The sequence below is a fragment of the Hippichthys cyanospilos genome, chromosome 8 (assembly GCF_059441005.1).
Source record: "Hippichthys cyanospilos isolate Australia breed blue-spotted pipefish chromosome 8, RoL_Hcya_1.0, whole genome shotgun sequence".
NCBI lineage: Eukaryota > Metazoa > Chordata > Actinopteri > Syngnathiformes > Syngnathidae > Hippichthys > Hippichthys cyanospilos.
In genome coordinates, this window is record NC_142376.1 from 6,808,240 (window position 1) to 7,052,032 (window position 243,793).

Here is a 243,793-nt window from a genome sequence, read left to right on the forward strand (position 1 = left end):
TTAAAAAACGTTTTAAATAATACAAATGTGTATGTGCCCTCCCACCTACTTTTTTAAGTGGTACATCCATGAAAAGATCTTGGCTATCAGGAAATGCAGTTATCTTTTCATTTCTTTTTATTTCTTCAGTGCAAGCACGGAAACTTGAAACTACATTCTAAAAAAATAAAACAATTCAACAATATATACATTTAAAATAAGTTAAGGCAAATAAATGGTGTCTCTGGGCCATTTGCTGGTTATTATTCTCAAAATACACTCCTCAAAATATCGTCTCATCTCAGTGAGTTTTGTTAGATAATTAGAAACTGTATGAAATAACATCCTGGTCATAGTTAGAAAATATCACTGTATAATTCAAAAATAGATATGTTAACTTACTGTAAATTTAGCCATACCTCATGGTATGGAGAAACTCGATATCACTTCCTGTGGACTCCATGTGACTCTAGGAATATTCCAATTAATAGTGACATGGCTAGAATTTTTTAATATTTTCTAAAGAAAGTCAAATATGTTAGGGATGAGGACTAAATCAAATATGAAAAATAATTATACGTTAAATATACGTTACAATATTTCATGCTGAAGCCTAATTTTAGGAACTCAACAAATGGTAATATCTACCGATAAAAGTACTATAGTCAAATTAACCAATATTATCAACAATATATTTACAGAATTTTTTGGGCTGCACCAGACTATATGCCGCATTAAAAAAAAATTAACAGGAAATTATTTTAGCATATTAATTAATTTAACATAACACTGACATGCTCGGATTGTCAGAATACTGCACCAATTCAACAGTAACACGCCTGATTATGTTTCAAATTAGACAGTGCCCCCGGTTGGCGCGTAAAATTGCAGTTCAAACTCAAAATCAATACTTTGATAGTGTTTTCCGCTGCCTTTTTTTGTTTATTTGTAGATTGCCTCCTGTAAACCACACCGGATTATAAACCACATGGTTCAAAACGTAAGAATAAAATGTGCGTCTTACAGTCTGAGATTAACTGTAAATTATTCAATCAGATCAATGCGAAGGAATTTTGGTAAAGAAAAGACGGTCTCGCAGTTAACTCATACGTTTGAAATCATATATTGGAATATCACTCAATAAACTTCGCATGTACGAGGAAAAGAACAATGGATCGGTTGGTACGCGATAGCAGCAGCTTGCGCCCCCCTGCCGAGCGCCTTGACAGACTTATGAGCGATGGCGTCGGGTAAGGCGATGCCTGGGAACAGTAAGAACACATTTGCGGTGTTGTGTACACGCCGCGTCACGGCTCTCAAGTGGGCGCTAACCGCCGCAGCGGGCGGCCTGTGGGAACCATGTGTTTTCTTTCCGAGAGGAAGAAGAGAGCGCAACGAGAAGGAGATGGACACGCAGATGAGCGATATGGAAGGCGGCCATCGTTCCAGCTGTCAGGCCCACCCAGCTCCCGAGAACTTTCGGATATTGGCCTTTGAAATGGAATATTTCGGGATGACCCCGAATGCTCTGTAACCTTCACAGGTGAAATCAAAGGAAGAAATTGTTGGCAATGATTGATTGTCCCGTTCAATTACTGCGCGCAGAGACGCCCCACACTTCGTTTTTTAAGGACAAATTGACACCTGTCGGGTAGGAAATACATTTGTCCATTTGATTTATGTTACTGTAATGAATTATTAACCAATTTCAAAATTTGTAAACACCATGATAAGTGTTAGAGAAGTGTCGTAAGACTCCTATGTTTTTGGAGTGTGGGAGGAAGCCGGAGAGAGAGCCTTCGTAGGCTTGGGGAGAACACGCAAACTCCACACAGGAAGGCCGTAGCGAGATGGATTTGAACTCGGGTCCCCGAACTGTGAGGCGGATTTTCTAACCGCTCACCCCACTGATCTGCATCCAATGAAACATTTCCCGTAAAATCACACAAAATTAATGGCAATTTTTTACCACTTTCACTAATCTAGTTCTACTGCTTTTCACGTTTTGTGATCGTAAAAGCGCTCCAACAAAGCAGCCAACATTGGTATTGGCGGCCATCGCAAGCACCTGTTCCTTGAAATAAAACCAAGTATTGATACTGATACCAGGTACCGATACTACTCATACTTTTTCCACAAAATTTCCTCAAAAACAAGACATAACTGTAAAGCAAAACTTATATATATATATATATGGATATAGCGTTTTCCCTTAAAATTACACAAAATTAATGGCTTTTTTTTTTTTTTACTACTTTGAAAATTCAATATAGCAAAAGTGCTCCAAGATAGCAGCCAAAATTAGTAACGGCTGCCTTTGCAAGTACCTGTCCCTTACCGATACCAGGTACCGATACCACTAATACTTTGGCCACAAAATTTCCCAAAAAACAAGACGTAATTGTAAAGCAAAGCTTATACATTCCAATAAAACATTTTCCCTTAAAATTACACAAAATGAATGGCAATTTTTTTTGACTAATTTGTAAATTCAACCTGGTGATTGTACAAGTGCTCCAAGAGAGCAGCCAACATTAGTATCGGCTGCTAATGCGATTACGGTCCCTTGAAACAAAGCCAAATACTGATAGCAGGTACTGATACCACTAATACTTTTGACACAAAATTTCTGAAAAGAGAAGAACAGCAATTGTTTTGCAAAGTTGTAAATAAAACTCGGTGATCGTAAAAGCGTTCCAAGACAGCAACCAATATTAGTATCGGCTGCTATAGCGATACCGGTGCCTTGAAATAAAGCCATTTACTGATACTGATACCAGGTACCGATACCACTAATACTTTTGACACAAAATCTCCGAAAAGAGAAGAACAGCAATTGTTTTAAAAATTTGTAAATAAAACTTGGTGATCGTAAAAGCGTTACGTATAAGCATTAGTATCGGCTGTCAATGAAGTACCGATACAAAGTATCGACCCCATCCCAAATCATCTCATTGTTTATTGCGTCATTCGTGGTCGTAAGACGTTGGAAAAATAGTTTTTGAACGTAACGTAACCACGGTCCTTTTACATTTGCTAACATTTACCAAAAACGTTCGCCGATTTCACGCGAACGCCAATTTAGCGGCTATCTCAGAGGGAAATCGGGATCTGACTTTTTCTGGCACGTGAGTGACATATGCTCCTTCTTCACTCGGTCTGAGAGGGTCGTTAACTCATCCGCAGCGGAAATATCTGCTCCGACGTCTTCTTCACCGCTTTGGAATGTTCTCCTCGCCCGCAGACGCTCCATTTCCTCCTCCTCCTCCTCTTCATCCTCTACTCGGCTCTCACGCTGTGAAAAGTAAGTGAGAGAAATGATGAAGTCCAATCTGCCGGGGGAGGACAACACTGTAGGTAGCAATAAGAAGCCATGTTGGAGAAACGCCGACGGGCCGTTACGCGGCGGCCCGCCGAGCGGGCCCGCTGCTTTAAATATGAGCGTGTCTCCTTATAGTGATTGAGGAGAACCCCTGCCGGAAGCTCTCGCTCCTATGTGGCCCGTCAATATATCGCACTGCTCCACCGATTCGCTAAATACGTTTAGAGTGGTGGCTAAATTCTTTTTAGCTTTGCTTTTCATGCTATGCTGAGACTTACTTTTTTTATTTGAACGTTTTTGTTTTTGTTTTAGTGAGACAATCGGTACATCGCCAGCGCATGTTCAGTATTTCATCGCAGGCGGTTGCGTTCCCCAAAACTAACTAAAATCCGCAAAGTAGAGATTGAACTTTTTTTTTTTTGCATTCTTTCACCTTTCTTTTGTTAAAAATAAACACACAAAAATCTATTGTTTTGTCATGTATAATTATATTATGCTTTGAAAGCTCTAATATACGTATACATATTTTTTTTTTGTTTGTTTTGTTTTTCAGAATTGTATTTGTTTTTTATTTTAGTTTTGTATATAAACATTTAATATAAAAATCTTTTTTTACTCCAGCCATTTTATTTGTTAGTGTCCTAAGTATTTTTTTATACATTTAATTCTCTTTTGCTGATATTTCCATTCAGTTTTTATTGTATTTTGTTTTCATTCAAGTAAATTAGTGTTTACATTTTATAAGAAATTTACTGAAATAGTTTGTTGACTTTTATATTTTTAGAGCTTTTTTTATTCTATTGTGGCATTTTATTTTGATATTTCTTACGTATAGACATGGCTCGTTTATACAAATTTTATTTACGTTTGTTTTATTTCAATTTTATATACTGACATTTCTACAATTTAATTTTAATATTTTATTTTTTGATATTTTTTTTTCATTTTTGCAAACTATATTTAGGTTTGTTTTATTAAGGATTTGTATGGAAACATTTTTACAATTTTATTTTAATGTTTAAGTTTTTACTCCACACTTTTCATTTTTTTTTATTTAGTGATTTTATTTTGAATTTTAATACTTAATTAATTTGTTGTCTTCTATTTCATGTCTTTACTTTTTTTTTTTTGGTGGCATTTTATTTTGACATTTCTTATATTTTATTCATTCATCCATTTAAAATTCCCGCATGGTCATTTGTTTTATTGCTGCTGTTCAATAAAAATCAGTTGCTGTTGTTTTGGGATGAAAGCAAATATAAATGGCACTATAATAACATTTCCCTGTATTTTTATCATGTCCTTTTTCTTGCTTTGGTTTATGGAGGTGGCATGAATATGGATGTGACCTCTTTTTTCATGATGCTCCAAAACACACACAATAGCACATACACACAGTTCATGCACACACGATATGTTCTACATACCCCCCCCCCCCCCCCCCCACTGGCATTTCCCATTGTATTTGACATATTAAAATTGTCCATATTATTCAAAAGTTCACATGAGTAACCAGCAGGCCCTTATTTGGTCACTTTAATTGCCATCGAAACATCTTGATGCAATAATTGGAGAACAGTGAGGTTATGCTAATTTTCCGTGGCTCCTTTGCGACACGGAAGAGACGTTTGCTTTTATGAGCAAAACTATGATTGCGCTCTGGCTCGGGCCCACAATCAATTAGGAGGATTAGTGCGGATAATACGGGATGAGAAGAACTTGCCGGCGAGCTTGATATGATTGTTATTTTCAGGGGAAATAATCATACGAGGCAAAGTAACCAAGAGGAGCGTACGCTGTAGATGGACGTTAGAGGGGCGACAAAGAAAGCGGGAAATTGTGATGCGATGCCACATTTAATGAAAATACAATGATTTGACTTTTCCGTGTTCGTACTTTTTTTTTTATTCGGTGTCTGTTTTGTTTGGGCAGAAGCAGCTTCCTACCGAGTTGACTTCAATCCCTAACTGGTGTTAAGGGTAATAAAAGCGGTACAAATTATTGTTATCATCTCATAAATGTTGCATTCTTAATTGCGCAATACCATTGTGGGCGTAATAAGATTTGGGGTTACTTTTGCTTTTCTCTGTTTGCTGCATGCGCCGCATGTCTAGATTTGTTACATATACACCTAACTGATTTGAGTTGTCATCAAAAAATGCAGCTTCAAATGTTTTATATAAAACGATAGTTATACTCCTAGTTGATATTTCCTGGAAAATTCAACATAACACACAGAGAATAGCCTGTTGTGTATTTAAACAAAAAATTGCCAACGCATAATGCAAAACACCTTAGATGGGCTAACAAATGTATCATGGTGGTTGATATCTTATAATACACGCCAGCGGCGCTCAAAACAGTAATCATACTCAACTAGCCAGTCGCAAAGATAGATTGCATGACATGCAAAGAAAAAAAAGAAGAAGAAACAATGGTGCTAAAAACTAACTGCAGATTAGCAGTTTTGCTACTATTAGGATAAGGAATATTTCTAAACAAGGCTTCGAAGTAACACATTACGTCGTCCAGATGACAGCTAAAACTGACTTCTCAGTCACATCTTTGTCAGTGGTACTTTCCCAGCTGGAAGATTCCCCCCACCCAATAAAAAAAAAAAAAAAAAAAAAAAAAACAGCAGAATGTGTGTTATGTGGAGGAGGGCTGCAGCATGAGAACGGGAGGGAGTGTAATTACACATTGTTGCTATCGCTGCCCTTGAACTGTGCTGTTTGTCAAGTGGGTCCAACAATGTAGCCTCTGTGTGATAACGGCCGGCGAGCTTTGGGCCAGGACGACGGAGGCCGTACCGGGGGAACGAAATGGCGAAAACAGTGGCTTGAAGTCATGAGACTGGCATGTCGAGCTATGAATGTTGTTTGTACACACGTGTGAGAGGATGAGTGTGTGACGTGGTCCAAACAAGGCTTTGGAGACACGAATATTATACTAAAAGAACCCCTAGCAAATTTGAAGCCCTAATCAAGGCTTAAAATCATTATTCAAAATCTTAATCAAGGCATGAAACCCTCATGGTGAAATCTTGGCTTCACACCCTAATTTGAAAACCTTAAGCCAAGCTTGATACACTTCTGGGCAACATGAACCAAGATCTAATTTGAAACGCTATCCATGACTCTAAACCCCATTTTGAAACCATAAATAAGCCTTAAAACAAAAATTTAAAACCCAAGCAAAAGCTTAAAACCCTATTTTGAAACCTTAACCACAGCTCAAAACTTTAATTGAAACCCCATATAAGACTAAAACCCTAATTTAAAAGCACGACTTTGCATCCTAATTTGAAACATCAACTATTATGTTGCAAATTTCACACTAACAGTTCAGAAAGTTGATTAAAAACATTATGTAAATAATACACCATATATATGTTTTGGGATGTCCGATACTATGGTTTTTCAGACTGATACCAGTACAAGAACTCTTAATTTGTCACCAATACTGATACATATGAGCAACACTAATATATATATATATATATATATATATATATATATATATATATATATATATATATATATATATATATATATTGTATGTACCTTTATAACCTCTTCCAATAACCCCATATTTATGGAATGTTTCTATGATATTATGATGTATTTCTATTTCTATACATATACTTACCTTGGCGGTAAGGAGTTAAAAAAAATAAAATAAAAATGGCGCTCACTCGGCTTTCCACGGCTGGCATCATCTTCTGACTGCAGTCGGGGAAAGTTCAAAACCCAAATTCCTCTGGCCGCCATTTGTTTTCTTTTCCATTGATCACCGAGCAGCTGCTGACGGATTTTCTCTTTCTCTCTGTCTCACACACAACACACACACACACACACACACACACACACACGCACACACACACACACACACACACACACACACACACACACACACACACACACACGTCTTCCTGGTTCGTCGTGGTCCCCATCGCGATGAGCCTTCATCTTTCTTTGTCTGGGCCAGTAATAAACGAGGCCCGCTGGTAATTGGCCGGCCAGAGACAACATCATCACTCATTCAGGTGTCCGATAATGACACGCACACGCGCGCACACACATGCGCAAGCCCAGATCCATATCATTGATCTGCGCTCCCCCACCCGTCCTGTCTTTCATAAGCAATGAGAGGCTAGAGGACATTTGTCAAGACATGTCATGCATGTCTCAATTAGGAGACATCTGAGATCCCGACCCTGATTAGAAACCCTAATCTTGATAGCCTTTAAACCAGCTATAAACCCTAAACTCGTGTTGAAACTCATTTCCAAACCCTACTGTAGGTAGTTTGAAAGCCTAATTTGAAACGAAGGAAAACCCTAACCTTGGTAGTCTGCTTCCCACATTTGACTTCAAACCCAACCTTTGGCTCGGAATCATAACTTGTAAACTTACATCGAATGAGGAAGTCCACCGTTAAACCTTACTTCCAAACCCTTACGTATGTTTAGCTTGAACCCCAAATTTGAAACTCAAACTCTGTCTGGGAATGATATTCACAAACCCAATCCCAGGCTTGACACCCTACCTTGAAACCTTATGTGGAAAGTGGAAGTCTAACTTCAAACCTTACATCCAAAGCCTCAAGTATGTCAGGATTGAACCCCAAATTTAAAACCCTAACCTGATTAGAAATTCTACTCTCAAATTCTAACCTGGGCTTGTACACCCACTTGAAGCCCTACCAATGGCAAAAACCCAACTTTGAGAATGTTAACTCTTTAAACTCAAGCCTTAACATATGCTTGAAAAAGCTACGGTGAACCCCAAATTTAAAACCCTAACCCCGACTAGAAATTTTACTCTCAAACTCCATCCCTGGCTTGAAAGTAGAAGTTTACCTTCAAACCTTACTTCCGAACCCTAACCCTGGCTTGTACATCCACTTTAAACCCTGCCCATGGGGAGAAACCCAACTTTAAGTATGTTTACACTAAAATTGATGCCTGATCACTTGAAACTCTCCTTTGAAAAACTACAATGAAACCAACACCCTCATTTGACACCTTATTTCAAACCCTAACCTTTGTTTTGAGCCCTCATTTGAAACCTTAACCCTTGTTAAAGCCTAACAGCTATTTTGAACAAAAGGCATATCAAAGTTTATATATGTACTGTATATTGTTCACACAGTAAATAGTCTCAGTACTCGCGCCGTATGTAGCACAGATACGTCTGTTGGTGTAGTATATTTGCGCTGTCCGTTTGCGTCCCCCGCCTTGAGGCGGGCTCATCCCAGTGGCCAAGTAAAGATTGATGTTGCTCATCTTCGGGAATGGCCTCGTAAAAAGGAAAGCGCCGCACTGGACGGGGCGGGCTGGCGCTAGCCTCCCCGCGTCATCTTTTCTCACTGTTCATTCATGCCTCCTCTTTGCCGCCGTGGTATACGCCACGCCGTCGCTATAAGCCAAGTTGACGCTACGCTATGCTGTCTCCAGACGCCATGTTGTCGCTATAAGCCACGTTCTTGCAATGTACATCATCGCTATACACCACGCCATCCCTATTAGCAAAATCGTCACTATACGTCACAATCGTTACTATATGCCACATCGTCACTATGTGGGAATGCAGTTTTCCCTCCGTATAACATTGTATTTGTTTGTTTACTGAAGCGGCTTGGACTGGCTGTCGGGGCTGTAGATCATTCTCGAAGAGAATGACGGAAAATTTACTGTACATCTGATTTCCTTGGACTAATAAACTGGGTAACAAATAAACCATAACTGACGGACTTTTCAAGGACGCAGGCTTGAATAACTCAACATCGCTGCGTGCACACGGATTGTGCGCTTAATGTGGGAGCGACACTGAGAATGACATTAAGGAAGGCTTTTTCATGAAAGATAGGGTGTGCATCAAATAATGTACATCCTAGTAGTTTTGTGAGGAACCTGCAAAAAAAAAAAAAAAAAATATATATATATATATATATATATATATATATATATATATATGCTTTTATTTTGAAATTCCTCCTTTTTTTGTTTTTGTTTTTTTTAAATGCAATGTCATGCGGGCATTGGGCACCCTATAACTGCCCCGTCCTAACATTTGAGTACGACTACAAACACAAATGCTCACATTCAATTATCCTATTAGTGGTGTGCAGTTCTTAAAAGACTCCACAGTCTCCGCTTTGCTGCAGTGGCCCTTGATCTCCATTCGGGTAAAAAAATTGCATCAGCATTTGAGGATAAGCGGCTTGAAATGACAACAGTGAAATACATATGCTATATAGCTAGCTTGGCCATTAGCTACGCCTCGGTTGCTGCAACAGCCCTCAGTCTCCATGTGGATATAATATCCAGAGTGCCAGGAGAGCTTGTTTTTTTCATCGTTGTTGTTTGTTTCTGTTTGTCAAACTGACTGATGCTTTCAATATGATTTTTTTTTCTTCAAAATTCGCCATCAGAAACACAACGCATTCCAAGCAGGAATTATTTCATTTTTCATGCCAGGACGTTTTCCTCCGCAGCACTTTGATGTAGACTATAAATGGTCACCATGACGATATGTTCAATATGTCCAATGTGGCCCCTCCGGATGGCCCACAAGAATTACCATGTTGGAGAGCGAAGACGGATCGAGCGAGGGATCATAATAATATCCAGCGGTCTGCTTTTGCGCAAACGGGACGCCCGGACCGCTTATTTCCCATGGTGCCCTTGGCGGGGCGGTCACACCGCTTGCGCTCCCAGCACATCCTCACTTAATTTCGCATTCTTTAATATTGCATGGAGCTCATTTAGAGGCAGCGGGACACGCACGCACGCACACATACACCACAACACAATGGTTCCAGCGTAATTCCCCCACCGGCAAGCGCTCTCAAGAGTGTCTTTTAGGATGGAGCGGCGGGTTGTGGATTGATGTGGTTACAATTGGTGTCTGAGCATGCGTGCGGATACGAGTTCATACATCGGTGTGTGTAGAGGTGTTAGCGCATGCAGGCATGTAGTTCCACAAAAAGCTATGGGCGAGTGTATCGCTTCCGTTTTCTGAAGTCGTCAATCACTGCGAATTCACTTCTGGTTCTATTGTCTTGAATTCTACGGAAAGGAAAGCAGGGTTTCAAATTAGGGTTTCAAGTCAAGGTTATGCTTTAGAGTTAAGATTTCAAGCTAGCGATAGGGTTTCAAACTAGGGTTGGGGGTTGAATTCAAGGGTTCAAAGGCAGTCTTTGGGTTTCAATCTAAAAGTTTTGAATGCACATAAGTGGGATACGGTTTTAAAGTATGTTTGGATTTCAAATCAGGATTAAGTTCAAAATAAACATTGCCTTCCCGAACAAGATATGGGCATCAATGCCTTGGTTCACTTTTCTTTTGAAGTAGATCTTAGCATCGTGTTGGCTTGACCATCACTGATGTGAACAACACTATGTTATCTGCTAATTATGCTATTTAAGAATGCTACAAAAAGAAATAATTAAGCAGACACAGTTTTATTGCACCTATTTCCAGCAATGTTAGCTATGAGCTGCACTAGATGCTAACAGCTTTAGCGGCTAGCAGCACTCAACTACTCCACATAAGCTAGCTAAAGGCATATATTACTTTTCAAAGATAATTTAATGGACATAAATGACCTATGGGTCCCACTGATAACTTTAATAAATCGGGCTCAAGCAAATGCTAACAAGAGAATGTGCTAATCTTCACAGGGATTCCGTCCCTTCGTGTGAAAGATCGAACTCAAGAAGTGTGAAGAAGATAAGCTAACCGCTAGCTCAGTAAGCTGTGCTCAAACACTGGGGCCTAGCTTAACGCTAACTCCGCAACGTAGGTTGCAATAAAAGCCTCCGAAAGTCAAAATCAAAGAACCAAACATTTTTTTTTCCCTCCGTCATTTTCACAAGTAAAGCAGATCATGTGCAGCCGTATTGATTTTATTTTCTTGCCACATTTGGGCCATGGCGCCAAGAAAATGAGGTCTGGCCCGGAGGTTTATGTCCCGCCGCCGTTAGACGGAAACGTGAGCCGAGGCTTCAGCTGGCCTTTTATTGTAAACGCGCTCCCTGTAGATGGTCCGAAAGTGTCTGTTTTCCTGCCGATAGGAGGGGAATTAAATATGAAGGCTATCAGTGGATGGGCAGGAAGACTCCAAACGAGTGCTCAGGGACAGTTTCCCATTATTGTCATCTATTATGGCCGACAGATAGTCATTCCGGACGTCCATTACGGCGTTGGTGGCAGGCGGAAGGCCTGTTTTTTTTTGTTTTTTCAAAAATAGCTAAGTGCGAGAAAAAGCAGCGTTGGGGCCATGTTGGCTGAAACGATTGATAAACATTCATAATTTATGCAGAGAATGAGACAATATGGTAGAACGGCACAACGCTGCCACTGCCAGCAAATAAACAGCTGCTTTCCACGACATTAACCCGCACTCAAGTGCACGCGTGTTGCTAAAATGTTCGACTTTTATCACTGGAAGGCAGGGATTCAAATTCGGGTTTCAAGCAAAGTCTCAGTTATAAATCAATGGAGGGGTTTTTATTTAGGGTTTGAAATGTGAGTAATGTTTTAAATCAGGCTCAAAAGTCATTGGTCAAATCAAGGATCAGGTTATGAACTGGGAATTAAGGTTTCAAATTATGCCTTTAAATACAAGTTGGGGGTTGTGTTCAAGTCAAAGATTCAAATTAGAGTTTAGAGCCACTGTTGCAGTTTCAAATTAAGGTGTCAATTCAAGGTTAAACCTTCAAATCAGGGTTAAGGTTTATAATGGGGTGAGTTAGTGCTTTAAATTAGGTTAAGTATGAGTTAAGGCTTTTACTCTTTCACTTTCAATTTTTTTTTCAGAAAAAAAATTATAGCATACAGCATATTACTTGTTTATAAGTCTCGGATATTTTGAAAACTAATGAAAAGCATTAACCGCTGGGATGCCATTTTGCATTTTTTTGGAAAAGCTATCGAACGCATTGTCCCAACAGGAGTGAAAGGGTTAAATTGGGGCTTCAAGTCAGGATGAGGGTTTCAAAACAGGGTTAAGACTTCATTTTAGGGGTTTATGACAGAATTAATGATTAAAATTAGGGCTTTAAGGCAGTTATGGCTTCAATTTATGGTTTGAAAACAGTTTTAGGGTCTCCAAATAGTTTCATGTCAGGATTAAGGTTGGGAGTTACGGTTTCATGATGGAAATGGGTCTTCAAATGAGAGTTAGTGTTTTGAATTAGCTTCGGTCTGAGTTAAGGCCTCATATTGGGGTTTCAAGTCAAAGTCTGAAGTTAAAATAAAGTCGGGGTTAGGGTTAGGTATGCTTGTTAGGGTTTCATATTTGGATTTCGGTGGCTTGGGTTTAAATTCGGTGTTGGGTTTACTCAGAGCTACTTACTGTTTGAAATTAGGGTTTCAAGTTGAGTTACAGTATCAACTATGGTGTCAAGTCAGAGGTAAGGTTTCGAATTAGTGTCAGGGATTTAAACTGGAGTTCCAAGAAAGCGTTAGAACTTCAACCCAGGGATTGAAACCAAGATAAGGCTTAAAAATATGGTTTTAAGAAAGGGTTAGGTTTTTTAAGGCTTTAAATTGGGGTTTCAAGTCAGGTTTTGGAGTTAGGCTTTCATATTTGGATTTCGGTGGCTTTGGGTTTAAATTCGGTGTTCGGGTTTACTCAGAGCTACTTACTGTTTGACATTAGGGTTTCAAGTTGAGTTACAGTATCAACGATGGTGTCAAGTCAGAGGTAAGGTTTCAAATTAGTGTCAGAGTTTTAAACTGGAGTTCCAAGAAAGCGTTAGAACTTCAACTCAGAGATTGAAACCAAGGTAATGCTTAAAAATATGGTTTTAAGAAAGGGTTCGGTTTTTTAAGGCTTTAAATTGGGGTTTCAAGTCAAGTTTTGGAGTTAGGCTTTCAAAAAATGCTTTGGAGCTTTATATTGGGGTTTGAAGATAGAGTTAAACGTTGAAATTCGGGTTTCAAGTCAGTAACAGGATTTAAAATTAGGGTGTCGAATCAGGGTTTGGTTTTGGAGTTAGCATTTCTAAATAGCGATGGGGCTTCAAATTAGGGTTCAACGCAGAATTGCGCCCTTAAAACTTAGCGAATGAAGTCAGTGTTATGGTTTCAAAGTTGAAGTTTTAAGTCTGGGTATAAATACAATGTTACGGCTTCGAGTGTTAAGATTTAAAATTAGGGTGTCAAGCCAGGAGGATTTGAAGTTAATTTTTCCAGGCTGTAAAACAGCCCGCCGTAACCTCTGAGTATTGCCAAACGATGACTAAACAAACAGCTGCTTTCCTCTGTTTTCAAGTTCGCTCTCTTGTGTAGTTACAAGAGTTGGACGTGACTTTTTGTAAACAATGGCAATCCACACCTCGCGCCGGGAGAGCCGGCAACTTCCGCAAAACAAAATCCGCCAAGCTGCCTCCTGGCCTGTTGACTTCCTCTGCATGCTAGGCTAGCTTCGCTACCTGCCTAGCGTATCTCCGCCGCCGAGCGCGCGTGTAAATAATGGAGCCGCTCGCCGTAAATGTCAGGCCTTTAAATCAACACGGCGCAACCGGCAGAAGACGACAAGTTTTCATCACGGCATCAAATACGGGTGACGTTATTTACTTGCTGTGTGTCTTTATAAATCACCAAGCCAAACGCAAATTCCTCAGACGTGTACGCAAGCAAGGCAAGTCGGCGTAGAGAGGCTTCCAAAGAACGCTTGGAAATTAGACTTTACACGGCTATGATCGAGATAGAGTTTTTATTCAAATTGTATACAAATATTTTACATTTATTAATTTTTTTAAAGAGTGAAGGGTTTAGCCCCTCGCCCATTATGTACGTATGTATTGAATGCTTATTTTGTTTTGCTTTTTGTTTTTTTTATTATTATTGATTCATCTAATGATTGGATCGGGATCAATTATCGTTTTTTGGATATTGGCATTCTTGGGAGAGTTTTTTGATTTTATTATTATTGTTGTTATTATGATTATAATGGTATTATTATTATTATTACTACCATTATTTTAGAATATTTAATCAAATGATCGCATTAGGAATTGTTGTCTTCTCTTTGTTTATCTGCTTTTTTTGGTTTTATTGCTATTGTTGTCATTGTTATAATGATGATGATGATGATGATTATTAATATTATTATATTAATAGTATTTTAGATATTGCATCATCAGATACTTCCATGCACATGCAAAATTTTTAACAGGGTTTCTGCAGGTATTAGCAAATTAAATGTGATGATTTTTAATGCTGTAATGAAAAAATGTCATCGTTCTTTTCAAATTAAGAGCCAATTGATTTGAACATTAAGTAATTTATTGCTGAATTGCGCTATAGTGACCTCTTGGCAAAACGTTGCATGTTGTAATTTTTCTACAGGACTGGATGCGTATTGTAATTAGGGATGCAATTTTCTAGCAGATGTGCCAGGAATAAAATCGATGATTTTATATGATGTTTCATTTGGAGCTGCAGAAAAAAATGCTCCTAGAGAGATTAAAAATGTAGTTCAAAAGTTTAATCACTCAGACATGGATGAAATAGCCCTTTTTTTTTCTCTTTAACAAAAATTGCTTTGCGGTTGGGGTTATTAGGCTGAAAAAAAAAACCTCACGGGCAAAAGATACATCATAGAAAAAAAGTTAAGAACCACTGCCCGAACACCTGCAAGAGAAACACATTTGAAACCCAAATCCAGACTTGAAACCCTTCTTTAAAACTCAGTGACAAAAAATATTCCAAAATTATCATTTTGCGTCAAAATGATATTTTCAAATCATAATTCATCAACTGAACCACATTACATTCCCACCACTGCATGGGAGTCATTCGGCGTAAGTTGCAGGTCTGTTTGGTTGTGGGGGGGGGGGCCACAAAATGGCGAATGTTTTGAATTATACATTCCTGCCATGAGTGACAAATGGAGAGAAGGATTCGTCATAAATCACAAGCGGCCCAACACAAAGTGCTTGCTCGGCAGCAGCAGTCTGAAATTTAGTGTTTGCTTCGTCTGCAAACGCCACTATTCTAGTCCGTGTGAGTGTGAGTGTGAGTGTGCGAGGGTGTATGTGAGATGAGACGTAGTGATGCTCGGCAAAGTTAGCCAATTAGCTGTCTAGTGAAGATTACCATCCAATAAAGGGTTCATTTGTGCTGCATTGAATGTCATTTTTAACACGTACATGTTTAGTATTCTTATTCATTTAATCCTTCTCCATTCCATTCACTCCATTCATCAATGATCATCATCTGCCCAAAAATCTTCTCAACATCTGTACCATCTGTCATTCACCAACGATTTAATTGATCATCCATCAATTTATCTGTCGTTGGCCATTTCTCCAACCAAACATGCACGTAAGACTATCACTGATTGATGGATAGGTTTTCTGCTATAAATCGGCCAACTAGATGTCAGTCAGTTGATGAAACTATTCTTACATCCATGTGTTCTATTAAGGGAGCCATCCATCCATCCATCCATCTGTTTTTCATTCATCCATCATTCATTTTGTAACCATCCATCCAGCCATCCATCCATCCATTTTTCATTCATACACTTCTATCCATGCATCCATATTGTATCCATCCATCCATCCATCCATCCATCCTTCAACTCATCCATCCATCCATCCATCCTTCATCCTTCTACTCATCCATCCATCCATCCATCCATCCATCCACCCACCCTTCTACTCATTCATCCACCCATCCATTTTTCATTCATACACATCTATCCATGCATCCATTTTGTATCCATTAATCCATCCATCCTTCTAATCATCCATCCATCCATCCATCCATTTTTCATTCATATACATCTATCCATGCATCCATTTTGTATCCACCCATCCTTCTACTCATCCATCCATCCACCCACCCTTCTACTCATCCATCCATTTATCCATCCATCCACCCATTTATTATCCCTTCCTTCATCCATCCATCCTTCCATCCATCCATCCATCCATCCATCCATCCATCCATCCATCCATCCATCCATCATCCATCTTTCATTCATATACATTTATCCATGCATCCATTTTGTATCCATCCATCTATCCATCCATCCATCCATCCATCCTTCTACTCATCCATCCATCCATCCATCCATCATCCACCCATTTATTATCCCTTCCTCCATCCATCCATCCATCATTCTACTCATCCATCCATCCATCCATCATCCATCTTTCATTCATATACATTTATCCATGCATTAATTTTGTATCCATCCATCTATCCATCCATCCATCCATCCATCCATCCATCCATCATCCACCCATTTATTATCCCTTCCTCCATCCATCCATCCATCATTCTACTCATCCGTCCATCCATCCATCCTCATATGGTACCATACTAGTCAAAAGTTTGGAAACACCTTCAAACACAGTAAGAAGCCAAGAACCTGTGTTCATATCACAGCATCCGCATCATAAAACTGACTTTATGATACTAACATGTTTAATGCTGGTTTCAGGGCAAAAGCTGCCTTACTTTTGTAGAGTACAAATGATCAAATACATTTTGTTTTGATTAACATGTTTGTTTACTAAATAAACATCAACATTGCTTTACAATGTCCAAATATTTTATGTTATTTTGTTTTTAAAAAATGAAAAAAGACCGAATAAGAGGATATATCCCAACTTTTGACTGGCATTGTAGGAAATAAAAGCCGAAAGGAGAGCCTTGTAAATTCAGGACGTGGACCTCCTTCTGAAGAATCTGATGAGACAGACATACGTGGGATCTACGGGAGTGTCGACTAAGCATCTGGGGGTAAATAAATAAACTCAATCGACATGAAGACTTCGAAACCGCATCAATGGATCTTCCCGACTTCAACTAGAAGGCTGCTCACTATCAAATATTTTGTTTGGTGCCATGCTAATATCAGCGTTTTTTGCTTCCTCTTTTACGTTACCTGTAATGGCATTCTTATTGATTGGCTGCTTAATGGTGGGCCCCATATTCTGGATGGTGTTCATTTAAAATAGAAATGAATAATGGCCGTCTGAAGCAAAGCCATAAAACCTCGCGTGTGAGCGTGCACGTGTGTGTGTTTCATCGTCATTGCGATGCAGTAGCAGAAAGAAGGGAAAAAGGGATGGCTTTTTTAATTTGCAGAGTATAGTGAGGCTGGGAGGGATTTGGGGGGGGGGGGGGGGGTAAGACTTAGGAACGTGAGCAATAAAAACTAATTTACCCTTGCAAACAGAATTTGTACTAAAGTATTTCTGCAAACGCAAAGCATTTCGCCTCCGAACGCTCGTTCATCACTTCTATGCGTTGGCAAACAACCCCCCCCCCCCCCTCCCCCCACCGCCGACCACCTCTCCTCCTTCGTCCCTCTCCCTTCCATCCCTCTTAGGTCATCAGCCGGAGAAACCACAACAAAGGGGGATCGGGTGGGTAGGATTGTGGGGGGGGTGTTGGCGCGGTGACCTTGGCTGTGACATCATGTGGCGGCAGAAAGAAATGAAGCCATTAGGCCGAGGCAGCGCTTGGCCATAAATCAGACTGTTTCCAATAAGCTGCCTTAATGGTCATCCATCACCCCCGCCAGCATGCGCCCTCCGCGCCCAACCGCCTGGGGAATGGCCGCCGGGACGCTGGGAATGGGGTGGGGTAATAACGGTGGGGAGGTGAGCGGGGACGGGTTCTGTCCAGGTAGACTCTGTGGGACTTGCTCGGGGAGGGAAAAGAGCAGCGGTTAGACGGGAGGATGAGGGATGAGGTAGAAAATGGGAGGAAAAGGGGGTAGAGGGGTGAGGTAAAATGGAGGGGTGGGGGTGCTTAGGTAGTGGAAGAAGCGATAATGCAAAGACTAGGATTAAAAGGGTACGTAATGACTGAGAAAAATATAAAATGCAACTTTATAAACTTCCTAAAATCCAACTGCAGTATTTATGAGCTCATTCATCTGTATATGATGCACCGCAACACTCCCACGCTCAGTCCTTTCATGGGGTCTGGAATCTAATACCGCTAATATACAATCTCGTTCACATGAATGCGCTTTGGCTTAAAAGTAAACCGCTGCTCTTCTGCATCTGGCACTGTATAAAGGCGTTTTGGCAAGAACTACACGACTTCAGGCCCTGTGCGTTTGAGCTGTGCGGAGAATTACATGTGGGGGAGGGGATAGAGTGTGGGCAGATAGAACAGAGTGACAGCACAGACTGAGGCTGGCCCTTTAATATCAGTTGAAATGCAATGTGCAGGTGGAGGTGGAAGGGGAAGGGGGAGTGGTAGCGCTCCGTGCTGCGACGAGAGCTTAGTTAAGAGGGCATGGGGAAAAAAATTAGAAAGAGTTTTACAAAATACATTTCATGCACTTTATTTATGGGTGGACAATGTACATGGGGGGGGGGGGGGGGGGCCCTACTTCGTGGATTTCACTTTTTGTGTTTTCCCCCAAAAATGAGGGAACTATTACCATCTGTCTAGCTGTGAAATGGTGGGACAACACAAAAGGTGGCGGATGGATGGATGGATGGATGGGTGGATGGATGATAGATGGACATAGATGGACAGGAGGGATGTAAATGGATGGATGGATGGATGGATGGATGGATGGATGATTATGGAGAGGTGGATGATGGATGGATGGATGGATGGATGGATGATAGATGGACATAGATGGACAGGAGGGATGTAAATGGATGGATGGATGGATGGATGATTATGGCGAGGTAGATAATGGATGGATGAACAGATCATGGACACGTGGATGGATGGATAGATTGGTGGATGATCAGGGATGGATGGATGGATGGATGGATGGATGGATGGATGATAGATGGACATAGATGGACAGGAGGGATGTAAATGGATGGATGGATGGATGGATGATTATGGCGAGGTAGATAATGGATGGATGAACAGATCATGGACACGTGGATGGATGGATAGATTGGTGGATGATCAGGGATGGATGGATGGATGGATGGATGGATGGATGGACATAGATGGACAGGAGGGATGTAAATGGATGGATGGATGGATAGATGATTATGGCGAGGTAGATAATGGATGGATGAACAGATCATGGACACGTGGATGGATGGATGGATTGGTGGATGATCAGGGATGGATGGATGAATGAATGGATGATAGATGGACAGGAGGGTTGTAAATGGATGGATGGATGGATGGATGGATGGATGGATGGATGGATGGATTATGGAGAGGTGAATGATGGATGGATGAACAGATCATGGACAGGTGGATGGATGATGGATGGATGGATGGATTGATGGATGGATGGATACAAAATAAATAGATGTATGAATGGATGGATGGATGCATGAGTGATGATAGATGACAGTGATAGACAAACCACTTGGGAAACAAATCTTAATTCAAGAAAACATCAACTTTAGACAATCCATTTTGAAGTGAATGTATTCAAGCTACTCTGTAGTCCATTGCATCTTTGACATTATTAATAAAATGTACAGTAAAAAAAACTAAAAGAAACAGTCATTAAACAACAACAAACTCATTTATATGACTTTTCCCTTAAGTTTTCCACTCGTTAACATTTCGTTTCCTTCCAACCCCAATGACAGCATTTTATAAATTGCGGCCTTTAACGACATGAGCTAACACTCGTTCCGACAATTAAAGGGAAATTGCCGCAGTTAGTCAAAGTGCATCGGAGGAGGAGGAGAAGAAGATCACACGGAAACACCGCGGATGGAGCCAAACCAGAGCGTCGCGGTCGCCAAGCGGGACCGCGGGAATGACTTCACACGCTGTGTTTCTGCAACGTTAGCCGCCGCATTAGCCTCGCGTCGAAAGTTTTTTAGGCTAGGTAAGCCGCATCCGCATCCTCCGCAGCAGGCCTCGGAAAAAGTTGACGCTAAAGGGCCAAGCTTGAGCTCTTGACCAAACCTATGCCATCAATCATTTTTTTGTGTTATGAATGTATTATATAGAAACAATGTCATTAGCATTAAACGAATTACAGCGTTCCCTCACTACATTGCTGTTCGGTTATTGCTGTTTCACGCTTATCGCAGATTTTCATTTAAGACCATAACTTTTTCTTTTGCATTTTAGTTTTTATTGTTCTCGCAATTTTTCTCCCTTTCAAGTAAAAAAACAGCAATTTTATTTCTCAAAAAAAAAAAAAAAACAACCTACCAACATGGATTTTCATTCATGAACTATTTCCATTCATGATCTATTGCAGGTTTATCTCGCTATATTCTACGATATTTTTCCTCCATCTAAGTCAGACCAGACCAAAAACAAAAGTTAGATTTCTATTTTTTTTTCTTTAAAAAGAAAGAAACTTTAAAAAAAAAAAAAAAGTCCATTCTGGCCTTTTCAGTTACTGCAGGTATTTACGAAACATCCAACGATAAATAAGGGTGATTCTTAAAAATAATTAGCAATTTAAATTTTTCTATTACACAATGATGAAGCGTTTAGCAGTAATTTTAATCAAACATTTATTAAAAAGATGTGAAAACTGATTTCTAGTAACTATAATAGCAATTCAATGAAATAAGTAGATACAAATATACAACCTGTATTCATTTTTTTGTTTTTCATATTTAAATATTTACAATAAATAACCAGTAAATTGCATAGCCATTCCAATGCATATGCATGTAATGTTTATTATTTTTTAATTTTAATTTTAACAATAAATGGTAGTATTCTTTATCAAGAGAATAGTTTTAGTGTTTTTTTTTAACATATCACTTTTTATTTACTATATTTGTTGTTATGAATGCAATAAATAATTTGACCAATTATTTAATAGCTTCTACCACTAGAATTGAGGGAACAGGTGTTAATAATGTGAAAATGCGGCCCCATACTTTTTAAAGTTTTACTTTCTTTTTGTATCCTCCACATCTGAAAAGTCGCCTCGTACAGCACACTGGCCAAATTGTTTTCCATGGGCCTTAGCGTGAGCATTATCCATCATGCGGAATGAGCCGTCTAATTGGGATTATGAGTGAGAAAAAAAAAAAAAAAAGTGGATCTGGAGAGCGATAGTGTTACAAGTGGGCCACTCGCTTCCAGTGCGCCGCGTTACACACAGTGTGACGCACACAAGTGTAAATGTGTGAGGATTACACCATGTGGGAAAAGTGCATGCGTTGGCCTCTCACGCATGCAGTATTCTTGTCTTGCCAAGTCCTGTTGGTATTATATATTATATTATATTATATTATATTATATTATATTATATTATATTATATTATATTATATTATATTATATTATATTATATTATATTATATTATATTATATTATATATAACGTATTGTATTGTCTTCTATCGTATCGTATCATTGAATCGTTAGATTATGTTGTATTATAATATACAATGTATTATATTATGTATATTATTATATATTATGCACGAATAGATCCTTGTCTTTGTAATATTGTAGTGTAATATATTATTTTGTATTGTATATTCTCTTACATCACGTGAAGTATCATATATCAATCTTAGTGATGATTATGCGCACATCTATCCTTGTCTTTGTGATATTGCATTATAATGTATTACATTGTATCATATGGTTATATTATATTATGGTGAAATTATACTGTACTGTATTGTATTGTAATAAATTTGTATGTATTGTATCATATCATATTGTATTGTTATGTTACATTATGAAGTATTATATTATATATCATATTACGTTACATTAAGCATCATATATCATCAGTCTTAGTGAATACTTAATGAAGTATTATATATTATATTACGTTACATTAAGTATCATACATCATCAGTCTTAATGATATTATGCACGCATAGATCCTTGTCTTTGTAATATTGTATTGTAGTGTAATATATTATTTTGTATTGTATATTCTCTTACATCACATGAAGTATCATATATCAATCTCAGTGATGATTATGCGCACATCTATCCTTGTCTTTGTGATATTACAGTGTAATGTATTATATTGGATCATATATTATGGTAACTTATACTGCACTGTATTGTATTGCAATATTATGTATTGTACCGCACCATATGGTATTGTTATGTTATATTATATAGTATTATATAATTTTCATTAAGTATCATTCATCATCAGTTTTAGTGATATTATGCACACATATATCGTTGTCTTAGTGATATTTTATTGGAATGTATTATATTATATTATATTATATTATATTATATTATATTATATTATATTATATTTATATTGATATATTACATGATATGGAATTATATTATATATTATATTACATTACATTAAGTATCTTTGTGAAATTGTATTGTATTGTATTCGAGAGGTTGGTTACCTGTGTGATGAAAGGGTAGTTTCTTCCCTTTCTGAAGGACACACACGCACACACACCCACACACACGCATACAGGGGCCCAAAGTGGCTCCTCAGCTAGTACAAAGCCCCATATGCTTCACAGACTCCTGTTGTTATTGTTGTTGTTTGGTTCATTTGACATGTGGACCCATGACAGTTTCCAGCACCCCTTCTGAGCTGCGTGTGTGTGTGTCTGCACTCGCATTGTTCCGCCAAGATGTCGCACCGACGAAAACGACGTTGCCTTGGGCATCATTCACGACAAATGTTTTTGATTAGTGCAACATTCAGCTTTAATAACCTGATCGCCTATAATGAGACTGTTAGTCCAAAATCACAAATTGCGAATTAAAGTCACTCGAAAATATAGCGGCGCAGCGAGAGTTTCTCTCCAATTTCAACCTCTAGTTTTGTAGAAATGCATTGTGGGAGACATCATCAGGCAGCCACATGAGAAGAGGCTGGCAGACATTGTGCAGGCGTGGTGCGGAAAAACAGGAAAAGGGGAAGGCCTGCCTGTTAAAAACCCAGAATGACATTTACATGAATATTTACATTTATTCGCAGCTGTTCCTCGCGGAATGGTAGCAGTCCCCAGCGAGTAGAAAGGTCACAGCGCAATTTTTACTAGGTTAGCATCCTTATAAAAATCTTTGCTGGACGAATTGCTGCTGCTTTTTTTGTGTAGCGTAATCCCACGCAAACAAACGACAGTTTGAATGCAGTTTATATGAGAAGAGGAATGACTGAGTGATTGCTTAATATGAGTGCAAGTTCTTCTACAGCTACATAAGGGGAATGCTAACACGCTAACAATTGGTATGCTAATACCCGCACACTCGACAGAGTTTTATGTATATTAGTGTTCCCCTGTAGTCAGGTGCTCGTTTCAATGGGAATTGATAAATATGTTAATGCTAGCTGTTGGTGCACTAACTTTTAGCCTAATATGCTAGCTGTTGGTGCACTAACTTTTAGCCTAATAGCAAAATTGGTAGCGAAAGTGGTGAGGCCGGTTGATAAATTTGACAATTTGTCCTGTACCCTGACATTATTTTAGATAGGATTTTATCATTTTATCACTTTCTAACAGTTAGTGTGCAAGAATGTAGCATGTAAGCAACCCGATAGAGTGCTGGCAAGATATCGCTGTAGATTTTATACATTGCTCTTAAGTCGGCTACTACAAATGAAAACGTATGAAATGCTAACGTGCTAGTGTTTGGTATGAATACGAGAAGGCACTTGTGTAGCTTAATAATGAATTTCTGAATATCGTGCCATAAGCAGTAATTGTCCACAATTGTGTGTATTGGTATGCTAACATAACAAGATAGCAACCTAGATCAAGAAACCTCTAAGGCACTTAAACTTTGATGATGTCGTAGCTTGCTAAAAAAAATGCTAACACACTAGCAGTTGGTATAGAAAAAGTTGAGAAAGCTCAATAGCAAATTGATAATGATTTTCTGTACATGCCATGTAGTCATCAATGCAAAGTGTTGGTATGCTAGCAAATAGCAAAATAGCAACCTAGATAGAGCAAAGCAAATCTTATCAATAAACTATAAGCATGCTAATAGTTGGTATTAGAAATAGCAAACGAGGTAGGGAAAGCACAAAGGTAAATTAATGATTCATGTGAAACAGGTTGACCGCTAATAATGAAAATCCACAAATAAATGCCAAATCCACATGGGGGAAAATGCTAACATGCTAGCAGTCTATATCCTAACATATCATATTTACCAACCTAAGTAGTTTTAATTGCTACTGGTATACACAACAACAAAAAAATATAAAGACCATACTACATTAATGTAAAAAATATAGACTATAGTTTTAAAAAACTGGCTTGACACAAACTATGCTTGAATTTAAAAAAAGTTTACAATATTTGGCAACAGACAGGTCATTGTCGATTAATAATATTTTTGAGGAATCCAGTCATTCTTGCAGGCAGATATTAATCTGGAAGAGAATGAACAAAATGCTAAAATCGTCCCAGTAGGAACTAAATGCTAACATGCTAATTGACTAAGGCGTAGCTATATTAATGTCCCCAAGCCCACCTGAGGCCTCTGACTATCTCTGAAACGGCAGCAGCCGTACGGCCTTGGAAAGCACACCACCCCCTCCAAATTCCTCCCTCTTTTTCCCTTTCTCAAAATGGCTCCATAAATCACCGGGCTAGATGTAATCTGCAGTGTCCAGAATGCGAAGGGCGAGGCCGAGCGGCATAATGCGAGCGGTCCTCCATTGTCATTCAGCCGCATGCGGCAGCAGCCTGAGCCTGATAAGAGTGCGCTGAGAGAGGGCCATAAATCAAGCGCTGTGCCAACGCTTACGCCACTCATCTCGACGCGGGATGGGGGGGTGTACATACAGGCGACGTCTATGCTCCCGTAGAAGCGCACAGAATCGAAAACGGGAGCAAAAGGCAACACTTGACTGGTTTTCAAGTTGCTTTTGACCTTCACCAAATCAACGCGGCACCGTGTCCACTTACAATAATGACTGGATCGGAGAGAGCGTTAGAAACACTATGTGAAAACGAAAACGTTGACAAAAGCGTTGATTACTGACCCTAAGATATTTGTATATCATAAAAACTGTTTATTAATTTGCAAAAGTATAAATACTATGGTTTTTGTGTGCATATTATTATTACTGGCGTGAGGGTGGGGGTGTACTAGTACTAGAGGTATCGATACTTGGTATCGGTGATTGCTCAAGAGTAATCATATTGATATTAAAAAAAAGTGGTTTTGAACATACCTAATTATTATTAAAAATATTGTTATTGAAGTTTGAAGTCAGGATGATACCTGGCCAATTTTCAATGTATCAGTATCAGTATAAACCAGGGGGGGGATCAAACACATTTTAATCGTGGGTCAAATTGTACTTCTAGTTTCTGTCGGAGGGCCGTTATGAAGACAACTTGCAAATTTCGTATTTTACTCAGAATCTTTAAGTCATAATTAGCATTTTGTGGGCCACATACAATAATGTGTGTATTTGGCCCCCTGGCCTAGAGTTTGACACCCGTGGTATAAACTGACAGTACCCATCACCCTATTGGAGCAATTTTATGATCACGGACTAGAAATTACAAGAATAAAAAAAAATCCTTTAGTTTGGTGAAATGTTAAGGAAAATGCTGAGTAGATTGGTTTTACTTCAAAACTCCAAAAGTACTACAGGTATTGATAATTGGTATCGGTGCTTACTCAAGAGCACTCAAATTGGTACCCATCTAAGAAAAGTGTTATTGAACATCCATTATTATTATTATTATTATTATTATTATTATTATTATTATTATTATTATTATTATTATTATTATTATTGATATTGTTGTTGTTGTTGTTGTTGTTATGCTAGTAATTAGCATATACATAAAAGTTTTTGTTGGATTATTATTATAAATATCTTGAAAAACTAAGGTAAGATTTTTTTCAAACAAAATGTATTGATGTAATTTTACACAGCTCTATGTGTATGTATCCATATGTATATATATTGTTATTCCAACATCGGAAGTGTGTATCAACTGATAATTTTTTCACTTTAAATTGATTAGATGGATGTAAATATTTTTCAAAACAAAAAACAAAAAAACAAAACAATGCAAATAATAAATTGCTGAGGTCAAGATTTTGAGTCTACCTTTGCCTTTCAATGCAAGTAAAATCCAACAGAATTGAGGTGAATTGAGGAACATCTTGAGGTGATCTTCAGCGAAATGATGTTGATAATTTGTTTTTTTTTGTGCGCTTAATTGTTTTGTGACCAGTGGAGTGTCAGCTCTCACTCTCAAGCGTCCATTGAGTCAGGCAGGAGGGCCTTATTCATATGCTAAAGGCCTTAGCGCACCAGCGCAGCCCCTTTGGCCGGGCCCACTGTGAGCTCCGTGTTAACACATGTAATCCCCCATTAACGCCCGGATGAGACAACGTAGCCCTCATCCACGCCCACTCGCACCCCCCCTCCCCATGGGATTAGCCCGGGGGGCCTGCTGGGTAGCGATGATCAGAGGATCCCTCGCCCTCCTCCACATCTCTGGAGTTTGACTTTGGGATCAGGGAGGCTGAGTGTGTTTACCTGGAGGATTTCACCGATTATGTGCTCAGGGGCTCTTAACCGGATTTGCATTCGGTGCGAGCCGAGAGGGCTTGTTGTTAAAACAACACACAAAGTCCCGTCCGAGTTATTTTTACCGACAGACTCGTTTTCTTCCCGAATTCTGACAACAATGAGACAATTGTACTGTAAATAATGTGGCATCACCAATCCTGGATTCAGATTAGAGAACTCCCTGGGCTTAAAACCCAGGTCAAATTCTTGGCTCACTTGGTGTCAGAAGTGGGACTTTTCAAGAGAGGCTATCTGACTGTTTGGCGTGGTTGTCACTGATACTGGTTTTTCAACCCTGATAATCTGGCACAAAATATAATTGAATAACTACTTGGTTTGTGGTCACTGTTGAGGTGTTGGTGTCAGAAGTAGGACAATTACAATGTGAGGCCATGTGTGGATCTTTTTTGTCATGGTATAGGTACAGGAGCAGTTTGTTAAACTCGGTACACCGGGTTCAAGTCGTGATTAAAAAAAAAAAACTAGTCCTAAGAGTTCTGTGAAGAAAATGGTATCAGAAGTGGGATTGCCAATTGGGGAGTGGCCAAGATGCAAGGAGGATGACAAAAACGATGAAAAATGGTCTCAGAAGTGGCACATCATTGGTCAGAGAATCTCAATCTCTTTGGTGCTCTGGTTATTATACTGGTTTGGTGTCAGAAGTGGGACTGTTTGAAAGTGAAAGCTATTTGTAACTCTTTGGTGTCATTGTACTGGTATAGTTTGTTTAACGTGTTAAGAGTACTCAGTCAAGTCCGTGCTCAAGAGTACTAGTCGTAGAAGGCATGGGAAGAAAATGGTGTCAGAAGTAGGATTGTCATTTAGGGAGCAACCGAGATCCAGGGAGGGTGAGTGACCATGATGGAAATGGTGTCAGAAGTGGGAAGTTAATGGTCAAAAATCTTCCCTCTGGTGCTTTGGTGTGAGAAGTGGGACTGTTAGAAAGTGGGGCTATATGTGTGTGGTGTGGTGGTCATTGTCTTTTGTCTCATGGTCTTTGTTTAGGAATTAGAGTCAGAAGTGGGACGCTTAAAAAGTGAGGCCATCTGTTCCTCTTTGGTGTCATAGTACAGTTCCTGGTATAGTTCGTTCAACCTGATGGACCAAGAATATTATTCATAGAAGGTATGGGAAGAAAATGGTGTCAGAAGTGGGGTCGTCATTGTGGCTGAGATGCTGGGAGGGTGGGTGACCAAGAAAATAGACATAAATTCCAGAGTTGTGAAGAAAACGGTGTCAGAAGTGGAATAACCAATTGTGGAAATGGAAGAAGTTGATGAAACTGGCTAGTTCAAGAGCCTTACTCTGGTTCCATGGAACTCTTTCCCGTTGTTCTCTCAAAAACAACAAAGGTGTCAGAAGTGGGATACCACTTGGCTCTTTAGTCTATTACGTATTTTTTCCCAGCAACAGACTAATGTTAAAAATCAGACTTGAGAGTACTAGTCAGGAGAATTCTTTGACAATGGTGTTAGAAGTGGGATTCTTCCCATGGGCACACTCATCTGCAACATACGTTATGATCCAAAAAAAGCCTAAAAATGTCAACGTTTTGCTGGTTGTTTTGCTTGGATGTGGAAGAACTTAAAATATGTTTTACATTTCCTCAAGCCTCTAAGAGTTTCCTCTCCGGCGAAAATGCTGTTGGCCGCATCGGAGCAACATGCCGGGACATCATGACATCAGCGAATCCCTCGCGTGTTGCCGTGGTTCCGTCACGTCTCTCTCTCTCTCTCTCTCTCTTTTTTTTTTTTTTTTTACCTCCCAGTCTGAGGCCACGCTGGCTCGCACATTTTGTACTCGGGAGGATTTTCAAAGGAAACGCGAGCCCGAAAAAAAGTTTGGCGACATTGTGGCGAGCTGCTTTTTTAGACGCGTTCCAAAAAAATATAAGTCTTCTTTTCAAATCAGCAAATTCCATCGCCTCCCTTTCGCTCTCTGGGAACGTGAATTAGCAGAAACTTGAGGACAATTACAACAAGGCATAAAAAGGAAACGGGGTGTGTGCCACTCAAATAACAAATATCTTCCCTATCAGAAAAAAAAAAAAAAAATCTCCTGTGAAGTCCAGCCAGCATCCCGCCCTCCCTCGCATAATTCATGTCTGACCAATTTTGGTGTTTACACCTTGAACACGGCAGCAAAGACTCCGACGCATTCCTGTCCTTTGTTCCCCGCCAGCCTCCAAGTAACTTTAGAATGATTTAATTGCAAAGAACTATGTGAGAAGTCCTTTGAAGGCACTTTTTTTTTGCCATTTACAATAATAGAATGAAGGGGGGGGGGGGGGGGGGGGTGTTGTACAGTAGATTGGGTTTCTCGGTTAAGGGGTCCTGTTAGGGCAGTGGGGGTACTTGAGGTGGTACTCGAGATTTTAAATAACACGAACAAATAAACAAACATGCAAAAATTCTTTAAAAATAATTATTGAATTAATTGTATTATTTGTTCAGGAAAATAACATTCAGTAGGTTACTCAATTTCATTATTGTAAAAAAATATATATTCTCCCCCATACTAAAATGGTTGGACCCAACGTGTCATATGCCACCTCTCGTTACCTGTCAAGTTAATGATTTATTTTTATTCTCTACTATGACCCCAAAAGAGGCCACTTTAAGTTGAATATTTTTCTGTGGACAAATATTTATTCATAATTATTTCTTTTTGAGAACAGGTCTGACACTTTATGGTGATTATTTTGGGGGGGACAAAAATTTATTAATACTTGAGTTAATGATTTATTTTGTGAACACATCTCTACTGTAACAACAAAAAAAGGATGCTTTTAAATATTTTTATGAACATAAATATCTCTCTCTCTCTCTCTCTCTCTCATGTATACATGTATACATATATACAGGTTATACATATATATATATATATATATATATATATATATATATATATATATATATATATATATATATATATATATATATATATATATATATATATAGAGAGAGAGAGAGAGAGAGAGAGAGAGAGAGAGAGAGAGAGAGAGAGAGGGAGAGAGATATTTATGTTCATAAAAATATTTAAAAACATCCTTTTTTTTGTTGTTACAGTAATGTAATTGAATGTAATTGAACTATAGATGCAAGCATGTGAGGGATTCTGACCAATGGGAGAGCAGGATACTGGATACTTTTGCTATCACTCGTATATTGATTTTTTTTTTTTCTTTAGTATTACGAGGCAAAACTTTGGCTGAAGTTTCACTGGTAAAGTGAATATTTCGTGTACAGAAGCGTTCGTATCTAGGGGTTCTACCGTAAAAGACCACAATTAATTAACGAGTTAAACGTAATACCTTTCCGTGTTCTCTAACCGGTGCACTTTTAATTGAATCTCCATAACTTTTACATGATCCTTTCCGTTTTAATAATATTCCTGTGTGTACGTGAGCCGTCTTTGACTTGTCATTTCCTCTACTCCCCCTCGCGCTTTTCATTTTGATGCTTAGCATGTGGCGCTCATATCCAATAACAAAATCTGGCGAGGGGCAGGGCGGCACCCCGTCACTATTAATACCCCACCGTGCGTCTGTTTTTTCGGGGGCCTCCCTCCTCTCACCTTTTGGCTCAGGTGGACACACGCGGCTCTTTGGCGGAGGTCACTTGGGCCCATGCCAGGGGATATACGGTGTGAACACAAAAATATCCACATGCTCATTATAATGAGGGCAGCTGGGTGCCCGAAAATGAACAAGGAAGTGTACTTGGTCACCTGGAGAACAAACTCACACTCACGCTTCGCTAGAATGCCAGAGAAGCAATCCCATCATAGCCCATACTGGAAGCCAAGAAAAATGAAATTTCTTAAAAAACAAACAAAAAAAAAAACCGGGAGGAAATCAAAATGGAGGTAAACAGCTAAGTGAACGAATGACAAATAATAAAACAATAAAGAAACACTAACCCAAGAATCAATTAATGGTATGTTATTTGTGTGTAAGATAAAATAATACGTGTAAAAATAATAAAAATAATCATTTGAAAGTAACAATGAATGGCTGGTTATTTAATACATGCAGTTATTTAATAATATAATTCATTGAATTAATTATTACTCATTGATAAATCTTAATATATGTATTTTACATTTATAGATCATATATATTATATTTTATTTGTGTTTGAATATAATTTAATTCATGTATTCCCTTATAACTAATTAATATTTTTTACATAATGAGAAACAAAAAATATTTTTAAACATATATATTTTTCAAGTGATTAAATTACTCATTTAATTAATTTAACCAATTATTACTATTTGACAAACCTTGATACATGTAATATATATATAATTAAATACATATGAGTATATGAAAAAAAAGTAAAAATAAAACTGGGAACTCAAAATTGGAAAAAATGGAAAAAATGAATCTGAAATAATAAAATCTGCAATTGAAAAGATAGGACCTCATACGTCAAGCAAAATATGTAAGAGTGAAAATGTATCTAAAAGGTTTCCAGGTACCCAAAATCAATATTAAATCCGCAAAATAATACGAATGTCAGAACTGTGTTTAAAAAAAAATATTGAATTAATATCTAGAAACAAATCTTATCATGTTTTAGTTCGTTTCCAATGTTGTTGCATTAACCTGCCTTCCTTCAACTAATCAGAATCATTGTCGTATATAACTAACCACAACAGACTTTCAACTGACCTAATTTTAACAAGAATGTGCAAAAATAAATAAATAAATACAATTACAAACATTTGCCATTTATGACGCTAAACATTTCGGACAACTGTCCGCTTCATTAGCATGAGTCTGCCTTTTAATTGATCTTCGTTCCCCTCCATTACGATGGTAATTAAACACCAGAAAGCCGCGGGAGCGAGCGGCCATCTGTCGGCGTGGATAACGGGCGAGCGGGCACGGCGTGTGCCCACACGCCGCGGCGCTTCGCTGCCAACGAGGCCAAGGCCCCTCCAAATGGCCCATATGGGAATGTGTTTGTTATGAATTCCTCACTGTTTGGTGTCAACCGTACAATGTTTCAACACTGCTACATTCCGCATATGTGCGGCCTCATGTATTTTTATCCCTTTAAATGCCCAAAATATTTTTGTCACTCCATAAACTGCGAATGAGACATCAAGCAGATGTTCTCTGGACATTTCATTAGGCACACCTTTGTAAAGCTGAATCAGATGCAAAATAAAAGCTAAACTGGAAATAAAATCTGTGAATTAACAGCATTAGATAGGCCTTTCAAAATAAAAGTGAGATACAGTAGAATATATTCCTCAAAAAAGAGTACATGAAGGCACTTTAGCAGATAAGTGAGATCATAGGATTGCGGCACAGGCAGTTTGAGGTGACCAGAAAATAAGAGCGCTAAAATCACCTGAAGAGGGAGGCAAAACAACACAAACACAGCCAACCCCACAGGTCATGACAGTTATTGATGCCTTAAAGCGGGGAAAATGCTGTAGAGAGGGGGCAAAAAAACTTAGTATTCCTCTTCGTAACATAACAAAAATGTAAGCCAGGGATTGAACCAAAAAATGTCCACATAAATCCTTGACTTGGTTTCAATGTATGTAAAATAAAAGATTTTTTGACAGTCACTGCTTGTTACAGGCAGCTCGTGCGACTAGAATTGTTTTTTTGCAAACATTGTAGCTAATGCAAATAGAGATAACTAAACATCACCAAATATGGTCATGTTTCCTTTCCCCAAAAAAAGTGCAAGCAACTGAAAAAGTTGGTGGCAACACTTTATCAAGTGCAAAAGTTAGTGAGATGCACTTTGGCATGCGCAGCATAGCACAATGGTTGGATAGCTAAAGTCATTGTCGGTTTGATAACCCAAACATGATTTCTAAAATATGAGTCACAAAATTTTTGTGAAAAATTTTGAACATTTTTCAAAAAATTTTTCACAAAAATTTTGAACCGTTCAACAAAATATTCCAAGAATCGTCAATCGATCACAAGAGAATTCCTGCATTGGTTCATATTAGACATATTAGATCTCATTAAGCAGCACAACTCCGAACTGAAAACGGTTGTCTTGCACATCCGACACGTCAATAGTCATCCGGAAGGAAGCCCATAAAATTTCGTACTTTACCATGTTGATTTTCTCCCGATTATGTCGCCGTGTTAGATTTATGCTTATTGCTTTTTCTTTTTTCTTTATCGTGTCAGCTCAAACCGAGTTATGAACTTAATCAATGGGCTCCTGCTCACTCTCGCATCGAGCCTTTTATGTCCGAGGTCGCCGGGTTTTATTGACCCGATCACCCGGCGTGGGAACGGCGGCGTGTATTTGACTAGTATAGTCGGAAAATATGAAGGTACTCGATAACCCCGCGTTGCTTAAACGCGTCGTAAACAGGAGGCGGCGCGAAATTAATCACATCCGGAAGAATCGGTCGGCGGAGGCGAGATGGGCCCGAGCGTGATGGATGAGGTGTGAATCTCAATCTCCGGCAGACGCACGCGTGCGTTCCGGACCTCCGCCAGGGAAAGCGGGCCGTGTTGTTTCACCTGCGGATCCGTGGCGGCCATCAGCGAGCACCTACTTCATCTGCCGGCCTTTTGCGTACGACAAATGAGTTGACGAGTTAAAGAGACTTTTCCACGATGAAGTGAGAAAACCCGACAAGACAATTCTATCGCAGTGCGAGCCAAAAAATGTCAACTCGGTCTTCTTTTTGAAGCGTTAACCAACCGCAACATCCATCAAATTTACGTCGTAAGTATTCCCGTCGAATTTGATCTTTTTGCATCACATAAACATGTGTCGAGTGAGCTTCAGAGAAGAAGTGGGAGGAACAAAACAGCCTTTAGGTTGGTGGTGTCAAACTGATAAACAGTGGTACCACTAGGTACGAAATTAATTCGTTCCAGAAGTCATTTCGAACTGTGAATTTTTTGTCAGTAGAGGCGCTTTTTACATATAAATAGCCTAATCCGTTCCAAGCCCCAAAAAATGCTTCTACATCTTTTAAATTCATAATATTAATTGTAGCAGTTGATCATATCAATGCATTTCATTTGTTTGTTTGTTTTGGTTGTGGGTGTGTGTGTGGTTTTTTTTTTAAACTGATCTAGGCATTATTTACTAATCCACAGGAGGAATGATATTTATTTTGTGATACGTTTGAGCATGTAAGTTTACCTAAGTTTAGTTTAAGGTCATGGAAAGTACTTCTTGAGTGTTATGCTAGCGTGCTAACGATGTGCTAACGACGTGCTAACAATGCAGACGCTACAACATGCTACTTATCTCAAAATGGCTGGCATTTGAGATGGTTTAAAAAAAGGTGGATTTTGCTGCTTAATTTATATTCTACTAATGCCATATTAACCTAAGGACTTCGTTTGGATGAGCGAGTCTGCATAGCACATCGTTTTTGCGCTGACTTCCCTTTTAAATTATGGAGAAAATTGATAGTCACTTTTAACAAAGGTAGGTGTGGGCGTGGCTGTACGGTTGGAGCAAATCCAGCCCGGTAACTCGGCACATATGGCTTTACCTTACATCATGACTTCCATTAAGTCATTAAGGGCCTGGCCCGACCCCAGCAAGGGCCCGTTAGTTAGTCACATTAAAGAGTTAATACTTTCTGTCTCCCCGAGCCCACGGACTGACAAGACGCTCCGTGCCGCATAATTAGGAAAATTGCTCTTGTAGTAATGGTCTCATTTCTTCCATCTCGCCGTGACCAGAGCAAACTGCAAGAAGATGTCCCCCATTAACACCCACTGCCAAGGCCGGATCGGGCAAATTTTTGCGCTTGGATCACATTTGATTTATAAAACGAAACGAGTGGCCAGATTTGTCATAGGTGCGCAAAGAAAATTAAAACAAAAAGTTTTAAATTACAAAATTACAAACATGGCTGAAATTTGTTTTGAACACATTCAATTCTAAAGCCATATTTTTTACGCTTCTTTTTTTTAAGAGTCTAAAAATGAAAGGTACTAAAGGAATCAAGTAGGAAAGTAAATGATTACTTCTGTATTTTAGTACTGAAATTAATTGAAAACTAGATAACTACTTCAGAACCAAAAGTACTAAACTTTAGTATGAAAAGTGAAGCCTGTTTATAACCAAGCACATTATTTACTTACATTATTATTACATTATTTACTTTTAATTTTAATCAATTCGTCAAAATGTCATTTTCGGTCATTTCAAACCAAAGTAATTACAATTTTTTTTCAAAATGGGTCTCAATTGACAGATAGCACTGTAAATATTTGGAATCAGGTGAGAAACTCAATGCCATTTCACACTGGTAAATAATATATTAGTGTGAGAAAATAAGAAGCTTTTACCATGCAAACATGTGGAAAACATTTTCCCCTGGTGGTGGCCCTTTATTTGACTTGTAATAAAAAAAAGTGCTTGACTTTTTAAATGTTAATATCTTCATCTTAATGAATCGTGGCAGCCAATATCGCGATCGCGATCAAAACTCGATTAATTAGGCAGTCCTAATAAGTACCTATAATTGAATGTCTGTAATGAATTACTTTGGTTCTTTAGTACCTAAAGAAAGTGATCACTTCACTGTCTGGACTTGTAAAAATGTAAAAACATGTCTTTAGGAGTTAGGAGTTAATACGGAAAATATCACTTATAATATTTTAGTTGTCAAAATCTGCAGTAATGGCACAGAAAAAAAAGTCAATAATGGAAAATGTTATAAAATCAAACCAATCAACGGATTAATGAACAATAGTGCGCCCCATGTGACCCTCAGGCCACACTTTGCTCACCCCTGCACTGGAGCCTTCTAATGGGCCTAATGAGTGACACCCTGGCCCGTTCTCCTTTCAGATCTTTACCATATTTGAGGAGCCCTTTGATGGAGCAGCTATCATTTGAAACTTTTCAGTGGGGGTTGTTAATGCTATGTGTTGTGTGGGGGTGCAATTTGGGAAGAATGAAGGATGGTTAGACCATCGGGGCGCTGAGCTTTCATCTTGTCCCAGTCCGCCATCCCTTCATCTACAACGCTGGCCCCCCACTTCTCTCGCCAAATTCAATTGAAAGCAGATGGAGCCGGGGCCTGGACTGTGTGTTATGTCAGGTTGTCACGGCACATTAGCCATCAGTGGGCATCCGAACGGCATGAAAGAAAAAGCGGGGGGCACCGAGAGACAAAGTTAGGGAGCTTTTGGATGGCGCAGCTGGCACGGGCGAGTGACATGAACACCAAGCGACACCCAGACAGCCTGGCATCAGGGGGACTCGGGATGGTGCTGAGGCTTCATAACGGAAAACGCAGCTCCCACCCCAGTGAATCTGAATACAAACCCAATAATCACTTAATTAACATCTGCATGCGGTAGGGTAAGAAAATAACACACAGGGCCTCCCCTGTTCTTTGTCACCTTGCTCAACCCACTACCATTACGTACAAAAGAAAGGAAATTGGCTTGACTTAATCCCAAATTGTCCTTAAAACCAAAATCTTAAGTAGTTTTAGATTACATACCAACAAAATTTGCCTACGCTAGCCGGTTAGCAATCGTGATTAGCATTAGCGCACTAGTAATTACATTTAGGGTCAACATTCACTAGCTACCATATAGTTTACACATGCATAATATTACATGTGTGTTACAGATGTATTTATGTCCTTTAAGTCACTTAAGATAGTGATTGCACGAAATGAGCCTCGCTCATTTGACGTAATGGGAGGTGCGTGTCCAGAAAGTGTGTATCGAGGTGCACTTCATATGGCAAAGACACGGAAATAATGTGAAGCCTCACTTGGCTGGCTGGACAACGTGCCTGCTTTGAGAAGTTGTAAAACAAAAGTTTACTTGACCATGACTGCGCATTTCATGCTTGACTGACCCTATTGGTTAAAATTTGAAAACCTAAACCCCACTCGTAATAGATTTTTTTGTTGTTGACAGGTTATATTCTCAAAAAAACACAGTCCTAGTACTCATATTGCCTTTAAGGAAAACCTACTAACTACTGAATTAGTAAATGTTTTAAGCACACGAATAACGTCAGCCATTTGGCCACAAAAAGACAAGCAATGGAACCGTACATCAAGATGGTCTTTGCATCTTTTGTTTTGTTTATGTCCAGTACTTTTGTGGTATTAATTTCCCATCTTAATTTAACATTACTTAATTTTGTGGCTTATTTTGATTGGAAATGATCCCAAACTCATAAATTATTTTAGAGGGAGTCTTTCAACCTAGCCGCCATTGCAACAGTATTTACTGTATGTCTGTAAGAAACGTCAGAGTAGAAAACAGTGCCGCAAACAGATGTACTGACAGAGCTTTGAGGTAGATATTTTTTGTCCGTCTATTTTTAAAATCCACTTACCTAACTTGGTCCACTTTTTTTTCCTACCCAAGAGGGGACCTAAGGTTGAGCCAAGAGGTATGCCGAGAAGTATTCACATTCAAGTTCAACTGAAATAAGAAAACAAAAGCATAGATAGCATGGATCAATAATAATAAAAAACTAGTAAAATATACTAATTTCATCACATTCTTTGTCACTAACGTAAACTCAAATTGCATCATATTACTTTATCCTTAAACATTAATACCCTCCACCAAATCCAAGCACTTGTCTTCTCGACCATCAACGCCCCACTTAACCTATCGTAAGGGCGGGGGGGATCCAGGTTTGACTGGTAGGAGCGATACGGTCTCATTGCAGGTGTCATTAGCCTGGCTCGTAATTGACAGAAGCATTAACATGTCATTAACACATAAGCTTAGACTTATATTTGAACCTTTTAATGAGGCAATCAGTCAGCATTAATAGATTAGTTATCATGCGTAATGTGCCAGGTGTCTTTGCCTGTCCCCGCAGGTCATCGTAAGGAAAATCGCGGCATTGCTTTTGCTCGGGGGCGTTGCACAAATAACCAGGTCGATGAGGGCGAATGGAAGGAGAAAGAGTGCATGCTAGCGTCCATTCGCGTGTCCTTAGTTTAGCATGAATACAAATGGAAAGTTTTGTCCTTGTCATAATGTGAGAGCTGGTTTCGGACAAGTTCAAGAAGCCAGGATTTGATTCAATTTGCATTTCGATTTGGACATCTTTTGAACCATTAACAGAAGTGGTACAGGGAAAAGAGACCGTTAATAATTTGGGTTTGATTATCTGGATTTGGAGTATATCAGTCCATATCCAAAATCTCAAATTTAAACGTCGTAATTCTTTTTTGTTTGTTTGTTTTGGTTTTATTGCCAACCTTATTATTTGCTCGATTATGGAACGTAGTCCACTCGGGGAAGTGAACAGAATAAGGATTTCGTTCTGTGGCATTACTATACATATGACAATAAAACTCTTGAATTGTTTTTTCCTGGCTGACAGTGAATGAGTTAAATACTGTACTTGTCACTATACGTCACAGGCATGTATTATAGAATAAAAATGCATTACTTGCGGTAAATATCCGCCGTTTCGCGGAAGAAAATTTACCTCAATTACTGCCAGTGAAAGCTATAGACGTTAAAGATACATTTTTACTGGGGTGATAGTGAAGGAGTTAATTATAATGAAATATTATCTTTTTTTCTGATGAAAATGGCAAAGTCGCCTCAATATCCTTTTTAGTAATGAGTAATTTTCATAAACAGGGCTTGCCAAGCACCCATCCCTTCTTCCACTGAAAATAGGTGAGCCGTGATTGGTCGTTACCTGAGCCAGTTGACGGCAAAGTGGCAAAATGTCTTTTTAAAAGTGTTAATTGCGCATGAAAAATAATGTTAGGAAATGAACTCATTCGCTTCCATTGACAGCTATAGGCGTGAATACAAGTAAGTAATTTTTACAGGGCTGGCAGGGAATGAGTTAAATATACTCCGTCGCTTGCATCTATTAAGGAATAAAAATGCATTTGTTGTGATAAATAACTGACTTAACTCATTCAGTGCCATGGGCGAGAATTCTCGTCATTTAAAATATAATAACAATAAAAAATAATCAAATTACGGTAAAATACGTTTTTTTTGTGGAGAGGAGCTGTCATACTTGACTAATGCTTACCTAATACAGTATAAGCCACTTGAGTACTGTAGTAATAACTGTGACCATTGAATGGCAGTGTTTTCACACTTACAACACAGCTGTTACCTATATGCAAGTGTAACTGAAGAATGGAAGTCAATCTTTCGTATGATACCACTCATATTTACATAGCACGCAATATTCTATTGGTCTTGAATTGAGAGTGAAAATGCTAAATATACTAGAGGTTTCCTTTTCCTATAACGCTTGGCACTGAAAGAGTTAATCCGTGATTTTGCAGAACAACATTTATTTTGTTTGTTGCCAGACATCAGAAAACTATTTTTGTTGATTATAAACGCAAATCTGAACTTTTTCAGCCGAAAATAGCTAAATTGTTTTAGTATCCTTTTTAGTAGTTTTTGAGAGCACCCATCTAGCCTTTTGCCACTTGTACAAAATGTCTATTGAACAATTTAGCTCAATTTCAAATCATTTTTTTTAAATGACAATCTAATCAATAGAATTTGATCTATTGAACAACCCAACTACAAAGCTGGTAAATTTGGTTTTGGGTACCAATGCAGCTTGTAGACAAATATCAGTGAAAGCAATCGTAAAAGGGGTTCGCAGTACCCCAGAAGTTATAAAAGTTGCAATACTATTTTGACCATTCCAACTCCAACAGACAGAACAACGAAACAAGGGGGAAAAACTTGTCTTTTCGCAGGCATGTGAAAGGGGCAAATATCTTTTATGTAAACAACAATATTTTCCACCCATCCGCTCATTTAGCGTTCAAACTTTTAGCTATTTAAAACTCCACAAGCAACCCCCCCCCAGCGCCGGAGCCTTTCCTTGTTTACATCAGGCCCCCGAACGAAGGACCGCAATCAATCTCCCGGAATGCCTCCCCGCCTCGGCCGCGACGTCTGATTGATGGCCGCAGGCCCGGGCCCGTTCGAGTCGCTCGGAAACCCCGGTATCGGGATACACGGGCTGCTCGGATCTTTCGGAGGTGACCGATTGCGGCCGTCGAGTGCGCCGAGGCGTCTCTGATGTGAAAAGCAGGTATCCCTCCAAGCCGCATGACCCCCCCATCCCCCAAATTCGCGAACGTTTCCACCCGAGTTCTGCAGCCTGCCTGCCCGTCGGCTTGATGGATGATATTTTGCAGCTCAGAAGCACATTGTTTTCTTTAGCACAGCAGGCTATTCTGTTTGCGGAGGCCTGGCCCGTGAAATATGGAGAAGATCCATCAGTGGGTTCCGTTAAAGCCTCCCAGATTGATAGCTGCAACCGTCTGATCCCATAAGCCCGACGCACTGAGAGAGAACCGGGCGACATAAATCTGCTTCAACGCTAATAGATGATGAAATTCAGCATGTCATCCAAAATTCCAAGGTGGATTTGTGAGCGTTAGCGTTAGCGTAGCAAGGAGGAGACCTGCAGCAAAGTGGACGTTGTGGATGTCGAAACGGCATCGTGTCAGCATGTGGGTTTCTCATTTTTCCTTTCGCCGCCAGCCCAGTGACAAATGACGTCTTTTTCCGTCAATGGTAGTGAATGAGTTAAATATCCGCAAATGTTACTGTGACGCTTGAAATGGAGATTTTTAATTCGAATTTGCGAGAAGGAACGTTGCGTCAATGTGTTGCCGCACAAAAGGCAGCTGAACTTTTGACCCTTCCTGGGGTGTGAGTCCCAGCAGGAGGGGATCCTGAGGGGTTCCGCTATCACTGAGCTGATGCCCCCCCCCCCCCCATTCGAACTCCCACTCCCACAGCTCAGATGTAGCCGCACACGGTGTAACTACCACACAAGTTGATATTGGTGTGTCTTTCATCTTTCATATGACTTTCAGCGTGCCAATTTTGGGGGAAAGAATCCGCAACAAATTGATAATATCATGACGGTATCACGATACAGCAAATAGAGTGACAGAATGAAATACTTATATTTTGGAAAAGGCCTCACGATATGATACAGTCAAGAAATCAGAAGCATCGCGGTGCAGGATTGGTGTGATATTTAAAACATTTAAAAAACAGATGAAGACAGTCACTCACGATACTTTGCAGTATCAATTTTTCGGGGCGTAAAACACAACAGTGCAATAAATTCCAAAAAAAAAGTGAAAAAAAGAGCAACTGACAAATGGCTCAAGATCATGTTTTTGCGTGGAAATCTTAACAGTATGATAAGATCCTGACAGTATCATGATACAGCTATAGCACAATATGCCAATACAAACTGGATTTAAGACCCTGACAAGCTATGGTGTATGTTGACAAGATTGCTCCATATATATTCTATATTATTCTGTACATATTATATAACATTATAATATTAGCAGTATCACAATACAGTGATAACATAAAGCAAAAAATGTGTTCAGGATCTTTCCAAGAGATAATGATAATTACTGTAATCAGGAGTCTGAATTTACAACGATATCACAATAGTATGATAACATTTAACATTTCATATCACAATATACAGTAATATCGTTATGACAACACTATCATGATACAACAAGTGTGTAAGAATTGAAAGAAAAACACTAACTGATACTGATAATTTCACAATTTTGACAGCATGTAAAAGAACGGCATGATCATGAATGTTCGATACCACTTTTTCAGACAAATATCAGTAAAAATACTCCATTTAAGTCACTGATACCAACACCAAGGACGATACCATTGGTACTTTTGATAAATAAAATATCTATTTTATTATTATTTTTTTAAAAAGAGATCATTTCAAAATGAGAGCTTTATATTCCATTGTATCATCTCCTCTTAGTTTTCACAATATTAATGTCAGGTTTCTTTCACAGTTCATTTCTATTATTTGTTTTTTATTATTTTTATTTCTATAAATATCCTTACGCACATTGCATCTTAGTGAGCATCAGTCACACATGTTTGGTTAAGGATAGTAAAACGTCCAAAAGTGGGCCTACAGATACCCTCAAATAAGTTTGGGTATCAGCCTGATACTAATACCCGGTATTAGTCCTTGCCTATTGCTGAACTTTGATAGTGAACTAAAATTGATTTAAGACCTTAATAAGAAGATATTTTTTGAGGATGTTGAGGAGGATATTTGGATATGTTTGCATGGTGAATTCGAAGAAGATGACAATATTGCAATATGAACAGTATCACGATACCAGCAACACATGACCGTGTTGTCAAAAACCAACATGGCCATTGTATAGCTTTTTTTGTTTTTCTTAGCAACATATTTTACAATTCTGGAAGTTTAAAAGTCAATTCAATACAAAGGAAAGGCAGCAGTATCACCGCAGAAACGGCATCATTTTTGATACCGCTCAGGTCGTGGATCTTCATAACGTGACTGAAAATGTGAGTTTAGCAAATGTACGCCCCCCCCCCCCCCCCCCCCCCCCCTCCATTAAAGGCGCGTCATCGATCATGTGGCGCAGGGGTGTACATTTGCTGTAAATGAGGCCAAATGAAGTCATAAAGGTAATATTGTCATCAAACATCAATTAATAGAAGAGGATGGAGCTGGCACAGTGGAAATAACTCACGTGAGGGACGCTTATGGACGTTCATACGTAAGGATGAGAGCTACGACGTGAGTGTATGAAGACGTTCAGGAATTATTGTCGTGCGTGTTTAAATGGGAGCTACATTTGTCAAATGCGGCCCACGTAAAAGAATTCAATAAAGCCTGTATTAATCTGCCTTAAAATGTAAATAAAAACGGTTTTGGGGGGTATTTTTATTTATTGTGTTAGGAAGTCAAAATTGCTTTTAAAGTAAATTTGATGGAATGGAAATTGTTGCTTGGGTGTTGAACGTGTAATACAAAATTCAAATGATAGTTAAAAAATAGTATTACACGTGCAGTACTTACAGAAAAGAAAATTCAATTTTAGTTATTTTTTTGTGTTTATTATTTTTGTTATTGCATTTTATTGTAGTCATCCATTAATTATTACAGATGATATGCACGTTTGTATTACAATAACTTTTGTGTGTTAACTGTTGAAAAAATTTGCTATTTGATTCATAAACCTTTCAGTTATAGTTATTAATTATAGTTATTCAGTTATAGTTATAGTTATTAGTTATTAATTCATCATTTTAATTCTAAAAGTCGCAAACATGATCTGTCACATTAACCATGTCTTATATAGACATATATGTGAGCAATATTAATACAACTAAAATGATAAAATAGCAGTTATATGACATGTATTAATATACAATAATAGTATGTATCATCAGTATTGCTATTATAATAATGTACATCATAGCATGTTAGCTTAGTTTAATTTGAGGAATCGATTTTTATAATTAAATGTAAGTGATCCTTAAACAAATACATTAAGTGCAAATAATTCTTGTAGTCATTAGTACTTGAACATCTTTAAATATGTTTTTTTATACGTTTGTGTTAAAACAGTAAGTCATTTTCATTTCGCGTTGTTTATTTTCATTTTGTAATGTTTATTGTGTGAAAAACTTAAGTGACAGGAATTGCCCCTCATCAGTGTAATTTTATTTATGAGAAAATGATTTTATTATTATTATTAAATATGAATTAATCCTTGCATAAATACATTAAGTGCTACTACTAGTCTGGTTATTATTTAAGTTAATCAAACCAGTCTTATTAAAACGTAATATTTATTAGAAATGTAGATTTACTATTCAATATTAACTTATCCTTAAACAAATACATTCGGTGTTACTATTAGTCTAAATATTAGTATGTGAATGTCTTTTAATTATTTTTTACTTGTTTAAAAACGTATATTTACGTTTTTTCATTTTTTTAAAAAGTTAAGTAATGTGAAGTCATCCTTACCTTTTTTTTTTTTTTTTAACCAATCTTATTAAATAAACAATATCACAAATCATCATTACAATGTCACTCAGCAGTTACGTTTGAGTGTCTACTGCGGGGAGAAAAATAATTAAAACGCGAATTAATTACCAGCACACACAATGGTACAAGTTGAATAATTGGAGCATGATTGAAAGTTATAATAATTAGGATTGTGTAATTAATGGGACATTTCATGTGACCCTAATAGTTCAACGTGGTGAATAAGAAGCACTTTTTAATCATTAGAAGAGGAACGATGTGACATTTGACAAATTACGCACATCAACATGCACTCACGTCATCTTTTCTCCCTTCGGTTTATTGCTACTATATTTTTATAAACTGACAACTATTTGCCTACTTGTGGTTGCGGTTTGTTTGAGAAATGATCTCAAAGATGCATAAGATAAAATGTTGATGCTTGTTTTTTTTTTTGCATCCTGCTGCAAAATTGTTTGCGAGTGTCAACAGCAGCGATAACATTTAAAAAATAGCAGGGGAAAAAGAGGGAGCTGGAAAAAGACGAGAAATGAAGAAAATGGGACGCTCGCGAGGAGAAATGCTTGTCAGGGTGTCAGCACCCCCTGCTGGCTTTAGCTGCTGGACTGTGTGGGACCCTCTTGTGGACCCCTCCCACCTCGGTCCAAAATGAATACCATAATTACATTATTATGTAAAGTGCTTTCATTATTTTTATTTATTTATTTTTTGCTAACTATTATTTTATTATATAATCCAATATTGAAAGAAATATCTTCATTAATATTCCATACAACCGATATTTATCTTACACTATATATTATTAGTTATATAGGGTACAGTAAAAACACTATTATTGCCGCCATTTCTATTACAACTAAAATTATGTTAAATTAAATAAATATTTTATTGTTTGTAGTGATGGTTAAGATTTTTTAAATATTTTTGATCAATTAAATTTTTAAATTATTTGTCAGTTCATGCAAGTATTATTTATTCTGTACAATTCTAATTTAGACTAAAAAATGAATTAGTATGAATATTATTTTATTATTGAGGTATACTGTTTGCAACATCAATAAATATTATTATTATTAAGAATAATTCTAAATGTAATGTCCTAGTGATAGAATTATAACTTATGTAGAAAAAAATCTTAACAAAATACTTAATAACTATTTAGCATTTTAACTATGTAAAAATATAGTTATTCTAATCATTAAAATAAATGTATTTGAAGTAATATTTCTTATTTAATTTTTTAAGCTCGAATTTGAAATATATCAAGATAAATAGCTTAGATAACACATATTTTCACTTTTTTTTTTTTAAAACCATGCAAACTACTTGTAAAATGTTCCAATGACTGGCCTTATTTTTGTAAACTATACTGTACTTAGAATTATTTGTATACAGAATATATTGGTGTGCAGATAGATAGATAGATAGATAGATAGATAGATAGATAGATAGATAGATAGATAGATAGATAGATATTGCTAGCTTGCTTGCGTCTGCAAGCTAGCATGCTAGCCAGACAGACAAATAGATAGGATAGGAAGACAGACAGGTAGCTAGAAAGGCAGACAGACAAACCGACAGACAATAAAAACCAAATCGCCGCATTTGTGTGAAAAATAGTCTTTTTATAGCCGCTGGAAGCTAATTAGCATACAAAAGCTCAGCGCGCCCCTTCGTTAGCCTTAATGGCAACAGCCTCCAATTTAGCAACACGAAGGTGTCCAATCAAAAGCGAGATGTCAGCGACATGACTGACACACGGCCCTGACCCGAGCCCATGTGCGGAAGAAGGCTGACACCGACGGCGGAGGGGGGTGTGGCGCAGAGTGTGGCGTCGTTATCCCAGAAAGGGCCACTCTCTCTGGGTTATCAGGCGTCTGTCACGACCCCCCCTCCGCCACCTCCAGCAAGCCTCCAGCATGAAGGCTGTTGTGTTGTTTCATTATCGCAGTGCTTCACGTAGCAGCGCCATCATTATCCATCAGGCTTAATGAGACTATCCCGCCTGCCGTAAAGGTCAGGCAATTACTGCTGCAGCAGTTTTTCCGCCTCTGACATACGCACGCACGCGCACGCACACGTATTGACGTTGTTTGTTGACTCCGTTACACATACAGTGAAGTTAGTCGCCGAGCCCCGACGCAAGTAACAAAAAAAAATAATAATAATGAGTAATTAGCGCTAATAATAGTTTAAGGTGTCATTATTTTACAAGCCGATGTTGTTTTTATGTTCGGGCACTTTTTGTGCCTTACCCTGAAAATTTAGCACCTTGATTTATTCCGCGACAACTTCTCAAGATCCTTGGCCAACATTCGCTTCTTAAGTTCGCTTCGTAATTATAGCACCAGCATTACTTTCTCAAATTAGCTCGAACATTAGCTTCTAAATTTGCCCACAATATTAGCTTCAAAATGCTTCTAAATTTGCCTACAATATTAGCTTTCAATCTTAACTTAAACATGACCTCTAATACGATGTTAACGTCAATGCTAGCATCCGGTGTTGGGGCTAACATTAGCTTTCGCAGCTGGGTTTGCATTCTAGCATTAGCCTGTAATGTTAGCTTTCATATTACAAATAAGGACGTTTAACGTTACTTTCCAGAATTGCTGGTATCCAATGTTACCTATAACGTTAGCTTCCAACATTAGCTACAACCTCTACTGTAATTATGGCTTTCAATGTTCGCTTCATTGTTTATGATGACATGAATTTCCAATGCTAAGTTTAATGCAGGGGTGTCTAAACTATAGCCCGAGGGCCATTTGTAGTCCTACATCCATTTTTAAGTGGCCCACGGTATAACCTAAAGATAAAATTTCCTACTAATAAGTTGTTTTACATGCTATAGAACTTTTGTATATATAGATATACATCATCATTTTCCAACATAACTGATTAAAAATTACAACAATTTTTAAATAAATTGGGAAGAAATTGGAGAGAAAAAATGGCCTTAAATCTTCCCGCCTTGACATTATTTCATCATTCAAAAACTTGACTTCAAGTAGAAGCGTTTAAATAAGAAAAAGAAAAGAAAAAGTGAGGCAGCCTCAGGCGATGGCGGGACAGCTTTTTATGTGCTGGAGCCCAGCACAGTTACCCTGTTTTAACAGCGGGATTAATGGGGTGGCAAAAGTGGCCATAAATTGATAATATAACCATTGAACATACTTGGCGGGACAATTAAGGTAACACAGCGGGAAATGGCGGCGCGCACCGCCATGCATGGCCTCGTCATTGGTCACAATCAGAGGAGGGACGCGATGGAGGGTTTGTAAAAAATAAAAATGAAAGTTTAGGGGTTCGCCGCCCTTCATTAGCATGTAACATTAGCACCATCGGTGAGTGGTCAGGGACAGCAAGGCCTTTTTAAAAAAAATTTTGTTTTTCACTGAAACCAACAAGACGTACAATAAATTATGACACCGTGAAGAATTTCATTTGCAGAAATTTCATTTTTATGCAAACTGGTGACATTTTGACGCCAAGGAACTATGTAGAGGTGAACTGAGGAGTTTCTTTTCGGCCTAAGTATTGCTTCGTCACAATCAGAGAAGAAGGGACGCAACGGAGGGTGTGTAAAAATAAAAATTTGCAAGGTTAAAGTTTAGGGGTTCGCCGCCCTCCATTAGCATGTAGCATTAGCACCATTGGTAAGTGGTCAGGGCCAGCAAGGCCTTCATAATTTTTTTTTTTTAAATGTTTTTTACTCAAACTAACCAAATAGACAAAAAATTACAACAACATTTGGTGAAATGATAGTGCCACGGAACTATGTTGAAATTAAATGAAAGATATTTTTTTTATGCCAACTGGTGGCATTATGATGCCAAGGAACTATGTAGAGGTAAACTGAGGTGTTCCTTTTCGACCTAAGTATTGCTTTGCCACATTCATTCGGCTTTGTGGTGCAAAAGAACTGGAGTGAGAATAGGAATTTCATTTTGACAAAAAAATAAATAAATAAAATAAATTAGGAAATCATATAGCTAAGGAACAATTTTGAAGTGAATTGAGAAATTAAAAAAAAAAAACTTATTTCCTGCGAGCTTGCTGACAAGGAGCTATGTTCGATGGAAGTATTTTACAAAATTACAAAATTGACAAAATTAGTGTTCTACCGCGATCTACAAAAACCTGAGTTCTTTTCAGTCCTCTGGTCAGAACAAAACTAGTAAAAATTTTACAGCTACATATAAACAGATTTCATAACAATAACTACCAAGTATGATATATTTGATTGATTTATTGATTTATTTTTTTATTTATTTTTGTCATGTCCTTAGTTAAATACTGATATGGAAGAGCTCCAGCGAATGTAAATTACATTCAATTTCTTTTTTGCGTATTATTGATGGCTTTATATGATTGTGAGATGATAGTGGAGGCAAAATGGATTAACTTGAGTAAATCTCAAGTAAAGGCACATATACTGAATGCATAGCACGCCACTGATTCGTGACGGCCTGGAGGAAAGACATCAAAATGTTAATTTGAGCGCCAATTTGCACGTTTTAATGGGTGAATCTGCCTTTAAAGCACTGCTTAGTCCAGTGTGGCATATGGAGGTCAACAATCATTGATTATGTGGACCAAGCGTTGCTCCTGAATGCTTATCTTCACTTTAACGGACTCTCACACATCAATGGATTCAATAAAGAGAATTTTAAATATTTTTCTCATTGGCCTTTTTATAGAGGACGCGCGAAAGCCCCAATTACAGTTAATCGGGAAAACATACAATAAATCAAATGACAATATATAAATTTTTTAATGTATTATTTTTATTTTGTATGTTTGATTATTTATTATTTCATGTAATGTAAAAAATGGTTTACTACAGTACTAAGGGTTTTGAAGTGGAAACTTATTTATTGAGTATTAAATAATTAATTGTGTTGGGGAAAAAAAATACTTAAAAGAGTTCTGTCAGCCATGCCTGAATTTATAAACTTTGGATCTACATTTGTAGTAGTATCTCTTGGTGTATTATATTCAGCAACTTTTGGAGCTAAGTTGTGCAAAATCATCTGTTTTATTAAACTATGCCACTAATGATAATGTGCATCCATGAGAAAGTTAAAATAAAGGCATTTATTTTGCATATTAGAAATTCATACCTTCATTTTCTCATAAATTTGCTCTCAATTTGAAAAGAAAATGTACATTTCCTGCCACGAAATTAAAACGTAACAAGTTCGATTCACTGCTACCCACAGAAATCTTATTACAATTTCGCATCCCCCCTGATGTGCCATGACGCACCCCCAAGGGTACTCAGACCCCCATTTGAGAACTACGGGGCTAATACATTTGTTAAACCTGGTATAAATATATAAATATTTTTAGGAATATGCTAGAGGCCAATAAAGGGAGCATCGCCCCGCCTCTTAACGAGCACACACGCGGCAGGGGTGCACGCGTGGAAATAAAACAAAAGGCCTAATGAGAGTGTGAAGAACGGCGTCGGGTGTTTCTGTAATGAAGATAAAAAATGTTCCTCCGACGTCTAACGATGATGCATGACACCGTGCTAATTAGCAGCCTGCCCCGCAATTAATAGCTTATAAAATATCAACTTTATGTGCACTTTCCATACATGCGTATGCTGCTCATTGCCTGAGCTTGTTTCAATGTACTGTATATTAATTAATATTTTTACTCTGCTACAATTCACTATTTTGGTTATACTGTAAAAAAAAAAAAAGTTAAAAAAGCTGTTTTTACGGTCAATTAAAGGCAACTTTGTTGCCAGGAAAGTACTGTTAGATTACGGTAACACACTTTCTACATTTACAGTAAAAATAATAATTGTATTGATACTGGTGGTTTTACAATTACAAAATATTGTACAGTTACAAAATGTACTGTGTAAAATCAACAGTATCAATACAATTTTTTTTTCCCTAAATGTAGAACACAAGTGTCAAACTCCGGTCCTTGAGGGCAGGTATCCTGTAGTTTTTTTAATCTTCTCTTTCGAACACACCGATTCAAATGATTAGCAAGTATTGGGGAGATAAAAATTAAAAATAATGCAAGATATCAGCCCTCAAAGACTGGAATCTGACACCTATGTTGTAGAAAATGCGTTACCGGAATTTAGCAGTATTTTTTGGCAACAAAGTTGCTGGTATTTTACCATAAAAAAAACGTTTTTTTCTTTTTTTTTTACAGTGTATCTTTCATTAAAAAATGTACTGTACTTTGGACAGCTTCTTGGGGAACGCCACTAAAAATTGTATTGGTTACGTTCTGTTACACTGATGTTGATGTGATATAATGCATAAGTATTGGGACACATTGCACTTAGACAAAAGGGAATCTGCTGTGTGCATGGGTGTTTTTTGCAATTATCTAAAAACACAAAACAATTACTGAGCTGAAATGGTCCATTTGGTGAAAAAGCAGCTTTAAATTACAAAGCAAAATGCCGTATGTGTGTCGGCTGGACTCTGAATGGCACCTGTCAGCCTGTTGATTAACGAGGCCCGATGCCCTTCAAAAAACCCCCACCGCCGCACCTGTCACTCACAGAAGACACATTCATCTTGGTCGGCCTCTCGTAGGGTCAGGGCCGCTTCCAGTGCGTGTGTGTGTGTGTGTGTGTGGGGGGGGGGGGGGGGGTGTAGATTAAAGGCATGTGTGTAATGTGATGGTGTTAAAAACACCACCAGACGTGACAACAAGAGCAAGACAAAAATACTCCCAAAGAATTAAAAAATATCATTTTTTTTGCCCATCCACTGCCCTAATTTGTTGGGAGGTGTGAAGAAAGGTGGCAGCAACGATGTGTGTGTCTGTGTGCGCGTTGTGTGAGAACAGATGGAGACGGTGTTGCGAGCTACCAGCTTGCAACAAGGCCATTGTCCCGTGGCCAATCAGGAGCTGTGCATCGGTGAGAGCCAATCAGAAAAGCCACTAAGCTCAATTAGAGGATAATAACACAAAGGGACATTCATCATTCAATTATGTTGCTGTCAACACCAGCTACATTCACACAAATGCGCACACACACAAACGGCAGAATATGCAAAAGTAATGCTATAGCAACAAGGAAGTACACTTTTTAAAAAAGCAATGAAAGAAAGACGAATAAAAATAAAACTAGGCTAGCTTTGGAACAAGAAATCCTCCTAAGAGCAGGAATGGCTTTGATGATAGTTGAGAGCTCCCCCAAGGCTCGGCAATCATCTCACTTTCTCCAAAAGTCAGTGACCAAGCCCAAATTGTAAAATGTGTCAATAATGTTCCACCCCAGTCCTGCAGGGGGCGGTAATGGTTGTCAACTGCCCACCGAATCAATGAAAAGAAGATCATTCACTCCAGTCTGAATCCAGCATATGCGTAACAGACTGATATATACCAAATGTATTGGTACAATTGTTTGCAATATTCTGTGCAGTACAAAGGAGAAAAAAAAAAGTGAAAAAAAGAAATTGACGCATTCAAGGTAGACTTATTGAGTGGCGATGTAAGAGGGCTGCAGGTAGCTTCCCTTCTCCAACCATTTCACAATAAAATCTGAGGTAGGGATACAACAAATGAGTATTTTTGGTATTCCAACATATCCCAAAGAAAATTCTAATCAAATATTGATAAATATTTACTAAATATTACTGGCAAAAGGTATCGTATGTCAATGCTAGCGCCTTTAATTTGTAATTGAATGTGATTATGGAACAACATTTGTATGTGGAAGTTTTTTTTGTGCACTAAAACGCAACTATGCTGGACAGGATTATTCGAATTAAAAGACAGATTAGCGGACTTCCTGTTTAGCTGTGGTAACTAGCATAAACAACAATTTGATGACAGAACCGTTTGAACTAGCTTAAATGTTTTGTCCATACAAATATAGCTGGACAAAAAAGATAGATGCAGAACTTCTAAAAAACCAATATTATGGATGTATTGAAGTCTGAAAATCTGATATTGTAATCTTTAAATACTTTGTGTAAAACAAAACAAAATTAGAGACATATGAAGTTCTTACATGTTAGCGCTGCTTCGTCTTGTGGAAGCCCGGCGGTCCCGCCTCCGCCTCCCTCCGCCCACCGTGGCGCTACCTGCTCCCCGACCAGGCAGGAAAATGATCCCTGCTAAATAATTTATCAAGATAAATGATAATTGCTGCCATTTTTAATGTGGTGCGCACCCCTTAATGAGCGCCATCAATTAGCCACCAACGCAGCTGCCAGAAGACGGAGGAGAACCAGAATCAAGAAAACCGCCCATTAATGGATGAAGGTGCATTATCATAACAAGAATTATTATATTATACCACATTTTGAAGTCCACCCACAATAAATTGAGTGAATAATTTGAAGTAGGGAGAAGGTTAGCTCTCATCTTCTTATTAGATCAACAATGTTGCTTTGTTCTTTTAAAGTTTAACTTCTTCGGTTTTATAATCCATGTAGACTATTCTTCACCTTTCCATACAAGAGACGGAGCATCGTGATTTTTGGATCTACAGCTGGACTGACACACCACCTGCATTTTCTATATAATGGTCTTTCTGTAGTGAGGGCCTTCACTGTACTGTGATATTATCGTTGCCACACGGCCTTGAATTTGTTTCCCCGTTATGAGTAACATATGCAGACGCGCATGAGAGTACAGTAATTGTGGATGGCTCACACTTCATCCAATTGTCCCTCCGATGCTGTCATACATCAAAGATGGGGGGTGGGGGGATGGGGGGGGGGGCTCCTCTGAGGCCGCCCGATTGAAACCTGGCAATGGCAACAAACATCTGCTTCAAACAAAAGACATCTGCATATTTCACATTTGTTTTTCATAAATTAACTGCCGCAACCTGCCAAAAAATCCGGCCCGGGGAGCCTCGCTTCAGTCGAGAGCCGTCGCGAAAAGTTTATATGCTGGGAGAGTTGAAAATGAGAAGATGAGGAGGAATCGGGGGTGCTCTTGCTGTGTGATACTGTAAGGACTAACAAATGGAACGGGAAAATAACTCCACCTGCTGTACAGTAGTTAGTTGGACTAGCATGGGAAAAATTTTAAATAGTTCGTCAGTACAGCCTCACTTATTAGCTAGCTAGCTAGCGAACTGATGAGTAACAGCCCCACTTGGCCTTAATGCAAGCAGTAAAATAGGTGAGTGTATCGGCTAAAGGCAAAAATGAAGAAAAAACAGTCTACTACAACAAAAGCTAGCATCTAAATATTGCTTTACCACTACAGCGCCCTCTGCTGAATCTGGTGCTCAACTTCATCCCAATGGAGTAAGTCCTTGCTGCAGCGTTCAGATCAAGGCATGGTTCAACTATGGGTGGGGCTAACAATGTGACTCCGCCCACACAGAAAGACAACCCTGTCGCGCTAATTTTTTTTTTTTAATCTTTCGATGCCAAGCGTTATCAGAAAAGGAAACTTCTCGAGGGCCAGCATTTTCACTCATCTTTCAAAGCCAACAGAATATTGTTTGCTATGTCTACGTAAATATGGGCGGTATCATAGAAAAGATTGACTTCCATTCCTTACTTTGAATTGCATGTAGGGAATAGTTATGTTGTATGTGTGGAAACACTGCCATCCAATGGTCACAGTTATCACTACAGTGCTGATTGTCTGCTATTAGGTAAGCATTAATCAAGGGTGTCAGCCACCCCCAGAAAAATATATGTATATATTTGACGAGAATTGTATTATTTATTATTGTGGTTCATGATGTCAAGTTTATTTTTTACCCTTTATTGAATATACAAATTGAGAAATTATGGACTTCCCCCAACCCAAATACTAACCACCATCATCTGAGGAGCACACTCTCTGCTGGGGGCATATGGTACTGCACCCAGTCATTTCTATGTGGAGAACATTTTTGGACCGCAACTTTTGAACCCTATGGTCTACACACTCAGAACCAGCATGGACTTCAATTTCTCAAGGCCCCTGAATACTCATGTGCTTTTGTTGGTTCTATGACCCCCAGTTTCCCCAGAATATACATCAAAATTGCCATTTCAGCCTCTTCTGTCAAACAGTATAATTAGCTCCTGACTGAAGGTTTGTAAGTGTTCAAATAATAGGGATGGCATCATCATCCGGTGCATTAACATAATCACAGAGAAATAGTTTAAAAGAAAAAGAACTACAAGGTGCAGAGACTCTGTGTGGACGGAGTCAAACACCTCAACCCCACATTGAGTCACGCCTCCATCTGCTTTCTGCAGCAGGGGCTACTCACCCCAGTGCAAATGGATTTGATTAAAAATGTAATAATATTGTGCAGTAAAATGTACAACCCAAACTTATTTACTAATTTAGCACCACAAATCGGTTCAAATGCTATCAGGCTATAAAAGGTGAAGATATGAAAATAAATTCTTCATTCTCCACTGAGATTTGACAAATACATATTCCTAATGTAATTTTTTTGTGCTTTGGAGAGCCACATTTGCAAGAAAGAAAATCTTGAAGAATATTATAATCATGCTACCGGGGCAACAGCACAAAATGTGATTTAGCTTTAACAATTATGCTAAATGTGTTTTTTTAATTTCTTTTTACACAGTAGCCTTACACTCAGAAGAAAAATCAAATAAAAGTTAACATTTTAAAAAATGCATGGCATGAGGTTCCAAGGCTTCCTTTGTGACGCGAATGTGGCGACGACAGGGGAGCGATGTAATTACATCAAACATGGTAACCGGCGCAGGTGCTAATATATGCTAATGAGTCATTTCCCGGGCTCCGCAATCTGGACATGAATGTATTTAAAGAGGAAAGCAGCAAAACAAGCCCAGCAGCACTTTGATTTCTTTTTTCTTTCTTTTTTTTTTTTTTGTTTTAAACACACACATGTGCCTGTGGTGATCGGCTGTACACGTTTTGCAAACGCTAATCAGGTAAGAAACAGAGGCCCTCGGGCGTATACTTGTTTACAATGTTTAGACATTTAAATTGTAATCTTTCTCTCACCAGATTGAACGGGGACATTTTCTTGACGAATTACAATAACTTGCTTGATATGTCTAATTTAACCCTTTGATGCACAACATGGGTCAAAAGTGACCCGACCAAGTTTTTATGAGCTGTATCTTTGTAATAACTTAATGTTATCTTTCAGCATTCCAGGTATTCCTCAATTAACTTGTTTTTGGTTAATAAATAATCTTACTCAATTATTTATCTTCATACTTTTGGAATAAAAACACTTTTTTTACTGCTACCCTTCCAATGCACAACATGGGTCAAAAATGACCCACATCTATTTTCTATGCTATCTCATGTAAGCCCGACTGTTGCTTAGCTATACTTTTGAAATAAATTTATTTTATCGTTTACTATCACATATATTCCGTAAATATCATGTTTTTGTTCAGCACTAATCATCATTTTTATGTTTCCTTTCTTACTCTATGAACAAACACAACTTTTGTATTCGCTCATCAACTTCATTCGCATGGGTCAGAAATGACCCACCTGCCTTCACTGTGGTTTTTGGTATGAACCTTTTGAAATTTGGCATGTTTGTAATTAGGGATGTATTTGGTGCGAACACCTGGTCATCTAACACTTGCAAATCTCGTCAATGTGCATCTCTACTCAACACATCTGTTTAGTAAAGCAACTCAGCAATTTACAGCTGAGATTGCTCTAAAGATGCTGTTTGAAGAAAAAGATGAGGAGGCGATTGGGAATGATTCAGAGTCTGAAGTATCTGAGGATGATGACCCGGACTATGTGCCACTGGCCCAAGTTGAAGATGTGAGTGTGTCTTCAAGTCCAGCTCTCCAAGACGAAGAAGACATAGACATAGGTGACTCATCCGATGATGAGTCCTCAGAAGAGGAAACGCAGACCAAGTCCAATAGACCCAGTCAAAAGGGGTCTTACTGAAATGAGAATCCCCCCACTTCCAGCAGAATAAAAAGCTATAGCGTTCTCAGAAGTTACCCAGGACAAACCTACACCTGGATCCAGAGCTGTTTCACCAAAAGATCAATGAAACATCATATGGACCTCTGACACTTAGGAAAGTGTGGAGGAATATAAAGAAAGAGAAATTCATGGCCTTTTTTGGTTTGACCCTGCTTTCAGGGGGGAAGAAGAACTGGGATGTGGCCTTGCAAGAGCTATTCTATTTCACCAGTGTCACTCTGGCTGAGAAGCTCCATGAGAAGAACCTGACTATTGTAGGGACTCTTCGCCAGAACAAGCCAGACATACCACCAATCATGAAACCATCCAAATCACGGCTGATTCATAGCTCAGAATTCGGGTTCAATGGTAACATGACCATGGTGAGCTATGTGCAGAAGAAAGAAAAGGCTGTTGTACAATGCACAATGACGAAGCAGTGGATGACACTCCAAAGAAGAAACCCGAGAGTGATTCACTACTACAATAGAACGAAAGGGGGAGAAGAACTGGCATGTGGCCTTGGGAGAGCTGTTCGCATGGAGAGATGGTTGACACCTACAAATGCAAGCGGAGAACATGAAGATGGCCTATGGTTCTGTGGTACAATATATTGCCACTCTCAATGCTTACACATGCTACACCACAGAACACCCTGGTTACATGGCTGGTGTCACTAATGCACGCCGACTGTTCATCAAGTTTTGCTGGGCAAAAAGCTGGTCATGCCACATATGAAGAGCCGCTTGGAGTGCACACCCACACCCCAAAAGCATATGATAGAAGCAATGGGAAGATGCCGAATAGAAAAACAAAGCAGCACTGGACAAAAAGAGGACAAGGGCACAGCAAAGAGGAAGAGGTGTGCGATCTGCCCATCTGCCAAAGACCGAAAAGCCAACAGCTGCTGTTCCCGGTGCAAGAAGCCCGTGTGCAAGGAGCACAAACGTACAGTGGTCATTTGTGATACTTGTGAGGAATTGTAAGAACTGAATTTACAGTTTGTGCTCTTATGATGTAATCAGTGCTGTTTTATTTTCCTCTGATCAAATTCATGTTCATTGTTGGTTATCTGTCAGATGTTTGGCAAAATTACACGTTTCTTATAACAAAGGTATGGATTGTTTGCCCTGGATAGCATCTAAAATAACTATTTGAACTATTTCGTTTGTTTTTAAATTGCACTTGGATAAATGGGTCATTTTTGACCCATGATGGTAAACTTGATGTAGTGTCACAAAAATAACTTTTGTTCATAAGATATGGCAGAAAAAATATAAATAATGATTTGTGGCAATGAAAAACAAGATTTTTAAAGAATACTTGGATTAATAAATCATGAAATACATCAATTTCAAAAGATGCAGCAAAGAAAAACTCCGGCGGCAGGAAATAACATGAGAACTAGATGGGGGTCATTTTTGACCCATGTTGTGCATTAACAGGGGTGTGAATATGTTGTGCATCAGAGGGTTAATTTGAGAGAGTAAAAGGGGGATTTGAAGAAAATTCTTCTTCTATTGAAAATAAATCACATTCATCTAGATTTAAGAATGTATTCTATCATTCTCCTAAACAAACAACGATTGAATAAAAGTCATTGTGTGTTCATTAACACTGCAATAATTTAAATTAAAGAGAAAAGTACAGTTCTCAGGGAAGAATGACAATGACTAATAATAATAATATAATAATATAATAATATAATATATAATATATAATAATAATAATATATAAAATATGATACTGGTATCAGGATGTAGTATTGATATCATTGACAACTGAAGTTGACTACTTGCACTAGTATACGTCTCAATAAAAGTGTTATTGAATATCCCTAATAAATAGCGTCTAATTTAAAAGTGTGTTTGGAGATGTGTAGTAAATGCAAAAAGAAAAAAAATAGAAAAGCATGTTTTTCATGATCTTCGAGAAAAAAAATCTAAGAATTATATATTATTGAATATTATTTTATATATGTATATATTATATATTTTCTGATTTAAATTAGAAAAGCAAGTACAAACATTAAAAAAACTGCAAATTTGCTCTAGGCATGAAATGAGTATAATAAATAAATAAATACATTTATTGTGAAGTAGTTTCCCTCTCAGGGATTAGCAATGGTTTAAAAAAAACCAACAACTTTTTTTTAAATTAAATTTTCCCATTGGATATTAATATTAAAACAAATATAGACAAATAAATATAATGTACAGAATAAAAAAGCATTACATTTTATTTTTTCCTTCAAGATTAGGTTATTAGATAATAATGCGCAGGAAGTGACATTTCATTTGAGAATCAAACTAACAACAAATTCAAAAAGCTATTTGCAAGTGTTTTTTTAATGTTTTTCTTGACTGCCATTGACGACTATAGCCGTCAGTTAGACAGCAATACAAGGCAAAAAAATCATTATAACTGGTGTGGCAGTTTAATTTATGACCATTTTGCAAAGCAAAAACCTACTTTTAAATCCTGTAATTTGCTGAAAATGGTTTTAGTTTTCAGCTGCTTCACAGAGACACATTACGCTTCATAATGAGAAGTACAAGGTCCACTTAAGTCAACTAAATGACACTCCAGTTTTCCCCGTAAAGGGAGCGAGGGACGGCTGTCGTCGCCATCGCCATGGATACAACGAGAATTCCAGCATCACTTGGGCACCACATGCTAAAAGTGGGACTCTCCTAGCGCGGAGAGTGTGCCATATGCTCGGCGGGATGATAAAAGCCAGCGGAGGGCCCTCCATCAAAGGCGACGTATGAAAATATCAACATCACGCCGAGTACAAGACTTCTGCTACTGGAGCCAAATTTAGATCAAACGCAGCCTGGGCAGGAGGGTTGCGGACTGGATGAATGGAAGGGGGGGGCGGGGGGGGGGGGTATACATTTGTACATGGAAATGTGTTCATGTTCATAATCACCAGTCGCAATTTATTTTCCCCCCAACCACTTTGGAAAGTCATCGCCGCCGTGTCCTTTCCAGGTCACACGTACTGTAAATAAATCGACGGGTAGTGTACTGTACCAGTGTGAATTTGGTCGAATGTGGATGCAAATTAGCGTTTTTGATGTTTCCCTCATTTGCGCGTGGGCGTCAGCTCGAGCGGTGTGAAGGAGTGTAAAATTGCAATATGGAGCTGGTGGACTGACGCAAGGAATCAGAATGCACAGAAATGATTTGGAAGTTATCATGAAAAATAACTCAGTGGTGACTTGAGATACGAGTGACCCAACATCACTTTTTCATTTGCTGTCAAACTAAACATATCACAAATATACACACGCATCGTGCTTAATAATAGCCGGCCCCGCAGTAAATACCTTATAAAAAAATCAACTTCATGTACACTTTGCATACATTTACAGAGCCTCAAAAGAACCTTGTATTGTTATTTTTCTTAATGCTAGCATTAGCAATAAATTAGCTAACACATATTGTCACACTTTTATATACTTAGAATTATTTATGTGCACAAGATAGATAGATAGATAGATAGATAGATAGATAGATAGATAGATAGATAGATAGATAGATAGATAGATAGATAGATAGATAGATAGATAGATAGATAGATAGATAGATAGATAGAAAGATAGATAGATAGATAGATAGATAGATAGATAGATAGATAGATAGATAGATAGATAGATAGATAGATAGATAGATAGATAGATAGATAGATAGATAGATAGATAGATAGATAGATAGATAGATAGATAGATAGATAGATAGATAGATAGATATTGCTAGCTTGCTTGCTTCTGCAAGCTAGCATGCTAGCCAGACAGACAAATAGATATGATAGGAAGACAGACAGGTAACTAGAAAGGCAGACAGACAAACCGACAGACAATAAAAACCAAATCGCCGCATTTGTGTGAAAAATAGTCTTTTTATAGCCGCTGGAAGCTAATTAGCATACAAAAGATAGATACTTGAACACAACAAGTGGTGCAACACATGTAAACAGACAATATAATGAAACTCAGGAGCATATGATTAAAGGTGTATACAGGAATAGAAACGTTTGTCAATATTTTGTTGTTTATTCTGTCGTAATATTGTTAATGTTTTGATTGTTGTTGTTCCGTAAAGTGTGCAAAAACGTCATCAATTTAAAGATGTATTTTACTGCATTGTTAATGTTGTTAAAATACTGACTTCAACAATCAGATTTATGTGATGTTAAAATTAAGCAATGAATTGCTGAGTTAATTTGATATTACCACAACAGTTCATGACTCAACTCTTAACTAGTCACCGATACCAAGTGCCAATACCACGAGTACTTTTGATGCACATAATTTGCCCCAAAACAATAACGTCATTTTAAAACAATAACTACCTATTCGGATATTGCATTTTGCAAAGGATTTCATTAAATTAATAGCATCTATTAAATACATATTTTATAGTGTTTTAATTTGTAGTTTCAACTTCATGAACTGCTCCAAGACAGCGGCCGATACTAGTATCGAAATAAGGGCGGATATCGGCCCAAAATTGCCATCCCTAATACTGCCCTCCACTTTTTGAACTGGTTTAAGTTAATATCGCTGACGACGAATGAATGAAACCAGCAAGGGGGGGGTGGTGGTAAAAAACAAAGACAGGTGACCATAAATCACAGTTCCTGATGTCATGTATCACTGTTAGCACTCACCTGGCTTCTTTCATCATCCTCAGCTGCCGGCTCTCCCGGGAGGAGGTCGCGCGCCGCTGCCATCTGGCCTGCTTCCTGTCATCATTAACCCAGGAGGGGGTTGACTCTGCAGGGGGGCCGTACATCACTACAGGAATACACTCGTGCAAACACACAGCACCCATCTGAGGAAAAAGAAAGAGAAACAAAAAAAAAGATAAATAGTGTGAATTTTTAATGGAAAATGAAAGACTGTGCATTTGCTTAACTTATTTTTACACTTGCATGCCTGTCGAGAAAAGTTAAAATGCTGATTTCTTCGATTTATTTCATCAGTGGATTCACTCATTATATTATTTTACTCATTCGTTCCCCTCCATCATGCCCAAAATTCGGTGAATTAATCAATTTGTAAATACAATTTTTTTTTTAATTATATTAAAATATATATTTAAAATAGTAACATTATGACAGTTTTTTTTTTATTCATTTTGACATCAAAGTATTGAACTGGGGAGCTGAAATTTGGTGTTGGTTTTGAACTGCTACTACCAATGTGGAAGAAATTGTCCCAAAAATGGACATAATTCTGCACAATAGTTAAATGCCTGGTTAATACATCCAAATTAAATTAATCATAATTTGACTATCAATATTTCTTATTGGACAATTGCGGTGATTTCTCGAAACTTGTGATTATCATTGTGATTATCATTTCAATCGAATATGCTCAGCGTCTGTGTGCGTACCTAATGACATGACCAGTCACATGACCGAGCCGCCTTTTCACACGGCCAAACACGAGCGCGTCCAAAGTGCTTAAAAGCGCATATGTGCCAAATTCATCTTAATGTGCCAGCCATGCTCTTGCATATTCATATAAATATGACATGACTGCCGCCACACATGGGAATTTATTGCTTTTCCTCGCCGAGCAAATGAAGGAAGTGTGGATGTGATGGGGGGGTGGGGGGGTGCTCTGAATATTTGATCACATGAGCACTCTGCGGGACATTTATCATCAGCTGTGCTATTATAAACACAATAAAGCAGCAGTGGGACAAAAATGGCGCCCTCTCGTCCTTCACATGAGTCTTGATGTGTTTTTCTTCCAGCTTCCAAGCTTCACATGAAGACTAGAACTTGTTCCTAGATTTGAATGGGTGCGTATATAGTATATTTGTTCTGTAAATGGCTGACAGCAAGTTTAAGATGTAACCTTATTGTCCTGGGTGTAGATCCTCTCGCAGGCATATGAAATTCATCTTTAAATTCCGACAATTTCAACTCGTGAGAATCCAAGTCCTAAGTGCATACAAATGGAAGATTAAAAAAAGAAAAAAGTACTGGGATATTCTGTAACACTATAAAGTTACAAGAAGAATTTACTTTAAAATGTAATGATGCATTGAAATAAAAAAGGAACTTAGGCATAGGCTACATCAGTGCTTCGCAATTATATTTTGCCAAGCAAAATAAGCAAGTGCATCAAAGTGCCTGAGACAAAAAAAGAGGGTGAAAATTCTTACTTTATTACCTTAATGGGGAAAACGGCTTAAGAAACCAAACAACTTTACATATTTTTACGTGTTAAAAATAATTTAAAAAGCAAAATGTGACACAATTTAAGCTTTTTTTTTTTAAATGTGTAAAATTATTCATCATTTCGACTTTTTCTAATAACAATGTAGTTTGACAGTTTAATAGTGTGGCAACTTTATTATTATTTTTAAATAATATACATGCAAAATGTGTTAAAGTATAAATTTAGATGCTTTTCTGACATTTAAAAAAAAAATTGTGAAATTTTTCAACAAGTTGACTTTTGCCGGAGCCTATCCCAGCTGTCGTCGGGCAGTAGGCAGGGTACACCCTGAGCTGGTTGCCAGCCAATCACAGGGCACACAAAAAAGAACAACCATTAACGTACAAACACCCCTGAGGGGAATTTGGAGGATCCAATACACCTACAATGCATGTTTTTGGGAACATAGGAGGAAGTCGGAGTACCGAACAAAACCCACGCAGGCACGGGGAGAACACGCAAACTATACACAGAAAGACGGGAGATGGAATCGAACCCGCGAGCTCTTCTCTGTGAGAGCCGAAAGTAAGAGGATGACGCTAGACATTCTATGTTTGTCCTCCTTGACTTTGTTGAGATGTTCCTCACACTTCTGCTTTGATATTCCCACATCCCCGATCCTTCCCGACTGCCAGCTGCCCGAGCCTTCAGCTATTCCTTTCCACGCGAGGCGAAACGACCGGCGGGATTCCGTCTGATAGGCGTCCATCCGTGCCGCCCGACGGGGAGTCTGGGGAAGAAGCGGCCGCTCGCTTCCGACGCTTTTTCCTTGGCAGCTTCGTCGCGAGACAGCTCAAATCCCAGCTCAGAGAGTGAGCTGGCACGCGCCGGTCCTTTGGAAGCTCTCCACTTCAGAAGAGCCGCGCCACATGCTAGCTGTCACCCGAGAGCCCGAGGCCATTTTGGCACACTTTGAGATGGAGCTCACGCGGGGTGGGACAGAGGAACCCCGTTTATCGCGGGAAATATCTTTCCGATACAACCGCAACAAAAGAAAATCCACAACATTCAGAGTAGGGCTCAACATTTAATTAAAGATTACAAATGTTTAGTAAGCTTCTTTCATTTAAAATCATGGTTCATTCGTTTATTTTGGTATAGGCATAACCTTCACCACTATATAACCAGTAAGTAAGCCGCACAAGAAAAAATTTTGCAAAAAACATTTTTAGCCAGATATAAGCCACATTGGACGATAAATCGCGTGTCGTAACACACAATTTTCACGCGGAATGATGGTATATGGAGATTTGATACATTTTCAAATGTGATGATTCAAATGTGATCGGTATGAACGGCAACTGTCAAGCTTTCAGCATCAAACAGTACAAAGTCATTTTCATCTCCTAAAATGCCTTTGAAAGGTAATCCGACCGTTCTCCCCAGCCAATATAGAGCATTTGAGCCCTGCTGACTAGTGGCTAATATATTCTAGAGGCTGCATAAATGGTGGCAACAAGCACCTTAGAATAAAATGCTAGCATAATTTCATAGATTTTCGCCCTGAATTGGCAAATGAATGCGATTTCAGGGCAAGGTTGTGTTTTTTGGATCAAGTCGCCAATCGTATCCTTCCGGAGCAACAGATTGTGTGGAAAAAAAGTCAGCCGTTGTCGTGACATGCTTTCTAGGAACAATTTCAAAATAAAAGCCTTTATGTCAAAATACAGGCGCTGGTATCCCGACATTATTCGGTATGAACACATTTATTTTGAAGTCTCGACCACTATTTTTTTACTCTCAAAGCAGAAGTAAGCAGTACATTCCCTTTTCTAAGCCATATAAACATCCAAACGAAAACGGTTCTCGTACTGTGCTGTGTGTGTGTAAAAAAAAATCTGGTATGGTTATACCAGTACAGATTAGTATATAATTTGTGTTTGTTATAAAAATGCATGGAAAGAGGATCTTGAAATCGCAATAAATTGCGATTCCTCGGAGATGCATTGCCACGAGGTTATTATTTGTTAGCATCTTATCTCAATGAACTGGCGTCCACCCAAGCACCTTCCTCTTCCTCTTTGCAGCGTACACCTGCCTCGATCCCTCGACGACGTGGTCCCCGCTTTTTCCTGCCATAAACGCCAGCAGCTGTTTGGGCAACCAGCCACACGTTCTTGCCTATTTTGCGCCGCAAAGCCTGCCCGCCCGCCGTAAAGAATTTTTGCACAATTAGCTCCCTAATTGCCTCTAAACAAGCCAGGCGTCACCGATAAAGAGAAGGTGTGTGGCATAGGTAGAGAGAATCTCCTGGAAAAGTACCAAAAGCAGCCGAAGCCACAAAGTAAATCACAGAGAAGCCGTACAGTGGCTAATGTATGCGAAAAACAAGTGGGAGAAGGCGCCCCCTATAGGCCTGAATCGTGCATGAAATGCACAAGCTAACAATGCACAATAAAATGTCCAAATGTATTTTTTTTTAATGAAAAGGTATGTACAGTATTTTAAAATATGTCTATTATGTATTTTTTGCATTTGAAATGTTTTTAAATCTGTCATGCATTTCTAAATTATCATATATTACTACTTTAAAATCAAGTCATGAAAACCAGCATATTGAGTCAAACATTTTTAGTTTAACTTCATCAGATTTCGTATTTTTAGATTTCATTTGACAAACTGTTTCTATCCGTATCTCAATGCCTGATCATCTTTTCAGAAATAATATATTTATATTTTAAAGGCTTATAAAAAACTGTAATGTACTTATATTTTTATTCAATTGTATATTAAAGTTTTTTTTTTTTTACAAATATCTCATTATTTATTTAAAAAAAAAACTATCAAGGGTTATAATTCACCTAATTAAAAGTTTGTTTAAAAAAGACATTCAAATATCCATACATATTTTGTATATAAAATACATTTGTTTCCGATGAGTTTGAATTTAATATACTGACAGTCGCATTTTTTACATAATAAATGTTATTATTTCAAGTAATCATACTGCTCCTCGTCAGAAATTATCCTGTTTTCTTTATTATTATAGAAAATATTCAACTTTTTTGTTGCTTTGTTGAACAATGTAAGCCTGTGAGTCAGTGCTTGGTTGACAGTCACAATAAATATTATTAACAACTAAAATTCAAATTTTTGCTTTCTCTTTCAAAACGAATACTCTCACTTTCCTTTGCAATAGTTGACAGTGTTTTACTCCATCATTCAACCAGTATGTACGCTAAAAAATGAAACGGAGCTACATATACAAGCACTAACTATATCGTGCTTTAGTTGGGAAATAGCTGTGCAGAAAACCCGTAATTTTTATCGCATATCTGTTCAAACCCCTAATTGCGTTTTGCTAACCTAAAATCCAACCAGGCTTCCGTATGACATCATAAACAAACATGGCGGCGCGCATAGAGCCACTCGACTGAATGCGAAAACGCAACATAAAAACTCTCGTCGCCAGTTGGAATTGCTTCAAACGGATCAATAAAATAATGTTGAGGAGAAACGACATCGCTCCTACCGGTTTAGCTCACTATGTCCAGGCTGAGGACGCCCTCCACGATTACAGCTTCGTCGTCATCTTCGTGTGCCTCCTCCGCTGATTCGTCTCGGTGTGTGTCCAAAGTTTGTAACGGAACAAGTCAAGAGAAGAAGAACGCACAAGTGACCTTAGCGAACGTCTCTAAAGGTGATCATTGAAACTGCCTTGATCGACATGTTTGCATCTTTACAAACTTTTGTGAAGTGGTGCATGCGCACCTGGAACTGTGCAGAAATTGTGGGGGAGGGGTCCAAAACAATAATACTGTGTTCCCTCGCTACCTCCTGGTTCGGTTTTTGCGGTTCACTCTCTCGCGGAGTTTCTTTCATGTTCACGACTTTCCAGTGCAGGTTTACGATGCAAGTTTTCTTGAAATTTGCACAAATTCAAGCCAGAACAGTAAAAAAATAAATCAATTTTTAATTAAAACTCTACCTCTACTACATGGAATTTCATCTATGACCATATCCAGCACAGGTTGACTTCTCTATTTTACTTGATATTTTTCCGCCTTCTAAGTCGTAAGAGGAAAAAGAACATTGATTTTATGTATTTTTTTTTTTAACAATAGAAACAAAAAAATCCGTTTAATATTCACGCTGCGGATTTCTTTTACTGCAGGGTTTTTGGGGAATTTAAACGTGGGAACGCTGGAAGACTCTTGAGGAATTTGGTGACATTTATTCTTAAATGGATTATTTGTGGTTTTCCCAATAGAACAAGCAAATATCATTCCTCAAAACATCTTTTTCTCTTCTCAGGTTTCTCCAATTTTTCTCCAAGTTTTCTTCCCTGTATTGCCTTCAACTTGCACAGAAAAAAAAATGTAAAGAAGAAATAAATTCCCACCGACTGTGATTATCTTCCACTTATTCGCTCTTGTCACACAATCAAGTAAATAGCAAATAAATCCACTTAATATTTTGACAAACATCCTGATTGATTCTGCTCTCGGGTTGGAAATGATGATGAGTATTTACTGATTCTTTAGAGTACAATTTTGAACTAGGAAAGTTGCTAAGAAAGGTAAAACAGAAAAATACTTTAAATTAACCAATAACATGTATTAATTGCACAATCCTATTAGTGACTGACGATACTTTGTAACGTACATACTTTGTAATGTATGTAGTATACATACATATTAACTTCTTTTTCATGTTGTACATACTGCAAAGAGTTTCACAGTCCTCAGCGCCAAGGCTACAGCACATCTTCTGGATGTAACCATGGCGACTCCCCGAGTGACCTGGAGCCATCACAAGACATTGTGTGGGGTGCCATGTCACCTCCCAACGCTGGTAAATGGCATGACACACAAACACACACACACACACGCACACACACATATGCTGTGTGTGTGTGTGTGTGTGTATATATATATATATATATATGTATATGTGTGTGTGTGTGTGTGTTTTATTTCAAAGATTTTTCAATACTGATTTGGCCTATATCAATATAAATATATAAATCTAATAATATCATGCATTTCAAGCGAACTTTCAACGGTTCTTGTGAGGTCAAAACAAAATTGCTGTTGTGTCCCTTTTGAAATCGTGGCAGTTGTCCATATGATGTCTCTTAAACCGCCTCTTGTTTTCAGGACACAAGAATGTCAGAACTTTGGAAATATGTGACATTGCCAATCTGATTGCACCAAAGGTCAGTTGCTCGTCTGGTGAAAAAAAAAAGAGTGTTGGTAAAATCGCTATGCAATGTCAACATCGTATTGTGCGTCTCGCAGGACATGAAACCGCGAGGGCCGAAGTCGCCTCTGTGGCAATGGATCAGCAGCCCGCCAGCTTTGACGCCCGAGGCGCCCAAAGCCAGAATGAGGAGGAAGTCCCTTCGGTAAGTCGTCAATTTACAAACAAATTTTACTCATCGATTGCTGTCTTATGAATCTAGAATTAACTATGAAGATTGATTTTCATTCCTTACTTTGAATTGATGTAGGTAATAGCTGTGTTGTAAGTCTGGAAACACTGCCATCCAGTGGTCATATTTAGCACTACAGTGCTCAATTGGCTTACATTAAGTAAACATTAATCAAGGGTGTCAGATCTTCTCCATAAAAACGTATTTGACCAGAATTTTTTTATTTATTATTGTTATTACTATTTTAAATGACAAGAATTCTCCTCCATGCCACTGAATGAGTTAAACAAAATCTAAAAATAATGCAAACTATAACAAAGCATCTTAGACAATATAAAAACTACGAAAGCCACTTCAAAACAAATTGAAACAGTTTTTTTTAATCAGGCCAATTTAGTGTGTAAAAAGACAAAAATGACGGTTCCCTTCTCCAGGCAGGACAACTTGAACGAGCTGATCAAATTGGCCCGGCAGTTTGATGAGAACATGCAGCAGGACAAGGGGGCGTCGGCCCAGCTAAACAACAACAAGGAACTCAACAAAGCACCAACGCAAACCCCGTCCCCTCTGAACCAAACGGAGGCGGAGCTCCGAGCCCTTTTCGACTCGTCCACTCAGAAGGTCAGCGGCGACTTCAGCCCGGCCTCCTCTAAATCCTCCCAGGACAAAATCCAGCACAACAAGCCCAGTCCTGGTTCTGGCAAGAACAAAGCGTCAAGCAGCAAGTGCGCCGACTTTGACGACGACTGGGAGAACGACGACATGCTCAACGATCCTTCTTTGCTGGCGCTTATGCAAAATCCCGAACGCCCCCGGCAGAATTCCGACCCGGTCCGGCATTCCGCCTTCACCAATGTGCGGGACTTGTGTCCCAAAGTCAAACCCGCCACAAGAAGCACTTTTAAATCGGAACCCATCCCGCACTACCAAGCCTCGGTTCAACCCCACCCAGAAACGTCGGCGAACAAGATTTTCGACTGTAAATGGGACGACGTGGACGACGACGCGCTCTTATACCAGGTGTGCGACAACGTGGAGAGGCTCTCGCAACCCGCCGCCACCACGCCTCTCCCCATCCACCAAACGGTAGCGGCTAACAGGAAGTCTCCTCGCACTATCATGCGATCCAATTCGTTACCGGACAAATCTTTGAGGGCCGGCCAAGGATATAACGCTCCAGTGTCCAAGAGTCTCCCGGTAGGAGGCCACATGGCAGCCGGACGGGAACCCCCGAAAGTGGCCTTCAAGAGAAACGTGTGCAATGCGACAGTGAACAGCAACAAAGGTAACAAGGAAACTATTCTTACCTCCGGGCTGACTAGCTTAAACAATTACAATTTTTGTATTTTTTACCGCACACTATAAAACACTCCGAATTATAAGGCGCACATTTAATGAGCGGCATATTTTAAAATGCTTTCCTTATATAAGGTCCACCGTACTATAAGGCGCATAGAATAGAAGCTACAGTTGTGGCTGGGGTTGCGTTAAGCATCCACAAAATGGAGCTATGGTAACGGGAATGACATCAAAACAATCAGATAAGTCAGTCAAACTTTAGACAATCAGAAAGGAAGAATAAAGATGATTTGTGGAAAGTACGATCTGAAGAATGTGGAGGAAAAAATACCTCTTGATTATGTTAAGACTGTTTAAATCAATGCCAAGACAAATCAATAGTTTTAAAGAATATAATTATGACTATTATATAGTAAAAAAAAAAACACCCATGGGTTCAGAGAATTATTATTAGATCCTCAAGCTAATTTCAACGCTATAACATGGTTATTAATGCATACAAATAAGAGATAATATGGGGACAAACTCAGCGCATCAATGTGTAAAATTACTTGAAATTCATCTTATTTGGGCATAAACTATTAGGGTTCCCTCTGAGGGCAAGACATGAAAGGTTGGGAAATATATTTTGAACAAGGAACTGAACTTTACAAGAGCTGCTGTCAACCACAGCTCACACCCACACACACACACACTCGGATGCTGCAATCCATACGGAGTTTTCTATGTATTTTATGTTTTTTTTGTGTGTGCGTTGACATACAAATACAAATACTTGTACAGGCTCTTTTTAATTTTTTTCACTGCTCCCCTCCGCAGTGTTCGTCACCAGCCAGATGACGGGCAAGTGCTCGGCGGCTGAAATCGAACGCAAGAAGCAGGAAGCTTTGGCCAGGAGGCGGCAGAGGATGCAGAATGTGCAGAAACCATAAAGCAAAAATCCAAATCGTGCTGCTATTGAAAACTGAGTCACAGGGGTGACAATGAGACATTTTTGTTGCCTTATCCGTCCTTGCAGATTTGGTGGAAGTATGTGACAACTACTTTAAATATTTCAACACTTTCATACGTCTTCAGTTTTATGTGACAGTATTGGACAATGTGATACACTTGAGAGAGAGCAAACTGAGCAAGTTTTTTTTTTTTTTCCACGCAATTTGTAGCCCGTTAGCACACCGTTTTTCAAGTTTTCTGTGCACATTTTGAAGGCGTGTTCAAACTGTCTGGAAGTGATTGAGGAATAAATATTTTTGTTTTGCTTTTTTTTTATTTATTTCAAACATAAGCCTTAGAAAATGATTTTTTTCGAATATATTTTGTTTTCCTTAAGAATTCAGCTTTTTGTAGAAAAGCAGTGTTCTCTTCTTTCAATTCACTTTTGGTTTAGATTTTTTCTCTTTCTTAAAAAAAATCTTATATGATGTGAAAAGTCCACATTTTTTTCAATTTTTTAAAATATATGTAACCTTTGGAAATCATCAGTTTTAAATTCGTAGGACCTTTAGTTTAACAATAAAGACTTCAACTTTTTAGAATCAATCCTCATTCAACAACTTTTTTACAAAATAAGTTCATATTTAAGCTTCAATAAAAAATACAATTTAAACTAATAAAATAACAATAACAAATATAATTGTTTAGTAGTGAATATACAACTTAAACATTTTAGAAATATTACTATGATTTCAAAAACATAAAAGCTTTCTTAGTAAAAATATAACTTATTCTGCAATGTTTTATCATTATAAAATTCATATTTCTGAATACAGTGGACACCCGCCATATGAAATTAATCCGTTCCGGAATTGCGATCGTTAGGCGAAATTGTCATAAGGCTTTCAAACCTATGCTAATTAGCTAATGCTTATAAAACCCCAGGTAAAAACAGCAAGATTTTATATACTGTACTTTATTTTACTATTTTCAATTTGAAAGCACAATAATCATTTCTGCATTACAAGACCTTTGCTTCTTTATGGAATTAGCATGATTTCCTTGTCATTGATGAAGCATCAAAGGGATCCTGCGGCTGTTTTATTCTGTACAGCTGTCTGTGTCTCCTCACTGGCTCTAGTTTTTCTTTTTTTTTTACTTGTTGAGAAAGTGGAATTATTTTTAATATATCCTATAATTTGTGGTTCGCTGCTGAGCCGAGCGCACAATGTTGGTCTTAGTCTACTTCCCAGGTGTGTTTGGAGTATTAAATTTTTGGCTTTTTGGTTTACGAAAGTCATTAGGCTTTTTTTTTCTTTCCGACGATAATGACTCGGATTTATTTCGGCTATCTGATGAAGCTAACAGGTGTGCGGGGAAGGTGCGCGATGTCATTCATCAGAAGGTCATTGGTGACATTATCTACTGAGTAGTAACTAGAACTAGGAGAAGAGATTGTACTGTGTGTGCATATGAAAGAAGGATCCATACAAGCATGCCTAGGTTCCCATTGCAGGACTAAGTGCTTATTTCTGAAGTTTTTGTAAAAGTTTTCACAAGGTTGTTTACATTTCCCTTTGAATGTTTTCAAACTTTCTGCTTGGTCCTCTATTTTTCTTTTGTTGTTTTTCTTATAGACTGTATTCTGCTCAGGAAAGTGAACAAAATAAGCATTTCATTATGCAGTACAGTGGACCCCCGGGTTACAGCGTCCCTGGCTTACGTTTTTTTCCATGATGCAATATGGAATACTGAGTTTTTTCAACCCCTCTTTAGGTTATTTCCCCTGCTTTGTGACAAAAACAACTGTCATGACCCTAGGAGGTTGGCTGTGTTTGTGTTGTCTCCATCTGCAGGTGTTTTAGGTAATTGCACTATTTCCTGTTGGCATCACATGACGGAGATGCTGGCCTGCTATTGGTCGGCCTCACTCGTTTCAAAATGGCGGAATGGTAAAGCTTTGTTCTATCGCAAGTGGTTCAAAACCATATTTATAGTGCATTTTAAAGCTTAATTCAAACTCGAAAGAGTTAGCCATAGGTCCCAAGATTGCTACAGATGTTAAAGAGAGAAGTAAGAAGATGATTTATATGGAATAGAAGCTGGAGATAATCAAGAAATACGAAGCTAGCCTAGCCTAAGCTACCCTTACTCGGGAATATGGGCATAACAAGCAGCACTCAAAGGTAAATAAATCCTTTCTCTATTTTTTATTTACGATGTTTTCTGATTGTATACATGTATATTATATATACGTAGCACTTACTATACTATTTATGTATCGATTTTTAATATGTATGTACAATTTTGATGTTTTTACCTGGGGTTCAAAACGCATTAGCTATTTAACACCGCCCGCCATACGGTGAATTCGTCTTATCAGCCCAACCGCGGAACGGATTCATCTCGTAACACGGGGGCCCACTGTATTACTATGCATATGACAGTAAGAATCTTGAATCTCGGACAGGGACGAAAAAAAATCGTAATTGTGTCACTCCAGGCTGCAGTGTGAACCTAACCAAAGTTGAATAAAATCAGTTCACCAGTTCTAGTTCTTCACTAATCAGTACTTGACTTTCCGGTTAGCTTGCTTTCTCCAAAACTGCGTATACATCCTTCAACGCCATGCACACACTCTATGATCCCTTCTCCTAGTCGACATTTAAGGACATAACTTCACGAGCGGAAAGCATGTGGCAGGACAGCTCACTAATGAGCTTCTGCTGAATGCCTTGAGCTTCCTTATCCTCAAACTTGTTTGTATGCATTCTGCTGGCGCTTCGTGATGTCTTCTCGTTCCAGTCAGTGCATTCTTCTTATGTTTAGCACACACGCGACACACGTTTGCACAGGCGAACGGCAGCAAGCTGTCAGCGCCGTTAAATGACCTGTGACCATTTTCACGGCGCGTGTCAGTAGGCAGCTTTAGATTTGTTTCAACAACGCTTCACCTGTGGGCTCCATTCACGGGCCCCCAGGTATGACGAGCCCGCCGCCCACCCCCGCCCCCTCCGTGCCACAATCCTCTCGCAAAATTCCCCAGCAAGACCCACCGCCAGCCCTCGCTCCCTCCCTGTGGAAAGTAGTAAAAACAGGTTTTGTTTTTACAATGCGCCAACATCTATCTTCATGGCGCGACGTCAGATTTGTTTTGTTTGCCGTAGCACAAAGCTAGCATGTGGCTAACACAAACAAAGAAATTGTTGCATGAGTACTGAAGTCATTCCTTTAACACTGACTGAACATGTTTAGAAATAAGATCAACACCAACATACTTTCAAAATAACACAGAGATACACTCCGATTGTTAAAACACTGCACCAAGACAACAGTAACATCCCTGTTTGCGTTTAATAGTGGAAAGTGCCCCTTAAAATAGCAGTTCAAACTCAAAATCCAAACTGAGTGTGACTTCTTTTGCCTCCTTTTTGTATGAGAGATTGCCCTCTGGTGGTTAGAAAAAAAAATCTCAAACGAGCCACACTGGACTATAAACCGCAGGGTTCAAAGAGTGAGAAAAAAATAGTGGTTTATAGTAGGTAATGGCAGGTACTAAATGAATTTCATAATCAATTACTTTAGGTAAATACTAACATTTGTACCTGAAGTAATTTTAGTAACTAATTACCTAAAATAATAGATTACTTCAGTAATTCATTACCTAAAGTGATCAATTACTTAATTCATTGAGTACCAGTCATATTTTGGACTCTTGGAAAAAAAAAAAAACGTAAAAATCCGTCTTTGGGATTGAATGAGTTGAAATTCAACAACATTTCAGTTCCGCCTCAGCTTTTCATCCTTTAGATCGCTTCCATTCATGACTTGAGCAGCAGCTGCAGATTGTTTATGGACTTTGTGGAGCAGCCTGATACAACAAAGGTTATTCGCGAGGAGGAGGCAGAAAAACATGATATTTATGTTGCTGATGCAACCTTGTAATTTACCAGTCGTTAATGATGCGAATGTCTGGCGAGCGAGTCATGTGAAGGTCAACGTCACCCAGACGAAAGCGATAAGACAGACGTGTCAGAAAAAAAAAAAAAAAAGAATGTTTTTCCAAAGTAAATCACGACTTTGGAATGGGAGGGGAGTAGCGGCAAAACATTTCTTCGGAAAGGATTTACGATCCCGAGTGAACCCGCGCAACAATTTCACGTCGCCTTGGACGGCGGGGATTTTTCGAGAGCGATCCCGTATTGATGCGCAGGCGCGGCCATGCTTTATTAAGCGTGCTGATAAGGCGGCGTCAACGGCCGAGCGGCATTCCAGCAGCTTATATCTGCCAACACCTTTGCGCTACAATGGCTTTGGCCTTAAAGCCGCCCCTGCGTTCCCTGAACAAAAAAAACACACGGCACCCCTCGGCCTTTAATAGTCAACGTGGTTGTAATGGTGTGTTGACAGCTTTAGGCTGAGGTCATTTGCTTGCTCCACACAGTGACATGTCCAAGCTTCCCCAGAAGAACAAATGAGCAGCAGATGCCGTCGAGCTGGCTCTGAATCACGCCTGGGAGATATGCTCTTCAAATCAAATCTCAGAATTGCCCGAATTACCCAAATATAAGATGCGCTTTTTTTCCCCCAAAAAAATGAAGGCCAAAAGTAGTTACGGCATCGTTTTCAATATAAGAAGCGAGCAGACTGAACCAAAGTCCGAGTCTATCCTTGTTCACGCACAGGAATATAACTAAAACCGAGTGTAAAAGTTGTGATGTCGCCATCTGATTCCATTAAGAATGCACCGGTTAAAGATATTCCATTTAGCTCGTTTATTAATTGTGTCATTTGGTATATGCTCAAAATCACAAACGTTGTGGAACACGGATGGTGCTCAAATTATGGCAAAATATATTCGAGCCGTGTCGCGAGACAAAGGAAGAACTGCTTTTAAGCACATTCCATGTAACACTGGTGAGCGTTCACTGACAGCTAACAATGTGGGAAATCTGAAACACTTAACCCGCAAAAAACATATAACTTACAGATATAAAAGAAAATATGAATTATTTACAAAGATGAGATTTATTCTGTTTTGATACAGTTTTCACACCAAACTGTAGTTTTTTTTAAATAGTATTTTGTATAGTAATATGTCTAGTAATATAGTAACTTTTGTCACCAAACTATCTGTGTATCCAATCCACAGTAACAAAAAAAATACCAGAATTTGACCCTAAAAATAAGGGTGTATCCCATACACAAATGCGTCCTATATTTGGGGACTTACATTTTTTTCTTAAAAATCCGAATTCCTATTTTGATACGAAACAACTAACTTTAACTTTTTTTGGCTGTGTGAAGCAAGAGATAAGAGTGACCTGATATAAATGTTTTTCAATATGGAGTCATACAGGTAGACAGGCAACCGCAAAATTCACAGTCATATATTCTTTATCCCCTGCAAAGAACGACTCACAATATCATATATGACCGGAATGACTGTGTCATACTGCCCCCGGTGGCAAAGGCATAAACACCACAAGGAGTAGCACATTAGAAACAGAATTGAAAATTTCTAAAAAAAACCCCAAAAAAACACATTCCTATCTAAAATAAATATAAGACCATAATGGGTGCTTGAAATAAAATATGCCAATCTTCATTTGATCTAGATTTTGTTTTTTGTTTTACCAACTGAACTGTTTTATGCTGAAAATAATAATAAATGTAAATTGATGTGAAACAGTAACACAGAGAACTAATATTTTAAACATTTTGACCAGAGGAAAAAGCAATGAAACATTGTGCAGATTTTGTTTAGTAAATCACAGTGATCATTAACGTGAGTTAGAAAAAAATGGTCAACACTAAAAACTTGAATTGAGAGTGCTACTGCACCATCTTGTGGCGTGGATGTGCAATTACACTTCACATTACAAATTCAAAGCCTGTTGCCGCACTATTTGAGAACTGCCTTATACAAAAAAGAAATTCAGCAAAAAATATCTGTTATCGGCCTTACCATGTCTTGCTTTTGTCGATTTTGTGGAATTTTGCACGCACCGACTTGATCTCCAGGGGCCCCCACAGAAGTTAGGGACCCTTGGAGTAAAGGGTCCCAGTCACCTGAGCAGCAATTTCATTGAAACACAAGAAAGACAACAAGCGCCAATGAATAAATAAGCAATGTTTGCAAACACAATTTCTCTCCGAGGCAAATGTGTGTGTGTGTGTGTGTGTGTGTGTGTGTGTGTGTGTGTGGGGGGGGGGGGGGGGGGGGGGGGGCTCCCGCTCCCCAGTCAAATAAGACGAGCCGAGGCAAACGGATCGAGACTCCACGCGAAGCCGCTGCTTCGGGAGCAAAAGAAATTAAACGTTTCAATCAAAGATTTTGCTCCGGGGACTTCGGAGTTAAACTTTGTGAAGGCGGCTTCAAAAGTAAGCAAGTTGTTGTGGGAACATTTGTTCACACTCAGATTTTCACTCGAAAAGGCTCAGTGCTACACAATTGTTGGGATATCTGTTGTTTTGTGGATTTTTTTTTTTTGAATTTCTCACCTTTTGTTATTTTTACCGCACTTGTGTACAAGATGCATCCGTAGTTTTGGGGTTAAATTCTGGTGTTTTCTATGTAAAAACTATATAGAATTGTAATAAATCTCATTTTTGTAAATTCTTCATATTTTCTTGTGTTCATAAACGCAAGTTACAAATTTGTTGCGTATTAAGTTAAGTGTGATTCAGATTTCCCACATTGTGAGCGGTCATTGAACGCCGCGTGCTGTGTATTGTGTGATTGTGTGTCTTGCCTTTGGATTTTTTTTTTTTTTTAGTATAAAGACTTTTGACTTTTCCATTTCTGTGTCCTAATTTATTCTGGGTTCAAATTCCACTTTTTGCAAGATGATAATAGAAGCAACATTTTTTTTTAATAGAACACTTCATGTTACTTTTTTTTTAATCTGAAAAATGTTTCTAAATTTTGAAATTTGGACAAAATTATTCTGACCATATTTTTTTCATTCTATTTTTTTTCGTTTTTTTTTTTTTCCAATTTCATTCTCAGTGACATATTGTCAGAACGTCAATTCAAGCACTTACAATGTCATGTCCAGTTATCTTCCTTATTTCTTCAAAGACTTCAAAGTCTAGTTTCCGAGTCTAGTTTCTACATATGAACGACATTCTACTTTTGCAATTCCACAAATTGTGCTCTTAGAAGCAGCATTTTTTTTTATTGAACACTTGTCATGTTAAATCTTATTCCTTGAAATCTGAAAAAAAATTATGTTCATACAATTTGAAATTTACACAAGTTTATACCGACTGTATATACTTTAAAAAAAATGTTTCTTTATTTTTTTCATATTTGCAAAATGTTCTAGAAGGTTTTTTTTTCATTCTAAGTGTCGTGTTGTCAGAAAGTCAAGTCAAGTCGCTGTTGTCTTCATTGTTTCCTCTCAAGTCTAGTTTCCGAGTTTAGGTTCTAGATCTAGTTTCTGAGTCTAGTTGTATTTTTGCGTAGCAAGACTTTTCCCCTTCCACGTTCTGTCTTTTTCTGCTCCTTGTGTGACAACAATAGAAGCAGCATTTTTTCTTTAATTGAACACTTATCATATTACATCTTTTTCCTTGAGATCTGAAAAAAATGTTCATAAATTAAATTACATTTTGACAAGCTTTTTTTCATTGTATCGTCATTTTTTTCATGAAAATTCCACCTCAATTTATCGTTTTACATAAATGACCCTTTACACGCATGACTTGTGTGTGTGTTTTCCGTATCCTAAATTTTCTCCAATGAATTCTTCTTTTCTCTTTTCAAGGAAAAAAAAAACACTTCCCAATGTTCTGTCGCCCTTCAACAAGTCACTCCTGATTGCGGTGTTGTCTATCAATATCGCAGTAGCATGTCTAACAGTGTGTCACGCAAGCCCCTTCGACATACAAGCCCTTCTATACACTCACACACACACACACACACACACACACACACACACACGCTAAAGGTTATCATGGCAGGATTTTAATCTGCATGTGAAATGCGCTTCCTCCCCGGCGCTCACAATTCTTGTGTCTCGTCAGCAATCTGGATGTTGGGCCGCCATGCTGAGGGCCTCAGCTTGTATTGATTGAATGAGGCTGGAACACACACGCGCGTTTACACACACATATGACTTTGTTGCAGATGGAGGGATGGTGTGGGGGTGGGGAAGGGTGTCAGGCGTCGCGTGATGGGCGAACATCAATCATTGCCTGTCAGCCTCGCCCACTGACACCTCCTCCTCTCACTTTTCTTCTGCTTTACTGCTCGCCCTTTGTTTTCAATGACCGTGTGTGTGTGTGTGTGTGTGTGTGTGTAAGACGTGGGATGTTTGCAGGTGTTAACGTTCTGAGCCGCCAATTAGCTCTCATGTCTTCTTTTCGCCATCGCAGTTCATGACAAACTTGATGCGAGTAGTACGTGATGAACGCGTGTTGGATTCTATTTGTGCACCTGCGTGAGTTTGCTTGGTACCAATTAATGCAGAGCTGCTTGTGAAATGTCACAATAAAGACACAGGTACTGTACATGTACACACACACACACACACACACGTTTGTAAGGCTATAGTTGTGAGGACATGCATTGACGTAACGCATTTCCTAGCCACTAACCCTAAAATTTCCCATCACAAATGATTGGCTAAGCCTGACCCATATCTCAACCCTAACCCAATTCAAATGTATACTCTAAAAGCAAGTTTTGACCGTCAAAAAGAGAAACAAGTGAGGACTGTCCTCACATCTCCAAAATGTCTTCACTATGCTGGTAGAAAACTCAAAGCGGTTCTTACGGGACTGTTGTCAAATCCAAGGCCCGGGGGTCAGATCTGGCCCTCCAATTCATTTAATGTGGTCCAAAAAATGCTAATCATGACTTCAAGCTTGAAGATAAAATGCCGACGTTTCACAGATGATTTTGTGCAAGCTTTGTTGCTCAATTCTTTTTGCTTTGCATTTATTTTCAATGCAAATCTATTATGGACCACAAGATGGTGGTATTATGTTTTAATTTGTGTATACAGAAGAGCGAAAACAGGAAATATTTCAAGATAACTTATTTTTTGCAAACAAATATTGAATCCTTTTCCACCCTGCTTTTTACATCAACAAAAAGAAACGACTCTAGATTACCGTATTTTCCGCACTATAAGGCGCACCAGATTATAAGGCACACCCTCAATTAATGACATTTTAAAACCTTTTCCATATATAAGGCGCACCGGCTTATAAGACGCGCCCTCGATTAATGACGTATTTTAAAACATTTTCAATCACAAAATAGTAATACTCAAAGTAATAACAATAATAACTCAAATAATACCTCTAAACTCTCAATAGCATCATAACTCAATGTCAATATGAGCACCCTTGTTCAAATGTAAACACACAAAAGAAACAGCTAAAGTTTACTTTATCATTTCATTCCCCATCTACAAATCCCAATCTCAATATTGATCCATATATAAGGCGCACCTGATTATAAGGCGCACCATTAGCTTTTTAAAAAAATTAAGGCTTTTGGGTGCGCCTTATAGTGCAGAAAATATGGTAATTTAATAATAATTATTGATGTATCATGTGAAATTATACGTGTTTGGGAAAAACCCCCAAAACAAAACATGATTCGTCGACTGTAAAAACAGAGGAATCGTTACAGTGTTCGTACAATATTTATGATTTCCGAAAGGTAACACAGAGAAATCAGATGATTTATGAATGCAAATTTCAACCTACAGCAGACGTTTCGGCATGTGAACACATTCTCTTCATGTGTTGCCAAAATCCTCAACAGCTCATCTGTTTGTTAGCGAGAAGCCCGAGTGAGCGTTATTTGTAGCGGGTGCCGCCGGTGGTTTCAATTAACGCTAGCTAGGATGACGGATGGCGGTAAGGCAACGCGGCGCAGACCTGCAGCTCGTCGTCCAAATGCGTCCGAGCTTGTGTTACTTTTGTGCGTGTGCATTCGTGCCTTTGTTTTGACGCCATTGCTCCGCCGCTCAGGATCATATTTCATCTTCATTAAGCCACGCCGGGCCGCCGAGAACATTGCAGAGACAACGGCGAACAAAAACAAATACGTTTTTTTACAGTCCATTTAAGGGTCCTCCAAGATCCACTTGGATTTGGAGGCAATGTGTCAACTAGAAGATACCTGCCACAAAACACTTTCAGCAGCCCGTCAGGCAAAAATAAATAAATAAATAAATAAATAAATAAATAAATAAATAAATAAATAAATAAATACATAAATAAATAAAATCGCAAGAAAGTACCAAAATATATTAAAAGAACATTTTTCTGGTTAATTAAAGTATTAAAGGTGTCCTTTTTATTTAGTTAGTTAGTTAGTTAGTTAGTTAGTTAGTTAGTGAGTTACAATGCCAATGAACTGGTATTCAGAAAGTCAATTCATTAGCTTGTCCGTCATTCAGTCAGTTTGCTCATTAATTATGTTATAGTCAGTTGGATAGAGAGATAATGAGCTTATCTGTTAAACAGTAAGTTTCTTCATTAGTTATGAGCTCATTTGATAGTTTGAAGGTTCCTAACAGTTTGGTTATTCGGTCAGTTAATTGTCTTCAATCGGTTGTCTTATTAGCAAGGTCATCAGGCACTTGGTCAGTTACTTGTTCAGCTCATTAGTAGTTTAATCAACGATTCATTTGCTTTAATAACTAGTCAGTTATTTCAAATGTTTCTCGGTCAGTCCTTTACTTTATTTGTTAGGCCGCCAAATACTAAATTGGTTAGTCACTTAATCCATTTGTGTTTAGTCGGTGGATACGATTATGGAGTAGTGAGTCACTGTTAATTTTTTACTTAATCCCTCATTTAGCTACTTTGTTAGTCACAGTTAGTTAGTTAGTTAGTTAGTTAGTTAGTTAGTTAGTTAGTTAGTGATCATCCATTATGTTAGAAAGTTCATTTAATCCGACACTCTGCCATTTAACTTTTAGTTAGTTAGTTAGTTAGTTAGTTAGTTAGTTAGTTACTTAGTTAGTGATCATCCATTATGTTAGAAAGTTCATTTAATCTGACACTCTGCCATTTACTTTTAGTTAGTTAGTTAGTTAGTTAGTTAGTTAGTTACTTAGTTAGTGATCATCCATTATGTTAGAAAGTTCATTTAATCTGACACTCTGCCATTTACTTTTAGCTAGTTAGTTAGTTAGTTAGTTAGTTAGTTAGTTATTTAGTTAGTTAGTGATCATCCATTATGTTTGAAAGTTCTATTAATCCAACACTCTGCCATTTACTTTTAGTTAGTTAGTTAGTTGTTTAAGAGTCGATTTAGTGAGTGAGTGAGTGAGTGAGTGAGTGAGTGAGTGAGTGAGTGAGTGAGTGAGTGAATGAGTGAGTGGGCCAGTAAGTCAGTTCATTAGTTAGTCATTCTGCCACTTACTTTTAGTTACTCAGCTGGATCAGTTGTTCCATGGTCAGTTAATCAGTCAGTCAACAGGTCATCGTTAGTTAGTTAGTTAGTTAGTTAGTTAGTTAGTTAGTTAGTTAGTTAGTTAGTTAAAGTCTATTAGTGAGTGAGTGAGTGAGTGAGTGAGTGAGTGAGTGAGTGAGTGAGTGAGTGAGTGAGTGAGTGAGTGAGTGAGCGAGCGAGCGAGCGAGTTTGTTCGTTTGTGGGAAGACATCTTTTCATGTAAGAACTCAAACAGGCTAAATAAGAGTCAGACTTGACAAAGAGATTCTAAAAGACAATCATAGTGACTTTGCTGTCCACAGTGGAGTGTAAAGAAAAGACTGCTTCTTCTTCCAAGAGTGAATGACTCGTGTGTATTATGGAGTTGGCGATGCACAGATGGAGCCCATGAATGATTAATAGCAGGTGATGTATTTCACAGCCAAGAAGCCACATGTCCAAGGTAATGTCTGAATAATGAATTACCTTCATGTCGCCACAATTTTCAAACAGGCTGAAATAAAATAATAATTTAATTTGATTTTAAAAAATAGTGCTTAAAATGGGTGATTATTGTTTGCTTACAATGCCTGACAGTAGCTAACTGTGCACACATATAATGCTGGACATACATTCGATATTTATGAGCCCCATGTATTGCATCACATTTTCTCCATTACTATTTAAAACATTTAAGACACTGCTCTAAGCTGAACACCTGAAAACAGCGTGGCGTTACTTCAAAGAAAAATTAATTTATTACATCGAGAAAATAAAATACAACGAATGTTATTTGCACTTGTGAGTGAATGTTTAGCAACAAAATCGGATGTTTATACCAAAGTTTTATATGTTTTGTGCAAATGAATGCATGGTACTTGTGGTTTTTTGTCGTTGTTGTACTAATTTAACGTATGAATGGCCAGCAGGGAAATGTAACATAGTCATAAATTATGGGAAGTTCATTTAGGATTCAAGTCCCTATTGAAGACAGGCTGTTGTTTAAAGTTACAACAGTGACCTCTAGTGTTGCTCCCATGCTACAAGGCAAAGTTTTTAATGTCTTAAAGGAATAAAAAAAAAATCACATTTCCATCTAAAATATGTTAATTTAAAATAAAAACTTTCATTAATATATTCATTTAAATGAAAAGTAATATCTTAAAACTTAAATAGAATACATCTAATATGTATATATCCTGTATTAGAAAAAAAAAACAGTGCTAAATTATTGAAATGTGTTGAAAATCATGTCCAGAAAGCGTACGTATTTTTAAACTCATTCAGAACAGTCTCAGAATACTCCCACAAGCACACGCTTGCGGTGCACCAGTGAGCCCTTTAGCCTGGAGCGCCGAACTATAAAAACTTGATGCGGCCATATGGACTAGTATTGGCCGAGGAGATTTACGGCAAGGCCTCTCAGCACACTGCTGGACAAAACAAGGGTGTCTGAACGCAGCTCCTCTAAATCAAGAGCACGGATGCCAACGCTGCCCAAGTAGTCTCAGGCCATGCAGATAAAGAAGATTCACCACCTAACTTTTGGCCCAGGGAAACTATTGCCGATACACACACACACACACTATCAGTCATTTAGGTCCATGGTTCTCAAATGAGGGGTACATGGGATTTTATGAGGGTCTCTGCATATTCACAAATCTAATTTAATGCTTCTTTAATGGCATGAAGGAAACTCATATTTTTTTCTTTTTCAATCAAGAGCAAATAAACTGGAATATGAGTCATTATTGCGAAATTGGGTTATAGTGACTCCTATGCAAAATGTAAATATTTAATGCCAAGGTTGAAAGAGTACATTTTCCCTTTCAAATTTAGAGCAAATTAATTGGAACATGAAGCAGCTTATTGCTAAATTGCGGCAAAGTGACTCATTTGCAAAATAGCTTTTACGGATACGTATTGCTGTTAGCGACACAACCTTCCAGCAAATTATCCAGAAATAAAACATTATATGACATTATTTATCTTCTGGGGTTGCTGAATGAAATACACCCGGTGACACCACCACAAATGTACTTACAAAATGTAATAAATCAAACACAGGTGGCACACCACTCCTTTATGTCTTTTTTTTTTTCATCCAAAAATGTTTTGCACTGGTAAGAGGGTACTGAAAAATTTTATAGGGGGTACTACAGGGTTTAGAGTCACTGATTTAGGTCAATGTTGGACAATTCAGAAATCATAATTAAAATTTGGGAGTCCTTAGGTCAATGTTGGATAATTCAGAAATTCATAATTGAACCTTATGAGTCCCTAAGCTCACTGAGACAAACGAGGGTGAACAATTTTACTTTTTAGTTGAACACATCTTAAATTTTGCTTCACGACTGGAGTTGATTCTTCACTTAAAAAAAAAAAAAATGAAGATCCGTACATTTGAAATCTCCAAATAACAAACATGATTGCGGGGTGCCCCAAGGGTCAGTTTTAGGTCCACTCCTTTTATACATGCTCAGTGAATATCACATGACTGTCATATAGAGTGTTTATGCGCACATTCCTCGACATGCTGCTGAACTTCGGCCAGTTCGGCCCTAGTGTCGGAGCGCCGTGTAAACATGGAGGGCGTCGGCCTCCCGCCGGCCCTGAATGCATGGGGGCCTTCAGCTTCAGCTGGCACCCCCCCACCCCCCACCCCCCTTAATCTCCATAACAGTTGGCGCTTTGTTGGCAGGTGATTGATGACACGCAGGAATTTCATTCACGGCCGCCCCCGTGTTGTGGGGTTACCGTGACGACCAGGTGAAAACAGAGTAAGGGAGTCGGGGGTATCTGGTTTCACGGCCATGATGGCGGGGAGGGAGGGGGAGGGGGGGGGGGGGGGTTTAAACAAACAGCCACAGTCGTTATCTGCAAAAAGAAAGATAAACGCTGGGAATCACCTGGTTGCTTTTTCACAGTCCGTGTTGTCGTTCCACACGCGTGACGAAACGGACACGGGAAACTTTAACGCTGTAAATCTTTGTTTAATGTTCAATATTTGCAACCACGCCCCGAATGGCACACATGACATGTTACAGTCTCGCCTTTATCTGTCTATGTTTGTTTTGGACAGAAAATATGATGTAGCGCCCGCTGCCTGAATGAGGCTAAACCTTTCTTTTGAAATCCTAATCTTTACGCAAAATCAAGTTTTATAAACTTGAGTTGAAAGCCCAATCTTTGTGTGAAAAATGATCTCAGTTCAAAACCCTAAATCGAAGCCTTAAACTTGAACGCTCAGCCCTGACTTGAAAATCTAATGTGAAACCCTAACTCATGCTTAAAATTGTTACTTGGAAACCTTGGCTTGCAAAATCTCAATTTGAAACCCTAACCGGATATTTAAGAAATGACCTTGAATCCCTAACCCTGGCTTAAAGCCCTAAACTTTATATTTTGACCTTTTCTTTGAAACCTTAACCTTTGGTAGAAGCCCTGATCTTAAAATACTGACTTTGACACACTAACCCTGGCTTGAAACCCTAATGAGACCCTGACCTTGGTCTTTACCTTAAAACACCAACCTTGGCTTGAAACCCTAACTTTTAAACCAAAATTCATGTTTTTAAACCCAAATTTGGAGCTGAAACATTTTTTGAAACCTTAATCCAGGCATTAAATCCTGACCTTTGAATCCCTATAAAGCTAAACAATGCTTTGGAGTTTTTCAAAACAAAAACTTTGTGTTTTTTTTTTTTAAACCGTTACATAGGCTTGAAACCCTAATTTGGAATTTTTAAGCATATAGGGACAATATGGAGTCTTTTGAGGCACAAACTCCAGACAGGATTCAAACACCGAACTTCCAATTGTTCAGTTATGAGGCGGACATGTCAACCACTTCACCACCGTGCTGCCCCTGAGGCAACATGTTTCTTTTAATTGGTTTCATTTGAGTCCTGTACATTTTTGGGTCGGAATTCCTGAGTGGGAATCGAATGTCGTTGGGTCTTGATTGTGTGTGATGTTATCAGGGGGGAAAGAAGTGGAGAACATGCATGCAATCAGCAGGGTCAAAGCTCCAGCCAAAGCCATCCATCACGGTAGGAGGGGGGGGTTCTTTCCCTCTTTTTACTCCTTTTATGCATCACTTGCTGTCACATTGACATGTATCGTAAACGTCAGCGTAGGAAAAGCCACAACCCGCCCTGGTTCCGATATACGGAAAGAGGATTGGGGATGGTTACTGTAACGGCAAGAGGCTTTTTTTTTTTTTTTTTTTGCAGCTATGGTTAACCCTTGGGGTGTCTGGAGATTTTTCACCAGCCTGGCCTTATTATCACCCAACTTGAAAGGGTCATAAGATCGTCAAATATAAATATATATTTAGTTTCAACCCCTCAAAATATTCAGTGGCATCAGCCCTATCCATACATGTATTATATATTTATTTATCTATTGGGGGGGGCTATGCCCCTTTTATATACAAAAACATAATTACAGTATTGTGTCATTATGTTAGTATGGCATAATTAGAGTTTTATGACTTTTGAAGACGTTTGCATTATGGGAGTCCAGGCTAAGCCAATCATCGGTCATTGAAAGGCTTGCAAATGTCATAAATTGGCCACTAGCACCACCTGGTGGTTTTGGGATAAAAATTTCCATTGCACCCCGTTGCTAGTTGAAAGGATTAATGCAAAAATCAGGGGAAATGCATGATAAAACTGGGTTTTCAATTTGTCCAAAATTGACAATGTTTCCGATTTTGAATGGCAGTAAAGGAGCCTGACATGGGCTAAATTTGACACCTGTCGGCCTCCTGTTTGCAAGCATTTAGAAGGGACAGCAGTGTGGCATATTGAAAGTTGTCGTGGTTGGAAGCAATTATAGTATCTTACTTTACCACTGGATACAATTAAAAAGGCTGGGGTCTCCAGAGTTTATATGATTCTTATTTGAAACCCTGATCTTCAGATCTTCAAAACAAGATTATAAATGTCATCATGGAGTAAGTTTAACCCTTTTGCTGTATTTTTTCCAAACTTTTGATCCATACATCAATGGCATTTTACACCAATGTAAAGCATTAAGAGAAGGCACCAGGTAGCTGAAATTTCACCCAGATGATTGCAACATGTCATAATACAACATGGCATAACCACATCCAGATGTTTGCCATCCCTTGGCTAAAATACAAGAAGAAAGAAAACGACCCAAAAATGGTCAAAATACTGCACAAGGGGAGTGATTTTGTCCAAGCGTATCATCGACCACCGCGGCAACAGGAAGTAGCGTAGCCGGGCGTGCGCGCGGCGACCCCGGCCGACCCTCCTCAAATAGGATGTCCGGATGTGTTATGGGGGCTATTGTTTCCTCTAAACATCTAGCACCAGGGCAATAACAATCACATCAGGCCAAATCGGGTTAGCCCGGAATGGAATTAAACTCGCAGCGACCCCGCTGTCTGCTCGCCTTGCAGGCCCTCCATTAATAACGTCTAATCTAATCAAAGGCGCTCGGATGGATGAGCGGCAGGCCTGCGTGCATACCGTACGCGTTTGCATTGAGCTAACTTTGGGTTTCTTGCATCCGAATGTGCTGGCGTGCCCGTCACATGCTTTGTAAGTTTTTCAATGAGCGTGCGTGTTTTCGTCTTTGCTCCACGGTTGGGATCATATTCCAGGTTTCTACTGTCTATGTAGGGACCTATTGTCCTTGTGGGGCCATTTTGGCGGGACCAACTACTCTCTTTTTTTGAGAGTCAAGACTTGGTTTTAAAGTTTTGGTTTGAGTTGGATTTTGGTTGAGGTTAGGGTAAGGGTTGGTGTTAGGGAATCAGCTGTGATGCGTAACGTTAGGGTTATGGGATGGAAAATGCATTATGTCAATGGGATGGCCCCACTGAGATGGCAAAACAAACCTTTGTGTATGTGAATTTGTGTGTTTGTGCTTGTATTTGTGTAAAACAAGAGTCTTTTTTTATTTTAAATCAGACAAAATGGCCAGTTCATTTTTAAATTAGACAAAAAAAAAAGTTAACATGTATGCAAACTGGTTCATTTTAATAATTTGACTTATTCTATACTTTGAGTCAGTTAAAATTTTGATTGAATTATTAGAGTAAAAAAATGTTCAAATGTTTAATTTAAAATAAATCAATGTGATATCTGAGAAAAATAACCATAATGAATACTTTTATTACATTAAATTAGTCTGTTATAGTTATTTAAAAAATTACACAATTATTTATCTTATTAATAATAAGTTTATTTTTTCAATTTTTTTTATTAAAAATTCTGACATTTAATAGCGTAACTAATATTTTAAAACTTTACACTTAAATTACATTAAATTAGTCTGTTATAGTTATTAAAAAGTTTACACAATTATTTATCAATGTGATACCCGAGAAAAATAACCATAATGAATACTTTTATTACATTAAATTAGTCTGTTATAGTTATTAAAAAAATACACAATCATTTATCTTATTAATAATAAGGTTATTTTTTCAATCTTTTAATTAAAAATTATGACATTTAATAGCGTAACTAATATTTTAAAACTTTACACTTAAATTACATTAAATTAGTCTGTTATAGTTATTAAAAAGTTTACACAATTATTTATCAATGTGATACCCGAGAAAAATAACCATAATGAATACTTTTATTACATTAAATTAGTCTGTTATAGTTATTAAAAAAATACACAATCATTTATCTTATTAATAATAAGGTTATTTTTTCAATCTTTTAATTAAAAATTATGACATTTAATAGCGTAACTAATATTTTAAAACTTTACACTTAAATTACATTAAATTAGTCTGTTATAGTTATTAAAAAGTTTACACAATTATTTATCAATGTGATACCCGAGAAAAATAACCATAATGAATACTTTTATTACATTAAATTAGTCTGTTATAGTTATTAAAAAAATACACAATCATTTATCTTATTAATAATAAGGTTATTTTTTCAATCTTTTAATTAAAAATTATGACATTTAATAGCGTAACTAATATTTTAAAACTTTACACTTAAATTACATTAAATTAGTCTGTTATAGTTATTAAAAAGTTTACACAATTATTTATCAATGTGATACCCGAGAAAAATAACCATAATGAATACTTTTATTACATTAAATTAGTCTGTTATAGTTATTAAAAAAATACACAATCATTTATCTTATTAATAATAAGGTTATTTTTTCAATCTTTTAATTAAAAATTATGACATTTAATAGCGTAACTAATATTTTAAAACTTTACACTTAATTATTACTTTATAATCTAGTTTATTATCATTCAAACTAATCAATTTGGTGCGCTACATGCCTAAGAAATAGTACAAAATTACATTTTTTTTAATTGACCTGAATTAATTATTATCCCTTTATTATTTAATTAAATAAATAAATATTAAATAAACAAAACCTTTTTAAACAACCACGAAAACAGCTAAACGAATGCAACAATTATTACAAGAAAAAAAGGAAGTACGTAAAACTACAATAAAGTCAACTTGGGAAAGTTCACAGTTTTTCTTCTTTGTGAGGACATGTTTAAAACTCACTCACACACACGCACGCACACAAACGATCAAAAACAAGACCGAGTTGAGGACATGAGGACTATTTCAACATCAAGTTTTCAAATTCCTAAGCTCCGTTTGCGCGTGTGTCAAAACGAAATGAAAGACAGGCGACAGATGAGAAGGTTTCATCCCCTGGTCCTATCTGTCCCTCCCTTGTAACTGATAGACAAATAACTCCCCTGTGACTGATAAAGAGGCCTTGTTCCAGAAGGGACGGGAAGGATGGAGGAATGGAGGGAGCCTGGCGAAAGCTGAGATGAAATGCGAGAAGGATGGGTGAAGATTATTGGCCGGACAGACCGCAGACAGGAAATAAATGCAACGTTGTAAGTTAAAATCGTAGAAATGTACGTGAGCAACCACGCTGTCAAAAGCACGGAGACACACTCTGCTTTGCAATGAGCAAGTGTCCTTTAAACTTTGACACACAGTATCAAGAACAAATAAAATCTCAAATATAACAATAATTTTACAAATACACTAAGTTAGGGGTGCCCAACCGCTGGTGCGCGGCCCGGAACCGGTCCGCGGATCAACTGGTACTGTTTCGAAACTGATTTAGTTGATCTCTTTAAAGGTTATAGATCTGTGCTTTCTTTGATTTCTTTTGATTGTTAGGCTTGACCTTTGTTTTTGGCGCCGCCTCTGGCCACTGTTGGCATTGCATTTTGTAGTGAGGAAGTGTGGCTTCAGTTGAGAGCTGTCCCTGTCTTTCCGATCATAAAGTTATAATCATTTCAACTCACGTTGTTTCTGTGAAATCAGGCCCAGGATTGTCTGAAGTTGTATTTTTTTTGTAAAAATGTCATTAAGGATCCGAAATTTGTTTGTTTTTTTGATCCAACAACTTGTGGATAACATGCTAGCTAATGTTAGTTTTTATCTTCAGCATATTATATAGTGCTGCCTTGTTTACGTTTAGCTTGTTAGCATTTTGGTTTGTGCCAGGTATTTCCCTTCGGTATGTTAGCATATGAGTAGTTTTTGCATTGGTAAGTAAGGTCACACACTTCCCTAAAAAAAACAAACAAAAAAAAACGCTTAAAAAAACAAAACAAAAAAAACCGCTTCGTATATGCCAAAGAATGGCCTCCACTTATTATTATGTTATTTGTCTCTCACCTTTGTGACCCACGATGGTCGTTTTCATGCGACTTGAAAGACAGCTCCCCTTGCGGTGTTTGAAAAGGCGAGCTCAAGCGAACTTGGTTCTCATTGGATCTTGCGGACGCCGGTAAACATTATTCTCTCTGTCATTAAAACAGGAAACAGATTATTATTATTAGCTCCGAATCAACTTTCCAAAAACTCTTGGATGCTTTTCCGCCGTCTTCTTTTCTCTCCCGCCGCATGTCTGTCTTTGCTCTAATTCCCTGTCTTTCCAATCATAAGTCTTTTTTATTGCTCGGCTATTTTTTTTCTTACGCTTTGTTGAGCCGTGGTTCTTTACCAAAAGTTGACATCGCAACCTCAGATTTTGTTTGGCTTGTACATTAGCCATTTCGGTGAAGTCAAAAATGAGCAAAATATTGTTGTCCATTGCTTGGTGATGTCCAATTTGATTCAGGGGTGGACGGTGCCATTCACAATATGGGTTTGGATTGCTGAGAAGCGCTTGGGTTTCTAGAAGCCAGGGTTAGGGGTTCAAACAAGGGTCATGGTTTCAAATGAAGGTTTTTTTGAGACAGTTTTTAAGAGAGGCTTTCCTACAAGTGGTAGGCTGTCAATTAAGTGTATAAATTCAGGGTTAGGGCTTCAAGAAAGTTGGGTTTACCTGCTTTAGGGTTATACACAATGGCTAGGTTTCCAAATAAAAGATTCAAGTAGGGGTTAGGGTTGTAAAGTAGGGCTTTAAAACCAGGCTTTGAGTTTTTCAGTACGATAAATGTTTAAATTGGGGTTTCCAGCCAGGGTAAACATTTTAAATTAGAATTTATAAATTAGTGGTTTAAATTTATGCTCGAGAGAGCTTCATTCAGGGTTAGGGTTTCAAGTAATGGTTAGGTCTTCAAAGAGAACAGTTTCAAGATAGGGTTAGGGTTTTTAATTACGGGTTAGTTCAGATTATGGTTTCATGACAGGGGGTTTGTTTCAAATTACAATGATGACACAAATTAGGGTTTCAGAACTGCGTTCAAAGGGTGTTCAAGGTGTAGTTTCGAGCCTTGGGTAGGGCGCCAAAAATAGAAACGAAGTTGCAATTCAAATTATAGTGATGGCACAAATGGGTTAGGGATTCATACAAGGGTTAAGGTTAAGAGTAATACTGAAATCAAAAAGGTTTCAAAGTAGCGTTTGAAGCCTGGGGTAGGGTTTCAATTTAAGAGTTTGATTTTTTTGGTTGCAAACAAGGATTAGGGTGCCACATTTCAAGACAGAAGTTTCATTTCAAATTACAGTAATGGCCCATATTAGGGTTTTAAGCTTGGACTGGGGCTTTTTATAGTGCAAGGGTTGGAATTTCAAGTAACGGTTTTAGTGGTTCAAAATGCAGTTTCAAGCCTGGGTAACGGTTTTCAATCAGGAGTTCAAATTATGGTTGCAAACCAGCCAAATTAGCATTAAATTCCAGACGGTGTGTTTCAAATTACAGTATTGGCACAAATTAGGGTTTTAAGACTGAGTTGGCGTTTCAAGTAAATCTTGAGGGTTCAGAGTACAGTTTTGACCCAGAGTTAGGGTTTTTATGAAAGAGTTCAAATTATGATTGCAAAGCAGAGTTAGAGTACCAAATTAGCATTTCATACCAGAGGGTTTGTTTCAAATTACGGTATTAGTACAAATTAGGGTTTCAAGCCTGGGTTAAGGATTCATATCAGGGTTAGGGTTTCAAGTAAAACTTCAAAGTACAGTTTGAGCCTTGGTTAAGGTTTCCAATGAGAAATTCAAACAAGCGGTTTCCAAATGACCATTTTAAGGCAGATGTTACATTCCAAATTACAGTAATGGCATAAATTAGGGATTCAAGCCTAGGTTAGAGTTTCTAACAAGGGTTAGGTGTTGAGTTATGGCTTTAAGACATGATTGAAGGATTAAATTAGGGTTTGGAGCAATTCTTAAGGGTTGGAAGTACAAATTAAAGGCAGAATTACAGTTTCAAGTTCAATTTGGTGTTTCCAAAGTATTTTTAGCATTATGTTTATTACATCCATTTTCTTCAGGGAGCACTTTAGACATAATAGACATTCCATATTTTGTGAGCACACACACACACACACACACACACACACACACACACACACACGCACACACGCAGACACAGAATACAAGTCTTATGTCCCTTCCGGTGTGTAAATCAGCGCCACTCTCCGTCGTATCTATTTTTACAAGCTCTTATCTTTATATTGCCGCTCTTCTTTTTTTATCACGATGTGTAGCCAGGGAGTCGCTTTTCCATAAGAACTGATGACACGCTACAACTAAGAACTCACATTGATATTATGGCTATACAAGGACATTAGAAGCACAATTTTTGTGTGCCTCATTTTTGATATGAGTTTGGGTGATTTTTTTTGTTTTTACAGGGGGGGAAAATTTTATATCTAACAACAATCTGTATGGAGTTGTGTTTTATATGACTCATTTTATTTGTACTTTTTTAAATGCTTTTCCATCTTGGTTTTAGTTATTTCTTCTGTTTTCATGAACTATGACGGCTTGGCTTGCCTGTGATAACGTGAATTTTGAGAGGTTGAAAACAATTGCTGCCATTTGAGGCATGTTGAGACACCAAACGCAGTGATTAGTTTGTGGGAAGAATATTGATATTCCAAGAGATGACCCGAGGAAGACATTCCACTCAATCTTAAGGACAAGAGGCATGGATTGGTCATGATGACATCAACAATCAGATAAGCTGCACAAGAAGCTTACCTTGCTCTTCCTTGTTTTGCACTTAGCCAGCAACACACACACACACACATTGCCCCCTGTCTGACATAAACAAGTCCCTAATTTACGACCAATAATATCCTGATTCAATCACCTGATTGATTTTGGACTTGTGTCCACTAATAAATCTCAGATCTTCTTCCTCTCTTATTGAGTCCTCCATCGGATCTTCACTCGGCCTCTGACACACACACAAGCTTCTAATGGTATTAGAAAATCAAAGTCTTGAATTTTGTCCGCTTATATCCGCAGGGTGGCACGTAATAGTACCATATATATATATATATATATATATATATATATATATATATATATATATATATATATATATATATATATATATATATATATATATATATATATATATATATATATTCTGGAGTTGCTGAAAAAAATGCTTGACATATGTCATAATTAGAATATTTTGTCACTATGTTTGTATGTCATAATTAGAGTATTATTGACATTTAACTTGCATTATGAGAGTCCAGGCAAAGCCAATCATCGAAGTATTGAAAGGATTGCAAATGTCGTAAATTGGTCGCTAGCATTAATCCATCAATTGTGGGAAATGCATGATAAAACATCAGGTTTTTAATATGTTCAAAATTAACAACACAACAATGGCAGTAAATGAGCCTGACATGGGCTAAATTTGACACATAGGGTATACCTCTCAACCTCCAGTTTGCACGCATTTAGAAAGGATGACAGCGTGGCATGTATGCTTTTCGTTTGACATCACACATCAAAAACATCAAAAAGCCCAGGATTCGGTTTTCAAATAAAGTGTCAGATCTGAATTAGGATTTCTAAGTTAGATTTGGAGAGTGGGATGAGGTTTTAAATGAGGGTGAGTTTGAAGGCTGGATAAGGCCTTTAAAAGAGCACTATGGTTTGAAATGACTGTCAGTTCCAGTTTAGGATTTTAAAACAGGGTTAGGGATTGAAAATAGGGTTTCAAGGGTTTTTGTGTGCATGCAAGTGTGTGCCATCCATCAGAGGCTCAAGGAGGAACAGAAGGACAGCAGCGCTGCTCCACAATCAGCGTGCGTCCATCTGAAGCTAATGACACGTGTCCTTATGCTTGCTTTAATAGCAAATGGACCCGTTAGAAAATGGCCGCCGTTGTTTATTTCTTTGGATCCGCTCGTTTTCTGCAGCGCGTGTTTCATTTTTGTTCATAGTCGATTAACTTTGACGACTTTCCGGAAAAAGAAAAAAAAATGGCAAAGTCCGTCGGGCCTCAGGAGATTCATCACCATGCGACTGTCGCGGGTTTTTTTGGGTTCTAATAAAAAATATACAGTAAATATAAAAAGTCTACACACCCCTGCTTGAGCGTCTTGAATTTGTGATGTAATAAAATGATAGGAAAAATAATTCACAAGCTGCTTTTTTTTCCTGTGGCCCATACAACTCAACTGAAAAAGAATGTAAAACAAAACAAGTGGTTACACTCCAAATTGCAGCTGTAACCAAAATATACACATCAAAATGAATTATTTGACAATTAATAGATCGAACTTGACAACTATTTTGACAACAAATTACTCATTAATTGTTTAATTAGAACTTACCCACATTTTCTTTCAAAGAAGTGTTTTAAGCAAGGGTGCTAATGATTTCAAGCTAGGGAATCGAAATGTCTCGATTTTGAAGTCCCTGTGATGTAAATTTCACCCTGCAGATTTGAACATATTCATATTTTTATTATGAGGGGAAAAAAATGCAAGATGGCCGGACAGTCCGCTGTTCATGACAAAAAAAAAAGCATTTTGACCTTTTCTCTGCTTTCCACCTGTTTAAGTAGAGCAGCCTATAACATCACTATTAATGAAAGAATGGCTCCTAAAAAGGTCAGTCTGGCCCATTGAAGCATCAAATTTTAAAACAAACGACCATTGTGATAGGCCGGATGAAAAGGTCTTCTATGGAAGTGGGAAATTACTTTCATTATGTTTGGTTAAGATTTCTGAATTAGTGAGGTTGGCTAAGATATCATATGATGTCATGTACAATCACACAGTATCTTTTAAGTTCTCTCCAACAGTAATATTTTTACTATTACTGACATAAGTAATTCTATTATCATCATTACAGGTATAATAGTGCCAACAAAACTACTACTTTTAATGAACTCTTTCAGTGGCATGGATGAGAATTCTCATCTTTTGAAACAATAATAAATAATAAAATCTTAATCAACTATGTTTTTTTTATGGAGGGTAGCTGACACCATTGAGTAATGCTTACCTAATATAAGCCAATTGAGTACTGTAGTGATAACTGTGACCATTGGATGGCAGTGTTTCCACACTTACAACATAGCTATTACCTACATCAATTCAAAGTAAGGAATGGAAATCAATATTTTATATGATACTACCCATATGTACATAAATATACAGTACTGCTTTGTTTAAAAAAGCCCAATAAATAGACATTTTTGATCAAACATGGTGAATAATCGTGATTAATAGTATGATTTCAATATTGACCAAAAAATAATTTTTATTTTGGCCATAATTAATCAGCTCTAGTGAACATTAAAACACTTGTGAGCGCAAATGATGCTGGAGTCTCTCCTGGCTTTCATGTCAAGAGGCAGGTTTACGAACATTTTTTTTTCCCTCCATATCAGTGCATTTCTGTAATTTATGCTCCTTTCGCCCATGACGCTTATTACGCTCGAAGGTACATTAAGCGGTGAGGCATTTAGTGTCTTTGCCCTCATTCATCAACGTCTCGCCAAGTGCCGCTGTCACGCTCTTAGCAACACAATTTAGCACTTTTGCCACTTTGCGCACACGCGCACAATTTGACACACAAATCTCAGCGCAGTTCATCTTGTGCATCCGCTCATGTTAAACACGGCCGCGGCGGTTTGTCAAGCTCGCAGTTGCATTAAAAGCTTTAATGACACATTGCAGGTGCATTTGTCAATAGGATGCATAAGTGCGCAGATCCATGTATATATATATATATATATATATATATATATATATATATATATATATATATATATATATATATATATATATATATATATATATATATATATATATATATAACCTATATATATATATATATATATATATATATATATATATATATATATATATATATATATATATATATATATATATGTATATATATATATATATAAATATGTTAAACATAAAAATTTCTTAATCAATATGTTGGCTTTTATTTTTTAAAGCAAAAATTGAGAATTCTAAATATATGACACATTTTTATAACGTTGCAAATGCAAAAAATATTTTTGAATTGTTTAAGGAGACAACTTGCCACACTCATGAAGTAAAATATTATATTTAAATAAAAACCTTAAATATACAGTGTATGTATATACGTATATACATATATATACATACATGTACAGTATATGTGTATATGCATATACATATGTACATGTGTATATGTATATATGAATATTTACAATATTATGTATTTTATATATATATATATATATATATATATATATATAAATTTTAAAAATATTCGGTGTTGACAAGTGAAGTAAAATTTGAGCGTGCAGATTTTACCATAGCAAATTGAGAAGATAAAACATCTCTTTTTTGGTAAAAATTAAAGATCACTCAATACTCTAATCACGTTTTCCAATAACGCATTTTTTTTTTTTTTTTGGTGATTTGTGGTGAACAAACTTAACGGATGACAGGTCCTTCAAAAATGTTGGAAATATGTAAGTGCAAATGCGGGCATGGACGATTGATTTATTTATTTATTTTACCATTCCCATACTCGCACCATGACTTGCACTACTATATTTGCTGAATACAAGTACTGTATAACAGTAATGTGACTCGAGAGTATGTTTCAAATGTAAATCTTTCAGTTTGTAGCTGCCATTCCCCAGATGGCTCAGAGCACCGGGATCCAGGTCAGGATGCTCTCTTGGAGTACTTCCTGTCCGGGAAGAGGATCGAAAGAGGAATAAATCTCGCCATGGCGCCATAAGTGTGTTGGGAGTATGATCAACATTTAAAATTATGGAAAGCTTTTTGGAAGAGTTGCTGCCACATAGCCTTGACTTGGGGGGGGGGTTTGGAGCAGGTGCAGCAGCTGGCGCGGGATCGAGGGAGACGGCACTCGGCAATGGAGCAGGGACGAGTAAAATGGCTTCGCCTGATTGGCTGCCGTGTCACGCAAAACCTTCATAAATCCCTTGATTTACTACAGTTAATAATACTGCGACTACCACCACCTCTAATTGTACTTTAAGATTCCAAAAACATTAACATTTATCTCTACTACTATACACTACTGCAAAACAACTATTGCTCTCATTACCAGCACGTCTACCAAAAATTTAAATTCCTACCACTAGTAACGTAAAACCGGCATCAAAGTAAAATTCAAAAATCCAGGTGATGATTTAATGTGAAGACGATTTCGCAACTGTCACGCAAGTGTAAAAATAAGCGACCCACTGTTGTGTTGATATTAAAATGAAGTAAATAGACCAGAGTACACTAACAAGCCCCCTTCAGAGGTTGTGCTCATAAACAGACTCCCGTTGAGAAGGTCTAAATAGAAGGGGAAAAAGCTAATAAACATTTATGGAGCGCTCGTAAATCGCCCGCAGTGACAATCAAGTTTTGTTATTCCCGCAATGTCATTTCAATGCCCTCTGCCGGAGACGCCATTATTCAACAGACACCCTCCCACCCCGTATTGACATCATCACCGTTGGCCATTAATAACATGCGGCCAAGTTTACACGGGAGTGACGACGTTCCTCGCAATTTTTTCGGACCGCTGGTGTGTTGCGATGTGGAGCAAAGCATGCTGGGATGCTCGTGTGATCTCAGGGGCAGTGATGGAGTGTGTTGTTTTTGAGAAGCTAATCAGCGTCACGGGCGATAGACGCGGCCATCCGTCTCACGTCGGCTAAATAACCAAAATGGAGAAAATAACCAAGTTTGGCCACGTAGCCTTTTGTGGCTAATGCCTATCATTAACCCAGATGTGGCTAAAAAGGAGAAAACACATTCATTTGCCTTTTCCTTGGATTAATGGCGCCAGGCCGTAATTGCTTACTAAATATACAAGCATGACTAGAATTGCTACCAACACTGCCACTGCTACTACTTTTCCTCACATTACTTTCACCGTAACGACAGTTAGCTACTAGCTTTCAGCGAACTTGCAGTTTACCAGGTTTTAGGTTTGAAAACCTGATCACCCCAAGATTACCGATCTCCAGAATAATCACTTTTCGGGAAACCTCAAAATTGCAAACGCAAGTTTGTTCAACCATTGGCTTTGATTTGTGACGATCGAACCATTTTCAACAATTAAAAAAAAAAAAAAACACGCATGTGAGCTGACATGTCTCTAAACCAGCGAATTTAAATTTAGATTTCCCATAATGCAATGCATGTTTTCTTAAAGGGCCAGGCTCACCCTGAGCAGCCTCAGTCATGCATCCGCTGACACCCCAGATATGTCTCCGCACAGCTCTGTCACTCGCAGCCACAAGTGCACTGCTTGAAAAGAGTTCAGAAAAGTTGTTAGCAAAATGCCCTTATGCGGTGGTTTTGGTTTTAAGCAAAACTTTATTCATTTGCCGCTGAACAAAAGACGATGAATCTGTATTGGAGTGTGTGGCTAGTTTTTTTTCTTTGCTGAAATACGTTATTTTATTAAACTTTAGCTTCTTTAGCCTTTTTGATTGGCAAAAGCAAAAATATATTTATTGTATATATATATATATATATATATATATATATATATATATATATATATATATATATATATATATATATATATATATATATATATATATATATATATACATACAACAATGAGTAATTTTTTCACTTCCGAACAAAATAACTTTGATGTTTTAAAACATGCCAGTGCCTGTGGTGAGACCCTTTTTTTTCATATTGCTATGTGTTGATGCCTCCATCCGCGCAGCCTCCGTGATCCTTCAAAAAGTCCTGCAGAATGTCCCCTCAGGTGAGCCCCTGTCATGCTGGAGACAGATAAAGCTCTGTGAGGGAAAACAAAGCGGAAGAGGAGCCTCAAGAGAACCTCCCTGAGGCCATGGGTTGGTTTGTTTTTCCTCCAGACCTGTCACATTGTGACTGAAGAAAGCCTAATGACGGGAATGACCCCCAAAGATGAGGAACCCAGGTTATGTCCTTTCATAAGTGAATATATGTAGTCTGAGTTCTCTGGGTTATGGGAATGCTAATATACATATATATATATATATATATATATATATATATATATATATATATATATATATATATATATATATATATATATATATATATATATATATATATATATATATGAGAAATACTTCTGTTTGAATAATCAGGGGACGATGTTAGCGACATTGGAGGGGACAGACAGCAGAGTGACCATCAGGAGCGGGCGAGCTGTCAGGCTGCCCCCGGGGCCCTCGGAGGTGGGGGCCATCTGTTAGGGCTGCTATTTAGCTGGCGAGAACGTGTGGCCGTTTTCTACTTAATTAGGTCCAGTAAACAGGCGGCCATCAGAAAGCAGCTGCTAACATCGCCATTAAAAGGAATATACGCACACGCACAAAACACACACGCACACACACAACGGGTCATGAAAACGGAACATAAAAAAATAACGGCGCGGGGGTCGCAGCTAAGGTTACGAGCAAGGTTAGGTTGGGGGAAACCCTTTTGACGAGATTAGAAGATGGCACAGTTCCATGTAAAAAAAAAAAAATTGTGAGTCCTATGGCACGAAAATAAAATTCTGTGACCTCAAGGACTGTTTGGAAATCTAATTACCAAGTACAAAAATAGATGGACAGCGGGCTTAGCTTTTGTAAATAAACAATATTCACCTAAATTAACCATTTGGCTAAACTTACATGTGGTAAAAAGACAACCTACTTAACTCTTTTAGTGCCGAGCAAAGTAGGAAAAGGACAGCTCTAGAGGGCTGCTTTATTTTGCATTTTCAGTCACCTTTCAAGGCCAACAGAATATTGTGTGCTATGTCTATGTAAATATGGGTTCTGCCCTATGAAACATTGACTTCCATTCTTCAGTTAGAATTGATGTCGGTAATAAGCTATGTTGGAAGTGGAACCACTGCCATCCAATGGTCACAGTTAGCATTACAGTGCTCAATCGGCTAACATTAGGTAAGCATTAGTCAAGGGTGTCAGCTCTTCTCCATAAAAAACATATTTGACCAGAATTTTCTCATTTATTATTGCTATTTTAAAAGATGAGAATTCTCATCCATGGCACTGTATGAGTTAACATAAATGTAAAAAAAAAAGGTAGTAGACCCACAAACAAACAAACAAAACAAATCTAATTTCACAAAAGATAACCATGGTCTTTTTTCTGATTATTTTTCGAACTTCACATTTAGGCTGGCATAAGACGCAACACTTACTACAAATTATTCTTGCAACCACAACAATAAAAAATGTTTCTCAGAACAGTAACAAATATTTATACTTGGTTACTTGCCACCACTGCCTTTCTGTAGAGAAAAGTTGTAAACTTGGGAGGGGAAGTAAAGTGGATCGTACTGGACCTTTGCCAAATTTCCACCGGGCATTAGCGAGCAGCCAACTGGCGCAGGCCTCATTAAAGAGCACAGAAACCTATAACCATTAAAAGCCCATTAGGCAGCATGTAATTTTGTGGAACTAAATGGCGGAGAGTAATCAAAAGCACATGAAGCCCAGCTGGGCGACTGGGCAAACTGTTTGGATTAGCGAGGAATCCATCATTGGCAATGGCAGATATTCGGGGGGTCAATTTTCCCCAGCGCGCTTGCTACATTTTTTTTTCTCATCTCTTGTTTTTCTGAACTGTGTCAACAGGAATGCTGGAAGTCTCGATTAGAAATCGTAAGGACATGGGCGGAAAAACAAAAATCACCCGACGCGTCGTCAGAATTGTCAACGTGGCAATAGCCCGATCACGGATGGGATTTGAGGTAGATGATAGGCTACGAAGAGTGAATTGAATCGTATTGCTGCATAATTGGAGTCAATAGAATCGTATCACGTTGTGTCATAATCAGAATGAATCCTATCATAAAGGATCGTAATTGGAGAAAATCGTATCATCGTAATTTGAATGCATCCAAGCGCATCGTGATTTGAGTGAGTCAAGTGGCATCGTAATTGGAGTGAATAATGTCATACCGTATTATATCATAACTGGAATGAATCGTATGGCATCGTTTTGGAATTAGGGAGAATTGTGTGTAAGCACATTGTAGAAAAAGGGAATTATATTGTTTCATATTTCGGAATTAGTCAATCGTATTGCAATGGATTGCATTGTATTACTTCATATCGAATTGGACCATTTCTGATCGTATCTTATTGAATCGCATTGTTATTAGAGTGAATCCTTATCAGGTCATAAGTGGGTCATATATTGTATCATATCAGAACTGGAGTGAAATTGGAAAAGAAGAGAGTAAACGCTATATACTATTGTCATTAGAGGGATTATTTTCAAATTTAAACATAAAAAGGGGTCGGTTGTTTTCTATTGTATCGCAATTAAACTAAAAATATCTCATTGCATTCGATTTATAGTGAATGATGTTGTTTTGCGTCGTACAGCAAATCATCTTGCTTTGCATCATCTTTTACGGAGTAATTTGTATTGATCCTATTCCATTGCATCGTTATTGAACTGCAATATATCAAATTTCATCAGTTTAATTGGAATGATTATGTTGTATTTCATCGTAACTAATCGGAATTGTATTGTATAAGTATCGTATCATAATCTATGTAAATTATACCACATCATAGCGGGACTGGAGTGAATCGCATCATATTCTCAACTCCACGGAACTTTATATATCGTATATAGAACTTGATTTGTGTAGCATCTCATGATAATCATAGCGAATCATATTCCGATAATAAGGATACATCGGTATTGATTGAACCGATTGCATTACCTCATAATTGAATCAAATGAATCATGCCAGTGTCATATCATTTCTGGAGTGTGTTGTATTGCAAAGTAATTAGAGTGAATCATCATCATCATGACACTGTATAATTGGAGTGAATCATATTTTTTGCAGCTTCATTAAATGGAGTTATTGGTATATGGGTACGGACCAATAAAATGACACCACTTGGTGAAATTTTCGATTTTTGTGTTGGTTTTTTTTGTTTGTCGTACTCTTGTTGGGTTTTTTTTTCATCAATGAATTTTGAACACTGGGAATCCTCATTTTGGAAAAAAAAAAAACAAGACAAAACAAAATGCAATAAAAAAACTTGCACTTTCGTATTTGATGCTTCAAAATGGTAAATCGTGTAGAAAAAGCGTGGAAAAATAAACAAACCGCTTCGTCGTCTTCAACATCGCGTAATGTTTTTTCATCTTTTTCTTGTTTCCCTGTAAATATTGCATTTTTACCAAACGATCACCTCCTACTGGCCCGTACCCAAATGGTAACGTAGTTCGTTGAATCGGAATTGAAGTGAATCATATCATATTGTAACTGGAGTGAATCATAAAATATGAATTTGCATTGGCGCTTAGAAGAATCTTTTGCAACGCACTGTAATGTAAAATTGTAATTTATCACAGTTGATAGGACTTTGAGCGAATTGTTATTTTGTCGTATGATGTCACGTCACATTTCCTCCTTCACACAATAGTATAACAACACAAAAGGTAAAATAAGACGTTCAACTCATAATATCGAAATCATGCGAAGTGAGAGTGAGAAAAAACGGGGGATGTGGAAAGCAGATGACCTCATCCGTTTGGGATGGAGCGGGAGTGGGAGCGAGGGGAAATGGAGGGTTTCTTCTTTCAGCACCTCATTTTGCTGGCGCTCCACATGTGTCTATTTAGGCAGCAGCAGCACGTTAAGAAAACCTCAGGGCGTCACACTCAGGCCATTCCTCAAAATCCAGGCCGGATCGACACAAGTGGGGGCAGGGGATCCCGGATCCCGACAGGAAACGAGCTGTGTTCCATTCCCTGCGCTCTGGACGCCTTTGAATACCAATCTGCGCTCTGAACAATTTGTCCAAACGCTAATTTATCCGCAACGCATTTTCACTGACGACAGATCTCGCAAATCCAGACTCAATCTGGTCGATTTCGCTTATTTCACGCTGACGTTTGACACGCAGCCAAGACTTTAATGCGCTGTTAACGCCAGCCGTGATGGCCTAGAAGAGCGCAGTCAGCCCATTAAAAAAAAAGTGCTGTATTTCTCTATTTCCACAATTTAGTAACCCGGCGTCGGACTCTGATGGAAGTTACCCTACTGTTTCTTAGCGTCAAGCTAGCTACTACTTCGCTAACATGTGGGCATCTCTGAATGTCATAGATAGCAAAAATGGGGATTTTTTTTCTCTTTCGGAAAGTAGTAGTTTTCCAGGACCCACAGAAAAATTCGCTAATGGTAATTTGTGACTGGTTCTAGGTTCACCGAAATGAAAGGCATAATGTTGATTAGCGTACCAGTAGATTGTGATTGGATTGCTATGCAACATTGTGCAAAGAATTGATAATAGAAGTGAAAAGAGTTCTCTGGAAATGTGATGAAAAAATACCCACTGCATTTTTTTTTCTCCCCTCATAACCTTTTATTTTAGGGTACACAGTCAGAAGAAAGTCAGGCTAATCGCCGCATCATACTAGGCATAACAATAACAGGCAAATATCGTCAAAATAAACCTCACCCAATTATAACATATGGGCATTAACACGTTGGAACACTTTATTTGGTTGTGATGTAATGGCTAACTTGTCTCATTACTAAAGTCAACAACATGACATTAGCCTGAGGTCAATTGCTAATTATGCTAACTATGCTAAAAAGACTTAATTACCCTGACATTGTATTATATGGCCCCTGTTGACAGCAATTAGCAGCTACTTCAAAGTAAGTTGGTAAATGGGCTAGTAGCACTAGATGCTAGCACCACGAGTGGCTAGCAGCACTCAACTGCTCCATATAGGCTGGCAAGAGGTGGTGAATTACTTTTCAGAAGTTTAATAGACGCAAGTAACTCAATGGACACAGCTTCTGGTCCTACTGATCACTTTTTAACAAACCAGGGTTATTCAACATGACGTTTTATTCAAGAAAAATTGCTACTGCCGTTTTGACACCACTTATTTTCATAAGTAATGCTTCGAGCGAGTTAAATAGTCTGCTGCTGTCCATCGTTTAAATTTAGTTTCAAGAAAATGCAAATGCAAAATTTTAAATACCAATAATTAATTCAGTGGAAATGTGTTTGACAGGAATAATTGTTCTTTAACCAAGGAGAAAAAAATGTTTATTACGATCAGAAAAATGGATTATTCAATAGAATTTTCAGTGGGATATCCGTATACGAAAATACTTAATGGTTGCAGCCCTACTTGGCAGCAATCTTATGTGATGGCCTCATTTATTTTGACTCAAACTGAGGCTGAACACCAAATGGAGTCTTGTTTCCTAGCATTAACATTTGGTTTCATGAAACTGATCTTGTTTTTCCTTTTGGAATGCGGCCAGTTGTTCTTTCAATTAGGGCCTGAGTTAATTGACTTAACTGGAAAAATGACATTCCCGCGCAGGACTTGACCAATGTGGCAGTGCTAAACTTCCACATTACGGTATTTATTTTTTAAATTCTGTAAAATTACCCCTCCCTCTGCAATCCCTTTCGGTCCATTTTTTTTTAACTGATTTTAAAGCCAAAAATAAAACAATGAACAAGCTATTGAGCTCAAAGTTCCACAAGATGTGGCTTGAGGTGATTACGTGCCGTCAAAAAGCATTTTTGTTGCTGTCCGCCTTATAAATCTGTGCCTTGTTCAAATAAACACGTAAAACGAGCTGAGGTCTTGAGAAATTACACGCAGATGATGTGGGCAGACACACACACACATGAACTTGTGTGTGAGAATTGGGAGAGCTATACTGAGGGAAGAAAACATACAACATATAACAAACCGTGGATGGCTCAGATTTGCCTGATTAATTGTTGCTAGGCAGATTTCATAACGCTCATTACCATATATATATATATATATATATATATATATATATATATATATATATATATATATATATATATATATATATATATATATATACTTTTTTTTCTAAGCATATGCCTTCTGATTTGCAGTTACTACTTTCCTATTAGCCTGGGCTGTGGCACTATCTTGTGGCAGCTTAGGTTCCTAAAGATATTAAATTAGCTTAGGTTGCTAAAAATATTTAAAAAAAAAAAAAAAAAAACTGCAAATAGCCAAGGATCAAATCCACAACAAAAGACCTAAGCTTTCACAGCCTGCTTTTGAATTGATTATATTATATTGCTGCTTTTCACTTCCTGTTTAATTGCAACAAACTTTATTTACACCTCGCATGTTTACGATTCAGGCTTATTATAAATAATGAGCTCCCAGGTGGCTTTTAGCGGACCGCCAAGCCACTCGGTTCCCTCCTTGAAGATGTCCCTATGAGCATGTCGTGTACTTCGTGTGTAAGCGTGTGTGTGTGTGTGTGTGTGTGTGCGTGTGTGTGCAAGTGTTCACGCCTAAGGGTCGGAGCCAGCATGCATGTGTAAGCAATGCACATATTTACATGTGTGTGGAAGGTGGCCAACTGTGTGTGTGTGTGTGTGTGTGTGCCTATGGCCAATTTTTGTGTGTTTACATTTGTTAGTGCACCGCAAAAGAGTCTTCAATTCCTGCATCAACATACATACAATCACAGCACTGTGTATGTATATGAGTATTTTTTTCATACGTATACTGTATATGCTAACTATATACAGTATGTAAATACAGATATTTGCACAGTGTACATATGGTAGTGTAATTTGGGGAATGTTAAGTCTGTTATGCTGAGCTAAACAGAAATGTGTATTCACAATGTAAGACACTCATGCCTTTTATTGACGTCTCATGAGGTATAGTACTTGAAACCCTAACACCGGCTTAAAATCGTAGCTATATTTTGAAAACTTAAGATGTGTATAAAACACTCATTTGAAATGTTTACCTTGGCTTCAAATCTAAATTATAAATTATAAATTTAAAACCCTAACCTTCACTTTAGACCCTAACTTCATCTTGAAACCTTAATTTGAAGCCAGGTTTTGAAACCATAACGCAGGACTGAAATTCTAATTTGAAATCCTAACCTTCACTTTAACTTTCAATTTAAATTTCTGGCAATAATTTGCTGCCTTAACACATGTTTTTAAATTCCCATATCCGCTTAAACATGAGACATCATTAGAAAGGCCGGGATGTCCTCTACCGAGCACACTAGGACTTAGTCAGGAAAGACAAAAGAGTCAAAAGATAAAGACCAAAACAAATGTCCACTACATTGGACACAAATGAATAGACTCTGTCTCGGAAGGTTTGTTGAAAATCCTTTGACTGAAACACAAATTGTAACCATTTTAAAACTCACTCTCAGTTGAAACCCTAAATCAGGCTTGAATTTATAATCCAAAACCTTGATTTTGTCCTAAAACCCTAATTTGAAAGCCTTACTCTAACTCGAACTCCTAACCAAGGATGGAATCCATAATTTCAAACGCTAACTTTCACTTTAAATTAGACTTGAAACCCAAGCCCCAAACCCAAGTTTTATTTCCAAATGTCACAGTAATTTTGTCTTGAATCCCTACTTTAAATCCTAAACCTAGTGTAAAACCATAAACCTAGTTTGAAGCCCTAATATAGGTTTAAACCCCTAAAAAGATAGTCTTGAAAACCTCATTTAAAAGCTTAACCCTGTCCTAACCAGGTTAGATCCAACTAAGCCTGTTTTGTTCCTTTTTCCTTGACTGAAGTTATTTTCCCGTAATTTTTTTTTTCGTAATATTCTAAATGAACGACCTTTCTCTCCTTCACACACACAAACATACACAAGCAAATTCACAGCAGTATGACAGCATATTAGCTGGCTCTCCAGGGGGTCGGTTTAGATGGTTACGACATTCTCTTTTTATCATGAGGGCATCGCCAGTCTGTTATATATTTAGAATGACGCACACACACACACATACACACACACCAAACTTGGCTGTTTCACATTACCGCCACACACACACGTCATTGTGTGCCGTCAAACAACTCGTACATTCACTGCCACTGACTGATAAAGTTGCAGAAAGACACACGCGCACACACACACTGTGTGTCTGTTAGACATTAGCGGCACCAGAAGGCCGTCGTTTATGTCGGAATAAACAACTGCTGTAATTAGCCCATATGCAACCCTCCAAAAAACCAATGACACTCAATGGTGACCATTTAATGGCTTTGGGCTCACACACGTAATATAAAATGACTTTCTCCGCTAGTAATGACACATATTTCACTCTGATATGCACAATATGCAAACCTTCAAAACTGTTTGCCATTGTTTTATGGCCAATCATTAATAAGGGGGGAAATATCTAATATCATCCTCCTTTGTGTCTTATCAGGCTTTTATTTTGAAGTTCTTCTTTGAAACGTTGGTTTTGATTAGCTTGACACGTCCTTGAGACTCCTTTATCCCAATTATTGCCATCAAACTATTTAGCTATCAACATCAACACATCGCCATTTAAGAATCATATTTAATCGCTAAGTAAGGACATTTAAAAAAAAAAAAGTACTAAATATACAATAAAGCACAGTTGCTTAAGGGAAGATGAGACGTATGGTGCATTCAAATGCCATTGGACGTTTCGAGCACATCCAGAAAAAAGGCAATTACTTCATTAATAACTGTAATATTAATAATGATTTTTATTATTATCATTATTATTATTATTATTATTATTATTATTATTATTATTATTATAACAATAATAATGTTTAATAAAAATAGGTACTTAAGATCCATGGGATTAACCTGCAAAAAAATGCTCCTCAAGTTTGAAAATTGCTCTTCAAGTTCAGTAAATGATTCACAAAGGTTTGTAGGTTTAATTACAGGTTTGTAAACAATTGAAATGATAAATAGATCCCTTTAGATGGCAGTACTACTGCTGCCCAAAAAAAAAAAAAAAATGACACCTTGGAAGTCGGGCCATTTTGGGCTACTTGATTTGTAAACAGAGTATGGACGTGTATGTTACAATAGTGTGTCGCAGAAGCTGTAAAATACAAAAAAAAAAAAGAAAAAGAAACAAAGAGACAAAAATACATCCAAAATATCAGTATTGTGGTGAAAGAAAATCCAACTAATTATGGAAAATCATTTTATTTTCTTAAATGTTGTATTTTTTGCTTTATTATTTTAATTTTACGGTAAATTCCCCCCCCAAAATCGTGAAACAAAGATTTGTTGGTGGACTCGTGTTTCTCAGGGAGCTGTAATGGTTAAATGGCTTTTCTATTCATTTCAATGGGATAATTACTCTGAAACTCGCATGTCAAGGTAGCACTCTTCACTTTTTTTTTTTTTTTTTATCTTGTTCTGATAATTTCCTGAGACGCTAGTTAGTTAGTATCCCCGCAGGTGTGCACTCCTGTCGGGCAGCTGTCAGCATTTGGGTGGTCTAGCGCTCTGCTCCCTTAAATCTTTACTATTGCTGCTGTCTCTAAATACAAACTTAAATACATTCAAAATAAACAGAGCATAAATGTTCAATTATCTTGGGGATTGTGAGTCAAAAGAAGCTCTGTGAAAATACACAGAGCCAACATGTGCTGTTTTTGCATATTTCTTCGCTCTTCCCGTAAATATGAAAATGTCTGTTATTATATCATTATCAGCAATGGTTGCCATATTAGCGCACAGACCCAAATGTGTTTAAACGTCACCATGGAATTTGCGTTGCTTGTGTGTGGAGACTACTCATGTGAATGACATTTTACGTGTAGGATGAGAGACCTTAACCATATAATTTTAACTCGTACCCCTGATTTGGATCTCTAACTGCAGCTTGTGCAAGTTCTGATGCGTAAAGTGTCGGTATTGGGACGATACATATTTCAAAGTTTCGTTGCTCATGATGAAAGTTGATACTATAATTAGTCTCTTTAATTACAAACAGGAAAATAAAAGTTAGTGGAAAAGGATTTTACCATTTTACGTGTTTTTTTTTTTTAAGGAAAATGCTGTATTGGAAGAGATAGGTCTTTCTTTAAAAATATAATTGTATTGTGGGAAATTATATGTATCGAAAGTACTACTGGTTTCTACAACTTGGTGTAGATATTGGTGAACACAAGAAATGGGTACTTTGACCCCCAAATTATTGTACACTGTCTTGAAATTCTAGGTTGAAACTAGTTTAGGCTTAAATCCAAAATTGAATCCCAATTAAAAAGTACATTTAAATCTTAACCTATACTTAAAATTGTGACTGTAATTTGAATCCCAATTCTGCCTTGAAACTCTAATTTAATAAATGTAACCAATGCTTAAATTTTAATTTGAAACCCAAAATGTGGTGTGAAGCCCTAACCGCTTTGAAATTGGAATCTGAATGCTTGTTTTTCCCAGTTTTTTTTCCGAATTACAACATGGATTTTCCTTCGTGTCTTGACTGAGTCTTGAGTCATGTCTGAGTGTTGAATCTTATGCTTGACTCTTGAGTCTTAGTCTTGAGTTTTGAATGTATGTTTTGAGTCTTAGTCTGAGTGTTGAGTCTGATGCTTGAATCTTGAGTCTTAGTCTTGAGTTTTGAGTGTGGGTCTTGAGTCTTAGTCTGAGTGCTGACTCTGATGCTTGACTCTTGAGTCTTAGTCTTGAGTTTTCAGTGTGAGTTTTGAGTCTTTGAGTGTTGAATCTGATGCTTGGGTCTTAGTCTTGAGTTTTGAGAGTGGGTCTTGAGTCTTAGTCTGAGTGCTGACTCTGATGCTTGACTCTTGAGTCTTAGTCGTGAGTTTTGAGTGTGAGTTTTGACTCTTTGAGTGTTGAATCTGATGCTTGGGTCTTAGTCTTGAGTTTTGAGTGAGTTTTGAGTCTTAGTCTGAGTGCTGACTCTGATGCTTGAATCTTGAGTCTTAGTCTTGAGTTTTGAGTGTGAGTTTTGAGTCTTTGAGTGTTGAATCTGATGCTTGAGTCTTAGTCTTGAGTTTTGAGTGTGGGTCTTGAGTCTTAGTCTGAGTGTTGACTTTGATGCTTGAATCTTGAGTCTTAGTCTTGAGGCTTTGTCTTAGGTCTTAGTCTTGGATCTATATCAGTTGAGTTCAAATAGGTTATTGGGCTATAGAGTTTTTTTTTTTTTTTTTTTTTTTTGTAGACCCCGTCATAATTCCAGAGGCTCATAACATTAGAATGAGTCAATTCGATCATGGATATGTGGAGAATAAGGTTGATAGGGCAGTGGCCCCGGGCAACCTTCAAGGGGAACCCAAATTTATTTTTAATCGGGAAAACACCCGACACATTTACTAGCTCAGCAAATCTGAATCTTCTGTTCATGAAAACCAGATACACAATATAAACAACGAGAATTTCTACCATTACGGCGAAGGTAATTTTCGACATTATCACTCAGCCTTGACTCACATTCACAGAGCTACTCCGTTAAGAAACAGCTTGAGAACACGGCTCTCCACCAAAGCGAGCGGCGTGTTGCTGGGGATTATCCAATTTCCAGCAGCATTTCCTTCCTGCTTGGCGAGATTGTTAAGTATAATACGCTCAGCGGCGTATCTCTCAGTAGGGCACCGATCGCTTTGATAGCCGGAGCTGCAGAAGCACTCGAGGAACATGCAAAATGCAACAAAAAACGCCTGCGAGAGCCCACAAGTTAATCTTGCATGAAAGTGAGCAATTCAGAAAACAGTCGGTGGCTCTTCAAACACACCGAGGGGGCCGTTTTGCGGCTTTCCTGCGCCGGGCCTCACAGGAAGATGACTTACTTTTGCGCACTTTACATTATTCGCCGTCCGTATTTGAAAAAAAAAAAAAAGGGGGAAGGATAAACTCCTGGATCAGACGGTGTCCCTAACGAGGCATTCCCGGCAGCAGATGTTGGTTCTGCGCAAAGGAATAACAGCCAGTGTTTTCATCTCAAACATCTCACACGCAATTACACAGCCGACGGCACATCACTTGCGGTTCTCTGGCTTTGTTTTCTCAACAATTAGCTTTGTGTTTTCACAGTGGGCTACTTGGTCTTGTGTCCAGATCTCACGCTTTGCGCTGCCACTTTGAAGACCCTTCACTACTAGTTTACGTCCGATCCCCGCGCAATAAATTCATTTGGATTTTCCTATTGTTTCTTGATTTAATATCATGTTATTATTCATTAATTTTTTTCATTATTTATCTGTTATATTGTTTACTGGTATTAAGGGTATTCATTTGATAGCATTTTTTTTGCGGTTTATCTCATGTGCTGTTCATTATTGTTCATAGGGGATGTTCGAGCTTATTTCCAAGTATGGGCACTCGCGATTGCAGCCGATACCTGGAGAAGTTTATCACAAAGTAGTTTACGACTAAACTAATTTACATATTTGAATTAACAGAAAATTGCCGTTAATTTAATGAAATTTTAAGGAAAACACTATATTGGAAGTGATAGTTCTTTTTTTTTAAAAAGTACTTAGAGTATCGGTACATTTTATTAGTATCAGGGGATCGTTCGGGTTCAACTCGTGCTGGTTTCGGTCTGAAAAAAATGGTCTCAAACATCCTTCTTATTTCTTTATATAAGCTAGAATATGAATTACAGTATTTTTGTTGTGTTATATTTTGTTACTTGTGTTATATTTTATGGATTTCATTTTTTCTTTGAATGGTTTGTTTAAAGTCATATTAAAGTTACTGTTTATCTTATTCATTCCTTTTTTGGCAGTTATATATTTATGTGCTGTGTTATTTTTGCTTCAATATTTTTTGTTTACGATCATCTGTTAATCATTTTGGATGTCACTTATTTGTGATTTATTTTCGGTTATTTAACTTCTTTTATCTTTTAATCTTTTTTTTTCCATTCTTTATTGGGGTTGGTATGACCTAGTTACAGTATTAACTCTTGCATCATTATTTTACAATTAAGTATACAATATTCTTTTATTTAATCTGTACTTTTTGGTGGATACTACTATTTATTTAAGTTTGTATTTTTTCATTTATTATTTATTTCAATTCTTGACATTCAGCTTATTTGATTAAATGTTATTTATCAATCATTTATTTAGATGTAACATTTTTTTCCTTAATTCATTATAGAGAGAGAAGAAATGCGATGATGTATTGTAATTTGTAATTGTTTTTCTTTTACTATTACTTAGAATTTTCTTGCTTGAAAATAAATGTGTTCATTAATTCAGAACCAAAGCAACCTTCACAATTTACTGTCTATTAAAGTACTGTTTTGGATCTGAATTTGACCACTCGCATATAAGGAAACATACCACAACTCTCTTGGTGGAGCCAATTCCCATTCAAACACAGGAAGTAAAAGCGGATCTTGGTTTTCTCATATTCGTCCTCCATGATGGCGATTTTGGCACTGTGTCAGTTTTTGAACACATTGACTAAATAAACAATTTAGTCAATGATGTTTGAGCGCCAGTTCGATGGGCAGCCCTGGGAGCCCAACGCATCGATTTGTCACCTGCGCCTCGTTCACCTTGACCCAAAGAGGCTCCGAGCCAAGGTGGATGTTAATTAAACCAAACATAAGATAACGGGCCCATTGGTAGGGAAAGACATAATACTTACACGCGTTTTAGTTGAAAAAAGCATAGACAGTGAAGTTCTAGTTTATTAGTCATTCGTTTATCATTAACCACCGTTGACAAAGTGTCCTTGACTAAAACATACATTTCATCAAATGTTCCCATAAGAAATTACAGAACTAGAAAGAATTAAAAAATGATTCTTAATTGAGCTCCCATGATGGAAGTTGTGGTTTTAGAAACTAAAAACAGTGACAAAAAGTGGAACACTACACTTCAGGTTAGCATTAGCATCTAGTTTTGTCTTGCTACTGCTCATTGCAGGTCAAATTCTGAGATCCATAATGGGAGGCGTCGCCAGATTTTAAGCTTTGCTCCGTGTTGTGTTGTAAATAATCACTCTTGATTTCTTTTTGAATGGACTTTACGAAAGCTCAGCAGTTAGCGCGCGGTGTTTCCGTATTTGATGCCACAACATCATGACTTCAGTATTTTTTGCACTTCACTGCACTCCTTGAAGAGACGTACGTATGTATCTCTATCTCTCTCTCTAAAATATATATATATATATATATATATATATATATATATATATATATATATATATATATATATATATATATATATATATATATATATATATATATATATATATATATATATATATATATATATATATATATATATATATATATATATATATATATATATATATATATATAAATATATACACACACACACACATATAGATAGACTATATATAGACACATAGACTTATATATTATTTATATAGACTAAATTTATTTACGGTATTTGTTTTCAATAAATTAGATCTTATTTTTAGTTTAATTCTTATTAGTTCGATACAAAAGAGATATTTTATGGCAAGCATTAATTTCATGCTACTTAAGGGAAAATCATATTTTGAGATATATGTTGTGGATCCAAAAAAAAAAGTGTTTTCTAATTTTATTTATCTTTATTTCTTTATATATATTTTACAACAAGGTATTTACAGTTGAGCAACACCATTTGCTGGGAAATGGGACCAGGCCGTCGCACATAGCAAAATTCTACTTAGAAGAGACACTAACTTTTTCTTAAGCTAAATAGCGTGATTTTACCAGTCCGACCCACTTGAGAATAGATTTTCCTCCATATGTCTCGTGAGCTAAAATAAGTTTGATATAAACTCCAGTACTTTTTTTCATTTTCAGCTATTGATCCCAGCTCAAGAACAAAGTGCCAAAGCCCATTTGGATTTTTGCTCACTGAGGAGTCGCCTTGAGTCTGACTTTCATGACCCACACGACACTAAGTCCAGACCTGCTTAGATTGTGTCCACAGAACAGAGGCAAATACTGACCTCTGCCCTTCCATACTCTGTAGTTGTTTTTTTTAAAATTTCCATTAAGATGCAGTAGTCTGTTTTTTTTTTCAGTTCTTTTTTTGGGGGGAGTGCTCAAGAGCAGGGTGCACAGGCCATCTTGGACATTTGCCCGCCTGAGAGTGTCCTCAGATTGTATACTTATGCTGACCTAGGGCCTTCCAAAGTGTGGTTAGATGGACCAGTCAGTGAGAACTGGGTCACACCTGCAGTGGCTGGCAGATTGATGAATGATGTTTCTTTAAACTCTGGAGGCCATCGTCTTTTTGCGGTAGCCGCCGTCGAAGTCCATAATGGCCGCCTTTGAAGTGCGGCCTTTTTGCTACATTGTGACCTCATAGGACAGAGCAGTCCTCTCACATAAAAGTCATAAAAAGTGCTTTTGCTTCTTCTCCGTAACTCCATACTGGAGGGGAAAAAAAGTGGACATCCATCATCCGTCAGGCCTCCGCAATGCGACAGGAAGCGTCCGCAAACATGACACAACGCGCACGTCGTGGAAAGTGTTGTTCTTCCCCGCTGTCAGGAAAGGGAATGCAGTCCAACTCCCAACTGCAGACCTCAAGTGTGTCAATCAAAACTCAGCAGTAAGTGGTCAGCTGTGTTGGACTGCCCTCTAAAGGCTGTTTGGGTCAACTGCAGGACTACAAGTCAAGATGAACGCTGATGTTATTATCAGTTTTTAACGATAGTATTTACAGTAAAACAGTACACCCATCTTCGCAAGACAGTGCATAAAATGCAATTATACATGACAAATAACAAATGTATACAGAAATGAATTTCTAAATGAACAGTAGAGTGAATTGAATTGAATTGCGTTGAATTGAATTGAATTGAATTGAAATGAATTGAATTGCACAGCAGGTATACAATAAAATTGGGACCACTGCTCAGATTTGTGCATTTTAAATAAATATTACCAATAAATAGAATAGTACAGAATATAAATTGTATGTTTCTATTTTTGCCCAATTATTTGTTATCAATCAATACAAAGAACTAACCAAAACCAATAATTCCCTTAATTTTAAGTTTGACGTTTTTCTTCATTTGTTTTCATTTTTAATGTGTATTAATAATAATAATAATAATAATAATAATAATAATAATAATAATAATAATAATAATAATAATAATAATTATTATTATTATTATTATTATTATTATTATCATTATTATTATTATTATTATTATTATATTTTCTTTTTTTCTTTTCAAAAACCTAGAATTAAGGAATGTTGCCTTTTTAAGTTAAATAGTGGTGGGGGGCTGAAAAATAAGAATTTCCTTAGTACAAATTTGATGTTTGTTCTTCATTTTATTCAATATTAATTTGTGTTATTATTATGATGTATATTTTACTTTTTTTTTTTTTACATAAAAACACTACAATTAGGGGTTTTTCCTTATAAATTGGAAAGTGGTGAGAGAAAAAAGCTAAACTAAGAATTTTCTTAATTTCGAATTAAATGTTCTTTTCTTAATTTTGTTTGTCGTTTAATTTGTATTAAGTTATATTATATTTGTATTTTTTTATGTACATAAAACACTACAATTAGGGGGTTTTGCCTTATAGATTGAAAAGTGGTGAGAGAAAAAAGCTAAACTAAAAATTTTATTAATTTTGAATTAAATGTTCTTTTCTTAATTTTGTTTGTCGTTTAATTTGTATTATATTATATTATATTATATTATATTATATTATATTATATTATATTATATTATATTATATTATATTATATTATATTATATTATATCATATCATATCATATCATATCATATCATATTATATTATATATGTAGTTTTTTTATGTACATAAAATCACTAGAATTAGGGTATTTTGCCTTTTTAAGTTGGACAATGGTGGAGGGGGAAAAGCTGAATTTAACATCAGGTTCTTATCCGCTGAACTGATGTGCTTTCCTGGCAGATATCTTCCAACGTTGCTTAGAAAGCCTTGCCAAATTCCTGCACGTTTCTTCCCTTGGACTGCCAGATCCTGATTATTTTTGAAGCAAAGCGAGTGCATTTTCTTAGAAAGAAGCACCAACAGACAGACTGGAAATGTGGCTTGTATACCACTGAAATGTGTTGTCAATACGCCGCTAATGTAAAAACCACTGCGCAGACAGTAAATCATAAATAATACGAGGATGTTCCACCATATTGTATATTGTGGAGGATAAGAATGGTCTTTTTACTCTCTCGGGCGCCATCATTCACAGCATGCTCGTAAAAGCCCAGGCCCACCGAGGCTTTACGGTACCCGGCACTGCCGTTAGCTACCTCCCGCATCATCTACGTCTGTGGGCTGCCTGGAAGGAGGACGGCGAAGCTGGGATGAGAGGGCTTAGTGATGCGCAATAAACCTCTTGTTTTCTTTTATTTTATTCGAGGAAACTTGTGTGTTTGCTAAAGGGACTTATAATGCAACCGGTAGCAGCACGGCAGCGTGTTTGAAAAATTCACAGTGGTAGTGAATCATGGAAAAATTGCACATTGCAAAAGCCAAGTCCAAATACCGTATTACCTGTGCTACATCTTTGGCTTACCATTTCAGAGCTAAACACCCTACTCAAGTGACCGCCGCGGTTGTGGTGCTGATGGGCCTATACTGAGTCTTTGAAACTACATTTATTTACAATTATTTTCTTCAGGCGCTTAAGTACTAAAGTAATAGCATTCTTTTGGTACTAAAGTATGAAACTACTAAAGCAATTGATTTCTTGAGTTAATTACCTAAAGTAATTAATTACTTCGGGACCAAATTTCTTAAGTAATTGATTACTTTGGCATTTAAATGCACATGTTCAAAAATCAATAAGTATTTTGTTACATTTTGTAAATAAGTCCTTGGGATTGAATGTCTGGACTGTTTGAAAATGCAAAAATATTAGCTAATGGCTACATTTACCATGCCCCTAAAGCTCCCATTGGCACATGCGAAAAATTTTATATATATATATATATATATATATATATATATATATATATATATATATATATATATATATATATATATACATTTTATATATACAGTGTATATATATATATATATATATATATATATATATATATATATATATATATATATATATATATATATATATATATACATATATATATATATATATATATATATATATATATATATATATATTCTCTCTGTTTGCATTCAGGGAGTCAATTTTTGTGAGTAAATGCTAATGTTAATCGCATGTAGCTGCATGTAAGTAGTTAGCATTTCTAGCCCACAGCTCTAAAGAACTGGGTCCGAATTTCGGCTATATAGAGATAGAGATAGAGATAGAGATAGAGATAGATATAGATATAGAGATAGATAGATAGATAGATAGATAGATAGATAGATAGATAGATAGATAGATAGATAGATAGATAGATAGATAGATAGATAGATAGATAGATAGATAGATAGATAGATAGATAGAGAATTATATAAAATTATATATATAAAACTTTTCGCATGTGCACTATACACTCCTCCTCCGGCTGTCCATAGCTAGAACAGACATTTAAAAGATACAGTTGGATGTTAAGAACACATTTATTAGCAAGATTTTACAATTTATAATTTATTCCTTTTTAATTTAAAAAACGGTCTAAATCTTACATATTGCCCCTTTAATTGTGGTTATGGAAAACCTTGCAATTAAGAAGTTTAAAAAAAATGTGTGACAAAACTAATTATATATATACTATATATTTCATTATAAAATTGTATTTATTAAAAGAAGGCTAAACCTCACCTACCAGAATTTTCATTCATGACTATTGCAGGTTTACCTCACTATTTTTCTTGACATTTTTCCTTCTTCTAAAACAAGTATGGCCAAGTCCGGTCCTTGAGAGCCACAATCCTGCCTTTTTTTTTTTTTTTTTGGTTTTCTTTCAACCAACACACCTAATTCAAATGATTTGCTCATAAACTTGCTTTGCAGAATCCTGGTAACATTTTTTTTTTATCTATGTTAGGCTTGAGGAGGGTCTAAAATAGCCTGGGACTGAACGGGTTAAATAAATAAACAGATAAATAAATAAATAAAGCACTTGGACCTAGTATGTTCATCTTTTCTCTTGGATATGTCTTTTCACACACACAAACAGCCCCCCCGGGGCGGCCATTTGTCATCTGCGGTCACGCTCATTTTCGCCTCCAACTTGAGGCATTCCTCTGCAAAATTTATGTCCAAACAGCTGCACCCTCATCCGCCCCGGTGCATGCGCAGACCTCGAAGACAACGCCGTCCCGAGGACGACCGCGGCAGATCAAATCCATTCCACACCTCCACTCGGCGTCTTCCGAGCATTCCGGGCAACAGCTGGGTTTGGACACATGCGCTTTCTGGTGTATGCTTTGACGCCTAGTCTGCTAGTTTCACGCCTGAGAAGTCCACAATTTCAAAAAAGGTGGAAGGCCCGGTTTTCCTCATCTTGCCTGCATGGACCGCCATTATACAATAAACCCAATTATTCATTCACAAACTCACCTACTCGCAAAATTCTTGCAGATAATGATAACTAAAACAAACTAAAAAGAATTTACCATGCTTATCCTTCAAATCACTTATTTTATTCTTGCACATGCAGAGATTCACACATACACACACACATTAATTTACACACTCACACCCAAATATATAAGTAGCTAGTGTTAGCCATTAGCTAATATTTTTGCAGTTTTAAAAAGTCCAGACATTCAATCCCAAGGATTTATTTACAAAATGTAATAAAATACTTATTGATTTTTGAACATATGCATTCAAATGCCAAAGTAATCAATTACCTAAGAAAATTGGCCCCAAAGTAATTAATGACTTAGGTAATTAACAACTAGAGAAATCAATTGCTTTAGTAGTTTCATACTTTAGTACCAAAAGAATGTGATTACTTTAGTACTTAAGCACCTGAAGAAAATAATTTCTTTGGTATTTGGTAATTAGTTAAAGTGAATGATTAATTTAGTTCCTAATTCATTTAGTACCAACCATTTTTTGACCCTCATTTAGCTAAAAACTTGAAAATTGCCGTTACGTTCCCAAAAATATCCGCAGTAAGTAAAATCCGTTCAGTAGTTTTACCTTTTTTTGCTTTTGATCCCTTTTGTTTTTAAGTATTTTTCTTTTTATAAAATTAATTAAAATACTTTTTTCATCTGGGTTAACTTAGTATGAGGGAAAAAAAAAAAATATATATATATATATATATATATATATATATATATATATATATATATATATATATATATATATATATATATATATTTTTTTTTTTTTTTTTTTTTAAATTCAAGACCAGTTCTTTAGAACCGTGGGGTAGACATGCTAACTCCTTACATGCAGCTCCATGCAATTAACATTAGCATTTACTCACTAAAACTGACTCCCTGAATGCTAACAGAGAACCATCATTCAAATAAAGAAAACAAACAGAATAGAATTTCCCACCAAGGCCACACACCAAAATTTGACATCTTTGAGCGGCATGGGGAACAACAAAAGCTTGGAAAAAAATATCACAAGGAATGAGGGCTACGCTGGCGTCATTTCTAGACAAAGTTGCCGTAGGGATGTTTAGGAAAGATGAAAAGAATGAAATACAAATTCCCTAGACTGAAAAGCCGCCACCGCCGCCGCGTTCTTTGCCGGCCTTGATTAGAAAGACCCACAAGAGTGGCAGGCGCATTAAGATAAAGATCTGGGCTCTGCAAAAGTGAATTACACCAAGGAAACAACATGCATGTGTCTTTATCAAAAGTGACAGAGGTTATTATAAAAGGAAGTCTCATTATGGCCAAACTGTATTGGGCTATTTTCTAATCACAAGTTTTTGACACCCCTCCAGGGCTCTTCTAATTGTTACCATAAAGGCAACTTTCAGGGAGCAATGTTCTGCTTGATTTACAAACAACACAAGAACCGCTCAAAAATACATCAAAATATATATATATATATATATATATATATATATATATATATATATATATATATATATATATATATATATATACTGTATTTATGGTAATTTGCTAATGCGTGCAAAACCCCAGGTAAAAATATCAAAATTTTATAAACCTATTAAAAATGAGTAACAAAATAGTATAGTAAGAGATAAATAATAAATGTATATAATTAAATGTCATGATAAAAATTATATAAAGGAAAAATGAAATATTTACCTTTGATACCGAAGTCCATGCCTTTGAACATGAGATAAGAGGAAATATTCTAGATGACTGAACTTTAATTAAAAAAAGGATCATTTGTAAAACAGAAAAATAAAAACACGCAAATGTTTATTTCAAGTGTCAGTCTTGAAGCAACACAGAATTCAAAAGCAAGAAAAAACAAAACATCAAATACTGAAATACTAAAAGGATTCACAGAATCTCTATCAGAACTTTTTGCATTTCAACATTCCAAAACGTCATCATCAGCTTTTCTTTGGTCGCTTGGCTGGCTTCACATCCGAGGTTTTGCTAGTCGCCGCCACTTTTTTCTTGGACGCTTTTTCCTGCGGGTCAAAGAGGGCTCCCCTCAAGAAACGCCGGGCGGCGCCTTTATCCAGACGAGCTGCCTTCTTCTTGTCCGTGATGTCTTTCACTCTACTCATGTATGTCCTTATTCGCTCCTGATGGGCACACAAAAAGACTAGGGTGGGCATTGTTCAAAATGTATCAAATGTATCAAATTAGGTGCTCCGATATTAATTTGGTAAAAAGCTAACAATTATAACTTATTTATGCATATGAAGTGCAAAAGCAAATTACATAATAAAACGTCCTTAATGGATAATGATTACTTACTCCCAGTGAAATGAAAAATGTTACAAAGGTTACAGCCATTCTGGAAGTCCAACAAGTCCAAATTCGCCGTCTTCAACTCCGCGTATATCTTCAGGACTTCCAGCATGCGTTTTCGTGTTGGTATTGAGTATCACAGGATGAGTCTCTGTAGCATCTTACGACACCGCTGGTTTCCCAGAGCTCGGCGGCAGTATGTAAGCAATTTTACTGGGTAACCCAAAATTACCTAAACGTCAAATGTGCTTTTGCCGTCCACTGGCCATGAGGTGAATCGATTGATAAGTTTTGCTGAATTGATATTGAATTGCAAACAGTAGCATTACAATGCAATGATGAATTAATATTTTGACCCACACATAAACAGACAGTCAATAAAGTAGCAAAATTGCAAAGAGACAAAAGGTGAACATACCAATTCTTGCTTGATGCCATGTTCTCTCGGATTGACGCCTTGCGTTACCAAATACACTGTAAAAGATGTTTACAACCATGTAAAAATAATGTGTTTAACGGGTCTTGTTGTGGAAATTTAAATTTGTGTTTCCTTCTTGTTTAAATACAAACAAACTTTTTATGATATTCACTTACTCCAGAATAAAGAATTGAGCGTGTAGGCAGACATCAGATCCAGTTTGGCCTGATCCAGAGGATCCAGCTGTAGAAAAAAAAAAAAAAAATTGTATTCCCACATCAGCAGGCATTACATGATAGAGTATAAAGAAAATGTGCGTACCTTTTGCTCCAGCTCATTTCTGGGCAACGACATGAGCGTGTCCAACATGTTCTTGACGGTTGACACCGATGATTCGAAACCTTTGAGTTGCTCGTCTATCTCGTAAGGATAATCGCCCGGTTCACCGTCCGCCGCCATGTTTCTGGGCAATAATTAATATATTTATTAATAGAATGTCAACAGCTAGTGTTTATTTAGCTGTATAAAATTACATGCTTTGTAGGGCGAGCAGCGTTTAGTCGCTTAGACAATGTATCGAGAAAAGCAAAGCAGTCACGTGTAATATAACGAAAAACTGCCACTTGTGCTACGAAGGTGAAAATATTAAATCAAATAGGTGTATCTAAAACCCACAACACATAAAACTGGTGGAGGTTTACCTTTTTTTTTCCAGATGCTAACGTTAGCTTTTAACCACGATGCGTAACCCGGATGTGACGCAAGGCGAACGGATGTAATTGCTTTCAATGTTTACACTGTTGATCGTTTTGCTTTGGTTTTTGTTTATTCGTTATTTAAAAAAAACATTACACATTTCATGACAAATCATGACAACTTTAATTCCAAAGCTGTCGAAAAAAATGTATTTGCCTGAATTTGTTTCAAAACGACCCCATGGTGGTGTCCTTATTATCTCCACAAGATGGCAGTACCTCACCGGTGGAGAATGAGAGCGCAGTAGTGTAGTTCACCGTGTGCCCAATTAAACTTTAAACGTTTCCACAGTCTTTGTGTTCATTTACGCTTCAAATTTAGCGTTTGCGTTTTATGACACCTTCAGCCTCACTTCATTTGTTCTGTATCGATATTGAGTGAGGGGTGTGACAGCATGAGCGCCTAACAGGGGGCACAAATGAAGCAAAGGGCATCAAGAAAAGATCAAAATGCCAGCATTGACCTTTCACCTCCTTCATTTCAAAGGAAACCTTTCCTTCAAAAGGAACAAAAGGGTTGGACTTTCAAGCTGTACTTTTGTTATTGTTCTAAGTGAATCACTTTGTGCTTCATTGTATAACCTTGTATGGAAATCGTCATGCATGTGTTATTTCTCATAAATAAAAAAGCATGCAAAATACACGACAGTGAGGAATAGATTGACAACGCATACATTTTTTTATTTTTGACAGGTTCATGCTGCAGTCCTTACCACATCTAGGTGTAAATGCGCATTTAGAGTATTTGCATTTATTTTTTTTCCAATTCCAAGTACTGTATAAAAAAAAAATGGAAATGCCATTAATCCATTCTTGGTCTCTACTGTATTGCAATTCCTCTGGCCAATAAGGAGCAAGTAATACAGACATACAGGCACAAAGAGCTTATTTACTCAGTTATATTCAGTATTGAATTTTTTTTTCCTCGCTGAGGATAAAGAATATGTGCCAATGAGACTTGCAAATTGTAATTTGTGTTGCTGCACCATTTGCGATCAAATATCTACTACTTAAATGTTACAGCCTGGTGACAGATGCTATTTGTTAGTATGCAAGGCGTTTCAAACTTTCCTAGGGTAAAGTTATTAGGTTGCTTAAATATCTGCCACCCATGTATAAGCAATCATAAAACTGATAGGGAGGGAGTGCCAATTACCTTGGAAGAAAACAGAGCCCCCTTTCAGGTTTATTTAATTGTAGAACACAAAATGTAATGGATTATATAAATATATAATCAAACACACCATGGTTTTTTTTTTTTTTTAACATTCTTATTAGAAAACCTTCCAGTATTAAAGGCATCGTTGTTGTTGATATTCTACATGTAAAAAGCCACTTCCCGCTCCAAAAAGGTCCAGTTTGGCCTACAATTTCCAAGTGAAACACGCCAGCTTTTGCTTCGTTTTCACACAGTGTTGAGTTTGGTGACGATGAGCACGCGCACCGTCTGGTCGAAGCCGGCGCACACGCACAGCCCCAACTTGTCGGGGCTCCAGTCCAGGCTGGCCACGGGCTGCGTGGAAAGCGTGACGTTCTGCAGCAGGCTGACCGAACCGGCCACGCCTACACTGGAGCCGTCCGAGTCCTTCTTGCTGCGCTGGGCGGGGTATTCGCTAGCGAAGAGGAAAAAAAAAAAAAAATCCCTATTAAAAAGCATAACTTGTGTAATGTGAAAGAACACGCTTGAGAGGAAAGTGCCTGAGATGAATACATTAGAAATTCTGACTCACTATTTCCACAGATGAAGGCTGCCTGAGCCACCAGCTGTCAGAAAGATTTCTCGGTTCTGAGGTAAATGTCTCACCTGCCAGATGGTGGATTTATGAGCCTATAAAAAATAATCATGATACTAAAATTAATTTTAAAAATACATTAAAAATACCTGCAAATTGCTTGGCAAGATCACTTTGAATGTAACAAGGCTATCAAAGGTAAATCTGCCTGACAAATGCTTTATAAAATTACATCATTTAAAAATAGTGAGAAACATGGTTCACAGCAAAACAGTTGAGCAAATTGTTTATAATGTTTTACCAAATGACAAACACGATCATCCCCAAAAACAGGGATAGAGATCTTTTCAATTATTAATTAAATAATCCAGAGCAAATGGATTAATGAATCAATTCAAAATGGGTATTAAATAAACAAAAATAAGCAATCCAACTGGTAAAAATGTGTCAACAAATCAATCAAAATTAAATTTAGAAAAAAAATCCCAAGCAAAAATATTTTTTAAAATCGAGAATAGACAAAGTAAAATTTGGAGGGGAATAAATAAGCCAATAATTAAAATAAATGTAAATAAATAACATTTAGGGACCAATGTTTATTTCTAACAATTTTTGAATAGACTTTTAGTGCTCTATAAATAGTTAAAGCATTTCCTGAATTGCAAATGTGGCAACTGTTTTTACATGTTAAATTGTCAGTGCTTGCATTTCGAACCGTCTGAAAGAAAATAAGTTTACCGCCAGCAGATGTCTACGGAGGTATTTCAAAGCCAACATTTAACACTCGCAGGAATCACCTACTGTCAATCACACTAGCACCAAACCGCAGAGCATGACAAACACAGCTGTGAAAACGCTCATCACACTACCACCTGAAAGCTTACAAAAGTAGCAAAAAAAACATTTTCCACACCGTGGAGCCAAAACCGCATCAGCTCGCACTACCTTTTCGGAAATGGAGGCGAAACCCTTGGTGGGGTGCTGAGTCCTCATATCGAACACGTGGAATTTTCCCTCCAGCGAGGTGGCCACCATCTTGTTCATGTTGATGTCCTTCCTATCGAATTCCACGCTGCACACCTGGTGGACAAAGGTGGAATGTAAGGAAAACTAACACCCAGTCGATTATCATATGCTTTACACGGTTGAATTTATGCATATAAATGATGAAATCTTACAATTGGAGATTTAAGGCCTTAAGTTTTTACTTGTTTTGATCCAGACTTTTCTAACCAGGAAGTGAAACGTCTCGTTGAATGGAGCTGCACCTATCGCGGTGTGGCTGCCGCACCCCCCTCATGACATCATTCTAAAGCCGGCAGTCACGACAAAACCACAACAAAGCTGACGTTGTAGCGATTAGTAATGAAAGTCAGTGGCGCAGTCAATGAATGAGTGCATTTTACTGACTTAGAAATGAACTGGAGCTGCCAACAAAGCAAAAGACGTGTCACACAACCGTTCCTCCTATCAAATCAGCCCCATCGGGAAAACACTACACATTAGTTGTCTGGCCATGGGCTTCCAAAGAGAAGTGAGAAACTCAACACCATCTCACACTGGTAAATAATATATTAGGGTGAGAAGAGCAGAAGCTTTTGTCATGCAAACATGCGGGAAACATTTCCCCCTGTTGGTTGGATGACAAAGTGCTTGATTTTACATGTTAGGTAGACGGCTTTTTAAATGTTAATATCGCCGAGCATCAGCTTCATTAATCGTGGCAGCCAATATCGTGTTCGCAATTAAAATTCGATTAATTGTGCAACCCTAATACGGACACTTTGAAATTTCCCACTCATAAGAAAAAGAAAAAAAAAACACCCATTCACTTAATGTTCATTTAATAGCATTAGCTAGATTTTAGCTGCTAGTCATCAGGTGAAGCTACAGCAATTTGCTGTCAAAAGTCAACAGTAAATATTTAGTAGCGGTTAACACTATTAATGTGACAGGATTATTAAAAAATGAAAAGTTGTCAAAACGCAAAGTGTTTTTGGATAGGCCTCTTTGAAATAAGTACAAAGCAGGAAGAATTCTGAAATCGGATGAAGTGTTCTGGAGGAACTGAGCCTTTAGTGGGGACAACTGACCCTTTTGAAGAATCTTTTTATGTGCAATCCCCTTTAGAAATCCTGATCCAAAAAACACATTCAAATAACATTCCCCTCTTCGACAAGTGGGTGACAATTTTCAATTAAAAAAATCCAGTAAAATTATGAGACGCCAATGGGTCAAAATTGAAGTTGTGTTACAAATGCCAACAATTGTCTCAAAAAAAAAAAATACTGATTTAACTCGTGATCAAAGGTTATTTGGCACTCATTTTACGTGTGGTCCTCACCCCGTTCTTAATGTTGGTCTCCCAGCGCAGCGACATGTTGCGTAGGTCAAACAGTTTGATGTCGCCGTTGTCGTAGCCGGCGCACACGCAACGGTCCTGATCGTTGAAGGCGTGGCCTAAAGTGACATATGATTTGTCAGGTATGAAATAAGTCAATCTTGATTTGGGGCGAATAATGACAGGTTCACTGCTAGAGTCAATTTTGCAATGGAAAGAAAAATATTTTAAAAATTCAACATAATATTACATAAATAATTATTATTTAAAATACTAAATTTTAAAGCAAAAAAACAAGTCTTGAAAGGCGATCTAGAGAAAGGTTAGTTGCTATTAGAGAGCTGTCAAAATTAAACGATTAATCAATTGACTTGATCATCGATTCTTTGCCGATTTTCATAATCGAGTAATCGTTTAGAGCAATTGGTTTACTTAAAATTGTCCAAATCTTCCAATTTCGGCCTCCTTACAAAATTAGGCTGATTATCCTTGGTCTTTATTCAAAATATGTTTGCAAAGATTTGCTTTTAATTTGGTAAAGCGATGACGTGAGCAGTAATTTGAGTTTTGAAAATGTTGGTAAGTACATAATCAATCCTTTAGAGTGATACTGCTTAACTGTTAAGTTTTTAATCACTAAATTATACCAGAAAAACAACAATAATTGGGCAAATAAAGCCTAATTGAGAGAAATGTTTTTTGTGATATTTGATTTTTTTATTTGATTAATGGCTAGAATATTATATCGAATAATAATTCAAAAAAAGAAAAAAAGAAAAGAATGCTAGTGCTTGTAACAATTTCTTCAGTTTAAAATACACAAAAATTGTGAGAGATTTTTATTTTACTTTATAATTATTAAAAAAGTTCTAAGGATAAACTTATTTTTTAATGTGCTTCTCCACATAGCAGTTCATTCTATTCTATAAGTTATTTTTTAATCACTAAGCAACAGTAAAAAACAAAACAAAACAATAATTGGTAAGTAAATTTATTGGGGGAAAATATTTTGTGATATACTTGAATGATTTTTTTTGATTAATGGATAGAATATTCAATAGAAAAATCATTTGTAAGAAATATTCAATTGATACAGCCCTAGTTGTACATTCAATTTTTATACTTTAAAATTTGCAAAAATTGTGACAGATTTTCATTTAACTTAACTTTGAAAAAAATAATCTGAGGTTCGAATTTTGTTACTTTTTTAATGTGCTGTCAACAATTTTGCATTTCATCCTAACCTAATAGTTGTATATTATTTTGTAATCACTAAACAATACTAAATAATCAACTATAATTCACGAGTAAACTTACTGGGAAAAATAGTCTTTTGTAATTGACTTGAATTCAAAATAAAATCTTATCAGTTAATTCGATAGAAAAAACGAACCAAAGGCGACTGTCCAGCAGTCCCGCTTGGCATCTCCTTCCACGGGCTGCATGTTGGCTACAGGTGAGTCCCGCTGTCGAGGGTCCCACACTTTCACTGTACCTGCAAAAGTAGAAGATATATTCATAATACATCATCATATTATCTCAGGATGTAATGCAGCAACACATACTCTGTTAATACCATTCATATCCTGGGACTGAATCAACCATATTGTCAAGAACATTTTTGATTCCGTTTAACAAAGAGGTACCGATAATTTGTCCATGTGTGAACATTAATTTAATAATAATATAATTGCAGTAAAACAAATGTTCTAGCACTACAAAAGTTGTGATGTAGTACCATCTCTGCTTCCGGTAACAATCTCAGGCGCGCCGTCACCGATACCGAGGCCGCCGACTGCGTCGATGCAGTTGACGATCTCCTTGTGAGCCTTCACGGAGTACACGGGTAAATTGGGCTCCTCCAGATTCCTGCACGATTGCTGAATTAATCACTGCAGGAAGCAAAATGAAATGCTGTCGTTTGCACAAAGTAAGGGTTTACCAAATGTGTAGATTTCCGTCAAAGTCCCCCGTCGCTAAGTGTCTTTGGCGGAGAGACGAGGCTCCGAATGTGCCGCACTTTATGGGCTTGGCTTTCTCCACCTGGGACATAGAGACACAATGTTGACGACTCATTTGTGGGTTATTAATCTATGTTGGGGGAAGAAAAAATGTCAAGAATGAACTTTTCGAATTACACATCATGTATTTATATGCATTTTTATTGTCCCTTTGGAAAACTCACTCCTTGGTACGTACAATGTGAGCTTTTATTTTAACCCTTCTCTGCCTGCCAATGGATTTGAACATGCCACTGAGAAACGTTTCCGGTTACTATGGAAACGAGGTACCAACAACAAAAATAATTCACATTGCCCCTATCCCCCCTCCCCTAATCGCCATATCTCAAGTATTTCACGAATGTTATAAAAACAGTTATCACGTTTACCTCTTTGATGATCTGAGCTTCTCCGTGCTGCATTTCGTAGATTTGAATGACTCCAGTTCCTCTTGGAAAGTTCCCAAGACACACAAACTTGGAACTGCACGGGATCCATTTGCAATCAAAAACCGTGTAGTTTAAACTCTTCTGGATGTGTGCGATGATTTGGGGCTTCGAAAGTGGCGTCGTCATCTTTGGCCCCCGAAAAACGCCAAATAATATTCAAATGTGCGTAAATGGAGCTAGTAAGTATGCAAACACATGACGCCAGGACCTTCTTCCTTACGGGAAAACTTGTTAACGAAGCCAGTGAAGCCCCAAATAGATGACGTCACGAGCACCGGTGTTTACGGATATGCCTGAAAAAAGTTAATATGCTGGTCAAGATTTACACAGTTTATGATGAATCAATACTTCTTTGTTTCTCTTTTGGTTTATTTATTTGCATCATACTATAAAGTTTTAATAAAAAATAACGTTGGTTTATATATTTCCTTTTATTCAGGCGACATCAATGATACCTTTTAGGTCTTTTCTTGTTGCACGAGGACGCCATCACCCTCCGAGTTAGTTATTTTGTCCACATTTTTCTTCCCTTTTGAACTTTTTAAACGCGGATTTCACCATGGATTCGGCGACAAGTGACGCAATAGAAACCGACACCGCGAAAAAGCAGGATGACAATGATAGTTTTATAAAAGTTAAGTCCAAAAAGAGCCAGAAGAGAAAACTGGAGTCAGCTGACATGGACACCGAGGGTCCTGTCGCAAGCAAGAGGCCACAGTTTCCGCCTATTTCCCTCGACAAATTAAGGGTATTAAGGGTCGCATTGTGTTTAAAACGCTTAGATATATAGTAGCATAATAACTATAAATGTTTGTGTTTTTAGGGGACAGATCAGATGCGAAAAGTGGCCGTTCCAGCTCATCGTTACACTCCTTTGAAGGAGAACTGGATGAAGATCTTCACCCCAATCGTGGAAAATCTTCAGCTTCAAGTCAGATTCAACCTCAAAACGCGAAATGTGGAGATTAAAGTGAGTTTCTAAATTCATTGTGCATAAAGTAAGTTTTGAGTGGCTAAAATCTGGAACTTGCACCAAAACCATCTGCTTCAATCCCAAATCGTTGTTGAGTTTTTCTCCAAAGATTAATCAACAGAAATCTTCCAAGTGAGGCTGGTCTGAGATATTTTGTGATTTATTTTGTCAATTTGTTTTTCCCACTGTCCAGACTTGCAAAGAGACACAAGACATCGCTGCACTCACCAAAGCAGCAGATTTTGTGAAAGCCTTCGTTCTGGGCTTCCAGGTTGAAGTAAGTTTGTTGTCGCGTGTGCATTTTTACACTCACAGCAAACAGTTATTTGAACAAACCTGGAAATGGTGCAACACATAATGATTTAATCTATATTCATGATTTCATCATCATTTGTGGACACTCCAGGATGCGTTGGCCTTGGTCAGACTGGATGAACTGTTTCTCGAATCCTTTGACATCACAGACGGTAAAAATAATCTTTTGCAATGCTCATTTGACTGAATAGACTCAGATGATCTGTGTAATTTTTTAATTCCTTTTGGTCTGTTTCTGCAGTGAAGCCACTGAAGGGGGACCACTTGTCCCGAGCCATCGGCAGGATAGCGGGCAAAGGAGGAAAAACCAAATTCACCATTGAAAATGTCTCAAAAACTCGCATCGTGCTGGCCGAAACGTTAGTTGCTGTTTAAAAAAGAAATCATACTATTTCTGGAGCATTTTTTTTTTTAAATGTTGAAATGATGCTAGATGTTGACTGGCATTTTGTGTCCACAGGAAAGTGCACATACTGGGCTCCTTTCAAAACATTAGGATGGCTCGCACAGCCATATGTAACCTCATTTTAGGTAAGTTAACATTGTTTTATATTTCACACTTAAAATTAGAGTAGGCTTGCAGTATTATCATTTTGTAGAAGTTATTTCCAATTAAATGGGGATTGTAGACAGCTAATTACTTATGTCTTTATCTTCAACAGGAAGTCCACCATCTAAGGTCTACGGGAACATTCGAGTGGTTGCGAGCAGATCTGCAGAAAGATTCTGAACCAATTTTTTGTGCTGGATTGCGAAGTGTATACGGACAAGGGAGTTAATTTGGACTTGACATCGGAGAGGAATCTCACATACGTGGGATGAATGTTCCTGATAATTGTTTACTGTATATATAAAAATATGCAAATCATCAACGGAGTCCATTTTGTGTTGACTTAACTGAAGTATTAAAACACTAGAAGATCAATACATTGGTTTAAAAAAGATCAACTTTTTTTTCCAGTCATTTATATTTTAAGAAATGCACAATGGACAATTCATTTGAACGGTTCAGTTTATTTAAATGGTATTTCATGTTCATATAGTATGAAGTTTGCAACAGTCCCATAGCATAAATTGCAGCATGCAGAAAAACGAAAGAACAAAAATCTTAAATACTGTATAACATAATATATATATCCGATATCCCCACACACACAAACTCAAAGCATTTCCCAACCAAAGCAAGGTGTCAAACTATACAGACAGAAGTGTGTTTAACAAATACGTATATACAAAACATTAAAAAAAAGCTTGTATGTGGCAGTTATTATGACATGTACTGTACTGCAGTTCAGTTCATGTGGCGTCCACATTTGGCAACATCCATTTTGTGTAGATCTATTAAATAGTTTGTATTCACATTCGCATTCATGTGTAAACAAGACAACTGGTTTCAAACGCGTTCATCCTCATGCACAAAAAGAAAAAAATCCATGTCAAGCAGGCTCCAATTTTCATATTAAACTCAAAGCAGCCTCCAAATTCCAGTTTATTTAATCTGACATATTTGCAGATAAAATTTTGGCTGTTCCAGGCCCATCTAACAAAACAACTTAAAAATAAGGATTACCTGATAGATGCTATTTTTTTTCATGATTTTAAAATCTGGGTCCAACCCCACCCCTCCCCCAAAAAAACCCTCAAATATTTTTCTAGTTTCATAGCTGTCAAACCTCCAAAAGATATCGAGTTTATTTTTGTAATGTAGACCTTTCCCGAAAACAAAAAGGGTCGTCCCAAATCGCTCTAGCAATTCAGAAATAAAATTGCAAAATGCATTTTATCCTTCCGAGACAATATATATATTTTTTTTAAATCCTAAAATGAAGATGATCTCACAGTTGCTCAACCTTATGGCTCATTGTCTTAAAAAACAAAACAAACAAAAAAAACAAAACAATACAGCACTCTTATTACCTAATATTTTGAAAATAAATTTTGAGTCATAACTTGTGTGCGTGAGTGTGTGGATATGTTTGCTTGGCACTTCGTACCCGACCTGCAAGTCACACAAGTCAAGTGTGGCTGAACGTACTTACTTTTCTCACATATAAAATACGAGAAGAAAACCAAAATAAATATAACTTTAAAAAGACGGAATTCCCTCCCTTCACCTTACAGTCACCTCCTCGTCCTTCAGTCTTCGTAGGCGGCCCCCGTCCTTCACATAACACTCGAACGAGGCTCTTCGCGGCGGAAAAGCGAGACGGAAACGTTCCGTTGATGGAACACTGAGGCGGTTTTTCTTGATTTTGCCAGACTAGGCAGAGGAAGCGAGCGTTGAGGAGAACTCGGGAGGGCGGGGAGACTTGAGCGAGCTGGAGGGAGGTGGGGTGTGCGCTCACACGTCCACCACCATCTTTTTATGGATGTCCAGACCGCCCACCACCTGCGAAGGAGACAGAGATTGAAATGAGGGTCAAACTCTGGGTTCTTGTCAGCGTTGTGCACCAACAGTCATTAAGGGGAAAAATTAATGTTAAGAAGTTCCTTAGAGGAATGGCTGGAGAACTGTAATTTCCTCTCAACAGACATCTAACAGGCTAAAAGATTAACGTCAAATAAGCTGAGTTTTGATGCGCATTTTTGCATCGGCCATACTTTTACCTACCATAACTAGCGTAACAGGACGAACTAGAGACCGGACATCAGTTGGCTGTTAGCTGCCAGTGGCCGTTGCGGCTAACAGCAGCTCGTGTTAGCTGAGGTTGTTAGGGTATTATTTTTTTAATAAAAAAAGAAGCGAGCAGACTGAACCAACAGCCGAGTCCCTCCTTGTTCACATGCAGGAATATTAAAACGGAGAGGATCATGTAAAGATCGCGATGTCTCCAGCAGATTCGATTGAGAGTGGAAAGGTATGGAGCTGCGTTCGCCAGTTACAGAACACTGCAACATATTCCATCTGACTCGTTTTTTAATTGTGGTCTTTTGGTACACAATCATAAACTTGGTAAAACACGAATGGGGCGCAACTTTGGGTAGCGCAAAATGAACTCGAGCTGTGTCGTGAGGAAAAGGAAAAACAACTGCTTCCAGCGCATTCAAAGTTAGTGGTGCAGCGTTCACTGACTGCTCATAATGTGGGAAATCTGAAACACACTTCACCAGAAACATACATGGTAACATTAAAAAAAAAAAAAAAAGAATTTGACCCTAAAATTAAAGACTGTGTCCTATACACAGTTGCGTCGTATACTTGGGGGATAACAAAAACTCTTCAATAGTAGTCACAAATTGAGTACCAAAAAAAGAAAATTTTTCAGAGCGTTACGACTCACCGCGCAGAACTCCTCAAAGGATATCCTGCCGTCACCGTCCTTGTCGGCATTGATGATGGTTTTGTCCACAATCTGCTGCAGCTGTGTGTCTTTCAGGTTGTTTCCCACCATCATCTTCAGCACCTGGAACAGTTCCCCGTTGGAGATATAGCCGTCCTTGTCCATGTCGTAGATCCGAAATGCGACTGCAAGTGGTGACGGAGTCAGTCAGGCAAAAGCATATTATAGAAATTTTACAACTTTGTGTTTATTATTTATTTGCCAAATAATTTTACTGATATACCTCAAGAAAAAAATCTACATTTCAAGAAATTATTTAATAACGAAAGAAAAATGAAAGGTCCTGTATTTTGGAACTGTCATAAACAAAGAACTAGGGCTGCAGGCAATTGACTATTTTATGTACATGGAGCATTTGGGTTGGATCAAAAAATATTTATAGTTGTTTGCTTGATTAAAAAACGCAAGCGCAAGAATATTTTCACTTTTTGAAGGACCAGCACACTACTTTCCTCTCTAGAAACATAAGACAGCACATTTGAATCTGCATGTTAATTAAAAAGTGATCAGTAGGAACTGCAACTGTGTCAGGGTGTCGGTATCAAAGTGTGCAGTCATTTACGTCTATCACACCAGCCTATAAGGAGCACTCAGTGGCTGCTAGCTGGCGGCTAATTTATGTAGCTATAACAAAGCCCGAGCCACTGGAAAATACTGGCAGCAGGTGCCGTATGTGAGTGTAATTAAGTTATTTGTTAGCGTTCTCATCTGACGGTTGGAACAATACTCTGTTGTTTATATTAGGAGGCGGGACCTAAAGTCAAGCTGTCACACAACTTCAAAATAAAGGCGAAAAGCAAAATGAAAAGCATTCATGTGCATTTCTGCCATGTTTTACAGTCATGAAAAGCTGCTGCAATTGGCTTGACATCTTTTTTCTCTCGCATAATAAGTGGATATCCGGGTCACGGAAAAAAATGCCTTAAGCATTTTAGCCCTATTAAGGACCCCCATATTGATTTTGTTATTTGTGAAACAATGAAAGCGGAGAACTTACAACGAAGCTTCTGCTCTTTGTCGCCTTTGACGCTGAACTGTGACACTCCCTCGATGAACTCTGTGACGACAAAGGGTCACTGTGAACAAATTCTGAACTGACTTATTATGGGATAGTGTCAGTTCGTGGCAACACTAGGTCAGTGGTTCCCAAAGCAAATTTCGTCAAGCAGTAGTACAATACACTTAAGTATTGCTGATGTGTAACTGCTCATCCCTCCTCTCTGTGCTCAGCCAAGAAGGATTAGGGGATAAAAGTCAGTTTTTTCTTCATTAACTTCAAAGAAGCAACTTGTTTAGTTTGTGAAGCCCAGCGTTATATAAAATGAACAACCACGTAATCACAGGAGTCCCCACCTTTAAAGTCCACTTCCCCATTGCCGTCTGTGTCGAATATGTCGATGACCCTCTGCACTAGTGGATTCTGCTGTAACTCTGGCAGCGACATGAACTCCTCCACGCTGAGTGAGCCCGAGTTGTCGAGGTCCAGTTTCTTGAAGCGCTTGCCAAGACGCTTGATCTCGTCCGGGTCGACTGAGGCGGAAAAGATAAGAGTTGAAACGCTTCGGTGCCAAATTTATGGGCTTTTGTTCGGATTTATCCTGGAACTTTTGAGTGTTCATTTGACATGAAGTTGACGACAAAGATCAAATGCTAGAAGTCCTTAATAGAAGCCGAGACGCTGCCGCTTCCAACTGGGTCAAGGATATGACTTGCGGCATGCAGATGGCACACTGTGTTCTGCTATAGTTTATTATTTATTAAGTGTGTAGTGGCACATGCATTCACATTTTTTTGGTAACATTCTTCTAGTCCAAGTCAGCACTAAAGCATTCCAGAAATCGGGGCAGCAAAATGGCTTACTAATGTAAAGAATAAAAATGTTGAAAGACTACAAGCTGATAACGAAAGGGTAGTGGGTGTTAGTTTACGAAACGGGTTTTAAAACCGAAAATCTGGTTTTAGTCAGCACCAAAGCATTCTGAAAATTGGTGCGGTCACTATCCTACAGGCCAGTGTTATTTATAGTGGCTGTGTCATCAAAAAAAAAAAAAAAACTGACCCAACACACTAACCCCCCGCTGCTGACAGTAGTGACTCAAGGAAACCCCCTCAGGGAAACTCTTTTGCGAAGACAACCCGCCCCGTGTGTGCGGTAAAAATTTTAAATGGGGCGGATGAAGAGCACCAGAAAAATACTGACATATTAAGAGGCGCACCAGAGGAGGAATGCCAGCAGCCACGCCCGAGGTGTGAAATTTAAGACCCGAGACTCACTGTTCAAGCTACTTTGTGTTGAAAGCTCACTCAATTGGAGGTCAGGTCACAAGTGAGCTGCTAAGGTAAAACCAAGAGGTGCCTTTAAATGTCCCCAACAGAGATCCTCCTTGAGTTCAATTCTATGCCATCTGTGATTGCTCATTACCTGAGAAACTATCATGTCATTTTCCGTCAACAGCAAGTGGCAAAATGGCCGCCCCGAGATTAGAATACTTGGAATTTAGAACTAATAAAAAACAAGAGCTTTCTCATTTGGGTTTACTTTTTTTCCCCCCCGCAGTCGTTAGTTTTTGCCGACCTCGCTATCCAGTGAAAAGCATCTCTCCGAATGAGGTGTCAGACTCCTTAATCATGTGTAATGTAGGTCATCCTTTCAGTCCTTGAGCATTGTCTTCGCTGCAGCGCGAGCCCGTGACGGCCTGAGCGCTAATTGAAACCACGCCTGTTTTAGCACTTCCCCATCACGTCTTCGAGATTAAATGTGCCAGTGACACCGAAGCAATCTAGCAACACTGACCTGTGATATCTTCTCTGTAATTGGATAACAGATGTGAACTAGACCATGCAAGTCCTCTATAAATAGCCAGTTGTACGCGCGTATTTGAATGGTGGCAATACTTACAATGCGTGCACATTTCCAGGGGGTAGCTGGCTTCATTTCCCTGTACAGAGAAAAAAAATGACAGCTTTTAGATATTCACATTACATCCTCAAAGAAGCCCATTTCAAACAATCTGTGAATGGAACATTTTTTTATCCAACAGGGCAAAATAGTACTTGTTACAAATTCAATAAGTCACCCTTTTGAATATTTTTTTCTTAAACTCGTCTTTACATATTGCCGATATACGAAAAATTCATATTATGTTTTGCATTTAATTCATCATATTTTTGCCACATAGTGAGAATAAATATAGAATAATACAGAATACAAGATTGAAAATGATCTGTCATTATTTTTTGGGAGAAATTATGTGCATCAAAAGTAATAGTGATATCAGTATTTGTTATCAGTATTGGTGACTACTAAAAAGTTTAAAAACTCCATTTTTTTTTCAAGTTTTATTTAAAGTTAGTAGATGAGTAAATACTGTAAGTCAAACAATGAATAACTATTTTTACTAACCACAATTTCAATATGAATCAAAAATAATCCTGATGTGTTTTTTTTATACCCTTCCAGCCCTAATTTACCATTAAATGTGATGTAAATGTGTTGCATATTGTCTAATAATGAAACATAAGAGGTGTATATTAAATGGGATATGGTTATTGAATGTGTTCAATGAATGCACACGGAATCACTTTGGACATGTACTATTAAAATGTCCCTCAAAATATTTAAATAAATTGAGTATACTAAATCGTAATTGACCTCTTGTCCCTGCAGTACAAATCCAGCCTAAGAGAGGTTGTGGTAATTCAAGCGCAACGAGACGAATTAGTAATGCGATTACTGCACTAAAAGACGGCCGACAACCTTATTGATCACTAAAGAGGACGTAGGTACAGAGATATCCTGAGGCTCAGGACTAATGTCTTCATTGCTAAGCGTAACAAATCAAAATCCAGTCTAGCGATTCAGTGAGCGACCCGGAATAGCCGCATGCTAACTTTAATAGTCTACAGAAACTCATTCCACTCCACTTTAGATGCAAAAATGATGATGAAGAAGGAGAGGCGGCATTATGCAGTCCTATCCATAATGGATGCTTCATTCACAATCAATAACACAACACTAGTTTTGCATATGTAAGAGTCTGGCTGGCAACCCAAATAAGCGTGGCTAATTATAGATCTGTTGAGGGGGGTGGGTCGCGCATGAGGCGGCATATTCTAGTCTAACAAGTAAACCCACACATATAATCACAGCTTAATGTGGTATTAAAAGATAAGTCCCTTGTACACTACCTGAAAAGCCACAAATGTACGCACCCGCCATTTACAGAATTGCTGTAACTTCTAAACCACACAGAATGAGGACATGAATTCCACCAGGTAATTTTCAGTTTTCAAAGGAAGAGCTCAAACAAGACTTGGGTGAGATTGTACTTTGAGAAGTAGAGCCACTGTCTGGTTAGTACAGTGGTACTTTTAGGTTTTGCAGGGCCTGTGCAGGGTCACAATATGCTTCATGGTGAGGACCACCAAGCAACAAGGCTGAATGTAGGAGGAAATGTTACGCATCACTGATTTCAGCATTAAAAGCAAAATGCAGTCAGATTGATTTGATGCTGCTGCCATTTTGGGGGATTTCTGTGTGAACAAGTGATCTATTAACCTCCTACATCCCAAAAACATGCATAGCTTCTTTGAAGGTCAGAGGTGTGAATATGAGTGTGAATGCTTGCATAAGTGCCACGTGTTTAGTTCGCAACTGGTACAGAGCGTATCCTACCTTTCGTGTATCCTACAGCGTTTTTAATTATGATCATAGTGTTCCATATTCGATTTATTCATTTGTAATTACAGTATTTATTGATATGAACACATTTTTGTGTAAGTGTGTTGCGTAATTGTTGGCAACCATTCCAGGGGTTCGCTGGAATGAAGACCAGCACTACAGAAAATGGACGGATATAAAAGAGATGTCCACTAGCCACCACCACTGCTGCCGCCAACACAACTGCAGAGATGCACTGAAGACTGAGTGGGCTGTGTGGATGTGCGAACGAAGCTCTTGGCTCTTGTTCCGTATCAGCTGCAGCAGTGCTTGACTGCTATGCAGCAGAATATGGACTCCATAATGTCATAGGAAAGGCTATGAGTTGGGCTATAATGTATTTTTAGTTGTCTAGAAAGAATGCCATGTTTAGAGAAGAAACACAACTGGAAATCATCCTAACCATACTTTGTTACACCATGAGGAATGTCCTTTAAGTGTGACTTGTCTGAATAGGAACAATAATGATTTAATACAATGCAAGGTGTGTGCCGATGCACGTTTTTTGATCTTACAGGTCACAACACTTAATGTAAAGTCATAGTGCAGTCACAAAATTGCACATTTTACTGAAAAAAAAATCAAACAGGATGCACTGCGTAATCCATTACAATGTGACCTCTCTCAGTGTTGTATTTAATATCATCTATAGGGACCCGCAGGGTTCAGTAACTCTAATTTTTAGTGTTTAGAGTACATGCGTACACATGGTGATATATGTAAATATAACATTAGCTTACACCAGTGCTTCTCAATTACATTTGAGAAGCACTGGAAACTCTAACCATAAATAAAATTATTATCTATAAAAATTGTACATCTATAAAAAGATACCCAAAACTGGACTTACGAATCACCTTCGTATACTTTCATTTTGAAGTTGTTCCCTGCAGCTTGTTGCAACAGAACAGCTGAAGTCACCTAGCACAAAGTGTTGGTCCTGACTCCCAATATAAACAACACTATGTTGTTCTCAAATCCCCATCGATTGCTAATTGGAGCTAAAATATGACTTAATTTCGTTGACGTAGACAAGAAGGCACCTGTTGCCAGTGTTAACTGGTGGCTCGGGCTCCATTACAGCTGCATCTAGCATACTTTGGGGAATAGCTATCAACGCTGGAGATGCTTACAGCTTGACACAGTTGCCATTCCTACTGATCACATTTTAAGAAATCATGCTGAGTCAAACTTGCTTTTGCAGATTTGCACAATTTAAATTTACGTAAACAGAAAAAAACTGATCGTCAACACAATCATAAAGGTTGGACATTCTTGAATAAGCTGAAATGTGTTATTTGGTCTTCTTCGAACCAAGATTCAAAAGTCATGAAGTGTGTGGCATACATGTTGACAACTAGGCCAATTGATTTTCCACTTATTTAGCAGTTAATGAAAATTATATTTATGATTCAATTGAAGACAACTGCATAATTTTTGCAGCACTGTAAAATGTCGTGTGGCTTTCTCTTACTTCTTTCTAATAACATTAAAATATTGCAAATATAAATACCGAGAGAATAAGAACATAAAAATGAGACATTGCCACTAAAAGACACGACGTTCTTGTCTCAGGGCGTGGATTTATGTCTCGAAAACTAATTGACACGAAAATGTGGCGAGGGGAAAAAAAACAGCAAGCCCAATGACAGGGGATCAAGAGACGTGAATGTGGGCCAAAGGCTTCAGGCGGCTAGCAAGCTGGCCCCCTCCAGCGCCCTCCCCCAAACAGGGAGCGGATTGAAAAGCCACACAAGTGGGCGACACGGGGAAAGTCCTCCGGGGTGGGTAGGGGGGCGTCATGACGTCGATTTTTAAAGCCAAATTAGCAACAAAATGGCGTATTTAATCGACATTTAATCGACAAGTAAAAGCGCGGGAGACAACCGCGGCCGCTTACCATTCTTGCTGCTCGGTTAAGAAACCCAGGCGAAGCGAGGTGAAAAGCGGAAGGAACGTTACAAACGCCGCCGCGGTGTATCCACTAAGCGGGGGGGGGGGGAGCCGGTCACTCTCGGTCGTTTTACACCCAGCTTCGTGGGCTCCACTTCCAGCCTCGCTCCCTCTTCCTCCGCCCGAGCGTAGAGCAGTGTTGACTGCGGTAGAGAACTCGAGAGAGTGAGTTGCTTGGACAAGGATGGGGGTGGTGGGAGGAGTCTACGTGTGACAGCTTGTACGTCATCAACGTAAGTGCGTGAAAGAGGCGGAGTAAAATGCTGCGTTCACTGAAATACGCAATTTGAACTGGCTTGTATGGATTCGATCGAAACAAAAAAAAAAAGCTGATGGCGATCATTTTTTTCTGTTCTTTTATAAAAGCATTTTGTTATTTAGATCTATATTAAAGATTATTTTTTATATCAATAAATTAATATATTTCATAACTCAGTACGTTTGCAAATGTGTAAAGAAGGGAATAGTTTGTTTATGTTTTGGGAAACATTTGTGCATATAAATAAAATATACAGTATACTGTACTGCATAACATGATATGAGCAACAATTAATAGATAAAAAGGGGTCAAGTTGTTTTACTTCTTGTCACACCGTTTGATCATGTACCGTATATTTTTTATTCTCCATTTTTACATTTTCAATAATTCAATCAATTCATTTATTGAAAGGAATTGGCAATATTGGCTAGTATGCAGTAACATACACAATTTATTGTCGATTTAACTGTGTTACTTTAAAATAAACCACAACATTATGTAGTGGTAGTTTTTCTTACCAAAAAAAAAACAGACTAGAAAAACTTTTTATGTGCTTTTTGGGGATGTACGTACAGGATTACAGTACCTATTTGGTTACTGTAGTCCTTGTTTAATTTCTCTCCTAATCATCATCTGTGAGCGCTCCCTAGTGGAGGTATGACTTCACTGCATGGTGCCCTAAAGACACCCCACTCCACCCCAAAAGGGAGTTCCGTGTACAATTTGATGACACTGTCACTGTTCGCACAGGTGCATTCATTCTGTTTTGAATTTAATCCACTAACAAACTTAAGACACTCCCTCATTAGACCAAAGTTTGCCTCACGCACGCCCTTTAAATCCTCACTGGACCTTTTAAACCTCAGTTCAATTTCAAGTGGCTTTAAAGATCAAGCAAAGCTGTGCAGAAACACACATGAGCACACAAGCTAATATGTACTCTACTGCAGCACAATTTACTTTTTTGTGTTTTTTATTTTTGCATAGGTCCCTTCCAAATCAAACATTAAAAATACGATACAAATTTTAATACATGTCACTTGTACAAAAGATACATAAATTTTCACAAAAACACAACAGGGAATATAAAAAATAGGATATAAAGACTTCACACACTTGACAATATATATTTGACGCATCACCGGAAGAGGTAGAGAGAAAATAGACAATGTGAACAGGAGCACATCAGATCAAATATAAAAAAATGTCCATGAGGAAAACACAAAGGGTTCAAAACATTATGTATAGAACATTTCAGCACAAAACTTTTCATTCACAACCTCATTCATAGTTTTTTCTTTTTTTTAATCACAAGCACCATTTATAAAAACAAACACCCACTTGCATGCTGTTGTCAAAATCACCATTTTACAATTATACCTTCATACACAACAACAAACTGTCCTCCACTAGTTCAATAAAAAGCATGTACTATTATGTTAGTTTTCAGAACTTACTTGCTTTTTTTTCTACTTGATAAATAAAGAATATATTTTTGAGTCATATGCTGGGCTGAGATGCATGCTTTCGATAAGACAGTAGTGTAAACTTAAAACCGACACACACAACGCAAACACACGCGCAAACATTTTCAGTGTTGGTCCAATGAAAAGTATGTATTGCATCTCCAAACATAACTGCACTCAGTTATGTTTTTTTTCATTTAAAAAGTAAAATACTTGAGAATTTTATGAAACCAAAAATATTGCTGAAAATAATTACATTGACATATTTTTTTTGAAAAAAATTATATCATTGTTAAACAATCATATTAATGAAAATATTAATATACCATGTTTTGGAATGAACATATACAACAAACGGTCAAAACTTGATCCAATGAACAGCTTGTACTATTTCTAAATAATGCAAGGATGTTCTTTTAAAAAAAAAAAAAGTTTAGTATTAAAATGTCTATACATGATTTGGTTTCACAAAAAAGCAGCTTATGTCGTCACTAAGATTAAGTTTGAGTTATTGACAAAAATACGATTTTTATTTTGACAGAGATGTCCATTTGGGGAGTTGTACAGTAAAAAAAAAATCCTTAAGGTCTCGACTTACATCTCCTTGGAGCCAAAAGCTTCAAATTGTAATCAAAGTATATGAAAAAGGGCTCAGTATATGATATGCACTGTTGAAAGATGAGAGTATTAAAACTTTTTCAATACTGAAGGCATTTTTTTCAATACTGAAATTTCAACTTGGCAACATTCACATTGCTGTAACTTCATTTTTGAGCTACCTTCATGTGTTTGCTGTATATAAGTTTAATGGAAATTAAGTATATAATTTGAACATTTATTTTTAACCCACAAATATTACAGAAAAATATCATGAAAAAGGATGCATTTTTTTCATAAAATAGTCCCATTAAAATACTGATGTATTTGCTTTCAATTGGATATTCCTAAAAGGTAATAAAAGACATTGCACACACTGATACACACAAAAAATGTTTTTTTCTTCATAGTGGGGACCAAATTAGACCCTTTACAATCAGAACAAATTGTCTTCCCTCATCACAACCAAAATCCAATTCAAACCTATCCTCTAAAAGCAAGTCTCGACCCTCAAAAAAGGTCAGAACTTGTGAGGTCCACGAAAACGGTCAAAACGATTGCGCGAGGTCTCCAAAAAGACAGCAAAACTTGGATGGGTCTCCATTAGGTCACAAAACCAAGAGCGCACACACACACTCACCTTTTCTGTGGCTACGCATGTCACATTTTGTCAAACAAAATTCTCTTTGTTGATCCACATGAGCGTGCGCGTGTCGTTTGGTTTGCACTCGTACTCGATACTGTTGAAGCTATTGCCCCACTGGCAGTGGTCTCGCTTGTTGTAGTTGTAGTACTTCACCTGCCAAACCGTCTCAAATGTCCCCGCTTCTGTGAACTGTGACACATACACACGCGTACACATCCTTTAGATTGCCGCTGGACCACAGAGATGTGTCAGGAACAAGCATTTTTAGGGGAAGTCAACCAGATTTTTTTTTTCCTAATAATGTGCTCTACGCTGCCTCACAAGTCTAAACACAGTATTCGGATTATAAATGCGCATAAATTATATAATTGTCGATACAATTTTGAGCCCTATAAAAAGATTTCACCCAAAGACAAAGTAAAGTACTTTAAACTTTGTGAAGTATTGTGTCCATTTTTATGGAAAAAGTCCTCCTCATTCCACTCACGATACTTCTGTTGACTGAGTTGCATTTCCAATATTGTTTGAGCAGCAACAACCTTTACATTTGTGGAAGTAAGTTCCATTTCCTGTTTGTTGTTTCTCACCATTCCATTCTACCTTTTTCTGCCATCACATTACAAAGTAGCTTGCCTAGTGTGACAATCAAGTTTTAGTTTTTATTCGTGATTGACTGTTCATAAACCATTCCTCCTGTGTCAGATAGGTTGTTTTTCCTCTCGCGATGTGGTTCCTTGTATATCAAATTAAAAGGACAACAGAAAGGGCACTTTTTTTTCCCCCACCAGTCATTATTATCTTGGACTATTATTATTGTTATCTTGTTATTGTTATTTTTCTCTTGTAATATTTCTAAGCCACAACAAGTGAGAAATACGGGAGAGAAAAGTGGTTTTTACTTTTTTGTTGTTGTTTTTGTTTTATTGCCTACTTTATTATTTGCTCGATTATGGAGTGTAGTGAAGCGAACAGAATAAAGATTTCACTGTGTAGTATGACAATGCATATGGCAATAAAACTCTTAAATCTTAAATTAAATCTCTTTGCCCTTAAATTTGTCATGCACCTGTATGCTGATTTGAAGAGGCTGCCTCTCGCCACTCTTGGTGTGCGCCACGCCCTCTGTGTCATACAGGCCCGTGTAGACCACCGACTGAGGGTCTTTGGACTGCTGTTCCAGTGCAAATGTGACTCCGCCCAAGCTCATTGACCTGATAAACCAAGAAAAAGATCATAAGAGAAATGCAGTTTATTATACTTATTACAAAATAATTAGAGACTTGTGTTTGGGTTGGGGGGATTTCCATCTTGCACTTGACAAATACGCCAAATATATTAAAAAAAAAAAAAAAAGAAACCTACTACTAAAACTAATAAAAACTAAAACTTGATAGTGTTTTAGCCGCCCTGGAACTTTGCCAGCCTCCAATTTTATTTTGTTTTTTTTCAATTTGCTGCCATGTTTTGCTGCCAGGTCAAGTGAATCATGGCACAGCTGTGCCCCAAATTCTGCTTGACATTTGCATCATGCCCTGTGTGTGACCTACTTTCATCCAACCTGATATATGATTCATTTAAATATATGTGCGTTTTCCTTATTTAGGCATAGTAATTAATTAAAACACACACGCAGCAAGCAATCAGGGCATCACGAAGACCACGGGGTTGATTGCTTCAAGGAAGCCTCGTAAAATCACACTAACCAGGTGGTTCTTTTACGATTTGGCTGACAAAATACGACAATACTCTTATTAACAATTCATACACACCATACGTCTTTTTTTTCTTCCAAGATAATAGATAATCGCTCATTGTACTGAAATAACAGTTTCTCCCTGAATGCCTCTTTCAAAAAAATGTGGTCTTAACCTGATTTCAGGTTACCGATCAGATAGACTGTGACACCTCAACGCATCACAGATATTTTGGAGCATTCACAATCAGCCATATAGCACATTGTGATGAATTTTGAATCGCTCTATCGATTAACTGCCAATTAATCACCCGAAAATAAATCAACAAAAAATAATAAAACATAAATATGGGACTACCTACGTGGCCTCGACAGCTCCGGGTTTAACCACCACTTCGATTTTGTACTTGGAGCCAGTGAGCAGCTTGATGGTTCGGGTTTGACCGAACCGAGCTCCGTCGGATTTGAAGTAGACGGCGGAATTGTTGGGTAGCATTTTCAGTGAAATGCCGATTTTGACGAGCTGCGGAACGTCGGCCATGTCCGCACACGCGTCCAAATTCGGGATGGATCGATGTGTGTCAAACCGTCCCAGGTGTCCCTATAAATGGGTTCACACGCAAAGGGGAGAGTTGCGCGCGCAGCCTGGATTGGTGCGCTGCTTTAATCCCAATCCAATGTGCAGAACCGGTTTACCGATAATCCCGAAGTGCTCTCTCTCTCTCTCTTGCTCTCTCTCTTATTCTCTCGCTCTCTCTCTCTCTCTCTCGCTCTCTCTCTCTCTCTCTCTCTCGCTCGCTCTCGTTCTGTAACAGAACTACGAATATAATAAACAATTGGTTAACCAATTTTACCGATTTGATTGAAACTGAAAAATCCATTTACATTTAAGGCATCCTTCTAAATCATAATAATATCTTAATTATCGTCATATCAAGAGGAAGTGAAAATGTGACAGTTAAAAAAATCCTGTCTGCCTGTCATTTATCATTTTGTCATCATCATCCTCATCATAATATAGCCTTTGTCTGTGTAATTCAAACATTGAGCACAAGAGAGCGGTGTTGTATCATAACAGCGAACGTAACGTTCTCCTTTCAATTTGCGGTAATACATATGCAGTTTTACTGTACATGCACGAAAGCGTTATTTTTAGTTATTTACGTCAAGTACTGTACATATGTATGTGTACATATGTATGTATAAGTAAATAGGTTTTATCGTCAGATCTACATTTACATGTTTTATTTTAAAGTCAATTTTAATGGACACTACCCCACAGGATATTGAGTTGAATTAAACCGATAGGAAATGGAGTTGTACTCAATCGAATTTAGATTAACTCATCACATATCAATGAAAAAGAGATGTTTCATCAGTGCGCTCCAAATAAAAGTTTTGGCTAAGCAATAACTTAACCCTGTGCAGTATTATAATTTTGTGTAATTTCCTTCCACATCAATCTAAAATAGTATTTTAGCCAAGGGACGTCACAGTCCTGATAGTGTGAAACTAAAGTGTGGTGCAATGTTAAACTTTGACATCAGGGTGAAATTTCAGCTCCCTGGTGACTTCTTTCAATGCTTTCATTTTGATATGAAATACCCTTAGTGTAAGGATCCAAGGATTGCACAAATTACTGCACAAATGTTAATTTAGATAAAGCAAGGCATTCTGGGAAATTAAGAGTTTTTATGCAGATAACATTCTTCAAAATTTTTACAATTTTAATGATCTGTTTGTCGGACAAGCCGTCTCATGTTAATTTAAAACATACAGTCTACAATTAAGCGTGATTAGTTTTTAAATCGTTACAAAAAAAATTATCTGAAATTTGTTGTGAAGAGTTGTTGCAATTCTGCTTCCTGTTCGTGTCTCAATTCAAATTAAAACCAAAGAATCAAACCAAGGAGTCATTCTATATCCAACTGTGAATTTCGCGCAGCCTTGGGGGTCTGGTGAGAAAGAAGCCCAAGTGGGAGGGAGGGGGCCCCTCACCCAACCCACCCCCCACCCCCCTTCCCCACAAATGTCTCTTTGGATCCACTTCTTCACAGCCACACTCTTACCCCGTCTTGCACACAAGTGTTTGGACCGGACAGCCACAGTACCACAAACGATGACGAGAATATAGTCTATTTGGAAAGAAAAAAAAAAAAGTCTCCCAAATCTCCGCACCCCAAGCAGAGGAGCCACCGGCCGCGTGTGAATGTCAGCCGGTCTCCCAGCGCCCTCCACGCCCGCGCCGGTGATGCCATGCCGCGGGGTCACGGCGGCGACGAGAGCGGCGGCGGCGGTTGCGGTGTCGGCGTTGTCGGTTCCGGAATCTGGCTCAAGACTTCCCCGGGACGCCTGGCTCGGGACTTCCCTCAGAGGGATGTGGAGTTCGGCCAGAGGACGATGAACCACGCGGTTCGGACCGGATCCGGGGCGGGGGACGGACTGGGGCCGCCCGGCGCCGCCGACCGAAGGAAGCAAGGCGCCCGGCTCAGCTTGCTGGGCAAGCCGCTGGCGTACAGCGCGCAGGGCGGCAGGAGGAACGCTCGCTACCGCTGGCTCCAGAACTACCTGTACAACGTCCTGGAGAGACCCCGGGAGTGGGCGTTCGTCTATCACGCTTTTGTGTGAGTACGCTTTTAAGAATTATTACAGGAATGCGCCGAATTGAACTTTAGGGGTCCCCAGACTCACACTTTTTTTTTAATTTTATAAACTAAGAAGTTGTTTTAACATATATGAAGCATCCAGCATGGTTTCTGAATCGTTCTCTAATTTATTAAGAATAAAATCAAATTAATTACACTTTTCTGTGACGTAAATTTGGACTGTCATCACATCCTTGATATGCTCCCCCAGGCTGATTAAAGCATCAGTGGAGACTTGAGATCAGATCACGTGACACGGATCAGTTCATGTTTTACATTTTATGCAAACTCAGGGATCAGTTGGCGTGTAATAATATGCCCATTGATCAATGACTTGATTGATTGGAGGCGCAAAAAAAGACACTGCAGCAAACAGTTTTATTTACTCCAGGCGTCCTGTGCTGTCATTAATAATCCAACGTCTCTCAGCATATTCAGTCAGATTGTTTTAAACAAAAATGTCCAACAGTTTAAGAAAATACGATTTTTTTGCGTCTTTTTTAATCCACCTCCCACATTTTTCCATGTATCGAATGTTTAGTAGCATAATTTATACATAATGCATAATTTATACAAAATTGCCCACGATGACCAAGTAAAATGTCTTATTCAGAAATGAATGAATCAACAAATGACATATTGGAGACGCTATGCATGACTGAGAGTAAGAGCAAGCTAATTGAAGGCTAATGATCTCACGTCTGTCATGATAACATTGCTGATTTCTGTGTGAAAGGTAAACAAAAGTTGGGCTTTTGCTCTTTAACACAGAAGCACAGCACCGTACAATCAGGTGACACTCGAAGACGATACATAGTTAAAAATTATAATAAAATATTACTTTTTTTTTTTCTTCTGTCGAGGTATCTCAGATCCAAACCTGGTAAAGGAACTGACTCAAAATCAAGTGCAAAACAATGTCATAGGAAAAATCCTAATTTCTTTTTATAGTGGCCTCCTATTTCGTCTACACCATCCACAAATAAATGCATTGCCCATGTAAACAAATAAAAACCTCATCCCTCGGGAAAAACACTTTTATTAAAACAGTTTTTCATTCTAATGGAAAGTACTATTACATGTCCTCAAAGAGTTGCCTCTACCCTAATAGACGCCACTTCCCAAATTATTGCGAAACATTTCACCCATTTGCATAAATAAATGCCTCATCCCACTGGAAAAAACACAAGTTTATTCCATCTAATGTACCTTTAACCCTCATGCATTTTTGTCCTATTTCATATCGAAGAGAAAGTGCTGACAGAATACACTAGGGAGCTGAAATTTCACCTAGATGGTGATAACAAGCCAAAATTCAACATGGCACCAACCACTTTGTTATCAAACTACCAGGGGTGTGTCTTCCCTTGTGCAGTACTTTGATTATTTTGGGGTCATTTTCTTCCACATAATTTTCACAGTATTTTAGGTCGTGTGATAACTAAGTGGTCTTGCCATGTTGAACTTTGACATGTCACCATCTGGGTGAAATTTCGGCTTCCTAGTGTCTTCTTTCAATGCTTTCCCTTTGATGTGAAATTCCTGTGATGTTAAGATTGAAGGAGCGGACAAAAATACCCATACATAGTTCTTGCACATCATTACAGTATTTTGTCCAAGGGATGGCACACATATGGTAGTGTGGCCTAGTCATGTTGAACTTTGACATGTTGTCACCATCTGGGTGAAATTTCGGCTTCCTCGTGTCTTCTTTCACTGCTGCTTGGACAAAAACCTGCACAAATGTAAAAAAAAATGCAAGAAATGTGGAAGAAATTGTGCAAGAAATCTGGAAGAAAATGACCCAAAAATGGTCAAAATACTGCACAAGGGGCTACTGTACTGGTTGTATTCTTTCAATATTAACCAGTGATTTCACTGGTTGCATCTTTCTTTAAAAACAAATAAATAAACATTTCACCCCGCAGGAAGTACAACTTAGTATGTGAACAATTGAGTATGTCCAATACACTTGCCATGCATGTTTTTGGAGTGTGGGAGGAAGTCGGAGTGCCCGGAGAGAATAATGCGGGCTCGGGGAAAACACGCAAACTCCACACAGGAAGGCCATAACCATCTTGATTTGAACTCGGGTCCCTGAACTGTGAGACGGTCGTCACCTAAATTTCATATCCTCACATGTTGCCGTCTGTTCATATAAACACCAATTCTCAAATTATTGCTGAATGTGTCATCAATTTACAGAAATTAATGCTGTGGAAAAATACAAGTTCATCAACTGAACAACTGTGACCTCCTCTCTAGTCGATGCCCTTCCCCGATTAATCATCGGATTCATCATCACTTTAAACAAACAAACGTCTCAACAACAACAACAACAAAAAACACGCACACAAGAGAAGATCAGGACCATTAAAAGGTCTCTGCGGAAATACAGTAATTAGACACAGATAACCGTCACTTGTGACAACACGGGTGTCCTCTGGTGGCATTCTGCGCCGTTCCCTCGATGAAGTCGCGCTTCCACAAAGGACAGCGGGCCAATTGGACCCCGTCGCCGCCTCGGTGCGCTTATGTAAGACTGGAAGCTCGCGGCACATGTGGAGGGGCTCTCAGAGAAGGTCAACAAGCTGTCAGCTGTGCGGGCTGGATGAAACATTAGCTCGGCCCTCCTCGCGTGACCATCCCAATGATCTGGAAACGCACACACACAGTTGCTGTGTGGGAAAAAAAGAGTTCCGCCTCCGCTTCGGTGTGAAAGTGCCTGATTCTTATTGTCTGTACGTCTGGAAAAACAACATGCACTTTCTGTTAAGCAATTAGTCAAGTCACGTCTGAAAAAGATGTTTCTCTTCGCTTGTAAACATGTCACACACATTAACTGATCACAGCAGTGTTGCAGCCTTATTTCAAAATTGATTCCATTCAGTTTTTGTCTCAGGATTTCATCCAAAACACTCACAACAAACACGTAGCAATATCTATTAAGAAATGTTGGCTGATTTATTTAAATAAATGCGGGACTATAGCTCATTTTGCAATACTTGAGTGTGATCAGGTTGGCTGTTGAAAAATGTCCTATTTCAAATTTGAAATTTCTACACAAAAAACCTTGGCAGGACCTTATGAAAATCCATACTTGGAATCTGTGCCAAATGTTTTTTTACAAATGATAAAAAAAAAAAAAAAAATCTTGCGTCTTTGTTGATAGCCTTATTTCAAAACGCATTGTTTTAAAAAAGAATTAAAAACTTGATTTGATTAATTTTTTGAGAGCTTCATCACCACTTATTTATTAAATGTATTAAATGTATATTTTTATATTAATATTTTAGTATTAAATTATTATTTTTGGTCTTCTTTTATTTTTTTGATTGAGCGTATTTCTCCAATTATATTGAAAAAATTCTTTACAAAATACATGTCAAATGACATATTTAGAATTTTTTTTAACTTTTATTTAAAAAAAACAGGAAGTGCTAAGACCTTTTACTAAGTGTCAAACCCACATTTTATTTCCCATTTTACCGCCAAAGTGATCATTAAAAAATTCATATGGTCCTAAAAATTACACACAAAATACGTAATAAGCACCAAGGGGAAAAACCTCATTAGGATATTTTGACTTATTTATTAAATGTATTAAATGTATATTTTTATAATAATATTTTAGTATTAAATTATTATTTTTGGTGTTCTTTTATTTTTTTGATTGACCGTATTTCTCCAATTATATTGAAAAAATTCTTTACAAAATACATGTCAAATGACATATTGAGAATTTTTTTTACTTTTATTTTTAAAAAAAAAACAGGAAGAGCTAAGACCTTTTACTAAGTGTCAAAGCCACATTTTATTTCCCATTTTACCGCCAAATTGATCATTAAAAATTTAATGTAGTCCTTAAAATTATAAACAAAATACGTAATAAGGACCAAGGGGAAAAACCTCATTAGGATATTTTGTAGAATATATTAAAATTTAAAACATGTAGAATGAATTGACTGTAGCTGCAGCATCTGCTGTATGTTCTGCGTTTTCATGAATACAAGTGGCTGTGTGTGTGGACGTTTTTATTTGCTCAGGCGGGACAGCTGAGGTCGATGGGTTATGTCGTTGCATCTGCTCAACTCCTCATCCTCATCTTCCTCCTTACCCCACATGCTGTAGCGTGCATTTGCTGTATGTTGGAAATCATTTCCCTGACCTATATTTGAATGCTTCGCCTGCAAACATGGATAAATATTTTATTATATATTACAGGTGCACCTGCGCAATCGTATTTGATTACAATCATTTGATTTATACTTGGCAGCACGTGGGAGTAATGGTTAGCGTGTCGGACTTCCAATTCTGAGACCGACATGAAAAATGAACCCCTTTTCTTGTTTGTTTTACATTGAAGCAGAATTACTTTACAGCTAATTTGTATTCCGTTTCTTTTTACATCCCTTTGAGTTTTAACATAGCTGGAATGCTGCTGCAGGTGCGTGCGGGTTTGCTGGGATCTTTCAGCTGTTGGGGGAGAAAAAAAAAAGTTTCCAGTAACAATCAAAACTTTCTTTCCTTTGTCTTTAAAAAAAAAAAAAAAAAAATTAAAACCGCCCAGAGTCAGATGCTACACACATGTGTCACTCTCTCACGGAGACGCACACAAACACAAGAAAGTATGTGATTTATGAAAGAAATATTCACTTTGATCATTAAGTTGTGTTGAAACAGATGCGGCTGTGTGTGTGTGACTTATGTATGTGCGTGTGTGTTCTTAAGCCATGTAAACACGCCGAGTCTTTAATACTTAGCTGGATAGATGTGCTCCTCAGTACAATGTGAATATAAACATGAGCAATAATGCCGGCTTCTTCTTGATCCTCTTCTTTGCCAAATAGTGCTCCCATTGGGAAACACTCAGCATTAACATCCGGCCGCTTAATGAGATGGCGTGAAAAAAAAAAAAGAAAGTGTGTGGGACAAATCACGCATGCTGAAACGACTTCCAGCCACAATCGCACGCTCAAGATGATGCACAGTTTCCAGGCGATTGACTTTTTTATTTGTATTTTCATTAGAAAGTCATTTGTTTGTTTATTTGTTAAATCGTTCACTTCCAGCCTCAATAAAATAGACTTTTGATTTATATCCTCGTGAGTTTATTCAGTTGTCCGCTGAAGTGGACTTTTGTGTTTTTGTCTATATTTCTTTCACTTTTGAGTGGAGTTACCCTACTAAGAGGACATCCTGGTCTTTTCAATTAAGTTTTGTGTTTGGTAGGGGCGCAAATAACTTAGCTGCCTTGCTGAAACAAAATGGACACAAAAGTGGACACAAATGAATAGGGTGGGTCTCAGAAGTATATTGCTATTCAGTAAAAATTTGTTGTAAATGAGTTAATGGGGGGAAAAAGTTGACCATGTCGGGTCTAACCACTTTAAAAATATATTGACCAAAAACTTTCGCCTTGAATCTCCGCTTTAACAATGATTATTCTATGATTTTTTCTATGTGTACCTTTTTGCAGAAATATGCAGTGTCGCAATGGCAGTTTGGGGAAAAGACTCCTCCAAAAAAAAACTGTAGTTTGGGATCATTTCCAAATGATAAACAGTGGTAAAAATAACGTTCGATTTTTGCAAAGTGGAAAAAGGCATATCAAAGCAGAAAAAAAGTACGTAAAGACAGTCTTGACATACAGCTCCATTTGTTGAAAAAGAACAACAGGAACTTATTGATGTTATAGTGACTAATAAGGAGCTCCGTTCTCAAATTTTGTATTATATGTGTGTTTTACATACAACATTTTTATGCGTGAACTGGATGGTTGTATGTGTTTGTAATGCGCTAACTACTAATTGCTAACGCTTAACGTAGACACATTTGTTGCTGTCTAAAAATTCATATGTTTAAAAGTTAAAAAATGAGTAGTTTGATAAAAGATGGGGGAGGGAGTGATTACTCAATTAAATTGAATATTTGGTGGAATAATTGACAGGATAATTGATTTAAAAAAGATTTGATAGTGACAGCCCTATGGGTATGGTTCTAAATGGTAGAACGGAATATCCAGTGACCAAAGAGTCGCTGTTTTGAATCCTGGCTCTGACTACCTGTCGTCAAAGTGCTGCTGGGAATGATCCTAATTACATTGCCATGCATAGCTGATGCTGTTCTTTATTGTACGGATGTCATTTTTTGCTATTTGGGGAAAGGAGTTGAAAAGTTCAAATGTGTCACAAATTGTGAAGGAAGGATGGAACAAAAAACATTCTCTTAATTTTAGAACAGGAATGGTTTAAATAAGCCATTGTTTTTCATTTTTCCCATTTTTTTTCTTCTCACTTTCTTTTTTTCTATTTTTCATTCTTTTTTTCTCATTTCTTTTTCCTTGTTTAGTCTTCAACACAAGCATCTCAGCTTCACACTCAACTCACACTCAACTTACGCTGTCCATCATAAAAGATAAATAAATACATAAATATATATAAAAAAAGAATAGTGTTTTGCTTATAGTTTGCACTAGTTGTTTTTTTATATATTTATTTAAAAAACATTTTATATATATATATATATATATATATATATATATATATATATATATATATATATATATATATATATATATATATATATATAATATTTTACATATATATATATATAATATTTTACATAATATTTTTAGTTACATATATATATATATATATATATATATATATATATATATATATATATATATATATAAAATATTTTAAAATAAATATATAAAAAAAAATAACTAAAGCATACTATTTACATAATTAACACAGGGATTAAGTTGTTACATTCACACGCTTATATTGTTAAATTTCTGTTTCAAAATTTGCTTGTGCAATTCAGCAAAAGAAAAATGGTTGACCGTGACAGGCTTTTTGAGAGGCATTTTCTACTGTATTTTTTCGTTTTCTTCGCGCACACTGTTTGGCCTTGGTTAACTCATGGGTATCAACAGAATTACACCTCCTGAGGTTTTGCCCCAAGGCATAAAAATACAAATAGCCTCCATGTTTTCGGTGGCCTTGGTGCTGCATTCAATGGACTGTGTGAAAAGAAATGCAATTCACAGTGTGAACCAATGATGCCAATGGTCCTCTGCACAAAGAAAAATAACCTCATCTATTCACATTTTCTCAAACTGGGGTGAATGGAAAAGGCTCTTTCTACAGAATTTCAGTCATATGAGCCGTAATCATCTTCAATGGGTGAAAATCATGTTTGCCACTAAGGCTTTTATTTGGAAAGCTACACAGATGTTTGAAAGACACGCAATCATAGTAAATCTGACTTCTCGGATTATTCGTTGACATGTCCGCTTCTATACTATGCTATAAACGTCACATTTTTTGATAAGAACAAAAAAACACTCAAAATGCTGTCAGCGACACTTTTGACCTTTCTGTTGGTATGCTATGCTAAGAAAATACGTTTTATTTGTTATTCGACGGTACGTAGAAAAACTCAAAGGTCTTCAGAGACATTTTAAACTACTCGACAATGACGATGCGATTCTATGCTAGGTTAATACGTTCTTTTAACTTCTTGCTCGAAAAATTTCTGCTCTTTGCCATCCTATGTTTTACCAATCTATGCTACACTACGCTAATATGCTTCATTTACGCTTTTGTAGTTATAGTCACACTCTTCCCAAAACAAATACGAGAAAGGTCAACAGAGATGCATTGCTATGCTGTTCAAGAAAATTCAATTACGACTCCATGGTTCTCATCATTCTTTTCTGACTGGAAAACACTAAAGGTCATCCAAGATGATTTTTGTCCTTTTTTGTGGCTATGCAAAGCTATATATGCTAATGAGTTCCGTTCACGATTCTTTAATCATTGTCACATCATTATTCACAAAAAAAACAAATTTGAAGATGCTTTTGAACTTTTTGTTTCTATGCTATGCAAATTAGCTACGTTGTAGCTAATTAGCTGCATTGTGGCTAATTAGAGTAATGAGTACCAGATTTCGTTCGAACAGCCCTCCTTTTTTGGAACCAAAACAAGCAATCTCTAATAAGACGACAACTTTAAAAAGAGAAATTTTGTTCATGTAGTGCACATTTTATCTCTGGAAACTTTGGGTCCCCAGGATCACAAAACTAAATGGCTATGGGTTCCAAAAGAAATGCTTGGAATCCTTAAAATTGCGCAATAAAAAGGACAAAGTAAGTCTAAGGTTCAAACTGCATTTACAAGACATGAGCAAAAACAAACAGCAGATATTAACAAATGTAACAGTACATTAGTTAAAATAATAGAATGAAATTACATGTATTACATCACTTTTTCATATCGCAACTATTGACACAACTTAGTCAGTTTTGCTAGAAAAGTCCGCTTTTTACTTTGGTGATTCATTTGTTTAGCTTCACCATGTCTGTTTTTTTTCCACTTCTCGAGCTTACGAAGCATTTTCACTTTCTGGCTTTTTGATACCTGATTGTGTATTTTTCGACTTGTCACTCATACATTTTTTTTTTGCAGAGTTGACATTGTTTCGGGTCTCAAGACAGGAAGCTTTATTTCACTAACGAGAACTTGTCAACGAAATCTCATGATAATGAGATCTCGGGGAAAAATAAAGACCATGTGCACCGCGAGGTCAAAACAAACATGGCGGACGTCTAAAACGTTCATGAGTGGTCAAGTTTTGCTGAGTAAACGAGCGAACGGACGATGATTAAAATTTTGACGTCATTTAACGTTGCGTCTGATGGACGCACATTGATTTACGTTCCCTTTCAAAATCATAAGTCTAGGACGCAGGGACGCAGGCAAATGAGAGCGCTGCTAAAGTTTTAGTTATACAGTAAATCTGTAATTTTTCATATCTCGAAAAATTCTGTATAAAAAATCGTAGTGATCAAAACAGCGGTCACGTGCTTAAAAATCATTAGTGATGTAGTTGAGAAAATGAACGGCCACAAATGATCCCCGGGTTGTAGTTTGTCTTAGTATTAGTACATTGTATTAGTACAGTGTACTAGTACATTACGGCAACCATATCCATTCTTGTTGCACTCCAATCCATTGCGGTTTCACGCAGCGTTTCTTTTTAATGTGGCGCTAAACCTCATGCAAACCGCAGATTCTTTCCGTGGCTACTTTCCGCATGCGTGCTTGAGGAAGGTGCAGTTCCTTCGTGGTCTTGATTTTTTTTTTTTAAGAATCCTTTCTCATCCATCTCTAAAGCGTTGGCCGTGCTTTGAGGGAGACGCTGCAGCCAAAAAGTGATTATTGTTACATGAATCAGTGTGACCTCATGGGGGAAATAAAAAAAAACTTTCACGCTTATGTGTATATAGATCTCACGTCTCTTTTTAGTTTCATCCAGGGTTATTTGTACAGTAATATAAAAAGTATATCTAAAGGAATAGCTCTGTATGACAGCCTGTAATTTACTGAGCCAGGCACATAGTTTACATTCCAAATATCTCAAATCACACTAGGGCTGGGGGATTAACTCTAAAATTCTCTACTTAAATTGGTAGTGTAAGTGTAAAATTATAAATAATAATAGTGAATGTGAATAGTTCTGAATATGTGAAACAGTGAAATTGATCAAATAAAACAGGATTAATGATTTAGAACAGTTGCTCTCTACCTTTATTCAAAGATATCCTGCATTTGAATAATTTTTTCAGCTAACCCATAATAAAGCCATACAACAGCACACAATAGTCACTATTACTGATACAATACAATTCAGAAATATGAGAAATAGTTGTCTTTATATATATGTATATATATATATATTATATATATATATATATATATATATATATATATATATATATATATATAGTGTTCCACTATAGCATTTTTCTTAAAATTTTGTGAAATGAATGGGAATTCTATCGTTCTAACTTATTATTTTTGGTTTGTGATCATTAAACTGATCAAGAGAGCAATCAATACTTGTAAATGCATCCATCACGAGTACCAGTATCAGACTAAATACCAATACCTGGTTATCAATCCGTGTACATTTATGGGGACTCGTGATGAGTTGTGATTTACAATTAAAAAATGGGCTGGAATACACAAGTTTCTTCATATTCCAATTAGTTTGCTCTTAATTTGAAATATATGTATTTGTATATGTAGCTGGACATTAAATGAGTTTTGAGTTGTATTCAAAATTATTAAATAAAATTTGCCCATCCCTGCAGAAACCCTGTTAAAATCCCACATACACTCAGCGGCACTAGTACCTCCATTTAAGAACAGAGCAGTATTCTCAATTATATTTTGCAAAAACTCCCTAAGAAAATTTAAACCTTTCACAGCACCCCCCGTCCATCACTCTGTCTATAAATTAGATTATTATCCATAAAAATGGTATAAGTATGCATGCAGCTGTCTCTTAATATAACAAAAGAAAAAAAGCAATATAAATCAATTTTCAACAGCTGTTAAGTACTGGTAGTGTTTTATAACATTTATACAGCTTATAGGTTAGTCTAAAACTGAAAAAAAAGTGCATCAAAGTGCCTGAAAAAACAATAATAAACTTTTCCATGGGGTCATTCGCTCCAGCATCCGTGGAGGGGGGGGGGGGGGGGGGGGGGGGGGGCACTCTTTGAGTAGGACTGACTTAGCGGAATGACTCCACACTTTGCAAGGAAAAATTCAAAATGAAAACACTTGCAAGGAGCTGCTGTGGTCCACAACTCACACACACATGATCACATCCAGAAAAATCAGCCAATCCAATTCTATCCCGGATCATCCATTATTAGGACACGCCCCTTTCAGCCACACATCGGAATATGCAGTAAATCTACAGTGGTACCTTGATCTACGCGTTTAACTCCAACCGTTTCCCAATGAACAGAAAGTTCAACTCACTTCAGTTTTATTGCGCTTCGTGATCTGTCGCAATGATCCGTGCGAGGATGGGATTGCGTCTGGTTGCGTGTCGTCCATCCATTAAGCGCGTTCGCCATAAGGTGTCAAAGAGGAAGGCGGCGGCGACATCAGTCACAAGTCGATGGTGAGAATGTGCGACATCGGGAGGGATGATGAGGACGACGATGACGGATGTGCTGTGACATGCGAGCAGCTCACGCAATAAGTGTGCGCTCAGTGTGTGTCTGAGGAGGCAGTTAACAAACTCCCAACATGTTGTTGGCATATTTCGATTGCGTCACTTTTTGACGGCTTTTACTAAGAAAAGCTCAGTCCTGCGGTCCGCTGTCTTATTAAAGTAACTTTCTGATGTATGCGGGCTTTTGATTGCATCAGGCGACCTAGTCTGCCTGTATACTTCGACGCTGAGATGATATCGCAGAGAACCGTATTCGCTAGGGGCCTCGAGCGCAGTGAATTTTTCACTAGGTTGTCTCTGTCGGTACACATATTGAAGCAAAGAGACATACAAGAAAGCTCTTCCTAACACATGGTGAATAATTGATCACTGCTATTTGTCCCAGGTGGCATTCGTCTACCGATACAAGACGTGATAGCGTTCCAACAGCCGCTAATATTTTCATATGATTCATGATGCCGCTTTAAAGAGTACTGCTGGAGGAAATCAGGAGGGAGAAAGAAAAAGGCCCTTTTATTGTTATGTTGTTTTTCGGAACTGCGAGGCTTGGCGGCATAGAGTTTCTCACTATATTAGAACTCATTTAGTATTAACCATTTTTAGACACGTTTGTCTGGACTCTTTGAATGAAAAAATACGCCTTTGGGATCGAAAGAGTTAATAGATCATAAATTATAATTCACTTATCCACACTCTTTAATGGCACCCACTCAACACAAACACTCGCCGTAGACCAGTTAATGACTCTACAGTGTCCTAATTGTTTTATTTTGTTTTTAAATAAAGATGTTATCAGTTTAACAGAAATTTTATGTATCAAAAATACCGTATTTTCCGCACTATAAGGCACACCTAAAAGCCTTGTTATTTTTTATAAAAGCTGATGGCGCGCCTTATAATCAGGTGCGCCTTATATATGGATCAATATTGAGATTAGGATTGGTAGATGGGGAATGAATTGATAAAGTAAGCTTTACTTGTTTCTTTTGTGTGTTTACACTTGAACAAGCTTGGTCGTATTGACATTGAGTAATTATGCTATTGAAAGTTATTATTTGAGTTATTATTGTTATTACTTTGAGTATTACTATATTGTGATTGAAAAAGTTTCAAAATATGTCATTGATTGAGGGTGCGCCTTATGTATGGAAATAGTTTTAAAATATGTCATTAGTTGAGGGTGCGCCTTATAGTGCAGAAAATACGGTGCTTGTTGTTTTGGTTACTTGGTATCACTGAGTACTAAAATGTTGAGTTCTCGTATCGGTATCAGATTGAAAAACATGATCCAACAAATTTACTCGATGAAATTGATGCGATGTGATCCAGATACATTTAGTTACAAGGAGCTTGGTCAAGGTACTACTTGTATCACTTTATTTAAGTCGAACCAACTTGATATCTGCCAGAGTTGCCCCTAGCAACCAGAATTTTGACAGTAATTGGCTTCTCATGTTTGATACTGGATGCCTGACATTTTTTGTGTGTGTGCGTGCGTGCGTGTACGCGTGTGTGCGTGCGTGCGTGTGTGCGCCGACATCCAAGGGTGATGGTGAACAAGCCACAAGGAGAGAGAATGTCCCTGTGAATGAAAGTGTGGGAGACACTTTCACTAGCTCTCTGTGTGTGTTTCTGTGCATATGTGTGCGTATGTGTGTGTTTGTAGGCGTTGGGCCCAGTCCATTGACGGGAGTTGGGTCTAATGCAAAGTGAGGCTCTGTTTTGTCAAAGTAAGCCTTCTCCCAGGCTTGCAGCCAACACAGCGAGCAGCCTGACACAACAGGACAGCTGGCTGTTTGGATAGCAGCGCACCTTCCCTCACTGTGTGCGTGTGTGTATACTCTTGGATTTTGCTACATGGTGGGGGCCACATTCTGAGTTTTACTTCCTCTTGGACTTTTGGGACCATTTCTGTGGAACCACAAGTTCAGATCTTTTTCGAGAGTCAATACTTTAGAGCACCGGTGTCAAACTCAAGGCCCGGGGGCCAGATCCGGCCCGCCACATCAATTTATGTGGCCCGCGAAATCCAGAGCAAACTTCAAGTTTCTGGTTAAAATACTAAATTTGCAAGTTATCCTCAACATTTAAAAATTTGGGGGTAAAAATAACAAGCGGTTTTTGTTCCCAATATCTCATTTGAACAGTTTTTACCGGGCTCTTGTTTCAAAACTAGTTAGAAGTGTGACAAACACACCTAAAATTGATTCGATTTCACAATTATACCGGCCCTCCGACAAAAATTGTAACTACAAGGCGGCCCCCGATAAATATGAGTTAGACACCCCTGCTTTAGAGTATAGGTTTAAATAGGATTTCAGATGAGGGTTAGGGTTTGGCAATCTGCTGTGATGGTTAAGGTTAGGGTCTAAGATATGCATTATGGCGATGACATGTCCCCATCATCACAGAAAAACGTGCACGCGTGTGTTGTTCAAGCGAGTGCGTGTGTATGTGTGTGTGTAAACTTTGATTCAACTGAAATAGAAGCTGGTTTAACAGTATATGTATTTGGATCAGGATTTTTTGGCACATTAACCTCATGGAACATATTAGGTAAGAGTCATGTCAACAACAATAAACCTGCGGTTCTCATCTCACTTTTTTCTCCTAAACTTTGAAACTACATTTGTAGTGTTGCTATCTAGGTGTAACTTATTCAGTAACTAGAAGATAGATGGATGGACATCATCTGTTTTCTTTCTGGCTCCTCTGCTGGAAAATTGCGTCACGAGTGAGAATGCACATTTGTATAAAAGCTGACTAAACCAGAATAATAGCGCACAGAATCTTCCAAAGGATTCTCTGTAACACAATTTAGCAATCAGTTGCTTCATGTTCTAATCAATTTGCTCTTAATTTGAAAAAAAGTATGGTTCCTGTCATAGCATTAAAAGTATGCCGAAACTCTTTTACAGCTGCACAGATTTCAGTTTTACTTGATGATAGTGGCTTCGTATGGACAAAAAGCAGTAGGAAGGAAGACTACATTTCCATAGCGTCATGATATCCTGATCTCCTGTTTGCTTGCATTTGAACTGAATTACTTTTCTGTTTCCAATGGCTGTATGAAGGATAAATAGCAATGAAGTAATGACTCTATCTGTGTCTGACCACTGTCATACTTTGAAGTTTGTAGTGTGCTTGGCGATGTCAGTGTGGAACAGAACTATTAAGCTGATGGCTATTTTTTGCTACCGCTCAAATTTCCGATGGCTAACAATAGCATTTTCGTTTTTTTATTTGAACATTAAATACGACTTAGGAACAGAACCGGGGGATTGTCGATATGGAAATCCCCATTGTTTATTCGGTTGTTGTCAGCACGTTTGTAGTTTATTTTTGTGGCGGGTTTAAAAGTTGCTTTAAAAGCGATACAGACCCACTCACGCCATGACAAAAGGACCATTCATCTCCTTGCAAGACGAATGGTCACCAGTGCACACGTCCTGTTCGAGCAGCTCGTGTTGCACACTTCCTAACTGTCTCCCTCCACGTCACATGGTGCGATGCTGTGCTGTGCACTTCCCGCTCCAATTGGTCCAACTGTTTTTTTTTTTTCCCTCTTCCTCGGCATGTTCGCCAAGAACACAAGCAGCTGTGCAAAGAGGCGACCACCACAGTGTTGGAAGCCCGCATTAAAAAGAAATTAGCTTGTGTGCTGCGTATCTTCGGCGGTGTCTGAGTCAGCATCTAATCTAATCGAATCCAACTTTGATTTGCCAAAAATTTCCCATTGAGATCAATTATAAGTGGAATTGTTGCCTCCAGAGTCCAAACTGTCACCATGGTAATAAACGTCTTCTCTCTGTGGCATGCTTTTGTGAAAATACCCCAAGGATAAAAAAAAAAATTAGCCAAAGCTCCACATTTTTCCCTTCACTGGTGTCTATTGCCTGGCTGAGGCGCCGAAGGACGTCGTTAATGGCTTGCCCTAGTTGCAGTACCATCTGACACTGGGCTCACCTCGTCTAGACGCCTTATTGTAAATGCCTCTCATTATGTTTTGTTGTTTCACCTGAGATGTTTCTGAGTAGTTTAAAGCAAGCGTGTGTCATTTAACCCTTGAAAAATAGTTTGACCATTTTCGGTCATTTTCTCACATATCATTATAACTGTATTTTCACCAAAGGATGGCACACTTGTGTGATAACTAAGTGCCATGTTGAAATTTGATTTTTGTCAACATCTGGGTGAAATTTCAGCTCCATTGTGTCTTCTTTCAATGCTTTTCCTTTGGTTTGAAATCCCTTTGATTTAAGATTTGAAGAGTGGTCAAAAATACCCATATGCGATATTTTGGCCATTTTGGGTCATTTTCTTGCACATCATTCCATCATCACAGTGTTTTGGCAAAAGGGCTGGCACACGTAAGGTAGTGTGCTAACTAAGTGGTTGGCCATTTTGAACTTTGATATGTTGTCAACATCTGGGTGAAATTTCAGCTTCCTGGTGATTTCTTTCAATGTTTTCCCTTTGACGTGAAAAGCCTTGGATGTAAAGATCAATAGATTTGGACAAAAAAACAGCACAACGGTTAAACAAGCCAATATATATATATATATATATATATATATATATATATATATATATATATATATATATATATATATATATATATATATATATATATATATATATATATATATATATATATATATATATATATATATATATATATATATATATATATATATATATATATATATATATATATATATACGTATATATATATATATATATATATATGTATATATATATATATATATATATATATATATATATATATATATATATATATATATATATATATATATATATATATATATATGTATATATATATATATATATATGTATATATATATGTATATATATATATGTATATATATATATATATATATATATATATATATATATGTATATACATATATATATATATATATATATTTTTTTTTTCCCCACATTGTTCCTGTAAATGCAATAATGTACAAATGATGACATATCAAAACCCAATATTTTGATTTGAGACTCAGTTTTAGACTGTCAAATCTGCTACTGAAGTTTTGAATATTACAGTGTCAATTAACACATCACAAGTAATCCAATTTTGACCCTAGTTTAAAAGTGGCTAAGGACCTTCTGCTAGCTTAGCATCTTATTTAATGCATTGGTTCTTAACATTTTGGTCAATGATGTATCCCCTGTGAAATATTTTTTCAAGCTGGTAACACCCCAACTGGCACAAAGCAATTTTGCATTTTTTGGGGAAAAAAGAAATGTAGTTATATTTGTAACGGCATCTCTATGTCTATTCGAACAACTTGAGAAGATTGTGTGACATCATTTGTATTATTCCTGGCTTGTCTGCAGAAAATAATCCATATAAAATTGAACAAAATTAAAGACATGTAAAGTTTTGCAAAGGAGTCACTACAACAGGATTTCACATTTGTTAATGCTCCAATTACTTTGCTCTTAATTTGAAAAGAAAAACATACTGTTCCTGAGACATATATAAAGCATTACAGTAAATTTGGGTTTTTGATACTTGTGAGGACCCTGTTAAAATCTCACCTACTTCCTGATGTACCTTCATGGACCCCCATTTGAAAGACTTTGATATAATGGGTCGGAGATCCTCTGAGTGGGATTGGTTGTTATGTAAATAAGCTCCATTATTAAGCAAAAAGAGTACAAATGGTTTGCTCATAGACTTACAGTCATTTTAAAAATAGGAAGGGATTTATTTCATTGTTTGATTTCACTTTTGATAGGTGGCAGACACCACAAACACAACTACTTGTACGCAAACAAAAAAAAGTAAAAAATCCATTTTATGTCCTGACCCTCATTTGTGTCAGAATGAGTTGACACCAATCAGTCATACATTGTAAATATTAAAACGTAGCACATCAGCTAAAGCTAAGCTAACTTAGCAGTCTTTAGCTTTACGCCAGCTCCTTCTTGTCACAGATGCATTGAGAAATTCATCGACAAATTCAAAATGAAATGATTTTTGTTTACAAATAGATGCTGCACGTAAACAGTCAAAACCCAATGAACATCCCAGAACTCTTTTCATGCCAGTAAATATTCTTCTTGATCTTTTTCTCCCATCATCCTCCTCATTCAGAATAAAAGTCACAAGAAAAAAAAAAAACAAAGTAAAAAGCCTCAAAACATCAAGTAAATGTTTGATGCTCAGGTGTAGGACAAGGAACACTTAACTATTTTGATAGTTCCCTTGACATCCATTGTTCGGTGATATAAGCGCCGGTTGCGGCAGACTCATATACTGCAATCATTTATTATTCATCCATTTCGACCAAGCTCTGCTTTTAAAGACGACTTTAATACTGCGGCTGGCACCATGCTCATTTCATATAACAGTCTTCATTTTTCAATGTTGCCTAATGCAATCCAGTGCAGCCAAGTAGAGGCAATATAATATTGTGCATGCCGAGAACAGAAAGACAGGTACACTACTTTATTAACTTTCCATGGAAAGTTTAACTGGGGATGGACAGTTTCCATTGGAATGAATGCGGCTGGATAGGAAGGCGCTGTAAATGAAGGGTCAGTTTTTCGAAATGGATTTAACGAAACCCCAAAAAACATTAAACATATTTGAATGTGTTCCCATTCACAAAATGTCCTACACCCATTTTACACACTGTTAATGTCTATGGAAAACTTTCACTCCGGTCACTTGGAATGGCTGTTTGTTATTCTCCCAACATCTGAATCACATTTTGGGGGCCTCGACATGCCCCAAAAGTGACCAAATGTGGCAAGCACTTGTGTGAATAATTTAGTGACCGACACATGAAGCTTCATGAAGCACTTGTGATGTTTTTTCACTCCTCTAGATGGCACTGTTGGTTCAAAGAGACTGGGTAACATTGGTACTTTTCCACTGTTCTAGCACTTACCTGTAACCCAAGAGCACACATCTGCGGAAGTAACAGAAATATCACAAGTGATTCATGAAGCTTCATTTTCCCATCACTCGTGAATATGTATTCATGTACTGGGGTCACCAGCACAATACAGTAGTGACGTATAAGCATGCTGCAATTCATATGCATGCACACTGACCGCCGTTTGGATTTTGTAATCGATGTTGATGCCGTAAAGCGGGGAAAATGCCATATAGAGGGGACGAAAAAACTTTGTATTACTCTTCGTAACGTGGAAAAAAAAAAACTTAAGCCAGGGACGCCATAACCCGGGCATCCGCTGTATACCAAAACCGACTCCGAAAACCGTTTGAGGTAAAAGTACTTTTACTTTGATAAACGTCTTCTAGAAAACTTGCCCAAATGCCCCAATGTGGAGCAGGTCTCCTAAACTAGTGGTCATCAAAATTTCTTCAATGATGTTCCCCATAAAATATTTTCAGCCAACTACCCCCAAGCTAGCACAAATAATTTATGATTAAAAAAGAAAAAATGCTGTGCCATTTGTATCTGATTTTTTTTTAAAACTTTGGGATTATTTCCAAGGGTAACTCTAAGCAAATAATGCATAGCAATACCACAATTCAGCAACCCCAGAATATAGGTCGTGTAACACAAATTGCATCTCTAATGACAATGTATAAAACTTTTGCGAATAAGTTGCTTCCTGCTCCAAATAATTTACTCTTAATTTGAAAAGAAAATCATTTCTTACATTTCCTGATACCTGCACAACAAAAGAGCCAGAGGTCATTGGTCACGTAATCTTGTAAAACGACATAATCCCCAATCGGCATCCAGCAGAAACGTGACGGGTCAAAGAATGAGCTGAAGCTCATTGATTTTCCATAATCACACACACGCGGCAACGCAAATAGGCGAGGAGCGACGGCTGCGTGACAAATGTCTCCTCCAGTCTGCCGTCTCCTGACCTTGTTAAGTAAAGCTAGGAGGAGGCGACGTTCCTGGGATGAGTTACGGTCGCGTCGTCGATGCGTTCAGCCCGGCCGCATTAGTAGAAGAAGAACATGAGAACTGCTCCTCTGAAACTGGCCTACACCCAAAATGGACAGTAATGGATGGACCACCACGCTTTTCATGTAGTCTGGAGTCTTTTTATGGATGTTCGCACAATACTGTACCATTTGTTACCAATATCAAATCCGATTTGAAAGAATTTGGGTAAATATTATAGATTGTGTTTAAAGACTGGAATATAAAAGTGATAGAACAATTTTCTCTAGATTGTATTGTTTCTGGATTTTTAAAAAATAAAACTATTGGTTGCAAACATGACAAACCCAGACAAAAGCTGAGCTGTGACAGCCGTTACCTGAGCGCCTAAGCACTGTGATGTCATTTTCAGTCAACAGCAAATGGCAAGATGGCCGCCCTCTGAGGAGAATAAAAAACACGAATTCTGCTTAATCCGAATCTTGTTTAACCCCCTTTTTTTTTTCAATAATGTTATTATTGATCTCACTCATTCAATCCCAAAGTGAAAAACTCTGGTTTTAATAGTATTATAAATCATGTATTTATCAAATAAATTTAATGCAAAATATGAACTTTTTACTACTAAAAATGGCTAAATAAGTTTAGTCTCCCTTTAGATATACAGTACTGTACTTCAAATTAGTATAGTTTGATTTACGACTTGATCCCAGAGCGCAAAGGTCTGGTGTGTATGATATTGGTATTTCAGGGGAGAAATAAAAACACATCCATCAAAACCTTCACTTCTGAGAATATTTGATGACGCTCAAGCTGTGCTTCAGTTAAAAGTTCATGAGCAGAATGCAGAAACTGTATTACAAGGTTCAAATACAATTTTTCCCTTCGTTGTTTTTTTTAATGTACTTTTTTTTCCCTATAAGGAACTAATACACACAAGTTAACGCTTGTGCAGTATTTTGTTAATTCTTTTGATTATTACATCAGAGGCATTTCACATCAAAGGGAAAGCATTTAACCCCTGGGTTGTCCAGGGATTTTTCACAAACATGGCCTTGTTTTTTACTTTAAACCCCTCACAATGTTTTGTGGCATCAGCCCTATTTATTCATATTTATATTTACATATATATAATCCAAGGCTGTTTTGTTTTGAACAATTTTCATTTTGTGAGGAAAAAAAAAGTTAACAGATATTCAATGCTGCAGATATCACAATGGGAATATGTAGGTATAATGTTACGCATTGCATGAAATAAAACACTTCCCTGCAGCAAAATAAAAGCCTCCTGCAACATTTAGTTCTTGGATCGAATTCTTTTGTCAACTACAAGTCCCACAATGCATAGCAAGAACTTTGCATTAAGGGAGTCAGGCTAAGCCACTCAACGAAATCATTGTAAGCCTTGCAGATGTCATAAAGTGTCCGCTAGCGCCCTCCGGTGGTGTTGTGTTTAAAGACAAAAATTTCTATTGCGCCCTGTTCACGAGTTGCCGTTGAAAAGCTTAATGCAAAAATCGGGGGTAAATGGATGATAAAAACTCGACTTTTCAATATGTCCATAAATGACAATATTTCTAATTATTCATGGCAGTAAATGAGCCTGACACGGGCTAAATTTGACATCTGCAGGGTGTGCCTCCCAACCACCTGTTTGTAAGCATTTAGAAGGGACAGCATATTGAAAGTCGACATGTTTTGCAATATTTTAGCTCCCGAGTGTTTTTTGTGTGTTTCCTTTGACATCACACATCAAACATCTAAAAGGGTTAAAAGAGTTAAAGGGGTTAAAGAAGACACTAGGGAGCTGAAATTTCACCCAGAAGGAGACAAACTGTCAAAGTTCAACATGGCTCAACAACTTAGTTATCACACTACCAGGAGTGTGTCATCTCTTGGCCAAAATAGGTACTGCACATGATTTAAACGAAATTACATCAAATCTAAATTTACTACCAACTCCAACACGTTTTCTGTGAAACCTTCCAAGGACAGCTAATTATTTTAAATTATTTAATCATCAGATCTGCCGTTTAGTTCGCCGGACTTCATTTTAACTCAAAGATTTCAAGTCACCATCGTTCAATAATCAATTCCACACCATCGAGCGAATTCTTTACGCCCACCCGAAGTCCACTGTTCTGTTATCTTGCGCCTGACGTTGAATTATAAAGTTGGCGCTAAACGACTGTTTCAGCTAAATGGATTTGAAGGACAACACCTTATGGTCCAGCCAGCTTTTTCCCCAGTGCCCTTTACGTTAGCATGCATTATTGATCGTAATGATAGCAAGAGGACGCACGCCTCCTTCCTGGTGATTAGGGCTGTGGCTAATTGTTGGCTCGCACACACACACACACACACACACACACACACACACACAAAATGGGTTTCCTCGCAAATGTTCAGTCGTGATGTGCAAAACGTCCATCCGTCACAGCTGGTCTGAAGCTCCTCCCGGTTGCCACGACAACAAGCAACACTTTGGCGAACCTTCTCATCGGAGAGAGCTGCGGATTGATTAGTGTGTTTGTGTGCGCACCAAGTAGAGCAAACAACATGGCAGATCGATTTGCAAGCCGACACGCACCACCCAAACATCCTCCAACTTTCTTTGCTCGGTTTTTCACGACCTTCATTCATTAATTGGCCGACACACTCGCTCATTCCATTAGGAATTCATTCAATCTTCATGTGGATTCATCTGCATCAATTTGACAGGCTGGATAGTTTTTGTTTTGTTTTTTTACACCTCATCAACCTTTTTGAGACTGCGACTGCATCACACTTTCTTTCTTAAGATATACATATACTGTTAAAAAAATGTTTTCGTGTAAATTAGGGCTGCATACTTATGGCCAAAATTATAATCACGATTATTTTGGTCAATATTGAAATCAAGATTATTAATCACAATTATTCATCATGTTTGGTCAAAAATGTCTATTTATTGCCCTTTTTTTAAACAAGCATAAATAAACAAGGCTTTAAAGCTTGATACACACAAATAATAATAATAATAATAAGCTAAAATAAAGAAAGTAAATAATAAACAAACAAATTCACAAAACATTGCAAAAACTTGGCACACAGGGCAACACGGCTAACTTATTGTTGAGTGCTAACCAATGAAAAAAATAAGCCTACTTAGAGCCAAGCACATTATTTACTTTTCAGTAAATTTGAATCAATTACCAAAATGTCATTTTCGGTCATTTCAAACCGAATGTATTCAATTTTTTTGCCAATCGGATTTGTAAAAAAATTGACAGCTAGCATAGTATATATTAGGAATCAGGTGAGAAATCACACTGGTAAATAATATAAGGGTGAGAAAAGCAGAGGCTTTTGTCATGCAAACATGTGGGAAACATTGCCCCCCGATGGTAGGATGACAAAGTGCTTAATTTGACATGCATGGTAATTGGCTTTTTAATATCACCGAGGATCAGCTTAATTAATCATGACAGCCAATATCGTGATCGCGACAAAAATGTGTTTAATTGTGCAGCCCAAGTGTAAAAATAACATATTTAACCCTAGAGCAGTATTTAGTCCAATCCTTTGATCATTCCATCAAAGGCATATCTCATCAAAGGGAAATGTTTTAAAAAAGCCCCCTGGGAGCTGAAATTTCACCCAGACAGTTACTACATCTCAAATTTCAAAATGGCTCCACCACTAAATTATCACACGACCAGGATTGTGCCTCCCTTTGACTAAAATACTATGAGAATAATGTGAAAGAAAATAACTTAAAAATGAAAAAAAATACCGCACAAGGGTAAGAGTTTTCCTTAGCATATATATATATATATATATATATATATATATATATATATATATATATACATAAATTACTATAATGACTCTTGACAAATTTCTGACATTTTAAGAAGTGTCCTATAGTCTACCAGTGCCTTGGCTATGTTAGCAGTACTGTTTTAACCGCGTGACATGAAATTTGAAGTTCGTCGATTTATTCCGGTGAAGCGCAGGGCTGTTTGTTTTACGCCGGCGGTGATTTGCTTCTTCCACCTGCGTTGATTATTGACCCCTGCTTTAGTCCACGCTTATTCTCTTGCGAGAGTTTGTGCCTCTGTTGCGCACTCTCAACAATGCTACACTATGCTAACATGCGTAATGATGACTCTTTTGGGGTCTTTTCACACTGCAAATAGCAGCACATTGTGCGTTGTTGGTGAACCCGTTCACACCAAGAAATATAGGAGCCGTCTAAAATCTTGGCAACGGGTGGACTGTTCCATTTTTGACTGCAGAGGTGTGAGTTTCCATTGTTACTCAAACGGGAAGTTGTGTACTTTTTTGTTAGCATTTGAGCTACAGTCATGAGTGGTTGTGCCAATTTGTTATTATAAAAAAATGTCAAACGTAACAATAATAAAAGAGGTGAAGCAGCCTTCGACAGTGGAAAACAAATTAAGAGAAATTATGATCACACGTCAACACGGGCAGAGTAATTTTATTTGAGTCATTTATTAGATCGTAACACATGTCAAAACTAGAACGTCTTTGCCATGTTGTGTGACGTCAACTGGAGTTACAACAAGCATTTTGTCATAAAGGACTGAGTCGTTAGTGCTGTGATTGCGCCTGTGGCATCATCATCATCATCATCATCATAATCGTCCAATCAAATCAAGTTTGTCCAAATTGCGGATGAGATAGGAGTAGATCAGCAATTTCCAGGCCTCCTCTTGAACTTATTGGGAATTTCCATGGCGGCACCCTTCTACTTGCTGTCTGGCTGAAATGGCAGCTGCTCGGTACTTGATGTGCTTTTAAGAATATGAAGGCCACCTCTGCGTCTCCCCTCCGGGAATACGGCGTGTTCCCTTAAAGCATCTCAAGCAATTTTTCACATCGTTAACTTCTTTTTAGACACAATTTAGACAGTACTTTATTACCATGTGCTTGTATACACTTTTTGGGACTGTCTATTTACATGGAAACAGGTATTTTGAGTTTTTTTTGCCTAGTTTTTAGTTGTTGTTTTGTTTTGTTTTGTTTGTTTATTTTTTGTTTGTTTTTTTGGGGGGCGGGGGTGATCCAAGGAAAAAGATTTGTTTTTGCCATGTGAAGTATAACTGTGATAATATAATGAATGGCATCTTTTTTTCAGACACTTTGATGCACTTGGGTTTTTTTCTGCTCCAGGGGTGTCAAACTCGTTTTAGCTTGATGACCAGGTGCGGCACGCTGACTCGTCAAAAGTGGTGGAGGAAAATCTAGTCATTGTTACAAGTTTTCTGAAGTTATCAGCATATCTAATTGAATGCAATTTAATCCCATGACATCAACAATACAGTGCATTTGTCTTTTCAAATTAACAGCAAATCAATTAGAACATAAAGCTAAAGTGTGTTACAGTCACCCCTTTGCAAAACTTTGTACGTATGTCTTTCTTTAGTTAAATTTTACGTGGATGTGCATTATTAGTGATGCAATTTTCCAGCAGACAAGCCAGAACTCGAGAACTAGAGATGCTGTTAAACAAGCGTTAGCCTTAGCTTCTCCAAAATTCTTGCATTATTCAATGACAAATTTCTGAAAAATATCAGAAATGATCCATTACTTTCAATCCATTCTGCATTTTCACTAAATATGATTAGATTTTTCATTGTCTGTGTTCCACATCCCATTTTAGAGCAATATAGAAATCCATTGACTAGTTTTTGCTCCACTTTGCCAAACAGCAATTAAAAAAAAAGCAAGATTCTTAAAACGCTTTGTTATTGCTGTGGCGTTACCGTCTTGCTGCAATCCTGCTGTGTCTGCGAGCCCATTGATTTACATTGAACTGCTCTCCCACACGGTGTAAGTCAATCACATTTACTCTCACAGCGCGTGCCAATATCTGATTCACAAGCACGGGCAAACTGGAGTAAATTTTCAAAGAACAATCGAGTCAATACTGCAAATTAATCGCACAAGTTGCGCGTTTGTTTCCCACAAGGGATAGGTTGCTCCCGAGTCATTTTTTTCTTGAACGTGATGGAATGTGAAGAAAAAAAAAGATAAAAAAAATGAAAAATGAAAAAAAAAATGCTAATCTAATTTAAAAGATGTACTGGCTATGAGTTGGGTATCTTGTTCCGCTCTCCAGCCAATGATGCGCAAATAAAGGCATCAATACTCATAAATGTTGACCCCAATGATCATAATGACTCTGATGGAAGGTTTCTTCTTCTTCCTGGAGCTCCTCTAATCGGCATCTCCATCTCACAAATGCACTTGTCTTACAAATACATCATGTTTGTACCTCTCTGGCAGGTTGCTATAGATTTTTGTTACTGCACACTAGTTTAAAAGAGCTAGTTAAAACATTTTTGTCAAGTGGGATGTCACACAATGGTAGGAAGATAAGTACACATACACAGTCAAACAGCGTTTTTCAGCGGGCCTATTAAAATTGGAAAAAGCATATATAAACATAATAAAAGTTTGACGAGCAAAAGAATTACTTTCCGATTATTCGTAAAAACACACAGTGTGATCAGTCCAAAGTACTCCTTTAAGACACATTTCCTGATAGTAAACACCCAGCCTAAACATGCTACAATCTCAAAACCAAGACATATGTCTCAACAATGAAGTTTGCGCATTAGTTCTGGTGCCACACATCAAGAGAAAGACAAGCGCAAGCACACATTTTGGCTTAAACAGGCTAAGTATCCCCACTACGCCAAATGTCCTCAGTATAAAAGTCATATGTCAAGATGCCGCACAAAACCAGAAAGACAAGAACACACAGTTTTATATGGACCAATCATGATGTCCCCGCAATAAAATCAGGATGTCAATGGCGGTGCCATACAAAAATAGAAAGACAACAGCACTCAAACAGCTGAATACTATCCGCTGTGGAGCAGTTCAAATACCCCCACAAAAACAAAAATGTCCTCTCAATAAATGGCTTTAAGACGTCATGGGAGGAGCCACATAGAGATAGGATAAAAACAACACAAGCGCACACAGACACACACAGAATGATAATACAGTAAAATTGGAGCCGGCCGCACAGAGCAAAAGATTGATAGTGAAATTCATCAAGAAGCTCTTCCTCCGTCCTGCGGCAAGTCTCCTTCGAAAGTCGTTCATCATTGTGATAAAAATATCACTTTGATGAACGAGTCCAACTATTACGGAAACAAGACTGCGCCGGCGCCCATCTTGGGTCCGACTCCGGAGATTGTTTTTCAACTTGTTCGCAGTGTCAAGTGAGGAAAGGTGGATCTGTTTTCCCATCTGATGTCCGGGGATGTATATTTAGAGGCAAGCGGGTCCAAAAAGACCCGGGTCGGATCCGGTTACCTGCAGCGGCCTCAAGGTGGCATGTTGACTTTGAGATTGTTGTTCAAAGGGGAAAGAAAACATTAAAGCAGCCAAACATCAACCCATTTTTGTTATTTTTTAAAAAAAATAAACAAAAAACAGTACTCTATTGACAGTAGAATATTGTACCACGTAAAAACCAATGCAAAATAAATGTAAATATTTTTTTTCTTTCATTCAAAAGACATTTTCCTGAGCCATCAGGGGGCAGTAAAGGACATACTGTACATATAATCGATAATAGGCGGTCGCTAACATGCAAAAATATATTTTCACAAAGAAATATTACTGTCTATGGGCTGCTGTTTGTTTTCAAATATTTTAATGGCTAGCTAGCGCAATATTGAAGCTAGTTTTGCTAGCATGTCTACTGTATTTCACACTAATTCATGTGAAATTAGCTAATTAGTTATGTAGGTTTTTAATGCACGTTTTCATACATCTTTATGTAAAAACCACATGGTTTTACCTCAATATTTCAAGGTTAACGATGCTGTTTTGCAAACTATCACAAATAGTGCTTATCAAAAACACAACTGAAAAAAAATCATAGTAAAATTTCACAATATTGCTGGCCTCTTTGCTAGCATTCCACGTTTCACACAAATTCATTTTAATTAAGCTAGTTAGACAGTTATATAGTGTTTATTAGCAGTTTTTATTCATTTATATGTAAAAATCAAACAGTTCTACATCAATATTTTAATGTTAACAATATCGTTATGCCAACTATCACAAATAGCACTTAAATAATAATGTTTCGTAAGGGCGGCACGGTGGGAGATTGGTTAGCACATCCGTCTCACATACAAAGGTCATGGCTTCGATTCCGGCTCTGTCATTTCTGTGTTTGCATGTTCTCCCCGTGCCGGTGTGGGTTCTCTCTAGGTATTCCAGTTTGTTCTCACATTCCCAAAAACATGCACGCTAGCTATGTTAACACTCTAAATTGCTGTTAGGCAAATGTTTGTGAGTGTGAATTGTTTGTCTCTGTGTGTCCTGTGATTGGCTGGTAACCAGTTCAGTGTGTACCCTGCCCGTTGTGCATAAGTGATACATCATTTCTAGCCATTCAGTACTTTTTGCAAATATTGGTATTCTCTAACAAGGAATGCAGTTAGAGTGCATTTTAGGTCCATCCTGAAATCTCACCCTACATTTTTGGGAATAATGTATTATGCAATAGTTGTGTACTCATGAAGATGCACAATTTGGTGCTGATTTGCATTATTGGGCGCCGGTGAGGCATTCGTAACCGTGGCAGCAGCATCTAATGACTCAGGCTTTTATTTGGACCGGTGACGCATGACTTGTTACTGAAGCCCCAACCTAATTAGCCTTGTGTGGCAGAATAATTCATTTTAGGATCTGTTAGCCCATCCCTGCGGTCTTGCAGTCTGACACCACTCATGTATCGTAAACATATGTGCGCATTTTTGTCTCCCTGATGTGTTGAAAGGAGACAGATATTTTTGTCACAATTTTCAAACAGTTCCCAGGTGTCACGATACGATGCAAGTGTTTGTGACATTCTTTCATCAAAATACCCCAATGATCAAGAATTATCTCACACTGTTACGCTCTGTCGTAAACAATAGACACCACAACCCATACAATCCTAGGCCAATGGCTACTATTGACTAAAGGGTGTAACACGTCTCTTATCCAAAAGTCATCTGGGATACGCTCGAGTATAATGAGGCCGACCTGTGGCCAACAGCACCCGCCATGTGAAGGACCTCGTTGACAAGACAATGGCAGGACCACCCAAAATAAATGGCACATATTTCCTGCGTTGAAACGTTCTGATAGCTTTCAATGACAACCTACTGCTAATAGCTAGATTGCTAACATGTAAGCATGCTAACAACCAATATACAGTGGGCCCCCGGTTTACGAGATAAATGCGTTCCGCGGTTGGGATCATAGCGAATTCGAATTCGCGGGCAATCCAAACCTATGTTAATTAGCTAATGCGTGTAAAACCCCAGGTAAAGACATCAAAATTGTACATACATATTAAAAATTGGTAACAAAACAATGATGTAAAAAGGGGACAAAAAATAAACGTTACGGTCCACATCGTAAGGTGAAAAAAACAAAGGGCAGGGACGTCGTAAACAGGGGGTCCACTGTAAATCCATAATTCGGAAAAGTTAGTGCCTCTGTGATTGGTTATACAACACTGATACAATTTCTGATACAATTGAGGACCCTTTCGGGGTCCAAATGAACCAATGCACACTCGGAGCGTATTTCCATACACATCCTAATTAGAATGTGTTCAGATTAATTCAAAGTGCTACTGTGCTAACGAATGCTAAAATAATCTATAGCCTTGTAGCAAACAAATAACTAACCTATAACAACTTAGCAACCAGGGTAAAAAGTGATAAAGCAACTTAGCTGTATTTTTTTTTCGGTTTAAACTGCTCATAGACTTTGGGAATTGAGTGTTAGCATGTTAGCAACTAAAACAACCACCACCGCACTGTGTGGGCTATATCAGCATGACCATAAAAAAAGCCTTTTCTGTCGTTAGCCCATGTTAGCATGTTTACAAGTGTCTTGTCGTTTTGCAACATATTTTGTGGCTGTCACACAAGTTTGTGGTTTTTTTTTTGTTTGTTTTTTTTTGGGGGGGAGGTTTATAAGGCGTGTAGCCCAAAACTATACCTCTACAAGTCAAAAAAGACCCAAGAACGGTCAGACAGCATGACCAAAATCTCCAAAGTTATATTTATATACTGATTTTGTTGTAAATAAATTAAAAACTGCTTGCAAAATAAACAACTATCAATGTATATTCTTTTATTTGATTGGTTACTGAATATTATTTTGAATGATAATTCTTGGAATGAAAAGTGAACATTTTGAAAAGTGAATAATTTGGTTAAAAAAGAAGCTGTTTCACATAGAATACAAAATAATGAGGAATAATAATTTTAATATTTATATACTATTTTTTTTTAACTAAAAGTAAGGCAAGTCAATACACTAGTGGAGGTTTATGGTTCAAACATTGAGTGGTCAGGCCCTTGAGTTTTTACATGAGCACTACTTGGAAATCAACCAAGTGCAAGTGAATGACCCCTCATTGACCTGTTTGCTAACCAGGACCGTGACCCGTTAATTGGTGCGTCTGCGGGGTTGACCCCCCCATCGCCACCGCTACCCCCACCGTGATCGGGCCTCTACTCCTCAGAGGTCTCTTAAACACGGTCAGCCTGAGGGGGTGTCGGGGGGAGCACCATAGATGTCCATGCATCCTGCTGGTGATAGTTCTACCATAAACGGTGGTGAAGTGGGAATAGGTTCCAGATGCTGTTACGGGGACCAACACACACACAGATTGACGAACATTTAGACCAATGGAAAAAAAAAGAGCCTCGCTGTGATTGTAGGCCCCCGGGGAGAGGAGCTCTTCACTGAGATAGAAGTTTAAAGGCGATTGTGCGGCCATCACTCTTCTCCAGTGTGCGTGTGTGTGTGTGTGTGTGTGTGTGTGCATAACGGGAATGTAGGGCAGTTAAAAAGGGAAGGTGTATTCGTTACCACCACCACTCCTAACTGGAGAAGCCGATACTGGGAAGCAGCTGCCAAGATGCGACTCGAGATGGTCCAGCAGCTGATTATTATTATTAATAATCATCGTAAAAATGATAATGGTATCTTCATGAAAGGCAAACTTGAGAAGCGTCATTCTGCTGCTTTTGTTTGGCATCAAGGATAACAGAAAGTTAGAAGGCTTCTTATTATTTTCCACACTTATGCATGTCATTGATAGTGTCATACTACATGCTAACTATGTACAGTATTTGCTTCACTTTGATTCCTTTTTCCATTTGTCTACTGGGGCTAGTCAGATGATACGCTAGAACTGGAGGGGCGCGCAGACATTTGAGTTCAAGGAGTCACATTTGCTTTTTAAGATAGATGGAAACATCAGCCAATTTATTTGTACAATGAAACAGAAACAAAGGAACTGAAATGTTGAATATAAATGTATATTTTGAATAGTAAGTTATCTAGATTTTAGAGTAAGTTTTTAGTTTGTTCCATCTAGCTAGCTAGCTGGGCTAGCTAACTAGTTAGCGTTATAGCTTCATAAGCTCGCTGTTAGCTAGCCTATAAATAGAAATAAATATTTCATTTTAACATTTGAGTGACCAAATTCAAAGTGGAAATTAATAAAATAACACAACAAATATTACAGGACTAGATTCTAATTAGAGAAAAAAGATGTTCAATGTGTAGTGGGGCATACGTAACTCACCCACGGAACTTTTGTTGGGAAGAGGAGTTCCAGGGGGAAAAGTAAGACTGAAGGACAAGCTGTGATGGCATGCTTTTAGGGTACTTTGATGCGTATGTGCTCTGTCGGTTTGAGATATGAGTTGAACTCCGAATACACACCACTACAAACTACCGGTATTTATTCAATTGACGTGTTTTTCACGTAACAGTCATTTCAATAAAAATGACACCTCAATAAATGTTTGAAAACAAGCACTTCTCTTAATATTTATATTTAAAAAATAAATACAACTGAACTTAGTTTAACAACTGTAATGTAAAAATAAGTTTAATCCACTAATATATTTTTTTATACACAACACACTTGATACTTATTGATTGATTGATACTTGACACTTATACACAACACTTTGAACAATTGCATGATTGTTTTGCTTTCCACTAGAGGGCGTCGGGGTTCCTCCAGTAGTCTCTGTACCGCTCATTTATTATCACTGTACTAGACCACTTTGAATTATATTTATTTGTCTTTACTGAGACATTTTGGACACTATGTAGAAAGTCTTCACATAAGAGCGGAAGCCCTTTCAGCCAACTCCACATTCTGCTCACTTCCTGCATAGACTGAATGTTTCCCTTTTTTTTCCTGCCCGCGTATGTGTGGTGCACGTATCACGATGAACTGGATGCAATCACGGAAAATGTTCTTGAATGACTGAGCTTGTGGCGTAAAACAAGCTGGCTTACACGCTCCCTTTTGCTGTGTTTGTGTGTCTTGCCAAGGGAACTTTAAACTGTGTATAACCCAGACACCGCCGTGTTGACCGCGACTGCTGATGCTGTCCAGACCGCCGTCCTCAGACTGTGTGTTTGAGTGTGTGTTCATGAGATGAAACGCAGCCGCAACAGTAGTAGTAAGCCAGACACGAGAGCCACTAATATTCCATTACGTACTGCGCTTTTTTTTTTTTTTTCTTTTCCAAAGCGCTCAAATCAAGATTAGCTCCAGAGGGGATGGCTCATGATTACAATTGACTTTATATTTTAGGAATGAAAAGCATCCCTAGTTGTTTTTCACATTAGAGAGAAGTAGTTTAGCTTTGCTTTGTTTGTTTAGTTTGGTGGAGTCACAACGATGTGTCGCGCCAAACGTAAGCGTGAATATTACATCCTCTTTAGGATGATTGGTGGAAATGGAAATTGTGATCGCTAAGGTGCATCCATGTCCCACAGTGACTGATCTTAGATGGCTTCACGTCAGGTCCAATAAGCTCGTCTAACAAAAGGCAACTTGGACAGAAAAAAAAGTGCAAAGTGACAATGCTAACTGCTAAGCTAATGTAGAAAATGTGATGTCACAAAAGACCCGAAGACCAGAGGTGCATGGTACACGTCCATTAAGTCTGACGGCAACCATTTTATAGCGGCGAATAACCAACTATACGCAGCAATTTATCAGGTAAATTAAAAAGTGTCATGAAAGAAAACAGCTAACTGCAGAAATTGGAAAGTGGAGCCCAGGAAAGTGCCAGAGGAGCATAACGATTGACTTGACTCATCAGCGATGTTAAAAACACTATTTTCCGAAAACTAAGCTCATTTTCTATTTATGTGAATTAAGGATGCTTAAAAATGCTTAATTACACTGACATTTTATATATGCTACCTGTGGCTAATGATTAGCGGTGTCTCCAATGTTAGCGGCTAGCAGTGGCAAGCATCACTAGATGCTAGCGGTGTTAGCTGCTAGCAGCCCTAAACTGCTCCCTATAGGCTGGTGAAAGCTGTCTGATTACTTTTCAAAATCAGTTTAATAGACACAAATGGTTCTTCTGACAAATAGTAAAACAAATAAAGTAAAGTAAAACAAATCTAAGAATGAAAACATGTACATTTATTCAGTGAAAACGTCTTCTGTATTTATACTTTTTCTCTAACCAGGCAAAAATATATATATTCTTAATTTTTATTTGACTACGCGATTATTCAATTCAATTTTCAGTAGGGTATCTGAATACCAAAATATTTGATAGCTGCAGGCCTGATTGCATGGTTTAAAAAAAAAAGAAAAGCTTGAAAAAAAGCAATTAATCTAGTTTGAACGTTGTTGAACTACTACACCAAAATGTATGTTTGAATCATCTGTTGTCAATTATTCGGACGTGAGAGTGTCAAGATGGAGTTAATAAAAACAGTTGATATGCAAGCGGAGCATCTCGCATGCGCACGCAATCTTTGTAACAGATGTAGCGTGTGTTATGACACTTTCCATTATAAAGCCACACGCACTATCAAGACACGCAACCGTTTGAACAGACATCACGTTTCTGTCATGCCACCATCAGCCAACCGGGCCTGGAGGCAATCAGCGCAATTCATGAGAACATTCTCTCATTTCTATATTTTTCCATACTTTTGGAATCCCTCTCATCTTAGTTTCATGTTGGATATTTATATTTTTTTTTAAGATATAACTATATGTTTTAATCACTTTGACTACACCAGGAGCTTCTTTTATCTTTTTTTTCCCAAGTAAAACTTGTTATGGTTCAACACGAGTGGCTCATCTGGCACTGTTTTGTGTTCCTTCTCCAACCTTTTTTATTCTTTCTTTCCATTCGCTGGCTCTTGGCTGTCCTGATTGAAAAGCTCTGCATGCTTGGCACGCTTATGCGGCGGCACATACGTCCACATACGCTACATCATGATGATAATGTGTGGAAAACGGTGACCTCTTGCATACCACGTTTTCAGACACACACACACACACACACACACACACTCATGCATACACGTAGATGATTTATTGACTGTGTGGGGAAGCTCTTAACACTCTTTACACCTTGACAAAGTGTTTTGCCTGCAGCCAAACACTGTGTGTGTGTGTGCATCATCTAAATGAGATAAATGTGTGTAAAGCGATATGCTTTAATCTTTTTTGTTTTTGTTTTACACTTTCTTCCAAAAGAATCTGATTTCTGAATTTAGCTTCACCCTCTACCCTATAGTAAAAAAAAATTGGGACTAACACTTCATACAATCAAAAAAATTCACATCCCATCCGTGTATGGAGTTTGCATGTTCTCCCCGAGCCTGCATAGGTTCTCTCCAGGCACTCCGGCTTCCTCCCACATCCATAAAAAACATGCAGGTGTATTGGACATACAAAATTGTCCTTAGATGTGATTGGGTGCGTGAATAGTTCGTCTCTGTGTCCCGCTGTTGCTGTCCTTACACATGCAAGGTCATTACAGAACCTTAATTACAGCATTTTTAAAACTCACAAATTTTGTTGCTCCTATCTGTTTGCAGCCTATTTTTTGCTTAAGATGTGCTTGTCAGTAGTATGCACTTTGAATTATCATGCTTCAAATATATGTCTTTGATTTTAAAAAAGAATTTACAAAGTCTTTTTATGTGTCTTCCCAGGTTCATTCTGGTGTTTGGATGCTTGGTTCTGTCTGTGTTTTCCACGATCCCTGCACACCAAGAGTTCTCCTCGCACTGTCTTCTTATTCTGGTAGCTCAAACACACACGCACACTCACACACACACAAGTAGTTTTTTTTTTTTCATTGTATTGGGAACTTCCCGATAACATTGTGCATTCCCTATTCCCCAACCTTAACTTTAATCATCACAACTGATTTTTTAACTAAACCTTACCCAAACCTCAACAAAAGTCAAATCTATGTATACTCTAAAAGCAAGTCTTTACCCTCAAAATGAGGTCTGAACTTATGGGTTCCACTAAAACTGCCCCCACAAAGACAATTAAACCCAGGATTTGGTCTCCACCATGTAGCAAAAACCAAGAGCACACACACACATTTAGATATGTGTGTCTCTGTTCTCGACTGATGAACCATGCGTAATTGAAAGGGTAAGGCTTATTGACATCATCAGAAAGCGTAGCATTTTAAGCTTTAGGATAAATATTAGATTTCACCTACTCAGGGGTGGCCAAGTTCGGTCCTCAAGAGCCACAATCCAGACTGTTTTCAATGTATCTCTTCAACCAACACACCTGAGTCAAATCAGCGTCGTTATCAGGATTGTGCAAAGCATGCTGATGAGCAAATCATTTGAATCAGGTGTGTTAGTTGAAGAGACACAATGAAAACAGGCTGGATTGTGGCTCTTGAGGACCGAACTTGGCCACCCCTGAGTCCTACCTGATCTAAAATGAAGATAGCTTTGTTCATCTATCATGGGCAGAACAACGAAATGTTCTTCCATTGGATGGTGGAGGGTGCATTAAACCTGTTGCCATTCATACAACAGAATAATAGATTTTTGTTCAACTCAAAAAGGCCTAGAAGTAAATTAAGATTGGCAGTATTATCATTAGTTCAGCATGTAGCAACACAGTGTGTAGCAACACATGTAGACAGACAATGTAACAATACTCACAGGCAAATATGTTTATGTGAAAATGGACGAATATTGCTGCAGCCCGTTTAACTGAATACTGTATTATATTGTAATTGTCATACTGTGTTTTTTTTTAATATTTAACTACATCAATAGTGTATGTTTTTTGTGTGTTTTTATGTAGAACGGGAAAAACTCATAACATACTTCTGAATATACATTTTGTGGTAATTGTGACAGCTGTTTCTGCTGAAATATATATGTTGTTGACATGTGTTTTTGTGACATTTTACTGTGTGTTATTGGTGTGTTTTTCTTTGTAGGAGTTTGTGATGATCGTTGTGTTTGGTCTGGAGTACATCATCCGAATATGGAGTGCCGGCTGCTGTTGTCGCTACCGAGGCTGGCAGGGACGCCTCCGATTTGCCCGGAAGCCATTTTGTATCATCGGTAAGACAATGTGTGCGTGTTCATGCATTAGCGCCTGTAATTAGCGCTTGTATGCAATTTTTTGATTGCTCTCTGTAGCCGTTGCTCACAGTAATCTGTGTAGCCGTTGCTCACAATAAAAATGATGGCATTAAAAATTCTAATAAGACAAGCCGAAATGTCATGAAGACAAGCTAAGCTAGCTGTCACGCAACCACATGTGCAAGAGCTAACATCAAAATAAAAGTATACTAAAGTATATATAAGTTATTGCATTTGCGCCAATTATTTTGAAGTTAGCCTTTACGTTGGCGCTGTTATGCTATGCTTGCTAAAATGTTGCCTTCATGTGAGAACTGTGTGTGTCCCAACCATCAAAGATGATTAGTAGTCTCACTATTATGAGTGTACATTTACACATCTGTGTGTGTAAATGTACTTATTTATATTTGTACTGATGTTTTTGTGTTTATCTTTATCCTGTATAAACAGTACCGGTTTCTACACTTGTATGTAGCAGATCGCATCTGAACGAAAGAGAATAAGTCAAGCCATACACTCGAGACCTTTCTGGAAGGCAATCAAAAAAGACAAAAGACGAACATGTTGTGTTGACTCAACACCAATGAAAGTGACACATTGTGCGGGGTTGACTCATGTGCATTGTGAAGCCGTTGACCTTTCCCCACCTCCCCAGACATCATCGTACTGATCGCCTCCGTCGCCGTGGTTTCCGCCGGCAGCCAGGGCAACATCTTCGCCGCCTCGGCCCTGCGCAGCCTCCGATTCCTGCAGATCGTGCGCATGGTGCGCATGGATCGGCGGGGAGGGACCTGGAAACTGCTTGGCTCTGTCGTCTATGCACACAGTAAAGTACGGACCACTGGAAAGTCTTTAGATGTTTAAAATAAAGGTGTAATTCAGGTTTCCATAAATTGATGTCAAATCAAGTCGTTGCTTGCTGAGTGTGTGTTGTGTATGTCGGTCGTTAGGAGCTGGTGACCGCATGGTACATCGGCTTCCTGGTGCTCATTTTCTCCTCCTTTCTGGTCTACCTGGTGGAGAAGGAGGAAAACAAGGATTTTGCCACCTATGCTGACGCCCTGTGGTGGGGCACGGTGAGAGAGAACCGCACACACACACTCAAAAACACTTTTCAGACCTCAATTGTCTTCATAACAGTCATTAACTAAGTGTCAAACTGAGAAATATCATAAGTAGGGCAGAACACATGTTTTCGTGTCAGTTCAAGTTGATTTTACACAAAGCTCATCTCTGTGCCAGCTTGTACAGATGGACGAAATCAGGTTGTTTTGAACAAAACAACAACAAGATGGATGGTGTTCTACAGGACAACCCAGAAAGTTGGGTCAAATTGATTTAAATAGCATTTCAGTTCTTTTGACCCTTTTTTTTTCAATTCCAACCATTTTTATAGTTTACTCATAAATAAACAAGTCAATTAAGAGGCTCCTGAAGTAACTTTTTTTTTCTCCTACACAGCATTGATATTAACTGTCACTCAAAAATACCCAACATTCAATAATGAATTAAAAACACTCAAGGAACGGTTTGGTCGAAAACAGACAGAAATAATGTTTTGAGTTTATTTAACTCACAAAGCAACCCAAAATACTGGATTATTGATACTTATTGAGTCAAAAGGAATAACCCCTTCCCTACTAAATGTATATTTAATGTATTTATGTAGAAACACTTTAAAAAGGGTTGTGCCAAAAGAGTCAAAAAGAGAGGTATACAATTTAGTTTGAGTCAAACTGAATGAGGAAAAACAACCACATTTTGGTGTGTTTTGTGGGTTATTCATTTAACCTATCTTTTTGGTATCAATAAATAACCCAGAATATTATTTTCAAACTCCTTTTGACCCAACTATTTGCGAAACTTTATGACCCTCCCCCCCAAATTTGGGTGAAAACAAATAATCCACAATCTGTTTTGGGGTTGTTTAATGAGTTATTCATTTGTTTATACATTTTGACCTCCCTATTTAGATCAAAACAAGCCCAAATTTGTACAAAAACCTTTGGGTTTAACATACTGTATCATGAAAAGTTTTATCGGGTCCCTTTTCGATCGAATTTTGATTCTTTTTGCTTATTTTTAGAATGCACTTGCGAAATAGACGCTTTCATCCTTTGAACGTACTTTTCAACTTTCAGATCACTCTAACCACTATCGGCTACGGAGATAAGACGCCACAGACTTGGACTGGGAGGCTGTTGTCCGCCGGCTTCGCTCTCCTGGGAATCTCCTTTTTTGCCTTACCTGCTGTAGGACAGACACACAATCGACATTTTGTGTACATTGTTAGTTCAGCTCAGCTGTTTTTTGTTTTTTTTTTCCCAGGGCATCCTGGGTTCAGGTTTTGCCCTGAAGGTACAGGAGCAACATCGGCAGAAGCACTTTGAAAAGAGACGGAATCCAGCAGCCAGCCTCATCCAGGTAACACACATGCACATACTTATACAATTACACACAGACACACTGCACTCACTTCTCTTGCAGCACCAGAAGATCAGAAAGAACCTTTTTGTGAATTCCCTACTGTGTGTTTAATGTCACACTGTTGCGTGTTTTCACCTCTGCTCAACCTATCAACGTCGTTCCGTGCGCATGTGTGTGCGTAGCTGGTTATTAATGGCGTGAGCTGTTACCATGGCGATCATGCCCCGGACAGATGTACCTCCAGGCTGCAGTGATGCGTCACATCACACCATATGTTTCTTCTTCTTCTTCGATTTCATTTTCTGCTATTTCTTCCACTTCTTCTTGATCTTCCACTTCTTCTACTCCTCCTCCTTTTCCTTCTGGAGTAACTTCAAAACATTTACCCAACAGGTGGAATCAACCTTGGGAGCAGATTTGATTGCGTTGATTAAAATGTGATGACGCAGCTCTTCGATGAATTACGCCCCCATTACACACCCACGTCGCACATCTCATCTCGGCGCTGTGTTTTTGGCTTGTGGGTAGCAGGGAAAATTACCGCCACCGTAGCTGGTCCCTCGCCAGCTGTTGCTTTGAAAGGGTAGATGTTCAATCCAATCGAGTGGCATTCAAATTAAAACCCGACTTCTGGGTGATTGGCGGTAGTTTTCGCTCATGTGTTTGTTGTTTCTATGAAGGCTTTCTGAGAACATCGCAGAGCAATCCAAGAAAAAAGGCAGAATAAATCGCAGTTAGTTAGTTAGTGCCCTTTTCCAAAGTAATTAAAATATATCCAATTTCGCAAATGATATTTGAACGTAATAGAATGTCTGTGCGAGGATCTCCAAAATGGATGCCAGCCTGCCATTGGTGATGAGCTCAGGAAGCCATTTTGATGTCACATGATCACACCATTTTGCATTGGCTGTGTTTGGAATCACTCCTGACGGTATATTCTACAGTATATATTGTATTTACCTTTTCTATTGCTGGCTATCGCTGACTTTTTAGTGGACTATACTGTAGGGTCACTTAATATAAAAGTAAATTTGTGATTTAGGGATGGATGAGTACCGATACCCGATACCACTCTCTGGTGGGGATTGCTAAAATGAAGAACTCGAAAATAGAATAAAAAAAATGTTGTAATGTTCATGCAATTTTAAATAAAAATGCAATACAGTGGTACCTTGAGATACGAAATTAATTTGTTCCAAGATGGACTTCCTATAGTGTTTTTTTTTTTTTCATATTCTGATTCAAGTTTCCTATCTTAATTATCTAATTTGTGCCATGCAAAATAAAAAGTACAAAAATGTTGAACCTTCCAAGTGAGTCAACGTCCGAAAGCATTAGCAAACAATACAGTATGAACTAAACATCAGAAAACAATATGAAGTAAATGACAGAAATGTTGCTTTACAGCGTCTTAAATTTTGGGCTGAGGTGGTGTTTGGCGGAAGGAATAGAATGAAAATGAATGAATGAAAATTGAGTCAGCATCTCAATTTTTGTTATATATATTATATTATTATTATTATATTATTATATTATATATATATATATATATATATATATATATATATATATATATATATATATATATATATATATATATGTATATATATATATATTTAAAAATATATATATATATATTTACAGTATATGTATGTATGTATATATATGTATTGTATTATATATGCATTATGGGTCAAAAAATGGATGGCTCGGTGGTCAGAGTGGTCAGCACGTCCACCTCACAGTTCACAGATCTGAGTTCAAATCCATGGATGGTTGGATGGATGGATGGATGGATGGATGGATGGATGGATGGATAGATAGGTCAAAAAATTCTTCAGATATCATTTTGTATTTTGAGTTTTTTGTAAACTAGAACTTTCGTATCCCAAGGCACTGCTATTTCGGGACTTGAAATAATTGATCATTGATTTTTCAGGAAATTTAATGTACCAGAAGTATTAGTGGTATCGGTGCCCAATTAAGAGTTGAGTCCTTTTGGTGTGAAAAAATTCATATCGAACCTCCCTATCATGTATAATGAGTGTGGAATGAGTCAATGATTCCGAGCACAGCCATTTCCTTTTGCCTCACCACCTTTGTACCATTGCTCCCTCCTGTCATGTGTGTGTGTAAATGTGTGTACGTCACCCCGCCTACCACCAGGCAGCTTGGCGTCTGTACTCCACTGACGGTGCTCGTCCCTACCTCCACGCCACCTGGCACCACTACCAAAGCGCCCTCCCTCCCCTCAGGCATGTATCCCCTCACCCTCCACCAGCACCAGCACTGCCGTCTCCTTCCGACAACCACGCACACAAATATACACTGCATCAACAGTTGCCCATCATTCAAAAAAAAAAAAAACCCTAATAGGCTTTTTCTCTTTGTTTCCCCTCACTACTTCTCCACAACCCTCCCTTGTTTACATTTGACCTGTCAATCTTAACTCATCCCCTCCTGTGCACGTAGTGTGTCTGGCGTAGTTACGCTGCCGATGAGAACTCGGTTTCCGTTGCAACCTGGAAGCCTCATTTGAAGGCATTGCATACCTGCAGTCCCGCCAAGTAGGTGGACCCTCCCCCTGCGCTCCAAACTCTCCACCCCCTCTTCGCTTGTGGACTCGAACATGGCCTCCACATTTTTCTCTTTCTCCTCCATCATCTTTGTGACACACGTCAATCTATTCACCATTTACACTTTGGCATGTGTCATTCTTGCACGCTAACACTGGCCACAACATTAGGTACACCCAGTGGTGAAAAAAGTACTCACATTATGTATTTACTGGTAAGTGGAAATACGATACACTAGCAAAGCACTGAAAATAAACAGGATCATAAATCACCAATGTAATGCGCCTTTGCATGTACACACTCATGAATCCATGTTCCGTAAACAACTCTATTTAGTTGGTAAATTAAATGCCAATAACTCACATGAGGCTCATGAATTTTATTACACGGTAGTCCTTAAGGAAACGAATGAATCACCCTTGGGCTTGTTCTAAAAATAGCTCACGAGTCATGCACATTATTTTTTTGTTTGTGTGTTTGCGGCGTATATTAATATTTTTGTAGTCACGGAGATACTTTAGTATACTGTAATGCCATGTTATTTTAAACAAAAGATGCCAGGAGGGGACGCAGATGACCACAGGGAAAAGCTTTTGTTTTTGCCATGTGAAGTGTAATTCTGATCAAATGAAGACTGGCCTCTTTTTTGGGGAAGTTTGATGCACTTGGGTTGTTTTCTGTCAGGGTTGTCAAACTCGTTTTAGCTTGCTGGCCTTATGGAGGAAAATCTATGAACAAGTGGGCCTGACCAATAAAATCATGGTATTTATTCATACAATTTTAAAACTTCAAATGTATTAGTTTTTTTTATTACTATCCAAAATACTAAAAACACAATATCACTGTTAATCATTAGACATAAAGCCTTAACATTACTAATCGTCATAAAACAAAAGTCTTTCAGTTATTAAAAAAAATTTGGCTTTTTATACTTTACAAAATCATCTTGTGGGCTGGATTAAATCCATTTGTGGGCCAGAACTGACCCACGGACCGTATGTTTGACACCCTATGGCTTAGACAAATTTTTAACCTATATAAATCCTGTAAAGTTTTTTCTGTTTCCTTGTGTCAATATTAAAAAGGATACAGTATTAGGTATACTTTTACAATTTTCATAGACAATAAACCTATTTATGGTGGGCGTGGCACGTGGGGCCACGAAATGTTTTCTCCCTCCTAGCAGGGGCTTTGCAAAATATAACTGAGCAGCACTGACTTAAAATATACAGAGGAATTTTTGAAAGTCATCCTTAAAAAAAAAGTCAAAATAGAATAAAGGTACGAAGGTCTTTCATATGAACATCGTCTCCGCACTTTAATAAGGACAAGCCAAGCACAAAACACGTCATGCTATATGTAATCAACTTTCTTTTGTTATCATTTTATCCAGTCAGTTTTCCACATTCACGTTATCCTCTTGTGCATGGCTGGAGCTTGCATGCGATAACTTTTTGGACATCTCAAGCGCGTCTCTTACTTAACTTGAATGTTCTCCTGTATTAATCCTCTGGAATACTGACCTCTCTCCTCCTTTGTCTCCTTCTCATCTTCGTCGTCCCACTAACCTTTGAAGGAAAGAGCAGGGCGAGACCGCTTACAGGTTTGTACCACACGCATACACGCACACACTCAATCACATCTTTTCTCATCACAGTCACAACATACTTGTCGGCATGTTGGATTGTTTAAACAACAGCGGCTAATTGGAGTATTTTAAGTCGAGCAGGGGGCGCATGGGAGTGAATGATAAAGATGTTTTTGCAAGCTGGGGGAGTAGATTGAACAAGTGCGGATGTAAAATTGAACAAAAGTTGATAAGAATGGTCAGCTGCGTTGTATTTTATGTGGCAAATGCACAGGTGTCATTTTGACTGCGGTAATTGAAGATCGGGTTGTGAACAAGAATAGTCAGCATCATTGTGTGTGTCAATTCCACTTGAGTAGTAGTGAAATAATTGTGAAATAATACTAAAGGTGTAGATCTGAAGGCATATATACATGAATGATAACTATTAAACCGCAGATGAAGATGTAAATGTAAACAAAGTTGGCAGTAATCAACAGGATTCGACAGAAAAAAAATACTACATCTGTTAGCGTGAATTGCACATAATTAACTCATTCAATCCCAAAAACATATTTTATGTTTTTTTAGGAACCCAGACATCTACCTACTTTTTCTCTATTCAATTTATATTTTTCAATTGTTTTTTCAACATTGGCCAAAGGAGCGTCTAAAATGGCTGGCACTAATCAATCAACCAATGAATTACTTTAGTAGGTGATTAGTTTAATAAAAAAACGAGTATTTCAGTATTTTAGTACCTAAAGTTGTTACTTTAGTACTTCAATACCTAAAGAGTTGATTACTTTACTACTTAATCACCCAAAGTAATCGATTACCAACTACCAGCCATTTATAGACTCTCCATTAACAAACTACTTGGGAGAAAATTGAAAAACTAATCAATCAACCAATGAATTACTTTAGTAGGTGATTAGTTTAATCTAAAATGAGTATTTCAGTATTTTAGTACCTAAAGTTGTTACTTTAGTACTACAATACCTAAAGAGTTGATTACTTTACTACTTAATCACTCCAAGTAATCGATTACCAACTACCAGCCATTTTTAAAATCTCCATTAACAAAATACTTGGGAGAAAATTGAAAAACTAATCAATCAACCAATGAATTACTTTAGTAGGTGATTAGATTAATCTAATCAACCAAAGTAATCGATTACCAACTACCAGCCATTTTTAGACTCTCCATTAACAAAATACTTGGGAGAAAATTGAAAAACTAATCAATCAACCAATGAATTACTTTAGTAGGTGATTAGTTTAATCTAAAATGAGTATTTCAGTATTTTAGTTCCTAAAGTTGTTACTTTAGTACTTCAATACCTAAAGAGTTGATTACTTTACTACTTAATCACCCAAAGTAATAGAATAAAATGAGTATATCAGTATTTTAGTTCCTAAAGTTGTTACTTTAGTACTTAAATACCTAAATATTTTATTACTTTACTACTTAATCACACAAAGTAATCAATTACCCACTATCAGCCACTATCAGAGTCTCCTTTAGGAAAATACTTGGGAAAATTTTGAAAAACTACTCGGGATTGATTTACTGCACTCGTAATGAATAAATAAATACATTAAAAATAAATGTAAAAACACGTTTTTGGGATTGAATGATTTAGTAATTAATATTCAGCAGAATACCACAAATAGCAGCATTGTTTTTGGCAGTTGGACATGAGTTTTGAATGCTGTTGTACACATTTATGAATGGTAAATACAGTGTGCATGAATAACAACGAATGCTGATGTGGGAATGTTAAAACTGAAGATACATGAATAATTGAATTGATATATACAGATGTGATTTAAAATGTATAAACAACCATACACAGGACATGAATGATTCATGCTATATCTACAGGTGGGGTGAGGGGTTAGGAATATTAATAGTACACGGACATGCATGTGGGGAAAAGTGAGCAAGAATAGTCAGCAGTTTGTGTTTGTCTGTTTGGGGTGGCATTGAATTTACTGTAACTCATGAGATGAATCAAGTTCAAATGGGGAGAAAGTTGCTTTCCGACAGAAAGTTTAATAAGCCTGATTGAGTTTTTACGCTCTGGCAACATTTGGCAGGCTCCTGCCGTGCCGGCAGCTTCTGAAGGCTTTTAAAAAATTTTATATTCTTTTTTTACACTCAGTTAAGCGAAACAAGCAAAAGTGCTTGTCATCCTCAAACCAAACGTTTAATTAGGATTGCCCACATCCGCATCCAGCATTGCGTGTACTCATAAATCCCAGGTTTTAATTTGGCTTTCCCTTCTTAGCAGCGCAAGCCCAATTTGCACTTGTGGCGCAGCTTCTTCTTCTTCTTCTTTTTTTTTTTTTTTTTTTTTTTTTTTTTTTACTATTTTGCTGTTTCAGCTGACTTTAAACAATGTCATTGGGGGCTTTATTTGAGCTGGTCTAAAGACAAATGAAACGCCTTTCTGGCCCCATACCATTTTTATTATGTAGTGTTAGCCAGCTTTACAGCAACAGTGTTGTTATTGGTGGATCTGTTTGACTTTTGCTGTTTTCTTCTTTTTTTTCTTTTTCTTTATGCATAATCTTGGAAATAGGGGCGTAGCCAGAAGTTTTTTTCTCTGGTATGGCCACTTTGTCACAACACATTGGCCAGCATTTGATAAAATAAAATAAAACTGAAATAAATAATGAACAAAACACAATATATATATATATATATATATATATATATATATATATATATATATATATATATATATATATATATATATATATAAATGTAAATATTAACCATCTTGAAATTGTTGGGTTTTTTTTTTTACCAATTCTTTAGGGGGGCCGTAACATGTTTTAAAAAAGATATATTTTTGCAAACAAGTGAATCCTGGTAAAAATGTTTCAGGGTACCCAACATGAACCCCCAAATTTCCCTGAGTACTCAATTTTAAGTTTTCAATTCCATTTGGAAGAAAAAATAAAACTTGACACCAGTTTAACACTTTTAACATAAAATTCATGATTTTTACTGGATAAGGATGCATGAAAAAGGCTTAAGGGCAGACCCATGTTCAGAATTCGAAAACCTCTTCCATTTTGATTTTTTTTGACAGGCAATATGGGCAAATTCATGGGAGAATAATTCATTTTACAGACTAAGATGGAGAAGATTGCCGTTAGCCATGTGGCTATCATTAACCTAATAGCATGGTTAACTCTAAATCATATTTGAACATTATTAGCTAACGAGGTAAAAACTGTTAAAAAATACATAGGCAGTCATGCTAATAGCCTATCAACGTACAAAAGTTGTATCATCTAGCTTTTACTCAATTACCAGCTTTTTGGTAGGTTTCTTTGTTATCGTAGCATTTTCATTGCCTCAGGAGCCAGTATTGACCTTGTTTTTGTTTGGAGCAACCGTTCCCTCTTTTGGAACGACTCAACTCGACAGACAGGTGTTTATTTCAGCAAAACGTTAAATGCTACTTTGGAAGTGAGTATAAGGGGGTGAGAGGTGGCCGTGCTCCCGCAGAGGCCGCTTTATATTACCCGGTAGCTTGCCACCGGGGGCTACTTTTATTAAAAATAGAGTCTCGCATCATGTGTGGAAAAGGAAATGATTTCCCTCATGGCCACCAAAAACCAACACTTAGAATCACAGGGACAACATCTGACGCGGAGACTTTACACCTCGGTTCCTTCACTGTGTTTGCCCCGATATTGTTTATGTGCGTACAAATGTGTGTGTGTTTGGCTGAGGTATTTTTTTTTCTCCCATCTACACCTCTTTTAATATCCTCTTCCTCTTCCCATGCGCTCTAGTGAGAGTCACGGGAAGTTCTTCCGAAGGTATACTCGGAAATACAGGAGGTACTTCTCAGCATCCTGGCCGCATCGGCTCAAAACTAATCTAAGCGAAGCGCAATACAAACTGCGGGAATGACTGACTAATAGCATGGACATGGACTATAAGCATACGTTTTGTTTAAGATTGGAATTTATGAATAGAATTTATTGGGACTATATGGGGCTTGTGTACAGCAATTCTTATCCATAGACTCAATGCCTGTTTTGAAATTGATGCTGATAGATCACAAAAATGTGAAGAAAAATGTGGAACATTTTGTGTGTAACAGATTTTAATTGTATATTTTTGTGCAAAATCTTCTCAATTTTAAGACGTTTTGAATTTTCTAAGAAATTTTCAAATGTCTCTCTTGAAATATTCAACTTTTCTTTCGGAAAAGAATATTTTTAACAGAAATATTTACGGATTAAAAATATGTTTACCCTGCACTTCTCCAACTCTTGAATAGGGATGATCACAAATTCAATCACATTTGCTCATTAATATGTATAAGGCTCGCTATATGGGTCATTTCGGTTGAGGACAAACTCATAGATGCAAAATTTCAACATTGTAGACTAACCACTGGCAGACATCAAAGTGTTAAAGTGTGTGGTTAAAAAAGAAGTTTGAGTAGAAAGGTAAGATGTATTGTACAATAACTTTTACACTACTGTGATCCAGCTAGAAAATCGTGTGTTGATAATTGTCATGAAAACCTAACATTATATAGTAACAATTTTCATTTGAACACTTAAAGCCTACTTTAGGGCAGTTAATTCATTTCCATAATGCATTTTCTGGGCAATTATCCTTGCACTTATTTTTTTACTTTCGTTTAGCGATTGGTAAACAATCTTTGTAGCGTTACTGTCCCTGGTGTCAATGTGACCCAATTTGGGCCTTTGAGCTTGATGCATTAGAGGCAACGCATTCAAAGAAAAACACTAGGAGTCTAAAAAGGACTAGATTGTCTAAACACGTAGAGGTACGAAATGAAACCATGCGTTCATTTCTAAATGCTTGCAAATGGGTGCAAGAGTTTTATTCTAGGGGCCTTTACACCTGCAAATTAAACCAAAACTTGAGGTTCATTGCCAAGATTGTTTGTCTCCACTTGTTTTTTTAAAAAACAAATTCATGGTAGTTTTCTCTACTCTTGCTGCTGTTATGACATGAGGGAGATGGTAGATATTTATAATCCAACACCTTTATATAATATCTGACTAAAGATATTACTGATTACTGACTGTTTTACCTTGGAGATTGTATAGGACGAGAAGCTTTGCATTTTACTTGGTTGTCCTTGGCCTGCTCCTTTGCATGCCGGCCCTTTTTGATTCGATTGCTTTTAGCACTTGTCTGCATCTCAGCTAAAGACTCTAATGTGCATCATGTCCATTTGCCAAGTCGTTTGAAGATGTTTTCTGTAGCCCTTCAGTGTTTTTTTTTTGTGTCAATTCAACTGGAAGGTCTCATGGAAATTAATGCTGGCTTCCTTTTGGTAAGGTTTGCGGGTAAGGTTTGTCTCTGTAAAGCTTCCTAAAATCCCTGAAATTTCAAATCGTGAAGATGACATTTTATCTGCATGTCAGTCATGATTAAACCCATGAAAATGTCTTGTGAAGAAATTTTGTTTGCAAACAAACAATGTAGGGTCATTTTGACCTCAAGGTCCAAGTCTAATTTCTCAGACTGAAATGTTCTGAATTGGCTAATTGAAAAGACACAAAAGACAGCCTTTTTGATTAGAATTTTCCATTTCAAGGCAATATTGGCCACTTGACAGGATCTTTCGGAGCCAAACCTCTACTGATGGAATTTTTCGTATAAGGTGCACCAAATAACAAGGTGCAATCTCAATGACCGGGTATATTTTCAGTAAATGTCCATCTATAAGGCACTTAAAAGGCAAGGGGGGAAAAAAACACAATACAGCAAATGAATCAAACTTTAGTCAACATCAATTTGACAACATCGATAAGTCACACCCGATTACTTAAAGCATTTTATAGTCTGAAAAATACAGTAATTTGATCTGTTTCTCTATCTCTTTTAAGAAGAAATTCGAAATATATTTACTCCTAGAGGTTATATTAATCATGAGTAACCCCATCAAAAAGTAAATAGGACTCCGGAAAATATATGAAAATTCATTGTGGGCTTTCTAGAGTTTTAACAGTTGTTGAAATGTAGCTCCTATTGTTAGTTATGAGTAGATCTTCGTGTGATGGCATCTTGTCGGCCTTGTGGGCTAACTAGCGTTGTCTCTGGTCTTGGGCACGTCAGCCGGATATCATTTGGTATAAAGGACATACTGGAGCACTTCATAACTGTTCTTTTTCTTCTCTCTACCTTAAATCCCCTCATTCCATCTTCAACCTCCACCCACGCAGTCAAAAGTTGAGCTTCAAGGAGCGAGTGCGTATGGCGAGCCCGCGGGGGCAGAGCGTGAAGAGCCGTCAGGCGTCTATTAACGACCGCCAGCGCTGTTCCCCCGGCAACGAGGCGGCAAGCGGCGGCGGCGGCGAGCTGATGGGCCAAAGCCCCGCCAAGGTGCAAAAGAGCTGGAGCTTCAACGACCGCACGCGGTTCCGACCCTCGCTCAGGCTCAAGAGTCAGACGCGCAACACGGCTTCAGACGGTGAGATTTCGCTCGAGAAGTTTTGCGGTGAGGTTCCCACAATGGTTGTTCACGATAAAGACCAGAAAGCCCACAATACAAGATAAACGTGTCATTTGTGCATTTGTGTCTCCTCGTTTTTGAGGAACTCGGTGTGTGTGTGACTGTGTGTGAACTGGTTTATTCATGTGAGAGAAAAAAAGAAATCCTTTGTGTTTTGGACTATTTCAAAGTGTTATTAGCATTGACAGAGACATGATGGAAGGTTGAAAAAATGTCAGATTCGTGTCACAATTACAAGAACCCAAGAAGAAATCTGAAGCACAAAAGCATGTTTATATTTTGAATGAAAAAAAAAAGCAACTTCAAACTACACCTTTGAGATTGACCGAGTTAATTTAATAACTGGATTATTCTTCATGTACAATTAAAAACACATTTTTCCGCTTGCTGTCAACTGAAAATTGACGTCACCTCTGTTCAATGCTCGGATAATAACCACTCAATCATGGTTGATTTTATGAATGTCACATGACCAACAGGTGAGCCATTATTGGTCATTACCCTGGCCTTGAGCACAGGTGATATTATTTTCAGTCGAAAGCAGGTAGAAAAGCATATTTTAAAAGGTGTTAATTCCACATGACTTTAATAATTTAGCAGACTTTAATAATTTAGTAAGATAATGATTTATTCATCTAATTCCAGAAAAATATTAACTTTTACTGCTAAAAATGGCAAAATAAATCGACCAACTTTCTCATTAGCAAGAGCTACAGTGTGAATGTTAAGTTCATGTTAAAACTAATATTAAATCAGTTTTCATGATTTTTGTCGAAATATATACCACAAAATCTTTGTTGGATTTATTTCTTCCACTAAAATCTTAATCATCCAGAATGATTGGAAAAAAAATGGTGATTTTATTTTTGGCTGTATCTCCCAGCCCGAGCTTGCAGCAAACGTTGAGTGATGCCCTGCATACCGTGATGGCCATATATATGAAACTGGTGACCTGATTGCGACATCTATGAACTCGTGACCTCATACTGGTTGTCACAGACTTCAATCTCACTCGTCCTATTAGTGTCCAAAAACGTAATTGTGAAAAACATTACTGTGATGCTTACAATACAGCTTCCATGATTTTACTTCCTAGTGGGGACAAAGAATACACTTCTACATGTGCCTGACTTTAAGATGGATATCATGTATAGCTCAAACAATATCTTTTCTTTGTCCTCCAGTGGACGCAGGCATGACCACGGAGGATTCACAGGATGAGCGAGGCTGCCACTGCGACATCACGGCCGAGGATCTGTCCGCTCCTCTCAAGGCGGTCATCAGAGCTGTCAGGTGAGACCCCTAAGACTCCCCGCTCACTTCGCGGAAAGCAACATTCGCACAACTGTGCAGCAGCGTGATGCCTCTCGGCGTGTGTGGATGAAGAAACATCCAGCCAAGTGGAAATATATGCTTTGAAAAAAGTTAACTAACACCGGGTAGTTTTTCCATCAGCTTTAGTGAATATTCCTAATCAGCCATGGTTATGAACATGAGTTTTTTGTGTATGTACGTGTGGTTTTATTGGCTAGTGACCACTCCAGCTCAGACGCCATTGTAATAACTTTCAACTAGTGCTGAATTAATTCCATTAATTAGTCGCTTTAATAAATCCCAAATTTGTATAAGTAGCCATTGTTGAATAACCAGTAATGGGTGTGAGATGCAGCTCAGCACCAGTATAATAAATTCATATCTCCTCTTTTGCAGTGATATCACCAAACACTGTTTAGTCATTGCATTTAGTAAACACCGTACGAATGAAAATACACATCTGGTCTGTGTAGCTCACGTCTGTAGATTCATCCAACTTACTTAGGCTTGCAGTACTTATCGCTTTTTCTTTCAGGCATGAAAAAGTAAAATAACCCAGGCAGGATAGATACATATACCCGGCAGTAACTATAGGAAGAGATCTTTTTTTTCTTCCAGCTTGTGGGCCCAGAAATGCAATGAGACATACGGGAGAAAGCGTTACACGTCAAGCCACTGTATTACATTTAAACAGCCAAACGTGCGAAAGCCAGCCAATTCTTTAAAATAAACTGTAGGATATCAAGTAATGTATGACACCAACAGTCTTTGGTATACTTTTATTTTGAAGTTACTCCTGTAGCAAAGTTGCGACGTCGGTCTGCAACGATCATCTTTACCCAGAGCATGCAGCATTAACAGTGTGTTTTTCCCCATGAAGTGTGATGTCAAAATCCTTTCAATGGTTGTTGTAGCATTGAATTTGACTATTGAGGTACCACCAGCACCTGCCCCCCGCCCACCCATCAGCACCACTACAGGACCTCCTCTTGCTGCAAGCTTTCCCAGGGTGTCGGGTTGAGGGTCAGAGGTAGCTTCTCCCCAGTGGGTTCTGTTGTAAGAGGCTCATCTGTCACCTCTCAGCGGGGCATGCGGGCAACTGCGGAGCCCACGAGGAATGGGGCGGGGACCAACAAAGCAAATGCACGGATCGGCTTACCCGCATCAATATTATTCAGTCGGTAAAAACGTCACACGCTCGAGTACCAGGGTTCTTTGGTTTCCTCTGCTCAAGTCGATTTCCACACAGTGTTTGCTTTGTTAAGCTGGAGAAGGAACATTGGAATTGGAGTCTGCTAGGAAACTGCTACCATCTGCTGTTTTTTTGTAGATGTTACAACTGCAAGCTCTGCATAATGACTGGCAATGAGTTGTGGTCAAGCGTCATAAAGTTTGTAGGTGTCATATAAGTATAGTAAGTAATTCATCACATTAAAACCAATCAAATTAAACCAACTGCAATTATTAGTGCTGTTATAACTGTATAATTTCACCGTGGTCGCATTCTATATAAACAATCGTCTTTATTAATTGTACAATATTTGATTTAATTGATTATGTAAATATTTGACACCAGAAAAAACAATTAGGTTTTGGTTAAGGGTCACGAATCTGAACCTAAATTTCAAAATTAAAAATTGGTCATTTCCCATAAGGCTGCCAAATACAAGTACACAATCCAATACATGCCAGTTTTGTTTTGTTTTTTAACAACAAAACTGACACAGTGTGGAGTTTGCATGTTCTCCCCAAGCCCGCGCCCGCGCCCACACTAAATTATCCTTAGGTATTATTGGGTGCATGAATGGGTGGTCGTCTCTGTGTGCCCTGCAATTGGCTGACAACCAGTTCAGGGTGTGCCCGCCTACTGCCCAAAGTCAGCTGGGATAGGCACCAGGACACCTGCGACCCTTGTGAGAATAAGCGGCTCTAGAAAATTGATTGATGGATAGACGGAGAGGCCCCTAATCTCTTGTGTCTCCTGTACACCCCACAACAAATTAGCATAAATCTGATATTATTCAGTTCATTGGTTATTCTATATCTGAAGGGAAGAGAGAAAAGTTGCTCAAACTTCATCTATCAGCCCATAAAACTTAACCGCTGTTATATTTTCAGACTTCACTTTCGCTTTCCTTGATTGACTGTATTTGTGTGTGTTGGTCAGGATCATGAGTTTCCACGTGGCCAAGAAGAAGTTCAAAGAGACGCTACGTCCATACGACGTGAAGGATGTGATCGAGCAGTACTCTGCGGGACACCTGGACATGCTGTGTCGCATCAAAAGCCTTCAGACCAGGTTGGAAAATCAAACGCCACCCCACAGCCTTCATTTGGACACTTTCTCATGCCTCTTCTAAATGTGGGCTTTCTTCTTCCTTCTACAGCGGAGATAAAAACGTAGGACCCGACAGATTAATCAGACGTTTATAGCCCTTCAAACATTGGCCAAAAATAATATATATATTTGCAGATTATTTTAACTTTTTATCTGTACAGTATGTACTCAAATAACACCGGTGTCATTATTTATTACACATAAGTCTAAGACTTGTATTCTTGAACACATATCATGAAATTTGTTGTTGAGGCCATTCTGCAGAGGTGTCGTTTAAAACAATGCAGATCTTAATTTTTATAAGCAATGCATGGAAATTGTGTAAAGAATGGATGTCACCACTTTGCACACAACCTAAAGCCACGGTTTGCCTAAAAAAAATAAAAAATAAAAACAAACAGTGTAGTTCACAGCCAGCACAGTAAAAATGGATTTTTGACAGTTATTTTAGTCGATGAGTCCAATGTTCTATTGCCAAATGGCACATTAAATCATGGCAGTAATATTTCTTTTTGCCCAGTAATGCATTTCTCGTGATATGCAGAGTAATTTGCTCAGTCACTGCCTGCTCAGTAAAAATGCATTTTTAATGTCAATAATCGTCATTCATAGTGGATGAGATAAGAGTCCAGACATTCCAGCATTTAGTCATTCATATTTTTTTCATATTTTTTCAAGTGTTAGGATAGAAAAAAAAGGATCTAAAAATGGCTGGCGCCGAATGAAGAAACAATAACAAAGCTATAAAATTGTTTTTGAAATGTAATTACAATTAAACGACAGCGTGGCTCTATAAGTCACTCGTTGCTGTTTAATAAAAATATAATTTGTTCCAATTGTACAGGTTATCAGCAGTGAAAAAAATTGAAATTCAACCTTGCATTGGAGCAGTGGTGTGTAAGCCCTTTTCCTTGTCACTGTACGCGACATCTCTTTTGTCTCCCTCAGACTAGATACAGTTGTAGGTCCCGCTCCGAGGCCGCTCAGCAGGCACGCCAAGAACTTTTCCTCACCGTCCCTGCATTTGTATTACAGTCAGGCCCGGAGGAAGTCGTCCGCACCGGGGTTAGGCCCGTTCAGCTCGTCCGATGCTCCCTCAACTAACACAACACTAATGTCTACAAATTATAATATCAATGTATTAAGCCTCTTACAGCTCAAAATTAGTATCAATACATTTGTGTGTTTTTTCCCTGTGTGTATGGAATGGCCAGTTGTGCAGTGCCTGCTGTTGTAGAGCTTTGTAGAAAATTATCAAAAATAATGCTGTATTAGTGGTCAATTTTACTGGCAGGTGTGTGTGCGTGTGTGTGACGCTGGTGTTTCTGCTGTCTCCAGACAGGCCAACTTGAGTAGTCGACTCAGGAACATGTCTTCTCCCGCCCTGCATTACAATTACGGAAACAGGAAGAAGAGCTCGGCCTCAGGGTTGCCTTTCTTTTTTTTGTTTCTCAAAGCATCTTTTGGAGTTTTAGTGCTTTAGCTTTCTCTCGTCTGTCCTGACCGTTTTATTTGTTTGTTTGTTTGATTTTTGCAAGTGTAGATGATTTACTAGCATCTTGCCGGATGGTTGCAGTTTGCATGTTGGGGAAACTGCAGAGATGGATGGGAATGGCGTGTTTCAAATGTGAAAGTGTTTCGATTATTTATATATATATATATATATATATATATATATATATATATATATATATATATATATATATATATATATATATATTTATATATATATATATATATATACACACATATGTATATATATATACATATGTATATATATAAAAAAAAAACAGTAAGTATTCTCCATAGTTGAATTGTCCAATTTTTACTTATAACGGAATTTCCTTTTGTGGGAAACAACGGTACATGTCCTGCATGAAAGTTTAAGTGTGTTGACAAAATACAGTACATGTGTAACAACACGAGCAATAAAATGCAAAATATATTGTCCAAAACCAGTTTATAAAAAAAAAAAACTACAGTATTTAGAACATGTACTGTTTAACACTCAGCATAGCAATAGGGTTTTTAAATTTTATTTAGTGTTGTTTATAAGCACATTTTTCTGCCTTACAAAACTTTTCAGTGGTTCATTTTGACCTATAAGGGTTAAGTACTTGCACAATATTGCACTTTACTGTAAATAAAATTCACCTCTAAAGTTGTTTTTTTCAATTCGGTTAGTAAATTTTACAACAGGTCAATTCAACCCACAAAATAACCTGAGGGTTTATGAATGAAAAGTGAAAAAAAAATGCATTCACAAATTCAGTTTGACTCGCAATATAACAGGATGGTAAATGACGAGAGAGAAGAAAAACAAACAGAGCTTTGAGGTATTTGAACATTTGTTGTGTATGGATCAACTTTATAACGACCAGTTAAATACAAAGTAGCCAAGCATTTAATGTCATGTGTTCACTTTGTGTTGTGTTAATGCATCACATTTCTTGTTTTTCTTGGGATTTGTGCGTTTGGTTAATGATTTGTGGAAATGCTCATCGATGGGTGAGGATGAGTTATGTATGTTTTTTGAGGAAGAAAGAAAAACATATCTCCATGTTTTTGTGATTGTTCTTGTAACCGGAATAACGCAATAAAGTGTGCTCCCCCTCCCTTGTTTTCTACTAACCCAAGCAAGCATCCAGGTTTGCTCCTCAACCTGAAAGAAAATACGCGGCCGTCTCGATTTCCCACTCTTTTCCATTGTGTTGACACCAGTGTTTATGTGTGTATCTGTTTTTGTATTTATGTGGGTTAGGGTGGATCAAATCTTGGGAAAAGGCCAAATTGCCGTGGATAAGAAGGTGAGGGACAAACTGAACCCGGACGGAGATGCTCACGATGGCGTCAGCATGCTTGGCCGTGTGTGTAAAGTGGAGAGGCAGGTGAGGAGGAAAAAATATTTAAAATATTCATGTTTCAAATATTATGCATAGGATGGAACAGAACATTCACTTTTTTTCTTGGTTTAAGACTTAGGGTTACTGATTGATTGTCTCGCAGTTAGTGAGTTAGTTAGTTAGTTAGTTAGTTAGTTAGTTAGTTAGTTAGTTAGTTTCATGGCCCATTAGTCAGTCAGCCGTATTCTTGGGTACTTGTTATTTTGGTACGTTGCTAGCTAGCGACCGTTTACTAATTGTTGTCCCTCTGTTAGTTAGTTAGTTAGTTAGTTAGTTAGTTAGTCAGTTAAGTTGATGGCCCCTCATTTACTTAGCAAGTTAGTTAGTTAATCATACTGTTAATCAGTTGTTATTTTTTAAATTGCTTTGTTTGGTTAGTCAGTCAGACTGTTGGTTATTTGTTTAATTGCTCAGTCACTCAGTAAGTTTGCTACTAGGAGTTTTTGTCTTTCTTTCTATTGGTGACTTAATTGTCAGTTAGTTTTTTTTTTATTTGGTGTTTCTTTAGTTGATGGTTGATGGTTTAGCACTTAGTAGGACTGGTGGTAGTTTGTTCAGCTGGTTCACTGCTTGGTGATTGGTTCTTGAGCTGTGTATAAGTATTCTTTCCTTTCGTTTCCAGGTCTCCTCCATAGAGTCGAAGTTGGATTCTCTTCTGGATGTGTATCGACAAGTCTTGCAGCGAGGTCCGTCTGCACTGGCCCTGTCCTCCCTACCGCTCTTCGAACTTGATCAGCACCGCGACTCCGACTACCCGACCTCCATCCTGGACCGAGACCCGCCCTCCCCGCAGGGAAGTGACAAGAACGCCCACCCAAGGGGTCTGCGACTTATCCTGGCCCCAGCCGACAGTGACGAGGGCCCGCCGGACTCTGCGCCTCCATCCTACCCACCGTCCACAGCCTCGCTGTCACCGTCGCCCTTGCTGCCGCCCGACAGCCCCTATCCCACCCTGGTCACCCCCAATGGCACCAGGCGGGCACACTTCCCTGACCTGCCTCCCCCACCACCTTCTGCGACGGGATTCACTCTCCAATTACCTCCTGTCATGCATCCCTCCCACCTACGCTGCCCCGTGCCGGATAGCGTGGTGGCGCACAGGGGCGGCCAGGGACCCTCCGTGGTGGTGGGACCCGGCGAGGAGACCGGTTTCGTGCAACTCCGTGAGAAGCCCGGCTCCAAATCCGACGCCGCCTGGAGACGGCACGTGAGCCTGGAGGTGGACCCCCTACTCATGTTGTCGCCAGGCGACATCCCGTCTGCACCCGACTGGACGGGCACCCTTGGGAAGTCCCTCTCCATGCATGATCTCAATCGACACGGGGGTGACGATTGGAGCGGGAGTGGACTCTACATTTGCGAGCGCAAACTTGGGACCGCTGGCGACCATTCGGACTCTGAAAGGAGCCCAGTTGCAGAACCAGATACGGTCACTCCAGACTTTCTCTGTCAGTCATCGCATATCCAGCTAGCTTGACCACACACACACACACACACACACACACACATATTCACTGTATGCCACTTTTGTGGACACCATTTTAGCTTTTTCACACAAAGTCACTTCTTTCTTGTGAATGTAGAATTTCTTGCTATACAGTATTTCGTTCATTTTCATTAACTTTTTTCATTTTCTTTTTTTACTTCGGAGGCAAATCAAATATCTATTACTGCTTGCAAAGAAGTAAAATGTTTGAATGATCCTAAAAAAAAATGCCACAATGAACAAATCCCCTGATTCATTTAGTATAAACGAATTGGGAACATCCATGCGCTTCCAAAAAGTCTTATAATTTCCGTTTGATGCCACAAGAGGGTGGCAAACGTTTTTCTATTAGAAAAGGCTACATTGTGCAAAAGGTACTGAAACGCTCAACAGTTGGAGTTGTGCATTCAAATTTTGAGTGCCTTTGCTGTTATTCCTGAAATTTTACCTGCCATTTAGTGTGTAATATATATGTGAAAGTGGACAAATGTATGTCAAGCAAAAACAAAAAAAATATGGCAGTAATCTGAAGTAATTTATTTAAGTAATACCCAAACAAAAATGAAAGAAACGTTTATTCCATGAGAAACAGATCTTTAAAAAAAAAAAAATATATATATATATATATATATATATATATATATATATATATATATATATATATATATATATATATATATATATATATATATATATATATATATATATATATATATATACCTAAAAAATGTCAATACAGTATGCCCAAAAATGTAATTATGAGGATATTTAATCCAATTAAAAAACTATATATATTAAACCTTAAAATAAATAAACACTAGTGTTTGAAAATAATTGATGCTTCTTTACGTATTGCATTCGAGAGTGAATCAACGTCACCTCTGCTGGTTGAAGCTGAGTAGTGCAAACCATTTTGACTCAGGCCACCATAGTCAACAATCATTTCCACAAAACTGATAAATTATTAACAATTGCTTTCTATGCCAATGCCTAGTTTTAGCAGCTTAATAGTTATTTCTAACTCGTTCCATTGTCTGCCTTACATCAAATGTCTTTAATCATGCTGTTAAAAAAAGTGAATGAAAGCATGCTGAACTGTTATACAATAATAAGAACTTTTATGATCATCATCCTAAATCAAAATATAACAAGTAGTTAGCATGGTATTATTCAGGATGCATATGACATTATGCCAATCCATTTGAGCATTTATCCCGGTAGCGCACTGGTACACTTGCGAGGCCCACTACTATAATCACTTCTTCCTCGTAACAATTTTTTTCATTACTGTATGACATTGCTGCACAGTGATAGTACAATTTGGCTATGCGTAACTACTGGTGGGCCTTTTGGTGCTAATAGTACAATCCCAGAAGCTTCAAGTTTGTGACACATATACCAATTAGTTTGTTTTAGTTGTGATACAAAATGTAGAACAGTAATTTACTGGGTTCAATTAATTACTAGTAGTAAAAGGTAAATGTCACTGGTAGGATCTAGTGGTTAATCGACAAGGGGGCTGAATTGTCTTAAGATAAAGCGTGCACTAGTACAATGGCTTTCAATGTGTGTTTGTTTACGACACCGGAGAACTTAAACGACTGGTTTCTTGATTCATTTGTTGCAAAAGGTTAGAAGCAATTGCTAGTGGAGTAGCAGGTGCACAATATATGTTAAGTGAAGCAATGCTAACAAAAACGTAGAAGGCTCTGCACTGCATGTTGTTTGCCTAAAACACATACAAAAAATTAATTTTGAATACCTATAACTGATTTTCTTATCTTGTCATTTGATTGCAGAACTTTTAGAAGACTTTGACTAGGTTGTATGAGAATCTTTTTTGACAACCCCTGATATTTGGGTGCTGGTGGCCCAAACGTAAAGAAGATAATTGACCAATTGGCCAATCACATTAATTTGGATATCATATTAAGGTTATTCCAGTGAAGCCTTGGTTATAAAGCACATTTCATTCAACTGCCTCTTAACACATTACAAACTGAATATTTAACAAAGTGTGTATCTTTATGCTTTGTGGGAACCGTTTTTATTACGCTGTATGCTTCCACTACACCTTAGCGCTACCTGGCATGTTGTAGCTCCAAAAGCTATTGCATTGAAAGCGTGCAGAAATCTCAGACTTGCCTCCACACTATAAACTCATAAAAACAATTGCTTAAAAATGCAAAGTAGTAAAAGCTTGACGTATAAATCAATCAAAAATCAGTTCCTGTCTTCTTTTGTATATTGTTATAGTTGTATTATATGTAAAGTAGCGGAATGCTAAATCAACACAAACACTAGTAACTTGCTGCCAGCTGGAAAGGCTAGCTCCAGGTTGCAACTTGTCTTGCTTTTTTAAAAAATTATTATTATTATTATTGTGAAAAGAAAATAGGATATTAGCTATTAATGGCGCATGTGCTTGATGCCATGCTATAAATCATGTCAAAATGTGACATGCTTACAATGATCAAGTCATGAGAAAAATGCACAGAAAGATAAGCAAGAGCTTTCTGTGACTAATTTTACAATATGCTGAAGAAAACATACAGTACTGGAAAAGTCACATTTCAGGTAGAGCTTGTATTAATACCGCTTTGTGTTCTAATCTGTCAGTGTGAGGCCAATTTATCTCTCTTTTGTTGCAAAAGTTGTGAGTCTTGTCAAACTGTCGTCATATTTCAACCGTAAAATACTTTTTTTTTTTTGGCTCGAATCTCAGATTGCCAACATACTGATTCACAGTAGTCTTAAATGTCTTTTGTTTGTCTATTAACAAGATCGGAGTATTTTCTAACAGGCCAGTGTATTTAAATATGTTATTGCTGGTATGACGCAATACAAAAAGCACAGTGGAGTCTGTAACGCCTGAAAATGTGACACACTACACTAGTTGAATGTGTCTTAATGTTGGAGGATTTTGATTGAAGACTTTGAAAAACAAAGAAATTATTCACGTTTAAGAATGTGTTGATCGCTTCACGGTACCTTTTTGTGTAGTTTACAAATGAATGCCATGTTATTTGCTTATCAGCCTACTAACTGGGGATCATTTTTCAATCTAGTTCGTTTAACTCACGTAGCTCTCACCACTGATTTTTGCATTGTATTTTAAATAATGCATTTTCTCTATACTGCTTGAACGGTAATTTATTGTTTACTGTTACACAACGGGCCTTAAAAAGCTTGACAATGTTAACACTATGTTTACTTTGAAATTAATTTATTACAAGTGCACATTAATTCTCTGTATGAGAAAAAGCCAAAATGATTTTGTTATTCTTTAATAAAAACTTTAAGAGAAAGTTTCTATAGTAATTGTCTTTCATTTTAAGAGTCAACTCGATTTCATCCCAGTGGTTTAATGATTATCATCCTACATCCACACACTTCTATAAAAGTTATCAAAAAAAAAGATAATTGGTTATTCATTCATTTTTTTAATATTACTGTATTACCCTCATCCAGAGCCCCACAAAACCAAAACTACCATTGGAAGATGACACATTTGTTAAAATGGGAAATTTGAGCCTCAAATCAATGATCAGACATCACTCATAGTCAATGATCTGGATGATAAAACGTCCAAAACATTTACGTCCCCATACACAACTGTTGAACTGCAACGGGTGGAGATCGCTTCAAAGAAAATAATCTTTTTTCTTTTCTTTTCTTTTTTAACACTACAGTACTTGATTTTATGACAATGGAAGTGAAACTCAGACTTGCCAAGAGTCATTCAAGGCGTCATCTCGATTACCAAACGCTAACACCTTGGTTCAAGTTCAATTTAAAAATGTCGGATTGGGAAGAGGACGAAAATGAGCTCGAGCCAACACCGACAACGTCTAAAACTACGCCTAGTAGAAATATTTCTTTCGGTGTTCGAAACAGGAACAAATTCATAGCTCGCGGGGAAACTGGAGAAGATTATAATGGCGGCAGTAATAGGCGCGAGGTCCAAAGAAGAGAAAATGACGGGGTTTTTTCACGGAGCAACGAGCGAGGACCGGACAGAAACCGCCATTTCGGTTCCAATTCACCCGTCTTAATCACCGTGGAAAATGGCTTGGTTGGGAGAATAATTGGTATGTATTTTTTTCCGTATACTTCATGAACAGTAAATTTGGTCAGTGTTTACTGGTTTTTGGCATGTTATTAGACATTTAGTTATTTAGAAAATTGCCTAGGTAATGTCCACTGTACAGTTGTGTCCACAGCATTGCCTGTTTTTTTTCCCCCCCTTGTTCTGTTTAATTAGTGTTGCTAATTGGCATGGTAGCCAATGCATAGCCCGCTACTAGCTTAACTTGGTTCTGGTTTTTGCCGTTTGTACTCATTTAAATACGAGTTTTAATTTATTAAACTTCTCAATTTCTGTTTTAAGGTCGCGGAGGTGCTAAAAAACGTGAACTGGAGGAGAATAGTGGTGCGAGAATCAAGGCAAGTTGAAAGGTCATGTCTGTGCTGATTGACAGTCGGTTAATTTGTATGTTTACATGTTTTTGTGTCCATTATACTTTTACCTGTAATTGACTGGAGTTGAGATGCATTTAAATTTTTACGATACTCATTCCGAGTAGAATCGAAGTAAAAAGTGAATACTGTACTGCACTCCAAATATAAGAAGCCCCCCCCCCCCAAAAAAAAAAAAAAAATCATGGGCGCGTCCATTAAACGGTATCTTAAAAACTAGAACTTCTTGTTTATTCGACACAATTCGAACAAGATTGTTTTGTCAGGCACATAAGTTGAGGTTGAGTTTTGACTCAGAGATGTGCACTTTTATATCGGTCGTATATTTACTTAAAATAATTACCGTAACGAAACGAGCTATACATACGGCAAGCGTCAGTTGGCTGGTAGCAGCAAGTGCCTATTGCAGCTAACAGCAGCTCGTATTAGCTAAGGTTGTTACGGCATTATTTTATTAAAAGGAGTGAGCAGACTGTAACCAAAGTCAGAGTCCATTCTTGTTCAAGGAAAGGTATTCCATTTGATCCATTTGATTTTGGTCTTTTGGCCTATTCACGCCATCATAAACTTGGTACATCATGGATGCTTCGCAACACTGTATTTATGGTAAAATGAACCCGACCCCCAAATTAAGGGTGTGTTCTCAACAAACCAGGTGAAATTGGAAAAAATGCACCAAGTTGAAAGAAATGTCAACATTAACTTTTCACAATGTAATTCTTAGTGGGGTGTTTTTTTTCTAAAATATTTTGTTTAAAAAAATAAACATGGATTAAAGTATGTGATATTATAAATTGACAAACCAAAGGGCCTTTTTAATTTATTCCTTAAAACATTTGGGGATACAAATTTACATATGTGTGACAGACACATTGTCGGTTTGTTCCTTAAAATAAAGCAGTGGTTCTTCTGACAGCATCAAACATACAAGAAATACCCTACAAATTTTATGTCTGAGAGCTGATATGATTGAAAAGATTTGTCAAAAGAAAAAAAAAAACAATTGTTAAAAAGGGGGGTGGGCGTTTATTTTCCCTTGGAGTAATAGGTTGCATTTTTTTAACAATTGCCCTAAAAATAAAATGCATTAAAATTTGTGATGTTAGGAGTTATTTACCTACTTCAAAGCTTTTTAGAGTAAAATAATATACATTTATGCCCCCTAAAAAGTCTTTTTTTTCTTTTAACAAACACAGCATTAAAACATTTTTTAGTGTTTTTTTTTTTTAATATCTCAATTGAAAATTATTGAAGTGATCCGATGTCAAAGCTTTTTAGAGTAAAATAATATACATTTATGCCCCCTAAAAAGTCTTTTTTTCTTTTAACAAACACAGCATTAAAACATTTTTTAGTGTTTTTTTTTTTTTTAATATCTCAATTGAAAATTATTGAAGTGATCCGATGTGATAAAAGCTATAAAAAGTGTTACTGTTTTTGTTTCAATGCTTTCATAACTGAGACAATTTATGGTCGTTAAGGGTTTAAACGTTCATCAAATAATAAGGTGCGGTCAGGGCTAACTTGCAACAAAATTAAGATGCAGAATTCGTCAAAGAAGCATTTTCACAATCAGACTGTCATATCACCCAGGATGAGGTAAAAGCAATATTTAGATGCAATAAAGGCATTCGTTATTAGATTTAACTGCTGTTACAGATCAACGACGGTGAGATTGAGGCAGAGGTGGTCATCTTTGGACTCTCTGACGCCCAGCAGAAAGCAAAAGAAATGATTGAAGAGCTACTGACCAACGAGAGCCCTCGATTCCACGGTGGTAAGTCCACTGGTCTCAAATGAAAACTCTTCACAGAGTATTTATTAGAATCAATAACCTAGGAGGACATGGAAGAAGAGGAGCAGAAGGAAGAAATGAAGGAATTGGCTCTGTGTGGTCCGCGACGCAATTACAGGCATCTGAGGTGGCCCCGACTCGTGTGACCATAGACTGGAACAGCATTCGGGATAACATGGACAAATATCAAGAGATGAAGTGGAAAGGTGATGAATCGGTACACAGTCATCACAATACACATAAAGACACACTTTACGTACCAGTAAAACGTTCAAGATGTTAACTCTTGAAAATGCACAGACTAACCTGACCATAATTCCTATTTTTATTAAGTTAACAGAAAAAAGTTGTTTTGTACTTAATTTCCTTTTTATTTTTATACAATATAGTAAATATAGTGCAAATAGTAAACACTTAACAGTTATTTTTATAAATAATGTTTCAGTTGAACAAGCTTGCGACTGGGTTTGATATATTTTATCCCTCTCTGTAATAATCTTGCAGACCTTCCACCCATAAAGAAGAATTTCTACACTGAGGCAGAAAGCGTGTCCCTCCTCAACACTGAAGAAGTTTCTGATTGGAGGTAAATGTCAAAGCAAATCCATTCATTTTATGTCACATCTATTTAGCTGAGTATTTTTGTCATATTTTGCGCACAGGAAGATGAATAATAACATCTTTGTGGACGACCTTATAGAGGGTGAGAAAAAACGGCCCATACCCAACCCCTGCCGGAGCTTTTTGGAGGCATTTCAGCTTTACCCAGAAATCATGGATAATATCCATCGGGTCGGCTTTGTTAAACCAACCCCCATCCAGGTGTCTACTGTCTCCATTCTGTTGCGTTCTGTACTTTTGCATAGTAATCAAGTTAAGTAGAACTACTGATGCTTTGACAGTCAGGTAAAAAGTCAATTCTGTACACTGTTTAGGTATTACATCAGACCACCTCTGGAGGGCAATTAAAGCAGATATTTTCTTTATTTAGGCTTTTTTGCAATAAGTAAAATGAAGATTGAAAATCAGTTTTGTGGGGTGGAAATAATTAGCAGACTTTTATATTCAACCTATGTTACTATTTTTTAAGTTTTTTTTCCATTATGTATTTTATGTAAATATGCAATTGCAGCACATTTGCAAGGTTCTGGATAAAAGGCTTAAATGACATTCGAAAAAAAATTATAGTAGGCTATCGGAATTTCATCTCTTACATTTATATTTTCTCATCTTTCTGTCGAATTTCAAGTATGTGCTTTTTCCTCAGTCTCAGGCATGGCCCGTGCTGCTCAGTGGGGAGGACCTGATTGCCATTGCTCAAACAGGAACGGGCAAAACTTTAGCTTACCTTCTACCCGGATTCATCCACATGGATGGACAACCCTTGTGAGTCCTGCATCTGTATGGTTGCCCTTTTTGAAGAAACAAGAATACATTTTTATGTATTTGTATGGGCAGACCTCGATCAGAGCGTGAAGGTCCCGGAATGCTGGTGCTGACCCCCACCCGAGAGCTGGCTTTGCAAATAGAAGAGGAGTGTAGCAAGTATCGCTACAAAGACTACAAAAGGTTAGCACACTGGCTTGTTATTCAAGAGCCACCCACAGCACGTGAAATTTAGTGATATCATATACAGTAACTAACCACTATACATTATTCTCTCGATGAATCAGAATAAATCACAAATTTTCGTTTCTATCTTTTTAAATTCGAAAACAACTTTTTCAGAAATAAACACTTTATTACTGGTTTTGTGACTGACATGTTAGAAAACAAACTTAAATATTGATAATTGTTTTTTTAAAAAATAAAGCCAGATTGTTGTGAGTATCTTAATTGATTTAAAACGACAGTCTGCCTTCATACATGAATAAGTAAATCATGCTGTATTTTCTGCAAAGAGGCTGAAATGCTGCAATGCTAGGACTCTGTTGGGCAACCAATTTGACATTTTTTTCAATTTTAATTAGATCAGTTTTTACAGATCAGGATTCTTCATGATCAGTGAGTTTATTAAAAAAAATAATAATAATCACTGATCCAATAGTACAATGTCTATCTAAATAACTTGCACAGGTAAAAACATCAATCATCAAAAACAACCCAAGACAGAAATAATGGATGCAACAATTTACTGCAACTTACATTACTATACTGTAATTAAATTGCTTTGTATCGACAAGTATATACGGTAAATCAGGAAACTAATTATATAGCAAACATTCTTATAACGATACAAGAAATATTCATACCAATGCAAATAGCCATAATTTCTCTCAGAACTTTTGTACTTCTGGTGATCGGATCAGTGACATTATTGATCACTCTGCAAATTTACATGACCTATGATCTCCATTACTGCATAAAATGCCAACAAAGGTCTGATCACAGTCAAGTCAAGTCGCGACTTGATTTAAGCCTTCAATGATGATGAAGATGTGATATACTTGGGAAGCTCTACGTTGCCAGAAACAGTTTCTGTTTTCTGTTAGCATCTGCATCTATGGCGGCGGAGACAGAAAAGGTCAGATCATCTTGGTGCGCAGTGGCGTGGACATCGTCATCGCCACACCGGGACGACTAAACGATCTGCAAATGAACGAGCTCATCAGTCTTCGCTCCATCACTTACTTGGTTTGTTGTCTGTTTGTTTTTGCTATTAGCCACTATTTCATGTCCTTCCCTTAATGATTGTTGTATATTGACATGCCAAACAACTTCAAACAGGTGCTAGATGAAGCAGATCGGATGCTGGACATGGGCTTCGAACCTCAAATCATGAAGATTCTGCTGGACATCCGGCCTGACAGACAGACTGTTATGACAAGGTATTAAAACATTTTAGAAGTTGTCATCTTAAATACTGCTAAAAATTTCAAATGCATTCATATTCTTAACTCTGTGAAACAACTCTTACTTTAGATACTACTCCAATCTGAATCCAGGGCTTTAGCTTTTAAATGCTAATACTGTATACTGTACTTTTTTTTTAAAGGAGAAGAAAATTATTTCCAGTAGTGTCCACCAGATAATGCTACTTTACACATTCAAATCATGGATTGCACCATGTGATCTGTTTCAGTGCCACCTGGCCCACAGGCGTGAGACGTCTGGCCAAATCATACCTCAAGAATCCCATGATGGTCTATGTTGGCACCCTGGACCTGGCAGTAAGTGAGCACGACATGTCAAGCACCCTTGGTACATTTTGTTTTAGCATTATAAAAAAAATAACTCAATAATAACAATCTACAAGTAAATGATTAGAAGATGGATTAATTGGTCTCACGTGTGACAGGCTGTAGATACGGTGCAGCAGAATGTGCTGGTGGTACATGAAGAAGACAAAAAGTCTTACCTGTTTGGATTCTTAGGGAATTTGCTCCCTGAAGATAAAGTTATCATCTTTGTCGGCAAGAAGATCGTGTAAGTTATTTCTACACAATGTTGCATTTACCGAAGAAAACATTGCTAAGTGTCAAGACTCTAGATAATGTGTCCATGTAGATGTTTTGCTAAACTTACCCGGAATGGTAAAAATCATGCAGTCCCTTCACAGGTGCGATGACCTATCTAGTGACATGTGTCTTCACGGTTTGGTCGTGCAAAGTTTACATGGCGACCGGGAGCAGTTTGATCGTGAGGAGGCGCTCAAGGACTTTAAAGAAGGTGAACCACAGAAGAAGTGTCTTGCCTTAAATGGGACATCTGTTTTACCTACTGGTTATCTGCAGTTGAAACGTTTGAGTCAAGCAATAAATGAGTATAATGAAGTTAAGATAATCGCTATCGTATCAAAGCCAACAGGTAAGTAGGGTACACGCGTTAACAGTAGCTAACAGTTGTTGCTTTCCGATGCTTTATGCCACACAGTTTCATAATTTTGTGAATTTGTTTGAAGGGCTTCCTAATTATGCGATTGAATGACAATAAGCTTTGCTCCAAGTGTTATTTGAATGTCTTTTATTTTGGCACCGTGTAGGCCGCGTTCGTATCCTTGTGGCCACGGACTTGGCGTCTCGTGGCTTGGATGTCCATGACATCACTCACGTTGTAAACTACGACTTCCCTCGAAACATCGAGGAATATGTGCACCGCGTGGGCCGCACTGGACGAGCGGGGTGAGGCTGGGGAAAGATAACCTATGTGGACAAAAATAAAAATGCTTTTAAAAATGACATATTAAAACAAGATTTTTTATGACCCAGACGCTCCGGAACTTCCATTACCCTGGTAACAAGAGAAAACTGGAGGATGGCACCGGAGCTGATTCCCATCCTGCAGCGATCGGGCCAGGTTAGTCCACAAAAAAAAAAAAACATCTTCAAACAGGCTAACAAGTCACAATGGAAATGGGCCCTGCAGGATGTCCCCATGGAGTTGGTGCAAATGGCGGAAAGGTATGAGAAGCACAAGAGGGAGAAGGACATGTCTGATCGAGGGGGTCGGGACCGAGGACGTGGTGGGCGACGTGGGGGCAGAGAACGCAGCCAAAATTGGGGATTCTAATCTGTCTGCTTCAGTTTGAGCACAGGTATGGAGAAGTTGCTATCAATCAGGGGTGGGCACCCCTTTGTGTATTTGATTCTGAAAACAAACATATGGGTTCTTTAGTGGTTTGATTTAAGGTTGTGGACCTGCTCTAAAATGTCATGAGGTGTGTGTATGATACATGAAGATATGGCCAAGACCTCCTACGATATACTCAGGCCTTTGCAGCATCATAACATATTTCACAATGTACAAAAAAAATAGTCCTCTCGCCTTAGAAGACAAAAAAAAAATTGAATTCCTGAATTTTTGGAATGCACATTGGCAAAGGAAGTGTTTAATAGTATTTACAATAAATGAGCCATGTTGCTGCATTTAAAAAAAAAAAAGGCATTTGAACTAAATGGGCAAAATGTTCCCAATGCAAAAAATATACTTGTCCCGATCATATAAATGCTCAGTCTTGATAAAGAATGGAGGAGGTGAATGTGGCACGTGGTCCATACTTTGCCCACCCTTGATATATACGTACAGTATATTCCAAGTTTTATTTTTGCAGAGAAACCCTAGGTTTGGCAGTAAGTCCCCTGCATTTTGGTTTTCTCAACAGTTTGATGGAAATTCTTGCCTAATTTGACGTCCTAATTTGTCATTGAATGGTTAAGTCTCTATTTTGTTATATTATTTAGTTGTTACCAATTGTATATGTTGCTGAAGTGTTGGTCAAACATCACACATAATCTGGGTTTATGACCAAACTTGATCTTAAATTGAGTAGCGTTCCAAAATTGTTGTTCATTCATTTTGTTTTGTTTAGTTTTGTTTTTAAGTTGTTTACATTGGACTTGTTTTTTCTCTGTAACTTGACTAGTTCAGTCTATGTTATTCTGTTTAATAAAGATATTTCATCTACTCGGTATGTACATATAAAAACAGTTTTTTAATTACTCTTTAACAGTAAATTGTAGTTATAATAGTAATTAACTCTGTTATAATTGTTATACGTAGGACTTGGTATTGTTCTTTACCATCAAATTGGTCTTGACTTGTACCGCCACCCTGAGTTTTTTGTTTTTGCTTTGTACTCCTCCAAAGTGTTGGTCTTGACCTGGCCTTGACTCCACAATGTCTTGGTCTTGACTCAGTCAAGCCAAACATTTTATTTGCAATATGTCACTGTGTATCCCCACTAGTCTAAAGATTGTATTTTAATATTGTTTGTGGAACTAGAGTTATGTAGATAAATTGGTCCTTTTGGCTTTTTACCACCCTCTTTAACGAATATTCACATCAAACGTCCCTCTGGCTCAAATTGCATGTGTCACAGCTCACTTGTTTTCTGATTTTGGTTTCATTACTAATGAAATGCCTTATGTCTCAAAATTTTGGTTTTCACTTGGCCTCAAATTGTTGGTCTCGGCCTTGACTCCTCTCAATCTTAATCCTAACATTCTATCCGTCTCGCTCTTGACTTGATCTGAGGTCCTCAAACTAATGTTCTTGACTTTGCCTTGACTAAAGTCTCAGTTTTGACTGTCTCTTCCAACTCTTGGTCTTGAGTTGTTAAAATCCTAGTCTAGAATAGCCTTTGACTCAGGCTTTGTCTTTACTTGGAATTAACTCTCTATTTGCTTTGCGCTGACTCCTTGGTATTAAAGTCTTGCTCACAACTCCACCAGGTTTTGAGTTCAGATTTGCATTTGAGTTCAGATTTGCATTTGAGTTCTAAAAAGCTTGATCTTCGTTCAGCCTCTGTTTTGGACTTAACTGACACCACCCATTGAGTCTTGGTCTTGACAAAGAGTTTTTGTTTTGATTATACTATGTTATCAGTCAATTTGAAGGATTCCTTTTTAGTGTAAAAACTGGACAAGCTTATCTTCTTTTGCGCTCAATTCCAGTGCAGTTGTAGCTTAGTCTTGGAATTTTGTAATTGGGATTTACATCCATTGAGAATTTTGAATGCATTCCAAGCCTTGCTTTTCAGTCCTTCTGAGTAAATACAGAAACACTCAAAATGACAGAGAAACACAGCCAACGTGCTGAGTGGAATTGTTTAATGTGGAAAAGCGTCTTGTGCCATCCTACAGTAAGGTGCAATAGCTTAGTCAGTTTTTAAATATATCTCCAGTGCATGTGCAAAGTTAGCAAAGTGCCAATGAAAGTGCTTAAAGAAATAGGAGGCATACTTGGAGCTCCTCAAAGGTCACACGATGTCGTTTGTTTTAAATGCTAGTTAAAGCTTAACCACAACAAAACGTCACGTTCTACCTACTTACAAGTCAGAAAAACACAGTAGTTTTAACGGCTAGTCCTGGGCTCATATTGTACAGAGCGCAGTATAACGTAAAACGGACACTAAGAAAGGACAACATTCACTATGTAAACAGTACCTGTACTTGAGAGCTCTAGTTAGGCGATAGATTGGAATACCCCTAGTTGAACACTACCACAGAATGGTATTGCCATGAATCATATGAACAGTAAACACTTAAAACTATGTGTTATCACATTATATATCATGGTAATTCAACTACGATAGGAGTCATCAGATCTGTTTGTATTTTTTTCTTTCCTTCGGATGGTTTTGCGATGCATTGTGATGATTAACCAGTCTTTGGTTATTAAGTTGAAGCAGCCAATCATGGGATGAAGCCGGATGACTGATTTCCTGCCCTGGGAGACCCTGGGGTCGCCAGCATAGCACAACATTCATTTATTCCTCTGGGCCTTCTGGGCGGACTTGGTGATTTTGCCAGTTGTGGAGGCCTTCTTCTCCACGCCCTTAATAACTCCCACGGCAACCGTTTGGCGCATGTCACGCACTGCGAAGCGACCTGCAAGTCAAGATGGGGAAACTTGTTCAAGTTACTGCCGTGGCTGTCAAATATCTATTTTAATTGGACTGGCAGAAAATGAGTCAAGAAACCTTTGTGTTATTGGAAGACAAAGGTCAACTTGCAATTTGAGGTGTTAGTTTCCCACATTTTGTCAAGAGCTACCCTAGCTGTTCTTCTCAAACTTACCCAGCGGTGGATACTCTGAGAAGCTCTCAACACACATGGGTTTGCCCGGAGTCATGTCCACGATGGCCGCATCTCCCGATTTGAGGGATTTGGGGTTGTCCTCCAGTTTTTTACCAGAGCGGCGGTCTATCTTTTCCTTGAGCTCGGCGAACTTGCAGGCGATGTGAGCCGTGTGACAGTCTAGCACTGGGGCGTAGCCGGCACTGATCTGGCCTGGGTGGTTCAGGATGATGACCTGCAGGCACATTGAAAGGCGAAGCATGTGGTCACACGAAATTTTTGATTTACCCCCCCCCAATAGAAGAATAATGCAGATAGAATTAGCCTGTTTCAGTCCCAGCATCAAATTGTTTAATTTTTCATTATCGTTATTTAAAGCAACAATAAGAAGCTTTTTACCTTTTATTAAATATTTTATTACTTCTTTTGATAAAATCATCTTAAAAATACAAAGCTCAATTGTAATTTTGTCACAACATGAGGAGGTCTGTATTGTTTTTACTGGTAGTAAGCAACTTCGACGAGGGTGGCAGGATCCCAGCTACACAGAAAACTACAAACATGGTAACTCCTACACGACATACATCCATTACTGATTCCGTGGCAAGTTCTGCAAAAACAACCAGATATATACAAAGTTTTGTTTAAGGAGACAAAAAAGAGGGAACCAGATAAAATTGCCACCACAGATCTACACTGGCCCTGTGTTCACTCTCAGACACGAGAAGGGATTTCCATATGACGCTTCCTTGCTTCTGGTCCTGGACTAGTAAGTACAATAGCTGTTAATGTACAAAAATGGTAATGTTGATTTCAGCGCTCAGAAAGTTGCATTGTTGCAATAAATAGCTATACATTTGATAGTTGCATGGCTGCTTGTGTCAGTGTAGAACTGCGAATTAACTCAAAAGTATGATACTGTTTCTACACGATTTGGTTCATGTCGAGTCATCCTTCACACAGTCACAGTTAACAGAAATGTAATTCAGTCCAAATGCAATTGACTGGGAGCTCAGGCTTTCATGACGCTAGGTGCTGGTCTTCATGGGCAATGTATCTTCATAATCAATAAAAATTGAAAGTTCTTTAGTGTTGCTTTAACAAATAAAGTATAGAAATAATGTGGCATTTGAAATAAGCAATTTTTAAAATATGCAAACTAGGTCTTCTGACGACGAAAATGTCCACCTGAGCAGTGAAACTAGCAGCCTCCTGCGGCGGATCAGTCTTGCTGTCTCCAGCTACGTTTCCGCGGCGGATGTCCTTCACCGACACATTTTTGACATTGAAGCCAACGTTGTCTCCCGGCAGGGCCTCAGAGAGCGCCTCGTGGTGCATCTCCACAGACTTGACCTCGGTGGTTATGTTGACAGGGGCAAACGTTACCACCATACCGGGCTTTAGGATGCCCGTTTCCACACGGCCTACCGGAACGGTGCCAATACCTAAGCATGGAGAACACTGCGTCAAATTTGCCATTTGTCTGGAAGTGATCGTGGATATTCTCATCTAGCTGAACATTTTGTCCTGTTTGTACCAGAATTTTGAAAAACAAAGCACCTTTTGATCTCGGTACAATATTTTGGTTTAGAACAACTGATCTATTGGGACGTGGATATCGGAACCCAAGAAATTATTATCCAAGAATCTGCTAAGTTTTCAATGATAGTTAGAATAAATTGAGTTATTGACATGCCTCCAATCTTGTAAACGTCTTGAAGGGGCAGACGAAGAGGTTTGTCTGTTGGACGAGTGGGTGGCTGGATAGCGTCCAGGGCTTCAAGCAGTGTGGTCCCTGATGCATTTCCATCTTTTCTGTTGATCTTCCATCCTTTAAACCATTGCATCTACAACATTGAAAACTGTTAGTAAACAAGGGAAGTACAGCAGGAAACACAGCAGAACTTTGGCAAAAAAATAAAATGTACATACATTGGGGCTGGCATCAAGCATGTTGTCTCCATTCCAGCCAGAGATGGGCACGAAAGGTACAGTGTCTGGATTGTAGCCAATCTTCTTGATGTAGGTGCTGACTTCCTTGACAATTTCCTCATAACGCTTCTGGCTGTAGTTGGGCTCGGTGGAGTCCATCTTGTTGATGCCCACGATGAGCTGCTTCACGCCCAACGTGTAAGCTAGCAGTGCATGCTCTCGGGTCTGCCCGTTCTTGGAGATGCCGGCCTCAAACTCCCCCACGCCAGCAGCCACGATCAGTACAGCGCAGTCGGCCTGAAAGATGGGAGACCATTCGGCATATCAATGCAAATCTGGTCAACTCTGTCTTTGTTCCTTCATTTTTCCCACCTGGGAAGTCCCGGTGATCATATTCTTGATGAAGTCCCTGTGGCCTGGAGCGTCGATGATGGTCACATAGTACTTGGTTGTCTCGAACTTCCACAGCGAGATGTCAATGGTGATCCCACGCTCCCTCTCGGCCTTCAACTTGTCCAGCACCCAGGCGTACTTGAACGACCCCTTCCCCATCTGGACAATTTCAAAAGAAACTGTCTGCTGTGAATGATAGTCTCGGTTCGATGTGTACACAAGCTCAAGCAGATGCACCTGAGCAAAATAACTTTTCATTGTGACAAAGGTAGGAATTTTCTGTTTTGTGACCTAAGCAACAGTTTCTTATTTTTAGCTGCTTTTCATATCTCTGTGATGTCATTTTTTTAAGTGACTGCATGGCAACAAATATAGCCACTTTGTGCTATCCTTGGAGACTCGCAAAGCAGAAATGATTTTGTCTAGGTTTCCAGACTGCAAATGAAGCATCACTACAGGCCAATGTAAGTAAATAGCCATAAAAATTCAATTGCACTATCGCTGGTAGAGATAGCGATAGTCCAATTTACTTTTTTGATTAGCTATTTGTACAGCAAAAAATGACGCATAATCTCGTGCGTCCTTACCTCGGCAGCCTCCTTCTCGAACTTCTCGATGGTCCGTTTGTCAATACCGCCGCACTTGTAGATGAGGTGGCCCGTGGTGGTGGACTTGCCCGAGTCCACGTGGCCAATTACCACGATGTTGATGTGGACCTTCTCCTTGCCCATGGCCAATGATGGCAACTGCTCAAGAAAGGCTCAGTTGGGCTTCTGCAAAAACTGGCACAGGGCCTCGGTGAGTGCTTTTTCAACAACATCTTCTGATGCATTTTGTTTGCTTTTTAGAAGTAGTCAATTTCATACAGGCTTTCAAAGTAGATGACCTTTGCCACATTATTGTTACCCTTAAGGGTTTCTAACACTACTCAACAGTCATTTTAACCAGATGTGTTTTTTTTGTTTTTTGATGCTCATTTAAAACCATAACTTTTTTTGTTTACCAGATCAGGGTTTTTTTTGTTGTTTTTCATATATATATATATATATATATATATATATATATATGAAAAACAAAAATAATATATATATATATATATATATATATATAATGTGTGTGTGTGTGTGTATGGAACAGTACATTTTTCAAATTAAGAGCAAATTATTTGGAATATAAATCAACTTCTTGCCAAATTGTCTTAGGGTGACTTATTTGCAAAATCACCTGTCTTTGATTTGCTAAAATGTTAAACAAACCATCTTCTTTCAAAAAAAAATAAACAAGCTTTGCGCTGCTTAGGGTGTACCTAGCTAAAAAAAAAAAAAAAAAGAAGGGGGGGGCAGTATAGCAATAAAAATAAATGTTGGGAAACCACTATGCTCAAGTGAACAAAAAAATTGTATTTTATTAAAAAAAAATGTTCACAAATGTAATTAATTGAACAACAGACAACAACAAATACTCTTTTCTGCTGTCCCCAATGTAATGCCACAAAAAATGGCTGCACCTAAACTTTTTGTGTTGTTTAAATGGTGGCTGAATTAGCGCCGCTGAAACTGTCCTTTAATTGCCAGGAAACCAATGTGAATAGATTGCGCTCGGTGTTATAACGTTGGCTAGCGCCATCTAGCGGTGGCTGTCTGAACTGCACTCTAATATTTGCTTGAATCTCAAAACAGAAAAATAAATCAACTCATTTATTAATCAATTGCGAAAGCAAGGCACTCTGAGATGCATGTTTTGTTTCCTGCTTTCCACCTAGCCGTCATTTCCTGTCTGATATTTTCCTCTACCGTTACGTTTCCCTACCATGTTTGTCGTCCCTGTGCCGACACACCCTGGCAACGCTGTTTAACACCCCCCCCCCACACACACACACACACACACATAAAAAAAAATCCACCATTTTGTCAGTTATCTCTGCACACGTTCTTTATATTTAATTAAGCACGCAATCGGCACGCGGTGCAGCTTGTAAACATCCTCATCTATCTTGTCCAGTAGCGTCACTGATGCAGCTGCCGCAGTGCACCCCCCCCCCCCCAACCCAAAAAAAACTGCGGCAACTTAACGACAAATATCTCAAGTCACGTGAAAGATGAATAGGCAAAAAGCCTGGGCTGTGTTGTCCACACTCGACCCCCATTATGAAAAATAAAACGCCTACGCATACTTGCCCTGTCTTTAGCATCACATTCCCGGGACACGACCTTTGGGGGAATTTTTATGACGTAATCTTGCTTACCTTAGCGGGGAACTGCTGAATGTTTTTACTGCTGTTGGTCAAGTGCAGGTCGTCTGAGGGAGCGCGCGCGCACACTTGAGGACAGACGACGCTGATCCGCTTGCAGTCGCGTGCACGACACGCTGTCAGGGAGGGGATGGGGTGATTGCGTAATTGCGCGTGCTCGCTCCCAGTCGTTCAGAATCGGCTGTGTTTGACAGCTAATCACCACCTTCTATATACACATATCATGATAGACAATTATGTATACAATAATTAATAGTCCGTTTTTTTAATTATTATGCAGGTATCTTTGATGAACAGTAGAGGGCGCACTGGACTTTTCATTAGGTACACCTGTCTAAGGTAGAAATTGCGTTTAAATACTAAAGCTGGATTTTGAATATTTTTTTTTTATTGGTTGTGGAGTGTACAGTGAACATTTTTTTTTTAGCTTGATTATTTCATTCCGTGACCAAGGTTGTCATTTAATTCATTCACACATGTCAACATAATCACAAAATATGACAATAAAACACAAAGACAATTTGAGAACTATTCCGCTCATTGAATATTTATCAGACATGATGATTTAAGGTCTCTACATACAAAAAGACAGGTTTCATTAAATAAAAGGTGAAGAATTTGCACAACCCCGCAACAGGTAAAACTCATTTTTTTTTAAGACATTAAGACATTCATTCCCTCTAAAAGAAATATGACACATGATACAATTTCTTTTTAGTTCTTGTGCCGTATTTTGACCACTTGGGGGTCATCTTCTTCTTCATCATTCTTGCAGTATTTTAACCATGGGATTATATTCCTGGTAGTCTGATAACTAAGTGGCTGTGCCATAACTTTGACATATCGTCATCATCTAGGTGAAATTTCAGCTCTAGTGTCTAATTTCACTGCTTTCCCTTTGATGTGGCTTGCCTTTGATGTAAAGATCAAACGATTGGACAAAATACGACACAAGGGTTAAATGCAGTTCAGAGTGTGACCGGTTTTGAAAACCTCAGTAAGGCACAAGTGCAAGACTGATAAAGAAGTGACATCTGGAAAATGTGTCCAACATGGCTCTTCTTGTTACTTCTAAAACTAAAGTATTTAAAAGCTAGATTCTGTGTCTTTTGTGTGCTTTACACACACACACACGCTGTAAACTATTAAACAGTTATGATGCGATTCCCTTTTAAATTGATGCCACACCTGAGAATTGCTAAACATTAAAGTCACATCTTAATGCTTACTACTTGACATAAAAAAAATCAATCTCCCTTTGAGCAAGAAATAGTACGTTGTCACCAAAAAATAAGTCAGAATACAAGAATAAACGGAGGCGTCCGCATGAAAGGTACAAGCTTTTAAAGCCCAACTACTGTTGCGAACAAAACAAGCTGCTAGTCTGCAACCCCATTGCAAGTGACCTATTTGAATCCCTGAACCCAGTTTTGGGGGCACCCTTCCCTCCAAAAATTGCAGGGTTTTAGCCCCTTTCACGCATCCCTTCAAAAGATGGCTTTATCATTTAAAAGATTGATGATACACTAAAAGAAACTTTCCAGATCCTTAAGTAGTCCAGTCAACCCCCTCTATGTTGCAATTATTAAAAAAAAAAAAAAAAAATTACAGGGATGCTAAATGTGTTATAAGTGTGTAAGGGGTTATATCAAATCATTTAGCAAACAAAATTTAAAAAATCACATGGTCCCTTTATGTGGTCCCTCGTAGTTGCAGATTGTTTTCACCTACTGCAGGTTTGTCTGGCATGATGAACAGGGGTACAGCGATAGGAATTTTTCTACTGTTAAATCTTCAGCACTTATGTTTTTTTTTTTTCCCTGGAAGTAGGCTTTTGGTTTTAGTCTTGGGGGGTATAGGAAACAGCCCAGGCCTGCACGCTTCCATGCCCAAAGATGCTGTAGAAGGTGGCGCCAAAAATATTGATGGCTGCCGCAATGTAGAAGACAGTCTGCCATTCTTCAATGGTATCCTTACAAAACACACAACATGGACTTAACTGAAAAGTACTTATTGCCTGAGATCCTATTTTGACAATCAAAACTTTAAAAATTACCTAGTAAACATCTTTGTTTAATGCAAACAATTTTTAAACTAAATGTGTTTAAACATTTGACATCAATTTTTGACGGTCAAGAGTTGTAAAATGTGTCAGATGCGTGTGATATCTCGTGATGAAAACATTGTTTTAAATGCTATAAATTTCAATTATTCATAAAATATCACGTCAACGTACATATTTTAAATATTGTGGGTCTAGTAATCGGTGTGTGGATTCAGATAGATTCTTAGTTCACCACTAGATGGCACTAAATCTTACACTCACAAAAACGCATATAAAAACGCCTTTATTTTATTACTTGACAATCAAAAGTGAAAAGGTCGATCATAAATACACCTTTTATCCCTTTTGGGACAATGCGTCCCACAGCTTTAAAAAAAAAAAAAAATTGCGGTGGGTTTAGGAAGGGTAGCAATAACACGAAATGGAATCCCCGCGGTTCATTGCACGCCTATCTACAGATTCTAGTGGAATTTAGCAACATTTCCATTCACAAGCCAGTGCTGAGCCGACTGTCAAGAAGGTAGCTTGTGTTGTACAATTTCTAGTGAATTAAACATCTAGTACTGCAGAAATAGATTGGTATGTTATTATAGATTACACTGATTACTATGTATTGTAGCCGTTTGATAATTTTCACTTCTCTTGCATGTTTGTATTTTTATTATTATTATAAAATACCAATGGGACAAAAAATCCCAGGGCCTAGAACCGAATCTACAGAAGTGGGAATTTAACTAATTTTCCATAGACTTACAAAAAAGTAATATGCCATTTTTTTTTCAGGGAAAAAAATCCGTAGTGAACGGGTTCAAAATGGGGAAGTTAAGCCCCAGGAGGTACTTGTAATTTTTTTTTAGTCCTAACACAAATCCAAAATTTTATTTCAACACCAAAAAAGACGGGTAATTTTGAAAACGTTTTAACCGTTAAAAAAAACTGCAACAAACACTTAGTAATCTCCAAAATCTTACATTTGCAGTGAGGCTTCTTGCAATGACTGGTCCCACCATGCCAGGAATGGTTGCAAAAGTGTTGGTGATGCCCAGAAGGATGCCCGCATACCTGCCAGAACCGCACCATCGGCGAGTAAATGATTCGTTACGGTTTGCTCGCATAGGGAGGCCCCGATAAAACCGTACTTACGAAGGAGCGATGTCCAGGTGGTTGATATTGAAACCGGACGCTGACACCCCACCCAGCGAAGAAGAAATGGTGAGAAAAGTCAACGCTAAAGTGTAGTTGCACTCCGTATAGCCGGCCGCCACAAGGAAGATGGCCGGTCCAATCATTCCCACGACAGAGAAGGCCTTCCGAACGGTGATGGTGGGGTAACGGCACGTTTCCCGCAGGTAGTCGGCCAGCTGACCGCTCAGCACGGCCAACAGGGCGCAACCCAGGTAAGGCAGAGCTGACAGCAAGCCGTTCTGATTAGGAAGGAATTGTGACATTTTCAAGAGAGTAGATTTTGGGAGTCATTACTAGAAAAACACGCAACAGAATTCACGCACGGGATTTTGTTGGCTTGTTTGGGTCATGACAGTAAAACACGACGCTGAACATGGTGAGAAGGTCAGCCATTATTAAATAATTTATGGAAACAAACACATTTGGCACACTTTTATTTTGAAGTTCTTCCCGGAAAAACATCACAACTGTGACAAATATTGGCAACATTTTTAATATAAAATGTTGCCAATATCTCATTCTCGTGTATTCAATCTTGTGAGACGTCTCGTAGGATTTGGGTCTCATTACATCTTGTACAAACTAATTACAAATCTGAAAAACCTGTTTTGAGACCACCGTATTTGTTGTTCGGCTCTGTGGTTTTCTGACGAGTGGTCTAAAATGTAAACTTGGGGTGCGGCATCCATACCTGCTGTATGCTGAAGCCAAGTACGTCACTCATGTAGGTGGGCAACAAGGTGAGGAGAGTGTAGAAAGTCCAGTTGTACGAGAAGTGCGCCACCACGATGGCCAGTAGAGGGCGCGACGTCACGATGGCTCGCCAGGGGATGTGTTCGCCCAGTGGTGACAGCTGGTCCCACAGAGCATATTAAAAAAAAACAAAAAAAAAACATTAACACTTCGTGAATCTTGAATGAACGTGTCTGTTAAAAATTGACATTCTAATGTTTGCATTTCTTTTAAGTATTTGCTTCTGCGTCTTACATAAAGCCGTATTTAAAATATTAACAAAGCACTCCTCAGATTGGCATTGTTTTTTCAATTTTAACTTTGAAATGCTAAAAAAATCAATTTTGATACTCAAGATGATGTAGGTCTTTTTTATTTATTTTAAGTTTTGCCTGAAGAGATTAAAACAATGTTCCATGCACAAATGTATTGCTTTTACATGTTGTTTTCACAAGAAATTCTAAAATAGCTTAAAAAATAATTCCTGAATGTGTTTTTAGTTTTGTTTTGATTGTAAAACGTTTCAAAATAAAACATTGAATGGACTTCAACTTTTTTTTTTTTTTTTTACTTTTAAGCTTTATAAGGCAAACCTATGAGGCTTTTTTTTTAAGTTTAGACTACTAATGTAATTTCACAGTAAGAAGTTAGACACACATTGAGTTTTCCTTTTTCGCTCAAAATGGAGTTTTGACAAGCAAATAGTACTAAAAAGATGTTGAATAGACATGACAGTTATTTTCAAAATAAGACTGGATGTGATTTGAAGAATTCTTACATTTTAGATGGTGTCAAAATGATTTTTTTTCTTTTTACCTTAAAAATGGAAAAAAAATCCTTTGCTACTCAACACGATGCAAGTCTTTTTAAAAAAAAAAAAATATTTGTATTTTTTTTTCTTAGTTTTAACTTTAAGAAATGCAATAACGCGACCATCTAACGTTTCTTTGATGCGTCACCTCGTTTTTCAGTGAGCTTGTGATGTAGACTCTCTCCCGCTCCGAGATCCATGGGTGACTGTTTGGACTGTCATAGGCCAGGAATGTCCACAGCAAGAACCACAACAGGCCCACAACCCCTTCACACACACAAATGAACACCCAAAAAAAATAGTCACCACTTGAAATGACAACCTACAAATTTCCACGCTTGGGAGGTAAGACAAGACAGCTTTATTGTCTTAAATGAAAGTGCTTGACTTAGTACGAACCCCCTTTCACGCTGTCGACCAAAATTTGTGTTCTTTAAGCTTCAGCTCAGAGTGAGCGTGAGAGTGAGTACTCTTACCAAAGATGTAGAAGACGTAGCTCCAGTCCAGGTAGAAGCAGATTTCACCTGATAGCGGGAGCGACACCACCGTCCCAATCTGGGCTCCTTCCATACACACACGCGCACACCCATGTAAAGTTTTAACCTAATGCTGACACCCTATTTGATGGACTTGTTGGTCTCACCAATGTAGGCGATTGTGAGAAGGCGACTCCTCTCCAGGGGCGGCGCCCACTCTGCCAACATGCTGTACATGGCGGGGAAAGTGACGCCCTAAAAGGGTACACACACACACACATACATGCTGTTATCTGCACAGTTCATTCCCAATACAGTGGGCCCCCGTGTTACGAACTTAATCCGTTCAGCGGCTACGCTCATAACTCGAACTGCTCGTATGACGGGCAATCCAAACCTATGTTAATTAGTGAATGCGTGCAACGCGTGCAAAAACCTTAGGTAAAAAGATCACGACTTTATACAAATTAAAAATTAGTAACATAATCTACTGTACAGTTAAATAACATAAATATACAAAGGAAAAATGACATTTACCTTTGGGGCGACGTGACTTGAGCTGGGTGGAGGCGGAGGGGAGCAGAGACCAACCCGCAGAATTTATTGAATTATTTTCTTGAACAAGAACTTTTTTTCAAACTAGAACATATCACCGGCGATTTCCTTCCCTTCAATCCATAATAGAAGAAGTCTTCACAACATTCCTTCCTTCCGTTTTTCACTCCTTTTCTCTCCTTCCTTCCATCCCGACCAGCTGTGCCATCAAGCTAGATAAAGACGTTCGGCCAGTAGCGTATCGGCATTTCTGTGACTGACGTGACGCCGGCCAATAGCATATTGCCAATACCATCTCCATGAGTGAGACCGGGACTGTGACCTTAATCAACCAATTTCATATCGGCATCTCCGTGACTGACTCCGTGACTGACACCGTGACTGAGACAGTGAATGTGACATTGTAAGAGCAATAGCGTTCAGCATTACCAAGACAAGCGTGAACATTTGAGTTAGTTGATGCTGCAAAGCGAAAATAATTGTACGAACACATTGACCGGCATGTCGGATTGTTCGTAAGACGAAAGGTTTGTGCGTAAGAGGGGGACAAAAAACGCCGCGGTCCACGCTCGTAAGTCGAAAAGTTCGTAAAAGAGGGAGTTCGTAAACCGGGGGCCCAATGTATTATGAAAGAGAGTGCGCAAATACCTCTAGGCGGGAATAATTGCATTTTTTAAATGTAAAAAAAAAAAAAAGTATCATTAAGCATTACTTTGCATGACATTTTTATAACATTTGCATTTTCTTTTTCTCGAAGGATTCCACTATGTTGTTGACATACCTCGCCAATGCCTTCCACGACCCTGGCGGCGATGAGGTAGCCGGCGCCCAGCTCCGCCGCCAAGGGCGTGAGCAGCGTGAACACCACCGTCCCCAGGATGCCCAAACCCAGAAGCCACTTTGGCCCAAAGCGGCCCGCCAGGTAACCCCCGGGGATCTGGGTCAGGATGTAACCGTAGAAGAACGAGCCCAGGATCCAGCCTTGCGTATCAGAGTCCCAGTCATACACGCTGGCCTGTGTCAAAGAAGATTTTGTTGGCAAAAAAATGTTTTTGATAGAAAAACATGTGGTCATCTTTGAACAGGAGTCACATTTCATAGACAAGAAAAATATGAATTACACAAGATTTTTTTTTTATGTTTAAAATTAAGGTTTCAATTTTCATTGAAAAAATGAGAATACATTTGAGATTTGAAATCATATTTTTAATAGATAACAGAAACCATCTGAGTTGTATTCTTTAAAAAAGTAGAAATCCAAATAAGAAATGAAACTGATATATTTTTTCAATTATAAATTGTTAATTTAATAAGGTTCGATTTCAACAGAGGGAAAATATCTTGTGAAAACAACATTGCATTTTTCAACATTGTAAATTCACCTTTTTTCAAGTGTCGTTTTAAAAAAAGGGCTCAACAGTAGGATTATAAAAAAGTAAGATGCTATTTTTTGATTTTCTAGTTCATGACAGCATTTTGTCCTGTTTTTTTTTTTTTTTTTAATAACAAGTATTACGTGGTGTGGATTAGTAAGTATTGTAGATTTGACAAACTAATAAGCAACAAATGCTTAATTGCAGCAAATTGGAGCCATGGGACGAGGTAACACAGAGAGTGAAGACATCCAAAGAGTAAGTCAAACAAATCTTTTTGTCCATGGGAGCATGTTAACATATTCTTGTTTGCAATCTTGGTAAGGAAAGATACAAAAAAAAAAGTAGCCATCTTAAATATGCTGTATCACAAAAGTACTTATATCACAAGAATATATTTTTGTTTTGAATACATTAATTTTAAAAGGTATTTTCATACACAAGGTGGTGAAGAGTAATCTTACGAGAATGCATGTATTATATGTTTTAGAATGGTTAAAAAAAGAAAAGAAGTAATTTTACAAATAAAATTGTTTTTAAATGTTTTTTTAGCGAGAAAAAGTCAACAGGTAAAACATTTAGAGAATAAAGACAGAATTGATAGAGAATACTTTTTTTTTAATGAAAATGAATGATGGATGGATGGAATTTACATTCTATTCAAGAATAAGGTTGCATTTTAATGTAGGGGTCATAGGGGGATTTAAATGTTTTTCTGATTGTTTTCATTCTGAAGATTTCTCTTTTATTAAAAAAAAAAAAACTATAAAAAAATGGTCCTGACAAATACTTTTTTTCTGAGAATATGATTGCATATTTCTGGAGTAAAAATAATATTTTCATAAAAAAGTACTGTTCTTACAAGATCAAAATCTAATTAAAAAAAACAAAAAGGTAGGTGTGTCCAAACCCGGTCTTCAAGGGCCCGTCTCATGCATGTTTTCCTGGTTTCTTTCCCCATCTGCATTAGGTGTGTTTGGGAAAGAAACTTGGAAATCATGCACAGTATAAGTAGTTGAGCCTGAAAAGTAACTTTTTTTCTGAGAATAGGGTTGCGTATTTTAAAATAAGAAAAAGGCAACTTGGTTATATTTTTCACAAAAAATATTTGATGGAATTTTGAGGGAACACATTTTTCTTTTTTAGGTTGCATTATTTAAAGGGGGGATGTATTTTTCATATGAGCTTTTTGTTATATAAAAAAAATTAACCTTAAGAATACGTTTCTATTAAAAAGATCATTAACTTAATATATTAAAAGTCATCAATATTTTCACTAAAGTGTTCCTACAATTGCAAAATCATTCTTAATGTAAAAATCAAGTATTTGGAATTTAGTAATTGTTCTTTCTTTTCTTATCATGACATTTAGTTTTTCATCAAGAAGAAGCCAGAATAGTAAAAACCCCGCAAAGATATTTTTTGTTTATCTTCAAGGCAATATACTTTTTATCGAGAAAAGTTCTGCATTTTTGATCGAGGAAAAGACAAAGAACCAGCAGCAACTCACTGTTCGGTTGTGTTTGGGTCGTGCGGGGCTGGAGTGGGCGGGGCACACGGAGCTGTGGTTGTGGTGCGCTTGGTGAGTGTTGTTGAGCATGTCCACCATGGCCACGCTCAGGTTGACCCGCAGGGCGTAGACCACGAAGCCGCCAAAGGACAACAACAGGGCCAGGCCGTAGCGCGTCGAGCAGCATGCTGGAGCTGCGCCGCAAAAACAAAAGCAAACATTCAAAAAATGCTTTGAAGATAAACTGGGAAATTGTGTAAACGCAGTGGTGCTTTAACCTAAGACCACGCTTGTAGTTTAAATAATCTTCAACCATTTAAATGAATGGAAATTCCACTAATCCATTCCATTCCTTACATTTTTGTAACCTGGTATTTACAAAAAAAACACTCTAAAACATGTTTTTATTAGTATTGACACACTCAAAGGTAACGTTCCACATTTTTGTACTATTTTTATGCTTAGCACAAATTAATGTACATCGGAAACTGGACTCAAGATATAACAAAAATCACTAGGCAAAAGCCCCTGAACAAATTTATTTCGTATCTGGAGGTACCACTGTGGTTCATCACAGAGAATACAAAAGATTTTTCATCATTATAACCTGTTAGCAATTCAATAGCAGACGTCAAGGTATAATTTTCATTTTATGCTTACTATAGACCGCGGTGGCCATTCCATCTCAAGTGTTGGTTGAAGAGAACATCAAAAAATGCTGGATTGTAGCTCTCAATGACCGCACTTGGTCACTCCTGCTATACACAGTTAACTTGAACTGGGTGTGGCAAAAAACAGCATGATTTCTTAAATATTTGTTCAGTGATTCCATCTGCCAAACTGCTGCTTGTTGTCACATTGAGTTAGCCACCTTAAGGCACTCGTCTCGTTTGAACTCCCTAGTTAAAGTAAACCAAGTCAGTCATCACCAAACCAAGTCATCACAAGTCACTCATATCTCGAAGCGCCGAGTTATTCAGAGAAAAACGCAATCGTACAAAATACTCATGTTTTTTGAAGCTACCTTTAGGCAGCAGGTTTTACTCCAATTCTGCAATTTGGGTTTCTCTTAAAGTCGTTTTGGTGCAACTTCTTTGAAGCAGAGGTGAAAAATTAATCTCACTAGATACATACTTTTCAAAAGTGAATTTTACATTCACAAATAATCTTTCATGAAGAGCTATTGTGTTTCATGGAAGAAAAGGGTAATCTGGCAGTTAGCCTTGGAGTAATCATCCTACCAAATTGCGGCATCGAACTGGCGTGCTATACTCTTCTCCTGTAACTTTGGGTTCAGATTATGCCCTGGTTATAACTCATGTGTCATTGGACTAAGTAGGCGTCACGTTATAGCAGCGTCCCCGTGCAGTCAAAAAATGTTGTTCATTTTAGGCCCGAATTAGGCCTGTGATTTATTGCGAGTATTAAGGGAAATAAGGTGTAATATAATTTCCAAAGGAAAACGTGGCATTCTTATATATTGCAATAAAAGTAATCCTGCAAGCATAACGGTTAACACGTTTGACGAGGATTAGGAGTAATTTTATAAGACAAAAAAGCAATAATGTGAGACTTGTGCCCTGACGTGTTACTTTTCAAAAGGTATCGTTTAAGGTGGATGTTTTCCCTTATAAAATCAATCGTCCTTTGTGCGCTGTTCAGTGGTCTGCACTTGTGCAAATGTGCCGAGTCAACAAATAAGACATGCCAAAGATATCGCGTGACTGGATTGGTGTCACGAAGACAAACTACTGAAAAAAAAATCGACTTAAAGTATTTATTAGAGTCGAGTTGTAATAACATATATAAAAGTATATATCTTTTTTTTTGGGGGGGGGGGGGGGGGGGGGACACATCGAACGAACGAACGAACGACCAGCTAGAATTTCGGCGTCTCGTCGCCAGCCAGCCGCCCCACTGTTGTCTTACCACGCTGGATGACGTCTTTGCGTCCGCGGTGAAGAAGAGGTTCGTGCTGCTGCTCCTCGCCCTCCGTATCCGAGCAGCGCGACTCCATTTCGGTCACTTTGTTGCAGGCATAACGAACTAACAATGGCTAACAGCCACAACCCGGAAGTCGATGCTAAACAAATAAGAGCAAAGCGTCCAACCCACTCTTGAGACTTCATCTGTAACGTTCAAATCCACTGGGATTTTTTTTATGTGTCGTATTTTTTAAAAAATAATAGAGAACTAGAGAAAGTATTTTTTAAATAACTCAAAATCCAACCACTTAAAGGTTTCTTGATGTTGTGGCAAGATGAAGAAACACACGATGCTGTTCTAGTGTACGTCTTTACTCTTGTCAACACAAAACTGAACAAACATTGTTGAGATCATCAAAGAAACAAAACACAAGGTTCAAAGCTTCAAAATCTCTTTCAGATTGCCTACTGGGTGTGCGGCAAGGTCCTAATGCCCAAGGTCCTAATGTGTAATGTACTTTTTTTTTTTGCTTTTTTCAAAACTTTTTCAATTTTTGCGCATTATTTTTAAGTTTTTTATTTTGAAATATTTTTAATTTTTCCTGGAAAAACCCGCGAAGTACTGAGACCGTGATATCTGAGACCGCGAAGTAGGACGGATCACTGTATTCCTTTTGTATTCCTTTAGTTCCTATTATAAATACTCATAAATAAGCAGTGGAAGTTCAAGAATCAGATGGTCAATGTCTGGTTTCCTAGACCGCCTCCAGTGTTGTACAAAAAGGCTAATGGCAAACAAAAGCAAAGGATCAGGAATTCACAGTAGGCTTTTTCAAATTTGATTCGTTTTGCTCAAGAATACTTTGTGTTGTTTTCATTGATTACACAGCAAAAATCTAAAGGTGCAGCGCATTTGTTCTTCGGCAGCACTCTGCTTGTACAATTTTTTTTTTCCACAAGCCATCCACAAGCAACGAACTAACAGACTGAGTATAACCAGCACAAAGAGCAGTAAGGAGATGAAAGTCGCATATCTTCTTCCTGTCAAGAGAGAACAGGGTTCAAAACTTTTTTTCCTCTCCTGTCAAAACTGCGCAGTGAATCACAGTCCATGATGAAGGTGGAACGTTGCAAGAAAACGCAAACTTTGTATGTGAGCTAATGTCTTAATATCCTCACATGTTACTTCTTCAAATTACTACATCAAAATTGTTCAAATGTACAGCTCAAAGTTTGAAAAAATAGAATATAAATATAATATAAGTTGAATGTGTTCTGATCCGCTCCCAGGTTCCGCATGAGAAATATTACTAGGTCGCCGAGATACCAGTTAAAAGACTCCAGGAAGGGATGTGTGGAGTATGATTGTTTATCAAATTCCTGTAGTGTAAACTTACGTGTATGACTGGAAACTTTGTAAGCTTCAGAGCAGTTTGCTGTGAGAAGAACAAATGATGTCAACAGATGTCAAAACCCGAGATTTTATTTAACATGCTCATGCGCAGAGGTAGCGGGCAGTCAATGTGACAATCGTCACTATACCAAGCAGTGGAGAAATATGTTCATTCAAATGAATAAACCGGGTTAGTTCAATTCACTACTTGCCATTCACAGCTACAACACAGCTGACTTTACCGGAGAATTTCGGAGACAATTTCGTCTGGCTTGAAAAAAATGACGGACCGATGATGACAGAACGAGGGCGGGGCTCTGACAAATAACGAATGCCTGACCAGCCAAAAAATGTAAGTTGCCCATCTCTGCTAATGCGGTACGTGTTCAAATAGGGTCCCAACTCCAAAGGTCCTTTGTTTTGCATGCAGTCAATCTACACATCCAGCTGCAATTCTCTAGAAGTAATGGGACTGAACCAATATGATAAAGCGACTTACCTGTGCATGGGACAATGCGCCTTTCATCCTAAACAGGAAGAAAAATTGATTTAAGTTACTAAGCTTCACATTTTTGTTATGAAAAATGTGGACGTGGCGTCACCGGACACGAGACATTTCTCACCTCTTTGGGGCAGTCACGATTGCGACGGATGTCTTCCAGACAAATGTTAAGAAGAAGATCATTGGCACTATGTGACTGGACGATATTTGCGATTCCCGAAGGATGAGCCAGCGAGACATCCTAATTTAAAAAAAAAAAAAAAAAAAAGGACGGGCACACAATCATTAGCACGCTGCCGGCGCGCTTTCTCAATTTGGATTGCTGTGCAAGCTATCATACCAATTGCTAGCAAGAAAGCATTTCAGCAGTTCTCATAATGATTACATGCAACACAACACCATGTAACCCACCGTGCCATTGGTCCACTGGAAACGAGAGCAAGGCGGATTGTCATCTCCAGTAATTTTATAAAGCCATCCATTGGAATCCCGTGTAACTGTGCATGTGGCATTTGCGGCGTGCACAACACATACTTGCGCAAGAACTGGTAGACGGGGGGGGGGGGGCACAAAAACAAATTTAGTTAATTGTCCCATCTTAATGCTCAAAGCAAACTAGATTAGAAACGTTATTTTATCAACTGAGCCATTTGATGCTGAAAAAAAACCAAATATGAATACATGTAAATGTATCTGGAACATTAACCACCAATATTTTAAACATTTTAACCTGCACTAAAGGGTATAAAATCGTGTTGCATATGTTTTTTTCTTTCTAAATCACATTCATTATTCATGCATTTGAGAAGAAATGTTGACATTTAAAAGGTTTAGAACTCCAGCAGAATGTGAGAGTGCCACTGCACCACCCGTTTCTGTACAGTTCATATGTCCGACTGTTTAAGAACTGCCTTTCATTGAAACACATGTGGCCCCTAGTGGACAGTTCCTTTTCAACAAATTGTCATTGGCACGCCTACAAAAATCTGTGTTTCACCACCTACTTAGACGTTTCTTCATCAACATTTACCCCTCCCCCCACGGCTACCACAGCAAAATGTGTTTGTGTTGCACTGGACATCTTTGCAGCAGTTTTATGCGAGTCGCAATCACCAAGTGGTTAGCTCATTCACAAGAAAAGTACGTGACAGCCTCTCGCCATTACTTCCGCGTTGCGAGCTTTTGCTCACCGCGTCTATTTATTTTGCGCATGCTCAGACTTCAACACACATAATTCCGTTCACTTATCCACGCACGCTCCCAAAGAATCATAAACATGGCTTTGTAAGAATCATAAACGTCTTCACAATATGTTCAACAGTTTGCAAGTAAATGGTTCTACTTCTTAGAAAGCCCACATTGTTTATATGTTTGTAGTTTCGTTCGATGTGCTGTTTGTGTACGATGTTATAATTTCCCATGCCATGAATATTCCGCGAAATTAAACGACCGACCCAATGTAGTTTTCCTTTTTTCCTCGTCCGCGACACCGTTCAGTCCGTGACACAACTTGATAAAGTTGCTCATAACGCACATTCTAGCACATTTGTGATTGTGTGTATGTGATGAAAGACCAGTTAATAAATGTGCTGAATGGAGCAACGGCACATGTTCTTTAACCGGAGCGTATCCATCCATATTTTGCCACTCGAAAAAGAACTATCTGGAGACGTCATAGTAAACCCTGAACCCCACGTTTTATGATCCTCTCCGTTTTAACTTCTATAATTACTTTTTTAAATACATTTTGGGATCGGCTACAATTTCAAAAATAGCTTACGCTAATTATTAATGTAAAGTACAACTGTATTACATTTTATTTGTAGAAGGTTAGTTTCCTTACTCACGGGTAAGACTCGAAATCCACGGCAAAAGCATGATCGCCGCCATCAGCAATCCGTTTCTCCTAACGGTCAGTGGTTACCGTTGTAGCCAGGTACGCAACGACCGGCAGGCTCCACAAGTTCTGCTCTTAAACTTGTCAAATTTCCTTTATAAATGCCACTCGAAGTGACGCGCTCTCGCAACAAGCAATCTCATTGGATACCAAGCTGTCAATCAATGTGCTTTTACAAGCTCTGATTGGCTTTTTTTTCCTTCGCTCCAAATCTTTTCGCTCGCTCAACGCCCAATTTTTTTCCCGCGCGCTCGTAATTGTGGCACAAATATAACGCCATATACCGGCACATACTTAATGCACTGAAGTACATCTTTAGTTTTGAAGTTCTACTGTTGCTCTGGTAAACACACACTAGTGCATTTCCATACATCTGGGCAAAACAAAAACAAACAAAAAAAGCAAGATTCCTAAGGTTTCATAGTTCTTACAAATGTATTATACAAATGGATTTTTTTCTTTTATTGTCACGTTCAGTAACAAATTTTGTAGTTTGACTTGTCTGACAGTTTGTTGTCTGTAAAAAAAAAATCAATGGCTCAAAATTGTATTTACATGTGTATTTACAGTCCATTTTGGGGGGTGCTCAAGCATCCTTCAGATCTAATATTTTATATTCTTTTTAATCAAGCTAGCCCTAACCCTTTTAACAGTAATTGAAGAATAATTCAAAAGAAAATAATAATAATAATAAGAAGAAGAAGAAGAAGAAGAAAATAATGATTTGAAAACAAATTCAATGTTGACCTTCATTCAGCCCTCTCTTCTATTTTGACTTCATATTACTGTCTGTAAGATAACTGAGGAAGGTAGCAGAAAACCAGCGACAGAAAATGGATAGATGGGTGATTTTTTTTTTTTTTTTTTAACATCAGCCAAGTCAGTGACTCGTAAAACTTGTGAACATCCTGATAATCACTTTTTTACTCACACTCACTGTATTGGAGGTGTCGGAATAACGCCGAAACTTGTGACCTCATTGAAAGGACTGTATTTAACACTGATTCAAAGGATCCTCAATCTCACCAGGTTGTCCGGCCAGAACATAGAGACGATGCAATCTCTCATGCCACTCTTTATTTGGTATATAATGTTCTATTTATCTGGGTTTATTGATGCCTAGTTTCTGTATGTGTATGTATATGGGTGCGTGTGTGTGTGGTCTTTGTGACGTCACTCCCTTACGGAGTAAGAATCACATAGGCACACACAGCAAACATGAGACATATACACACATTTTGGGGATGAAACTTTGGGAAATATTTCGAAATATGACTGTCCGTTATAACGATACCTGCCGACTGACTGGTGAAGGAGCAAAATAACCTATGCCCGTGTAAACAGAGTCCTGATTGGTGGTGGAGGAATGAAAAACAACTTGTGATTGGTTGCTAGGCGGTTGCTAGGAAGATCACATGACCATAGGAGAAACATGTCCAGACGTAAATAGTAATAACAGAAACAATTCAAACGCGAAATCGTTAACTATAATCAGAAACTTTTTAACACTCACTCTCTCACAGACTCTGCCATTCATATTTGAGGAAGTAGCAAAATCATGAAAAAAAACTTTATTTTGACAGTTGTAATTTTACAACAGTAGGTCAAGAAAAAATTGCATTTTTTTCCACAGTCATATGAAAAAAATAGTTTTGACAAGTAGAATTTCACAAATATTTTCCCCCTATGTATAACTTTAACTTTAGGAAGTCCAATTTCCATGGAGAAAAATATCACACTTATGGGAATAAAGTTGCAGGTTCAAGGGGATTAAAGCTTCACAAAAATTATTTTAATGTGGTACTGTACATGGAGCTCAGTGTGCGATACATACTCCCTTTTTACAAAACACAAAATGTACTCTCAAGAATATTTTCCACTTATTATTATTTACATGTCTACTGGACATACATAAATTGACAGTTAAAACAGTACAGTAGGAGTGTGCAACACTTGTCCGTGGACCGATATCGGCTCGCCTCCAATTGTACATTATTTAGCCGCCAGATTAAATTGATGGGTAATAAAACAAAGAATGAAGAAATTATCACAATATTCAGAGTATAGATAATATACCCAAAATATCTTTTTAGCCCCAATAGAAATGTTAGAAAAAAATGTGGCCCGTGGCTAAACTAACTTGCTGGGTTTTGCATGACGACACAGTGTGCACTTCTCTTCACTTTTACAATCTGTATCGTTGCACCTCTTTGGATTCACATTTTATCTGAGGCACTTAGTTCTGACCAGCCTTCAAAATGAAAGGCAATAACAATCAGCACAATATTAAGAAAAAGTGAGGAAGTGCTTTATACATCTCATTTGGAAAAAGTGTCGGAAGCGTACGGGAGATTTTTTTGTTTTTAAAGCGGGATGGGACGGGAATGATGATCCATTTCTGTGTTACCCTCATGTTTGTAGAAATCTGGTCGCGGACAGATCATAAAAGAGCCGACTCTCAAAGTTCCTTCAGATAGGCTACTTCAGAGGTCTGCCGCCGACTGGACCTGGGCATCTGGACGGCATTCCAGTTTTTTTGTAGTAGCAAAGTAGCCCCAGACCCACCAGAGCCAGCACAAAGATGACAACTACAGCTATGATTCCTGTCATAAGAGCACAAGGTTCAACATTTCTTTACATAAAAGGCACTGTACAGTGAAGATCAGTTCATTTTGTGGGGGTCATCTGTGTAGTATGCACTGATAATGTGCTTGCAGTGTACACTTACCTGCAGGCGATGGACCTGAAGAACTTTCAGCGCAGTTGACTGCGAATGGAAAAGGAACAAACATTAGACATTTGGTGGGACACGTATGGTGCGCAACTTTTGGGTATTTATGACAAAATGAACTCTATCTGCGTCGCGATGAAAAAGAAAAACAACTGCTTAGTGCGTATTCAACGTTACACCGGCGCGGCGTTCGCTGACCGCTGGCAATGTTGGAAATCTGAGACATACTTAAACCTCAACCAGTATATAACTTACAATTATGCGCACAACAAAATAGGTTGTTCTGCTTTGCTACAGTTTTTACATTGTCCCCAAACTGTTGTTGCGTCCTATACACAGTAACATAGAAAATACTAGAATTTGACCCTAAAATTAAAATGACAGTCATACTTAGTCAACTATTAATTTTGAAAAACAACTATAAATTACAATAAGGGGTAAATAAATGTTTTTCCAGCTAAATAACATATTTCAATACATGTTTTAAGGTCTAGTAATTGCTATTACATGAGGAGCGCAACACCAATAAATGGCAACTCTAAATATTCCACCCTGCTTCGTTAAGCTTGGATCCTTTACACAGATGCGTGCTATATTTGGGTATTTTGCTGAAGAGGAAGAACTGAATAAGAATAAAAGTGAGGCTTACCTGGGCAGTGCACGAAGAGCATTTTTTCCTAAGCGGAAAGAAGAACAGAAGTATGGCATTCAGCAAACAAAATGTGGACGCAGCATTATTGGTGGAGTCGAATTGTTTCTCACCTCCAACGGGCAGTCACGGTTGCGATAGATATTGCCCTCACAAACGCTCAGATGAAGATATGTGTCAGTCCACCGCTGGACCACCTTGTTGATTACCGAGCTGTCGGTTTGAAAGGGATTCACCAGAGGGACATCCTAAAGTACACGCACAATCATTAGAAATTTTACCTGTGGCCGTTTGAACATTAAGAAAAGAAAAAAAATATATAAATCAACTTTTAACAACTGTTTACTACCATGTTACAACATTTAGAGAGGTTACAGGTTAGTCTAAAACTGAAAAAAAAAAGTGCATCAAAGTGCCCGGGAAAAAAAGATGCCAAGCCTTAATTTGTTACATGGCAAAAACAAAGCCCTACCCGGGATTTGCCGCGCCCATTAGCGTTGCTCAGAGCTCAAAAGATAACTGATCATGACTCAAGTTATGTTGACAACCTAACTCAGAAAACAGATGAGTCATGATTGGTTGTTGAAGATTAAGAGTGGTGTCAACGGAGGCACTGATCAGGCCGCTTTGGGTTGACGTTCAATCTGATACGGCAAACGCTTCTCCTTTATTAAAAGACATGAACTCAGCTTGTGTTATTTTTAGTCTATCCTTATGCGTAACTGACATGGTCCTATTTCTCCACCAACAGTGACCTTTACGGTAAAAACACAAGTTGTCTAAATAGAATGGATAGTTTGGTCCATTATCTATTGCACTTATTTTTTTCAAATTCGATGATCGGCTCTAAAATCCTGATCCCGTAGAGTCTGGTTTGCAAACCAACCGATAGCATGTTAGCCTTTAGTCAACACATAACACTTGGTGGCATTAATCCCCCCCCCACCCCCCCCATTTGACATTATTAGCAAAAAAGTGAATAAAATGTCATTTGCAAGACACCGCCACGTAACCTACCGTCCCATTGGTCCACTGGTAACGAGAACACGGCGGGTTGTGATCTCCAATAATTTCGTAGCGCCATCCGTCGGGCTCTTTTGTGACTTTGCAGCTGGGATGCGTGGGACGACCCCAGCAATGGCGCACCAGTGCAACTGGGGAACGAGAAAACACTGTAACATAGCCTCACACGCACACTGAATAAATGCGCGTGTTCACCCACAGCTTAAGCCAGAGGGGAGCCCGGGGCGGGGGGCAAAGCCAGAAATGTTTGGGGGGGGGGGGGGGGGGGGGGGGGGTGAGGTATATACAACTCAAGTGTGAGGACTGACCAAGCATGCATGTGTGTGAATCATTTTACTGTACATCATGCTATGAAATCCATTGAAATTGATGCCGTTAAATGTTCAATGCAGTTAAAATGAGTATTTATGGTCTCACGGATTTTTTTCCAGAGGTGTGGGAATGGCTAAATAGCGTCCACATAACTGACATGTCAGTGCACGCATCTGGCAAACTGTTGGTCTTGACCATATAATCTCATACTAGCAAGTTTATAGAGCAGAGTAGGAGAATGATGCTCTATCCCCCTCCATAATGACACCATCAAAATATAATAACTACATCATTACCGGTAAATGTTGTGACTTGAGTATAAGTATTCAATGTTTATGAAATGGGTATCCAGCAAACATGTGGACTACCAGCTTTTAAACAAAGAACCTTTCACTTCATGTACACCAGGATTCTCTGTGAAGCTAGAATGAGACGACCTTGGCAGAAGTTCTCCGTTTTAGGTCCCCCCGCCTCCTTGGCTAGACTTTTCTATTTGAAGCATCAACTACAAAATAACAAATGCATTTGTTTTCCAGACTATTTTGCCGATCTTGCGTGAATCCTGAAAATTCCACAACACCCAAAAAGTTTCCGCATTAAAGGGATTAATTTGATATTATTGCACCATATTTATATTTTAATGTTTATTAAATTATCGGTCATCTTTGCCCGTTAACTACAGTGAGCAAGAAGCATGACCTTAGCACCGATCCAGCTCCGGATGCTTGCCTGTACTTAAGCATCCGGAAAACTGGACACAACTGGTTTCTTGTTTCTTGCATTATTTTATTTTTTTTTCTCTGCCTCTCGCCAATCAACTCACCTCACTTCCCCCCTCCCCGCTCCTACGAGTAGCTCGCTATCTTGTGTAGCACTTGTGGAAAATCCCAATTGCCCGCTTCTCCACAAAAACCGAAGCGTCGCAGTCGCACGTCCGTGGTGTGAAAACATTTTTGCGGACAGTCAAACAACTTTACATATTTTAAAAAAGAGTTATTAAATAGTTACTCACCTGTAAGAGTTAAATAACAGAGAAAATCCATGATAGCGGTTGCTCATACAACTAGGAGATGAGTTCCAATGCTGCGGCATGCGTCTGGCCAAAGACAAGCAAGTCATTGGCCAAATCGACCACATGTTTAATGGGGGCGTGGTTTTATTAAAAGCGCACGCGTGAGAATGATGTAAGGTTAGGTGAGGGTTTTAAACATTACTCTTCTCGCAGCAATCTATTTATACGTTTTCACTTACAATTATTTGTTGCAATTGCATTAAAGCTTTTTGATTTGTTCAGCAACTTCTGTTTAAAGAAGAAAATATTAGCCACAGTCGCTCAGAGCTCAGGTAACCAATCACAGCTCAACTTGTAAACATCATACGACATAACTCAGAAAAAAAATGAGTCGTGATTGGTTATCAGAAACCTGTGTGTGCGTGACGTCATAGACAATGTGTCACACACTTGTGATGGATAAAAACAGGTAGTTTGCAGCCTAATTTAAATTCCAAATATTAATCCGAATGCTGTACAAACTTAATAACAAGAATGCAATTTTTAGGATGGTGGGGCAGCATCACACATAAATTTGCAAAAAAAGTTTGAGGGTGACTCTCATTTAACACAAGACAATATGAAAACTGACTACCATTGTGTTTTTGAAATATGAATTTATGTAGTTTAATTCACAGCTCTCATTTCCAAAATCATGCTGTAATTTGATATCTGCACTTGCTGTGAATTTACAATTAGAAAGTTGCCCAGGGCTCAGGTTACAAGCATGACTCGCCCGTTTCCGGAGTTTGGTCATGTGATGTTTCATGTTCGCAAGCGCCCTCGACTGTGATTTTGTTTTAATTTTAATTCTTGCCTGTAGGTGTCGTCCTTGCCGCGTAAGTAATGACAACTGGCTACTAGCTGGCTTATTTGTCTAGTTGCTGCTCTGAGAGTGACAAATAAAATCTTTTCCTAGTCTAAGCAATGTTGAGTTTTTTCTAAAGTCCGCCTTGAAAATTAATTTTCAGTCATTTACGATATTCTTCTTCCCCAAATCAAAGTTTGATATTGGGTTTGTGAATAATAGCACATCATAGTAAGATTCCTAAGGGTTTTCTTTCTAAAATATTTTGTCAGAAAATTGCTACTTTTTATGTCAAAAAAAGCTTGAATTTATTCTCGAACAAATATGGCATTATTCTTCAAAGATGACAATTGTATTTTTCCAAGCAAACATTGTTGTATCATTACTTTTTTTTCTCAAATTAAATACAGCTTTGCGCTAGTAATTTTTTTCTTAAAAATAAAAAAAGATATGACTGTCTCATAAATCTATACAATGAGTTGGACTATCCTTTTAGCGCCCATAGCATTCAAAGCTTTTCTCAAAAATGAATGGGGCTACTTTAATATTCTTTATTAAAAGTAGAGTTTACAGTGCTTAAAACACGAAACTGTGTTCATGTATTCAGTGTAGAATATTATTCAAGTGAGCTTTTGGAAAATTGTCATGTTCTTGCCCCATTTTCATGCAACAAAATCAGGGGTGTCAAAGTCATTTTTATGATTTGTCATAATTCTGTTGGATGGCCGTTCTGACTGGTCAAATCTATTTCAGTATGATCGTCACTGTGCTGGAACTATACTTGTTTCTTTTACACAGTTTGATTGTTCTGTTTCACATTATGGGTTGATGGGGTTATTGTTTTGTCCTTTAGTGCCACCTTGTGTTCATTTACATTATATGCCCAAGAGGCTCTGCCGTCGTCAGTTGAAGATCGCCGTTCTATAGTTAAACACCTCGTTTGTGGCAAAGTTGAGAAATTATATGTCTGTGAGTACATGTTGTCATCCTTGTGTTGTTTATGTGTCCAAACGATGATAGTGTGTATATGTTCAAGTTCTGTTTAGATTTGCTTCCTCTAGATAGTTAGAACAGTTGCCAAATGTATTAGCTTGTTAGTAGTGTATGTGTGTGTGCGCAAAAGCTAACTTCTCAGATGTTGCTAGTCGAACGAGTGTAGTAAGTATGTTATGGTGTGTAACGTATGTTTGATCAATATGTGAATATTGTAAATAGTTAGAAAGTAATTATATTTCATTTCCATGTTTATTGCAGTTTTACAGAAAGAGAAAGAGAGAAAGAAACGAAAATGAGTATTGGTTGTAATTAGCTGTACAAGCCAGGAAAACAAGTAGGGGACTTGGACTTCCACGCTTCGGGCTTTCATTGGACCAACTCAACTCTTGTTAGCTATCTGTCTAGTTTGACAGCGACGTCAAACGAGGACAGAATAGTCACCCATTTGCACAGTTTGAAATCAGAGGTCGCTGAAAACTATTCAAAATGACTATTGCTAACAAATAAATGTTTGTTGGTTCCCT

At 37.9% G+C, this 243,793-nt stretch overlaps 12 protein-coding genes across 19 annotated transcripts; 4 read left to right on the plus strand and 8 right to left on the minus strand.

Annotated features, from left to right (window-relative positions):
- Nucleotides 1-65,071: 65,071 nt before the first annotated feature.
- On the plus strand, nt 65,072-69,659 carry etaa1b (ETAA1 activator of ATR kinase b). Its single transcript, XM_088421636.1, has 6 exons — nt 65,072-65,366; nt 66,398-66,520; nt 66,826-66,884; nt 66,967-67,073; nt 67,535-68,385; nt 69,219-69,659. The coding sequence occupies exons 1-6, from the start codon at nt 65,213-65,215 to the stop codon at nt 69,329-69,331; spliced, it is 1,407 nt and encodes a 468-aa protein (XP_088277762.1). The 5' UTR covers nt 65,072-65,212; the 3' UTR covers nt 69,332-69,659.
- A 49,871-nt stretch (nt 69,660-119,530) lies between these two features.
- c1d (C1D nuclear receptor corepressor) lies at nt 119,531-121,243 on the minus strand. Its single transcript, XM_088421683.1, has 5 exons — nt 121,169-121,243; nt 120,789-120,930; nt 120,644-120,710; nt 120,468-120,523; nt 119,531-119,880 (listed from the first exon to the last, which is right to left on the minus strand). The coding sequence occupies exons 2-5, from the start codon at nt 120,924-120,926 to the stop codon at nt 119,683-119,685; spliced, it is 459 nt and encodes a 152-aa protein (XP_088277809.1). The 5' UTR covers nt 120,927-120,930; nt 121,169-121,243; the 3' UTR covers nt 119,531-119,682.
- Nucleotides 121,244-121,878: 635 nt separating this feature from the next.
- dnaaf10 (dynein axonemal assembly factor 10) lies at nt 121,879-127,989 on the minus strand. The gene is made up of 8 exons (XM_088421485.1): nt 127,686-127,989; nt 127,239-127,339; nt 127,035-127,165; nt 126,690-126,791; nt 125,300-125,415; nt 123,901-124,035; nt 122,953-123,050; nt 121,879-122,835 (listed from the first exon to the last, which is right to left on the minus strand). Exons 1-8 carry the CDS (start codon nt 127,869-127,871, stop codon nt 122,628-122,630), a joined length of 1,077 nt encoding a protein of 358 aa, XP_088277611.1. The 5' UTR covers nt 127,872-127,989; the 3' UTR covers nt 121,879-122,627.
- Nucleotides 127,990-128,193: 204 nt separating this feature from the next.
- On the plus strand, nt 128,194-129,905 carry pno1 (partner of NOB1 homolog). The gene is made up of 7 exons (XM_088421608.1): nt 128,194-128,493; nt 128,569-128,715; nt 128,912-128,995; nt 129,125-129,185; nt 129,275-129,392; nt 129,494-129,564; nt 129,696-129,905. The coding sequence occupies exons 1-7, from the start codon at nt 128,305-128,307 to the stop codon at nt 129,761-129,763; spliced, it is 738 nt and encodes a 245-aa protein (XP_088277734.1). The 5' UTR covers nt 128,194-128,304; the 3' UTR covers nt 129,764-129,905.
- Nucleotides 129,906-130,027: 122 nt separating this feature from the next.
- Nucleotides 130,028-139,229, minus strand: ppp3r1a (protein phosphatase 3, regulatory subunit B, alpha a). The gene is made up of 6 exons (XM_088421609.1): nt 138,995-139,229; nt 135,274-135,313; nt 133,728-133,904; nt 133,372-133,431; nt 132,315-132,499; nt 130,028-131,422 (listed from the first exon to the last, which is right to left on the minus strand). Exons 1-6 carry the CDS (start codon nt 138,995-138,997, stop codon nt 131,375-131,377), a joined length of 513 nt encoding a protein of 170 aa, XP_088277735.1. The 5' UTR covers nt 138,998-139,229; the 3' UTR covers nt 130,028-131,374.
- Nucleotides 139,230-140,261: 1,032 nt separating this feature from the next.
- Nucleotides 140,262-144,422, minus strand: cnrip1b (cannabinoid receptor interacting protein 1b). The gene is made up of 3 exons (XM_088421572.1): nt 144,071-144,422; nt 143,082-143,226; nt 140,262-142,204 (listed from the first exon to the last, which is right to left on the minus strand). Exons 1-3 carry the CDS (start codon nt 144,247-144,249, stop codon nt 142,040-142,042), a joined length of 489 nt encoding a protein of 162 aa, XP_088277698.1. The 5' UTR covers nt 144,250-144,422; the 3' UTR covers nt 140,262-142,039.
- Nucleotides 144,423-145,787: 1,365 nt separating this feature from the next.
- Nucleotides 145,788-203,493, plus strand: kcnq5a (potassium voltage-gated channel, KQT-like subfamily, member 5a). 4 transcript variants are annotated; one of them, XM_088421276.1, is made up of 16 exons: nt 145,788-146,332; nt 180,355-180,445; nt 181,623-181,749; nt 182,426-182,601; nt 182,721-182,846; nt 183,912-184,022; nt 184,099-184,194; nt 186,670-186,764; nt 188,350-188,376; nt 194,578-194,825; nt 196,052-196,160; nt 198,349-198,480; nt 199,468-199,584; nt 199,858-199,947; nt 201,281-201,407; nt 202,045-203,493. In XM_088421276.1, exons 1-16 carry the CDS (start codon nt 145,965-145,967, stop codon nt 202,897-202,899), a joined length of 2,895 nt encoding a protein of 964 aa, XP_088277402.1. In that variant the 5' UTR covers nt 145,788-145,964; the 3' UTR covers nt 202,900-203,493. The 4 variants fall into 4 exon arrangements, with proteins under 4 accessions (XP_088277402.1, XP_088277398.1, XP_088277400.1 ...); XM_088421272.1 differs by lacking the exon at nt 199,858-199,947 and having other exon boundaries at nt 145,845-146,332; XM_088421274.1 differs by lacking the exon at nt 199,858-199,947 and having other exon boundaries at nt 145,845-146,332; nt 199,555-199,584.
- Nucleotides 203,494-206,689: 3,196 nt separating this feature from the next.
- ddx43 (DEAD (Asp-Glu-Ala-Asp) box polypeptide 43) lies at nt 206,690-214,592 on the plus strand. 3 transcript variants are annotated; one of them, XM_088421565.1, is made up of 16 exons: nt 206,690-206,999; nt 207,299-207,354; nt 209,047-209,164; nt 209,227-209,388; nt 209,687-209,768; nt 209,845-210,004; nt 210,450-210,568; nt 210,641-210,751; nt 211,675-211,816; nt 211,910-212,010; nt 212,265-212,352; nt 212,481-212,608; nt 212,742-212,851; nt 213,165-213,303; nt 213,391-213,478; nt 213,548-214,592. In XM_088421565.1, exons 1-16 carry the CDS (start codon nt 206,708-206,710, stop codon nt 213,689-213,691), a joined length of 2,040 nt encoding a protein of 679 aa, XP_088277691.1. In that variant the 5' UTR covers nt 206,690-206,707; the 3' UTR covers nt 213,692-214,592. The 3 variants fall into 3 exon arrangements, 2 of the variants coding, with proteins under 2 accessions (XP_088277691.1, XP_088277692.1); XM_088421566.1 differs by having other exon boundaries at nt 209,230-209,388; XR_015866398.1 differs by lacking the exon at nt 213,548-214,592 and having other exon boundaries at nt 212,731-212,851; nt 213,391-213,477.
- A 1,121-nt stretch (nt 214,593-215,713) lies between these two features.
- On the minus strand, nt 215,714-221,408 carry LOC148419970 (elongation factor 1-alpha 1). Of its 3 annotated transcripts, none has more exons than XM_088421787.1 (8): nt 221,270-221,408; nt 219,612-219,806; nt 219,004-219,183; nt 218,632-218,928; nt 218,396-218,546; nt 217,888-218,144; nt 216,700-216,934; nt 215,714-216,510 (listed from the first exon to the last, which is right to left on the minus strand). In XM_088421787.1, exons 2-8 carry the CDS (start codon nt 219,753-219,755, stop codon nt 216,386-216,388), a joined length of 1,389 nt encoding a protein of 462 aa, XP_088277913.1. In that variant the 5' UTR covers nt 219,756-219,806; nt 221,270-221,408; the 3' UTR covers nt 215,714-216,385. The 3 variants fall into 3 exon arrangements, with proteins under 3 accessions (XP_088277913.1, XP_088277914.1, XP_088277915.1); XM_088421788.1 differs by having other exon boundaries at nt 219,612-219,797; nt 221,270-221,403; XM_088421789.1 differs by having other exon boundaries at nt 219,612-219,770; nt 221,270-221,388.
- Nucleotides 221,409-221,801: 393 nt separating this feature from the next.
- Nucleotides 221,802-232,129, minus strand: slc17a5 (solute carrier family 17 member 5). Its single transcript, XM_088421786.1, has 10 exons — nt 231,912-232,129; nt 229,983-230,176; nt 227,881-228,114; nt 226,712-226,799; nt 226,545-226,631; nt 226,217-226,335; nt 225,217-225,378; nt 224,484-224,764; nt 224,312-224,402; nt 221,802-223,247 (listed from the first exon to the last, which is right to left on the minus strand). Exons 1-10 carry the CDS (start codon nt 231,997-231,999, stop codon nt 223,116-223,118), a joined length of 1,476 nt encoding a protein of 491 aa, XP_088277912.1. The 5' UTR covers nt 232,000-232,129; the 3' UTR covers nt 221,802-223,115.
- A 132-nt stretch (nt 232,130-232,261) lies between these two features.
- On the minus strand, nt 232,262-235,758 carry LOC148419972 (uncharacterized). The gene is made up of 6 exons (XM_088421790.1): nt 235,650-235,758; nt 234,214-234,347; nt 233,924-234,043; nt 233,800-233,827; nt 233,305-233,343; nt 232,262-232,948 (listed from the first exon to the last, which is right to left on the minus strand). Exons 1-6 carry the CDS (start codon nt 235,690-235,692, stop codon nt 232,782-232,784), a joined length of 531 nt encoding a protein of 176 aa, XP_088277916.1. The 5' UTR covers nt 235,693-235,758; the 3' UTR covers nt 232,262-232,781.
- A 1,497-nt stretch (nt 235,759-237,255) lies between these two features.
- Nucleotides 237,256-241,535, minus strand: LOC148419973 (uncharacterized). Its single transcript, XM_088421744.1, has 6 exons — nt 241,427-241,535; nt 240,097-240,233; nt 239,193-239,327; nt 239,080-239,107; nt 238,428-238,466; nt 237,256-238,302 (listed from the first exon to the last, which is right to left on the minus strand). The coding sequence occupies exons 1-6, from the start codon at nt 241,455-241,457 to the stop codon at nt 238,178-238,180; spliced, it is 495 nt and encodes a 164-aa protein (XP_088277870.1). The 5' UTR covers nt 241,458-241,535; the 3' UTR covers nt 237,256-238,177.
- Nucleotides 241,536-243,793: the final 2,258 nt, after the last annotated feature.

Coding starts and splice junctions, on each gene's coding strand:
- kcnq5a (XM_088421276.1), top strand. CDS start 145,965: ATGCCGCGGGGTCACGGCGGCGACGAGAGCGGCGGCGGCGGTTGCGGT. Junction 180,446..181,622: donor CGCACTGTCTTCTTATTCTG/GTAGCTCAAACA, acceptor TTTTCTTTGTAG/GAGTTTGTGATGATCGTTGT. Junction 199,585..199,857: donor AGGAAGTCGTCCGCACCGGG/GTTAGGCCCGTT, acceptor TGCTGTCTCCAG/ACAGGCCAACTTGAGTAGTC.
- ppp3r1a (XM_088421609.1), bottom strand. Junction 133,905..135,273: donor CCTGGAAATGTGCACGCATT/GTAAGTATTGCC, acceptor TTTCCGCCTCAG/TCGACCCGGACGAGATCAAG. Junction 133,432..133,727: donor TGGGGAAGTGGACTTTAAAG/GTGGGGACTCCT, acceptor TTGTCGTCACAG/AGTTCATCGAGGGAGTGTCA.
- LOC148419973 (XM_088421744.1), bottom strand. CDS start 241,457: ATGGATTTTCTCTGTTATTTAACTCTTACAG. Junction 239,108..239,192: donor ACCGTGACTGCCCGTTGGAG/GTGAGAAACAAT, acceptor CTTTCCGCTTAG/GAAAAAATGCTCTTCGTGCA. Junction 238,467..239,079: donor GCTCTTCGTGCACTGCCCAG/GTAAGCCTCACT, acceptor TTCCATTCGCAG/TCAACTGCGCTGAAAGTTCT.
- ddx43 (XM_088421565.1), top strand. CDS start 206,708: ATGTCGGATTGGGAAGAGGACGAAAATGAGCTCGAGCCAACACCGACA. Junction 209,389..209,686: donor TCAAGAGATGAAGTGGAAAG/GTGATGAATCGG, acceptor ATAATCTTGCAG/ACCTTCCACCCATAAAGAAG. Junction 210,752..211,674: donor CGCTACAAAGACTACAAAAG/GTTAGCACACTG, acceptor GTTTTCTGTTAG/CATCTGCATCTATGGCGGCG.
- cnrip1b (XM_088421572.1), bottom strand. CDS start 144,249: ATGGCCGACGTTCCGCAGCTCGTCAAAATCGGCATTTCACTGAAAATG. Junction 143,227..144,070: donor CCCGGAGCTGTCGAGGCCAC/GTAGGTAGTCCC, acceptor TTGGTTTATCAG/GTCAATGAGCTTGGGCGGAG. Junction 142,205..143,081: donor CTCTTCAAATCAGCATACAG/GTGCATGACAAA, acceptor TATGTGTCACAG/TTCACAGAAGCGGGGACATT.
- LOC148419970 (XM_088421787.1), bottom strand. CDS start 219,755: ATGGGCAAGGAGAAGGTCCACATCAACATCGTGGTAATTGGCCACGTG. Junction 218,929..219,003: donor TGATCACCGGGACTTCCCAG/GTGGGAAAAATG, acceptor CCCATCTTTCAG/GCCGACTGCGCTGTACTGAT. Junction 216,935..217,887: donor CTGCTAGTTTCACTGCTCAG/GTGGACATTTTC, acceptor ATGTGCCTGCAG/GTCATCATCCTGAACCACCC.
- c1d (XM_088421683.1), bottom strand. CDS start 120,926: ATGGCGGCGGACGGTGAACCGGGCGATTATCCTTACGAGATAGACGAG. Junction 120,711..120,788: donor GAAATGAGCTGGAGCAAAAG/GTACGCACATTT, acceptor TTTTTTCTACAG/CTGGATCCTCTGGATCAGGC. Junction 119,881..120,467: donor ATGGCATCAAGCAAGAATTG/GTATGTTCACCT, acceptor TGTGCCCATCAG/GAGCGAATAAGGACATACAT.
- slc17a5 (XM_088421786.1), bottom strand. CDS start 231,999: ATGGAGTCGCGCTGCTCGGATACGGAGGGCGAGGAGCAGCAGCACGAA. Junction 228,115..229,982: donor GACCCAAACACAACCGAACA/GTGAGTTGCTGC, acceptor TCTTTGACACAG/GCCAGCGTGTATGACTGGGA. Junction 224,765..225,216: donor TTGGCTTCAGCATACAGCAG/GTATGGATGCCG, acceptor CTTCCTAATCAG/AACGGCTTGCTGTCAGCTCT.
- etaa1b (XM_088421636.1), top strand. CDS start 65,213: ATGTCCAGGCTGAGGACGCCCTCCACGATTACAGCTTCGTCGTCATCT. Junction 66,521..66,825: donor CATGTCACCTCCCAACGCTG/GTAAATGGCATG, acceptor TCTTGTTTTCAG/GACACAAGAATGTCAGAACT. Junction 66,885..66,966: donor CCAATCTGATTGCACCAAAG/GTCAGTTGCTCG, acceptor TGCGTCTCGCAG/GACATGAAACCGCGAGGGCC.
- pno1 (XM_088421608.1), top strand. CDS start 128,305: ATGGATTCGGCGACAAGTGACGCAATAGAAACCGACACCGCGAAAAAG. Junction 129,186..129,274: donor ATCCTTTGACATCACAGACG/GTAAAAATAATC, acceptor CTGTTTCTGCAG/TGAAGCCACTGAAGGGGGAC. Junction 129,393..129,493: donor CGCATCGTGCTGGCCGAAAC/GTTAGTTGCTGT, acceptor TTGTGTCCACAG/GAAAGTGCACATACTGGGCT.
- LOC148419972 (XM_088421790.1), bottom strand. CDS start 235,692: ATGGCGGCGATCATGCTTTTGCCGTGGATTTCGAGTCTTACCC. Junction 233,828..233,923: donor ATCGTGACTGCCCCAAAGAG/GTGAGAAATGTC, acceptor CTTCCTGTTTAG/GATGAAAGGCGCATTGTCCC. Junction 233,344..233,799: donor GCGCATTGTCCCATGCACAG/GTAAGTCGCTTT, acceptor TTCTTCTCACAG/CAAACTGCTCTGAAGCTTAC.
- dnaaf10 (XM_088421485.1), bottom strand. CDS start 127,871: ATGACGACGCCACTTTCGAAGCCCCAAATCATCGCACACATCCAGAAG. Junction 127,340..127,685: donor AAGCTCAGATCATCAAAGAG/GTAAACGTGATA, acceptor TCTATGTCCCAG/GTGGAGAAAGCCAAGCCCAT. Junction 126,792..127,034: donor TGTTACCGGAAGCAGAGATG/GTACTACATCAC, acceptor CTACTTTTGCAG/GTACAGTGAAAGTGTGGGAC.